Source organism: Equus quagga, chromosome 11, assembly GCF_021613505.1.
Source record: "Equus quagga isolate Etosha38 chromosome 11, UCLA_HA_Equagga_1.0, whole genome shotgun sequence".
Lineage (NCBI taxonomy): Eukaryota > Metazoa > Chordata > Mammalia > Perissodactyla > Equidae > Equus > Equus quagga.
In genome coordinates, this window is record NC_060277.1 from 75,223,143 (window position 1) to 75,511,500 (window position 288,358).

At 49.8% G+C, this 288,358-nt stretch overlaps 3 protein-coding genes and 1 long non-coding RNA gene across 8 annotated transcripts in view; all 4 read right to left on the minus strand.

Annotated features, from left to right (window-relative positions):
• LOC124247960 (galectin-9C-like) overlaps positions 1-4,597 on the minus strand; it is a 12,191-nt gene extending 7,594 nt beyond the window's left edge. For all 4 annotated transcript variants that reach the window (XM_046677860.1, XM_046677859.1, XM_046677858.1 and 1 more), the window contains exons 1-3: positions 4,490-4,597; positions 1,533-1,624; positions 385-586 (exon numbers count right to left, since the gene is read on the minus strand). In XM_046677860.1, the coding sequence (XP_046533816.1) occupies positions 385-586; positions 1,533-1,624; positions 4,490-4,528 (333 nt within the window). In that variant the 5' untranslated portion in view covers positions 4,529-4,597. The remainder of the gene's footprint in view (positions 1-384; positions 587-1,532; positions 1,625-4,489) is intronic.
• A 10,748-nt stretch (positions 4,598-15,345) lies between these two features.
• LOC124247725 (uncharacterized) lies at positions 15,346-18,818 on the minus strand. The gene is made up of 2 exons (XR_006890801.1): positions 18,311-18,818; positions 15,346-15,428 (listed from the first exon to the last, which is right to left on the minus strand). It is a non-coding gene; the product is annotated as an uncharacterized LOC124247725 (long non-coding RNA).
• A 12,553-nt stretch (positions 18,819-31,371) lies between these two features.
• On the minus strand, positions 31,372-177,612 carry KSR1 (kinase suppressor of ras 1). Its single transcript, XM_046677675.1, is given in 22 exon segments — positions 31,372-34,548; positions 36,455-36,532; positions 39,126-39,259; positions 40,709-40,844; positions 41,894-42,025; positions 42,796-42,929; positions 46,281-46,377; positions 48,877-49,256; positions 50,055-50,103; positions 51,396-51,450; positions 53,879-53,920; positions 56,584-56,752; positions 60,259-60,365; positions 60,467-60,528; positions 62,115-62,198; positions 65,360-65,420; positions 68,001-68,005; positions 70,060-70,519; positions 74,545-74,680; positions 98,545-98,685; positions 177,138-177,311; positions 177,313-177,612. Coding segments are annotated over 22 exon segments (2,772 nt in total). The 5' UTR covers positions 177,370-177,612; the 3' UTR covers positions 31,372-34,469.
• Positions 177,613-258,472: 80,860 nt separating this feature from the next.
• On the minus strand, positions 258,473-274,116 carry WSB1 (WD repeat and SOCS box containing 1). Of its 2 annotated transcripts, XM_046675603.1 has the most exons (9): positions 273,795-274,116; positions 268,355-268,523; positions 267,120-267,388; positions 265,826-265,957; positions 264,065-264,165; positions 261,645-261,817; positions 261,014-261,127; positions 259,886-259,993; positions 258,473-259,612 (listed from the first exon to the last, which is right to left on the minus strand). In XM_046675603.1, the coding sequence occupies exons 1-9, from the start codon at positions 273,832-273,834 to the stop codon at positions 259,453-259,455; spliced, it is 1,266 nt and encodes a 421-aa protein (XP_046531559.1). In that variant the 5' UTR covers positions 273,835-274,116; the 3' UTR covers positions 258,473-259,452. The 2 variants fall into 2 exon arrangements, with proteins under 2 accessions (XP_046531559.1, XP_046531560.1); XM_046675604.1 differs by lacking the exon at positions 265,826-265,957.
• Positions 274,117-288,358: the final 14,242 nt, after the last annotated feature.

Consider the following 288,358-nt stretch of genomic DNA (forward strand, 5'->3'; position numbering starts at 1 on the left):
GCCATTAATAGAACCTAGATAAAGGCTGCAACAATGTTACTGAAAAACACATGATCTCAGGACCTGGATGGACCAATGGCTACAGCAGAGGAATGGAATTAACTCTGATTTTGAAGACCCAAGAGGCCAAAAAACACCAAGGTAACTTATCTGGTTCTTAGTTCCTGAGGAAAAGAAGGAACAGGGGCACCTGTAGATGCAGGTGAAGGTGCGTAAGGAGCCTGCAGCCATCAGTAACACCCTTAAAGGAAATGGTCCTGTCATCTGTCTATGGTGTTGTTCAGCCAGATCTCAATGGGTGTGACTATTTCAAGGCTCTTCCCCAGGCCTGTTGGCGCTGAGGGGACAGGCAGAGGGAGGGAGGGGAGGAGAGCTCCTGCTCACCTGGAAATGTGAGCTCTGCACCAGGAAGATGAGCTCAAAAGGACTCCCCCTCTGAAAGGGCAGATGCATCTTCCTCTCCTCCGGCCCCCAGCATCCGTTCTGCTTCGTGTTGCAGACCAAATAACCGCCGTTTTCAAACCGAGGGTTGAAGTGGAAGGCAATGTCATTGTCGCTGCTGCCAATCTGAAAGTTCACAGCAAACCTAGACAAGGGAAATCAGAGAGTCACCAGTAGCCTGGTTTCCACCAATGGCGGGAAAGCGGGGGGGCCTCGCCTTTGACTGGCATCTGTCTGGGAACTTGTATAGGACCTGCCTTCCTCAGTTTGTTGCCATCCTTTAGTTCACCTAATTAGCACTTAGTGTGTTTTTGGGCAATTATTGCATTTTGCCTTTACAGTGTGCTTTTTCTAGAAATAAGTCGATAATGGGTAAGGAATAGTATTGATGCTAGCAGCAAGAAGCACAGGTCTTGGAAACTAACTATAAACTTGAGTCAAAGATAGAAGTTGGGAAATGTGTCTAGAAGAGCCTTCAGCACCAAGTGGACACTCATTGGAGGCCGGCCCACGTCTGCTCAATTGGGAAAGAAGAGAACAAATTTAAAGGATATGTGAAATTGATGGGAATATACCTTCAAAGATGGGGTCTAAAAGGGGAGGGGTAACCAAAAAATAAATAAAATAACATGCAAGGAGAGGCAAGGATGAATATGAGCTCTCCAGGCATGAGAACTTGCATCAAATTACATTTGATGGCAAGTTTAAAAATTTCAACATTAGCCAAATGCGGGTTTGGAAATAGATGAGGTCAGTTATGGGAAGTAGAGGAAGGGAGATCTTGCGCGTCTGGGTCATGGTGTGCAGAGTTCAACCCTGTAACATGATCGCCTGCCTCTGGGCTTGCCCGCTTCTCTCCTTAGGCTGCGAGCTCCCATCATCCCTATGTCTACAGGGACTCTATGTTAATGGTGCCCGCGTGCTATTGGCAGATGGCAGTGGTTCCATTCAGTGTTGGTAGGGGCTGGGCCCTACACCTCCGGCCTGTCCAGGTGCAGGCAGCTCGGACGGTGCTGGGTGAACCATCCTGAGCTGACAGGTGCCATGGTTGCTAAGGGGAGAGGCTGCAGAGAAACCACAGTTCCAGGTACCTGGTTCCATTGAAAGGTAAAATGGTGCCAATGACGGTGATCTGAAGTCCCTCCTGGAGACCCCCTTGGATTTTCCCAGAGAAGGGGACAACCTGCAGAGAGAAGACAGATTCTCCTCTGAAACCTCGAGAAGGAAACAGCCGTGCTGACACTTTCTTCTACTTTTTATTTTTTCTGCTTTTTCTCCCCAAATCCCCCCAGTACATAGTTGTCTATTTTGGTTGTGGGTCCTTCCAGTTTGGGCATGTGGGACACTGCCTCAGCGTGGCCTGATGAGCTGTGCCATGTGCACACCCAGGATCTGAACCAGCAAAACCCTGGGCCGCTGAAGTGGAGCGTGCGAAATTAACCACTCCGCCACGGAGCAGCGCCCCCAGCTGACACTTTGGTTCTAGACTTCTGACCTCCAGAAGTGAGAGAACAAATTTGTGTTGTTTTAAGCCTGGCCAACCAGGCTGCTGGTTGAATTTGGACCAGTGTGTGAGTGTGTGTGTTTGTATGTGTGTGTGCGCGTGCGTGCGTGCATGCGTGTGCATACACGTGTGTGTGTGTGAGGGAGGGATCTCGGCAGGCAATGACACTCTTGCTCTGTATGGCGCAGGAGGGTGGGTTTTGTGCTGGTTGTATGGTCCACAGGCCTGGGCTTGCCTCCAGCTCCTGTGCTGGCAGCTCTGCTGTTGGGCGGTCACTGACCTGTCTGCACCCAGTTCCCTCCGTGGGACGGCGGCACCAGAGCCCCAGCCTGGCCGTGGTCTTAGGAGGATTAGACGAGGAGCCGCCTGGAAAGCCCTTGGCTCGCAGCCTTGACAGCGGCCGCTGTTGGCATCAGGGTGACTTCATCCCTGTGCCGGCTCAGAACTGCTGTCTCCTCTGGCCGTGCCTGGAGCCTGAGAACTTTTCCTTTCCTTCCTGTCCAGAAGTGCAGACAGCAGAGCCAGGCCCTACAGGCAGAGGGTGGGCAGCCTCCTTCTGGAGGCCCAGTGTCACCAGAGGGCCCCCAGCCCCCCTGGCAGAGGGAGCTCACCTGCAGGAGGCTTACCGCCAGAGGGCGCTGCTGCCCAGAGGTCCCGAGGCCCTTCTGGTGGCGACCTTCCCTGTCTGCATTACCTCGTTATCCTCACAACCACCCAGGTCATTATCAGTGCCACCTTCACAGACGAGGAAACTGAAGCACGCAAGGTGTGGTAACTTGCCCAAAGCCACACAGCTGGTGAGTGATAGAGTGGGGTTTGAACGCCAGCACCCATGCTTGTAACCACCACACAGCCTCCTTCTCACCATGAAGCACAGAACATCCTGGCTCCTGGCTCACCGAGCACTTCCCAGGACCAAACAGCGAGTCCTGTCCTGCCTGTGGCCGCAGCCTCGTCCCGGGCCTCTGAGGAGCTGGGACTGAGCAGCGCAGCCGGCCGTGTGCCTTTCCCACCATACTTTGGAGGCAGGAGTGTGGTCCCTGCTGTTGGAGGTCAGCGGGTCCCCAGGGAGCCCCCGGCGCCCGTGGGGACTCCACCCGTCCTCTTTCCTGTCCGGCTTCCAAGGCCCTGTCTGAGCTCTATGCTGCCCACAGGAGGACTGTCCTTCTGATCTGAAAAACCTGGCTTTTTTTTTTTTTAAAGATTTTATTTTTTTCCTTTTTCTCCCCAAAGCCCCCCGGTACATAGTTGTATATTCTTCGTTGTGGGTCCTGCTAGTTGTGGCACGTGGGACGCCGCCTCAGCGTGGCCCGACGAGCAGTGCCATGTTCGCGCCCAGGATCCGAACCAATGAAACACTGGGCCGCCTGCAGCGGAGAGCACGAACTTAACCACTTGGCCACGGGGCCAGCCCCAAAAAACCTGGCTTTTGAATCCAAGGACTGGAAAGTAAAAACCAATCACCAGAAGGGTAGAGTGGCAGGGCCTGGCTGGGGCTCCAGGGCCCCCATCTGATGGAGAATGTGCCCAGGGGGACACATTCTTCCTGGAGGCTCTGCTGCCTGCCTTCCCCATTGTCACTCTCTGTGGGCACCTCCCTCCTCTGGGGTAAATCAAGTCACCTTCCTTCTCTGTCTCTTACAATTGGGGACCTGTGTCCTGTGGCCCCAACCTCTCTGAGCCTCAGTTCTTCCCTGTGTGACTCGGGGATGACAAGCCTCATGGGGTTGAAACGAGGCCGCCTGCAGACAGGGCCTCCACACAGGTGGCACAAAGGTGCAAAAGGCCGCCCTCTGTGCCCCACACTGCAGGGACAGCCCCACTCCTCTCAACCCTGAGACGGCCCCTCTGCAGACACCCTGGACCTGCCCTGGCCTCCTGACCTCATTCAGGTAGCATCAGCTCCTCAGGAGCCTTCCCTGCTGCACCCAGACTCCTGCCAACACTGAGCCCTTCTGAAGCCGTGTGTGCCGGGCGCAGTGCAGGCACCCTAGAGATGCTGCCTCCCTCCATCCTCACCCCAACCCTGGGAGGGGGACAGGGTCACCCCATTCTACAGATGTGGAAACTGAGGTACACAGAGGTCAAAGGAACTTGCCTGAGGTCATCCAACTAGTCAGTGGCTGAACCCAGGAAGGCCAGCTCCAAAGTAAGTGCCCTCGACTGCCATGCTGGGTTGTCACCCTCCCCAGAAGTCCTGTTACCGCCTTCATGCAAACAAAACATCACTCTTCTAGTCATTACAGACACCTGTCTTCTACCCCCTCCACCAGGAATAGGACCAGGCCCCCAGAGGGAGCTCAGGAACCCTTTGTCACACGCACGAGTCCTGGTGCTCATCACCCTCCAGTCCTGAGAGGCACAGGGGAGACCAGCGTGGAGCAGAGGCTGTGTCAGGATTGCCCCATCTGGCGTTGCTGCCCTTCTTGTGTCCTCTAGGATGCCCCCTCCCCTGCCCCCTGCCTCCCAAGAGCTGTTTCCTCAGAGCCCCAGAGCTGCTTCCCCCAGGCCAGCACTGCCCCACGCCCACAGCCCGGCACTCACTGGGTTCAGGTAGGGAGGCTGGGCACAGATGAAAGCCATCCCTCTGCCTCCTCTGTGGCCACCACTGCTTTTCACACCAGGAGGGCAGTTGTCTGCACTGGGAAGGACTTAGCGAGGAAACAGAAACCAAGGCAGTTTGACAAGTCATTCAATGGGGAGGGGCCAGGAGCAAGAGGAAGTTAATCTAGAGAGAGGCAGACTGCTGGGGAAGGAGGGGCGAGGGTGGCACCCGGGGAGAGGGAAGTGGACATTCCTCACCCCAGTGACCCTTCCTTCTCTCTCCCTGTGTGATCCACCCCTGAGACTGAATCATATCTGGTTCACAGAGGTCCAAAGAGCCTGACCACACTGACATGACTGTGAGTTTCTAGACGATTCTGCCCATTAGTATGTAACTATCTCCTGAGGGTGGTCGGTCAGTGTCCAGAAAACACTGGAGCTACTTTACAGGGCCTTTGTGGCTGGACATGCCTGTGTGCATGGTGGTGATGAGGGGAAGGCCTGGTTATACCCATTTTACACACAGAGAAACTGAGGCTCAGAGAGTCTAAGGGCCATACTCAAGGTCACACAGCTCACATGTGGCAGCCTGAGCTATATGAGGATACTTAGGTTCTTGAAAAAGTATGTCTCCCTTTTAAAATTCTGTTCCTCTTATACAAACATAATCATGTAGAGAGAGATGTTTTGCAAAGAGAAAGTGTCATAATGGATGGAGATTGTTGTCCAGGAGTATTGTGGTGCCCTGGGAGCTTCTGAGCCCCTCTCTATGAGTTTATCTCCTTCTTCTCTTCTCTTTCCTCCCTTTTTTCTGGGCTTCAGAATGGAGACAGGAGAAGTCTTGCACATAAGAGAACATCCCAAGTGACATGGGGGTGGGGAGACATATTAAATAAACTGTCCTTCATTGGCTCTAGCACCTGGTTAAGGGACATGATTGATGAGAGAGACTAGCTGGATAGGCTGGGTCAAGGCAGTGAGGGTGGGTTGGGAATGTTGATATCAAGCAGGTCGCTGCAGTGAGGTAGGGAGAGGCCCAGGGGTCAAGCCAGGGATGAGCAGTTCGGGGTCATTCAGGCCCCAGTGGGTAGAAAGCGCCCCAGGGCCGCACATCTGTCTGCACCCCTCTTCCTTCTTACCCCTTGCTCAATGCACCAGAATTTGCAAAGACTGACTTCTCTGAGGTGCTCCCATAGACTGAGGCCACATGTCCCCCCTACTTACCCTCCATCCCCACCATATTCCTGGATCCCCCAGAATTTGACTGGATTTAAGGGGCAGAAGGCACAGCTGGAGCAGAAAGGAGGAAACAGAGGGGAAATTCTTTGCAATTCTCTTTGACAACAGGGACAACAGGGACAATGTCATCATTGATTGGGATAGGAAACAACTGGAACTCCCATTGGTTGCCTGGTTGAAGTGTAAAATAATGTAACTTTGGAAACTTCTTGGTGGATTGTGGTGCAGTCAAATATCTACCTCTCCTGTGTCCTGGCTGTTCTACTCCTAGATATTTACCCAAGAGAGGTAAAGACACATACACATGTTCATACCAGCTTGACTCACCAGAGCCCCAAACTGGAAAAAATACAAATGTTCGCCACCAGGAGAAAGAAGAAGCGAATTGCAGTATTCATACGATGGAATACCCTCAGCAATCAAAAGGAGCCACGGACATAGGAAACAACATCAATGAAGCTCACAGTCGAGCAGAAGAAGCCAGACACACATGAGCAGGTCCCGTGATAACAGGTCAGAATAGCGATTTCCCTTGGAGGGGCCTGAGGAGCCTTCTGGGGCTGGCAGTGTTCTGAGCTGAATCTGGATGGCAGTCACACACCTGTTTAGGTTAGTAAAAACTCATCCAGCAAACTAGATCTGTGTATTTTACTCTATGTACATAGTATGTCAATAAGTTCTTTAAAAAACCCGAAAGACTCCCCGAGCCCAGGGAGACAGGGGGACAGCTAGAGTACCAGAAACAAGCATTTGGGGTCACCATGTACCCCAAAGGTGGGTGAGTCACAGTGACTCCAGCCGTAAAGGAGAGCCCCAGGGCCCTCTGCTCCCGTCCTACAGGGAGGGACAACAGTCAAACCCAAGGCCAGTGAGTTTTCAGACTAATTATGACACTAGGGAGGCATCTTCAACACACAGTGCCAGGACACAGTTGACCTGGGCAGGCTGGCATCACTGTGGGGTCACCACGATCCAGTCCCAGGGCCTCGTTCTGGGCTAAAGGAGGCGGGAAGCAGACCTTGGGAAAGTTCCATCTCAGAGCTCTGTCACTCAAAGTCCCAGAGAGTCTGAGGCTCTCTGTTCTCTGCACTATGGACGGAAGGGTCTGTTCAAAGTGTGAGTCTGCCACTTCACACCTGTTAGGATGGCGACTGTCAAAAAACCAGAAAGTGACAGGTTCCTGAGGATGTGGAGAAGGAGCCCTTGGGCGCTGTTGGTGGGCAGGTCAAATGGTGTGGCCTCTGTGGAAAAGGTGGTGTGAGTGCCTGACAATAAGCTTTGGATCGCTGAGGCGTCCGTTTCAAAGACGCCCAGCTTGAATAAATGTATCATCAGATGTAGGCCACAGCTAATCTCAAAACAACCAGGTGAGGAACGAGGCTGTTCCCACTATGAAGTTCTGTCTTTCAGAGAGCCCTGGGGGACCTAGATAACTGACCAAACGAGCGACCCTGCTCCTCCCTTCTTCCCCCCTAATGCCCACCCAGTGACCCCACCCTTGGGAATGGAGCATCTCTGGATTTTGGTATCTGTGGGAGTCCTGGAACCTATCAATAATCAATACAACAAACAGACAACAAATCACTAAGGAGATGGGTGATTTTAACACTATGAACCCAATTTAATTGTCATTTATGGAACTGTACTCTCAACAACGGTAGGATATACCTTCTTCTCAAGCACACATCAAAATCACATCAAAATCCCAGCAGAGTTTTTTCTGAAGGGTCGGGGGGGAATTAACAAGCTGATTCTAAAATGTATATGAAAAGGTAGAGGATCTAGATGAGTCAAAACAATCTTAAAAAAGAGAAACAAAGAGAAACAAAGATCAACGATCATTTACTCTATCTTCATTCCATGACTTACTCTAATGCTCGTCTAAGCAGGATAGTAAAGTATTGTTGTAAAGACAATTAGGTCACACAGAATAGAAATTCCTTAAATGCACCCAGACTTATTTGGTCAATTGATTTTCAACAAAGACGCCAAAGCAACTCAATGGGGAAAGGAAACCCTTTTTTTTTCCATTGGCACGTGAGCTAACAACTGCTGCCAATCTTTCTTTTTTTTTTTTTTTTCTGCTTTTTCTCCCCAAATCCCTCCGGTACATAGTTGTATATTTTAGTTATGGGTCCTTCTAGTTGTGGCATGTGGTATGCCGCCTCAGCATGGCCTGACGAGCGGTGCCATGTCCGCGTCCAGGATCCGAACCAGCGAAACCCCAGGCTGCCGAAACGGAGCCCGAGAACTTAACCACTCGGCCACGGGGCCAGCCCCAGAAACCCTCTTTAACAACTGGTGCTAGACACACTAGCTACGTATATGGAAAACAGTCAACCTTGATCCACAGCTCACCATACACAAAAAATAATCTAGAAATGGATCATAGATGTAAATGTAAAACCTAAAACTATAAAGCTTTTAGGAAAGAAACATAGGAGGTTGTCTGTATCCTGAGGATGGGCAAAGCCTTCCCAGACAGCACCCGAAAGCTCACAACCATGAAGGAAAAAAGATAAAATAGATTTCATCAAATTAAAAACTCCTGTTCATCAACCTGCTAAAATCGCTACAGTTATAAAGACTGACAACACCAAATGTTAGCAAGAGTGTGGAGCAACTGGAACCTTCACTAACTGCTGGGGAGAGTGGTAAACCACACCACAAAGGTAAGCTGCGTTGGAAATTGTTCTGGTACTTTCTCATAAAGTTAAACGTACCTTCCTTACAATCTAGAAATTCCACCCCTAGGTGTTAACCCAAAGTAAATAAACTCGTATGTCCACACAAAGACCTGTGCAAGAATTTCATCGCAGCTTTGTTCATAAATAACCCAAGTGTCCAATGGAAAGCAGGTGGATGAACAATCCTACTGCGGTCATACAACAGAACACCATGCGGTAATAAAAGAACAAACCGCTGACAAACACAACAGAGAGAAGTCTCAAAAATGTTCTGCTGAGACAAAGAAGGCAGACACAAAATGTGCACACTGAATGCTTCCATTTACAGGAAGTTCTAGAACAGATGCAAGAAATCTGTGATGAAGGAAATCAGACAGTGGTTGCCGCTGGAGGAGTAGGGGTGGCCTGACAAGGGGCTGGAGGGATGTTTCTGGGGCGCTAGAAATGTTCTCTATCTTGATAAGAGAAGGGGCTACTTGCATGTGTGTACCTGTCAAACTCAGCAAACTATACACGTGGATTCCGTGCTTTTCACTTGTACAGAAAGTCCACCTCAATTTCTAAGAAATAGCCTGAGATCGGCCCAAGGAGCTCAATCCCATGTGTATTTCAAAATTTAAAAAAAGCACACAGCCAGCCCTGCTGTATGTCAGCAAGAGAGACGGTGAGGACGGAGAGACACTGTATGTCACCCAGGAGAGACCATGCAAAGTGAGGTCCCCAAATCGTCTTCCAGCCTGGACGGACCACCTCTAGGCCTGGGCTGACTCTCCCCATGGCCTGGGAATTCAAGGAGGAGCATCGACACGCGGACAACACGCTCCATCAGCAGAATCTTCCCACCGCCTTAGCGAAGGCCCTGCTCCAGCTTTCACGCTACTTCTCTTAGCCTCTGCTTGGCAAAGGCTCACATGGGCTCTGGCACCCAGGTTGTGGACAGGGCGAATCAAAGGGCAGCTGGGCTTCCTGGGAGTGACTCCCTGAGAGCCAGTGATGAGCCCCACCTGCACCCAGGCCCGCCCTTTGTCCACAGGGGCTGCTGCCTGAGTCACTCCTTCCCCATCAGGAATGGAAACTGAACACTTCTTTGGAGGAAAGGGGAAGGAGGGAGGAGGCTTGGCTTGGAAGGGGAAGGACACGAGGACCCCTAGTTGGGGCAGAGAAGGGACCCTGGCAGGGCAGGGTGGCAGGCTTCCCCTTGGCTTGGCCCCCAGCCACTTCCCGCCCCTCCCTCCAGCTGAGCTCTCATTAGCAGAGCCGGGCAGGGCAGGTCTCAGCCTGAGGAGAGGGATTTAAACTGTTCGGAGCTTGGGAACCCCTTCCCACTGGAATCAGTTGTTTTCCAGGAAAAAGTAGGGTGCAGATGCCACCACTGCAACGACGCTCCTTTGAGCCCTCAAGCAAATATTCCAAGCACTGGAGGAAGAGAGGAAACAGTTAGCATAGTGACACTCCAACTTTGGTGAGTCAAGACTCTCCCAGGGCCTGCGGTTCGGTAGTTTGCAGGTAGGGCCGGATATCTACATTTTCAACAAGCACCCCAGGAGCCAGCCCTGATGGCCTAGGGGTTAAAGTTTGGTGCACTCCGCTTCGGTGGTTCCTAGGCGTGGAACCACACCACTCGTCTGTCAGTGGACATGCTGTGGCTCACACAGAAGAACCGGAAGAACTTACTACTGTACACAACTATGTACTGGGGCATTTGAGGGGAAAAGGAAGAAAAAAGGAGGAAGACTGCCAACAGACATTAGCTTAGGGTGAATCTTTCCGTGCAAAAAAAAAACAAAAACAAAAAACAAGCATCCTAGGGAAATCTGGGTTTTGTGAGGCATCTTTACAAAAAAAATCTTACTTTACAAAAATAGATGACCATATAAACGTGTTCCTAGAGCCCTACCCAGGGGAAAAGCGGGAGGCCCTGCAGTCCAATTCTCATAGACCTCCCCATGAGTCCACCTCTGAGCCCAGATGATTCTGATGGGAGGGGACAGTGACACTCCCTTGAGGAAGCACAGACTAGCACTTTTCATTCACAAGCATTTACTGAGCACCTGCTGGATGCCCAGACCTAAGCTTGGCTCTGGGGACCACAGACCCAGAGGACATTGTCATTTCCTTCCAAAGCATCAAAAATCATTAGGGTTCCTGGTGATGCAACTTACTAAATTCACCAAGATGCTATGAAGGAAGTATATTCAGCTTCCTGTGGGGCACAGCAGCTGGAGGAAGGGAGGCAAGGTAGTTGAACTCTCTAAGCCTCAGTTTCCTCATCTGTAAAATGGAATTATGTCCACACACAGGCCATATTTCACAAAGTTGTTGTGAGGATGAAACGAGCTAAGGCACTAAAGTCAATGCCTGGCAGAGGGAGCACGCCACAAATCACATCTGTGTCCTCACGTATCTCACCTGTGGGTGGCGTGGCCAGGTTAGAGTTCAGAGAGCAGGTGGCCCTGGGGCTGAGTCTTGGAGGGCCCATGGTGTCCCTACCATGGGTGGCAGGATGAGGAGTGGAAGAGCATGGAGCTCCGTGGAATCGAGCAAACTCACACTCACTGTCCACACTTCCTCACTGGGGACCCATGTGAGCAAACCTTTAGCCCAAGACGTGCAAAAAGTAGTGTCATATCAGTTAATTAGCCAGACACACAGCTGCCTATGCCTTTAGTCATTGTGGGACTAGTCTGAGATTAGCCTTACTTCCTGATTTCCTTTAAATAAACTTCAACGCATTTATTCTAAAAGCAAACTTTATGCCACAACCATAAATGAAAACCATTGCTGCTTTCACAAATAAAAACTAATGGTGGGTGAAATGAGTGATGGCGGTCATATGAATTCTGGGACGACACAAACATTCAGACCATAGCAATTGACAAAAACCCCAAACATAAAAATACCCAGAATAATAATATTTTTATTAATTTCCTGGAATTATAATATTTATCTACTTTTTTGTCTGCATACTCTTTGCTTCTTCATGATCTGAAGATTAGACACATTTTCTATAGAGAAGGTAGAAAGGTCATTCTGTCTCTCCAATGCCCTGCTTCTTCTCCAAGCCTGTGTACTTTGGGTACCATGCAACATGGGACACATTCCTACCTGATGCATTTCTGACCCTGCATCTTTGCATCTGGACCCAGGTGAGTTGGTTCATGGGCAGGATGAGTGTTCCAGAAGCCAGTCCTATGCTGTCTCAATGCAAATAATCAATAACCAATCTAGAAATAAGAAATATTGAGTGTTATTATTGAGCCTAATGTGAGGACTAGCCCAGAAGTGCTCCCTTCCAGAGAGAAGAAAGGACTCCAGGGGAACTTGCTTTATAGCATGGTTACATACCATTTCAGAGCAAAGAACATACATCAAGCATGACAGGAATACAATTTTTTTTCCCCAAAGTCACAAGAAGATGTTTTGTCACAGTTTAGCACACACACAGCAGGTCAACTTGACCTTAGTTCTCTGGGAAGAAAAGCTCGTCTTCAAAGAAGTACTGGTATCAGCATCAGAGAGGGGGAGGCATTACTTCTTCATCCTGAAAGAGTGCCTTCTTTGCTTTGGGAAAGTATTTGAAGCAGATGAAGAATGCATGTCTGCTGAGCCATGAGTCAGACTGCTTTAGGAAAAGCAAGTTTTAGGCTGATTCACATTTAAACCAGAGTGGCTTCCCCACATGCTTCAATATGTGAAAACTTATTATTCTTATTATTTTCATCAGCAGGGATAGCTGGGAATGACTGAATTATGCATGAAAGTGGCTGTGGACCACATGAACATATCTCAGTAAACCTTGAATAAGTGTATGCCCAACTCAACTCCTCCTTAGCCAGATCCAAAATACACATGGCCTCTCCAACACTACCAGACTCAAGACCAGATGTGATGGAGGCAAAGGAGACAGTAGCGATAATCAGTTCATTTACTACATCTTAACTTTTGCAAATGTTACAAACACCTGTGGCCATGCAAACCCATCACTCATGCAGTGAAGGGTCCTGAACTTCAAGCATCTCTCCGAACCCTTCTCTGGGTTCCGTGCCTAAACCAGCCGAGAAGATGGGATGATGGATGGGCTGGCAGCCAGTGTGATACCAAACCTGAAGTGAGTTCGCTCACCCGTTACACAGCAAGCCAATCTCTGACACCGGGTGTGGTGGAAGGAAGTAGGAATTTTATTTTTGCACAGCACTGAGGAAGGAGACAGGACAGCTAACGCTGAAATCCCAAACTCCCCGAAAAGCTAAAAGGAAGGGTTTTTATTTGGGGTTTTTATTTAGGAGCATATGGCCTGGCTGGTCAGAGCTTTCCCACCAGCCTGTCTTTGGCCTTGAGACTACTCACAGAGAGGAGGGAGCCCATGACCCTGCTGGTCAGCAGCTTTCCCACCAGTCTGTATCTCTTTGTGGGGAGGAGATAGTGAATCCAGGTGCTTGTCCTTGGCGGTGTCTGTCTCCATGGAGAATAGTGGATTCTGGAGCCAGGAAGCCAGAGAGTAAGCAGGGAATGAGCATTTTGGTTTTAACCCCATATATGCTGGGTGTAATGTGGGGAAACTGATATCAGGATCAGTATCAACTCCCCCATATTTTATGTCCATCCCTCAATCTTGAGGAATTTGGGGTGGCGACCAATCTAGCTTCTTCCTGCTGAAATGGGGCATAGGTTGTTTCATCTCATTGAACCAGTCTTTTAATAAGGCGGTGATGCTGGTGGGCTCCTGAAGTTAGGCCTGTATCATGTAAGTAAGTAACCAGGTATTTAATAAAGAGTTTTTCTAGAGAAACAAAAAGAGAAAAACAAGGTTAATGGTTGGAGCAAATTATAAACCAGTTTCTGAGCCCAGGGGGCAGCCAATCAAGATTCCTAGAAGTCAGGGTTGAAGCATCTTATGCAGTTTGAAATGTCTCTGATGGTGTCATCAGGAACTCAGGTAGCTTTTTGAGTGGCTTACACAGCAGCAGACATGAATCTCTCTTAAGTTAATATTAGATCCTCCAGCTTCAGTTTGTAAGGCTTTGGGAAAAAGGGCAGATTTAGTTTTCACTGACTCTAAATGAAAATGATGGGGAAAAAAACCCTAAAAATGTTAGTTTGGAGGTTTTCAGCCAGATATTTCAGGAGACTAGAAGAATTCAAGATCCAGTCCAGTTAACAGAAGTAAAACAAAAATTTCAAAGACAATTGAAAAACCTAAAATCCAATATCTATAAAAGTGTATTATAGTTTCTATTGAAACATAATCTTCCTCCCTAAAATCATCTTCAATTTCACTAGACATAGCCAAATTAAGACTAACTGGTTTGCCCAATGTCTAGTTTTAATAAATTTGGCATAATTATTTACATAAGTACAGCAAGAATAGTAATTGATCATATAGGCTCTTTTAAATCTGCTTTGCTGGAACCTTATAAGGCATCTCAGGTTGAACTTTAAAGGCCTCTCAAGGAAAGCCAAGCAAAGGACCTGTTATCAGATTCTGCCTGCAGTACCTACAGATTTGGGTGAATCCCTCTCTTCGTGAGGTTCCCCAAAATATTGAGGTTCCTTGTATCTGCCAGAGGGAGCAACATTCTTTGCTCAACCTTACCAGGTTACAGAACCCATAAGCACGGTACCAAGCCAACATTTCCAAGTGGCTTTATTCCAGAATGTCAACCTTCGTTCCTCAAAAGCTATCTTGTTATATCCAAGCCTGTATGTTTTTTCAAAAATGATGTTCCAGTCAAAGCCTTGGTAATATAACTAGTGTTTCTTACCGTGCCCTGTTATAAGAAGAACAGATTCTTGTTGGACTTATGCAAACAACCATATTGCCATGAGAATAAGAATACTTATCCATCAGGAGTTTTACATTTTAGAGGGTTCAGATAGGGAGAAAAAGACAAATGCTTCAATTTTGTTTACTAATTGCTGTAAGTCATAGTTCTTTAAGAGAATAGAGAAAAAGGGTTTCTTAAATCTGAAAAAAACAAAACACGGACTAAGCTGGGACAGGAAGCACTGTGGTTTTTGGTTTGGTCTTTGTTTTGGCTTCCGTTTGTGGCTGAGGGTTTTTGGGAAATCACGCTTGTTTGGTATTTGTTGTTGTTTGTCTGTTTGTCCTTTTAAAAGTGTTAACCTGGGAGGTACTGCATCTATTCCACCTAAGAGCCCCTTAGGAAAAACTTCGGCTGATGGTCAACCTATAGCTATAAGCCAGTGTCTGAAGAGGGATGATTTTCTTTTGTAACACCATGTGGCTACAATATTCTTTAGATGCCGGAGAGGAAAAAAAGGCCAAACAATGGATCTTTGAGTTGGGAAACTTTTTAGAGAGCTCTTATGATAAACAACTGTTTTATTGGTACCTATGAAAAGACCAATTAAAAGGAAACTATGGGGTCTCAGCTTCTCGTCTTATAAATGCTAATGAAAATATTAAGTTAAAGAGAACTCAGAAAGGGAAGAGTCACAGGTGCAACTAATTATGCATATTGTATCTTTGGAGAAATGAAGGCACAGACAAGTGAGATAACTTGCCCAAGGTCTCACTGCCAGGAAGTGTCAGAGCTGGGGCTCATCCCAGGCAGTGCAGCAGCAGGACCTGTGCTACTAACCACTGCAGCACCCTGCCTCACTTCTCACACGCCTTCTCATGGGGTGGGTCTCCATTCATGGGACCCAACATGTCACAGGAAACGTGTACCCATGTGGCTGTGTGCTTTGTGCTCCTAGGGGCAACGAGGGCTCTGCTGAACTGATCTCCCAGTTTCATTTTTGATCAATATTTTCTGTACCCAGGGAGTGGGAAGTCCAGCATGTCAGGCTCAGCTTTGGGTCCTGTCCTACACTCGGTGGGCGCCCAACAAATGAGGATCCACTACGCAAATCTTCCCAAATGAGCAAGGACAAGGGATATCGGTTGTGCACACCCGGGAGACTTACCAAAATCTGGCTATGGCGTTGCAACAACTTCAGAACAAACGGAGCCCGGAGGGCTGCCGGGTACCCATTATTTCCGGCCAGTCCTGTTGGAAAAGGTTAACACAAAAACAAAAACAAAAACTGCTTACAAGAGACATCTTCCTAAGTCCTAAACCTAGTTTCTTCCACCACCAAAGCAAAAGCGCCGTGGGCCAACGATGTCTGGCTAGCAGCCAGTCACTTGGGGCTGTCCCTGAGACAAGGGGCTCAGGCAGCTACAGGACAGCTTCCAAGAGAGGCCTTTAGCCAGATGCCAGTGTGCCACAGGCGAGACGTCCACCTGGGACATTGTCCCATCTGGGTCGCCAAATTGATACCGAACCTGAAGTGAGTTCGCTCACCCGTTGTGCAGCAAGCCAAACTCTGACACCAGGTGTGGTGGAAGAAAGTAGGAATTTTATTTTTGCACAGTGCTGAGGAAGGAGACATCCCATTGGGATGAGGTCCTGTCAGCAGCCTCTCATCCATGGCCCATTCCAGAGGGGTCACAGGGAATGGGGGGTGGAGGCTGAGCAGCTGAGTGGGAAGGAACGATGAGTTCATTCTCTTTTGTATCCAGGGGCCTCCTGAGAAGAATGTAATGTGGAATGAAATGGCATTTTCCACAGAGTGGAACATCATCCCACAGGGGAGCCCAGGTGGGAGACAAGAACACACAGTTTGGGAATCAGCAGGACTTGGCTTCAAATCCAAGCTTCTTCGCTTGCTGGTTGGATGACCCCGAGCAGTTTCTTTCACCTCAGTGACCCCGGTTTCTCCTTCTGTAAATGAGGGTAATACTTGTCTCACATCATTTGCCTGCTGTGAAGTGAGAGATCACAGGAAAAACACCTCACACGGCTGCAGAAGTTTCCTGAACCCAATTCCAACGTCTGCGTGTGTGTGTGTGTGTAGGCTTCCCCACATTAACAAGCAGTTCTTGGACGCCAGCAGGGTGTCTGAGAAGTCAACTAAATTCTGACACTATCTACCTAGGGATAGAATCGGATTCCACAGGTAAAGGGCTCAGTCCCACAAGAGCACGCTCAACCTCAGACTCCAGTCACAAGCCCAAGTTGTTATCCATGCCTCTGACTGATTGGCTATAAATCAGAGGTTCCCACAATCCCTCCTCAGGTTTGATTAGTTTGCTAGAAGGGCTCACAGAACTCAGGGAAACACTTAGGTTTACCAGTTTATTAATGGCTAGGATACAGGATACAGATGAATATCCGGATGGAAGCGATGCACAGGGAAAGGTATGAGTGAGGGGTGTGGAGCTTCCCTGCCCTCTCTGGGCGCCACTCTCCCAGCACCTCCATGTGTTCACCGACCCGGAAGCTCTTAGAAAAAGACAGACTAGCTGAGCTTTTCGGTTTCTGTGGAGGCTTCATTACGTAGTTGTGATTGATTAGGTCATTGGCTGTTGGCAATTGAGTCAACTTCAAGCCCCCACTCCCATCCCCGGGAAATCAGGGGGTGGGACTGAAAGTTCCAATCCTCTGATCACATGGCTGGTTCTCCTGGTAACCAGGTCCCACCCTTGGCTGGGGTCCAAACATCACCTTCAGTAACATAAACAAGAAATTCCAAGGGTTTTGAGAGCTGTGAGCCAGGAACTGTGGATGAAGACCACATAGCTATGAGAAATATATTTTGATCGTCTGAATGACCAAATGTATATTTCGAATAAATCACAATATTGCAGTGGCCCTGCCACATAGTAGGCACTCAGTGATGTTCTCTCACTTTGCCCTGGCCCCCTGGTGTGTGCCCAGAACTGGACACTGTACCTAATGAATCTGACCAACACATAACAGTATGGGGCTTTCACCTCCCTTGTTTCTAGATATTCTACCTTCAGGAATACAGCATAAGATGATTTCATTCTTTTGGGCAGCCGTATCAGTCAGTGGTTCTCACCAACTAGAATCCTCTAGTTCTTTCTACATGTAGCAGCTGCTTCTCAGCCCCCTCCCAGGAGCCATCATAATGGGTCCAGCGGCAGACAGTGATGGCTGTGGTGTTCCAGGCACATGGCAAATCCCAGGCCTCTTCCTCCATGACTCAGGTCTTTCTTCCACACTGCCATGGAAGGCTAGCCCAATCCATCAACAAAGGAGGGACCAGGTGAGATTCAGAACCTGGCTCCCTACACCTCCTCCCTGATCACCTCTATTCCCAAGGGGTGTCGGACCCACTATGTGCTCAAGGGGGAAGATAGTAGATGCTCAGTTGCTACCTGGTGAGGAGAAGACAAATGAGCTTACATGTCGTCAACACAAAATAACCAATAATCATTCTCTAATGAGAGAGATAGGTGAGTTTTACTTGAGCCTGAGTGAGGATTATAACCCAGGAAGAGCTTTTCCAGAAAAGAAGAAAGAGTTCTGGAGAACCATGGTTTCAGTACAGTCCTACATCTTTTTAGTACAAAGAACATACATTAAACACACTCAGGATACATTTTCATCAAAGTTTCCAAGAGGTATTCAGTTGCAAATGAGCAGGTCAACGTGACCCTGATGTCAGGAAAGGGACTAAGACCAGTGGCCCCAGCAAGGCGTAGGAGGGGAAGCACATGTCCCTCTCTTAAGAGAGCTCATTCTTTAACAGTTAAGCAAATGTACAATGTGTGTTTGATAGGCCATAAGTCAGCCTTCTTTAACAAGCTGATGGGTTTTGAACCCGACTAGTTACCCCATACGCTTCAACATGTGAAAGTCTCTTGTTAACATGTCTGCTTCTCCAATGCTGTTCTGCCTTCCAGGATAGAAACTTACTGAAATGACAGGCAATTTTGTTTAATTTAAAGGTGGGATGGGGGTGGGAGGTGGAAACCTGCATGCACAGTGGGAACTAGAGGGTGTCATGGGCCACCCATGTGATATGAACATTGAAGACAACCCGCTGCTGGAGTCCACTTGGGCTGGAGAGAAGGACTCACCTGGGTTGATGATGCGTGGCTCCTCTTCCAGGGTGTGCTGGGAGGTGAGAGTGCAGATCCTGGCTGGATGAGGGCAGCCGATAGTCTTTGAGTGTTCCCTGTGGGCTAAGTGCTTCACACGCTTCATTTGTCTACTCTTCACAACATCTATACCAGGTAGCAAGATCCCACTTTCTTCATCGATGAGGAGACCAAGGTTCCAGGAGGTGCAGGAACTGGTGCCAGGTCACAGAGCCAGCAAGCGAGAAGGCTGAGATTTGAATCCTGCTCAGCATCCCGTGATGTCTATGCTCCCTTTTCTCAGAGTGCTCAAACCTCTGCCTTATACCGGGCCTATGCTGCCCAAATTAAAGAGTGCACTGCTAGCTGAGCGATTTGAAGAAACAACTTAACTTCCAGCATCTCCCATTTCTTTTCTCATTTATGAGACTGGAGTGATAACAGTACCTGCCAGGCAGAGCGGTAGGAGGGTTAAATGAGTGAACCAAGTACACTGCTTAGAACAGAGCCTGACACACAGCATGTGCTCAAGAATATTTACTTTGAGCTATTGGACTGCACAGAAAATAGGGGCAGCTGTTCAGCAGTGCTGGTGACTTCTGACCACAGGCAGAAAAGAAACCTCAACACTCTGCGTGTTGTCACTGGACCACTCACACCAAGCCCCTCCCATTCCGAGCAGCTTTGGGGAGCAACAGAGAGGCGTGGCTTTCCCTTCCCAGAATTAATCTACAGTAGGAGACCTTGTCCCCTCTGAGAGCTTAAATTCTGAGGGCTAGAACAGGAAAGGTCTTTGCAAATACTCTTCTTGTGATGGCTCCTTACAATAATGGCCACAAAGAGTCGTGCTTCCCTGTGTCCAGCCCTTTGCCTTGTGACTTTGCTCTTCCTCCCATCAAGACATGGAGTCTGTTTCCCACCCCTGAATCTGGGCTGGCCTGTCACTTGCTGTGACCACAGAATGCAGCAGAAGTAACATCGTGCAATTTCTGGGGTGAAGCCTTAGGAGACCTTGCAGCTAAATGGCTACAATGATCACTTTTCTGTTATGTATATTTTAGTATAATAAAAGAAGGTGGGGAGGAGGTATCTTTCCTGATGCCTAGTGTAGGCCATCTAAATATACTTATTGGGAACAAGTAAACTAAATAAACGCACAAAAGATAAAAGTTTTGGGGTGAACTTTTTGACAATAATTATGTATTAAGGTGTATGTACATAACTACAAAACCTTTTCATAACTTAAAGCCTGAGAGATTTGCTAAATTAAGTTAAATGATAAAAATTTATTGAGTATCTACATCATTTCCATACAAGATAAAATATTAGAATTAATTACTAGAGGCCGGCCCAGTGGCGCAGTGGTTGAGTTCGCACATTCCGCTTCGATGGCCATGGGTTTGCCGATTCAGATCCCGGGTGCAGATGTGGCACCGCTTGGCAAACCACGTTGTGGTAGGTGTCCCACATATAAAGTAGAGGAAGATGGGCACGGATGTTAGCTCAGGGCCAGTCTTTCTCAGTAAAAAGAGGAGGATTGGTAGCAGATGTTAGCTCAGGGCTAATCTTCCCCCCCCCGCCCAAAAAAAAAAAGAATTAATTACTAAAGATACATTGACCTACCTTTGGGTTCTTATTTCAAAAAAATTGGAAAAATACTTGAGTTTATTAATAAACATGTTTTGTGTCACGCTAAGAAACTTTCCATGAGAAAGTGCATGTTTCTAGACAGTCTGTATATAAGGAGAGTAAGATGTATGTTTTCAGTAAAGAAGGTATAAGGAATGGAGCTATTTCTGTTTGTTTTGTTAAGAAAGATAAACTTGTCCTAAAGTGCCAGGAAGGAAAGAAAGCATGGGACAAATTCTGAATGCAAAAAGAAAGCGATAGGTTTGTGGAAGAAAAACCATGAGGAAAGAGTTTTGTGCATGGTCGAGTTGGCTAAGATTGAAACGAATTTAATCGAGTGAACAAATTTTAACATAAAAAATAAGCTGGTACAGGGTTAGCCCCGTGGCTGAGTGGTAAAGTTCACACGCTCTGCTTCAGCGGCCCAGGGTTTCACCAGTTTGGATCCTGGGTGAAGACATGGCACCGCTCGTCAGGCCACACTGAGGTGGCATCCCACATGCCACTACTAGAAGGACCCACAACTAAAAATACACAACTATGTACCGGGGGGCTTTGGGAAGAAGAAGAAGGAAAAAAAAAAGATTGGCAACAGTTGTTATCTCAGGTGCCAATCTTTTAAAAAAAAGAATAAGCTGCGGGGCTGGCCCCGTGGCCGAGTGGTTAAGTTCGCGCGCTCCGCTGCAGGCGGCCCAGTGTTTCGTTAGTTCGAATCCTGGGCGCGGACATGGCACTGCTCATCAGACCACGCTGAGGCAGCGTCCCACATGCCACAACTAGAAGAACCCACAACGAAGAATACACAACTATGTACCGGGGGGCTTTGGGGAGAAAAAGGAAAAAATAAAATCTTTAAAAAAAAAAAAAAAAAAAAAAGAATAAGCTGGTACAAAAATTAAAATTTCATTTTCATTCCCTTAAAAGGATAATTTTTTTGGACTTTAGTCTGCTCTTGGTAAAGAGATTGTGCAAGGTTTTTTTCTTAACATTCGATTTTATCTTCAGAGAGATTCATGGCAAGGACTCTAAGATTTACTCCAGAATATGGATTTCTGACGAACTTTTGGATCCTAAAACTGAAGAAGGTAAAAAATTACAGAACTCTAACAGAGAAACTGATGGCTTCATAACACTGCTAAAAAAGAACAATTGAGGGGATTTTTAGGACTGACTAGAGGCGGCAGGAACCGGGTGTCTGACTTTTCACTCATTGCACAACTGTTTGATTTCATTGAATGGATACCAGAAGGAGGAAAAGCCATAAATGCCTTAAAGTCCATCTTGGCTCAGGCCCAGCCTTAGGTCATCCTTAGCTCAGCTTGCCATTTTTTCTCTTTGTTCAAGAAGATAACGGAAATGCTTTAGGTGTTTTAACTCAAGAACATGGTGATCAGCATGGACCCACAGATGTTATAGTCAGCAATTAGACTCAGTATCAAAAGGACTGCCACCGTGCACAAGGGCTCTTTCAGCAATATCTCTCTTACATAAGGCTACTGAGAAATGGTGATGGGGGTCTCCTTTAACTATTTGTGTCCCACACTCAGTTGAATCTCCTCTAAATTCTCATCCCACTCAGCATTACTCTGTAAGCAGTTAGCCTCTTATGATTTCTGTTGTTTTCTGCACCTAATCCTACCTTAGCCCAATGTAATAATCTTCTTTTTTTTTTTTTGAGGAAGATTAGCCCTGAGCTAACATCTGCTGCCAATCCTCCTCTTTTTGCTGAGGAAGCCTGGCCCTGAGCTAACATTTGTGCCCATATTCCTCCACTTTATATGTGGGACGCCTACCACAGCATGGCTTGCCAAGTGGCGCCACGTCCGCACCCGGGATCCGAATCGGCGAACCCCCGGCTGCCGAAGTGGAACGTGCGCACTTAACCGCTGTGCCACCAGGCCGGCCCCTCGGTGTAATAATCTTAATCCTGCAATTTTGCTTTCAGAACTACTGGAGGAAAATGACCACGACTGTATTTTAATAACGGATTGCCTTCTTGCTCCTGGGAATGAGTTGCAAGAAACTCCCATTGACAGTGCTGATCTAATTTTTTGGTTGAAAGTTAGGTCTTACTTAAAGGACGAACAAGGACATTACTGGGCTGGACATACAATAATGTCCTCAGTGGACATAACTGAGAGCTCTTATTTACCAGAAATAAAGTCATCACAACAAGTCAAATTAATTGCTTTTATTTGACCTTGTCAGTTGGCTAAAGACCAGGTGGCAAATATTTATACTGACTGCCGTTATGATTTTGGAGTAGCACATGACGCTGGAATGCTGTGGAAACACCTGGGTTTTTAATCTCTTCAGGGCAACCTGTAAAAAATGGAAAACAATTTGCAGAATATTAAATGCTATATCACTACCAAAACAATTTGCAATTTTTTAAATACTGGGGTGTTCCAAATCTGACACTTTGGAAGGTAGAGGCAATCAACTTGCTGATGCAGCTGCTAAGCAGGCAGCTTTAAAAACGTATCCTGTTCAGCCTCGAGAACACCCACTGCTCTCTGTTAACCCTGCTGACCCAGTGACAGATTTCCTTCTGTGGGCTCAAGAAATCACCACGGAAGAAGAGAAACACAGATGGTAACAAAAAGGGGGAATATTTGACCCCCAGCACACAAACGTAGTTTGGGTCCAGTAAAAAAAAAACCCGTAGTGCCTATTGGAGCACAATTGCCACTGATCCTGCATACACATCAATTAAGCCACTGGGCACCTGAAAAGATGATTTTATGAGAAGAACAATATTTTTGGAACATTTCTCCCACTGTGGCTCATAAAGCCTATGTTCATTGTACTCTACATCCTAAATACAATCCCAGGAAACCACTTCATGGGTCACAAGGCCACTTTCCATTTCCTAAGGAACCCTTTGAGGTGTGGTAATTGGACTTTGTTCAGATGTCACCATCTCAAGGATATAGATATATCTTAATGATTTGTATGTTCTCCCATTAGGTTGAGGCTTTCTTGCAGAAGAGCAAGGAAAGGCTTTAACAGTAGGTAAATTGCTCCTAGGAAGAATAATTCCCGTTTGAGGAATTCCCATCGAGTTACACAGTGACCAGGGAACATATCTCACTGGACAAATACTTAAATCTATTTGTGACGTTTGGCCAGTAATACAGCACTTTCACTGTGCTCATCGTCCCCAGTCCTCGGGATTGGTAGAAAGAACTAACGGCACCAGCAAAACTCAACTGGCAAAACTTTCAGAAGTGTTTAACCTCCCGTGGCCAAAAGCTCTTCCACTGGTGCTCCCCAATCTGAGGTCTACACCCTTTGGTAAGCATTGGCTGTCTCCTTTGAAATAATAACAGCACAACCTATGCAGTTAGAGGAAGAAATGGACGAGCCAACTTTGCTCAAAGGAGATATCTTGCATTATTGTCAAGGTCTTATTAAGACACTAAAAAGAAATTGAAAGTGGTAGCAGATTTTTTTCACATCGAGCTCCAGGAAAACGAAGACCTTAAGGATCATGGACCACAACCTGGAGACTTTGTTTATTGGAAGAGACACCAAATTAAAGACTCTTTTCAGCCTCATGGGAAAGGACCATACCAAGTACTCTTAACCAACCCATGTGCTGCAAAATTAAAAGGTGTAAACTCATGGATTCACATTTCTCCTTTAAAAAAGGCCCTTCCCCCCAGTGGATTTCAACTCCTATCACTGACACCCAGCTTTGACTGACTAAGGCAAGTACTACCAAACCAGGATGAGAAGCCAACATCTCTTATAGACAGCTGTCCTAAGATCCCGGACCAGGCCTGTATTCTCAACCTTATATCGCTTCATTTAAACCCTTGTAATGCTTAAGCTGTATGTCCATTTACAAAACCTTTTAATGAACTACCAGAATGTCATTTAAGGTTTTTCTGATACTATGGTTGTTTATTCAATCCACATCAGAACGGGCCTGAATCGCAATGTCTTCTTGCAATGGGTTCACTCCTTTGCTTCACATAATAATCAGTCCAATTGTTGGATATATGGCCAACTCCCCCTTTCTAGAACACCTGGGTTACCTTGGTGGGTTTCTCCCTTTGAGGTACAGACTGGAAAATTCTAAAACAATTTATTATGCTAGAGAGTTCTAGTTCCAATGTTTACAGTTCATCTGAGATTACCAATTACGATCCTGAAACCTGGCCAATAGCCAACACTGTTCATGGTACAGGACATGGTTATTCCTTTTCTGCTGCTCAAATTATTTTATTATCCCAACAATTTGCCTCTAAAGTAAAGAAATTGGATTCTACAACAAGAACTATAGGAGTTTTCACACAAATCTGGGATGGATTTCTTTGGCTCCCTCCTAGTTATGGCTCTCTAAGTACATCAGCACCTTTATGCTGGGAACAGAGACACCATTCCAAACAAAACTTATCTAACTGTACCTAAAAAATGGGATGGATACCCCCAGAGTCATGTCTAAATACTGTCATTCTTAAAGAAAGTGATTGGTTTGGAACACACTGGTCTTGAAGGCCAAGCATCTATTGGGTGGCATCCAGTGGAACTCAATGGTTGTGTGGAACAAGTCTTCGGCCTTGGCTACAGCCTGGATGGTCAGGACGCTGCACCCTGAGATTCCCTTGGATGCAGGGAAGGATTCACCTAAGTTAACAACTGTTGCCAATCTTCCCTCCTTAAGGCCAGATGGACTCGTCCAGTGTTCCACCTGGCAGCAATATTTGTTCCCTCCACAGGATTAGAAGATGTCGTGTCACATATAGAAGCCTGACTAAATTTACTCAACAGGCTCTTAACGATAACCAAACAGGAATAGCTTTACGGACTACTAAGATGTCCGTAATGACAAAGGCTGTCCCTCAAAATAGAACAGCCTTGGATATTCTAACTGCATCCCAAGGCGGTACATGTGCTATCCTTCAAACTGAATGTTGTGTTTTTGTCCTGATGAATCTTCCAACGTGTCATCTCTGTTAACACACGTGAACAAGCAGGTGAGTGCCCTAAGCGATCCCTCACCAAGTCTCCATGTGTTTACTTGGCTCCCTTCAGACACTGGTTCCCTTCCCTGATCCGGATTATAATTCTTATATTTGTTACTTCTTGGAATTCTTGTATTAATCATGATATTCAAGCTAATTACAGTTTTCCTTACTCAATTTTGTAAGACTGGTGTGCAAGCTAGAGTAACGATCACTCAACAACTGGAGAGGGTCGATGGTTCTTATAGTACCGAACGAGCCTCTTTTTCTGATAAGGATTATGCTTAAGACTTACTCTTCTGAAATAACAACTTTATTATTATTCCTACTATCTCTATAGTTGTTAACTGTTATAAGCAGTGATGACAAAATCTCGTTGAAGCACATGTACAATGTTTGTGCGACAATCCAGGAGTATTGACCTACGTAGTGCTTCCCTTGTCAGCATTGACCTCTGCGTCTGCTCACTAAGCTCAGCCATTATCCCCCCAACGTGGATAATGGGGTAAATCAATGAAATAAAAGTTCAGCTCCGAGGGAGATGATGGATCCAGGGCAGGCAGTAATCGCCCTGGCATGGGGGACAATAACTTGATCATCAATGCTTTCTATCAAAAGATTATCGATCAAAAGGGGAAAAAATGATGAAAATAATAAGAATAATAATAAGTTTTCCCATATCGAGGTCGATGGGTGGGGAAGCCATTCTGGTTTAGGTCTGATTCAGCCTAAAACTGCTTCTTCCCAGAGCAGCCTGACCTAAGGCCCACGGGACATGCACTGTACGTCTGCTTCAAACACTTCCCCAGAGCAAAGACCACACTCTTTCAAGATGGGGATGTGATGCCTCCCTCTCTCTGATGCCGATGCCAGTCCTTCTTTGAAGATGAGCTTTTCTTCCCAGAGAACTAAGGTCAAGCTGACCTGCTCTCTATGTGCTAAACTGCAGCAAAACATCTCCTTGTGAGTTTGGGGGAAAACAATTGCATTCCTGTCATGCTTGGTGTGTGTTCTTTGTTCTGAAATGGTATATGACCAGGCTGTAAACCACACTTCCCCGTGTGCTTTTTTCTCTCAGGAAGGGAGCACTTCTGGGCTAGTCCTCAAATGAGACAATAAATATCACTCTATCTTTCTTATCTATAGATTGCTTATTGATTATTTGTGTTGACACTTCCCCCCCCCCAAACAGACCAGCCTATAACACCCATGAGCACTGCCCCCAGGGCCCAATGCATGCAGGGGACGTTCCTCCCTCCTGTGTCAAAATCAGGAACCATGTACTCCAGCAGAGGTCATGGCCTGCTTGAATGGAACAGAAATGTAAAGCCGGTTGGAGGGCACAGAGCTAAGTACGGAAATTTAGATGTGAAACAATGGGGGAAAGAGGGAGCCCTCATCTGCCAAATGCTCTGTCTGCCTACCGCCCTCTGAGACAATCAGGAAGCTTAGATTGGAGGTAGGACAAAGGGACTGCTACCAGGACCTCAAATTGCTCTAGTTAATCTCTAACTGAACCCACTTTCACTCAGGCCCTGGGAAAGCAGATTTCCACTGTTACTGTTCAGCACTTCCTCAAAAGATAAAAATGGGCTATCAACAAAGAAAAAAATACAGCAGCTAGATGTCACATTAAAAATCATCAGGGAAAGTACGCCACAGGTCACAGTTATAAAGAAGCTCCCTCCTGCAAGTCTTCACACTGGGGACCCTCGGCTCTCTCAGGCGGCACGAAACAGAAAACACAGACTAGACAAAATGGTAAGGGATTTGCCTTTGTCAAAATTGACCTTAGTGGAGCCACTTAAAAATAGGGTCTAGGCTCCACTCATATGAGGAATTTACAATGCAGACCAAGAGAACAGATTAGTGGCTACCGGGGGAAAGGTGGGGTGGGGGATGGGCACAAAGGGTGAAGGGGTGTAACTACAACACGACTGACAGACAATAATGTACAACTGAAATTTCACAAGATTGTAACCTATCATTAACTCAATAAAAATTAAAAAAAAAAATAATAAGGTCTAGGGGCTGGCCCGGTGGTACAGTAGTTAAGTTTGTACATTCTGCTTCAGTGGCTCAGGGTTTGCCAGTTCGGATCCAGGGTGGGGACCTACACACTGCTTGGCAAACTATGCTAAAGTAGAGAAGATGGGCATGGATGTTAGCTCAGGGCCAGTCTTCCTCAGCAAAAAGAGGGGGATGGGCAGCAGACTTTAGCTCAGGGCTAATCTTCCTCAAAAAAAACCCCAAAAATAAAAAAATGAAATCAAATAGGGTCGAGCTGGCTTTCCACAGAAACTGCCTCATCATCTTGAACCTTGGACTGGGCCAAACCTTTGGACTGGGCCAAGACAGCAATTGTTTTACAAATCATTGCTCAACAGGAAAACGGACATCCTGATTATGAAGACTGAGGATTGTGGACTTTCTGAAGAGAGAATCAGCAGTCAACCAATGTTTGGCTATGACTAGCTTCCACCTCCAACTCCAATTAAAATGATTTGGAGCGAAACCTGCCTTCTTTGCCTTTAAAAGCCCCTGACTTTTACTCCCTAGTGGGACACTATTTGGGCTTCTACCCGAATCTGTGCCCCCTGAATCGCAATTCTTTGATCCCAAATAAACACTTTGCCTCTTAAACTGGTTTCTGTTTTTGCAGGTTGACAGCAACCAATTTAAAAATATATTTCTTCAACTCTGCAGGCCAAAGAAAACACACCAGCAGGTCCTCTGAGCTGGGGGAAGTGCGAAGGCTGAGTGTCCCAAGACCAGGGGAGGGCACTTCCCCGCAGGGGTCCTGTTACAGATGGGGAAGTGCGGGACCACAGGAAGCTGACAGTCGCCCAGGGAAGCAACATTACCAAAGCAGGTTTCACTCCAGACCACAGCGGTGTCTGAGAACAGACAGTAGCCGGCTCCTCCGCACAAGCCCGAGACGGTCCTGAAACCAGTACCAGCCGTTGATGATTGGGTAGCTGGTATCTAAAGATTTTTTTCTTTTTTGCAATGACTGATTTTAGCTTTAAGTTGGTCCCCACCCATTGTTAACTGTGCTGCTTAGGCAATATGATATCTGACTCCCACTGGCTCCTGTGGATAACACCTCCCTGGCACCTGGGTCTCCATGGTAATGGGTGTGTGAGCTGTTTTTCAGGAATTAGGACCCCCTTGTCCAGTTCAGGCCAGCTGGGACCAACAACCCATCAACTGGGCCCGCACAGATGTTCGATAGTGACCTTTTGATGTTAAGAGGCCAAAAACTCCACCCTCAGTTCATGCCAACGCCGCCATTTTGTGCATAGCACACATAGGAGCATGCGTCCTATGAAGAGGCATGAAGTCTGATTACACTTGCGCAGATCATCAATTACCTCACCTCTCCTCACCTCCAATCATCTATCTCCACACTTCAGACCACTTTGCCCCTCTACCCTATAAATATCCCTGAGTCCCCATTTTAAGGAAGTGGACTCGAAACTTGTTCTCCTGCTTCCTCACTGGGGCTGCCTTGAGATTAAAACCCTCTTTCTGCTGCAGTCTCACCCTCTTGGTGATTACCTTTCCAGGCAAGGGGCAAAACCGAACCTGATTGGGCCAGCCCCAATGGCCTAGTGGTTAAATTTGGCATGCTCCGCTTCAGTGGCCCAGGTTCGGTTCCTGGGCACAGACATACACCACTCATCTATCTGAACTGTGATGGCGGCTCACATACAAAATAGAGGAAGACCAAGAACAGATGTCAGCTCTGAGTGAATCTTCCTCAGCAAACAGAACAGAACAAAACAAAACCGAACCTGATTTGGTAACAGCACCTCTGACTCTGGGGCTCACTTGTGAGCATAGGCCAATCAACCTCTTTAAACTTCAGTGTCCTCAGCTGGAAACAGAGAGAATTCCTGTGGCATGGGGCTCTTGAAAGGAAAAGATGAGACACTGCATGTCAAGTAAATTTAAGAAGTGCTATGCCAATGTTGGTGGATGCAGTTCCCTTTGTCTTTTTTCTTATGAGACCTTGGGCAGGTCTGGTGTAGGGCACAGAGCGCCCTGGGAGGAGGGAGGGAGGGAGGGAGGAAAGGAGGGAGGGAGGAAGGAAGGGGCTTCAGCTTGGTCAGAAGAGGAGGAAGAGACAGAACAGAGCACAGCTGAAGAAGCAGAGCAGCAGGAGCGCAGAGTCTGACCAGGCGGGGCCGCTGGGATGGAAACACCAACTGCCCGCCCTCGGTCTTCCTGGGCCTGGATACATGCACAGAGGATATGGGGGTGGAGACGGGGCCAGTTAAGGGGCACAGCAGTTAAGCAGATGATCTCAATGAAAAGTGTTTCTCAGAGGTCTGGGGCAGTGTCCATCCACAGGGCACCAGTTACACAAACTATGGACTATGTATACTATGGGCTATCGTGCAGCTATTAGAGTGAATTAGATCTACACGTGTGGATGGGGAGGGCTGGCCCTGATACATTGACAAATAAGCTTCATGAAAAAATATGATATACATGATGTTGCATGCTATGATATACATATATATCATATGTCATATATATCATATATGTGATGTAGTTGTTTGAGGAGACAACCACAAACCCAAAGCCACATTTATATGCAGGAGAGAGAGACGAGAAGTTAAGTTTCTGAGTTTAAAACTGTTTATCTCAGGACAGGAATTAGAAGAAGGTACATGTTGCGGCGGCGGGGAGGCGGGGGGTGGTAAGTGAAGGTTATTAACATTTTTCCTGTCATTTCTGTAATTTTTGACATCTCAATGGACCTGAATGATTTTTCTAACGTAAAAATATCTAATAAAGTAGAAAATTTTGACGACACCAGGTATTAGGGTCAGGTCAGTCTGGGTTTGAATCCTGCCTCTGCTACTTATTAGCTCTAGGACCTTGGGCAAGTGATATAACTTCTCTGGGCCTGTCTCTTCAGCTATAAAACAGGGTAATAATAACACCTGCCACCTAGAATTAATATAAGGATTAAATCAGATGTCTGTCTTATGATTAGCACAAAGTCCAGAATATTTGCTCATTATTACAATTACCAAATAATATAATTTCCATGTAGGCCGACTACAATAGACCCCAAAATGCAGAGTGGCTCACACCCAGTGGTCTTCTTCTTGCTCACATATCAGTCCCGGGCAGGTGTGGCAGGTCGGCAGGGCAGCCTCCTCCACATTCAGAAACCTGGACTAAGATGCTGCCATCCTCCACGTGCGGCTTCCAAAGTCGCCCTTGAGGGTCTCCACTCCAGCCAGCCAAAAGGGAGAGATGTGCTTGTGGGAGGCTTTTACGGGCTGGGTACCCACTTTCCACTGGATAAGTCTCAGTCCCATGCTCTCACCCAACTGCAAGGGACCCTGGGAAACAGGTCTACCTCTTTATAATAGCTGCTTCTAACACTGAAATACACATTGTTTCCCAAGCACACCATGTCTCCCCAGACCTCTGGGCCTTTGCATATGCCATTCCTGTGGGATAGAAGGCCCTCCCCTTGCTTACAAGCACCATATTACTCACCTCCAAGTCACCTTGAAGGCCACCTCTTCCACGAAGCCTGCCCGGCAGACCGAGGGACCCCTTCTTTGGGCCACTCACTGGCTCACGGCTGAAGGCAAGGGTGCTCCCTTTTCATGTGTCCTAGCACTTAGCACCATCTTTTGAACACAGCAGGTGCTCAGTCAATGTCTGATGGGTAAGTTCCTGGACTTCTGATGAGAGGGAGGTTCTGGAGTCAAAGCTGTGGCCTGTGTCCAGGACTAGCCACCCACCAGCTACATGATCTTGGGTGAATACCAGAACCTTTCCGTGCCTCAGTTTCCTCACCACAATCCCTACCTCCTGGGGTTGTTGTGAGGATGAGATTAGGGTGAGATAATGTATAGAGAGCACCTTCCTGGCTCACAGCAGGGACCCACAAATGTTGCTTCCCCTTCTCCTCCATCTGTTCTGCTTATCCCAACCTCCAAAGTACCTCTCTCTACGTAACGGGCAGGGAGAGGCTCCCAGAAATAAGATTTAGTTAAATGACCACTCCAGCTCCCCCTAAGGCTTCCAGAAGGCAAAGGCACTTTTAGGTCTGGGTCTGTTTGCGGGCGCTATTACTGTTGGGGGCTACATGACCCTCCTCTGTGCACCATGGCCCTTTGATGCTGTTCCTCCTCCATTCCTCCATCTGTTTAGAAACATCTGCCTCAGAGGTCCATGCATAACTCCTTTCTTTGGAGGAGCTCCTTAACCCCTAGAGAGAGTCCAAACATCCCTGACCCCTCCATTCCTGTCCTCCCATGCCATCCATCAGTGGGGTCCCCCAAATTCACCTGGAACTGACCCAAGCAGACCTGAGCCCCAGGACACCCCGGTACAACTTTATTCACAAACTCCAGACACCCAGGCTTGGCTCGGCACGGAGCATGTGTTCTTGCCAGTGGCAAAAAAAACCCCGGATACAGCACGTTCGTTAATACTAACCATTTTAATTTAAATTAATAGCATTTCTGGAAGACGAATGCAGTTGATAGAAAATATAAAAACTTTTACTGTACAAATTTTACATCACATTCAAAAAAGCAAGTGTGTGTCTCGTGGCCACAGAAGACGCTGGGTTTGCACACACTGATGAAGTCCTGGCTAACGATGCAGCATCGCACTAGCTCCCTAATCGGCTTCACATTTACGTCTCCACCCGCCCCCCAAATCAATACAGACCACCAGCACAGGCATACGGGGTGCGCCCCTCCCCTCTGTCATCACAAGAAATGCCATGGGAGGGCAGAGGGATTGCAGGGTCCCACACACATCTTTCGTTTGGTGACACGGAGAGGTCAACTTTGCAAAACATTGCTCACAACTAACCGGGAACTCGCTAGGACTGGAGACCTTGAGTTGGATGGAGACCAGGGGGCTGTGGATCAGTGGGCTACAGGCAGCAGCGACACAGACCCTAGAGCTTTGGAGGTGAGGCTGGGAACTGGGGGGCCCTGAAGGGCCAAGGCTTGGGTCCACTCTCAGGCCCCAGTGGGGACCTCCACAGCCCCCAGATCTCTCACCAGGGGCCCTCCCAGCTTCTCCATCCCCTTCACAGTGGGCTGTGAGGGCTGAATTCACAGTATCTGCCGTCCTTCATGTGTTTCCAGGGCAGACGGGGAGAGCACACGGAAGGAAGGGCAAGCAGGTCCTAACCTCAATTCACAGTCACTCAGACAGAGGGAAGGAGAAGAGGACCATGTGGGGGACTTTCCTCAGGCGTTTCCCTTATGTGACAGGCAGTACCGAGGCTCAGGGCAAGAGTCAGGAGGCTACCAGGGCCTGGAGAGAAAGGATGGTGTCCCCCAGTCCTTCAGCTCCACCCTCGGGGTTCCTGGCAGACATCAAGTCTCCTCCGTTAGAACATCAGCTTCTTAAGAGTGGGGACCGTGACTGCTCCCATTGCCAGGCCCCCAGCACTTGCACAAGACATGCCGGTATTCGACGAAAGCTGCTTGAACTGACCAGTGCGTGACATAAGAAAAACAAAACCCAGATGACTTTCCTTTGGCTGTGAGTTGGGGCCAGGGAGGGGTTGAGCCCGACTTGCTCGGCTGCCGTGTAACCCCTGGGCTCATCGGCATGTCCATGGGTTCAGAGGGGAGAGGTGAGGGGCCCCAACATGCACAAGCTGTGACCTCTGGGAAGGCACGGGCATCTGGGCAGGAGCCTGACTTAGCCAGAGGCAGAGGTCACACACCATGTGGCTTTGGGTCGGAGAGATCCCATAGAGGACTCAGAGGGAGACCAAAGGGATGATGGAGCCAATCAGTCCCGCAGAGGAGAAAAGATCCAGCTGGTGTACAGCTCCTGTCTTCCCCCCACAGCCTGACTGCAAAGGGTTAAGGTGCCGACGGGCAGCAGGAGGCCTGGGTACCTTGCGCTGGCTGCTCAAAGCTCTCTCTCTCCAAGCAGGAGTTGGCCAAGGGGTCCCTGGCCTGGAGACGGGAAGGCGGTCCCACAGCTTCTAGGCAGAGGAGCTTTGGCCAGACTCCAGGGAAGGCTCTGAAGACTGGGGGCTTTGCTAGGTGGAGTGAACTGAAAGGGGTGGGAGGGCCACATGCTTTCCCATCTTAGCTCAGAGAATAGACAGAGGTTCTGGGTCTGAACCCAACCCATATCTCCATTCTCATCACCCTTTATCACTTCTGGGTTTGCAGCCTAATAATGACAACATCCACCAAAGGGCTGCTTTGCCATTTGGAACTTTTCTCTTTAGGCAACAGCTTCTACTGAAGACAGGCAGGACATGACATGCTCTCATCATGGACTTTCCTGGTCTAGCCCCTCCTGGTGCAAACGTACACAAGTAGAAGGCCTAACTTGGTGCTTGGGAAGGCTCTGAAGATTGGTGGGCTGGCTAGGTGCATCTAAACAAATGGGGTGGGGGACCCATGCCTCCCATCTTAGCTAAGGGCACGGAACACGGATAGTGGCAGAGTGGGCTAAGGGGTTCCAATAGGACTGGGGGAGTGGAAGAGGTGGGCAGTTCCAAAACCTTGGCATGACTGAGGATGGGGACCTCGAGGGCCAGGTCACCCTGTGGCTGGGAAGGTGGGCGCAGGGACTCGCTGCCTGCTACTTCTCCCTCCTCATGCCTTCCTTGTTCTCACCAATCAAGCATTCACGGTACACACAGTTGCTGTAAAATGTCAGTCAGGGACTGGGATGTGTCTAAAAAGCCAAGGCCCCGAGTCCCACGCCCTTGGTGCCTTCCTGGGGGCTTCATGCAGGAAACATCTCTCCAGGCAGTGGGAACCCTGGCTAGGAACCACTGGATCGGTACAGATGTTATTTGGATTTTATTGGCATCTACTTTTGCAGCAGGTATGGGCTGGACTGCAGGGGTCAGAGGTGAAACCAAGCTCTCTGGGAGCCTGGGTTCCCAAAGAACCCAAGAGGGAACTCCCGATGCTCATAATCCAGCTCTGTTCCTAGCCAGGGTTTCCTTGTCAAGAGGAGGAAAGTACAGTGTCCCTTGATAGGACAAGGGGCGCACCCTACAGAGGGAGATTCCCTACTAACAGGGTTTGGGGCCAAAGCAGAGGCCGGGTCAAACCTTGTAGTCCTCCCATCCTCCCCGAGAGCAGCCACAATCAGGATGCTTTTCTTCCTTCTGGCCCAGCATGAGCTCCTCACTGCCTACAGGGTCTTCCAGAAGGGACAGCCACTTCTGCCACCCTGGCCGACGGTGCCAGCGCACCTCGGCACAGAACGTTCTTATTACCTATTGTAAAACATCGAGCTCACTCCGCAGAAATACACATGTAAACATTCGCTGCCTGTCAGGACAGGTCTGGTTGTTGGTGATGTCACTTTAAGAAACAGCAGGTGCAGCTCCATCTCCGGGACCCGAGTGTTTCCGTGGACAAATAGTCTGAATGAAGGACCCAGTGCTCCTGGTCTGCAGCACTTAGAAGGATGGCTGACGTTTCGAAGAATGTTGTTTTTTTTGTTGTGGTGGTGGTTTCTGGATGTTTTAGAAACGCATTTAAGAAAGACATCGGCAGAAAAACTGCACCATCTGGCTACATCTTTGGATTACTGGCCTCCAGGACGCCCAAGCCAAACCTTTCAAACCGGGGTACAACTTTGCTGCTGTTAATGCTGCAAAGAGGAATAAAAACAAGGGTTACGGCCTTGCTGGTCTTAATCAGAATTAGGGTAACATTAGCTAAGGAGTGGGCTAGTTCCAGAAGCTCAGCAGAGGACCTGGCCCCACTAAGAAGTGAGAATGATTGCACAGCCCACAGCCTCGGCAGAGCCACTCCTGGTCATACTTAGCCAGGAGGGGCCTAAAGCTTAGTGCGGAGGAGGCTTGGCCCCCACCCCGCCCCGCCCTTCCAGGCAGTGGCTTGTTCATCCCAGAATCCCCAGCAGCCAGCATGCCCAGTAACTGCTGTGGGCTCGTCTGAACTGCTTTCTCATTTGCAGCCCAGGAAAGGTCTTGCTCCAGGTGGAAGTGGGAGAGAAGCGAGAGACCTGCCCCCAGGACCAAGAGAGACATCGCATGCTCCTTTTAGAAATGGTTCCCAAACGCTGGGGTGCATCAGGGCCATCTGGAGGCAGGTGGAAATGCAGATTCTCAGAGCTTGCCTCCGGAGACCCAGACTCGGTTCTTGGGGGCCCCAGGAATCTGCATTTAGTAAGCAGTGCAGTGACTGTGTGTGTGGCCTGTCAGCTATGCTCTGGATGAACGCTGACTTGGGGTCTGGAACTTTCTGTCCACACTGAGCAGATGTGAAGGGAGTAATGCTGCTGGGGAAGGGGATGGATGCTTTGTTTTCTTTAGTGAAATTGTCTGGGGACAGGGAGCCCTTTGCTTCAGGATGACTTTCCTGAGTGCGCCGCTGAGGACACAGCCCTTCCAAGCTGGTGTCTTTCACAGCAACGGGACTTTTGGGGTCTACCCAAAAGTCCTCCAGAGGGGACTGGCCCTGGGCAGCTCTGAAATCATTCCACTCCTTGTGGGACAAGATCCCCATAGGTTAACAGCCAAGCAGCCCTGCCCCAGACGGAGGACACAGCCAGCCAGAGGCCACTGTGCTCAGAGGGGTACAGCTCACTGAGGTGTTAGCAGGCAGACAGGACCACCCAAAGGGAAACGATACCACCCCACCAGAGGAGAGCTAGAGAGAATGAAGTCACGTCCAGGGAGACAGTTCTGGGGGAGGTCTGTTAGAGGAATCCTCCGTGGAGAGCAGTGACGGGCACGCGCAGGCCTGGAGAGGGGAGGGGCCAGTTTTAACAACTAAGCAAGAGCAGCAGTCTCAGGAGAGAAGACTGGAGCGGCAGAGAGTGCGTCCCCGGGTTAGTGCTCGCATCTCAGTTTGTGTCTGAGAGGAAGTCACGATGCCACTTGTTGATTAGGAGGAAGAAAGCCCCCGGGGCATGCAAGGCAGCCAGGTCTACAACCTACAGGGGAAAAGAGAAGAGGAGAGCACAGAGTCAGAACCCCCCCTGCCCCTCCCCCTGAGCCCACAGGGGCAGGGGAGCAGCAGAGACCTGGCCAGGGCAGAGAGGGGGACACCCTCTTTTCCTGCAGGGACGGAAAGGGACAGCCTCGCTCCATCCTGAGCAACCCCAGGCCACAGGCACAGAATGTTTCTACAAAGCCCACTGCCGCTCAGCCCTTGACTATCCAAACAGACTTCTGGAAGTTCACTATTTCTGCTTATTGCCTTCCCTTCTTTAAGCTTTGGCCAGAGGACACACTAGGGACTCAGACCAGTGATCTGAGTTCCCTCCCCGCCAGGGACAAGCCATCATCTGCCACGGTGTGTGGACAGAGGCCCTGCCACATGCTGTGGGTCTCCCCTCCACCCAGCGAGAGAAACACAAGCCTGCAGGGCCCTTGCTGGTGGCCATTTCAGCTGTATGAACGTCACTTTGGTTTACAGAGAATAAAATACGCAAAGATGGGGAAGCTGGATGCAGAGACAGACAGGAAGCAGGGTGTGCAAAGGGATGACCGTAAACAGGCAGAGAATGAGGGAAGTAACAGAAGACACACTATTCCTCCAGAACTGGATAGTTCTTAAAGTCAAGGTGACCGTAACGTCCTTTCCCGTAGCAGCGGCTCCGCCAGCGCCTGGGAATGCCCCGCGACCATTTTGCCAGGTGTGGGCAGAGCGCAGTCCAGCAGGTGACGGAGTCAGGCACCCGGTGCAGACAGGTGGAGGAGGAGCCACAGGAATCAAGATGGCGGGGGGGGGGGTGTGATAGGACAAGCCAGCGCAGGCACCACCCCCCGAAAATAAAAAAGCAACACGACCGATGGAAAAGAAAAGAGAAAATGAGAATTAGAGGCTGAATGTGTACAAGTAAAAATCAGGAACGGGAAGCTTTCAACAGACACTCATTCAGGTAGTCTGGCATTCTTTGTTGCAAGGGGCTAAAACTGATCGCTTTGGGCAGGACACAAGCTCCATTTGTGACTCAGTTTCCCATCTGTGAAATGAGAAGGTGGAGCTATCTGGTCTTTAAGGGAATCTGGAAACACCTGTTGAAAGCCAGCGCCCCCTAGAGCAGCCTTCTCTTTCGTGGATGAGAAAATCAGGGTTGCCCAAAGTCTGACAAACCAGACTCTTGAACTTCTTGCAAGTCCAGGAGAACCCACTCCCGGTCTCTGCCAGGACAGCTCCTGCTCAAAGCCCAGCTCCACTGACTGCTGGTCTGGAGGCCCTGCCTCAAGCTCCCTGGGCCAGCAGAGCAGCCCCCATCCTCCCTCCCACAGAGGCTGTGCTTTTTCACAGTGCTCCGCACGTTGTCAACATTCCCTCACTCCTTCCTCTACTCAACTGTAAACCCCGTGCTGGCCAGGCCCAGCCTTGGGCTTCTGTCTCCCCACGTTCTCAGCAATGGTTGGTGAAACCCACACCTCTGCTGGCAGCCTTCTGTCACCGTCTGTTTGTACTGGACTCTGACCCATCTTAAGAGCAAAATATTGAATCCAATATTGCCCTGTAAGTTACAGTATTCCCAGCCCCAGACTGTCATTCCTCCAGACCGTCTGTGAAGCTGGCCTACATCAGGAAAGTCTCCCACGTTTCCTCCCCAAGTTCTCCTATTTGCATCCTCTGGTCGGGCAACCCATGCCGGGCCTCTCTTTCACATGTAGCTTGAAGGCCGGTTTGGTTTGTTTTCAAAACAGGGGCTGGCAAATATGTGTAAGCTAAATTCGGCCACAGAATGGTTTTGACCATTTATAGGGTTAAAAAAAACAAAACAAAAAATGAACATGTGACAGAGACCATACGACCCACAAGCCTAAAATATTTGCTATGTGGTCCTTTCTAGAATAGGAGGCGTGCTGCTGCCACCACACATCTGGGCAGCAGGTGTGGGGCCGGGCACAGCTTCTCCAGGGCTCAGTGATGCAACGGCAGGTGTCCCCACACACGTGCATGGCGACTGGCTGCTTCAGGGGCTAGCTTGGGTGTTGCGGGGGTAGACAGGCCCTTGCCCCCCGCTCCCATCAAGAGCCACCCCACTTTATCTGTTTATGCACTGGGGCCCTGTATGAGATCTCACTTTCAGAAAGTGCCCTTTGCCTTAAAAAAACTTTCAAATCATTCATCTCATCCAGGGGTCCTGCTGCATATGGCCCACCACCTGTTTCTGTATGCAAACTAAGAATGGTTTTTACCTTTCTAAATGGTTGGAAGGGAAAGAAAAAAGAGTATTTCGTGACATGTGAGAATTATGTGAAATGCAAGTTTCAGCATCCATAAATAAAGTCACCGGTGCCCAGCCAGCCCCCGGTTCTTGTGTTGTCTATGGCTGCTCCCGTACCAGACAGAGCTGAGTCTGTGACAGACGGTACGGGGTGGCGTCATCGCCTGGCACTGCTGCTGGGCACATTGTAAATACCAGTGATGGGAGCTGTGACTCGAGTTTCCCTTCTGGCCCACGAAGCCTAAATATTTCCCAAGTGGCCCTTGACAAGTTCGCCCACGTCTGATCTTGCCCAATTCCTGCTTTTTAAAACTGTGGAAACTGAGGCCCAGAATAAGGAAGGAGTCCCCAGATTCTCACAAAGCGTGCACGGCAGGGCAGAGGTCTGTTTTTCGAGGGTTCTGGCAAAGGGGGCCCCATAGACAAAGCAAAAAGGGAGTGAGACAGAACTTAGAAGAGACGACAGTGGTCTCCGTGGAGACCACCCCTGCACCAAGGGGTGCAAAGGATCATGTCATTAAACAGAAGCAGGATGATTCTAGCATCGAAGCACCACATAAACCTAGGGCATGTGGTCCCCCAAACAGGCGGCTGGTTTAGGGGCTAGAGAGCTCTGCGCCTTGAGTCTGTGTCATCCTAGCAATAGCCACCCTGCTGATTCTGGTGATGCTCTGGACCCACACTGCTCTGACTTCCAGCTGGCTCCGTCTGCCCCTTCCTAGGCAGACTCTTCTTGTCTGGGCCTAGCCTGGGCTCAGTGTCAGCACTGGTCTGATAACAGCGATGTGGAGCTTTTCACAGAGGAGAACCAGAGATGCTGGCCTATCAAAGGGAATCTCCAAAATAAACGCGGTGAATGAAATCCTAGCATCACTCAGGTGAGGGGACTAGTCACCCCTGGCTAATCTTCTTTGGGAGTCCCCAGATCACATTCCTGGGCAGACAGAGCACACGGTGCCCTCTAGGATGCTTGGCTGACAGGTTTGGCTGACCGAGGGGGTACTTACTCAGCAGATTTCCAGAAGTGTCCAGGGTGGGAGAGCCGCCGGTTGAGCTTGGGCAGTCTCTCCAGCATGTCCATCAGCTGGGTGAAGCTGGGCCTCTCCTGCAGGTCGAAAGCCCAGCAGGCAGACAGGATCTCCTGCAAACAGAGCCGGCATTAGTGGGCGTGAGAGCTGGCTGGAAGGGAGGAGGGCACAGCTGGGGTGCTCTGCACAGGGTCCCTTCAGGGCTTTCAAGTACCCCCAGCTGGTGGTCCCATGATCATCCTGCCGACATTGAGATAACTGGCCACTGCTGGAGGAGGGCTGAGAAATAACTGACTTGCACAAGGGCTCGCATGCTCCCAGTTCAAAATGAAGTGCATGAGCCTGTCTCCCCTCCTTCCTTCTTAGAACCCCCTGGAATAACAGTAAGAAAGCTGAACAAACAGGCAATAGGAAAGAATCAGAAATGGGGTCGTTGATTTCTGGAACGGAAAGAGGAAGGCGGCGTGTTGACAGCTGCAATGCAAGATGCTCAGAATGTGTGCAGGATGGGGCTGCAACCGAGGTGGAGGGCTCAGCGCTACAAGAATGGAGGCTGGAGTGACAAGGAGGACCAGACACAGGGCAGTAGTTGAGGGTCAGCAGAACAGCTGTCCCGACTGCCCCCAGAGGAAAGCCCCTCTCACTCTGGCATTTTGCTGCCTGCTCTCAGCATCTGCGCCTATACACAGCACACCCCTTCAGCCTCTCGATTCACGAGAACTCCCTGTGAGAAAACAGGCCAGCACACGAGACCAGGCAGAAAGTGCCCTATGACAGGGCAGATGGTGACCCTGCCAACGCTGTTCATGTCGTCAACAAGAGACTCAGAGCCTAGTTAGCGCTTGACCGGGGCACGTGCCGGGCGGTCCCTCCAGATGCTTCCATCGTTACGCAGCCCAGACACCTCCTGGGGCTACTTATTAACATCCAGGCTGGCACCTGTGTGCTCCAGTCCTTTGCGATAACACATGGTTATCACCGATGGCACTGAAAACACGGACGCCCGGTTCCTTTATACGTCACTGTGCCCAGGCAAGGAAACGCACAAATTGCAAAGCAGAGAAACCATGACAGGCATTTGGTAACGTGAGGTCAGCAACTGGATTACAATTTGGCACTTTGAAAACAAATTTGCTGCGGGAACTTCGATTTGTTCTTGAACAGTTGGGAAAAACATTAAGGAGAAAGATCTGATACCGCCATAATCCCACCGTCTGTCCCTTGTGCACTGACTATTTCTTATTATCTTCTTTCATGGTAGTAACATACAGGGTTTTACTATTTACTATCTTTTCATCTCTTAATTCAATTAAAACTATTATCTTTATTTCCTACTTTTTTTTTTTTTAAGATAATGGGTTTTTTTTTAAAGAAAAAGGTTAACAGTGGGGGTGATAAAAGACACAGGGCTTTTAGCCAACAGTAAACAGGTCTGCTTGACACTCATCTGCCTCTGGGTCCCACTTCTCAGGTGAGTGAATGTCATGTGAGGAAGCCACGTCACGTGCCTGGGGCTCCTCCCTTAGTCCCACTTCTCTTTCTGAGAGCAGGTGGCTACTCACGGTGACTTCCTTCCCCAGGCTGACGGAGGCCAGGACACGCTTCATTCCCTCTCCACTGCCAATCTGCCAGATCAAGGCCTCTGCCGCTTGGTTCTTAAAGGGCCAGTCTCTTGCTTGCAGCTCATACCAAACAGTCCTGTGGAGACCACCCACACAGTGTGAGCTCCATGCGGCGTGAGCTCCATGCGGCGTGAGCTCCATGCGGCTCTGCTTGGCTCGGTCCCAGCTCATGCCCGCCCTCCCACCATGGTGGAAAGTCCTGGGCAGCAGAGGCTCTGAACAGAGATCCTGGTACGACTGTTTAACCTCAGTGAGGCTGACACCTCCATCCCAGCCTGTCTGAGGAGTAACGGAAATGCCGAGTCTGGCGCCTGGCACACATGGGTGCTTAGGAGATGACAGCTAAGGGTCAGGGAGGACGAGACCACCCCTGAGGGAAAGAAGCCCTGAGAGGTAACAGGGTGCAGCCCTCACTCAGCCTCGCCAAGCCCCCTGGCCTTTCTTGATTTATCCAGACGGCACCTTCTCCATGAGACTCATACTGTGCAACACGGGGGACACTCTGGGCCATGTGGGGCTACCAAGCAACTGAAACGCGGACCATGGAACTGAGGTGATACACACCAGATTCCGAAACTTTGTAAGGTAAATTATCTCCCTAATTTTTTATTTTGATTACACGTTGAAATGATAATATTTTGGGTATATTGAGTTAAACAAAATATATTATTAAAACTGGTTTCACCTGTTTTTCTTTTTTTAACATGGCTAAGAGAAAACTTTATATATCCAGCTCATATTAGATTTCTATTTTTCCATTGGTCAGCTCCTTAAGGGCACTAGAGGCTGAGTAGCAGGACTCCCCATTCCCCCAGAGGGACAGTCCTTGGTTAGCTCTGGTGAGCGTCCTCACGGGGCGATGGGTGAGACTGACACCCAGAGTTAAGCATTTTATACAATTACCTAATTCAGTCCTCATGAAACAACTCCATTGGGAAGGTACCATTATTCCCATTTACAGATACCGAAACAGAAGGTCAAGGACGTGGTCACTCACCCAAACAAGTGGCAGAGCCAGGACTCAAAGTACACCTCCCCCTGCCCCCAGTGGCCAGCAGGAGCTTCTCTTTTGGCCACACTTGGCCTCAAGAGCCCCAAGAAGAGGGACGCCAGGGGCCTCCTCACCCAAATGCATAGACGTCAGCAGCTTTGGAAAATGGCAGCTGATCCTCGTCTTTCCCGGGCGTCATCTCGCGCACGATCTCAGGGGCCAGGTAGCACAACCAGTCATGTGACAGCTTCAGCTGGTTCTCACGCCTGGAGGCCAAGAAGCCAGGGCAAGGACAGGAGGCCTTCAGCCCCCAGCAAAGAGCCCCGCCTGGCAGACACCTGCCCCAGGGCCGGCACACACCTGGCCCAGGGCTGGCACACCACCCACACATGGCCTAGGAAAGCAGTACACTGAGCCCGCCCTTGCAAAGGCCCTGGTGCTTTTGGGGAATATTACAGCAGAGCGGTAACCAGGTTCTTCCAGGCAAGCAGGCCAAGAACGGGTCTTGGCAGGGAGCTGCACTTGAGGTGCCTGATTCTCTACCCTGGGAGAGTGGAGTATGTCTCTATGCAGGAAACGATCTGCCTGTGGACCTCACGACCTGGCCTGGGGCTGGCTCTCCAGCCTGCCTGCCACTCTCCCTTCTGGGGGTGCCCAAGATGCTTGGGGAGGAGCGTTTCTCCCCATTCCTTCAAGATTTGGGGAAATAAAACGTGATGCTCTTCCTCATAATGGGGATGTGAACCCTGGTCCCCTGCCCGGGTCAGTGAGCACACAAGGAAAATGCCAGTGAGGGGACCCAGCCTCCATGGGGGCCAGTCCGAGAACCAACTGCTATGAAGGACCGAAACGTTACCCAAACCAGATTCTGGACCAGGACCACAAGGGCAGGACAAAGTAAACCTGGCCTTTCCTACAGGGAGAGCTGCTCCTCAGCAACAGACAGCAAGAGCGCCCAGACCTCAGGGGGACCTCAGGCCCAACCAGCACCGCCCAGTTCCTCCCTAGTCCATCCACACACCCATGGCCAACTCACCGTCCTTCTCGGACCACGCCCGAGATCCCGAACAGCCCGAAGTCTGTGATGACCACTTTGCCATTGTCGTAGAAGACGTTCTTTGACTTGAGATCTTTGTGCACGATGCCCTTGGCATGTAGATACCCCATGCCCTGGAAGGCAGCAAGCCTCAGTCAGGGGGGAAGGAAGGGAGGAATGATGACTTAGCTTCCTCCCTGGGACAGGCGCTGAGTTGGATCCCTTACCCAGATCCCCTCATTTCATCTTCACAATCCTATGCAGCATAACTGACTCCATCTTGCAGATGAGGAAACCAAGCCTCAGAGAGGGCAATCACTTGCCCCAGGCCACACGGCAGTTAAGTAGCATCGCTGAGATCCGGTTTCAGTCAAGTCCATGCTCTTTCCATGTCACCATGCTGTCCAACATCCACCTTATACTTGGATAAGGTGCAAGGTGTGGAGAGGGTGATGGATGGGGAGCTAGGGGGTGGGGGTGGGTAATGATACTGTGGGGGATCAGAATTTGCCATCCCAAAATGTGTCCCTTTGGCTTGATTACTTTTAAGAACAAAAGACTTAGAGAGAAACTCTGACCTTCCCTCTAACTGCCTAAAAGAATTCAAGCTAGAAGGCCTTTCCGAGGACAGGCCACCACCATGGGTAACTCTGGGTGTGGTAGACTGGGAGGGTCCTTGGTAGGCCCCTTTTCATCAAAGTTCTCTCTCTCGAGTCATGTTGTCTATCGAGGGCCCAGCAAACATCAGTTTATCAAATATTTGCTTTTCCATCTCCATGTGAATTGCCTTCCTCCCCTTTAAAGTCCCAAACCACCACCCCCAATATCCTCCTTTGTCTTTAACTAAAGATGGTATTTCAGGTGGTGGCTTCGCCATTTTGGCAAGTTACTCAGTTTTCCTGCATTTCTTCTGTGTATACATGTTATTAAACTTTGTTTGATTTTCTCCTGTTATTCTGTCTCATGTCAATTTAATTCTTCGACCAGCCAGAAGGACCTCGAGGGTAGAGGAATAGCTCTTCCTCCCCTCCAATACCATCCGTGTTAAGTCACAAAGGACCCAAGTGATGTGGGGTCTCTGTCATGCTCTGCCCAGCTGGCCTCTGCCCTCAGGCTGGGCAAGGGCTCAGGTGGGGAACAAAGAGGACTTCCCACAGAGTGAGTCCCCGAGGTTAGGTGGTCCCAACATCTGTGCTGTGGTCGAAGGAGTCCTGGACTGAGACTGAAATCTGGGGTCCTAGTTCCATCTCAGCTCAGATTCTAATCCATGGTGTGGCCTTAGACACTCAACTTCTGAGCCTCAGTTTCCTCACCTGTCAAGTGAAAGGCGGGGTTGGTGATTTCTAACTGATGCTCTATTTGGACTGACCACTGACTGGCTGGGTTTATGGGACATGGGTGACCTGATGCAGGCATGACCTCAGCCAAGGTCAGAGCTGTCTTCTAATGCCAGACCCAGGACTCCCGCGTGCCCTGATGCCCCTGGGAATGGGGGTGAGATCCACAACTGAAATGGCCACCCTGCCAACTCAGAAAGAGGCACGTGTAAACCCCGCTCCCGGTCTCCCACGTTGAGCGTGCTTCACGCACCGTGAGAAATGTGGAGTAAGGGAGAGAGAGGAAAACAACAGGCCACATCTAGGAAGTAGAAAGAATGAGCCGTGAGCCAGAACCAGAGGGAACTCAGCCGAGGCCCGAGCTCGGGCCGAGTGGGTTTAGAGAGTGTCAGAGAAGAATTTACACAAGGCAGATGCTCTTCTGCAAGAGATGGGAGGGTGCGGGGTCCGCGGTGGCCACTTCCTCGGGCCTGCTGAGAGCTGGCATCCTCCCACGGAAGCAGGGAGTTCAGGAAAGAGGGACCTGCTCCTTCCCAAAACTCCATCCTAAATGCAAGACGATCCTTCTTAAAATATCTGCCCTTTTCCCAACCCAAACCAAGGCACAAGCCTTCCTCAGTAGCCAAAGACCCCATCTTGGGTTGAGCTGGGACCAGCTGTGTGACTGAGGACAAGTTGCTGTACCTTTCAGAGCCTTGTTTATAAAATAGGTGTCACAGCCTCATACACCAGCTTAAAGAGAGGCAAGATATAAAGCACTCGGGTCCGGAACACAGACTCTCCTCCCTTCCCATACTATCACAGCGTTCCCAGAGTGGCCACGAAATTGCAAACCAAATGCTAGGTCCCTGTTATTTTATTTTGAGCCTCAAAACATCAGAGATGTGCACAAAAGGGAGGGGGGCTCAGAAGTTCTCAGCAGAAGGAAAGGGCGTGGCTTTTCAGCAGGATGAAAACCAAAAAAGCCAGCTTCCGGCTCTGCAGTTCCAAAACCTTCGAGTAACTTCTCTTCCGCTCTGGAAACTTCCAGATGGCTCATTCATCCTAACTCAGCCAGTCAGCAACCAGACAGACTCCCCCAGTGTTCTGATGACGAGGAGAGAAAACAGTCTGGGAGGGGAGGCAGAGTAGGGGGCTGAGGGGGAGCAGGGTCTGGCAAGTTTGGGGATACTGGGAACTGGCTGTGACACTGCAGCTCCCGCCACCTTCTCTGAAATGAGACCGACTGCAAACAAAGGCTCCAGGGTGATATTTTGGTTTTGGGGGCTTCAAAAGTTCAATTCATTAGTTTAGCCCCATGGAAATATCACATGAAAATCTAGGTTTGTCCATAAAAGTCATCATGTTTTTACCTTTTCCTTTCTAAAGACATACACAAAATGGACAGAGAAGGAAGGGAGAAAAAAGGAGCGAAGGCAGAAGAAAAGGAAGGAGAGAAAGACAGGAAAGACGCAAAACCTTGGTGGGAGCTGCTAAGAGAAAGTTTTTCAACAAAAACAGAGGAACCCCTACCCAGCAGGATTCTAGTTTTTATCTGGGCCTGTCTGTTGCTAAATAAAGCAACTAATAAGCTTTTCTTGCATTTTTATTTAATTATGTAAAAAAGATGAAAGAAAGACAAAAGGCCGCCCTGGTTGAGGCTGAGGGCCTGTTCTCTTGAAACTTGGATTCAGAAACTTGAAGGCAGAAAGTGGGGGTGCTCTCACGACCCCCGGAAGTAGAACCGCCTTCCCCATCAAATCTAACAGACTGTCACCAAGTGCTGGCCCTGTGCCTAAGGCTCTCCGTGATTATCCCATCATCCCTTGCACCAATCCAGTGAGGGAGGTTCCATTGATATCCTCACTTTACAAGGGAAGAAGCTGAAGCTCAGAGAGGAGAAACGACCTGCCCAAAGTCACACAGCTGACCAGAATTCACTCAGATATTTAAAGCCTGCTGCATCTTCTCCAACCAATTCAATTCCATCAACGCTGACCACTGTCCAGCTCCCAGCCGCAAGAGGGCAAGACAAGAACAGAAGGAAAGAGAGGGCGTCCCTCACTCGAGGCGCCCTAACTAGAAGGAGATAGACAGCGGCCACCACCCTGACACAGGCAGAGCAAGGGGACGGCCAGGAGCTCTGGGACCAACAAGACACCCCTTTACCTTGATGATCTCCTGAGCGATCTGCCTCGTCTTGTTGATGTCCAGAGACGTCTTGGGGTCCCTCACAAACGAGTACAACGTCCGCCCCTTGCAGAAGCTGTCGAGAGTGGTGGGGTCAGGCAGAGCTCCAGGGCCAGTGTGGCCGGATCCCAGCCCTCCTGGAGCCTGGGAGGAGCTGTGCCCGCTGGCCTCTGGAAGGCTCTCCCCGTCCCCTGGACTATGGGCATCAGAATCTCATTCTTAACCAAGCCTGACGCCCATTCCTTTGGGGCCTGTCCTGAATGTGCAAAAACAGGCCTGTCTACCCCATTCCCTGAGGCCCAGGGCTGCCCTCCCCAGAACAAGAAACTCAGTTCACCAAGGCTCCCGGCAGTCCAGAGCAGCCCACCCTCCATGGGTTCCAGGCAGCAACACACCTCCTAGGACTCAGGGAAGAATCTGGCCTTTCAGGGCTACAAGCGGGCAACGTCGGGGCCCCGGGGCTCGCTGTAATGATTCTCGTGATGGTTTTTATTGTTTTCTGATCACAGGGATTTTACTGCTATTAAGAAGAGCGTAAGGAGGGGGAAGGGACGGGACATCAGAGCAATTATAGGATAAGGGGCTCACGTTTTGGGGTCTCCACCTGCATCAACTCCTAAAGCCAGGGTGAAGAAAGACTGAGAGAGAATGTGTGGCTCCTTCCCCGTTCCAGGGAGAAGGTGACGTAAACCATCTGAGAAAGGGGCTAGTTTTAGGGAAAGTCTCCAAGGAGACAATATTCTGGGCGCCTCAGAGACTTTGAGAACTGGGCGAGGGGTCTGGGACATCAGCTGACGGTTTCTTATCTATGTTCCAGTCCCCTCAGCAGATTCTAGAACATGCTAAGTTTTTTGTTAATGAACGTTTTGCTATTTTATCATATGTATTCCCTTTAAGCAGACTCAAATCTCCTATGGAACTGGGTGGACGAGAGATGGAAGGACAGATGGACAGACAGTGGCTGGGGGCTGGCATCCTGGGGGTCGTGGAGCTGGCTTCCTAAAGCATCATGTTGTCATGCTTGGGGCTGGAAGATTGTCCCTTTGGTGGGGTGACCTCCTGATCTCACATTGCTCAGGAGTTCTGGGGGGCGGTTACTAATCTTTCTGATAAATAAGTAACACGGGAATTAACTCTCACTTAGTAAATACCATTTGAGGAGAATGTTTTTTCAAAGCACAGGGTCGAGCGATAGAGAATATCATCAGAACATTAATGAGGGTTCTCTTGGCTGACAGGACTAAAGTGATTTTTATTTTCTTCTTGAAAGTTCCACCTATATTCCAAAATTTCACTAGCCTCAAATTGCTTTTCCTGATTTTAAAAGTAAACACCCAACAACCACTTTTTCAAGGCCGTGAACCAAAACGTTTCAGTTTCGCAGCCCCTGGTGCTCTGGGCGAATGACACTCTCATACACTGATGGTCGGAGAGGAAACTGGTGAACACTTTCTGGGGTAGAAATGGACATGCAACGTGACATACGCATACCCTGACCCAGCCCAGCTCATACACCCACAGAAGCTCACCAACATATGGAAAAGAGGATGTTCATCATTACAAAGTGTCCAGCAAAAGAGGACCAGTTAAATAAATCAGGATGACCAGTGATCGGCCAGACAAAGAACCCAGAGTCCAGTTGTGTGACTCTCTTCCCAAGTCCACTCCACTCTCAGTGACATCATGTCGGTAGCTTGAAATCAACTGTAGTGAGAGTATTTACACCACAGGAATTGACAGATGCCACAAACAAGGGCTCTCTTCCCCATCACCTGAGAGCTGGTTGTTAAACATTTACCAACACACCACTAGGTTCAACCACGTGATGGGGATGCTGGGCAGGTGTTACAGAGAACACAGTAGACCTCAGACCTGCACTCAAGTGAAGAAAGCAAGGTGTGAACCAGTATGATCTTTGCTGTGTATTTTTACAAAGGAGTAGATGAATAGTTTAAAAACATGAGTATCAGTAAACTTTTTTATTTTAACGGAAGGCACAATCAGACACTGGTTACAGTATCTACTTTTGGGGAGGAGCACCCAGTCGGGGTGGTTTTCACTTTGTACTTTTCTGGAACATTTGAATTTCCTCTCTCACTAGAGAGGCATCATCTAATTAATTAATTAATTAATCTATTTTTATTTTTATTTTTTGGTGAGGAAGATTGGGCCTGAGCTAACACCTGTTGCCAATCTTCCTTTTTTGTTTGAGGAAGAGTGGCCCTGAGCTAACATCTGTGCCCCTCTTCCTCTATTTTGTACGTGGGAAGCCGCCACAGCATGGCCTAACGAGCAATGTGTAGGTCCATGCCTAGGATCTGAATCTGCGAAGCCCGGACCGCTGAAGCAGAACACGTGAACTTAACCACTAAGCCACGGGGCCAGCCCCTATTTATTTTTTAATGTCAATGGGGTTATGTGCATGGGGAAATTATACCTCACTTTTGGTTTTCTTCCTTGTACCTGTCTACACTAAGACATCCACGCCCTCCAGGGAGTCCTCACAAATAACAGGGTCCCCGGGGAAGAGGGAGGCTGAGGTGGCCACCCCAGTGAGGGCCAGGGGCTGGGTTACCTGGTGATGATGGCCAAGTGGGGCGGGTTCATGCAGGCCCCCATGAAGAGCACCACGTTCTCATGCCGCGTCTGCCGGTAGTTCATCACCTCTTTCTTAAACAGCTTCAGGTGGTCCTGGTTGTGGCCATCCATCTCCAGCAGGCGGATGGCCACCTCGCCATGCCAGCGGCCACGGTGTACCCGGCCCCAGCGACCCTGCCCAATGGGCTCGCCCAGCTCCACCTGCTCGAAGGGGATGTCCCACTCCTGCAGGTACACGCTGGTCTGGCTGGCCTTACGAGAGATGGGGCCCCGCCAGGGCCGGCGAGAACTTGGCAAGTCGTCCAGCTCATCCTCGTCATCTTCTGCCTCTGACTTGCCGGCCTCCGGCTCCTCAGCCTGGAAGGAGAAAAGGAAGGAATGGAATGGAGAGCGGCAGCAGATCCGGTCTCAGCTGACTTCCCGTCCCCGGAGCCCCAGCCAGGTAAGGGAGGAGAGAGGCATGGGGTCAAGAGGCCTGGGTTTCGGTCACAGCTCTGCACCACAGGGCCTCAGTGCCCTTGTCCACCAATTATGGGGCTTGGCCCAGCCAGGCCCCGAAGCCCTTCCCACTGATGCTCCAAGATCTCCCTCAGTGACATCCGATCACTAGGGAAGAGCATTAATGTCCCCTAGGATGAAGACTTCAAGTGCATCACCCTTCCTGGGTATCCTTTTGTTTAAACAGAGTTACTGACTCTTCCCCAGGTGGAGTAATCAGTCGGCTAACATTCTCTAAGCTACACCGCACTACCGGGAGCCAGGCTCAGCCAGCACTTTGGTTCAAGGATCGAGACAGCGGTTCTTGGCCCTGGCTACAGTCAGATTCATGTGGGGAGCTTTGACAACCTATAGATGCCTGACCCCACCCAGACCGACTGAAGTTGTCTCCCGGGTCGGGGTCCAGGCCTCTGGGCTGGGAGTGGGAACCATGTGAATTAAGAGCTTACTTTAGCCTCAAAACCAGAAAAGCCAAAGGAAGCTTGCTTCATTGCATTCCTCATGCTTCTTCTCTACCATGCACACTGTCTGTGCACACAGCCTGCATCGGCTGCAGCAGGCACCTGGGAGCAAGGCCACTCCCCAGACCCTGTGTGCACTGAGATGGGGAGAGGAGAGAGAAGGCACGTCCAGGGCCTGCGGGTCACCCTCACTCACCTCCACTTCATGATCCTCCAACACGTCTGCTTTTGGCTGGTCGTCGAGCCTAAGAGTAAAACAGGGTTTGTCATACAGACCCTGAGGGTAGGCTACTCGCACTCAGCTGGGCAGGGGACGCCCCATGGGAGGTCCGAGAACCTGGGTCCTTATTCTGACCCACTTGGCTGTGAGACAGGCAGTCTGGAGGTTGTGCAAAGTCAGGAAGCCGAGGACCACACCCCATTTCCCTTCACCGGCCTCGGCCTTCCCCAGACTAACCTGAGGGTAGCGGGGGGATGAGGAGCGGGCAGTAACACCGAGGCCCTTTCGAATCTGACACCCAGGACGAGAGTTCTGAGCATATGCACAAGACTTGAAATTCTACTTGATAACTGGTTCTGTCACTTCCTAGTGGTGTGACTTTATGCAATTCCTTAACCTCTGAGCTGGCTTCCTCATCTGTGGGGTGAGGATGACCTTCTTCACCAGTGATAAAGAAATGGCAAGCAATAGGATATATTGGAGTATATGAGGAAGCCATTCGGTGGATAACTAATTCGGCCTGACCTTGTTTTTCCAAAAGGGTCTGACATGGCCGTTGAGCATGCGTTGTACATCTGCTTTAAGCATTTGCTATGTCCCAAATACAAGAGCAAATGGCCTTAAGATAAAGATGCAACTTCCCCCACATTGGCCTTTCCTTAAGGATGAGCATCTCTCCCTAGGCTAGGAACTGATTGCTGTGCTCACCTGTGACCACCCAGCTCGAGACAGCAGACCTACCACTTGCTGTGTGAATTGCTATGCGGGAGGCAACCTCGTGACCATTGTAAAAGGGACATTCTAATCGTATGTGATACATGTTCTTTAAGGGGCTGTAACCACTCTGTCCACCTCACTTCTTTGGTGCTCCGTTCCTTCTTTGGGGAAGGCAGGCCCCGGGCTAGCCTTCAGATCTGACTCATAATAAACTCACCCCAGTTTCGCTTACAGATTATTTGCATCGACACCAGGTTCGGGACCGTACGAGGGAACATGAGCCAGCTGCTCAGCGCCGCCTGACACGGAGACCAGGCTCCACAAGCAGGAGCTATTTTTAGTAGCTTTCTCTAACTCGAGTGCCCTTTGCCCACCCCTGGGTCCCGAGACCGCCCTGAAGGGAGGCCAATAAAAGCCTTCCGGCTGAGTTCCCTGGTCAGAGGTGGATTTGCCCATGGAGCCTCTCATCTGGCTGGCCCAGGTAACCGCAACATCCGGCTCGGGGGGGCTGAGCTTTCAAGGCGGGGTGGGAGGTGGTCAGGGATATGAGTCAGCTTCAGCAGGTCCCCACGGAGGAGAAAGGGGACAGGGAGTACCTACCGGGTGCTGTCCACTGCGTCAGGGGACGGGGCTGCCTGTGGAGATGCTGAAATGTCTGGAGGAAACAGAAAGCACACATGCAGCATGAGACCACCTCCGGCTCCTCCCAGAGGACACAGTGCTGGCAAACCCCAGACATGCAGGGGCAGTGGGTCCTCCCCCAGGGGCCCTCACAGGCTGCACGCAAGTTCCCTGGGCCACGTCCACTTTCCCTAAAACCGAACATGGATGCAGCCTCCTCAGCACTTGGTTTTGCCCACACAGCTCTGCCCCAGGAAGAGACTCCAGGTGGGCAAGGCTTCTCAGTTAACGCCATTCTCTTGTGGCCAAACTCCCCATACAAGCAAGGGGTGAAAGTAAACTGGGCCACTGGTGACCAGACACGTGGGCCAGACCCTCCTTTGACTTGGAGGCAGGGGCTGGTGGCAACAACCCTGGAAAGTAGGGAGACTCCTTCACTCAGGTGCATGGAGGCAAAAGGCAGGACTCGCAGGTGGCTCATAAGTGACACCTGGTGCCTGGCACAGCTCCTGGGAATTTCTGTGGGGAGCCAGAGGCTCCATCCCCCTTAACTTCTGGGTTGAGGTCTCAGGGGAGAGGAAGAAACACAGAGTCCACACCTCAGGGGGGCCCCAAGATTGGGCGGCAAGGGGCTTTCCCAGATGTGGCACTGGAAGTCCCACATCCGGGGAACAGCAGACAGATGGTCACCCCAGCATGGAACCAACATGCTACAGGCCAAACCCTCCACGGCTGTCCCTGCGGCCTGGCTCTATGCTCTCTAGTCCCCTCGAATGGCACTCAGGGAGGCCAGCAGCCCCAGGGCTCGGTGGGCCCTCACTCCTCTTTTCAGCAAAAGGAGACTGGAGGCCGCCGTGGCTCCAGGCAATCGGCACATCTCGCTGCCCCCTAGGACGCAGAGTCTCCCCACCAGCCATCAAACCACCCTGCCCCTCCAGGGCTTCCTCCAGGCCACCCTGCAGGTCATCTGAACCAGGGTCCATGACACCTCTGGGACCTCAGAGGCTCAGAGAATCTGATGGCGGCCGTGGGCTTTCTTACCAGGGAAAAGCACACACACACCCAACACCCTGTGCACGATTTCTGGGGGATCCCAGCCCCCGGGCACCTCTGCTAAGGCCTCCTCCAGACATGGCGACAAGTCTGCAGACTGCTAGGGGCGGCCTGACATTTCCACCCCTGCAACGCTGCTCAAATGTTCCCACAGAAGAAAACACATGCGTAGGGGTAAGGAGGTAGGGGTTTGGGGAGAAAGAGCACCCCAGGTGGGAGGGCAAAATGTCTGAAGCCTCATGCTTTTCCTTAAACATTAAGACGGTATTTTGCATTCTGCTCCCCAATGTGTCCATGTTTGTTTTAATAGAGATATATTCTCCCCCGTAACACATCTTCAGAGCAAGACAGACCCTTCTAGAAGAAGGGCCATGTTCTCCCAATGCTCTACTCCCCCGTATGCCATCCTACAGCCAGAAACAGAGGGGCTCCTGCAGTGGCAACCACAGCAAAGCAGGTGTGAAAGCACAGAGGCAGCTCGAGGAGCCTGCCCCTGACCCAGCCAGCCCGCACATGCCTGCAAAACCCTCCAGATGGCCCTGTAAGAACTAACGAATGCTCCACGCCACTCCCCTCGTGGAGCTGAGTTGCAGAATAGGAAAGCCTGGAATAACCAAAATACCATGACTTCAAGTGAGGCCTGTTTAACCCAGGAAGAAAGCAAGCAGCCACCGTGTTTGTCTAGAACACACAGAACCTTCACATGGCTCCATTAAGAATTAAAGTTGTCACCTTCCACTAGAGAAATAAGTACTAATCCTATAAACTCCTTAGGAGCAGGAACATGGTCAAATGCAAAGGCTGAGCACAAAGCTGGCGTGCAAGACCATTTTTGTGGAAGGGAATCAATGAGATATTGAGTTGCAAGGTTTTTGCTCTCAACTTTCTGCACGAAAGCAGCATGTCCAAAAATGGCCAGCAGATGGCGCTGTGCGGTAAGGCACTAGAAGGTGAGGCCCACTGAAAAGGCGAAGCCTGCAGACCCTCCCAAACACGCATCCCCTTCTCTAAGGTAGGGTAGCAGCTTCCTTGTCTTATGTAGGGGAAGACTCCATGACAGATGCTCATAAGCCATCAGCAAAAAAGTCCGTTTCCCCCTCATGCTGCAAACTGGGTTTCTGTCACTTCCTGGCTGTGTGACCCTGGAAAAGTTGCCTGCAGTCTCTGTGCAAGAGGCTGGACAGGATGGATACTGAGGTCCCTCCCAGTGAAGCACTGCACCTATGAAGGGCCAGCCTCAAGGCTACTCACCCTGCCCTCTTGCCCAGCCTCAAGAGACAGTCAGCTCTCAAAACAGGTGGGTGTGAGACTCAAGCACCTCGAAGGTGCCCAGGGAGAGGGCGCCCAGGTGCGCTGGACAGAGTGGCTCGAGGGAAGGGGCAGTTAGTGGAACCATGCAAACGACTCACCTGGGAAGATAAACTGCTGTCTATGATGAATGAAGTAGGCAGCTTTAAACAGAAGAGGAGGTGAGTCATACACACAGAACAGCAAACGCAGCCGAGGGAGGAGGGGACGCAGGCAGGGGCTTGGGAGAGAGGGGCTGGTTATCTGCTGGGGCAGCCCCACCCCACCTGTCCTGCCCCAGCTGGGCCTGGCCAGGACAGGGTGATTCATGCAGGAAGGAGAAAAAGAGCTGGGGGAAAATGGGTGCTGGCAGGAGCCCCCAGGAGGAGAGGGGCTTGCCCTGGAGGACTGGGGTTCACAGACGCAGTCTCCGTGGCCTTGCTGCAGAGCCATGACTGATTCTGTTCCCCTCCTGGGCCGCTTCTCCTCTGTGAAATGCGCATGAGCTCAGGAGGGTGAAATACAATGGGGAGAAAAACCCTGATTCTGAAAACATCTTAACAGTGCTGTGTGCAGAAGAATGGTCTCACCCCTCAGCCCCACATTCACACTTGATCTCACCACTAGGGAAAAGAGAAACATCCTCTGGTGTTTTTGGGGGGTTTTTGTTTTTTTTGGTGAGGAAGATTGGCCCTGAGCCAATATCTGTGCCAATCTTCATCTATTTTATGTGGGATGCCACCAAAGCATGGCTTGACAAGCGGTACTAGGTCTGTGCCCGGGATCTGAACCTGTGAACCTGGACCGCCGAAATGGAGCACACGAATTTAACCACTACGCCACCGGGCCGGCCCCAAAAACATCCTCTCTTAAGGATGACTGAAGGGGACACACCAGCACGTCTGGGGACTCTGACCCAGCATGCTTCTCACCCCAGTCCTGCCATCTATGAGGTGAGGCCTGGGGAGCTGGTGAACGTCTCCGCTGTCGTATTGTAAAATGGAGTAAAAAATTTCCCCAGTTGGGGCTGGCCCCGTGGCCGAGTGGTTAAGTTCGCGCGCTCCGCAGCAGGCGGCCCAGTGTTTCGTTAGTTCGAATCCTGGGCGCGGACATGGCACTGCTCATCAGACCACGCTGAGGCAGCGTCCCACATGCCACAACTAGAAGGACCCACAACGAAGAATATACAACTATGTACCGGGGGGCTTTGGGGAGAAAAAGGAAAAAATAAAATCTTTAAAAAAAAAAAAAAATTTCCCCAGCTATCACCCAGGACAAACTGAAATGCTCCCGCACAGCACAGAGTAGGTGGACAGTAGAAGTTCCTCCCCCAGCTTAACCACGGGGCTAGTCCAGCCCCGGGCGCTGCTGTGATCAGAGAGATAACAGACCCTGGAGAGAGCGGGCTCTGTGCAGGAGACGAGGAGGGCTCACCCCGAGGACACCAAGAAAGCTGAGAAGCTCTGGCTGACATCACAAAAAGGACTTTTTCTGTGGCTGTTGTTTTTCAAACAGGCTCTTCCTTTTAGAAAAACCCAGAAACCAGGAGGTTTAGCAAAAGGCCTGGTTTCAGAACATAATAATGACACAGCAGAATGGCAGACGAGGTTAATCAAAGGGGCCATCGCTCAGCCGCAGGGAAGAGAGGGCGGTGCATTAACGTCAGGAGACATCTAGCCACATGCACGTGTGAAGGCGAAGGGATGGGAGAAAGAGAAAAGAGATTTCTACAAAATCTCGGTCTTTCACCAAAGAAGGTCCCCAAAAGAAGGCCCTGGAACCCTGGTGAGAGGGACCCAGAGAGGCTGCCCAGCCTCCTGCTGGCTGCATGTGGCCCCAGTGGGGGGTCCCCCGGCACAGGAAGAGCTGTGCCTCTGTCCTCCTGGGCCTGGAGCCGCAGGGCCCAGTGACAGGTGGGCCCTGACCCAGACTCCACAGGCTGAAGCTGGCGGCGGGCCTGTGGCTGGGCCTGGAGCAAACTGGAGGGTCCCAGCAACGCCTCCCCGTCCCCCCAGGGTGCCAACTGAAACACACCGAGGGCTAAGACGACTTCCAGGAGCTGTCAGGGAGGCAAGGCTGAGGATCAGTCCTGAAATGGACAAGTAGGCTTCGCTCTGCTCCCTGGGGAGGCGGGACACCCCAGGCCCAGCCAAGAGGCGGGGGGTCCTGGCCATACAGACCTCAGGGCAGCAGGGGCTGCGGTCACTCAGAGGTCAGCGCTGGCTCAGGGCTGCTCCGGCACGCACTCCCCGTGGGACTCAGTGTCCTCATCCACACAATGGGGACAACCTAATCCCAACTTCACGTGGTCCCCTGTTCTATGGAAAAGGGAACGAAAGCTCCCCTTTCAATAGCTGGTCCAGATCACAGAGCAGGTAAGCAACAGAGCCTGGATTCCCCCTTCCAGGCCTCCGGGCCTCCCCCAGCTCCCTGTGCCGCCTGCCATGGTTCCGGGGAGCTCAGAAGCCCTGAGTGAGTGAATAATGCCCAGAAGGAGCCAGCCCATGCACAGGAGGGCAGCATGGGGATTATGGCAAGAACCCGGACTTTATGTCAGATGGATTCGGATGGAACCCCAGCTCGGGGCAAGCCACTTCCTCTCTCTGAACCTCACTGTCCCCATCTGCAAAATGGGTGCAATGACAGCATCTCCCTCAGAGCTGCTATCAAGTTTAAATACGGTAGCGTGCTTGAGCTCAGCACGTGCCTGGCACCCAGCAAGTGCTCTTCCTGGTGGCAGCATTTGACCTTGAGCCTGCTGGGGTGTGCTGAGAAGGGGCATCCGACCCCATCCCTGAGGGCCCAAAAAAGCCCCGCAATACGGTACCTGGGAAGTTGAACCTGCTGTCCCGCTGGCCGGGTGAGGGGTTGGGGGGCGTGGTGGCACTGGATGGGTTGGACGATGTCGGGAAGGGCGCCGGCGAAGAGGGCGTGGAGGACGTGGTGGAGGAAGGGTTGCTGCTGGAGTCCAGGTGGTTCATGGCCGGAGGGTGCTCCTGCAGGACCAGAGACAGGGGAGGTGGGCAGGGACTGTCGCTACCCTGCTCAGCCTGCCTCCCACACCCCGTGCCGAGATCCTCCCTTCCCCGGCTAAAAATGAGGTCAGCCAGGGCATCCTGACATTTGCCCGGTCTAATGTTGGAGGGGAGGAGGGCACAGAGAGAACCTCACCTCAACACCCATCCTGCAGAGGACACCTGCTCATCTTTCTTATTTCAGCTTAAACAGACTTTCCTTCCAGAAGCCTTTCCTGAGCCCCAGCTGGGACCATGCTCCTCCTCTTTATCCTCCCATAGCTCCCAGCACTTTTCCTCAGGGCACCCAAACCACAGTTTGAGGTTTGTCAATGGCAGGCAACTTGGGCGGTTTTCTGAAGACTGTCTCTCCCACCACACTGTGCGTCCTGGGGGACCACGGCTGCTCAAACACACCCAGTGCCTGGCCCAGAGCCAGGCACATAGCAGAGTTTTTTTTTTTTTTAAAGATTTTCTTTTTTTTCCTTTTTCTCCCCAAAGCCCCCCGGTACATAGTTGTATATTCTTTGTTGTGGGTCCTTCTAGTTGTGGCATGTGGGACGCTGCCTCAGCGTGGTTTGATGAGTGGTGCCATGTCCGCGCCCAGGATTCAAACCAACGAAACACTGGGCCGCCTGCAGTGGAGCGCGCGAACTTAACCACTAGGCCACAGGGCCAGCCCCCATAGCAGGGTTTTTTAATGAATTAAATTCAGCCTCTGACAAGCATTTATTTTGTGTGTGGTATACAGCAGGTACCTACGAAGTGCTCCCTCTACTTCTGCAGACGTGCTGGCTAGGACCACCCAGTGGCTGAACCCTAGCAAGGCCAAAGGACCCCCAGAAAGAGGCTACAGGGAACTGATTCCATGGTAGGGGGGACCCCGGACCTGGCCCGTGTTTCCCAGAACCAAACACCAATCCTCAGGGGGCAGGGACAAATTCCTTGGTCAAAAGAGCTGGGGCTAAGTTGGGTTCAATGCTGAGTTCAACCAGTTTCTCTCCCACAGACTCTAAAGGCTCTGGGGCACGTGTGGGCTCTGGAACCACCAAAGCCGATGCAGTGGGCCTCCCCGTCCAGGGACAGCCAACGCCGCCTGGTGCCGGGCTAAAGCAGGGCAGGGACCCCTGAGCTCTCCCTGGCCCCATGCACGTTCCAAGGCCCCAGACCCTCAATCCCGTCACCCAGACAGGGGGAGTGGTTGAGAGGCAGGTTGATTCCCAGCGTCTCCACTCGGCACCTGCGTGACCTTGGATCCATCACCCCACCTTTCTGAGTCACAGTGTGTCATCTATAAAACAGGGTATCAGCTGCTGCCTCACAGGGCTGTTCATTTGCTCAACGTTCAATACAAACGCTTCCTCACTGCCTATTGTGCACCAGGCGCCAAGGGAGGCGTCGGGGACCAGGCAGAGCAAGAGAACCCGGCCCTGCCCTCCTGAGCCCCGACACGGGGCAGCAGACGGCAGACATGGGACTGCACCCTGTGACAGCAGGTCATGAGGAAGTCTGGGAAGGGAGCGGTGCGGCCAGGGGCGCTGCCCCTCAGGCCATGTCCAGCCAGGCCTGCCCGAGGAGGAGAGTGCTGTAAACGCTGGGCAGAGTGTTTCAGACAGAGGGAACGGGGGCGGGGGGGGGGGGCACAAGAGCCCCGAGGCAGGAATGGGCAGAGCCTGGCTGAACGAGGAGTGGGGAGGGTGGCTGGAGAAGAGGTCAGAGGGCCAGGCTCGCCCTGGTGAGGTCAATGGGATAAACACATGGCCTTTAGCACAACGCCAGGCTCCGAGTGAGAACTCAGTACCTGTTAGCTTGAGTTGCAATAATGACTATAAATAGGGGATATCGGAAGGATCACACTAGGTTGCTCCCTCAGGGACATGAGAGGCCATCAGGCACCACCCAGAACCATGTTGGTTAAGGGCCGAGCAGGAGGGGCTCATGGAGGAGGACGGACACTCGGTGGGTTCTGAAGAACTGACAGGAGGGTGAGGGGTGGGTGTCTAGGTGGGTGGAAATGCAGGAGTAAGTGCACCAGGGCACAGATGGACAGGAGGTGAGCGAGGGGTGTGCAAGGATGGGGTGGGGGGTGTGCGCTGGATGGAGCTGGAGAGGAGAGGGCAGGCGCAGAAACAACTCTGGCGAGGTGGGGAGTGGTAGACCAGGGGATCTGGCATCCCACCAATGAATTGCGACTGTCTGTGACAGGCTGGAAACAAACACCGTTGAGCAGATGGTACTGCTCCCGACCAGCAAGTTCACCAACTCTAGATCTAGTTACCCTTACAACATCCCGTGAACAAAGCATTGGTAACCCCACTTTCCAAACAGGAAAGAGGCTCAGAGAGGTCAAGTCGCAGAAGCAAGAAAGGGAAACAGTCAGGACTCGAACCCAGGGCTGTGGATCCTATCATCTTTCCACTCCGCCTCTCCATTCTTGGCGGGAATGCCACCAACAGAGGGAAAATGCGATGACAGGCAGAGAGAGGCAGGAGGGAAGACATGAGTGGGCCCGTAAGATACACTAGGTCTGGAGCAGCCGGCCTCCCAACTGACAATAAGAGGAGGCCCTGGACCCTCCTGGAGCAGCTCCCCAGGCTGTATCTTCAGGGTCCCCAGTGTTAACTGGACACGTCACTTGCCTCTCTTCTCTCTGCCCAAACCTCCACCCAGGCTAGCCATGGCCACGGAGCAGCTCACGCACCCCTCAGTAGGGAGGCAAGTACATGCTAAGCCCTGGTCTGGAGTTGGGGCACAACACGCTTGAAAATACCCACAGTGGCTCCGGGCAGCGGGGGGCAGACAGCTACTGTGTGGTCACCAGGATAGGGACCACCGTCAGAAGTCACGAGCATGGGCGCCTCGCAGACAGCACACACACCTGTGCATGGGGGCCCGTGGCAGGTCTGAAGACCCTCCTGGGGACACAAGCCTTCGAGAATCTGTCTAGCTGCAGACGACACCCGTCTGCATTAGCAGAGAAGCCGGACCCCAGGCTACGTCAAGAAAGGCGCTTTCATGTATTACTTTTCAAGATGTGTTTGCCGCGCTGTGACTAAGGCCCCGGGCTCGGGGCTGGGCCTGCCTCTCACTCCTGTGGGACCCCGTGCCCAGTTTCCTCATCTGTAAAATGGAGGTCATATCAAAATGTATCTCTTAGAACCATTGTGAGGGTCAAATGAAGCACTGATGGAGAAAGTTCCTGACTCACAGTAAGTGAAATGTTAGCTCAAAATAGGGGAGGGGGGTCCTGTGCATGTGCCCACGATTTGGACATAATTGCGAAGTCTGCTAAATGGCTAAAGACAGGCTCCCTGAAGGCCACCGTCTGGCCATGGATTGCAGACCAAGTGTCAGGTCCCACCGCCCCGCTGCCACCCTCAGCCCCAGCTGCACCTCTATATCAGGGGGGCCTTACAGAAAAGAATTCTGGAGTGGAGAGGGGTGCTCCTGGCAGAAACAGCAGACCCCCGGGCTGTCGCCCAGCATACCTTCTTTGTCAGTGCTTTGGGGAGGGTTCCAAAATGGGGTTCGGCGGCTCTGTCCACCGGGTTGTTGATGTCCGAGGGGACAGATTCTGTCCTCCGAAGCCTGGGGACTGTTTAAAAAGAGGGGCGAACCATCAGCAGGGAAGACATCAAGCTCAAGAAAGACTGAGCTCACATCCAGAAGGCGGAGGGGAGAGGGCAGAACACTCACGTGGCAGGAAGGAAATCCGACAGGCGGGGGCTTCTTTCGTACACTTGTTGTGACACTTCAACCTGGAGAGGAGGCAGGATCAGTGCCGGGAGGACCACGCGGGCTCCCGGGGCCCCACAGGGGCTCAGGCATCGCCCGGCAGCCCTGGGCAACACTCGCTCACAACAGCCTCAATTTCCACAAGTTTCTGAACAAACGTTAGCTCAAAAGTGTAGAGCATCCTGATGTTAACAGCACCAGCAGCTGCTGTCTGCGGGCACGACCACGTTCCTGTTGGTCACTCCATGTGCAAAGCAAAGCAGACTTGACTGTACCTATTTTAACTTGTCATGTGTGGTCACACATCTGTTTTTCTTTTCTAAGGAAAAGGAGACCCTCCACCCGTGATCAGAAAGCTCGAGACAAACCTGAACTTGCACAAAAGATGAATCAGAAGGAGACCGTTTGCATTCCCCAAGGATCTCAGGGAGGGGAGGGGCGGCCCCACCCGCTACACCCCAGCAGGGGCCATGTGGTCTACGGATCAGAGTGGCCAGGAGGGGAAGGGCTGGGTTCTCGGGTTGGTCCTGCCGCTGCATCACGCCTCAGGGTTCTCATCCATCAAACAGGCTGACAGTGGGGCCCCAGCACCCTCACACTGCAACCACAGGAGGGCACAGGGCTCGGAGGTCAGCCTGTGCTCTCCGCACAAAAGGCATCGCTTGAAAGGGAGCTGGGGGTCCCCAATTTAAAGCCAAATGGCAGGTGCCACAGCGGATCTAGACTGGGGAGAAAGCTCTGGCCTCTCCTTGGTGATCAGGAAAACACAATTTATCTAGCTGACACGCAAGAGACCCACCACCTGTGGTCTGTGGGAGCCCAAGAGCTTTTACCACACATGCTAGCTCAGGTTCTTGGAGCAATCCTGATGGACAAAGACAGCTGGAATCATCTTCCCAGATGTATAAATGACAAAAATGAGGCCCAGAAAGGGCAAGCACCTTGCCCCAGGTCACACAGCAATGCAGGGGTAAAGTGGGCGGAGAGCAGAGAGTCCAGGTTCACCATCTGTAAGGTGAGGGCCGCCGGAGAGCAGGGGGTGGACACTGCTCACCCCTCACTGTTCCCTCTCCTTGCCATTCTTTCCCACCAGAAACCACAATGGCAGGAAAAAAGAAGACTGGATTGTAGGGACTCTACGTTCTCCTCCACTCTCCTCTTCTGTAAGTACCATGAGCCATCTCTCTGTTCTTACCACTGCTTATCCCCGTTTCCCATCCCTTGTGTGCTAAAATGTAAGGCTCAACTTCAGAACCCCTTACAGATGCCAGAATAGTCCTCCATTCCTCTCTGCCTTTGTACAAGATATTCCCTTGGTCTGGAATTCTCTTTCCTCCTGGGTCCACCTGGCAAACTTCTATTCATCCTTCAAAGCCCACCTCAAATATTCCCTTCTTCTGGGAGTGCCTTGCTTGATGCTTCCTTAATCTCTCTAGAGAGGGCTGCTAATTCTCTGGTGTGCCAAATGGGATTACGAACAGTAGGTTTAGGGCAACTCCTTTGAACTCTGACTTGACCTAAGGCCAAGAATCAAGCAGCAGGACTGTTATTAAACTAAAAGTATTGAGAATGTTCTCCTCTCCCACCACCCCAACCCTCTGCCCATCACCTGCAATGCTTGCACTTCACTCCAAACATCATGCTTTTCTGGCACACGTGGCAGACCTGCGACAGCCAGGACTTGGTGGAGAACCTGCAGGGGTGGACACACAAAAATGCTCACATGGGCCAGGAGACGAGGGCCTGGATGGAGAAGGGTCCCCACACAGCCCCAGGGAAACCAGGAGACTTGTTCCAACCCAGAGCTCCAGGTACCCTCTCCCAGGGAGGGCAGGGGCACACAGGGGCCCTAGGTATTCAGATTTCTCAGCCACAAGGTCATCATTGTCAAAATCCCAAAGCTGGTGTGGTCCCTGATGTCAGCTCTCCAGCAGGGATTGGCAATAGCGATCAAAAGGACAGGTGTGCATACGGAGCAATTCTAGTCTTAGGAATTCACCCAGCAGATACTCCCACGGGTGTCAAATGATGTATGGACAAGGTTACTCCCTGCAGCATTTCTGCAGCAGTAAAGGACATGAAACAACCTACGCTGTCAGGTGCATAGGTGACTGACTCCAGAAAGTATGGTCCAGCCACACAACCAAACACCGTGTAGTCCGTAAATAAAATAACGAAGCTCTTTCTCTGCGGGTATGGAAAAATCTCCAAATTACGCCATCGGTGAAAACAGTGAGGTCCAATACTGTACAATTCTATCTCTATGAAGTTCAAGTACAGGAAGACCTACCCCCGGGTGACAGAAGTGGACAGTGCCATCTGGGTGGCAGCACTGTCGCCTGGGCAGGGCCAAAACCACTATCTGGGGAGCTGGAAAGCTCTGAATCTTCCTCTGGGAGCACGCATGGGGGTGTACATATGTCAAAATCCATCTGTGCACTTAGCTCTGTATAAATTATGTCTCAATTTAAAAAAGGAAACAAAGTATAGAACAATGTGTATAATATATGCAGCATTTGTGTGAAAACAAAAAAGGAGGTGGAAGAATATACATATGTATTTGCTTATATAAAAATATCTCCAGAGGGAGACCCAAGAAACTGCTAAGATCTGCCCACAGGGGGACCTGGGGAGCTGGGGACAGGAGTGGGAGGGGACTTTTCTCTATATATACCCTTTTTACTTCTTGAATTTTGAATGTGTGAATATATTTCAAACCAAACTAAATCAAAATTTTAAAAAAATAAAGAAACACAAAAAATAGGTTGGAAGGAAGGATGGGGGTTGAGTGGGTGGTATCCTCCAGAGAACCAGCCTCAGGCCCGTAGAAAGAAAGCACATTTTTCTTGGAAGAGATTTTTAAAAGCAGAGTATATCACACTAAAAACAGAACAGCATCAGTACTTGCTTGAGGAGCAGTTCGTAACACACCCATAAGAATTAGCTCACTCTACTCTTACAACCGCCCCCAGGATTCTTAGTACACAGGCAAGGGAACCGGCTCAGAGAGGTCGGGTGACTTTCCCGAGGTCACACAGTTGGGATGCTGTGCGCGGGGCAGACCCCAGGTCTCTGCAGTCAGAGCTGCATGGCTTCTCTGTAAGAGAGACACTGAGGCAGAGCACGAGGGAAAAAGCGTGGCTTCAGGTCAGATCACTTGGGGTCTGAGCCCTGCAGACCACTAGCTGTGGGTGTCCAGGAGCCTCTGCAGGTGGGGCCAGTGCTCCCGCCTCACAGCGACTAGGGGAGGATCACACGTGTGAGGTGTGACTGCGTAGTGTCTGCCACCTGGAGGAGGTGCGTGAACGCTATTGTCTCCACCCAGCCAAGATGGGGGCTTGGACAAAGGCGTCCGCCTTGCTGGGTGCCTTTTAAGGAGCTCCGATTCTGCCTCCCTGGGACCCACACTTCTCCCTGCACCCCCAGGCTTTAATCTGCTCTCATGTCCACACTGGGACAAGGGGGACAGCTCAGAGGTATCTGAGATGACCTCCACGAGGAAATCCAGAAATGGGCCGAGATGATGGTCGGGTCTGGGCCTGAGCAGGCGCAGGTGCTGGGAGGTCGGCTGAGGGATGAGGGATGGGGGCACCCTTCCGGACCAGGGAAGTGTCATGGGATAGTTTTGCCCCTATAACTAGACCAAAAAACCTTTAGACCTTCTTGTTGAAAGAGGCCTGGATCGTGGGCTTAAAAACCAAGAGGGTGTGACTGTGACATCGCCTGCCTGAGCCCAGAACCTCAGCGGGTGGGGCAGCCTGGCAATGCCAGGCATGAGGGGTGAGCTGCCCAGCTTGGAGGGCAGCCTCTGGAACTAGCCGTCACCGGTGGAAGGAAGCAGCAGTCTGGCAAACACGTGGGGGCAAACGGGCACGGCCTCGAATCCTCTGTGAAACCCAGCACCGCCGAGACAAGACTGAAACGGAGCAACCCTCGGATCCCGTCGGCCCCTGTCGGGCTGGAGCCAGAGGTTAAACAGCAAGGACCCCCCGCTGGTGGACACGCAAGGCTCAGATGCACATCACCCTGTGTTATCCTCGTGACTGGACTGGAAGTCTCATTGCAGAAGGGGAAACTGAGGCTTGGAGAGGGTCCTGCCCACAGGCATAATCTAATGGGGGCGGAGGGGTGTTCTTGACTTTCTGAAAGGTCCTGCTCTCAGCAGCTCTCTCATGGCCCTGGGAAGGTCACACTTGGCATCTTGGGTATGTCCAGGACCTTCACTCAAAGGGCCTCACCTGGTTGTCCGTGGTACCCTGGACTCTCCCCCCAGGCTCTGGGGTACAGGCATCGCAGCCCTGACAAGGTTCCAAACAGGGGTGCCCGGGCACCAGCTGGTGGGCTCCAGCACTGTCCTACTGGCAGTGTGACCTCAGGCAAATTACTCAACCCCTCTGGTCTGGAGTGCAGCTCACACTCCCCAGAAATGAAGAGCCCTGGCAAGTTGCAAAGTTCCTGGCAAGCATCCCCTGTCATGTTCCCAACAGCCTTTAGCAGGGACGGTTAGAGCACAGGCATCCCAAGGTGTCCTGGTGGTCCTCTGGCTGACGAGACGCCACCCAGACCTGTGGTCAGCATCACACCCCAGCCTCATGAGCACTGAGGCCAGGCCCGCTGGACTGTCCACGTCATAGGCGCCAGTCAGCCCTCCCTAACATGCATGAATGCCAGAGTCACCAGAAGCTGCTCCAGAGGGGCACAGGGCTGTGTCCACAGAGGTGATGGACAGACAGACCAGAAGCAGAGGACAGATCCCCACTGTGATGAAGAGTGACTCCCTCAGTGGGGCTCCGGCACAGGCAGGTCCCAGCCCAGCTCTGTGCCCCCTCCCGGCCCCAGCCCGGCGGGGCCTACCTGTGCGTCACCGGCAGCCCAATGTCCCTTCGTACCATCTGTGGCGATCCATGTGGGAGATCTGCAGGGAAAGAGGCCGGGGGGGGGCAGGCTGAGGAAGCCCCGCTGGGGACACCTCATGCCTGTGACCTGTTTCAGAGAGCACAGCCTAGATGGGCGCACCTTATCGCAAGGCAGAGAAATGCCCCTGAACCTGATCTATCAAAAGAGGGACAGGCCAGGCGAGACCAAGGGGGCAGCGCAGTCACCCTCACACTTGGCCTGCTTCTCTAACGAACAGTACGGCTGGCCTCTGTGGACGGCTCAGTTGCTGCCCCCGTGTGGTTTCCCGCTTCGGCAGAAGGCAGGCTGGAGAGGCAGACGGCAAAGCAGAGGAGAGGGTAGCTGTCTCCACACCCCGACCTCGTGCACTCCCTCACGGATGCACCCACAGGGCCCCAGCCTGCGAGGGCTGAGTTCTGGTCACTTCTTGTTAAGTGGATAGAAGTAGTCTGACCCTTGGTGGAGGGTTTGAGGCTGGTCAGCCAGAAGCACCTTGAGAATTTTGCTCTGAGAGCCACCACTGCCAGATCTGGGTAGGGAGATGAGGACAACGTGACGCTGCACCGTGCTCCCACGCCCACCTGGCCCTCAGTCTGAGCCTTTGCGTCTCCGGCCACGAGCTTTCAGATGCCCCTTCTGCCTGCCCTCTCCTAATCCCGGCTTCCCCATGAGGACAGGCATCAGCAGTGTTGATGGCATTACAGGTTGGGCAGTGGAGGAGCAGCTGGAAGCACTGCCTCCATCCACAGCAGCTCGCAGGTCCAAGTCCCCCACTGCTCCCCTCCTCCCATCCCCCTCTGCCCATCTCCTCCTGGTGCAGGGGCTCTCAGTGGAGCCCATGGATGGGCCTCAGGGGGGTCTAGGAATCCTCTGGACTGGGAAGCAGAATGTGGTGGCCTTTTCCCTAGAAAGACGGTCTAGACTTTTAATCAATTATCAAAGAGACCTGTGACCCGGAGGTTAGAAGCACAATGGCCAATCTAGTGTCCTCTGGGTCAGCAGAGGCCACTGCACCTCCCCCACCCCCCTCACCCCATGCTGGCCTGGCACACAGCTGGTGCTCATTAAGGGCTGGCTCCCTTAAGGCCAAATACCACATTCCCAACCACAAGGAGAAGGTCATGTTGGAGGCACCGACTCCTCCTCCCACATCGAGGGGAGTGTGCTCAGGACCAAAAGGCCCTTTGCTGCCCCTGATGATGGGGGAACCCACAATCACACCACCTGCAGCTCGCTCTCTCTCTGGCACATCGACCATGGAGCTGACTGGTCCCAGTCTCGTGGGGCCAACTCCACTCTAGCCAGTGGCCAAGGCCATCAAAGCACCTGGGTCTAAAAGGGGTTAGGCTGCCAGCCTAAGAGCAACAGACTGTGGGAAAATGAGATTTCAACCATCTGTCTCTGAACGCAACCTATGATTGATTTGTAATGTCTGCCACAGGCATGGGCTAGGAGGGAGGTGAGACGGGACACGTGCCAGGCATCAGCTGTCCCTGATCTAGATGAAATACTGGCTGAAAGGCCTCATCCTGCCTTCCCAGCAAGCTGGGGAAGCAGCCTCACTGCCACGGTCCCTGCTTTACTACAGCAACCAGGAGGACAGGGCCAGGCTGGCCTACGGATGCAGATGCTGGATTCTCCTCTCGGCTCTGGAAGGGCCCTGGGAGTTTCTGCCCGTGCCCTGGGGAGAGGAAGTGCAGCCTCACTCCTTCCTCACCCTACGCCTCCCGGTGGCCCTGTAGCCAGCTTCATTCACTGCCTGCTATCCCCCTCCTCATCTCTGAGACCCTGCTGACAGCCCCATCACTCTGCTTGGCCAGCTCAGGATAGTTAAAAAAAAAAAAGAAAAACTATTTTGCTCAGGCAAAACCCAGACACCTCTGCGTGTCCACTGAGGCAGAGCACAGAGGCACGGCTGTTTCCCTCTGCTTTGACTCAGGAGAGAGAAGCCCCACAGCACAGCCATGTGCAAGAAGCTGCCCCCAACACGGAGGTGGAGAGGTGGACAAGGGGGTCGGTGGCTGCCTGGGCTTTCTCCTCTCCTCCCAAGGGGGCATCCACACCCTCCAGTCTCTCAGGGCCTCGTCCAAGCTGAGCCACATTCCTGCCTCCAGGAATGTCCCTCTCCTGGATAGGCGTCCCGAGACGTCAGCTGGGTCCTGCAGATGGTGAAGGCCCACCTACACCAGACACATGGCGCCTCCCCACCAGGAGCCCAGCAGGTGAACACTCCCTGCCACAGAGGTCACCTGTGCAGACGGCAAAGTGCAGACAAGGCCCATCACAGGGGCTGCCCACGGACTGCAGCAAGGTCAAAGGACTCTGCTTCACAAAAAGCAGCTGCAGCTGGGCTGAGGCACCTTGTCATCCTAAGGCCACTTCGCCATCCTAAAGCCACCTCATCATCCTAAGGCCACCTTGTCATCCTACGGCCACCCGTCCTAGAGCTGTCTCCTGAGGTGCTGCCCAGCGCCTCTGCTTCTGGACTAGGGGGAAGCAGAGTGAACCAAGAGAGGGTTAAAGAAATCCTCCCCCGATGGGGACAGCAACACAAACATGACTCCCGGGTGGCAGAGGGGACGAAACGAATCAGTCTTACCAAACCTGGAGGAGACAAAAAAGAGAGAAGGGGATTATGTCACCACGTGGGCTCGGCGTGTTCCCCAGAACATCACCCCTTGGGAGGGCAAGCAAGATGCTCAGGCTGGCTGAGTGACTGTGGGGACATTTCCTCAATGGGGAGTGGCCTCCCTGGGCCCCCTAGCTACAGCTGTGCTGTGCATTTTACTATATCAGCTTATCTAAGCCTCACCAGCCACCCTGCATGGTAATGAGAGTTCACACCATCTCACAGCTGAGGACACAGAGGCTCAGTCCCCAAGGTCATGTGCCTGTAAAGGGGGGAGCCCTGCCTGGAGCCCCGAGAGGAGGGGTGTGTCTGCCAGAGAGGAAGTGGCTCGGGCTGGGGGGCAGGGAAAACAGTGGTGAGAGCAGGAGGGTAGCCCCCAGGCAGGACCAGGCAGGGAGAACGCCCCCCCAGGGGGGCCACTGCACCAGGGACCAAGAGAGCTGGGGAAGACCCGGCCAACTCAGCCTGCCCCCAGGGCTCACCAAGGGCAGCGAGGGGGCTGACTGCCCACGTCAGTGCTAGTTCCGGTGCCTCTGTGGGGACCTGACTCAGAATCCCAGGGTCCGAGGCCCAGCTCAGCAGCTGTGGGGTCTGGGCAAGTATGTCATTTGCCTGAGGCTCGTTCTCTGCCCAGAGCCAGGAATGGGACCAGAGCCCTCCTAACGCTCTTTGCAGGAGAAAAGGAGAGAGACACTAGATTTTGCCTGCTGAGCTGCCCTCTGACTGACCCATGTCCATGAGTCCATGTGGTAGTTACCACTGTGTTCTCTGGGAGACCAGGATCCCGAGGGGGTGGAAGCCTATAGTTCCTTCTGGGCGATCCAGGCCCCAGCAGGACAGCCTGATCGGGAGTGACAGGGTAGGTCACGGCATGGATTTCTGTCCTTGGGTGACATACTCAAAACCACCAGAGAGGTCCAGGGTTCATCCCATAAGGGAACCACAATAGTCTGCACTGGGACAAGGGGAACAAGCCCACCCAAGACCAGAAAAGGGGGGCCATGTCAGGAGAGAGCCAGGGGCCCCAACCCTCAGATGTACAAGAAGGTAAGAGGTACCCGAAGAAAACTCCCTCCTTCCCCTCGGCCCTGCCCACAGGGGTACACTGACAAGGGCAATCTCTGTAACGCAAAAATGACAATGACCTAAATGTCCATCAGGAGGGGAGGAGTTAGTTAAACTATACAATGCAGTGATATGAGAAAGTTAAAAAAAAAAGATGAGGTAGTCTGAATAATTATAGATATATACAAAAGTGATAACCCAGTTGGCTCCTGAAAAGGGATCTTGGTGATGAGGAAAAATGGCAGGGGTAACTCTGCACCACACCCCCCCACAAAGACGAACCACAAGTGCATCTGGACCATTTGACTGTTATTACCTATTTAAAATATATAGACAAAAAAAATTTTAAAAATTAAGAGGTAGTTCAAGATGCACTGACATGAATTTCTCAGAGATATCAAGGTAAGTGAAAAAAACAGGTTATAGACTAGAGTACATGGTATTTGAGAATCTTGAGAGGTTTCAGCCAGATACTCCAGTTCTCCCCTCTGGGCACGTGGAGAATTACATTTCTTGGTTCCTTTGTTTGGGAAGGGCCATGAACTTTCAGGAAAGAGCATTTAATTGCTAGTGTGTTAACATCTAAAATTCTTTACTTCCTCCGCCATAGTGGAATGTTCCAGACAACGTTCCAGACAGCGGGTGTTGCATCAGCCTAGGAGCTGGAATGAGGCTGACCCAGGATGCACAGGGAGCAGGAGCCAGAAATGAATCTCTGTTGTTTTAAGACCCAGAGATCTGGGGGTTATTTGTTACTGCGGCATAACCCTGACTGATACATGGTATCATTTTGTGTGTGTGTGTGTGTGTGTGTGTGTGTGTGTGTGTACACAGAAAAATCTAGTAGGATTCAGCCCAAACTGTTAAGGTAGTCTGGGGAGCGGACTGAGAGACGGTGGGGGGCACCTCAGTCAAAACTGTCAGTAGACAGCAAACTCAGCCCCTGCCTGGCAGGAACACTCACCTCATCGGGGAGACCTCGTCAATGCGGTTCCCCAGCTGAGACTCATGGGACTTGCTCCGGGTGAGTGTGGGGAAGCTGGGCAGCAGCTGGAAGACCTTCCGGCTGGGTGGGGGCGGCGTCCTCGGCGGCTTCAGCTTGGTGTGCCGGCGAAGCTGGGGCGTGGTCGGGGGGGTGATGAAGCTATGCAGGGCACGGGGAGTCAGCCGGCCGCTGGTGTGCAGGGGGATACAGGTGTCCGAAAGGCCCTCGCTAGGGCCAGGGGTTGGGGAGTCCGAGGTGGGCAGAGCTGAAACGGAGACGGAGCGCGGGCCCTGGGCACTGGTGCCCATTCTGCCCAGCTGGGCACTTCCCGGGGGCCAGGGCAGGCTGGCTGGCGAGAGGGTGTCCGCGGAAGGCCCTGAGCCACTTTCCCGCCGGGCATCTGATGAACTCCAGCCCGAGTCCTCTTTGTGTTCCCCTCCTGTGAGCCAAGAAGTCGGGTCACAGATGGTTGTGGCTAGAAGGATTTACAGGTGAGGTGACCAGGGCCCAGAGAAGTTAAACATCTTGTCCAAAGTTGCACATCTCCTTAGTGGAAGGCTTCAACTATCAGCCTTTACCTGGTTTATAAAGGCCCCTCGTGTATATACATTATCTAGCTGCCCGTGACGGCACCAGGGCAGATACTGCTGCCCCCGACTTACTAAGGGGGGAAAATTGAGGCCCAGAGAGGGAATGGCTTGTGCAGAGCTCCTGCTGGCAGGCCTGTGGCGAGTGAGCCAGAAAACCCACCCCCAAAGCATGTGACCTCAGAGAGGGAAGTGGTGACTGATCTTTAAGGTTAGGAAAGGGAAGCCCGGGTGTGTATAGGGTTCATTCCCAGAAAACTCAAACATCAGGAAAAGGGGCTGCACCGACCTTCCCACAGCAAATTGCCCTGGGAATTTGCTAGAAAAGAGATCCAGCTAGAAAGGGATCAACAGCCACTTCCTTCTGAGAGGAGCCTGTGAGTGACTTTCAGCGGCCCCCATGGTGACTGTCTGCCTGAGGCCCCGAGACTGCTTGAGTTCTGTGGGGTTCCAACTGAATAGCATGGTCTGTCCATGCATTCAAGCATACGCCGGATGCCCGGTGTCAAGACATAAAAAAAAGACACATCCACTGCTCCTGGTGGGTTCAAAGAGGGCAAAAGACACTCAACACACATGCTGCGCGCTGACACGCAGACGCACAGGGACTCAAGGAGGACGAAGGAGAAGGGTTGTGAATAGCCTGGGGGGCAGCGCTTCCCAGAGGAGGGGGCACCTGGGCTGAGCTAGCTAGGGAAGGAGTGGAGGAGATGTATGCGGCAGAGGGAACAGCACATGCAAAGTGAGGGAGCACAGGGCACCTTCCGGTAACTACAAAGAGCTCCGAGTGCCTTGAGAGGTCAGGGCAAGCCAGGGAGAGGCAAGAGATGAAGCCGGAGGCTCAGCCTATCCGGGGCCAGCTCAGAAGGGGCCTTGAATGTCTTACTAAGGACTTCAGGTTTGACCTTATAGGAGATGGGGAGACACTGAGCAGGTAGGGAGAGGGAGAAAGGGCCCCACCTACAGAGACCCTGTCGTGGGGAAGAAGACACCTGCCTCCTAACATGTATCGATGACGGGAAGCACAGGAAGGGAGATCTTGACTCAAGACAAAACGCCCTTCCACCCTGGAACCCTTCTACTTTGTACGTTGTACCCTGTCTCCCTCAACCCTCCCAGCACGGCGAGGTTGCTGAAATTCAGAGGGGCCACGTACACCGCCAAGGTCAGACAGTTAAGTAAGTGGTGGGATGGGAGCTGAGCCCGCGATCTCAACCACAGCACTGGGCCTCCTCCCACAAGGCTGTCAATTCTGAATAACTTACAACAACACAGCCTTGGGAGGAAGGAGCTCTCTGTCATCAGAGGTGGTCAAGCCTAGCCCACACAGCCAGTTTCTTGGTACATTCCATCCCCTCCTCAAATGCCCTTCCTCCTCCTTCACTGCATGGTGACTTTCTACTCATAAATCAACTTGGCAGCATGGGTCAGCCGGTGTGTTCCTCACTCTTGCTCCTTTAGAACTGCAGCCAAGACTCACAGTTTAACTCATATACTGGCCTATAGGAGGCACTAGACACATTCTTGTTGAAAGGATGAAAACATGACTTCCACGGATCTATGAGCAAGTCTGCCACCAATTTGCCACAAGCTCCAAATTTTTCAAATTGCCCATTGAATCACCACTGCTTTGAGCCCAGCTCAGGGACGGCAGATGAGTCTTGCAATGTCAACACCGGTCAAGTGGCAGTGGCTGCTTGAGAATGACTCTGGAGTCACTCAGTAGGAAGAGCTTGGGGGTTGATTAGCAATGCCTGCTATGGATGAAGGACAGGAAGTATCTGCAGGCTTATCTTCCCCTGTTCACCAGCCACTGGCACAGAGAACCATTCTTCATCACCTTTCTCAAGACCAGAGACCACAAGGGAAATGATGTCAACATTTTCCATTACCCCACAGGCCTAATATTGAAAAGAGCCCCTAATATGTGCCAGGCTCTGGTCTAAGCTCTTGACCTTAACTCATTTAATCCTTGCAACGACCCTATGAGTTATTACCTTCATTTTACAAATAAGGAAACTGAGGCACAGCAAGGTTAATAAGTAACTGGCCAAAGTCCCATGGGTTCTAAGTGGCCAAGCAGAGTGCTGGGCCCAGGCAGTCTGGTTCCACAGTCCACCTTTATCACAATTAGATTGCTCTCCTCAAGCCCTGTCAGGTGCAGCGAAGACTGGGACCACATGACTTGAGAGACGGCGATCGCTGGTGCCCACCTGGTCCCCGGCAGGTGCTCTTGAAGTGTGGCCATCCCTGGGCAGACCCATCTGTCTGCCGGCATCCTCAGCTAGGGTGTAGTAAGACCCTCTTGGGGTTGGAGGGGCACTACATGCTGAGAGCAAATGAGAGAGAAAGACTGGAAAAGACCTTCTCCCCAGGGTCCTCCCCCGGGGCATAGTGGAAAAAGCACCCTCTGAGGATGGAACCTGAGTTCAAGCCCAGCTCTGCTGCGTGCCAGGTGTAGCACGTCAGACAACGCACCCGACGCCTCTGATGCTCAGATGCCTTAGCTACAAAAGGAGCTCAGCCCCACCTCTTAGAACGATGTAGCCATGTGTGTATCAGGTGCCTGGCACACAATAGGTGCTTAATAAATTAGTGATCTCATAATCTCTGCGTCCAGGACAGGCAGACAGCAGCCTTCCTAATACAAGCAGGTCCCCACCACTCTACATCTGGCTCCTCCACAATTCTCTATAATCCAGGCATAAAGAGGGAGGGCTGACAAGTTACCCCAGGATCCCAGCTTGGGTGGTAAGTACTTTTAAACTTCTGCAACGTGGGAACAACCTGACCACCATGAACGACAGAGGCTTGAATGCCGGCTCTGCCACTGACCGCTGTGTGTCTTTGGCTAATCCCCTTCCCCTCTCTGGGCTCAGTCTCCTCCTGCATAAGACGTGGGGACAGGAATGCTAGCCACGTCTCTGTCACGTTTACTCCCTCGCACCTGCCAGAGGCCTGGCATGTCGAGGTTTTCTGAACTGAGTGATGCTTTCTATACTGGGCTCTATATGCAGAGGAGAACTTGGTATAATGGGGCCAGGCAAGAAATTAAGCCCAATCATCTCTGGGGGAAAAAATCAAGCAGAATATAAACCTCAGTGCCTGCCCTCAGCCTCAGGCAGCAGAGATAAGACAGGTGGCTCAGACAATTAAAAAATGGAGCTAATTCCCATTCATTAGGCTCATTTTAAAGCCTTATGTGTGGCAGTGGGAGCATTAAGTCAGAGCATTTGAGGCTGTTTCCAAGGTAAGATTTAGAAAGCCTGCAAGTAATTCCTGAGGAACTCACCATAGTGCCAGGGTTCCACACTTTGCCTGGGGCGGCCATGTACATGCTCCTGGCTGAGACTTCCCTACTCTCGCTTGGCTTAGGCTAGGCTCACATCAACGTGTGCCTTCTGAGCACACAGCCCAGCCAGCCGATGGGGGTGGGGGGAAAGCATGAGAGGGCTGGGGCTGAGCTGGAGTGGGAAGGGGGTCTGGAATGCAGAAAGCTGCTGGAGGGTTCCCACAGCCCCATAGAGGGGGAATCATGCAGGGCCCGCCCAGCAGACCAGCCTGGGGTTTCTAACAATGGCTGAAGCTTCCCTGAGATTGATGGATCGGATGGCCAGATCAGTGGGGATCCGAGCCCTCTGTCTCAGGGAGAGCTGCTGTCCTGGGTCAGGCCCATCACATGCTTTCTGAACGGCCACCAGCTGGCCCAGGAACCCCGGCCCACATGTGCCCCACCCTCCCATCCAACTCAGCAAAGGTCCTGGCCCCAGAGGAACCAGGCCCGGCCTGGGAAGAGAAGGCTGGTGGTGGTGGGGAGCTGGGGGAGGCAGAGAGAGCCATGGGGCTTGCAGTGGAGCTGGGGGCAGGCCCGACTTACCCTTGCGCAGGCAGGCGAGGCCGTACTGCAGGCGGCCGCAGTCCTTGGCGCTGGCCCCGCAGCGCCGCAGCGCCTCCTTCACCTTGGCCTCATTCATGTCCAGCAGGGCGTCCAGCGTGAGCTCGCCGAGGATCTCCTAGGGAGGCACAGCACAGGCAGAGCCGGGTGAGCAGGCAGGCCTGGTGCCCTCGTCATCCTCCTCCTGCCCGGCCCGGCCGCCCTCCCTGCTGAGTGGCAGGGGCCAGCTGCTGGCGGCCAGCCTCCGAGCAGAAGCCACCACTTGTCTGAGAACACAGAGCCTGGCCCTCGTCCCCACCCCCAGCACTCCCAGAGACAGCAGCTGAAGTGAAGATGCCAAAGCTTCGAGGTTGGGGGCGGGGAAGGAAGAAAAAAACCACGAAAATTTTGATGAGGGCATGCTGCCCCTCTGGTTTCTTTTTATTCCTCTGCACAGAAAAATGATGAATCATGACAACTTTTTAGAATGACAAGTACTTCAGATAAAGATGGCCCTTTACAATTTTGCTGTATCTGAATCAGATTAGATTTCAAATAAAATAGGCTTAATAAGAGAAGGATTGAAAAGAATGAACCCTGCCCAGTGCTCTCTAGGCACTTACTCCCTTGCCTTACTTAATGCTCAGTCAAAACCTTCCCAGGTTTCAAGAAGTGAGTGACACAAAGCATGAAAATTTGGTTTCCATGTGGCCTCTGAAGACAGAGTGGCCACAAGAGCAGGAACGCGGGTGGCCTCTAGAAGAGAGGGTGGCCCCGGCTGACCAGCAAGGAGAAGGGAACCTCAGACCTACAGCCACCAGGAACTGAATGCATTTGGACGTGGCTTCTCCCCCCAACTTCCACGTACAAGGCCTGCCCGGCTGACCCCTGGACTTCAGCCTGGTGAGGCCCTAGGCAGGGAAGCTGGCCGCACCCGCGTGGCCTCCTCCATCCAGCCGTCCTCCTGCAGCACCGTGAGCTCATAAATGGGGGAGGTTTTAAGCCGCTAAGTTTGCGGGAATTTGTTAGCAGCAACAGAAAACTAAGACAAAGAGCGAATATTTGAACCAAGGCCTGACCAACTTTGAAGCTTGTGTTCTTTCCTCTCATCAAGGAGAGGCTTCACCCTCCAGCTCTGATTATGTATGTACTTTGAGCCACCTGCGATACCAAGCCTGGAGCAGACACAGAACAATGGGACACGGCCCTGGCCTCAGGTGGCTTGTGGGATGACTGACATGAAAACAAGTCATTGCAATGCAGTAAGATACGGCCAAGCAGAGAGAAAGCTCAAAGGGCTACCAGACCAGCAGGGAGATGGGGGTCTTTTGTCTTTTTCCTTGGCCCCTTTCTGTATATCCCAGATTTTCTGTATCAGGGAAGGCCAGACAACCCACATCCAATGATTCATATAAAGCTCGCAGTCCTTGAGAATCTAAGCTGATCTTTATTGATTTCGGGAAGCTGTGTCTATTTTAAAAGCGTAATATTGTCAGTCAATCTGTGCTGCTGTAAATCTTAGCCTCGAGTGTCAAAACTGAACCTGATGAAGACACTGGCTGTGAGTCACGAGGATGATGCTTCTGGGGCTTTGGGGTGCCTGAGTGCGGGAACACAGCAGAGGCCTGTGTGTGGCCCCTGGTGCCAGGCCGTGGACCTCCCTTCCGCATCTTTGTGTCTGGTCTGAATGTTCTTCAATCTCCAAGGTTGTGGACAAGAATCTCATGACTGTTTAGAATGATTCACACCAAAAATTAGAAATAAACAGACACGTAAAAATACAAGAAGCTCATCATCCGTTGGATAAACCCTTGGTTGCCAGAAATCCCTCCAGATGATAAAACTGGGGCGTCACAGGAAACAGCAGATGAGAACAGCACAGAGGGGAGGCTGATTAGATAGTGGTCTTGGGGCAGGATCTGTTGTTCAATCAACGCGTCTTCCTTCGTTGCCCTCAGCAACACTCTTCATCGAAATGCAATTTTGACATCTTTCCCCCTTATTTTACTATGAAAAGCAATGTGGCAATATTGTCAGGGCAAGAACAAATGGAAGTGACATTGACCTTTACACAACTGCACGAAACCATCCTCCACCTTTCCCCGGTATCCTCAGTGCCTGCACTCTCTCCACACACACACACACACACACACACACACGTGCATTTTCCCAACGCTGATGACTCAGCAGTTCTGCGGAAGAGCACACTCCTGTATCTGCTCGAGTTGGGAGGGGGGATGTCAACCACAACCAGGACAAGCCTAGAAACCCAATCCCCAATCTAACCCTCATGCAAATAGGGATTTTGTTTTTCCTTCCTTATATTCCTCTCCTCCCCACCCACACCAAGTTTCAGTTTCTCAAACACCATAACTACAATTATTATTACAAACCATTGGCCAGAACAATATACCCAGCGTCTTGTATACTATCTCCACTCAAAGCAATTCAGCAAGGAGATGCTGGAAGCCCACTTTCCTGAGGCTCAGAGACGTCACACAGGGCAACTTCGTAAGGGGCCAGGTCAGAACTGAAACCCAGGAGTGCCAGACCCCAAAGTTCCTCCAGTCATTCTCCGCAGTCGCCTGTTAACCTGGCAAAGCCTTGGGACGCAGCAGCTACCTTAAAGGAATTAATTTCTTCCTACTTTCTGAAAGAAAGAAAACCACTGTAAAATGAAAATTCTTTGTTCTTCAGCAAGTGAAGTAATCCTTTAAAAAAGAGAGAGTACATTCAAATCTATTCCTTTAAAAAGATGCATGAAAAAAGTATTCCCTTCTACCTTCAAATTAGCAGTGACTCTCACTGCCCTGAGGCTTCAGAGACGAGTCCACTCCATGGGAATACGGCAGCAGGGGCTCCTCTCCTCGTCTCCTTTTCCCCCTCTTTATGCTCCAATTCAAACCAGGGGTTAGCAAGGCAAAATCAGGGGGCAGAAGGGGTATGGGGACAAAAGAGCCAATCCAGGGTCCCACTGAAACTGGAGCTGCCCCAGCCTCTCCCAGGACAAGCATCGCTCCCTGAGGAGGGAACTACGCACACACATGCATGAAATGAGAGTGCTCAGCACACCATTGTCGCCATTATTTCTGACTGTTTCTTCTCTAATCCCTCCTCCCAGCAGGGCTGGAGCACTGAACTGGAGGGAGGGACCACCCCATTCTACCTAAGAGCTGCAGTCAGTGAAGCTCTCCACCAGACAGCAGGTTAGCTGGCAGAGTAATGTTCTCAAACGCACGGCCTCAGGGCCAGGCTCCCTCAGGGAGGAAATGAGCCCAGTGGGGATGTGGCCCCCTTGATCTACATTTTGATGGAGACACAAGGACTAGAAACACTTCTCTTGCCTCTTTACTGGACATCAAGCAATCCAACAGCAGCAAGGGCGATGCTAATCGGAAACCCGCCCTCTGCCTTCACTCAGCACTGGGCTGTGAGGGGAGGCTGTGGGAGAGGCGCCAGATCTTCTTCTTAGAAAGATATCTGAGTTTTTATTTTTAAAATGGCTGATTGTTACATGGCGGCAGCTAACGCAAATCTGTGCAGATCAAACATTCACATCCACGGGTTACACGGCGTCCCCAGGCCCCGGCACAGAGCCCCGGTATGAGGAATCTGATGTCTTCCGAAGGACTGTCTGATCTGTGGCGTCTTCTACAGCTTTATTCCTGTAGGTAAACGGGGAGGGACAGTGGCCCGGCAGCAGGCAACCTAGGAACATGTCACTGGGCGGCCAGGCCTCCTCAGAGAGGCGCCTACCCTGGCTCTGGGACCCCACCACGGTAATGAAGTGCCCAGCCTTCCAACTACTACAAGTGACTTTGGACCCAAAGTTAATTCAATCAAGAGGGGACCGTGCAGGAGGCTGGCATGCTGGAACCAGTATATGAAGAAAACGCATCCCCCAGCCCTCACCTGGGCCTCCAGCTGGACAACAGGTAGGCTGGGTTAGTGGCTGTGCCACCCCTGGAGTGGCCCTGGTACCTCCTCCTATCGTGACTCAAGCAACGCCCCTAAGCAACTCAGCACCCCCAAACCTCACACGGGGATGTGATTCACCCACCCACAGCGAGAGGCACAGCCAAGTCTGAGTTAGGAAATTACTTCAGACCAGAGTAATTTATGTACAACTTTTCTGGTTAATCTCTAAACTGAAAGCAAATTAGGGAATCACCTGCTGAAGGTGACCTCACAGGCCAGCAGATGACCTGGTAGGTGAAGCCGCTCAGAAACTCTCTCGGGTCTGAGAGGCCCCAAGGGCCCAGGAGGGCCTCCCACCTGCCTGGAGGCACATGGAAGATGCCAGGCCATCTCAGAGCCAAAGGCTCACACCCTGGAGTTCTGGAGAAGGGATGAAGGCCAAGAGTCCACACTGCTTTGAGAATTACTGCCCGCCCCACCCCAGCTTCTGTCTAAAGAAGATATGAACTAGAACCAAGAAGGGAAGACAGGACTGCCCAGCCCACAGTGGGAGATGCCAAGTCCTGGCTCCAACAAGTCTCGGGTTGACACGTGAGCATGGAAGTCGGGCAGCGAGAACACGGGACAGAGCAAGAGCTGCAGGGAACACGGGCTCCCTGACACTGCCCCTTCCCTCAGGCCACGATTTATGTTCTCCAGTAGGTGACATTAAGTTATTCTTTCTGCTAAAGATTAGAGAGCAGGGTCCGTTGAGCACGGAGGCCGCTCTTGGTCTGTGATCCTTAAGCTGCTGGTTCTGTTCTCTATAGCAGAAGGCAGGGATGGGCTGGGCCAAACACCTCAGCCCCGGCCCCTCAGCAGCTGACAGCGGCTGGTGTCACAGGCCAGGCTGGGTATCAAATGGTATCCTGGGACTTACCAGCAGCCATGGGGCTGCCTGGGGTCTATACTTAGAAACCTGTGCGGGCTGACACTGAGAGCCGTCCACACTCGCCGTGGTCAGTCACGTGGACTGTGGCAATGCCAGGGGCTTCAACGCTGGGTGTGGGTCACATACAAGAATCCGTGGCAGCTCAAGGCAGAATTCAGACAAAGGCCAGGGATGAAGGAAGACCAAGAAGCAAACCCGTGTTTTGTGTTTCTGCCTAGCTTTCTAGTCCTCGAGCATGGGATGGGCCAGTAAAGTGAGTCATGGCCGCAGTCAGTGCTGCTTGCACTCAAGGTCCATTTGTAGAACCTGGTTTCTGGGGTGTGGGCAGAGGCATCCCCCAGCTTTCCTGGCTGGAGGTTCATTAAAGGGCCAGGAACCTTCACCACAGAGGCTCCCTCGGGAACTGGTCACACCAGAGAGGCCAGAGGTAGATTCCCAGAACCCTGTGGGTGGTGAGGTAGGACCCTGGACACGCCTCAAAGGCCAGGGCTGAGGCGGGGGTCGGGGGAAGGACGGACAGAACTGGGGAGCGAGAGGGACAAGCAAGGGGGTGTCCATGTCAGTCTGGGCTGGGAGCCCGCATGCCTCCAGTGGGCAAGGGGGCACCTGACAATGTCCCTTGCGGCCTTCTCCCCACCTACAGGGGCCGACACCTGGATAATAACAGTTGGATGTTCTGAGAGCACAGGAGGGGCTGAGGCAGTGAGGGTCTGGGTCTCCTGGGTTTCCGTGGAGATCAGCGGACAGCTTGGGGATGCTGGCTTTGTCTGTGGACCAGCTCCAGGCTGAGCCTCTTCATTCTCCCAGCCCTGGGAAACGAGAACAAGCCCCTCCTGGGAGAAGTCAGCTGCTTCTCGGAGGGCTTCTCTCCCCCACCTCCCAGCCGGCCAGCCCAGCGAAGGAAGGGTCAGATTTGGTCCTTGGAACCACCTTGATCTTGGGCCAGTCCCTACCCCTCTATGGGCTTTGGTTTCATCATTTATAAAATGCGTGGGTCTGGCTAGACCAGATCAGTGGCTCTTAACCCTGGCGGCACCCTGGAATTACCCAGGGGGCTTTAAAAAAGGATCCTGCTGCCCGGGCCCCACCTTGGACCAATTGAATCAATTTCTGGGGTAGGGCACGCCATGAGGGCAGATAGGCTGTGGGGCAGAGTAGCCCAGGGCAGAAGGGGCCTGAGAATGCCCAGTTCAGAGGGCAGAGCCACGCCCTGGGGCTTGACCTCCTGCCTGTCCTCTCATGAGACCTGCACTCCTTCAACTCAACCCCAGCCTAGCCCCAGCTTCCAGATGTCCCCTCCTGTACACCGGCGCCTCCCTCCCTCCTACAAAGCAGGGTGGGCCTCACAGAGTGAGGGCCAGGCTGGAATCTTCAGGGAGTGGCTGTCTCTGGCCAATGCATTGGTATGTCTGGGCTTGAAAGCATCAGAAAGATGGGGCGGGGACATTGGAGGTGGAGGGATACAGGTCCAAGGGGAGGAGACGAGGAGGGGGTCAAGAAAAGGCAGTGATGAGCATTTATCACACAACCTCCTGAGTGCTAGCTCTCTGTTAGATGAACAAGAGGTCAGCACATGCAATCCTCATAACATCCTGAGATGGGTGACAAGGCTCAGAGAGGGTAGGTAACTTGCTCAAGGCCACACAGCCCGACTGGTGAGGCTGAGGCATGGCCATCTCAACCTATCCCCAGCCAGCCAGCCGGCCCTGCCTGAGCCGATGCCCACTTCTTCGCTCTCTAAAGTGAGCTCTTTTTCCCAGGACAGAGTCTACCTGGCGTGACAGGTCACATCTGCTCTGCTGGCTCCACCCAGTGCCCTACCCCAGTGCCCAGCTGGGTGAGCTCGGCTGTGGGGTCAAAAGCAGGAGGCCTCCCAGGGCGTCTTCTCTCCACATTCTCTTTCAGTCCCCTCGGCCAGCCTGCCCGGCTCCCCCTCAGTTCCCCTCCTGCCCTCTGGAGGAATGGGCGCTTTCCATCTCCACTGGGACGAGATCTCCAGCTTCTGGCAGCATCTGCTGTCACCACAGCCACCACCATGACCCCAGCGGGCTGGCCCGGCCCTTCTGGAAGCCTGTCCTGTGGCTGCCCCCCATGCCCCACTCTTCATCCTATAACCCTGAGGTGTCTGTGCAGGAATTGGCAAACTTCTTCTGGATAGGCCAAAGAGTGAATATTTCCAGCTCTGCAGGCCATGTGTTCTCTGACACAACCACTCACCTCTGCCATCGTAGCACTGAAACAGCCACAGATGATATGTAAACAAATAGGTGTGGGCTGTGTTCCAAAAAAACTTCAAGTATGGGCACAAACTCGAATTTCATATAATTTTCACGAGTCATGAAATATTTTCTTTCTTTTCCATACCAGTTAAAAATGCGAAATCCGTTCTTAGTTCGCAAGGCTATATAAAAAACAGTGGTGGGCTGAATTTGGCCCATGAACCATAGTTTGGCCTGATCTAGTGGATCATTCAGCCACTCAACAAACACACATCAACTATGTTGGGCTCCATCTCCTGGTGGCCCTGGGCCTCACTACTTCTTCCTTCCTGCCTCTACCTGTGCTGACCTGTCTTTTCCCCATCCCACCCCCAGCACACAATCAGCAGAAGGGGGACACAGAGGAGAGGCTTCCAGGCAGGCCCCCGTCTGCCACCTAGGAAGCCTGCATTTTGTTGCCTGTGTGTCATCAACACACATTTCCACAATGCTTCTCCTGGATGGTGTCTGAAACAACAGCCAGGCAAGTCCAGCAGCAGAGAAACACACACACACACACCCCAGCTTCGGGGGCTGCGTGCTTCCCCCCAACATGTGCTACTCCCAGAAAGGACCCAGGAGCTGGGTGGGCTTCTCCAGGGGAGTGCTCGCTACACCCAGGATGTCTGCTGACTGTGGGAAAAAACCCACTACTGTCCACTAGGCTCCCCTGTAAAACCCCAGACAGAAATGGAATACTCTAAAACAGACAACGTTCAAAAGGAAGACTGGGGGCAGGGTGGGTCGGGGGAGGGTCTGCCAGCAGCCTAAGAGCTATCCTTCGGGGGACATTTAGCTTCTGGGGAACCAGTAAGTGGGCCAGCCCCTCCCTGCACAAGAAGGCCAGTGTGGAGGGGCCAGAGCCTCCCAGACCTGCAGGCGCTCCCTGGCGTCCCTTTTTGACGCAGCAGGTGAGAGGAGGACAGGCAGGGTGGCAGTGGGGACCAAGCCAGGCTGGCAGCTGGGCGAGGAGGCAGGGCTGCAGAGGGAGGGTGAGCATGTGACGTCTCTGAGACGGAGGGGGACTGGGAGTAACTGCCCCAGGCCAACAGCTCGAAACTGGGACTGGCCCTGGCAAACTGGGATGCCTGCTTATCCTACGCAGAGGGTGCAAGGAACAGTGGCTGGTTTGCAGTGTCTCTCCCCCTGGGGAACCCCAGCTCTCCTGAGGGTAAAGGGGCCCCCAGAAATAACCGGGGCTCTCGGGCAGGGCCACATCCACAGCCGTCTGTACTGCTTGCTGGTCCCTACCTTCTCCCCATTTCAATTCTCCCCTGTTCAGACACACCACTAAAGAGAGGGTTCCCAGACAAGTCTGCACCATCTCCTACTTCTGCCTCCTCCACGTCCGCAGGGTGACAGCTGAGTTCAGCCAGGCAGGTCCCCTGCACCCCAGAGCGCCAGACTGCCATCTGGGCCTCAGGGCACAGCAACCTCACTCAGGGCCCTGGCACACGCCCGGCCCCAAGTTTGGAGTCTGGAGGGCCCCCCGGCAGGGCCAGGAGACAAATCACAGACCCCTCCAGCAGAGGGGCAGGTCCTAGAACTCAGCATGCGGTCTGTCCTTTGGGGTTGTCTGTCTCTCCAGGCAGGGGATGAACCGGGCTGCAGCAAGTGAGCTCAGAGCTGGAGACCTGAGAACCAGGCTGCTCTGTCTGAGCATAGGCGCCCCATTGTTTCCGAGCTGCCCCACGGGTGTCCAGCCAGGAGACCGAGATCTCTCGGGAGATCCTGGAGGTACGCAGCCACTCTCTGTAGTTTTCCAGAAACCCTGTAAACAACTCTTGCCCCACAAACAGCAGCAATGGAGCCCAAGTGAGCCCACGACTCAAGCCAAGGAGGCCATGGCCAGAGTCACTAGGGTCTGAGGGCACGAAAGGGGCCAATGGATATTCATGGGGCCAAGATCAAAGGCAGAGTTTGAAGAGACCTTAGAGATGATCTAGTCCAACACTCATTTTACAGAGGAGGAAAACTGAGGCCCAGAGAGGGAAGGGGACCTGCCTGGGTTACCCAGAACAACACCACCAGGACCAGGTCCTGCCAGTGACCAACACGTGGACACACCACCCCCTGGGAGAGCGCACTGTTTCCATGGCGGGCACTCCTCACCCAGATGTAAAGGTCCATTCCCGCCAGGTTTTCTGAGCTGCTCTAAGAGGTGAGCTGAGGACAGGCTCCCCCGAGGTCTGCCCTGAGAATCATCACAGAAGGTACAGGCCTGAGCCCTATCAAGCCGTGTGCTCGCCTCATGCGCCCAGAGCCCTCTGGCACCCAGAAGCAATGGGGTTCTGAGCTCACGGCCTCACCCGAAGCCTGGAGGTCCCTGATGTCTCGGTGGCTCAAAAGATGGCAGGTGGGCTGAAATCCTCAACTCCATGTTCATGCCCACCCCTAGCCATGCCCACATTGGTGACAGTGCACACTTTTCTTCTTTTCGAAAAGAAGAACCAAATCCCACATCACCAGCTACACCCAAACGCCCAGGTTCTGAGATGAGGCCTGAGATCCACCCAGGGCTGTGGCACACTGGTTCTTACTCAGCCCCTTCATATGCTTCCTCTTTTCACAACCAGTCTAATCATAAAAATAACAACTCCTGGGCCTACTGCCACTCATGAAGTGGTCTGGGCCCAACTGCCTGGTAGCTAAGGAAAGTGAGGTTCAGAGATTAAGTTACTCACTTAAGAAAGCAAGCGAGTGACGGAGCCTCCGGTGGACCCTGGTCCGGGGAACTCCCAAGCTAGCGCTCCCGGCCCCTAGACAGTCTGGCCTCCCTGGCCTAGGTGACCAGAAGCCCTGAGAGGCAGCTGGGTCTGCCCATGTAACTCCAGGTTCTTAAGCTCCCTGCAGAAGGAGCAGGCTCAAAACAAGTGTGTGTCCTGTTCAAACCAAAAGCACAAACGGGCCAGAAAAAGTTCCCTAGAAGGATAGGAAAGATCTATTTCTGGAATATTCTGACAGTTCCCCAGCCACTTCACCATGGCAAGAAAGACAGGTAATGAAATAATGAAATGAAAGTCACATGCGACCCCAACATGCAGATTTCTCCAGACCAAAGCAGGGCCTCAGAGCCCAGCCAAGGGTACCTATTCTGGGGGGCTCACGGAAAGGCCACCTGATCTGAGACCCTGGCGCCTACCTCGCAGCCCTCCAGCAGGGGCTGGTTGAGGTCCCGCGCTTCTTTCAGCACCACGGGCGGTGGGGTCCCCGCACCCCGTTTTGCAACCTTGGCCTTCACCCATCTCCACAGGCGATGCATGATGAGGGGCCGGAGCCCGGGGTCCCTGGCAGCCCCGGCCCCTGGTGCGGCGTCCCAGGGAAGGACGAGGCAGGGAGAGGAGTTTCTGTTTTCATGACTATAGTGAACAGTCACTGCAGCCAAAAATAGTTTGTGCCTGGGAGCTGGGCAGTCAGCACATACCTCCCGGAGCAGGTGCTGGGTGTGAGACGCAGGCTTCAGCCGGCCCCGCTGCGGGGGGCTGGGGACCCAGGCGCCCAGGATACGCAGGATAACAGGCCACGGACGGAGAGGGTTTCCCAGCCTCACTGCCCACCTCCAAAAAGTTTGAGCTGAGTCAACAAGGAGCACGTTCATCTCCTGCCTTCCAGTGAATCATCTGGGGAACCCCCACCCCCACGTGAACTCCAACCATCCCCAGTGCCCCTGCAGCCCTCACAGATTTGGGGCTGGGTGACTTAAACACTCACAGGAAGAGCTGTACAAACTACCAGCTATCAAAACTCAGAGAACTGTATACTAAAAACGGTGAACCTTACCATACGCAAATGAAAAAAACTGTAAACAGTTAAGTGGCTGGCCCTCAGGGGCTAGAGGGGTGGTGGGGGCATTTTATTTTCTTTTTTGAGCTTCTCCATAATTTCGAATTTTCCTACAATGACCATTTGCAATTAGATTTAGAAAATGTTACTTTAAAATAAAATTTTAAAAAGGAAAGATGCTCAGGCATCACGGAGGGAATGTACAACATGGTCCTATGTATAAGAATTCAGTGTGTGTGTGTGTGTGTGTGTGTGTGTTTCGTGACCCCAGCTTTGAAGCCAGACTTCCTGGATATGAACCCTGGCTCCATCACTTACCATCTAGGTGACCTCGGGTAAGTGACACTGTCACTTAGTTTCTCTACCTTTATTGTGTACTAGGGATAAAAGCATTGCCTCCTGCTATAAACTAAGCATTTGTGTCTCTCCAAAATTCATATGTTGAACCCCCAATGTGATGGTATCAGGAGGTGGGGCCTTTGGGAGGTGATTAGGTCATGAGGGTGAACCCACATGATGGGATTAGTGCCCTTGTAAAAAAGACCCCAGGGGCCGGCCCAGTGGTGCAGCAGTTAAGTCCACACATTCCGCTTCTCAGCAGCCCAGGGTTGGCCAGTTCGGGTCCTGGGTGCCGACATGGCACCGCTTGGCAAAAGCCATGCTATGGTAGGCGTCCCATGTATAAAGTAGAGGAAGATGGGCACGGATGTTAGCTCAGGGCCAGTCTTCCTCAACAAAAAGAGGAGGATTGGCAGTAGTTAGCTCAGGGCTAACCTTCCTCAAAAAAATAAAAAAAGACCCCAGAGGGCTGCCTGGCCCCTTCCACCTGGTCAGGACAGAGCAAACACATAGCTATCCATGGACCTGGAAGTGGGTCCTCACCAGACACAGAATCTGCTTGCACCTTGATCTTGGACTTCTCAGCCTCCAGAACTGTGAGAAATATATTTCTTCTTTTTTGGGGGAAGATTAGCCCTGAGCTAACATCCACTGCCAATCCTCCTCTTTTTTTTTTGCTGAGGAAGACCAGTCCTGAGCTAACATCTGTGCCCATTTTCCTCCACTTTTTTATGTGTGGGATGCCTGCCACAGCATGGATGGGGCTAGGTCCACACCTGGGATCCAAACCCGTGAACCCTGGGGCACCAATGTGGAGTGTGTGAACTTAACTGCTACATCACAGGGCTGGCCCCTAAATTTCTGTTATTTATAAGCCACGCAGTCTAAGGCATTTTGTTATAGCAGTCTGAATGGACTAAGATAGCTCCTCACAAGGTTATTGGGAAGACTGAATGAGACACTCCTTGTAAAGCTCACAGCTCAGTCCCAGGCACACTGGGAACACTTACTAAAGAATTATAGCATGATTCATGAATAAACTGCATAAAAAAGAAGAAGAAAGAAAGAAATCAAAAAAGAACGCTGACTGGAAGGAAATGCACCAAAATGCTTACAGCATTTCCTGAGTAATAAGACTATGGGGTAAACTATCAGTACACGGTAGTATTATTATTTAATTTCTATACTTTTCACATTTTGAAAATGAACATACATGTAAATTACTGGATATGAAGAAAAAAAAACTAAAAAGCCAAGAATCAATGATTATCTCTGTATAGGATTACAGATGACTTCTTTTCTTTTCTTTTCTATGTTTTCTAAGGTAAATATTTATTTCTTTTGTAGTGAAGACAACAAGAAATGTTATTAAAAACAAAAACTGGGGGATAGGCTCACCTATTATATTCTAGAAACATCATCTCTGCAGACCCCCCAGGGTCTCGACCTTTGACATACCATCTGAGCCTGAGGGAGTTTGCCTTCCAGACACAAGAGTTCTGCTCACTGATGGGAAATGGGGCACAATGGTCACCCCTGAGACGCCTCGGGGGAGCCAGGTGACCCATCCCCAGCGAGAGCCCATGAAGAGGGTGGCGGTGGGGTGCCAGAGTAGCTGCAGAGCAACTGTCCCTGACATCTGAGGGAGTGAGAGGGTTTGCACAGTCCTCCTCTGTCATCAGGACTGTCTCTCCTCCAGGAACCCATTTCCCAAACGACCCTTCAGGTCCCCCACAGTGGCTGCCAAACGGCTGAGTCCATGACCCAGTTTGGACCAATTGGAGTTCTCCATCTTCTTAGCCCTGTGATTGGTTCTGACATGAGCACATGACCAAAGCCAAGCCAATCAGAGCCTTCCCTGGCCTCTTTCAACTACAGTTCTAGGGGAGCAGCTCTCCATGGGCAAGCAATGCTACTCTGCTGGAAGAAGTGAGGCTTAGCTGCTGGAGCCCTTCATGCTTGCCACATGGAGCAGACCTGTCTGGGAAGTGCGCCCTAACAGCATCTTCGGAGGCCCTGCATCCAGACCTCCCTGGACTTTATTACCTAAGCTGATAAAAGCCTCTGTTTTGTTTGAGCCAATTGGTAATGGAACTTGCTACAGAAAAGTCCTAAGTAGTAGTAGGAGAACATAGTAGCTTTTACTTAGTAAGTGCTTATTACGTGTGCTGGTACCATGTCATCCCTCCATCTGTTTATCTGTTTATCCATCCATCCATCCATCCATCCATCCATCCAATCAACAGACAGCTACTGAATACCAGCTGTGTGCCAGGCACCTTACTGAGTACTGGGGAATACAACAGCCAACAAAAAATATAATCTCTTTCCTTAGGGAGCTTATGTCTAATAAGAAATATAGAATAAAAAACAAATTCAAAAGTAACTAAAATATGTAATTGAAATATGTGAATAAGTGTGAAAAAAGGAAAGAGTATGCTGAGATAAAGTGGTGGGTATGGGGGCATCTAATTTTAGACAGGGTGGCCTCTCTGAAGAGCTGACTCCTAAGCTCCTGTCAGAGGATGAGAAGGCGCTAGCCGTGGGGTACAGAAATTTCCAGGCAGAGGAAACAGAACATACAAAGGCCCTGGGCTATGACAGGAAACAATCTGACGTGTTCTAACACAAGAGGAAGAGTGAGGAGGGGCAGGAGACAATGTGGAAAGAGGCAAATGCTGAATACTTTAAGATCTTGAAGGTATTTTATGCTGAGTGCAACAAGACACCAAGGAAGGTCTGTACTCAGAAAAGTGAGATGATCGGATTTACATTTTAAGAAAACACCCTTAGTTCATGAAGAATGAGATGAAAGAGAGGGCAAGAGCAGACACAGAGAGTGATGTATGTGATACTGCACGAGTCCGTGCAGTAGCTATGATGAGGGAGGCAGCAGTGGTGAAAAAGAGACATAGGGGGATTTGGGATATAAATCTGGAAATAGAGCTAGTGGGATTTTTCTATTCAATTGAATGTGGAGGTTGAGGAAGCCGAAGGAATCAGAAATGACTCCTTGGTTTCTAGCTAGAGAACTAACAGATGAGTATTCAGGCTCAGAGAGGTAAGGGACTTGAGCAAGGTCACACCACTGGCAAGTGGCAAAGTCAAGATTTTGTCTGCCTCTCAACACCAGGTTCTGGGCTATCTACTTCCAATCTTGCTGCCTGTCCCAAAAGCATATAGATGGGAGCAGAGGCCACTGAAATTTATATGCTGATTTTTTTTAAAAAGAAGGGTGATGAGATGAGGGGCTCTGGCTTTATAATAATGAAAACAGTATGGTGTTGACACAAGAATTTCCCAATGATATCTGGCTGGTCAGATCTGTTCTAGAGCAATCATGCCTTTGAGGCAGTCCCCAGAGAAGAAGACCGAACACAAACTGACAGCCCAGGAGCTCGGAGGCCCCAGAAGAAGCTCAGGCACACACCACACAACCTTGCTCAAACCCAGTTGGTTGCCAACAGAAACCAGAGGCAGCTGAGCAGCCCCAGGCCTCAGCAGGCCCTCAGCAGCCCCCAGAGACCTTCCCCAGAGATCCCTGCAATACAACCTCCGTGCCCAGATGGGAGAGCTCCTGAGATACCTTGGCCCAAGAGACCAAAGCTCTTTGGATCATCTTACTTGAGTTCAGTCACTCCACAAGAGCACCCACTCTATGCCAGGCACCGGGGATAGAGCTGTGAATTAAACAGCCAGGTTCCTGCCCGCGTGACGCAGCCGGTCTAGTCAGTTCTCACCGGACTCGGCAGACCAGAGACCCAGCTGAGGAGGTGGGCTCACCGCTCAAAAATGCCCACCAGTGCAGGGCTAAGCTGAGCAGCCATGCTCCTGATTTCTCAGATTTCTAGAAACCAGGAGCATTCCAATACTGGAAGCTTAAAAGAGGGCACTTTGGCCCAAGATCAGAAAAATAAATCACTTCATCAATTGGAGACAGTGATTATCTGAGTTCCATAAGGACAGGGACTCATGTTCAGGGCCTAGAGGAGGACCTGGCACACAACAGGAGGTAAAGACACACTTACTGAGTGAGCGCCTGACTGGACGAATAGGATAAAACACTGCAGGCCCTCAGCTCAGGGTCTTGCCACATCTCATCCTTTCCTCCCTTGGGGTCCGTCAGTCTGCTTTGCATTCTGTAAATCCCACTACCCTATAAGCCCCCCAGGGCAGACTGTATTTTGTTCATCAGTTAATCCCCTGTGATAATTAATCTGTGTAGGTGATCAATGGATATAGAAGGAATGGATGCAAAGGAAAGAAGGAAGGACAGGAGTGAGGAAAGGAGGAAGGACAAAGGAAGGGAGGAAGAGAAAGAAGAGAGAGAGAGATTGAGAGAAAGATTAATTCAATTACACATACAATTAATTCAATTGCACAACCACATACTGAAGCCCCAAGCTGGGCTATTCTGGGTAAGATGCCAGATGACAAAACCAGGTCCGGAAAGGAAGCCTGGCTTTAGTTACGCGGACCTGACTTTGGATCCTGGCTCGGCTATCAGCTCCCTGTGTGACACTGACATGGCACTCAACCTCTCTGAGCCTCAGTTTGCTCAGCTACGAAACGGGGATCATAGAGCCTCCCCTCCCCCTACCCCAGGTGCAAGAATTAAACAGGATGATCTATATCAAATGTTGCCTTGCAGTTCCCCCTTCCATCTATATCCCAACTTCAGCTCTTCTCCTGACTGGTTGAGCCACACAGGCACGCCAGTCCACTGCCCAGGCCTCCATCTCCCCATCCTAAGTGGGGAGAGCTTGTGGCCCAGCTGCACTGGGCTGGTACTGAGATCCAGCACCCGAGATCTCAATGCCTCCGGACCAAGGCAGCCCTGGGCCGCTGGTCAGCGGATCCGCCACACGGCCCGCCTGGTGAGGGGGTGTGCTGGAGGCCGAGGAGAATCCCGCAGGCCAACGAGCAAGGCCGTCAGAACGGCAGGGACTCTGGCTCCAAAGGGAGAGAGTGGGGACAAGGGGAAGAGAGACGGGGAGGAGGCCAGGACCGAGGGCAGACGGATTCGAGCTGATTAAAAGCTGTCCCCAGGAGCCAAACAGCAGTTCCCTTTTGTGCATTCATCTCACACAGCCTCCCGCTTGACACAGCCCACATTCCGGGGCCCACACGGAGCTGCGGCCACTCCCAGGAGATGGGAAACCAAGATGGTGGCAAGAGGGCTGGTAGCATTCTCCCCCCCATGCCCAAGAGAAGGGCTGATTTCCAACGCGGGAATGCAAGGACGGAGGAACGGGAAAGAGAAATCGCCCAGCAGGGCTACGACAATGACAACAAAACCCTTACCGGACCTGCCTGCATCTTCAGTTCTAACAACGCCAACAGTGAGCGCTTTTCTCAGGGGACCCTGTGGCTTTGACCCTGGAGTCCCAGCTTCTGCAGCACCCACCTCACCCGGCTAGAACCGATCCCAGCCAGCGCCTGCCACTTCCTTGAACAACTTCCAACAGGGAAATTGCTGAAGAAAAAAAAAAGTGGCCCCACGCCAGCAGGCTCTGAAATCATTTCCCCAGCTGCAGCCACAACATCAAGCTGTGATTTTGAGTTCCTAACCTGTGGAAGGGTGGGAAGGGGGCCGAGAAACAGTCACAGTGTGTGACTCTAGACGTCCGGGGAGGGGGAGGGGCCCTCCTACCTCTACACTCACTCTCCTGCTCAGGCCCGAGTCCCTAAGCCTCCCATCCCTGCAGGCCCCACCTCCACGCAGACCCCCTCATTCCCGCAGCAGCCAGCAGCCTTGTCTCACCTTCAGCCACCCCAGGAGGAATGTCGCCTTCTCATCAGCAGTTTTATTTTCCTTCAAACAATTCTAGTGTTGTCCCTCTGTGTGTCTCTCTCTCTCATACCCACACTCCAATGATCTCCCGGATAAAACCCCAACCCCTACACGCCACACATGGAGATTTCCATGCACCGACCCTGCTTCCTCACCAGTCTCCTCCCAGACCAGGCCCTTTTCAAACACTTCCTGTGAGGATGGCACCAGCTCTCAGACTGCAGGGGTTTTTGCAGATACTGTTCCCTCTGTCTGGCATGCTCTGCCCCTTCCCACCAGGCCAGCTCCCGCCTCTCAGAGAAGCCCTCCCTGGTGTGGGTGCCTCCCTGGCCTCCCAGGGTGAGTTTGCCAGTCTGCTCCCCCAGACCCCAGGCCAGCCTCCACCAGGGTTCTTGGTGCCAGCTCTCAACACATGCGTTTCACCACAGCCTGTGAGCTCCTGGGGCCGGGAGCGTGTCTTGGGCATCCCAGCTTTCAGCATGGGGCACCACCAGGGCAGGCTCCAGGCTGGCACTGCCCGATACAGCAACAGTCATGTGTCTGTTTAAATTAAAATTGACTACCACAAAATAATATTTCAGTTTCCCAGTCGCACTCCGCATATTTCAAGTCTCCACGGCCGCATGTGGCCGGTGGCTACCACGTTGGACAGGACAGAACATTTCTATCACCACAGAAAGTTCTATTAGATGGCGTCACTTGAGACGAAGGTCTGATGGCTGGGTAAGCATGAAGGCATCTCCCAAGCTGCCTCCCACATCCACGGAGGAGGAGTCCAAGGTCCCACGTGTCAGAAGCACCCACAGAGGCTCTGGAGATCTGACTTGGGTGTGAGAGGAGGAAGCGTGCAGAGTCCCTTCATCCAGACCAGAAATGAGCAAGGGTAACCACTGCCCTGGGGCCACTTCCACGTCCATCCCCTTCCTTCATCCACCAGAAAGGCATCATTTCCTGTAAATTTTATAACCACAAACTAGTGGCCAGGGTTTGAAGACAAAAGCTGAAGTAATATTTAGAGGGATAATTAATCCTAAAGGGACAGACCCCAGGCAGGCAATACCGTAAAGGAAGGAGGAGACCGTACACATATATACGGCTCCACACGTGTACGACGCGTGTGCTTCCTGAGGGAAAAACCAGGGCCCCAGTCACGGAGCCACAAAGGGTCAGGACGAGAGAGAATTCAGAGGCCAAAGGGACAAATCTCACCAGACAAAGACCATGCCCAGAGGCCTTGAGGAGCAGCCCTGGGGCAAATTATCTCCGGGGTATTGACTGCAGCAGTCCTGGGGCCCTTCAGCACTGACAGCTCAGCAAAAGGAAACTGCTGGACTTCATACATTCCTTCCCAAAAAAACCAAACAAGAAAAGGACAGATAGCTAGAGACCCTGTTTTAAAGTCTGGCATCCCCAGTGTGCATCCCACGGTGACTTTCGTTCATTCCTCAGTCACTCCATCCCCGGGCAAATATTTGCCAAGGACTTTGCACAGGCCAGGCGCCATGCTGGGGCGCCCAGGCCAACACATTCTGTATGTACCTCTCTGTGCGCAGGTGGGCACCCCTCAAACAGAGCCATTCCTGAGATGCCTGAAGATATCTTACCTTTTCCTAGTCTACTGTTAAAGAAGAATGAGGTGGATTCGTATGGACTAACACAGAGACGAGATTAAGACTAAAAACCTGCAGAGTGATATATATTCTATGAGCCCATAAAAAGGGAAAACACATTTGTATGTAAATAAAAACAATGTGGGACCCTGGATTGGATCCTAGAACTGCAAGAGAACATTAATAGAAAAACTGGTGAAATCTAAGTAGAACCTGCAGTTTGGCTAACAGGAATGTACCAGTGTTGTTTTCTCAGTTGTGACAAATGTACCGTGGTAACATACGACGTTAACGATGGCGGGACTGGGTGAGGGGCACAGACGGGAACTCTGCACTGTCTCTGCCACCGTTCTGTAAATTTAACACTATTCCAACAAAAAAGGCAGCCCCCATCCCACTCCCCGGTCAGCCGGGGCTGGGATTACTGGGAGAAGCAGCCCTTCTTTCCAGGCTTCAGAATACTCTGGCTGGGGCCTAAGAACCAACGCGAGATTTAGGGGGAGCCAAGCAATCTAGAGAAAAAGGGTCTGGAGAGTTTGTTTGGGAAAGATGGAGTGACACCTAGCCAATGGTTCCTTGTGGTTCTTAAAACCCGGGCAGAAAGCTGTCAGCCTGCTCCCCAGGCACCCCGAGGCAGCAGGGCTCATCCTCCTCCAGCGCCCAACCCCCCTCCAGCCTCATTTCATCTGCTCTGCTGGTGAGGATGGTGAGGACGTGTGTGGCCCTTGGGACCAACAGGGGGATGGGAGGCGGACACTGGCCCAGCTCCAGTTGGTCCAATGTGCAACCTTCTGTCTGTCTCAAGCCCTGGCTGACTCCCACTGCCTTTGGATTCAGAAAACCACCTCCGGCCAGCCCCTGTTCACACCCCTTCCTTTCACTCCCGGTGTGCAAGCCTCCAGTGGTATCTGTTGGGTTTGGCTCCCTCTCACTCAAGAATAACAGCAGCTGAGGATGAGAGGTGAGGAAGTTGCCTGAATTTTCCCTCCTCCACTCCAGGGAACACCACAGTGCCTCCAGGTGCTTAACCCTCACAACTGCCTCTGTGAGCAAGCGGCACGTGGGTTATTCCCCATTTTACAGAGCGGGAAACTGAGGCTTAGAGAGGTGAAAAGCTTTGGCCTGGGTCCCAGAGCAAGGCCGAGAACTCAGGTGTTCCCCAGAGGAAGGAGAGAGAAGCGGCTGAGAGCGAGGACTGAGAGTCAGGTCTGAAGGGACGCCTAGCTCTGCTCCTCACGGCTCCGGGATCCTGGGCCCCAGCATCCTCAACTGTGAAATGACGCCTGCTCCATAGGCTGTTGGGACAACTGGATGGAACAACGCATGTAGAGAATGTGGCACTACACACTGGATGTGCTCTCTGTATGTCAGTTTTGAGGCAAAATGAGCAGGACGCTCTGAGGGGCCCCAGGAGCCCACAGCGGTCAAGGTGCAGCCCAGTAACCAGACTACAGAGGCCTCCCCGAGAGGGCTGGTCAGGCCACTGGAAGCATGACACAATGAATGAAGAGGTGTCAATCTGGTCAGAAGGGGGGCTGCCAAAGAGGCCCAAGGACTCCTCATGGCACTGGCCCGTCCCAGCCTTCCTGAAGAAGCCCTCTCCCCTGGGGGCACCACAACTCTCCCCAAGCTCTTTCCAGAGGGTGACTCATGGGCAGCTGGGCATAGCCACCTGGGAAGGAGGATATTTGGGGCTACGGTCCCAACAGTGGCCTCTCTTGTAGGACTTGAAAAGCCAGGCCTTGGAGTAACTTGTGTCACCACCCACTCGGGACCAACCCTTGACTCCTAGGGACATCTACCATGTCGTGACAAGATTCACTCTTCCCCTCCTCAAACAAGTGATGGTCATATCAGGCCCAGTACTCAGCAGGGGTTTTGTGGCAAACGACCCAGAGCAGGTAGGTCCCTATCTCATGGAGCCTGTATTCCAGTGGGAGAGTAGACAGACCACACACAACAAGTAAGTTAGACTAACTCCAGAAAGCGACCAGGGTCATTGAGAAAAATCAGCCAAGGTGCACTGTTAGAGAACAAAGGGTGGGCGTGAGCTTCAGATCAGATCATCAGGGAAGACTGCTCGGAGGAGGTGGCAATGGACGTGACACTAGAATGATGTTCACGGGATGAGCCAAGGAAACGCACTACAGGAAGGGGAAGAGCAAGTGCTAAGGTGGGATCAGAGAGAGCAAAGGGGAGAGTGAGCGAGATGAGGTCAGAGAGAGGCAGGGGAGGCCAAAGCCTGTGAGGCACCTGGCATTTGTTTGGAAAGAAATGGGAAGCACTGGATGTGATCCAATTTATGTTTCTTAGTGGTTTCTCTGACTGCTGTGTGCAAAACAGAATGAAGTGGGTAAACGATAAAGTAGGGGGACAGTTAAGGGGCTGCTGCAGGGTTTTGGGCAAGAGAGGAAGGTGGGCTGCCCTGCAGTGCTGGTGGTGGGCATGGAGAGAGGTGGCCAGGTCTGCAGTAGGTCCTGGGGCAGAGCCCACAGGGCTGGATAAGGGACTGCACATGAGTCAGGACAAGGGAGGAATCAGGGATGGCCTCTGGGGTTGTGGCTTGAGCAACTGGGTGGAGAATGCTACCCTGTCCAGAGATAGGAAGATGGGCGGGGAAGAAAACGTGTCCGTGTATATGGAAGGGGAAAAACAAGAGCTCTGCTTGAAACGTGTTCGCTTCTGAGCCGCCTCACGATCTCCAGGTCACTGGCGAGGCCACTGGGCAGCTGGAGAAGCTCCTGCTGTCTCACCCTGACCCTCCATTCCCACATGGCTCTCTGCTCAGACTCTGCCCCAGTCCTCCAGGCCACATAGCATCCTGGTTCCCAAACCACATCTGGCATTCGGGCTCTCCTGCCTGCCCGACCCCTGCCTACAGGTGAGCCTGCCCCTCATTTAGCACCCAGGTCTGACACATCACTCACAACTTCAGGATACAAATGTCACCTGACTCTATCCGCTGTGCTTCTGGGCCCAGCTGGAAGACCTCTGTCCCGGCTGCCACCACAGGGCTCTCCAGGGGCCAAGCAGCACCTGCAGCCAGCCCCCATGGTACCAGCTTGTGCCCTGGGCACACCCGGCTCCTCTCTCAAAGAGAGATGGATGGAGCTGAGTCTCCTGCACTCTTCAGACCTCTGGAAATCCCAGGGAAATCTCTCAAGGAGCTAAGCCATCTGCCAAAGATGTTTTAGGCCCAAGAAAGGGAGTCCAAAGGCACAGTTTGGAGTTTGGCAGGCATGGGTCTGAACCTCAAGTCTGTCCCCATTACTAGCTCTGGGACCCTCAGAGACCCCTTGGCCTCTCAGAACCTGGTGGTCCTCATCTGTCAAGGAGGCACAACGTTGGGCAAGTCACTGCCCTTGTGGGGCCTCAGTGTCCTCAACTGTAAGAGAAGCTGCTTTGCATCTCTGAGATCTCAGGGCCAGGAGGGGAAAAGACGGGGGTTGGCCTGGGGGGCTCAAGGGACCAACCAATTCTCCACAGTCTCCACGGCCATGATTTGAAATCTGATACCAGGGATTCAGTGGTATGTGTTCCGATCTCCTTCCTGAATGGCAGAAGACTGTCAGGCAGGTAGGTGGGTGGGTGGGTGGGGAGATGGATGGAGAGATGCAGCGTATTATACATAAGACATGCGTATGTGCACATAACTGCTAATAACGCTCAAAGAACTTCCATCTCACAAAGCGGTTTCAACCTTCACATCGGCCACCTCCTTTCTGCCAGCTTCTTAAAAGCTGGTGTACACCACAAATATGAGGGCCACTGGGGCCAGGGCCCGGAGCACGTAAAGGGCTGAGAGGCTCGCTGGGGAGCCCCCACTCACCCCTACCTCCTCTCACCCCCTCCCCCATGACAGGAGCCTTTTATGTTCATGTCACTTCCCTTCCAGGAATCTCTCCTAGGCAACATTCCTAAATATACCAATAGCTTCATAAAAAATATTAACCACTATGTTATGTTTAATAGCCAACGACCTAACCTCTGCCTGGTTAGCTACATCACATCTACTCAAACGTCATGCAGCCGCTTAAAAACAAAACGGGGGGTTACTAAGAATGAAAATACAGGGAAAAAGTGTTAGGCAGCAGATCAAACGATAAGAGTCCAACTAAAAAACTGTTTATTCAGGACGGTTTAAACCAGTGTTGCCTAAGAAAAACCTAATGCAAGCCACATACTTAAGTTTTACTTTTTGAATAGCCACATTTTAAATATATGCAAAATTAATTCAAATAACATTTAGCCTAATATATCCAAAATAGTGTCATTTCAATATATACCAAATATAAAAAGTTACTAATATTTCACTTTGTTTTTTCTGTACCAAGTCCTCTGAATTCAGCTCTTCTTTGAATTTATGTCTTCGAAATTGGAGCACATCTCAATGTGGACTTCCATGCTCCAAATACAAAATAGCCACGTTGGCCAGGGACCACCTTACTAGACAGCACAGTCTAACCTATTAGAAAATTTTAAAACATTTAAGTATTAGGGAAAAAAAGACCACAAGGAAATATCAAAATCTTAATGATCTGAGATTTTTCTCTGAGTGGGAATACATATGTGAATTTTCGCTCCTCTTTCTGTTCTCCAAAGTTCTATATATAATGAATTCATATTGCTTTTAAAACAATAGCAAGAGTCACCCTTTTTAATTGTGGAAGAGAAGCAAGACACTTAAAAGAGCTGACTGGCTGAGCTGCACCTGCCAGGCACTGACTTATTTATGCCTCACAAGCACTGTCCTGTACCCCTGACACCTGGCAGAGGGTACACTCTCCATGCACACTGCTTGGCTAGTTGGTTGGTTAGTTGGTGGGTAGGTTGGATGGATGGGAATAGGAAACAAAGGAGGGAAAACAGTATACTGTAGCAGTTACAAGGGAAAACTCAACTCGGTCTCTTTGCTTCCAAATCCCAAAGCTACCACTTACTAGCTGTACGATTCTAAACAAGTTACTGAACCATTCTGAGCTTTAATTTCCTCAAGTATAAAGCAGCAATCATGGTAGTAATTCCACAGGGTTTTTTGAGAATTAAGTGAGATTATCTAAACAAAGTGTTTTAAATAGTGTCTGCTGCACGCCAATGCTTCCAGAAATCTTGGCTGCTGTCATTATGGTGAACCAATGAATGAATGGGGTGGTCAGGCTGTCTGGCTCATAAAGCAATGGCACCCAGGCACATGCTGAAGCCACATTTACCCTGGGTCCCTCCTGCTGCTGCTGTCCCCTTCCTGAGAGTAGACAGCATCGTCCCTCAGTCCTAGCCACAGTGGAACCAGCCCTCAGGTTTGTGTGTGGTCCCTTTGCTTGACCCCCCCACACACCCACGCCCAACTTGAGCTCCCCACAGCCCACTTACCTGCACCACCTCCGGCCTCACGTTGAAGGTATAAAGCCAGTCACTGAAGCGAGGGTAGCTGTTGAGCTCCGAGGTCCTCTCACCAGGAGCCACGCTCAGCTTGCACTGCCGCTGCTTGCAAATGTACCGGACCAGCTTCGCCTGCAGGGAGCCCAGGAAAGAAAAGGCCAGTTCATTCGTGGCACATGCACATGGCGGAACCGAGCACGCTACAGGGGAGCTCTGGCAAACACGAGAGCAGCGCGATAAGGACAGGAGCTGCCCGATTCCCATTTGCTACCATTCAAACAGCAGTAAAGCAGGACCTGGGGGAGGGAGGAGGAGAGGAGAAGGGTCTGGGAGAGCCAACCCAAGGCTGGCTGACACTACCTCCCCTTGGGACCACGATCCTCAGAGAGTAACAGGCAAGACTGGTCAGAACACCGAACTGGGTTAAACATAAGAAGGGCCTCCCACCTAGGGTTTGGGGGTCAGGGGAGGCTGGGCGAGTCAGTAATTGATGATATGGAAGATGTGGGGGTTTGGAGAGGATGAGTAACCCTCCACCTGGATTCTTCCAGCCTAGAATCAGACTGGCTGGGCTGGGGTCTGGGAGCTCAGGCACATCCTAGCCCTGTGACCCTGGACAAGCTACTCAACCCCCTACCCCCACAAAAGCCTCAGTTTCCTCCTCCACAAAATGGGAATAATAACAGAGCCTCCATCTCAGGGAGGTTGGGAAGAAATGTAGGACTCAGTGCGCGCCTGGCACACAGCAAGCGCTCTGAGTGCCAGTCGTGCCTGCTGGGCGGTGGCATTATTGGCAAGGGTCCCTGACTCGAGCCTGCCAACAGGCATCCAGGGACCCACACCCTGAAGTGTATGCAAACTTCAGACATGTGAGTCTGTGAGTTTTCGGGGGGCAGAGTGTCCCCAGCTTTCAGCAGACTCTCAAAAACCTGAAACTTCAAATAAAATAAGTTTAAACAAGGACAGCCTGGCTCAGGTCACCCTGGCGCTCTGACAAACCCTGGGCTCCGACCAGGTGCCCTGCACTGCACTGAGGAATGCAGAGCAGGGAAGACGGTGGGGAGGGCACAGCAAAGGGCTGAGAAAAAGAAGGGGAGGTGGACTCGAATGTGTGGAAACGAGCACGAGCACGCAACCCGAAGAGGACTAGGGAGCCCCCTGGCTCGGCTGAGATCAAGTGACCCAGAGACCCCGTGAGCGTTGCTGAGATGCTGACAGGACTCTAGTGGCCTCATATTGGGGACTTTCAAGTTTCCTTAAGAGGCAAGCACCACCTTCACAGCCTTATACAGGAGCTGGCCACTTGGAGCCACTTCCTAGTCCTGCTGCCACCCCCCAACCCTGGGGGTTTTATTGTTGTTATTAATTCATTCCTTTTTCTTTCATCTGTAAATGCCTCAGTATATTTCTCTAAAGAGTGTAGACTCTTTTTGTTAGCACTGTCACAATACCAAAAATTAACAGCAATTAATAATTTAAAATTTCAAATATCTAGAAAGGTTCCCAGTTTCCAATTAGAACAGGTGCTCTTAACCATTTCTGGACCATGGACCCCTTCAGCAGACTGGGGAGGCCCAGGATCCTTTTCCTAAAAATAATGCTCTTCAATGCATAAAACAAAACACTTAGGATTACCAAGGAAGTTAATTACATTTAAATCCATTTATCGAAATATTACTTAGAATTGTGAGAGTACTAAAAGCTTCTTGAGTAAAGCATTAAATAATATCTAGCAGTGGGTCACATAACTGTCACAACCATGCAGGTGTGACAAGTATGAACTGCTTTTTCAGATAACTCCACAACTGTAACGTGATAGGAAGACAGCTGTCATTTCTACTGGTGATCGAGTCACACAAATTATTTGCTAAGATGACCATGACTTGTTGCCCACATCCAAATTGAAGAACATGCTAAATTTCAATTAGGGTTAATGAAAATAAAGGTACAATTTTTTCTAGATCCAAATTCATAGCCCCCCCCCCCCCCGAATTCTATCCACAGATCCCAGGTAAAGAACCCCTGTGACTAGAGGGGATATGAGGCGTGAAATGAAACCCATAATAACAACAAAACCATTGCTTCTACATCAGCCTTTCTGAAATTTCCCCCAGAAATTCGTTTGGTCCCAGGCTCACAATCTCCTAATCCCAGGGGTGCTAGCCCTCTCATGTGGCCCCAAACTCTCTTAAATCTTACTATCTTCAAGGGGCTCGGTGGCAAACAGGGACAACTGCTAGAGAGGAAACACTGAGTCAGAATCAAGATACTTCCACTCAGTTGTATAGTTTTTACGTTTGGTGAAACCCAGACAGAGGCAAACCCACGGCATTCCTGCACCACATGTCCTCGGGGACCCAGAACAGACATTGCTAATCAAACTTTGAGCAGACATTGCTAATCACTTTCTGCTGAGGCTAGCAACTCAGGAAGTGTAGTTGCTGTCCTATTCTGGAGCCTTAGCCCTGGGAACATCGGCAGAGGCTGAAGCCAACAAACGTGAAGACATGAGTGCCGCTTTTATCCTATGGGGCTCAGTAGAGGCACTCATGTTCCTCATCCAGGCTTACTCCACTCTGATCCATCCCTCCTAGTGTGACCAGAGGCCAGTTCCAAAATCAGGGCCCCGACCTTCTTCTCCAGGCTCATCTCCACGCCCCCTACCCGTGGCCCAACACCGTGCTCCAGGCAGACACTCACCTAGGAGCTATTTCTCAAATGCTTCCTGTCCTTTCCTACCTGCTGGGCCTCTGCTCAAATGATCTCTTCTCTCCTCCAGCCACAGCATCTTGGCCTGGGCAAGAACTCCCAGGCCTAATTTGAATTCCCCGTACCCCCTCCTCGGTGTGTCGTCTACACCTCTGTGGGAGCCCCTATCACAGTGGGGCTCATATTCGAGCTTCCGACCCGGTCTCTCCCAACAGATGTGAGCTCCCGGAGCAGCAGACATAGCACAGGCTGTGAAGTTGAGCAGAATCTGGGTTCAAATCTAGGTTCTGCCATTTACCAGCTGCGTGACCTCGGGGAAGTTCACTAACTTTTCCGAGTCTTGGTTCTCTCATCTCTAGAACAGGAATGATGATATCTAGCTCACAGGCTGTGGGAGAACTGAACTATCAAATGGAAACCCTTCAAAAGACTAGGTTTGCCTCCCTATTATTATACATCAGGGCAGGGACCGCGTCCGCCTCACTCATGACAGCCCCACATGCCTATTACTGCACCTGGCACGTATCGTGCTTAAAAATGCCCGAGGAAGGAAGAGGGGAAGGAAACACATGGGCCTTATGCTCATGTTAAGATGTTTCTCACAGGCCGTCCTTCTCTCCACTCCAAACTGCTCTCGAACCACAGCTCCAAAGAGCTGGCCAAAGACAGGACAATAAACCAAATAACAGCGAAATCAAAGCCATTCTTTTCTACGTTAACCAAAGAGGCTGGGCTGCTGGCATGAACATCAGTAGCAAAGAAGGCCGTCCGTCACTGGCATGAGAATTTCCAGGGCCAGACCTCTGGGAGCTGATTAATAACACATCCATTCTGCAAAGGACTTTGGCCATCCCAGGTCAACATCGAGATTGGCCAACCCAGCCTCAGCAGCGAGTCAGCGTTGGGGCTTTCTCCGCTTCAGAGCCCTCCAACATCCTCAGGCCTTTTCAGCCTCAATGGCCTCTGGCAGGAAGGCTCTTCTCAGTCACCCCTCAGCCTCCACAGCTCAGCTTAGACATCCATTCCTCCAGGAAGCCCACCCCAACCCCGTTGGCCCTGCTCCTTAGCCGCTGCCCTTCTCCTCCATCAGATCACACATCACAGGTCTAATATTTCACTTGTCTGCTTCCTTCTTTAGACTGTGAACTCCTTGGGGCCAGGTCCCCAGGTTACCACCAGATCCCCAGAAACCAGCACAGCACCTGGCACATGGTTTGCTATTGTAAAACCTTTGTTGAATGAATGGCCAGATGAACGCACAATACATTTGATAGCCCTGATAGGCACACACATTTACCAAAATGACACTGGAAAACAAATGCCACTCGGGCAAGTGCTGACTCGGAGGCTGAGAGTCTCGAAAACTAGGGCAAGTTCCCCAGGAGGGAAGTGAGTGATTTCTGTTTTTAAAGGCTGTCAGAGGTCCCTGCTAGACAGCCCCAAGGAGGCCCGTGGTAGGACTGTGAGAATCTGAAGTGATGTCACACTGCCCCCTTTTAACACCCCATAAGCTGGGACAAAGAAAACAAGACAACACAGTGCCTTGTGGCCCATTTGTCAGCAAGTCCCGTGTCCCAGCAGCTGCGATCTCCCGGAGCTCGTAAAGAAGACACGACCCCTGTAGGTTTGGGTTCTGCTGAGGGAGCAAAGCTGTTCTCAGTCACAAAGGATGGAGGTGCCTGGCGCGCAGCAGCTCCCATCGAGCAGAAGGTTGCTCTCAGTTTTCGGAAAGCCAGTTGCAGTCACAGAAGCACCCAGAGGCTACTTTCCCAGAGAAACCGCAGTGGGGCCTGCCAGCCCAGCCCCAGGGGCCTACAAGGGGACCTTTCATGGGTACTGTCATTTTCTCTTAACCACAAAACCACAAGATATAAATTTTCCGGCACAGAAAAGCACCTGGGGTTTCAGCGATGGGAGCAGCAGTAAGAGTCATTAACACTCTGGCCGCAGGGGAGGACCCTGGGCTGGAACCAGTCTCACCCCTACTCCCAGTGTCCTTTTTTTCTTGAGTGCACGCCCCACCCCTGCCCAGACACTCAGCCTGGTTTACAGAAAGAGCGAAGACATCAAGTCAGCCCGCAAACATGCTACCAGACTCAACGAGTGTCCCAGGCTGAAAGATCTAGGCTCTGGTCCCAGCTCCAACATTTAGATCAAGGATCTTGGGGAAACGCCCCTTAGCTCAGCTGCAATCTCATGGCCTATAGAAAGGATATCATTTTATGGAAGTTGGGGCCAAGGGAGTCACTATCCATGAAAGTGCTTGGAACAACCAAAAACTAACAATAAAAAAACTACAGCTCCTGCTATGTTACTGCTGGTTACTCCAACCATATCCAAGAGGCAGCATAGCTCTGGGAGGAGGAACCCTAGTTCTTGAGACAGACAGACCTGGCCTCTACGCTCACTCAGTAGAAGAACACAGATTTAAACTGTTGGCCTCAGTTTCTTCACCTGTAAAATGGGGTTGATCTACCCCAAGACTGTTGTGAAGATTTACATGAGAAAGCATGGATGTGGAATGTTCAGCAAAATGCCTGGAACAAGGAGAAGGTGCTTGATGGCAGCTGCAGTGGGTGGCATACTTATCAATTAAATCTTCCAGTTCTCCCTGGGCAATAGGGGAGAGGTGGGTGGGATTGTGCCCATTTCAGAGAGGGGGGTTAAAGAAGACCCTGGAAATTGGTGTTGGCCTTCAGGACAAGGCTGGTGGGACTCACAGATCTGATGCATTTATTTTAAAAGCATGAGAGCCAAGACTGAGCTCACCGGTTGACTCCAGGGAGCCTGAGCCCTCCCTCTGATCGGAGTGCTCGCACCTCCACTGTCAGCACCAAGACGTGGCCGGAGTGGAGCTGCACTGACTCCGGGAATGTTGCTCGCCCTGACGAGCACCGGCACACCTAATCCGGCATCCTGATCAACCTCAAATGCAATCTGCCATCCCCGGCTGCTCCGGGCGTGACTCTGACACAGGCCTCCTAAACAGAGGCTGCCGTGAGCATCGCTTCTGTGGAGGTGAGGGCTGTCAGATGGCCCTGCAGAGCAGACAGCTGTCAGAGCTCCCGAAGCACCTGCCACCGAAAGAGAAAAACTTCGCAGGGAAAGGAAGCAGCTCTCAGAACTGTGAGGGTCGCGGGAACACGAGAGGCCTTGCACGTCTGCCTCGCTCAAGGCGCCCAAGCACGGGGAGCACAGCCTCTCCCGGGGAAGGCTCTTTCCTCGTCACTCTTCCTTTATGTTTGGGTCCAAACCTGCCTCCCTGTAGCTGGCACCGTGGCTCCCAGATTCACCCTTGAGGGTGCATCACAGCCGTCACAAGAAACTCACGGGCCTGGCTGATCTGGGACACCGGACGCGCCTGTGGCCACAGAACCAGCATCCCTCGGAGGCAGCCCCCATGGGCTGGAGGGGTAGCCGTCCTGCCCCTAGAGAAAGGGTGACGCTGGCTAAAACAGGCATCCTGGTAGAAGGTTTTCATAGGCTTCCCAGGGAGGCTGGATGGGAGCCAGCCATTGTGCGGGACTGGCAGGGCAGTGCAGTGGTAATGACCAAGCAAACATTCCAGCTGGGTGCACGGGTGTGCCCATACCTCCTGTTTACCACCAGCACCTGTTCTGACTGGTCGGGGACCATGCCACCATCCGTTGACTGCTCCATCCCCCTAGCGGGAAGCACAGGCTTAACAGCCAGGCAGACCTAAGTTCCACTCTGGTGCAATCACGTACCAGCTGCGTGGCAGTGACCCATTTACTTAATCTTCGTTTTGTCATCTATAAAGTGGAGAAAATAATACGGGCTCCAGAGCTGAAAATGCACTGTGGGATTCATGGATGCAAAGTGCTTCATCCAACATCCAGAACACACGAAGTGCTCACTGGATAGGATGCTGTCAATATCAGTCCTGCTCAGCCAGCAAGCACGGCCTTGATAAGGAGGAGCATGGAGACTTTTGGCCAGCGCCTTCTGGATTACATATCACCCAGGCTTTTGCACCTCTGCAAAAAACACGTCCTTCCAAACAACTGACTTTGCAAACAAAGTCAGCTGCACCCTAATCCTGCAGTGCTTGGGATGGGGAGGTCCCTTCTGTGGGCGACCCCCAAATCTGTGATCCAGGCTATGGAAGTGGCCAGATGGCAAGACGTCTGTCACCCTAGCCCTGACTCAGATAGTGGCTGCTGCAGGACTCTGAGCAGATCGTTGCCCCTCTCAGTATCCTGGCTCTTCCCGTCTCGAGCAGGGTGGCAGTGCAGTCTATGGAGACAGACATGACAGATATTGAAATATAAATGGACAAATGAATGCCAGGCACCACTGGAGATGGACATCAGATCCCCTTGTACAGCAGCAGGCTCTCTCAATGACGGAAATCACATCAAAACTCAATTATCAACCCTCATAGTAATGATGACCTCTTCTCTTTCAATAGGACCGCATCACCTCTTCTCCCTGGATGGTCAATGAAAATTCCTGGAGGTAGGGACTGCAAGAGACCCCCGACAGCGGAGAGTGAAGTCCTGACTGTCACACATCCCCAAAGCTGGCAATGTCCCTAAGGATATCTTTCTTCCACAAAACACAGTTGCATGCAACCGAAAATGGCGCAGATCCTTCCAGATTCTTGATGGGAAGATGCATTCGACATCAAGCAAACAGATGCATTTCGACAAACAGAGCCGTGTTGCGATGCGAGTGCTGGGCAGGCTGCTTGGCTCACTCACTGGCTATGGGGGGTCCACCCACCCTGCAAAGAGCCACACGCAATTCTGAGTCCAGCCTCAGCACAGGGACAAGGACAGCTCATCACTTAGGGTCACTCACAGTCAAACCACACGTGCTAAACCCATGAGACGTAAAGGTCTACTTTATATTCCCATCTTCCAAGTGAGGAAACCGAGGCACCGAGAGCTTTGTAACTTTCTCAAATCATGAAAGGACTGAGACCTCAACCCAATGCTCTGTTTCTAGGTACCATATCATCTCCTAAAATAATGGCTCCTGCTACCCGCCCCCTAGCTCATCCAAGCTGTCCTGATCGGCACAAGCAGGATGGCAGTGGCAGGGTCTGCCTCTCCTGTGGCCTGAAGCTCAAAATCCAGCAGTGCCCAGACCATTCTAATAAAAGCTGCAGACTGCCCCTCACTCTCCAAATGTGCCCAGTCACAGCACGGGCCACCGCCTCTGGTCCTGATCTACAATTACCTACTCTCCAGGCTATACTCAATCCCTGGCTCTAAATTCATTAAAATTAGCCACCATCCTGCCCGGCACCTGGGGTTGCCCCTTCCAGGAGATCTGAACATGCTTTGCAGAATGAGGCGAGGCACCCACATGGCCACTCCACACGTCCATCTCTTCCCCTCGCTCACTCAGTCCTCCAGCCAGCAGGTGCAGTTTTCGGACCAGCCTCCAGCTCACCAACACCTATGGGAGCCTGACTCCTTCCCCTCAGGCAGGCAGCACTGTACCCATAAGAGGACCTCCACAGCAGTCTTAGCTAGTGCCAGGTCCCTGTCTACCCCATCTCAAGCTTCAGAAGTCGCCAAAGCTCTTACAATTTACTCCAGCCTTCCCTCAATGGTTCCCTGAAGCAACCACTCCTTCCCCAGCACTGCTGGCTCTGCCCAGGCCTTGGAGCTGTTCCCCTTACTTCTGCCACCTCCTCCTCAAAGCTGGAATACGCTTCTGGGGACTTCCTGCCAGCCAGCCAGCTAAGCAGTCTGGTCTGGCTGCCATGGCCAGTGTGTTGCAAAATGATTTCTGAGAATTTAAGGAGGCCTCTGGGGGGTTGTGATGCAGCTGACAGCTTCACACACAGCACGGGCCGACCACAGCACTGGGCTCCAAGAGCACCAGCCACAGCCCTTGCCCCCCGCCACTGCCGAGCCTCATGGGGCTCTTGCGGGTACCCAGCGGGGCTGCCGTTGGCAGGCAAGGGGCAGAGCGAGTGAAAGCACCAGGGAAAGTGGGGCGAGGAGAGGAGAAAGTGACCTCAATTCCCAAGCTGGACATTTCGCAACCAGCATCTTTCGCCTGTCTCCATCCTGTGCCCGTGCTCTCCTGGGGAAGCTGCCAGACAAGTGCATTTGTGCAGAGACAATCTCTCTGCCAAGCCTCCCACCAGCAACTCTGCCCTGACGTCAAACTCGGAGTCGGGGAACTTCAAACACAAACAAACAAGTCTGCCCCAGACCACAAGTGGAGCCGTTCCCAAGGAGGCCAGGGTGAGAGGACCACAGCTGGGAACTCAGGGCTTCCTGCCCTTCCTTGGCTCCAGTGGGGCTGCGGACGCCAGGGCCTGACAACAGGCTGCAGATGGGAGGTTCAAACCCAGGCTGAGACAAAACAGGATCCATCTTTCTGATGGGTGTGAGTGCCCGTCCAGGGCCAGCAGAGCTGTGAATGCAAAAGACCCTGCCCAGAGGCGCTGATATCTGTGCAATTAGCACCCCCATTAGATAACATCACCCATTCTAATTGCTCTGGTACTAACTACGAGCAGGCAGGGAAGGGAGAGACCGATGTGGCTTAGAAGCACTCACGAAGCTTCCTAGGAAAGATGGAGTTTGAGCAGGGCTAGGGTGGACAGCCACCCTGAGTTTTCTCAGCAACACCTGCCATCCCAACTCACGGTCCACTGAGGTCAAGAGACTTAACAAGAAAGGTTTTCAAGAGGAAGGCATTCTCTGACCTGAATATCCTAAGACAGCTTCCCTCTGAGGAGCCAAGGGCAAGTCAAATACACATGCTCTCCAGAAAGCAATCTTTACCTTGAAAAGCTGGTGAACGAACGAACGGTCTCGGGGCTGCCTTTCCAGTTTTGCTTCCTGCCTCAATTCAATCCTATAAGCCCCAATGCCCCACATGTTTTTTAGAAGCAGTGGTCCTTGGGGGCTGTGGGGACAAACTGGACTAAATCATGAGAAAGCAAGACGCTGGCTTCATCGCCCAACTGCCCTGGGCCTGAAGTGATCGCACAGGGAAGAGGAGGGGACCCTCCATCCGCCATCCATTCCATCAACAAGTGGTCAGTGAACTTCTTCCTGACGCCAGGCACTGTGAGAGGCGCCAGGCACTGTGAGAGACAGGCACAGCAACCTGGTGCTTAAGCTGGAGGCACTCACACAAGTGGGGGTGACAGATGTGTCCACAGACTGACTGGAGGATGGTGGGGAGCAAAGAAGAGAAGCAGGCATGCCCCACTTCTGAGCTCCCTCACAGCCCCAGGGCTGGGTGCTTCTGCTGGGAAACCAAGGGGAGAGCAGGTGTCAGGAACCACAGGTGTGGTGTCACCCACAAACCAGATCCTTAATCGATGCCGCCTTTGCCTCAGCTGAAATACTTACTCCACCTGCCTGTCTGAAGTTCACCAGGCCCACAGAGCACGGCTTAGCCCTCAACCCCTCAATTATAAGAAGTAATCCCTGAGAATTCCTGACACTGCACACTGGAGGGGACCTGGGTGTGAAATATCAAGCAAGGGCCTAGAAAAAAGAGGCAGAGGCCGCACCTCACGGTGAAGGTGGGTTTCTGCCAATGGGCCCACGTCCTTACCTATCCTTAAGACCTGGTCCCCTCGAAGCCACGAGAAAGAAGGGAGGGATGCGGGATGGTGAAGCACTTCACACTCTGATTTGAAAGCACCTGCTATGAGTCGGAGATGGTGCCATACGCTGGGGAGACAGAAGGAACTTCCCTTCCAGGAACATGACTGTTCGCCTAGCAACTCAGGTCATCACAAAAAAAGATAAAGGGCTGTGCAGGGGGCAAAGGGCAGGGGGCAGGTGAGTGCCTCGGATAGCAGGGGTCAACTAACGCGATGGTGACCCTGGAATGGTGGGTGCTGCTCATTATCCACCTGACATTCACTCCTGACTTCTTCCTCACTCCCAGGCTGAATTTGTCTGGGGCAGCACTGGGCCCGGCGATGAACTGGTCTGAGTCAGTACTTCTCCACCCTGATGTCACATCCACATATCTGACCTGGGATGGGGTCCTGGCATGGCCATCGTGATGATCCAGTCCCCACTTTCAGCTTCCCTTAAAGCTAGCTACATGTGACAGTTCTGGTCAATGAGGCACGAGGATGTGTCTGTAGGAACACTGGGAAAGTATCTCCTTTCCTCACAACTGGGGCAGTCTCTCGGGCTGCCCACCGTCCCCCTTCCTGCTTTGATGGTTAGAATTGCCAAGAGGCATCCAGAGCACCACTGAGACACCAGGACTGCCCAGCTGCAGAACCAACACATGAGCCACCCAACTCCAAACTTCTAATGGCAGGAGAATTATAATGACCTATTTGTCACATTTCTGTTACTTGCACCCTGAAGCAGTCCTTCCTGCTAATATTTATTAAGCCTGCACTATTTCAACCTCCTTCCAAAGCTTTTGAGGCTGACGCTTCTAAGGCTAAGGCTTCCCTGTTCACTTCCGAAAAAACCACAAAAGGAAAACGAAGGTATCCTTTCACTCTTCTTGGGACCACGTGCCACCCAACAGCATTCTTCCAAAGGTCCTTCATCCTTTCACAGAGCAGCTACTTTTTTATGAAGTCCAATTTATCTATTTTCTTCTTCTTTTGTTTGTGCTTTTTATTTCTTATCTAAGAAATCTTTGCAAAATCCACATTCACAAAGATGTTCTCCTATGTTCTAGAAGTTTGATAGTTTTTATTGAGGTCTATGATCCACTTTGAAGTAATTTTCATATTCCAGGACTGTTTACCACAACTGTGCACTGTTTTTTTTTATTGGATATTCCTGGGTGCTACGCACTGTATGTATATTGTCTCATCTGGTACCCACATTAATCCTCTGATAGGTACTATTATTAATCTCATTTTACAAATGAGGAAACTGAGGCTTAGAGAGCTACATATACTTGAGAAAGAAACCTAGTGTCCTATAGCCCATATAGCATCTTATAGTACCTTTGCGTCCACTACACGGGACCTGATGTACAACTGGACATTTAGCCCGAGTGGAGAGGCAGAGAGGTGTGGACCCCTTGTAGTTCTAATAACCTGCCTGATGTAGCTGATGCTGAGTGCTTGCAAGTACGATCCCCAGCTGCACCCCCGCTCCTCGGAGGACACGAGATGACCAGCCTCCAGGGGTGGGCACAGTGGGGTGGGGGTGCAGCAGGCTGGTAGCATCTTGCACTTGTAGAGAAAAGAATGGTGGAAGAACCCCTGCTCTTGGCAGTAGATGGTGAGAGCTATTCTTCCCCATTCGACAGTCACAGGATCATTTGAGCCTAGGATACAGGTATAGACTACCACAGCAGCTTAGAGACGGCCACCAAGAATTTCACACTCCTCCAACAGAAGGTCTATTTCCTTCTCACTTGAATTGGGGCTGGTCTGTGGCTGCTTTGACCAACAGGAGAGCAGAAGGGTCTCCTGGAGCCCTGACGACTCTGCCGGGGAGACCACATGGAGAGGCTCTGAGCCTGCTGGAGAGGGAGGGCACGCCAGCAGAGCCCAGCCATCTCCGCCAAGGTGCCAGGCATGCAAGTGGGGCCTCCGTGGGCCCTCCAGACCAGGATGGCTGATGTCACATGCAGCATGCCACCTTGGTGCCACAACAGAGGTGAGTGTACTGCTGTGGGATCCCAAGGAATCTGGGTGTAACTGTGGGGCAGGGCGGCTGAGACCCTAGGAAAGCATCAAAGAGGAGTTAATCCCCAGAATGAGTTCAACAGGTTAGGGTGGGGCATGGTGTGTGGCACACAGACAGTGGGTCAGGGGCAAGGAAGGCACTCCAGGTGGGGGGCATAGCATGAGCAAAGACTAGAGTCATGAAAGAATCTTCTTTTAAAAAAGGCATAGCAAGTAGCTAGAGACTAGAGGAGATGGGGAAGGGTGGGAGAGCAAAGTCAGCCAGGAAGCAGGGTCAGCTCACGCAGGTCCCGGAAGGTTCTGGAAGGTCCCAGAAGGCCACACTAAGACATCTGCTCTCAATCCTGCAGGCGTGGGGAGGGAAGCAAAGAAAGAAACGTGATCTGCATTTTTGAATGATGATCATCCTGGAAACCATGTGGAGGACAGATTGAAGTGGGTGTGGAGAAACCAGAAACAGGAAAATCAATTAAGAAGCCACAGCAACTCGGCAGATGATGAGAACAAAAGGTAATGTAGTTCGTGGCAGAGCGGGTGGAAAGGAAGGGGCAGATTCTGGAGATGTTTTATTAGCATTTTTATTACAAGGACAAGACTTCCCTGCTTGCTCGTCCAGGGAATTGCTGGCATACCAGCACCCTGGAATGCAGGAAGCTGAAGGGCTGATTCCTCCAGCAAATGCCAGCGCAGAGCCCCCTCTGAGTGATTTACTAGAAATGGGAGTTCCCGGGGGAGGGGCCTGCTACTGTCAGAAGCCTTTGGCCGAAGGTCCAACTTGGCAAAGGCATCTCAGCCCACAGGCAGCTCTCAGCCAGGTGTCTCCCCACTTCTGAGCTCTGCCCCTTCCCCACCTCCTGGAGGGGAGGGGAGGGGAGAGGGGGGTCCTGCAACTTCCAAGAACAAAAGTCACTGCTCCAACAGTCCCATCTCCAGCTCTTCCCTGCAGCCCTCAGAGGCGGGTCAGACAGAAAGAGGCTGGAGAGAGGCTGCGTTTGCCAGAGTGGCCAGACGAAGAGGAGCTTCTCTAGCCAGCCTGGGGCTGCTGGTTGAGGTTGAGATTGAGAGAGAGAGAGAGAGACAGAGGGAGACAGAGAGAGTGACAGAGAGAGAGACAGCGAGCTCTCCCTATCTGAACTGGAAAGATCATGGGGATTAGAGTCAGAAGACTCAAGTTCAAATCTCACCCCATCTCTAACCGCGAAGGGACCACGGGCAATTGACAGAATGTCTCTGAGTTTTACTTCCTCTGCTGTAAATGAGGGGGAAAGATCAGCCTCAAAAGATCTCTGTGAAGACAAAACGATATAGTCCAGCAGCTGGTATGTGGTAGGTGCCCAGCAAATATTTGCTCCCATCTCCCTTCTCTGCGGCCTTAATCGTGGGGAAGGCCATGGCTTTGACAGCTGACAGGGAGCCTGGGACAGGAGTTTGGGGGAGACCTCAAAAGGCAAGCGTCCAAATGCAGGTGTCGATGATTGATCTGCTGACATGTCTGCAGGCTCCCCATGAACAAGGAGGATGACCAGCCATGGAAACAAGCAGCTCTGAGCACAAGGGCAGACCAGCACCCATGCCCTTTTGACAATCCATTTTGTACAATAAAGATCTAAGCAACACCTCTGACACCAAACTACCAAGCAGAGTTCCAAATGAGACTAAAATGACCCACCAGTGACATGACCATCCATTCTTGCTGTGAAGCACACCAACAAGATGATTGTGTAAGTTTATGGATTCTTGTGCAGGGCACTTCACACGCAGTCGTGGCGCTTCACAGTTTATGGAGCACTTTGGGAAGACTTCACCTCATCTGCCCCCACCACAAACCCACTAGGACTATCTCCATCTCCATTTTATAGAGTTGAGAAACCAAGGCTGAGAGGTGAAGTGACGTGTCCAAGGCCACACATGTTTACTAGGTTGTGGCACCAGCTCCACACCCAGGGCTCCTGAGTCCAAATGTCAGTGCTCTGCCTACTACCCCAACCCCCAGGCATGCAGAGAATGATTTAAGTTAATATATTAAAACCAGGCATCCCGAAGCACCGAGCTCCACCAGGGGCACTCCCAGCTGGGAGCCCTCAGATGCCTCATAGGGAAGGGAGGCTGGGGGGCAGCTTGACAAGGACATCCACGCCTCTGTCATAAGGGATCTGCAAAGGGCTTCTCCACTATAAAATCGTCAACGCTCTCTTCCTAAGAGACCATTTTATCCAGGCAGACGAAGGTAAGGAAATATGGCGTTCGGGTGACATAAAAAAGAAATCAGACCTGGAACCCAGGAATGGAACTGCAGTGGGGTTGAGGTGACGTCAGCTCTGGGAGAGAGGAGAAGAGGGGACCACTCTCCCCAACACACAAGGGCCACAGGCTACAGATTCCTGCCCCGAAGCCCTGTGCACCTCGGTTGACACAGCTGTACCTGGGCTCCCAACACCAACACTATCATTATGGGGAGTGAGAAAGGGCTCAGATGACAGCATGTCACTGTTGAACTATCCCAGGAATGCCGGCCAGAGGCGGGACGGAGAGGGATGGGCTGGTTCTCGGCCTAGAGTCTGACAGATGGGCTCAAATCCCAGCTCCATGGCTGTCCAATTGCCTCAACTTGGGTTAAGTTACTCAGCCACTCTGTGCCTCAGTTTCCTTATCTGTAAAATGGGGGAATAACAGTATACCTTCCTGGGAGGGAGATGTAAAGTGCTTAGCGCTAGCCCTGATAGATTGTTAATACTCATCGTCAGCCATCCTTATCATGAACATTCCAGTATCTTGTTATCTTTGAAAGTAGTTAAATTCTGACTTGTTCACTGATTTAAGATTCTTAAACATGTTCCATGAATGAGTCCATTTAAATGGCAAACCCCAAGCTACTCTCATGTGTTCCTTGAAAGGGGGCAAATGTAGACAAGGCCAGATGAGGCTGGAACGCACTCACCGCAGAGGATGACCTTCCTGACTCTCGCTTGATTCCTGGGAGGTCAAGAGCAGGTCAACGCACAAGCGGGACTGTGCAACAGGAACCCGTGCGGGTGGACCGAGCAGAAGGGCAAGGCAAACCAGGACAGCTATTAAGATGCACGCAACTTGAGGAAGCAAGCCAAGGAGAGCCTGGGAGGGGCGGGCATGGCAGCTACCAAGCCTGGCACACAGGCTGTAACAGGAGCTGTCCTCCAGGTCTGGGGCACGAATGACGCAGCTCTAACTCAAACACACACACACACACACACACACGAATCTGCACACACACGCATACCCGCCGCCCTGGACAAGTTCTAGCTGAACAAAGAGGGGCCCCATTTCAAAATAAACAGAATAGGAGGGCTGCCCACCTCCCAAGAAATCAACTGACCACGACTCACTGAAGACATTAGATAATAACAGCTAACACTGACAAGGCGTGTCTCCTGTGCCAGGCATTGCTTTGTGCTTTACATATATGAAATCACGGAATCCTCATAACAAACCTGTGAGAGAGGCCCTCACACTCTCCCCGTTTTACAGAGGGGTAAACTGAGGACAAGCAGCAGTCCCAAGTCACACAGCTAGGAGGTGGCAGAGCGAGGATTTGAAGCCTGCTGGTTTAACTGCTGCATCATGCTCTAACCACAGGCCGTCTGACCTGGACTGACTCAGACGTTTGGGGCACAACTGTGAGCCAGGTCAGTGCTGAGCATCTTGGTGTGAGGAGCTTCATTTATTAATGAGGACTCGGAGGCCCGGGGGGCCAGCCCAAGGTCCCCCAGCTGGTCCAGAACCAACTGAAACCCAGGCGGGCCTGATGCCCCATGCCTCATTCCAACGCAGGGCACTGGTTTTGACCTTATAGGAGGCTCATCCCACACCCCAAACCCAGAATTCAGACAAGCACCCTTCCCACTGTGCGGACAGATATCACTGACACACAGCGCACAAACCCAGGAGGGGCTCTGCCACCCGGCCAGAAGGCCTGGGGGACCAGCAGAGCCTGGAGAGAATCCAGCAGCCCCAACTCCCTTCCTCAGCGCACTGTCCTCTCCTCCTCAGGGGCCTGCCAGCCACATCCTACTCCTTGACACCTGTCGGCGGAAAGAACCACAGTGAGAGCCCATTGCCCGTTCCCCGATGGCAAGAGTTGTGTGTAGTTAGCCTTCTGATGTAACAGCTTGAGGCAGAGAGATACACACGGGCGCTTGCATAAGACTGATTCCGCTCACCCACAGACCTCAGGGCAAGTGGCCGGCTCTGCAGGCCGGGGTGCCCTGTGGCCAACAGAGCAGAGGCGCCAGCAGTCCATGCCTGAGGTCCCCTCCGCCAGGCAGGGCAGCACAGCTCTCACGTTCCCAAAGAGGCGGCTCTCCCACAGCCTGTTCCCGCATGACACAGATACAATTTGCCCTCCAGGTGGAGGAGCGCTCACCCTGGCAGAGAATCCCAGCAAACCCCACAGGGCTCTGAAGTTCCTGAGGATCACGCCAATCAGGAGGGACTGCTGGCCAGGACTGGACCCTTCTTGAGATACAATGATATATTGTATCATTATATATATACAATGATATATTGTATATTATATTGTATATTAAACCACAAAATCCTAGAATGTTCTAAGATGAGAAGGGCCTTCAAGCTCCCCTCACACATGCAGATGGATAATCAACAAGGACACTGAGGTCCAGGGCAGGGACCTAGTCAAAGTCACACACACGGTCAAAAGGCAGAACCAGGATAGAGGGGTGCCCGAGCTCAGGGCTCCCATCCGGCGCTCTTGCCCCATGCTGGATGGCAGACGGCCTGGGTTCAACCTGCTGTGCAAGCAAGAAGCTTAGCTGGGCCTCTGGTTCCCTATTTTTATTTAGCAAATCAGGGACTATTTAAAGAAGTTTATGAATGCTAACTCATTTCACCGGAGGAGGTGGGTGTTAACACTACCCCCATGTGGGGATGAAGGTAAGACACAGAGAAAAAGTAACTGTCGGGGTTGGGATGTGAACCCAGGCAGTGTTACTCTGCAGTCTGAGCTCTGGACCTCTGGGCCACGCTGCCTTCATTACTGCAGCCCCTCAGGGGGCTGGTGGCATGTTCTCAGAGCTCAATGGCATGCCCTGAGCAGCTCTGTAGAGGAATGAGGCTGAAGACAACTCCAGGATGCTCCCATCCCAGCAGCCCACACAGGACTTGCCCAGGGAACACAGGCAGCAGATCCTACGTCTGAGACCAGCCAGAAAATGGACCCAGGTGTTCGCTACAAACTCTCCTGGAGAGTGTGACCAGGGCTCACCATGGGGGAGAGCAGCTTTGCCAGGTCCCAGGTCTGAGGCCCCTCCAAGAGCTCAGCCTCCCCTCCACTGCACCCTCTGCAGCCCTGGGCCTGAGGGCAGAGGAGGGGCCAGCCTGCAGGGCCGAGGCCCCCACACCGCGGGGCATGATTCTGCACTCTTGTGTGGCCTCGAGGCTCAAGCATTTGAGTTTTCTTCCTGAAAAAGGAAGCCATTTCTCAATACGTTGCTACACACGGATACTGAGAAACACAAACCAAGAGGCAAACGGGGCCCCAGCCCCACAGGGAGAAGGCGGCAGGCAAGGGCTGGTGGGGGTCCATCTGCCTGGGGACACAGCTGAAGAGACGACAAGGAAACACCATGCACGGGCTTTTCCAGCCCTGGTCACAGGAATGACACAGTGCCAAGAGGCCAATGACCCCACAGCAGAAGAGGGCTGGTTCTGGTAAAACCACTTAACAGTATTACAAAACCATTGATCAAGTTTACAGAAGCATGGGAAGTTTTTTGTGTTATTCTACTGCGTGACAAAGGCAGGACAAAAGAAACTGCAGGAAACAGCTATGTAGGAAAAAAAACCCTCAAACATTTTGCCTAGACAATGCACCTAAAAGAAAACACAGCAGAAATGTCAATCACAAGGGAACTAAGTTGAGAGGGAGGGCTACAGGTAATTTTTTTTTCTACTTTTTGGTTTTCCAAATGTTCTCTAATTACCATGTATTGATTTTATAAGGTAATTAATGATAACAATACATTTTAAATTGTTATAAGAGGAAAATGGAGGGTGGTGGCGATTCTCTTCCAGTAAGAGGAGAAAAGGCTGGGTAAGGGAGCCAGCGTCAACGTCCGCTCGGGGCCGCCATGCCCAGCCTTCCCACAAAGGCTGGAACAAAACCTCACTGATTCAGAAGGAAAAGAGCAAAGGAAGAAAACAATTTGATAAGACGGCCTTAGATTCATTTTGCTGAAATTTTTTTTTTTAATTTTTAAGAACAGGGTGCGTCCATCCATCCATCTGTCCGCTTCAGAATATCGAGTACCTGACTAGTTACCCAGTGATGAGCCAAGCCCTACAGGTAACACAGAAATGAGTAAGACCCATTTCCCACCCTGAAGACTAGATTCTAGTAGGGGCCAAAAATATCAAGTTACAACGCAAAAGGGTATCTGACAAGTCGTTTTAAGACACAAGCTGCTGTGATCATTCAGAGGTGAAAATAAAAATAACTTACGGCTTCAGAGAAATGACGGGTAACAGGCAGGGTTTGTGGGAGAGGTGAACTGTGTCTTGAAGGAGTGGGAGCCCATAGAAGGGTCAGGAAGGCAGGGCCAGGACCTATACATGCCTACCTCCCGGGAGAGTTACAGGTGGGAACAATCATAACCAACCTCTCTCCACCTGAACAACGAGCAGGGAAACGTGAACTGAAAATAAATGGGTTCTGGCGATGCTGATACAAGAACTCCAAGTGGTCCCTGATGCCCACAGCCTTCCTGGAGGACAACCAAGAAACAGGACACTGCGGCAGCAGCTTTACAAAGTGGCACACACCCTCAGAGCCAGCCATTCCACTTCTAGGAATTTATCCTAAAGAAACAAGTGTGAGCATAAGGCTATTCACAGAAAGGAACTTAAAATAGCTGATCATGAGGAAGTGGGTAGCTAAACTCTGGTGTGTTTTTACGGCAGAAAACTATGCAGCAACTTAAAAAAATCCTATTTTCAAAGCATATTTAATGACATGGGCAATGCCCATGATATAAAAGCAAATTAACAACTCAAAGTAAGAAAACTACACTTACAGTATAATTCCAATTTTTTTTTTTTACTTTTTAAAACATTTTTTTTTTTCAGCTTTACTGAAGTCAACTTATATTTTATAGCAAAATAAATATATCAGAATTTGAACACTGGAAATAGAGGATCTTACTTTGATGTTCTTAGTTTTTAGTATTTTGTACAAAGAACATGTGTCATTTGTTTTTTTCCTTTTTCTCCCCAGAGCCCGCTGGTTCATAGTTGTATATTTTTAGTTGTGGGTCCTTCTAGTTGTGGCATGTGGGATGCCACCTCAGCATGGCTTGATGAGCAGCGCCATGTCCACGTCCAGGATCCAAACTGGTGAAACCCTGGGCCACCCAAGCAGAGCGTGTGAACTTAACCACTCGGCCACAGGGCCGGCCCCTAACATGTGTCATTTTTACAATTACAAAATGTTATTCAAAATGGAATAGGGGGGATTTCAATGGGAGGAGGAGGGGGCATTGTAGACTTGGAAAATAGCAGAAGCCAGGATTACAGGTCTGCCACATGGAAGAGAAAGAAGTGAACTTGAGAATCAGACAGACCTGGGCTCAAATCCTGGATCCACTGTTTTGCAGCTGTGTGACCTTTAACAAATTATCGAGCCACTAGAGCTTCAGGGTCCTTCAAAGACCAACTGTGTTAACTTACACAGAGCACCTAGTTAGTACACTGGCCAGGGGCCCCATCCACTCTCTCTCAGAAGTCAATAAAGCTAGAACCCTTTCTACTGACCAAGAAAACAAAATCCATTCTGGATGCACACAGGTGAGGTCGGAACCCTCATTTATAAAACACACCATCGATGTCATCAAGAGCATCCTGGGAAAACCAAGAAGGGTTACATTAAAGCCAGTCTACACTGCATCCCAATTTCAGAAATATTAAACTATGAAAAGGTATCTGTCCTAAAAATCGAGAAAATATGAAAATTTCTCTCTTCTAAAGATGGTGAGGACCAAGCGAAGCATTTGGTCATAGTCCAAGACATTAATGTTGTTTTCATACTCTTATATGGTCTCATTTGAGTCCAAAATGAGGAAATGGACACGAAGTCAGGTTCCAGCTCCTAGGCAGACCTGTACACCATAGGTTCAGGGGAGGCCCCACCTTCCACGACAACAGCTGGGAATTGGAGAGCACTGCTCTCCTTCTCCCTGGAACCAGCTTCTATTTCTCCAGCCTGACATTTAGGGAGATAAAAATGGCAAGTCTTGCCAGCCTACTTGGGGTGTCCTTGGCCCCAGTCACCCCATCCTCTTTCAGATGAAGAAAGCACTAGAAATGCCAAAGTCTGTTGCCTTCAGAATAAGCAGCTACACCCTGGAGAAGCTTAAGGTTTGGAAAGAAATGCAAGCTCAGTGACCAAATGGTAAGCAATGGAGAGCCCCAACCCCTCCCAAATAGCCAGGCCCTGGCAAACCCAAGATACGTCTTCACGGAAGGAGACCCAGGAGGGCTCAGCTCACCCCCTAATTATATATAATCATAGCAGCTAATCCTTGCATGGTGCTTACCACGTGCCAGGCACGGTTCTGAGCACTTCACAGGCAGTAACTCATTTATCCTTGCAACAGAAGAAGAAACATGCACAGGGTCTAGGTTACGGAATCGGACTAAGGTCAGGGCCACAACTAGCCCATACAGTGCCCTTGTGCAAGTTGCAAGAGGGTGCCCCTTCCTCAGGGAGACACAGCACAGTCACACACAGGACACACGCCTGGTAAATGGGGGCAGTCTGGATTTCAGCATCCTCTCATCCCCTTGTACAGTGTACAACCCGCTTGACTGTATGCTGCTCCATCCAAAATCACGCAGCTAGTAAGAGGCAGAGCTGGGATTTGAACCCAGCCCACCTGGCTCCAAGGAACAAGTGGGTATAGTTTAATATTAAATAAGTGGCCTGCAAATTAACGCAAGCCAAGATATACAGAAGCACTGACTTGGGTGATTGAGAGCACCATCTCTGTGTGTCTAGGATGATGAGACTTCCAGCAACGGTGGGAAAACGCTCTGACATGTACAAGTGCCTGGGCCAAGGCTTTTTAGCTTTTTCACCATTTCTAATGGAAACACTCCTAAAATGTGTCCCATCCTTCTCTGCCGTTTAGGACAGAGTGCACCAAATATAATTTAACCTTGCTTGAGCTCCCCACCATCACCCCCGCGCCCGACTTGGGGACCCCCAATCCCTTGCCTTTTCCCAAGACCCAGCCTGTGCCTCCTGATCCTGGGCAATCGGTCTTTCTCCGCTTCTGTAATTGCTGCTGAGAAAACAGTGTGCAGGGGGGCTGAGGCCATTTAAAGTGTGGGGTTTTAACCTCCTTCCTAAGACTTTGCAGTTCTTGTACTTGCTCTTACCTAACCGCTTGCTCTTCCCCAATCCTGGGAGTCCCTGTTTCACACTCCACAAGCCCCTGTGCAGAGACAGTGGAGGCCGCGGCCTGAACTCCCTCAACCTGCTTACCCTCCCCCTTGCAACTCACCACTTCCCATGGTCACCTCCTTTCCTCTGAAGGCAGCTCGGGGGGTGATGGAGGGGAGTCCAGCTCTCCTCCAGCCTCCAAACCTTCATTCAAGTCTTTCCGGCCTTAAGAAAACACTTTCCCTCCAGCTTCCACCTTCTCTTTCTCTTGAGGCCCACAGGTCCTGAAACATCCCCTCAGCTGTTCACATCCTTCCTCACTCCTCCACCTGTCTCACTTCAGTCTTCTTCCTCCTATGCTCATCCCGCTGGACCGCACCAAGGCACTGGGTACCAGGAGTCTCTCCTCCTCCCAGACATCCCGCCCCTGGCTTCGCCGTTGTCCTTCCACCTCCCTTATGGCTCAGCAGCCTCCTTCCCAGGACTCCCGCCACCCGCTACACACTGAGTCCTCCTAAAGCAAAACCTCTGAACCCCACCCCCTCACAGGCTCCAGACCCACCCACGCAACGCCCAAGTGAGTGGCCTGCCTGCACAGCCCAGAGCACCTCACACTCAGAGGGTCTGAAGCAAACTCACTCTCTCTTGCCTTTCATCATCTACTTGCCTCCCACTTTCCGGTCTCCATTCTTCTGCAAAAATTAATGAAACCTCACTAAAGTGCAATCAGAAACCAGAAGTTTCTCGTGCAATACCATTTGATTGTCATTACAGGGAGAATTGTCAATTACAGACCCCAGTACAGGAAGTGTCAACAGGAAAGAATCATCAGTTACAGGCCCCCACAGGAAAAGACGTACTCTGCATCTCCCACAAGAAATGGACTACCCTAGCAACTCAGCCAATGACAAATCAGCTCTGGCTTCCCACCAATGGAATTTCACTCAAAATAACCCCTCCCAACTTCCTCCTTTTTCTCTATAAAGTAACATTCCTCTCCTCTGCCCGCTGGACTTGCCTGTGGCTTTTGCTATAGCTTGTTTGTCCTGAATTGCAATTCTTCTGCTATTCCTGAATAAACTCCTCTTGCTGGTAAAATAATTGGCTGTTTTATTTTCACAGTTGACACGTCCTAACAGAATGATGATGTTCAGTTGGCCCATTTCCATATTCCCTTGCAGCTAGGTATAGCTGGATGACTAATATCTGGCCAATGACATATAAATGGAAGTGTCACGTGGTAATTTCAAAAAGAATATTTAAAGGATATCTCCTTCTCCAGCCATTCATCTATCCTATTGCCTGGAAAGTTGATGTGAAAGCTGGAGCTCCAGCAGCTATCTTGGAACAGGAGAACAAGGAACAGCAGAAGAGTCATCTGGAAGGAATCTTGACTTCCTTGTGACTTTGTGGATCCACTTCACCAACCCTAGGCCACCTACCTCCAGACTTCTTTTATACATAAGAAAAATTAACTTGTTTGAGTCACTGCTATTTTACTTGGCTGATGTTGTGAATGAAGCTGAGCTTAATTTTAACTAATATTCCATCCAAAGCAGTCTTCTGCATTTCTTGTCTTGGTCAACAACATTCACATGCACTAGCTGGGAGGCCTTGGCTGTTTATTTGCCAATTTCCCCCATGAGAGTGTAAGCAACTAGATGACAGGGACATGTCTCTCCTCTTTTTTAGAGAGAAACACATATTCACTGCCAGATTTAACAAATGGTAACATTCCATCACATTTGCTTCAGACTTTTGTGTGTGTGTATATGAGGAAGACTGGCTCTGAGCCAACATCTGTTGCCAATCCTCCTCTTTTTGCTTGAGGAAGATTGTCACTGAGCTAACATCTGTGCCAATCTTCCTCTATTTCATGTGGGATGCCACCCCAGCGTGGCTTGACAAGCGGTGCTGGGTCCACACCCAGGATCTGAACTCGCAGACTGCTGAAGCGGAGCATGGGAACTTAACCACTAGGCAACCAGGCCAGCCCTGCTTCAGACATTTTTTATAAGAAATAAGTAAGGTTAACATTCTCTTTAGACTCCTCCCAGAGCATTTTACTTCCTCTCCTTCCCCGCTGGCAGCCACTATGGTGAAGCTGGTGGGTACCCTTCCTGTCTGGGATTTTTGCTACATTGTTTTGACTTTTCTAAGAAACGGTTAGCATTACCACACATGTTCTGCAACTTGACTTTCTACCAACCTTTTTCTTAAAAGTAGCTGGGCTGATTCATGTAAGTTAGATTTAACCTCTGAATGGTTCTACATTATGTAAATATACCATCACTGACTGGCATCGATAGGCATTTAGGTTGCTTTCAGCTTTTGCAAATCAAAAATGCTACAATGTATCCTGATCTATTTCTCCTTGAGCACCTGCCTGGCAGTTTTCCCAGTACAGACACCAGAAGTGACATTTCTGGCTGTAGGGCATGTGCATCTCTAACTCAACCAGATAATACAGTCTACTTCCTCTTGAGAGTAGCTGGACCAATTGATACACCCCCAGACCCCAAGTGAGGGAGGGACCTTTGCCCCCAGCCATGCCAGATTCACTTCTGAACCACCAGTTCCTAACTAACATGATGGTAGCTTCTCTCTCTCTCTCTCTTTTTTTATTTTTGGTCTTAATACTCTGAATTAGTGACAGAAGAAACACAGGAGTCCCCTCAGCCTGAGCTCGTCTTCCTAAAACGCTGCCTGGCTGCTCCTCGAGGAGGGGCCACCCTGCAGAAAGCAGTCTAGCTGGTGGCCAACACTCAGAGTGGGTGCAGGCACACCAGTCTCCCTGGGTCACATCTCCCTACAAGATGGAGACAGACTCTTTTCCCTCTTGCAGGATTTGGAAAAAGCAATAATTAGTCCTCTGCATGCGCCTCCCCTAAATCATTTCATATCAAGCCCACTCCCTCCAGCCTCCCCAAACACCAGCACGAAGACAGAAGAGGACAGTTTAGAGGTGTCTGACCCTCTTTTCCCCAAGGTTCTCCGGCTGCTGGAAAGAAACATATTTCGGGTGGTGTCTCCTGATAAAGGAAAGTCCCAGGCAGAGAGAGGGGCCAACTTATTTATTTCCAAACACAAGCCAGATCCCAGCTGTGACATGTACACTGGATCTGCCCACTGTGCAAGGGAGCTGGGCGGGAGGGTCGGGGGAGGGGCATGAGCTGCACAGGGGAAGCTGACATTGTTTATTTTTAGGTAAGCCAGCCTTCCCAGCATCGAGGACACAGCCCCTTCCCAGTCTTGTTTTTCCTGACTCTGCTTGCTGAGCATTTTTCATCTGGACTTGCCACAAATGCAGAAGGGTGGCTGCCTTGACCCACTTAACCCAGGGGCTCAGAAGGGCACCAAAACACTCCTGGACGGGTACCCGGCCTCCCACCCCACAAGCATTGACTGAAAGCCTGTGCCCTCCAGGCCCTGCTGTGTAACAATGGCTAGAACCCAGACCTGCTCCAGGAAGCCCAGAGCCGAGAAAACAAATAATTGTGATACTATGTGAAAAGATGGGAAGGTAAATAATATGCGCGATTAGAAAGAGTAACCACTAAGAGCTTCTGGAAAGCCTTCCTGGATGAGGCGAGGCTAAGCTTGGTCTCCCTACTTGCATGGGTGATGAGCAGACATTTTTATCACCAACATCATAATCCCGACTGCCTTCCTTTCCCGTCATCGTGACCGTGAGGAGTAACAAGGCCACAGTCAGTATTTTGGCGAAAGGAGACCCAGTTCTAACCCCATCTGCCTCTCCCAGAGTCGCCTCTGCCCACTCATCGTCCTTCTCAGGGGTAAACCAAAGGGAGGGACAAAGGACACGGAACAGCCTTCAGCTCCAGCATTCCAACCCAAAGTTCTCGACCCTCGCGTGTGCCAGAAGCACTGGGAGGGGGTCCAGGAAGAGAGATGCCCAGGACTGACCCCAAAGACAGCAAGTCAGCTGGCCTGCAGCTGTACCCCCAACACCAGGAGATCTGGAAACCTCAGGTGACTCAAACGTGCAGACAGCGTTAAGAACAACCACTGTGAACGCTGTTCCTGGTGGGGCCGGGCATCCCATTTCACAGAAGGACTCAGAACTTGCCCAAGTCAGGAAGCAGACAGAGGCAAACAGCCCCCAGTGGCCTCACAGGGATTTAAGGCTGAATTCTCTGAGTCCAGTTAGGAAGACAGGCAAATGGGGAGTCACACCGCCTCCCTGCTCCCCCCTCTCCAGCTGCTCTCAGCCAGCCGGATGCCCCCTCCTGGGGGCGGGTCTCGCTCTCTCCTTTTGTCCGTTGGGAGAAAACAGGTCTCTAAAGGGTGAAGGCGGCATCCCCTCCCGTCCACTGAAGAGGGGTCTCGATCCCCTCAGGGGAGCCCCTGGTGGAAACAGCAGGAGTTGGAGGCCGGGGGCAGGGAGAGGCAGCCTCCTGCTGTGAGTCAGCCTCAGAGGCCCCTGGAGGACCAAGGGGCAGAGGAACAAAGCCCCGTTGTGCAGGCTCTGCAGGGAAAAGCCAGCGACACACGAGACTCCAGGGCCAGCGGGCTGTTATTGGCATTTTATCTACCGGACACTTAGGGGGCACAGCGCTTCGTAGGGGTGAGGCCCAAAGTCCTTCCAAATATTAACACATATCATTTCTGGTCACTCTGTGGGCCACAAATTCAGAGGTTTCAGCTTTCTACAGTTAGTATCCAGGGAGGGGAAAAAGTTAATTCTCCCCACTCCACAGGCAGGTGACCATCTAAGGATGACGTTCACCCACTTCATCCTGTGACTGCCCAGCCTGTAACAAGATACCTGGATCTAGGAACGCATCCCTGAGTGTGACCTAAATCTCTTCACTGCTACCGATGGAAGGCTGTCCTCTATAGGAACAGGAATTTTGACACGCGAGGTGGGAAAAATCTGGGAGGCCAACTCCAGTTGCTACGCGAACTTGGGTGCGTTTCGTGACTTCAGAAGCTCTGTAAAACGCGAACAGTGCTGCCTACCTCCGAGGAGGGTGAGGGGCGAAAGGAAATAACGAGATAGAAAGAGCTCAGACAAGGGCCTGACCTCAGCCGTGGGTCCATCCCCTTCTCCCACCTGCACAGCATCATGGCTGCCGTCACAGGCAGCTCGCTCTGCCTCACACCCTTTGTCTCACATTATGAGCCCTGTGAGGTTCAGTGTACCATCCCCATTTCCCCCTGGGGAAACTGAGGCTCCACTGGAGGAAGACCTTCTCCCTAGGTGGTGGAGCCCAGATTCAAAGCCTGTGCCACGGACTTTCCTTGGGTTCTCACTCTGGGTCCCTCCAAGAATCCTAAAGCTCAGGGGAGCTCCTGCTTTTTTGTTTGGTTGCATTTGGCTTTGTTTTTTTGTTTGTTTTGTTTTGTTTTGTTTTTTGAGGAAGATTAGCCCTGAGCTAACTGCTGCCAATCCTCCTCTTTTTGCTGAGGAAGACTGGCCCTGAGCTAACATCCGTGCCCATCCTCCTCTACTTTATATGTGGGACACCTACCACAGCATGGCTTGCCAAGTGGTGCCATGTCCACGCCCGGGATCCGAACCGGCAAACCCCGGGCCGCCAAGAAGCGGAACGTGCCCACTTAACCACTGCACCACTGGGCAAGCCCGCATTTGGTTTTAACCATGTCAAAAGTCCCCCCACTGCCTGGCAGCTCTAGACACTCACACTCCGGGCCCCACAGGGCAGGAACCTCAGTTCTCACCTTGGTCAGGTGTCCAAGGCGAGGCAGAGAAGGGAGGTCTCGCTGCGGGGACAGCTGGGGTCCTGCGACTTCCAGCGTGGCACGGACTTGTTCTTGGCATCAGACCTGCTTCAGCCAGGAAATCAGAGAGGAAATTCTGCTGACAGTGCAGAAGCGCTGAGTGCTGGGGGTTCAACAAGCCTCAGTTTCCTCAGCTGTAAAATGGGCGTGGGGAAGAGCACTGCTGAACCAAACCACCTTGAAGGGATTTCCTGCCCTGCCTCTGGGAGCCCTAAGGGAGCAGTTGATTCAACCGAGCATCACACCGCGCCTGAACCATGGGGCAGGCCTGGGCCTGCATCTGGAGAGCCGGAGCTGCGGTGCCGAGAAGGGCAGTGGCTCCCAGATTCCCACACCTCAGGGGTGTGGGGCCACCTGGGATTGTTAAGGGGTGGGGACTGTCCGGGGAATTTACTTTGATTAAACAAAAACCTCATTTCGCAGTCATCAGGACCGACCCTCTGTGGGGCAACCACAGCCAGGGCCTCCCTATGCTGACCACCACGGCCACTCTTCCTGGAAGCGTCTGTCAGGTATCTCTCTCCCCCCCCCCCCCCCCCCCCCCCCCCCCAGCCCCCGCCCCACTAGCAGCAGCTTGCGAGGCCCAGAAGTGAGTTCTGCCACCCAAGGCTTCAGGGTCAAGTAAGCCCAGGGAAAGTGCCAGCCCAGCCACTCCTAGGCAATGTCACCCTGGACAAATCACCCACAATTTCCTGGCTCTAAAAGGCCACGCAGGGTTAATGATGCACGTGTCCTACCAGAGGCCCCAGGGAATGTCAGTTCCCTGGAAGGCTCCTTCCAGTCTTTTTGCCACTGTAGCCCAACGAGGGATGCAGCACTTTCCCAGCACTATGGCCTTTGTTGGTTGGGGGCGGGGGGGTGCGGCAGGCAGAGGTCCTAATACAATTTTTTTCCTCTTTGAGCATCACAGTCTTAAGTTTTTCCCACTCCTGTCGACAGAATTCTCGCTCCCACCTCCACTTTCCCACAAAGCAGCAATTATTAACGTAGACGTCCACCTCCCTTGACACAATGTGAGGCCCGGCAAGGGCAGACTCGGGTCCCTGGCACAGAGGAGAGTAAGGACTCGGACGATAGATGGACAGGTGGACGGATGGGTGGGGGGTGGACTGCCAACATCAGAATTACTGGAAACCACTTCTACGACCTTCTGGGGGAACATCTGCTTTCCAGAAAAAGTACAGAAAGAAAACCTTCAGGTGCTTTCAAAACAAGTAGCTTCGACCTTTTCTTTTCACTTTAAGAATATTAAAAAGTTCATGCCAAATTTCAGAAGCGCGGCTTCCACACCCAGGATTAAATGGTGTGAGAAATGGGTGGAGCGACTGCTTCACCTTGCGGCTCCCCTGATCCACCCACCCAGGCTGCTGGGCTACTCCAGGCCATGCTCACAAGCTCCCTCCCCTGGAGGGCCCTTCCCCACAAAGTCTTTGTGGTTCTTAACACCCTTCCTGCTCTGACTCCCTAGGAAGACCGACCTCCCCAGTGTGGGGCTCCCTCTGGGGAGAGCATCCCTAACAACCTACTCACCACCTGATTTTCTAAGTCTTCCCCCAGAGACCAATTCTGTTTAAGACTGGATGCTCCTTGAGGCCCAGGCGCTGTCTTATTTCTCTATCAAGAACATCCAGCCCGATGTGGTGGCACACAGCAGGTCCTCAACCACGACTATTGAATGAATAAAGAGCTTGAATTTTTTGACCGCCCAGCTTACAATGGTTCCTCCTCCTTAATTACGCTCCTGCCTGTATCCGAAATCATTCCAGACCCCAACTCTTCTGCTCACCATCTCGGCTTACAACCTCCACAACCACACAACACGGGGACCCAGCTGTGACCCACTCAGTCCCTCCACTGGACAAAAGTAGGTTTTACACCACGGATGTGCGCCAAGGACTTTGCCTAACATCACCCAGGAAAGCCGGTCAGTCTCCAATTCTCAGCGGCCTCTTCCAACTCCAGGGAAAAAAATCCACCCTATGGAAAGCCACGCAGACGAGTCCACTCAGGACTCACTGTGCCAGGAAAACAGAAGCAGGTTACAGAGCAGAAAGCACGGGACGGCCCCACTTTTGTAAAGTTCTCTTTCTCTCTTTCCGTATAGATACACACACATAAATACACACACACATATGGACGACATGTTTTCTAAGAGTGATTAAAAGTTTTTCTTTTAGGTATTTATGTTTCTCAAATTTTCCACAGTGAACATACATTAGTTTTATAATCAGGTATAAAAATTATTATTGGAAGGAAGGAAGAAAACCCTACTCTGCAGTGTCATGACAAGGCAACAAGGGCACAGACACACTGAGACGTCTCTTCTGGGTCCCCTGTGTTGTCCGAATAATAGATTTGTCTCTGTCATCAGGTAAACATGGCTCATACTTCCAAATACTCTCCCAAGTAGTCCGGTCCCACACTGAACACCCTCCGTCGAGGATAACGATGACAACATTAATAATAGTTTTTATTGGGTATCTACTATGTGCTAGGCACTCTTCCATTTTTTAACTTATTCTAATTTACTTCTTACAATGACTCCAAGGCAATTATTAGTCTCCTCCTTCTACAGATGAGGAAACAGACAGAGATTAGGTAACTTGCCCGAAGTCACACGGCAACCTTTTCTTGATTTTCTCCTCTGGTTACTACTTGGGTGTGATAGGTCTCTTAACAAGATAAAATCAGGTTTTATAGCTATTGTGCTTATAAAATGGGGCTTTACATTTCCCAAGGACAGGTGAGGCAAGGAAGAGTGGTGATAGGAAAATTAGCATTAAGTCAGCCACGCAAAACCAACTGTCCAATATCACCTTGATTGGAGGATATGATGGGAAATTCCCCTTGGTTTTTTTTTTTTTTTTTTAAGCATAATAATTAATTCCCTTATCTGGTAGACCAGAAGAGATCAAATGCCTCTGAGCTGATAAAACAGACCCCACAGACTGACTACTCATAAAGGTTCTACCTTTGTGCTTGGCTCCCAGGCTCTCTTGCAACCAGTGGTTGCCACGTGACCTAGTTCTAGCCAATGAAATGTAAGGGGAAGTCTATTGCGTGGTCCTTCGAGGAAGTTAGTTTCCCTCATTAAAATGGATAAGAATCAGTTGGCAAGAGCCAGCTTCCCTCTGCCCTTCCTCCTGCCTGGAATGCAGACATGAAGTCTAGAGATATGGCAGCCATTTTGAGAGCATGAGGAAAAAGGTCACATGCTAAGGATGACAGAGCAAAAAGGCAGAAGGTGTCAACATGGAGCCCTAGGACTGCCTGCCTCTGGACTTCTTGTTTCATGAGAAAAGTAACTCCCTTACTTGTTTAACACAGTGTTATTTGGATTTTCTAAACATGGAACCAAGTGAACCCTAATTGACATATTAATATCAGATTAGAATTCCAGGATGATAAAAATGACTCCCAATATCTTACTGTGTTCCTCTAAGTAGCCTGCAAAGTTCTTTAGAGCTTTGAAGGGCCCCAAGAAAACACAGGCTGGCCAACCGTTACTTACTAGGAGCTCGCCTACTGGCTGCAAGTGGCAAATAGCCATTCATTGGTATTGTGTCTTTCCTAAGCTGACTTGCTTTTGCAACTTGGGATTTTGTTAGGAAACAAAAAGCGCTTTATGGCAAAGGCGTTAGTGTGACAATGGGACCTTTCTGCTTTGATTAGGAAAACACATTAAGAGCTTAGCTGCACCACAAGCAGCAGCCAGGACATTGGGCCGAGGCCTCCGCTTTCTTGACCATTCTCCAGTCAATACGCTGGAAGGGCACCAAAGCCACTCGCAAGGAAATGCTGCAGGCAGACATCAAAGCTTATAGGGGCTGGGCATTAGGGTCCACCTAGAGGACTGGAGCGAACAGGCTGTGCCCCCAACACAGGCTGTACGCCCTCCTGACCAGTCTGCCACATGCCACTCACACATTCCACCTGCAGTTACCCAGGAGCAGCACGTGAGATTGAGAACTCTCATTGCCACAACTCCTGGGAAGGTGATGGGGTCCCAGTGGGACCTCAGACACAACCCAAGGAGTATGGCAGTAGGATGGTAAGCCAAGATTCCCATGCTCACTGAGCTGAGCCAACCCTCCGCCCCCCTACACACATAGGCTGACAAGGCCAAGGCGAAGCTGGAACGAGATGCCACCAATTCCACCCTGGGGGTCACCCAGAAGAAGGCATGGGGACATGCACATGTGCACACACTTCCCAAGGGACGTGTCCCACAACGGCCACAGCAGCATGTTTTGGTAACATTCCCAAACTGTAAACAAACCAAATGTGCATCAACAGGAGAACAGATACAAAATAGGCACTAACCATTCAATGGGGTAATAGACAGCTGTGAAAATCAACAAACGACAGCTAGCTGCAACGACGCACGAATTTCACAAACATAATGTTGAGCAAAAAAAGCCAGATACTAAAGAATACATACAGGATGATTCTCCTCATAGAAAGTTGAAAAAAAACAGGCAAAGCTAAACTACAGTGCTTAGGGATACATATTAGCGACAAAATAATTGTTTTCAGAAGCAAGGAAGTGACCAGTGTAAAAGTCAGGCCAACGTGTTACTTTCGCTAGTAAGGGGAGGGGCTGCGATCAGGAGACTTCTGGGGCACCGCTGAGTTCCATTTCTCGATTTGGACAGTGGTTACAAGGGTGCTCACTTTGTGATAATTCACTGAGGGGCACATTTATGTCCCGTGTACTTTTCTGACTTACATTTTGCAATATAAACAGTTAAAAATAAAAAGGAAAAGGAACCATGTCTAGGTAACAAACCCAGCCTACTGTGGGTACTCAATACACCATAAATGAACCTGAATCTCCTGCCATCACCGACCCCCCCACCCCGAGGGTGCCTGGCACCTGCTCTTCAGAGAGGGAGGGGTGCCCACGTTTGTGTTCAGCCAGGAACTGACAGACATATTGCATCTCATCCTCCTTGGATGCTTTAAGTATATTCATCTCTCTCTCTTCAAACTAGGATTGCAAGCTCCCTGGAGGAAGGAAAGAGTTGGGGACGTGCACATTTACTCCACAGATAAGAGAAGGATACCTAAGACAGGAGCAGCTCAGAAAGCACTAGAAAAGTCACTATGGGAGAAAGAGGCGGACGTTTTGCTGGGTCATCAGAGCCAAGGCCAGAGTCCAGTCCTTGGTCAGGGCCTCAATGAGGAGACAAGGGGTCCTGGGTCTGGCCCACGCTAACAATGCCCACAAGACCGCCATAGTCTGCACAAAGCCACGTCACTGTTCTATGTGAGAACCTGCTCAGGTGCTGCTACCCTAGAAAGTCCGTGTCAACCAGCGCGTCCTCCCCTGGTGAGTAGGCTTACGCTGAAGCAGATGTCTGCTGGCTGAGCTTGTCCTTACCTAACACCTAGTTTGAGAACTGCCATCCTTGGTGACGTCAAGAAAAAGAAACCCGGATGCTTGCAGGTAACCACAGCAATGGAATGCACAGAAAAGTCTAACGGCTGGGGCACCCTCTCCCCTGGGCACTTGCTTGGGCACTGCAAGGCTGACTCAGGACCCCTCCCCCTGTCTAAGCATCCCCGGCTGACCAAGCTGCCTTTAAATCACACAGCCCCTTTACAGAGATACCTCAGCCAGCCACAGCCAAGCCCCGCTGGACCAGGAGCCCCCCAGGGTCCTGCAGGAAGCTGCTCAACCCTCCACAGGCCCCTCCTGAGTGGTCTCTGACAGCTCCAGAGGGCAGGCTGCTGTCCTTCCTGTGTGAGTTCTAGTTCCCAAGTGCCCACTGATGCCCCCACCCACTAATGGGCATCAGGCTTCTCTCAGCCGAGTCCAGGCAGCCTGCAGTCCCAGCACATCCTCCATCACCACCCCCCCCAACCCTGTCCTGGGCAAGCAAAGCTACTCCCAGGTGCTCACCTGGCACCACCCCAGAATCCTCAAAGCCTCAGACTGGGAGGGAAATAAAAAACAGAGACCCTTCCTGGCTCCGAGTCATCGTGATGGTGTCTACACCCAACAGTCAGCTCCCCATAGATGGCAAGGGGCTTATCCATAGCAAGTTTCCAACCCTGGCCAGCTGTCCCCACCCCAAGCTTTTTGTCCACCTCTTCACAGCCAACCATTCATAGTCCTTTTGCAAGGGCAAATGTACTAAAATTTCTATCCAGGAGACTCCTCCCCATCCTTCACTTTCATTCTGAGAAAGAAGCCAACAGCAAAGGATGCTGACAACAATGTTTTTTGGGGCTTCTAAATGGTTTTTCCAAGGGCTGCGGGTGCACAGGTATGCTCACCCCCACCTTCTGAGTCCCCCATCTTCTAAGAGGGAACGAGGGCTGCCCTGCCTGCTGTTGGGGCAGCTGTGAGGATCAGGGACCTGATGGCCACCGTAATTTACCAAGATGCCACGTCGTGACTGGGCAGAGCAGCTGTCTGTACCGAGATAACGCTGGCCCAGAAGTGCGGCTGCAAGGCACTGCAGGATGCTGACGATTAAAACTCATCCACTGCAAAGAGCGAGCCAGGAAATGGTATTTGTATACTTTAAAAAGAAGCTAAACAAGCATTCTCTTAACAGCCTTCAGCTAAGCAGGTCACAGCCCTGCCCAAGCATTCAGAAAGAGAGGCGACTAAGAACCGTGCACATGCCAGGCACACAGAGTCACTCAAACCCTCTTCAACAGCCCTGTCTACAGACCAGGACACAGAGGCCTGGGAGGTGACGGCACCTACGTCACCTCAAGCTGAGCCCACTCAGCTCTTCAGTGCTAGGGCTCAGATTTCTCCAGCTCCCACATTCTTTCCAATTCCATAGTGTCTGAAAAAGATCCACGAAACTATACAAAAGGGCCGCACACTCTGCGATCGCATGCTCCCCCGAGCCCTTCTACGTGCTCTCACCGAATCCTTACAGCCCTTCAGGGTCAGTTTTCTCATCACCAACATTCCCCCTTTACAGATGAGGACACAGGCTCAGGGAGGTGAAGTGACTTGCACGAGGTCACTGAGACGGAGGAGGGCAGAGGTGGAGGGTAACCCTGCCCCCTTCACAGGGTCATCAGGGATGCTTCTCCCAGATTGTCAGTGCTGCCCCGACTCACGGCCCTCAGAAGTCTGCAAAGTCCACGGAAAGAGGGAAAACCACAAAGGTTATCTCAGGTCAGGGTGAGCCAGTGGCGAGGAAGTGGCCCAGGTGGATCTACGTGGAGACAAAGATTGCCAAACCCCCTAGATGCTAAGAGGAAGTGGGGAGGTACTGGGCCCCCCAGCTAGGACTATGAGACGCCCCTACTACGTGTGAGCCAGATGTGCCCCACCCCAGCTGCCAGGTTAAGCAGGCCCCCGGGGCCAGGCAGTTGAGTCCAAGGCTGGGTTTTGCTCCTCCTTCCCCACACTCACCTAGTAGAGGGCTCAGGCCTCTTGACCAATATTTATTCAGTGTTTAACAGGCACTTAGCCTAGGAAGCAGGGCTGTACCCGAACGCCTGGAGCACAGAAACCTGGGCTTCCGCCCCTCGCTCTGCAGAGGATCTGTGGGGCCATCAGGATGGGCTGCCCAGCCTCTGGGCACCTGGGTTCTCTGACAGTCCAAAATGCAGGCCCCAATTCAGTGAACACAGGAAAGAAGGTCCCCGTGGACACAAGCACACGCGTCCTCTCTCCAGGACGGGCACCCTGACCCTAAAGCCCTTCCTCCACCTCCTGTGAGCAAGTATCTGCCCTCTTTGTTTTCATCAAGAAGCTGATGGTCAAGGAAAAGGAGGGACTGAGCCCAGAGACGAGAGATGAGGGGCCAACAGCATGGAATCGAGTCAGATGGGGGCTTCACTACACGCTCTAGCAATTACCAAAGAGCGGGACCCCAAGCCGGTACATTACTACCAAAGCCCTCGGTGATCCTCATCTGCAAAATGGGCATCACGGCACCTCCCAGCCAGGTGGGAGGATTCAGTGGGATGACAAAGTGCCCAGTACAGGCCCTGGCATATCACAGGCACCCAATCAATGATAGCCATCACTCTAACCGGCCAGAGTCAGGATTCCAGCCAGGGCTCATGACATCATGTCCGGTATGACACCCTTGAGCCCACGTCCATGCCCCCCAAAGTCCACCCTAAGCCAGACACTCTGCCCCACGAGAAGTTCCTTCAGTGGCCTGACTTCCTGTGCCCAAGACCCCAAGAAGCATCACCAGGGCAGCCACCACAGTGGACCCTCTGCTCCAGGACCCTGTTCCTTCCTCACTCAGGCGGCAGGCCAGGAGGCAGTGGCACTGGGGCACCAGGGACGGCCAGGTGGGTTTCACTTCTGCCCTTTCCAAGCCTAGCAAGGCCTTCATAGAGCAGGACGGCAGCTGCCAGTCTACACTCTAGAACACTACTGTCCAACAAAAGTATAACACCAGCCCTTACGGAATTTTATATTTCCTAGTAGCCACATTAAAAAAAAGAAAGAGGTATCAATTCCAATGATGTATTTTATTTAACCGAACGTATCCAAAATATCATTTCAACATGGAATAACTATAAAAAATACAACATCAATAGTAAAAACGAAGGAGATTTCACATTCTTTTGTTCGTATTGTCTTCCAAATCTGCCACATGTTTTTTCAGCTGGAACACCTCCCAATTCGGACTAGCCATATTTTTAGGACTCGACAGCCATATGTGGCTAACGGCCGCCATATTGGAAAGAGCAGACTGAAGGTTTCCATCATCACAGGAAGTTCTATTGGACAGTGAGCTCTCTGCCCTCTTTCATTAGGTCCTGGAGATTCTGGCCCTGGGTGGGGTGCAGTGGGGAGGGGAATGGGTGCGGCTCCCCTTTCTGAATTACCAAGGGGGCTGATTTCTCTGACAGCTGGAGGCTGACAGGAAATACCTGTTTGTCCGGCTACGAAAAAGTTTTCCCCTCCTTCTTCCTCAGGCTTGGGCAGGGCTGGGGGGTTTCCATGACACCTGCAGAACCCAAAGCACCGTCCCCCAGGGAGCTGAACACCACCCAGACCACAGAAGAGAAAAATCCAGCCTGGGGGTACCGGGGAGGAGGGGCAGGAGATAAAGGCTGACCTCGGCAGGGCTCCCGGCAGCCTCTTAGCTGGACCAACCCCCACGACCACCAAGTCACCAACTGCAAAGGCTAGGGGGGAGGGGGTTGACTCCTGGGTCCCCAGCTGCTAGCCCCCAAGACCACTCCCTCCAGAGAGGTGATCGAGAGGGAAGGGAGGTGGAAATAACCAAATGTCCCACCCCACACAGAGGGTGGACACATCTGACTATATCCATTCAACTGAGTGTCAGGCAGCCACTAAAAACCCTACAATAAACATGCACAGCTTTTCTAACAAAAAGTACGCTTTGTTAAACAACCACGCTAAGCTAGAATCTTCCCCTGTACTACGTCTTTTCATCATCTCAAAGTCATGAGTTAGGAGGATAGTATCATTTCCATGCTACAAGAGGGAAAGGGCAAAGCTCCCAAAGTCAAAGTAACTTGCCCAAGATGGCCCACCCGGCAAGGTCCAAGGCCACACTGAGCCAAAGCCCACTAGCCCCCAGGCCCCAAATTCATTACCATTCTACTGCCTTGCAGTGTTTTATTTTGGTGGGGGGTGTAACATGGGCAAAAAGTGTCTTTGCTCTTTAATTACGTTATCCATTACTAGATGTGTATCTGCCTACAGGTATGTCAAACAGAGAGGAAGACACGCCGGGGACAGTAAGCCAAATACTTTTTAATATTATTATGCTGTTTATACGATGCATCATTTTTTAAAGGCGGCTGTCTTCTGGGAAGAGGAAAAATGAGAGAAGTACCAAGAAAACCAAGCTGTCCTGGTCACCCCCAAGGTCTAGAGTCCCGTCCCACACCCCCCATGGCAGGTGGAGCTGGGACTGGAACAGTGTTTGCATGGTGCTTCCAGTGAGAATAAAAACACAATAGCTTACATCAAGGAACTGGGTGGAGGCATGGTTGATGGCCACCCCTTGGATGACACCAATACCTGGCCCAAAATGAAAGAAACAGCAACAAAAATATTAACAGTTAACATGTTTATGGTGTACCGGCACTACTGTAAGCATAGTGCATATACTAAATATACTAGCTCATTTAAACCACACAACAACCCTATTGAGGGAGGTACTATTATCATCCCCATTTTACTGATAAGGCAACTGAGTCATGGGCAGATTAATAACTTGCTCAGGATCCCAGCTAGGGAGTGGCGAGGCTGGGATTTTGCAGCCTGGCTCCAGAGTAGGGCTCTGAGCATCTCTGTCATTATTGTCCCTCTTACAACAATAATAATAACCTTCTGCTGCCTGAATCTGAGTGAATCACCCCGCCGAGGTGGAGACTGCTGGCACCTTCTTGGATTAAGAACCAATCCCACCTGGATTAATGAGGGCAGGGGAAGGGGCCGACTTACAGGAAGCACACCCATGCACTGCAGGCCTGCAGGCACTGTGGGCAAGGCAGTCTTGCTGGGCAAGTGGGGTGCACTATGGGGCCCACATGAGTTAGGATCAACCCCTGACGGTAGGAGCACCTAGAACGGAGAGGCCAGGGCTGCAGGAGGCAGAAGGACAGACGCCTCTGGCCAGCAACAGGAGGATTCAAATGGACAGTCCCACCGACGAGCGTTCTTAGCACAGCCCCCGTCCACAGCCAGCATGTGCCCCTTCAGCAGATGCTGTCAGCACTGTCCCAAGGCTCTTGTCCCACCCACTCTAGGCAGGAGTTCCTTGAACACCTGAACGGAGTGGCAGGAGACTGATACATCATTGCCCCCGACCTATAAGGACATTTGTCCCCAGCTCTGCAGAACAGAACCCTCTGACACGACCACCTCCGTAGAGAGGGTGAGCTCTCCCCGTTACGCCCCCTACGTCGACGGGAACACTGAGGCGCCGGGGAGCATGAGTCAAGCCGACTTTGTTCTGCGCTGCTGGGAATGGCTCTGGCTCTGGGCCACGACAAGCCTGCTCCTGGCACTGAATGATCATTCCCTGAGCCTCTGAGGGAGACAAGCGCAATTAATGAGCCTTCAGAGCAATTCCCGCACAGAGACACCCCCTCCCAGGGCACACGGTGCTCAGGTAAAGCAACCCCTGCTCGAGCAAAGCCAGGGAGACCAGAGGCCCTCTCTAGGGCCAGCTAGAGGAGATGGGGGTGCCTCCGGCACATCTGAAACCCAGAGAGGAGTGAGAAACACCCAGCTCCTCCCTCCTCCATGGCCAGGCCCCGTCCCACTTGGCTCCCACCCCTGAAAGCAGGCTCTAGTGTCCCCGCCCGCCCCCCCCCCCCCCCAGGTCATCTCTTCCCTTACAGCCCTCCAGGTGCACCCCATCATGGCACTGCTCACCAGGTGCCCCCATCCCAACCCACTCAACAAACATTACTGTGCCGGATGCTGCAAGAGGCCCCAGACAGGTAGGGTGGACTTTGCCCTTTTTCACAGACCAGCAACTGATTTAAAACCGTTCACCGCCTTGGGTGAGCACGTCCTCACACGCTGCTGTCTAGGTGGGGTTTCTGGATCCCAGAAGACTTAAAGATGGTTGGGGAAGTCACTTAACCTCCTTAGATCTTTTAACCTCCCTTCCATTTCTTCCATGAAGCAGTTCACCAGCATCTCCGGGCGCCCCCGAGCATAGCATCGTCACTAGAGTAAGCAATCCACAAACACTGGATGCTCGAGCTTTCATCCACGGTATCCAGATAGACAGAAAAACACAGACCACCTGCCTAAACCCAATCCTAACTCTTCCTTACTTTTGTTCTGGTTAGAATACATCAGTCAGGACCGGACAGGCCATGCCATGGTAACAAACGACCCAGAAATCTCAGGTTTAAATAACAAAGGTTATTTCTCATTCATACTGCACGTCCACGTAAGCTGGCCAGGAGCTCTACCCTGGGCCTCCTCACACCACGACACAGGCTGATGGAGCCTCCACCAACCGGGAGCATTGACGGTTGCCATAGAAACGGGGAAGGAATGTGGCCCCTGACCTCTTAGAGGTTTCTACTTGAAAGCGTCATGTTACTTCCTGCTCGTGGTTCATTGGCCAATGCAAGTCTCACGTCCACCTAACTCGAGGAAGGTAGGAAAGTGCAATCTACCATGTGTTCAGTGGGAGAAACAGAAATAGATGGTGAACTGCACCGATGACCACAAGCAGAGTGGAAGCAGAAGTTAATAATATCAAACCGGGTGAAAGGTTGCATACTGTTTCTTATTCTCTTCGGATCAGAGCTTCTCAAACTCCCACTACTGACATTTGGGGCTGGATAACGCTCTGTTGTCGGGGGGCTGTCCTGTGCTTTGTAAGATGTTGAGCAGCATCCCTGGACTCTACCCAAAAGGAGACAGCAGCAAACCCCTCCCCAAACTGTGACAACCAAAAATGTCTCCAGACATCACCAAATGTCCCCTGGAAGGAAAACAGCTTCCAGCTGAGAACCTCTGCTTTAGACTCACAAGGAGCATAATCTCTCTTAAAGAGAAACAACATCCTCTGTCTGCAAGACGTCCTACTCGGAACTATCTTAAGAGACAGTTTTCTCATTCGCCATATAGGAATAACCGCTGTACCTACCTCAAAGGTCTTGTGAGGATCAAACCAGCAAATGCTCGTAAAGCAGTCAGCATAGGGCGGGCACACGGGGTGAGAGGCGATGATGTGGCCTACCCGCAATAAGGGCTCATCGTGGTACCATCACTATCAGTGCTACTGTGACTATTGCTGTCCACGAGAAGACGTGGGAACAGCCAGGCAGAGATTTCTTCCCGAGCAGCAGAGCCACTTACTTGGCCCAAGGTCATCCCTGCCTCCCAGCAGGAGTCCAAGGCTGGGAGGCTGCTAGGGAATTCTTGCCATTTGCAATCCAGCCCCCACCACCTAGAGTCAAACAACATCTGTGTCATGATTACGCCGGACGGTCGAGGTGGAATGTGCTGACGCTCAAGTGCGGGCAAACACAGAAAGATGATAAAGGAGCGTCTGCTCAGAGAAGGGCTCCAGACCAGCGACAGGGTCGCTCGCTAGCCTACAATGACCATCTGTAAGGCTGCGCAAGCTAGAGGCCCCACCTGCCCTTTCCAGCCTCCACACTCCAGCCCCCATGGGAGTCAAGCAGCCTTTCCACCCAGGGCTGGGAGGAGGTGGAGGGGGACGGGAAGAGAGGATGGAGTTGATTTCAAATCAGCAAAAGGAAAAGAAAGAGAATGGGAAGGAGAAATATCAGATTTTCAGATGCTGAGTTTATAGTATATGGATGCCTTATTTGGATCACAGGTTCTCAGAGTCGGCAGAGGGGACATTCATAGTCACTGGGCCGACCCTCTTCCACCCTGACGGACGGCCACCTTGTCTCATGGGACTACTTCCAAAGGCCAGCCCTAGGCTAGTCCAGGCCACACTGGAAGGCTCTGATGGGCGCACTGTCCTCTCTCCTCGGCACTGGTTAGGAACACAAGCTCCAGAATCAGCAGAGCTGGCTTGGACTTCCAGCTCAGTATGGCTCTGACAAGCTCCTCAGCCTCACTCATCTTCTCAGCCACCATCTCAGCCCTGCGCTAAGATCCAGGAACCAGGCATGGCGGCAGGAATCCAGCCCATACAACCTCACAAAACCCGGTGCCCTGGCCTGGTCCACCGGAAGGACAACTTTTGGTAATTTGCATGAAATTTGCATGTCTACACCACAGTGGCTGGCCTGATACTCAGTTTCTCCACCTCAAAATGGAGATGATAATCTCCAAATCGCCAAAGAGTTATTATGAGGATTAATGACAACGCACGCAAAGTGTTTAGTGGTGCCTGGCATGTCAAAGGGGCTCAGTGATCACTGCGATGAAAATTACAATAACTCCCAATGATGATGATGACACAATTTACAGCCTTGGTCAACATCTTGCCTCCAAAGCAATCGGAACAAACCTAAATGCTGCCTGTGGGGCTGCAATAAAGATTAAATGAGATAATGTACGAGAGAAGCTTAGCATAATAGGAAGGGCTCGACAAGCATCAGCAATTTTTATTATAGACTTGCACAGCCTCTGGTCTGAATTCTGCATCCCGGAGCTCACACAAGTGTCATCTTAGCTGAATGCCTGGCACATAGGAAGGGCTCAAAATACGTCAGCCATTATTATTACATAACTCGCATACCCTTTGGTCTGAATTCTGCATTCTGGAGGTTCACGTGAGTGTGATCTCCTCTTGGTAATGTTGTGCCAAGGATTCAGGGTTAACACATATTAAGGGGCTGGTGCCACGACGGGCAGGATCAGAGCCAGGACCCAGCAGGCCCCTCGCCCTCCGCCTTGCAAAAGGCCTCTAGATGCCTGGAGGAGGAGATCACCGGCCCCCTCAGCAGGGCATCTCTTCCTGTTTCCCATCCCTCTGCACCCTAATCACCCACACGTCTGTCAACATCCTTCCCAAATGTAAGCCCCCAATTTTTCATAAATTTTCAGTTGTTTTAATGTCACTTTATTTATTTATTTTGTGAGGAAGATCAGCCCTGAGCTAACATCTGCTGCCAGTCCTCCTCTTTTTGCTGAGGAAGACTGGCTCTGAGCTAACATCCATGCCAGTCTTCCTCTATTTTATATGTGGGACGCCTGCCACAGCATGGCCTGCCAAGCGGTGCCATGTCTGCACCCGGGATCCGAACCGGCGAGCCCCGGGCCACCGAGGTGGAACGTGCGCATTTAACCGCTGAGCCACCAGCTGGCCCCTAATGTTACTTTTAGAACTTTAAAAACTTCTAAAACAACAGTTTTAAAACCGAATAAGTTAAAAATAAAGTGTGATATCCAGAACAGCACACAAGCATCACATGAGGCCTGGCTGGTCCAGGTGGATGAAGCCCTGATGATGTCTGAACACCAAACCTCGACCGCGGTGCCCAAGCCTTGCCTCTGCCTTGCTGGCAGCCACGTCTCGCCAGCAAAGGGAGTACCATGCCCACTGAAACTGGAGTCTTTCTCACCCTGTCAAATCTAGACTGTTCCATGTATACTTGCACAACCACCACTTACTGGCTGGGTGGCCCTGGGCATGTCACTTCACGTCTCCAGCCTCAACTTTCGTCATCTCTAAGATCACCAGGGCCACTTCTGACTCTAATGCTAAAGGTCGGGCTTCAAGGAAGTCACTTCCAGGAGCCTTCTGACCAGGTGCAAAGCTTTACCTCCGTGGCATTATAGGAAATCTCCCTTATGTGGGTCAGCCCACCGACCCTTCACTCTTTATAAGCTCGACGGTCACCCATGCTGGCTCAGTGCTCCCAGCCTTGGGCCTTTCAGAAACACGCCTTTTTCCAAGCCCTGCACAGATGCAGAGTGGAAAAGGCCAACCGTGCCTTTCCCCAGACGGACACAGATCCACTGAGAAGATGAGGGCAGAAGTGGCACAGACAGATGGCAAATGACTTCAGCCCCTGTGATCTCCACCAATCGTCCCAGAGTACCCTCAAAAACCCAGTAACTTAAAGGAACGGTATGCCTGCCACACTCTCAAACCTTCTGTGCCCTGCTCCCAGGAGAAAGCCTCGCCAGACCCCTTCTACATCAAATTTCAGGGGCCCCTTCTGCTCTAGGGGTGGCTGATGAAGACACTCTGAAGCCACACAGCTGCATCCCATCTGGTCCCTCTTTGTGGATCTCTCCACAAGGATTTTCACAGACGCATGATGGAGTGCCCACCTGACCCAGACCTGGCTTCACTCTGGGGAGCCCATGAAGACGGCGACGTCACAAGTGCTTGGGCGAATGCTTTCAGGCGCTCCCCAGTCTGGCACTCGGCTACCTACCAGAGCAGGAGAGGTTAGTCCGCCATGCCTTGTTCTGAAAGAAGAGAGTGGCCATCACCTTGACCCAAACTGGGTTCCACACCTGCTTACACAACAGCTGCTTAGTAATGCTTTCTGGAAGTTTCTTGGAAATGGAGCCCAAACTCACCAGACCATGGCCCGGAATTCACTTTTTCCTAACTTCTTAAAAACTGGGACTTTCGTCCCCGTCTAGCCTTCATGAGCTTGGCTCTCCCTTTGTAGCTCCTTAACTTGACCACCAACAATGGAATAAGCAGTCCTCAAGTGCCCGGGGAAGCCACTCCTGAGGATGACGGGCAGCTAACTTAAAGCAGCCGGTGGCTCTCTGGCCATCCCTGCCTCAGTTCTCCAGCTGCCCAGGGTCCTAAGAGAAACGGAGAGGCCTCGCGAGCTGCTGCCCCACTCCCCCCCTGCTCCCGGCTCCCCGCCGCATTGCCCGGGCTGAGCTGCAGTTTACTGTGCCCTGTTCCTCCTCCTCTGAACAAATCCTCAAGAGCCCTTTTGATGCCCTTAGAATTTTTTGAAGCTGTTAACCCTCCTGACCTGGTTCTAACAGGTTGGTGCCCCTCTCCCATCACCCGGGGTTACTTGCCTTCTATTTCCATTTTTTCCTAGAAGTCCTTGCAAACCTGAACTCCGATCTGAGGGTTTCCTCTGCAGCCACACTAATTTCTTCCAATGCCTCATGAGTCCCTTTGCTTCTTCACTGTGAGCATCCCCAGGTGGGGTTAAAGTTCCCACAAGAGAGGCTCCATCAAAGCCAGTGGGTCTCCACCTGCCCACACGACAGAATCACCCGGGAAGCATTTTAAAAATCCCGATGCCAGGCCTCCCTCCCCAGCAGATTCTGGGGGGCGGGGCGGGCTCCTCTGGGGTGGGGTCCAGGGCTCAAAAGCTTCAACAGCTCTCCAGGCGACTCTAATGGGCACCCAGAGCTCAGGCACGGATGTGTATCAGATTTTCTGGGGCACAAAGGCTAGGGCAGGTCCTGAGCCTTTGTCCCCACCACGGTTCCCAGGTGATGCTGGTAATGACTAAAGTTTGCGAACCACTGGACCCTCTGGAATGCAGGACATCAGACACAGTTTTAAAAAGGGTGTTTGCCAGTCGGGCTTTTTCCTTGGAAACTCCTGGGCTGCGTCACCCCCACAGAATCGTCACATCAAGCTGGGTGCAAGTAGAACCAGCCAGTCGGCAGCATCTGTGAGGGCAAAGAACTACGGCTGCCGAGGGGAAAGTGGCACACACGCACACTCCCCAGCTTTGCAGCAAAACCTGTACAAACCTGTCCGCCCATCCCGGAAAGGACCCGCCACCCTGACCGTCTGGTGTGTTTGCATGCATCGACTCCACCAGACTCTCCAGAAAGAAGCATTTCCCTCTCAGTCACTTGCTGAGTCTCCCTGTGGCACACATGTTGCTATAGCCGAGCACAGCTTCTCAAACGTTGGTTCACTTTTGGAGAACGCCACCAGCGCAATTATTTAATATTTTTTCTTAAATCTCCCCGCTTTTAAAAAATTTAACGTAATATCATTGCCATAGAGGCAGCACCGCTATCTGTGCCAGACAGAGAAGAATTCCATAAAAACGAGTACAATTGAAACAAAACAATGATATTAAATCTGGCGGACTCTGCTGCCTGCAGAAGTCTGGGATCCTGAGGCCTGTTTCCTCCTGGTCTAGCTTATTGCTTTTTAAAAAGGGAGACGGCATTCAGACTTTCTCCTAGAGGCCACTGAAGGACTGGAAGGGGCCTATCAGGGGACAGCTTCTTCGTTATGGGAGTTAATTAATGCCGCATCTGGGTGTCATCTAAGCATCTGGGAGGCTTTGTCCTTAGCCGAGTTTTCTAGAAAGATGGCAATACTGATAAGTGAAAGACATTGCGATTGCTGGCCCTGTGATGATGAGAGGACAAATCCACGCGCAGGCCAGCACCACCCACCACCCAACCCTATGCTGGTTCCTTAACCTCCCTCAGCTTCGGCGTCTTTGCAGGGGGCTGACAGTCGTTTGCCCTTGAGGAGATGTTAACGGGTGGAACGGGATTATCAAGAACACGCACAGCAAGGCCCGGATGAATGTATGCTGTCCCCGTATAGAAATGCAGGTGCCACTCAAAGGGCTGCAGACCACTTCTCTGCTATGTGCTGACCTCACGAGCAGCTCTGAACCCCCTTCTCCCAATGGGAGGGAGGAAAAGACCACTTACTGCTGCCCCCCCAGAAAATACCAGATCAGTTAGGACCTGATACTTCCTGTTTACATCAAAATGAAAACAAACATGGGCTTTTAAAATGATCTGAGCAGAAACTGAACTTCAGGGCAGGCCTGGGTGGCCGCGTCCAGTGTTCTCAGCCGGCCCGCCCTCACTCTCACCTCCAGATGACATGGCATGGCTGCAGCTACTAGCAAATTCACTCGCCCCGCTGATGGCCACGTTCTCCACCTCCAAAAAGGACACATTTTCCAAACTATTCCCTTGGAGTTCCCAGAAGCAACACTGGGAAACAAAGGCTTACCAACTATAGTAGGCAAATTTGAACCCACCTAATAAAACGACTCTAGGCTTTGAGGCGGATCAGTGCCAGACAGCGCTAAGAAAACCAGACCGACTGTAGACCTGCCACCAACTCAGGTTCCACAGGGACTGCATGGTCAACGAAGCAATGAATGCTCTGTGAGAACTGACCCTGTTATTTTGAAATCACAGCGATTAAAATACCCACTTGGCAGTCATGTGTTACCTTGTGGAGTCAGTCTTACTGGATAACATTGTTCATAGGATTTCAGAGCTGGAAGGGGCCTTAGAAATGATCGCCAAGCCTCCCTTCTTGTTGCCCATCTCCACCCTTGGAAGTATGCCTAAGTCATCAGTGGGGCAGACACCAGGCCCCAAACAGCCTCGAACTCCCGGCCCAGGCTGTCTGCTGCCCCTTACCCTCTCTGTGTGAGGGGTTCCTTGGTCTCTTCTTGAGCTAGAGAAAACACACACAGATGCAAACACAGGCTCACACAAAGACAAACGCACGTATAAACTGCTTTTCCGCCAACCAGGACCCTGGACAAAGCCAGGGGAGTGAGAGATCTGGGGGGAAGCAGGGGTAAAGAAGAGGAGCTCCTGAATACACCTCCAGATCCCCCCGCCTCTAAGGTGCACATTCTTTTCAAAAGCCTACAAGCTTCCGCCTTGCTGAGACCACGCTTCCAAGAGACACCTTCTCCTAAACCAAGCTCACCTTGCCCAAATTCTTTCCCTGCGCAACAGATAAAGGTGACAGCCAGCAAACAACGCTTGCCCTCCCACCCGCAGCAGAACTCACACCCCCTCCGCACACCTGAGGCCTCTGCCCAGAGGAGGCCCTGCCTCCCTCTCCCACAGCCACCCCACTTACCCGCTTGGCCCACTGGGGACCTGTACCGCCCAGGAGCCCCTTCCCTCTGTCTCCCCAGCGTCGGAGTCAGAGCAGGATCACTTGGGACACACCTGCTCATGGGCTGGGCCCAGGGACACTGCCAGGGCCGCCTCCCAGGCGTGGGAGCCACCCAGCAGGCCACGTTGAGTAGGTGGCCAGTGTCCAAAAATCAGCTTCCTGGAAGACTTGGAAGGGACGCCGCCCAATGGCCCTCTCAGAGAAGGAGCCTGCATTATCAGGACATCAAGATGGAGAGGGAAACAGCTCCACCGAGATTTTTCTTTTTTATCCAGTAGGTTTTAAAATAGGGCAAATACCAGAAATCTCCTTCCTGTTCTTTATTGCTTTTAAATGTAAATGAAAAGACCTGTTCGTTCATGTCTCTGGAATCCAAAATATCGGTCCCTCAACTGATCTCTAAGAAAACATTAACCCTGTAAAGGCAGCCTGGGGGACTGGTGGCAAGTCAGGGGGCCCATATCCTGGGTCCAATTAAGGCACTGACTAGGCATGTGACCCCAGGCACAGGAGATCTGTCCCTTTCACTTGCTTTTTTAACGCTTGGGACAGATCCATTCTGGTTAACCTCACTCAGAGGCAAGCTTCCAAATTACTGCCACCTGCTGTCGTCTTTCCTCCTCCCTTCCGACAGCCCACAGTGCTCACCTGCGTGGACTGCCAGACGAAATGCACTGCCCACATCTCTCATCCGAGCACACGCCCCCCTCCCCAGGCGTAATCTTATATACTCCGCTGCACGAAACGCCACGGCAATTTCACTCTCAAAGTTCAAGTCTTTGTGTAAGGGCCTTAAAAAAAATCCCTAGTTGTTCCTGGAAGCTCTTTGTACTTTTTTCCCTGCTGTGAGACAGAGGAGCGGGGAGAAGGAGCCTGTCTCCAGTTCACTATGACCCACGACCATTTCCAGGCTTCTCTCTGCTCCAAACCCCCGCAGACATCAAAGGCCGACATGGACGGCAGCTGCCCAAGTGGTGGGGACGAAAGCAAGCCACCTCAGGAGCCCCCCAGCTGTTCTCCAGCCGGACAGAGGAAGAGGCCGTGAGAGCCCAGCTGATCACACCGCCGACTGGGAGCCTCAGACGCCCCAAACTGAAGGCAGCACCCTCGACAGCCGAGCCTCTTGGCTAAAGCAGGCGCTGTTTCGCTTTGTAACCGGCCGGCAGCAGGCAAGTCTTCAGCCCAGCTCCCGATTCTAACCAGAGCAACCTAGAACGCTGCCAGGAGCGAGCCCATGACTTCCTATCCAGTACCCCTCCCTCTCCACCCTACCCCGCAATTACGAGGGTTCAGGGTTGGGGTTTCTTAGGATGCTGCTTTTTAAATGAGAGACAACACAGAAGGAAGGGGTATTTAAATCTCAGTTCGAGGGGAGAAATCAGCATTGTTAAAAGGGCAAATTAAGAACACATTTCGCTGAGTTTTAGGTAACTCAAGGTCACTTGCAATAAACAAGACAAAGCTGAATCACGTGGCCCATAGGGCGAGGGGCCTCCAGCACCTCGCAGGGTCTGCCAAGCCACAGCACTGTATGGGGCCGATCGCGAATATCTCTGACTGGGAAAATCTACCATGTTAAGGAATTCAAGTGTGTGATTTCCTGTCTGATTCAAGTGTTTCGCAGCTTTTCTTGGTCCTCTAAGGCACCCCCCTGTTCTGAAAAGCACACATTCATGAGGAAGGACGAAGATTAGAAGACCTGAAAGAGGTGACACAGTCGTGGCTTTACCATTTACTGACTGTGTGACCTTGGGCACCTCACTTCACTTCCCAGAGCCTCGATTTCTTAATTTATAAAGTGGAGACAATAGTCCCTATCACTTCACAGGGTTTCACGAAGATTAAAGGAGATTAGAGTTATCACCTGCGTGGCACGCTGTAAATGATGGATGGATGTTAACCAGAATCAGAATGACATGACGAAGGAACACACGTTGCTTTGAGAAAGGTTTGTTAAGGCCCAGCGCCAATGCTTTCTATGAAGTGGCATCCATAAAGCGAGATAATGCCCATTTGCCTGCCAACGTGGAACACGTTTTCCAGCTAAAGCAAAAAGCAGGGGTGGGAATGCCGACAACTAAGTGTATAATATGGTTTAATGAGCACCCACCATGTGCCAGGAATTTTACCCTATTTTCACAAATCCTCATCATCCTGCAAGGCAAGTTGGGTTAGCCCCATTTTACGGGTGGGAACTCAGGCTCAAAACGGGCCCCACTTCCTCCCGACTCCAGGCTGGTGAGAGGAGAGCAGGACCCACACTCAGGTGCGCCCGGTGGTAGACGGCCAGCCCTAAAGCACAGTGCCTCCACTTCTAGGGCCTTTTGTCCAGCTCACAACTCTCTCCCTGCAAGCAGCATATATGGGCATATTACTCACAGAATGTTCTAGAGCTGTGAGAGACAGGAGGACTCGCCTCATCCGATCCCCTGATTTAGGAGTGTTAGAAGCTCAGCCCAAAGGAGGGGAAGTGGCTTGTCCAAGGTCACATGATGGGTCAGAGACATGGCTGGTACTTGAGCTCAGGTCTACTGGCTCTGGAGAATGACCTTGCTAACGGACCCCCGGCAGTTCCTAGAGGTCTAAGCCAGCACAGGAACAAGCAGGCATAGCTGTGCACAGAGTTCAGAGCAATGCAAAGGGGAGCTAAGCAGACCCCTCCCTCCCCAGACGGACAGGGAAGGAAGCCTTTCTGACGTGTGCCGGGCCAGCTTCTTCAGCTTGGTTCACCCCCAAACCACAGCCTCGAGAGGAGCAGTGTTTAAAATTACCTTCCTGGATGCTTCATGAATTTCTATTCTGAGGCCACCCACTCTTCACTGTTGCACGCTCCCTCCTAGTATCTTCTCGCCTCCCAACGCGCAACTAATCTGCTTGTCAGGACCATCTGTCTCCCACAAAGGGGTTTCATCAGGAGGCTGACCCCTGGAAATAAAGGGGAGGCCTATTGAGAGAAGGGTGGCTCGTTAAATTAGACGTGGGGGGAGGCACCGCGAACAGCCCAACACAGCTTCCTCAACAGATGGCGAGCAGAGAGGACCAGGAACGCAGCCCACAGAGCCAGCCTGTGGAGGGAAAACAAGCCAGGAGCAGGGGCCTCCGTGCAGCAGGCTGGCTTCAATATCATCCGAGCCCACACCCACAACCCGCTCCTCCTGCAGGACCTGTGCGACCCGGGGCCAACCCGCTGCCTGCTGTGGAATTGTTTTCTCATCTCTGGGGTGACCTCTTTCTTTTTAATTGGGAGGAAAACACTAACTAGAAAGCAAAATTGCCCAAAGTATTATTAGTCTTTGGGGGGCAGGGAAGAACTCCACAAAGAAAAGTTTCGGCACCCTTCCCAGCTGGTTCCTATACTAGTGAGCAACAAGCACTCTGTGTATCTGCGTGTGTCTATACATAGAGGTATAGATACATAACATATGCTTTCAAAAAGAGGAAGACACCATATATATCCTTCTGTATCTTTTTTTTTCTTTTGGCTGAGGAAGATTTGCCCTGAGCTAACATCTGTTGCCAATCTTCCTCTTTTTAGCTTGAGGAAGATTCACCCTGAGATAACGTCTGTGCCAGTCTTCCTCTATTTTGTATGTGGGTCGCCGCCACAGCATGGCCGCAGACGAGCGGTGTACGTTCACACCTGGGAACCAAACCCAGGCTGCCCAAGCGGAGCGCACAAACTTAACCACTAGGCCACAGGGCCAGCCCCGGCATCTGATTCTTTTTACACTTAATATATCATGAAAATCTTTGCAAGACGCTCCATCAATCTACCTTGTCCACTTTATAGTCATATAGTATTGCATAACTGACTGTCTTTCCCTTACAGCCAGACACTCAGGCATCTTGAACCTTTCACATCTACACGCAATGCTACCCTGAACAGCCTCGTGCACACACCTCTATGTATACAGGCTATGGTTTCCATAGGTATCAGATTCCCAGGAGCTGGACTGCTGAATCCTAAGAAGCATATATTTTCAGTTTTAATAAATACTGGATCAATTTGCACAACTCTATTACGTCTCAGAGTTGCAAATTGCTCCCTGGACCACAGGAGAGAGGCTCAGGGACCCCCAGAAAGACCCCTGGGCCTCTGCTGCCTACATTCTACCATGCCCATCCCACCCGTGCAACCTGTGCCACTTTTGTTTCATCTGCTTTATAAACTGACTTTCCAGGGAAGATTTCACTAGGGAAAGAAAGGAGGATTACTCTGCCTGAAATGTTTGACAACCACCTAAAAGATATGAATAATTGCTAACGTTTATGCAACATTTACTATGTGCTTAACGCTTTACAAGGATAATCTCATATCAGGCTTCAACAGCCCCATTTTACAGATGCAAAAACTGAGGCTTAGAAAAGTGATTTTGGAAAGGTCCCTCCAGTGTGCTGATGAGAGGTGGAGCTGGACAGACCTAGCTGACCTGATTCTGGAGTCCACACCCTCGCTCAGCACTTTACTGCCTTTCAGTGAGGGGACTGAGCACAGAGACACACACAGACCCACAAAGATAAAAACACTTCCAGATCCAGGCCTAGTGGCCTCTTTGAACCAACTTTATATGACAAGCTTCTGGGTCATCACCTTTCCACCCAGTGTGGTGAACCAAGGGAACACTGTCACTTTGAGAAGGTACCTGCACCTCCTCATCTCCCTGAGGACCATGCCACCTCCCAGCGCCTCGCCCCCCGAAACCCAAAGGCCAAAGAGTTTGCAGACTCTTCACAACCTCCTCCTGGGCAGCTCTACCCTCCCCATTTCATGGCCACACACCCTGAATGAGGAGGAAGTAAAGAGACCAGGGGCAAAAGATCCGCTCAACAGGAGAAGGCAGCAGCAAAAGGGAGCCAGACCCAATGCCCCCGATTAACAGACCTCTGACCTTAGCACCTACCACCCCACACTTTCTATGCTGGGGCCCATTCACATTCAGAACTGCGAGAGAAAAGAAAGAATAGCCAGAACTTTTTGCACCTGTGAATGGAAGAATCAGCCGCTTCCCAGAAATTTTAGTCCAAAGGGGTAGGTGTGGGGATGAAGAAAGAAAAAAGGACAAAGAACAAAGCAAGAGAGAGAAAAGGGCAAGAGGAAATGAGGAAGAAGGCAGATGAAGCAGGAAAGGAACGGTGAGGAGGACCATCTCAAAAACACAAGTGGCCTGGGCTTGAACCCCCAAACCAGTCCCCTGCCTCATTCCCATCTGCAGAAAGATGAAGGAAACCAGAAGAGCAGACCCAGGCCCCTCACAGGAACATTGCATAATCAAAAGAAAAGGAACTTTTCTGTTTGGAGTGAAGGCTGCAGCTGAGTTCCCATCAGCAAACTTCTCCAGCATTTACAGCATAAGCCCAACTGGAGATCCCACATGCCCCGCGGAGACCCGGCCCGAGGGGCTTCCAGGAAATTGTGACATCAGACAGGCAACGCTGGCTCCAGGAAGGCGCAAGGAGCCCCAGGACATCCATGTGTTAGGAGATGAGAGCCATGCAGGGCTGCTGTTTTCAATGTTTCCATGTTGTTCTAGAAATGATGGACAGGTCAGGGAGGCTGATGCAATAGGACCCCTTCAGCATATTTTGATTAATGTCAGTTCCTAGAAGCCAGAAAAATTATTGCAGCATTGTTGGCAACAGCAAAAGACTGGAAACACCCTGACTATCCATCAAGAGGGGATCAATAAAAGCATGGCACATCCATATAGAGGAAATGTTATGCAGCTATTAAAAAGAATAAGACAGCTCTATAAGCCCTGATGTGAGCCAATCTCCCAGATAGAATAAATTTTTTAAAAAGTACAGAAGCGCATAAACAGCAGGCTCATTTGAATAAATGGGATGCTTCCCACCTAAGGCACTGGGAATTTTCTATTTCTCAACCTGAGCGGTGGGTACACAGGTGTTCAGTTTATCATTCTTTAAACTGTACATACGTTTTATATGTGCTTTTGGATGTACATTTAGTAATTTAAAATTTTTAAAGGTGGGAACATGTGCATACGTTTATGGGTGCATATGCATAGAAAATCTCTAAAAACTTCAAAGTGAATGCCTCTGAGAAGGGGAACTGGGGGGCAGTGGGTGGGGTCCGAGGGAGGATTACTTTGACTCTATATCCTTTTATAACTTTTCAATATCTTTTACCACATGCATGAATTGCCCACCTAAAAAAAAAAAACAGTCGCTGGCAATTCTCCAGGGTGTTTCAGCATCACAGATCGGGAAAGTACCCAAGGGGCCAGTTTCCCCATTTTACAGCTGACGAAGCTGCAGCCCAGAGCATCTGAGTGTCCTGTCCATGGTCACACAGTGAGTAAGTGGCAGACTCAGGAGGAGAAGCCAAGCCCCCAGGTGCAGGCCCATACCCCTAGCTCTCTCAACCAGGGGCTCCCAGGCTGCTCGAACCCAAGGACCACCCGGCGGGCCTGGTCAAACCCTCCTGCAGCCCCTTCCTCTCCCTCAGTCACAGACGGGGCAGGGAGAATCAGGGAGGGGCCCTCAAGTACCAAGGTCAGAGTTGGGAGGCACAGTCAAGGTTGGAGCCCCCAGCTCTGGCGCCTCTCAACCCCATGTCCCCTGGGCTCATTGCCTCCAGCTGTGGGCACACAGACAGGCAGGCCAGAGGGCTCCAGGGTTCCCATCTCCCATCCTGACACTCCAGGCACTGTCAGCTGCACAGCCACCCCTGTGTCCTCAGCAGGCATCCTCCTGGCAAACCGCCGCCCAGCAAACCCACTGACGGAGTTCCACATTCTGGCCACTTTGCAGTCATAACCACATCTGCGGGAAACAGCACTTACCCTGATGTCTTTACGCCAGCAACCAGGTCCCAAACCTACCAGCTCAACAGCCTTAGATCCCAGACCCAAGCCAGCGGGTGGGCACCAGAAGTCTAACCAGACTCCGGTTGTAAAATACTGCCCTTGTCAGTGTGTTTACATTGAAGAAAATCCTGAAGCGCTGTGCAGAAGAATCATAAAACCTCAGAGCCAGGGGGAGTTAAGAAAACTGGACGGTTTTCCCTGCAGTAAAAATCCACCATGCCTGCTTCATTTATTGGAGGCCAGTAACAACTCAATCCAAATTTTAATACTTCCTTATTTAACAAATGCTAACAAACCTGAGTTCACATAGGCCTTTCAACAAATAGTACCCCACTGTGAGCCAGGCACGTTGCAAGCCTGGAAGGAAATTTGCACAGCTAACATCTGGAGAACATTTACTATAGAGCTTAATAGACACCAGGCATGCTGCTGAGCTCTTTGCACACAGTACCTCATTTAGTCCTCACAGCAGTCCTATGGGGTGAGCCTGTTGCTATCCCATTTTACAGAGGAGGAGGTCAAGGCTTTGGGGGTAAGTAAGTTGTCTAAGGTTACAGAGCTAGCAAATGGCAAGCTGACACTGTCTGGCTCCAAAGCCCACTCCACACCCACTGAGCCAGACACGGCCTTGTCACGGCGCTCCCACTCGCCGGGGTCTGGGCTTCCTCAAACTCTACGCTGCCTGCAAGGGGCCAACTAGGCCTGTTACTTCCTGCTCCCTCCCAGACTCCAAAGAGGGAGCGCTTCCCCAGGAGTTCCAAATAAATCAAGAGCTCAGGATCCATCCATGATGCCGCCCTCTCTGCTTCAGCTCCAGACCAAGGGCCCTAGTGACCCACTTGTTGACACCAAGTCAGGGTGACAGCCTGGGCGAGGAGGATTTGTGCAAGGGGACCTGGCACCCTCACCCCCACTGACAGAGAGCCAGCTCCACGATGGCCCAAGGGAACACGGACCCTCTACTTACTTCCCTTCCTGCAGGCAGAGGCGGTGCTGAGGGCTAGGGAAGTGGGCTGGGGGGTGGGGGTGTCTAAGCTAGGCTCAACCACTAGCTCTCTTTTGGAAATTCCCTAAACCGCTCTGGGATGTCTCCACATTGCTAAAAATGAGCATCAATCCCTAAATCCCACAGCGAGGGGAGTACTCATAAAGGGATTCAGTCACATAGACTCCTCGACGGATCTTGAGGACTCGAGACCTATTTTACAGATGTGAGGTGCCCCTCCCAGTAAACCATGGCCATGATCAATGACTTGCATCTCTTGGGACGCCCACCCTCTGCCTGGAATATCCTCCATGCTCTTCAGACTGGGAAAGTTCAAGGTTCAGATAACACACCAGCTCCTCAGAGGAGCATCCCTGACCTCCAGCCCCCTCATTCACAGTGCCCCATGCTCTCTGGGTCCCTCCTCATCCCACTGGACAGAAACTGCGCATCTACTGGTCAATTTCTCCTGGGGACAGGGCTCCTTGAGGTGATGTCCTTCTGCACCCCCTGTATGTGCTAGAGTGTCTTGCATATATTAGATACTCAATAAATGTTTACCAAATAAATGAAAGTTATCAGTATTGTTATAATCACCCTCTGCAATTTGTACACAGGACAGAACCCTCCTCGCCGGTGGCTCCACACAGGGGCCTCCTACACTGGGAGTGACCGAGACCATCTGAATGCCAAAACCTCCCTGCACCGTCTGCTTCCCCACGACGCTTCTCGTACCCAAAGACTAGCTTCCCTCCATGAAGCAAAGTCCACCTCATCTGTACCAGACACTGAGGATGCAGGGGAGACACAATCCCTCACATCCTCTCAAGGAGGTCTCGATCTACGAATTCTAGTCCAGAGGCCCTGAGAGGAGGCTGCATGAAGAAAACAGAACTTTCCTTCTCTCACCCTTTCAAACGTCTATTTGTATGGATGTATTATTGTCATGAGCACGATACAGTAGCATAGCAAGATGTGTATATAATAAAGTGAAAATACCCATGTTGTGAGCACATGATCAACTTTTCTTCCCCACCAGGTAGACAAGAGCAAGCCTGGAAGCCAGAGGTCCAGCTAGGAAATGCACCATGCCAATGTAGCGAGGAAAGAGCAGGAGAGAAGTTTCCAGCGTTCCTGGCACAGGGGGCCACAAAGGAACAAAGACACGGGAAGTCTTACAAAAGAGATGCTCAGGGCCCAGGGCCCAGCACATTCCCTGCTGGGGAAAGATAGCACAGGAAAAGAGAAAGGAAACAGACGAGAGAGAGTCATCCAGTGAGATAAGGGGAAATTCCGGGCATTCCAGGGCAAGGCGGCTTGAAGGCATGAAACAGCAAGGCACGCAGGGAGATCAAGGTCCACTGTGGCTGTGCAGGAAGATTCAAGGGGTGGGGACAGGGAGCCGGACAGGAGGCTCAAGAAGCAAGCAAGCTGCCATGCTGCTACTCTGTCCTGCAGGCCACTCCTAAGGAGTGGCCCCAACCAAACGCTGAGGAGCAACCATGCTCCATTTGTCCATCTCCTTATTGACACAAGGCCACCTGGTTTGGTAACGTTTTGAGAGCTGGGAGGGCAGCAGCAAAGCCGGGTGCCTGGACAGCACCATGCAAAGGGCTGCCAAGGATCCTGGCCTCGGCAGCAGCACAGATCTGCCTGGGCACAGGTGGAGACCCTGCAGGGCCAGACCCACATGCACTTGGAGAGCTGGGCTTGCGGCAGGCAGCCAGTCCCCGGTGGTCAGGGCCAGTCTCTGGGAACAGCCACAGGAAGTAGCGCAGGAGGAGGATGTGGAGGTAAGCAGACTCGCCGGTCCCGAGCAACGTCTGCAGCCTTCAGTTTTTACCAAGGACCCCAAGAATCTAAGCCACTTGCTCTGCATGGGGCGAGAGGGCAAGGAGACACCAGACTACAATCCTGAGGGCCATCCTGCAATTCCTCGTGTTGGCCAGGAGTGCTGGAGCTCGGGAAGAATGTCCCACCTTCTCCTCCACAACCTGCTCACCGTAAAATCAGGGGTCTGAGGTAGGGTTTCCGAAGAAGCAGACCAAGATGGAGGTTGCAGGCAGGAGCATCAACCCCTGTGAGGGAAGCAGGCCTGGGCAGAGGGGCAGCTGGATTCCCACTCAGTTGCAACAGAAGCCGCAGCCAGACCTGTGGGGAACTCTGGAGCTGGGATGGCCCCTCGGAGTTCTCCCAAATGGAGGCAAGGGGGCCAGGCTTTGTACCCCGTCTTGGGATGGGGGGGTTACCTTGGGAGAGAAAGTTCCCTTCAGCTGAAGGCAATTCCTGGGGAGGACTCAGCTATAAGCTCTCAGGAGCCATCACTCACAGCAGAATTTCACCCAGAACAGAGGATCAGTCCAATGTTCTCGGGATGAAATGACATGAAAAAGTCACAGAGGAAAAGCACTTATCCGTTATTTTTATGTCACTCGTAACCGAGCTGATAGGCTGTAACACACTCTTTCCTGGTTTTCGATTATTTTTAAGAACACATAATTTCACTTTAAAGAACCCATCAAGGAGTTGCTCTGTGAATTTTCCATTTATCCCTCATCATTCTCAAGCTGCCAGTTCACAGATGTGAAAAAAAAAGTCTATTTTTTGACCTGTAGACTCAAGCCACATCATACGAGCAGATATTTGCATTAAGTTGGGGATAAGTTCTCGGCAATCAGATGGTTAAAACTTTACAGTGGGCATAAAATAAAACTGAGAAATGTTTGTCACATTTCAAAGCACATAAAAATCCATCCAAAATATTTGTATACTTATCATTTTCCCCCGATACATAAGAAATGCATGTTGGGGCCAGCCCCATGGCCAAGTGGTTAAGTTCACACGCTCTGCTTCAGTGGCCCAGGGTTTCACCAGTTCGGATCCTGGGCTCGGACATGGCACCGCTCATCAGGCCATGCTGAGGTGGCAGCCCACATGCCATAACTAGAAGGACCCACAACTAAAAATATATGACTATGTACCAGGGGGCTTTGGGGAGAAAAAGGAAAAATAAAATCTTAAAAAAAAAAAGAAATGCATGTTTACTGAAGAAAAACTGGGAAAGAAAATAAAAGCACCCAGAAGAAAATTTAATTATTATCCCACTATTCATGGATAAGCCATCCATCATTAATAAGCATATGCATAGCCTTCTCTTTTTCCTCCATGTATTTCACTCTTGATAATTAATTGGAGTCATACTGTTTAGTAACCGGCTTTTTCTGTTCATGGTATATTGTGAACGCTTTCTCAAGCACTAATTCCTCAGCAAGTTTTGGTGTTTTTAAAGACCAAGAGATCTAACTGTGCTTTGGTTTTACTTACACGATATTCCAAGGTTGTCTGTTTAGGATATTAGATACAGATTATTTGCAATTCTTCATCAGTATAAACAAAGCTGCAATTAACATCCTCGGGGCCAAATTCTTTTTAAATCCCCATTGGTCCTTAACCCAAATTCCCAGTGCCTACAACTCACATAACTTTCTTGAACTTGCGTCTTAGGAACCTAAATAACGGATTCCTCACGCCTGCCGCATACAGCTGCCAGCCCGGAAGAAGGGTCCAGCTTGCTCTCGGCCTCAGCAACCCTGAGAGACGGGCCTTCCCTTTGCTGGTGTTCTAGAGGAGGACCTGCCCCTGAGATCCCAGGCGGGCTGGGGGCCAAACCAAGTCAGTCTGTGTCTTCCAGACTGTTAGCCACAGAGACCCGAGAAACCTGCCTATACAACTAAACACTGGTTTCCCCGAGTTTCCTTTGAATCCCATCTGACTTTTGATCTGCTTTATAGCTGCAGCATTAACACAGTTAATTCTAGATCGTTTACATTCAAAAATTCATTTTACAGATTACAGATTTTCCAAGCTTCTGCTCTCTCTTTTCAGCTTTCAGAGACCATCTTTACCCCCATATCACAGTAGTTATTAGTTTCTCTTTATCATCATCACCATCAACAATATTTATGCTTTTTACTAAGTAGTTTATGTGCATTGTCACATTTAACCCTCAAAACCATTCTGAGAGAAGTTATTGACCCCATTTGATGGATGAGAAAACTGGGGTTGGACATAAGGAATTCAATCAATGCACAGAGATAGCATGACAGCACTCAGGATGCAAACCAAATCAACTCCAAAGTCTGACATCATTAGACTCAAACAAGCAATAAAATCTGCAGCTCTGATTAAGGCAGGAGACTGAAGCTAAACCATCACACGGACGAGTTAGGGTGGGAGAGTATACGCCAGCTATGCAAATGCTGGTGGCCTTAGTACATCATGCTTACCAGGGAGCCAAGCAGGAAGATGGTGGCTCCACAGGCCCCAACCACCCCGACAGGAAACATGAGGCTGATCCATGATTTGGGGCCACAGCATGGAAGCAGTATCTTACACACAAAGTGCAGCACGCCTGTAACAGCTAAAATAACCTACATACGTGCTATGAACCTAAACTACGATCTCTGTTAGTTTGGCCCATGAGAGAGAGAATTAGCGAGTTAAAAGACATCTCAGAGAAAATCAGCCAGTCCAAGTCCCTCAACTGCACAGATGAAGAAACTGAGGCTCAAGGACACAGGGTCACAAAGCCAGTAATGGCCCACCCAGCTCTCCAGCCTCCCAACTCAGTGGTCCAAGAGATAACTCACAGCAGTATGTTTAACACAAAACTCGTGAGAATTCTGTTAGAGGCCCCAAAAGAAAATCTCTAGTTTAAGAAAAAATCTACTTGGATTTTTAAGCAAAACAGAGTGTCTAAGTTACAGGACTTCGATCAGGCATTCAATTCAGTCCAATGTCTCTGGTATATTTGACCAAGAAAAAAAAAGGTCAAGAGATGGAAATAATGTCAACAGTATAACTAAAGGGTGGTAATCCGTTTCAAAGCTTGTTTTGTTTTGTAAATTGACATCAGAGGATTGTTACAACTTTAATCACAGAAGCCTGGGACACACCCAGCATTATCCTGGCAGACACAAAAGAACACACACACAAACAGAGCTAAGAGAGGGTTCGCCCCCAGGTCCCCTGGAGGCTTGACCGGTGGTGTGATGACTCTAATTTTCCCAAATCAGAAAAGTACTCAACCCATCCTCCTGGGCTCCAACAGTCAAATTGCACTAGGTGTTGGCAGATTTCTTTATAACTTACTTGTTTCTTTCATTCATTTGAATATTACTGAATAGTCTACTCTATGTAGGTATGAAGGATACATCAGTGAATAACAGATAAAAATCCCTACCCTTCGGGAGCTTTCATTCCAGCGAGGGGGGATTGGAAATTAACAAGCAAGTGAATCCACAGCACATGTGTGGATGGTAGAAAGAGTGTGGGGAGGCCAAGGCCAGTCAGAGGACAGACAGCAGGGAGGTGTTCCCGAACCTCTTAATCTCAAATTCGTGTGCCCGATGCGCAGTAAGCCAAACACCGAGACGTTGGTGCTTGGAGATGGAGAAAGGTTTATTCGAATTGGCCAAGACGAGAAGGCGGGAGCATGGGTCCTCTCAAATCTGCCTTAATAAGAGAAGAAAGCAGGGGTTTCATAGAGCTAAGGAGTGTGGCAGGAGGAATTTCAGAGACACAAAGGGGTAATCCACGTTTCTTTCACTGCCGATAAGCCCCTGAGCAATCTGATTTCTGGGTGCCAACAGCAGCTGGGGGCTGGTTATCTGGTGACGCTTGAGCATTTCTTTCTTCTGTAAAACAAACTCGTAAATCTTTATGACCCTTGAGTTCTCTCAGGTTAAACAGGAAAACAGCAAATCCACAAGATTAACTTCTTTTCCTAACAAGGTCAAGAGGCAATCTTATAGAATATTTACAGTAACCCTTAGGTCTCCAAGTTTCAGAGGGTTCCTTTTTACATTCGGTGGTAGAAGACCTCACTCATGCAGGAAGGGGAGCAGGCCCTGTGGGCACCTGGAGGAAGAGCATTCCAAGAGGGACAAAGACTCCCAGGCGACACTGGACTGGCCTGGTGTGTTCAGGGAACAGGAGGGAGGCCAGTGGGGCTGGGGCAGAGTGAGCAATGGCGAGAAGGACAGAAACCACGGCCTTGACTTTGGCTCTGACACCAAGTGGAATGGGAGTCACCAGTGGGTCCTCAGCCAAGGGCTGACATGAGTTGACTTACATTTTTATAGGAACCCTTGATCATTAAATCTTTCCCCGACTTTCATGAAGATCCTACCCGCACACAGGCACATTTACACCAAGGAAGGCTAAGAGGCTCCCAATCTCTGAATTCCTCTCCACAACACCCACCACCTGATCTGCCAGCACAGCCAGCGTCCTGCAGATAATGTCATCTGACCCCGAGGCCCCCAGTAGCACAGGTCACCCCTAACGTCAGCAGTTACCCCCACCCATCGGTCTGCCCTGTGTGGTGCGGCTGCCCCTCTGTCAGTGACTCATGCTCACACCCCTGCACTTGCACAGGCATTGGGAAGAACCCTCCTTTCAAGCCTTTGGATCGTGGTGTGATTCTTTCCCTCACTTGCACCTCACATCCCACTGAAGCCCTTCCTCCTTCCAGCCAGAACCCACCCACTCACCCCCCTGAGGGGCCCAGCAGGAGAAATCCCCCAGCAGAGCTCTGGGGCAACCACCTTTCAGCCCAAGTGTCTGCCATGCGTGTCCTACAACAGCGCTTGAAGGGAAGGAGGGGGTCCGAGCAAGGAAAGCCAGGGGACTTGACGAGGGTCACAGAGTGACAGGGCCCAAGACTTTCCCACCTCCAAATGGAACCAATCTAGCTGGGGAGATAGGCCCCCCCACCCCACGCTACCAACAGAGCTCCTTCACGGGGCAGAGGAAGGGTAGGGAGATGGACTCTGCAGCCACAGACAGAGTAAGAACCCAAATCTGGGAGCTGGGGAGTCTCCCTAGAAGCCCAGCTCTACTTAACCCTGTGCATGACAATAGCAGTAACATCAACAACAACAACTCACATTTATCCAGTGCTCACCGTGGGCAATGCTCTGCTCCACGTGCATCACGTGTTTCCTCATTTAATCCTCACGGCAGCCCTGCCCAGTAGGTACTGACTGTCCCCACTTCACAGATGAGGAAACTGACACCCAGAAAAGGAAAATAACTTGACCGAGGTTAGAAACAGTCAACGAAACAGGCATGGTTCAAACTCAGGCTGTCTGATCCCAGAGGCCACACACCCAACTCCTGCCCTGGACAGTCTTTTGCCCCGACTCACTCCCTTTCTCTAGAAATGCCAGGAGGTCAATTTAGCCTGATTACAACACGCCCTCCTTAATTACTCGGCACTTACTGTGAGCCAAGCACTGTACTAGGCCCTGAAACTTCTGGACAAAGAGGTCACACACAGTCTTTGTCCTTAAAGAGACAGGAAATCCTTCCTTTAGAGCTAAAGGGCTCTTGTCACCCTTGTTGGAGAACAGGAAGCCATCCCCAAAGCGTTTGGTGTGGCAAGCGGGGAGGGGGAGGCAGAGAGGGGTCCACGGGCTGCACTCTGCTCTGCGTAGCCAGGTTTGGCACCGCTCCATGGCTGAGCATCCGTGACACAGAAACTGAAAAGGCGTCGGCTTGGTGATCAGCCAGACGCCAACGTGAATCTCAGCTCTGTCACCATCGGTGTGACCTCGGGAGGCTAACCCGCCTCTGGGGGCCTCAGTGCCCTCTTGTGCCACGGAGGTGAGAACGGCACCAACTGCCCACAGCAGCTGGAAGGACTGACGGGGTATGGCCTTCTCAACACTATCTGGGAGCCCAGAACAGAGGGCAGGCGATAAAATGTTTGCTGCAGTCATCAATGTCCTCTTCACTACCACCAGTGTCCAAGGACCCACAGGACCTTCTCAGAGTGCGGGCAGCAAGAACCATATAAGTGGTTGCCCAGCATTTCCACGTGGGTCTCTCTGAGCCAGCCACCGGCTTCCCAGGGCAGCACCGTGGGCCATGTTGACAGAATTTGGCCCCTAGGGGTCAGCTCACAGCAGTAGCTCTCCTTTCTGGGGTGGCCCCTCATGCAGAGGGCCTCGGGCCAGGACAAGGCGCTCCAGGGTGGCTCAGGTCAGGCAACCAAGACTTAAGGAGCCCTCTGGGGGTCCGGCAAGCTCTGCTCCCACAAGGACTGCTTGCTGGAAACAGCACTACCCTCAGGAGGGGTGGTGGCTCTGGAAAGTTCTCTGCCTCTCAGCAGAAATCCAGCAAGGACTCAACAAAGGTCTGAAGGCCCCAGGGCAGAAGCTGTAGGACCAAGTCTCATTTTTATTCCAGAAGATCTGAGTTTTGCATCACACCGTGTCGTTAGCCTTCGGTCCTTGAACACCAAGAAGGGAAGGAGACTGAGCAGTTACAGTGCGGCCTGGGGGGCAGGGGTCTCTGGTCAGGCCCACCACCACATCTGAGCACCAGCTCAGGGCCTCAAGTGCGGCAGGCACTCAAATATGCATGACGTTCATAAATGAATGAAAATAATAATAAAGGAATTTTTCCAAAAATGGTTCCCTACACATACAACTCATTTCTAGTTTTTTCCATCTGCAGATATATTTCTACATATTTACATAACTACAATTGCTGCATACATGCAATTTTGCACTCTATAAATATAATATCATAAATATGGTCACGTGTTCACCCAACCTTCCTACTTAATGGCTGTGCATAATAACCAATCGTGTGCTACACCACGGTAAGTTCAACCATCCCCTCGCCACGGGACATCTACCTCCTTTTCATTTTTTTTCTGTGTTACAGATAATGCAAATATCCTCATAAGTTTTGCTTGTCTTTTCTACTGAATGATTGCTTTAGGATAAGCTGCCTTAGGAGGATGGACTGAGTCAAAGAGTAGCTACAGTCCTGGTTACCGATGAGGAGGGGAAGACCAGCAGGGTGCAGGCGTGGCCCGCTCTCATGGGTGCTCCGTGAACGCGCGTGGAATGAGTCACAGCGGCTCACCATGTGACGCCCTCAGTGGGTGGCAGAGCCACAGCTGGCCCGTCCAGGGCTCTGCCACCGGCCCAAGTGGTCAGAAACAGGACTCGCTCCCAAGTGCACTTTCGGTAAGTCAGCAACAGGCCTTCGGGTAGCAGGTTAGTGAGGAGACCAACCCCCAAACTCCATTTTTTAGTAAGAAAGGAGGGTTCAGTTTCAAAATCTTTTTTGGAGTCTATGGGAGGGAGGCCGGGCCGTGGAAGAGCCCGCGTGTAGCCCTCGTCCCTCTCACAGGCCTCCGTGCCTGTCACTCCTTCCTCTCCGCTGCCAGGCTCCAGGCTCGGGCGCATGTGCGTGTAGGTGGCACCTGAGGGCTGCGCCTCCTTAAGTGTTTCACCTGGAGCACCTCGTGGCTGCCCCAGTTCCAGGGCTTCAGCCTCCGGGGGCTTTGCCACACCCCAGACCCACTCCCTCGGCCCCCACACTTGCTGGTCATCAGCTTCCACAGCTCGTTCCCAGATCCATCCCAGGGCCTCCCTTCTCCACCCTTCTGAGGTCTTTCCTCAAATATGACCTGCTCTGCAAAGCCGTCCTGACCCTCATTTGAAATTACACCACTCCTCACCCCGGCGCCCTTCCCCGCTTTCATTTTTTCCGTAGCACATTCACCATTTAACAAACAACATTCTTTACTTATTCACTTGTTGTCTCAATGTCTCCTCTCAACCCCAAAACCTACATTCCACAAAGCCAACATCTTCGTCCGTTTTGTTCACGTTATTTCCCCAATGTGCAGAAGAGTGCCCAGACCATGGCAGGTGTTCAACCCAGAGTGCGTGCTAATGAAATACTTGTTGAAAAAGCAAATAGTAATACGATATAAAAAGATCCTTACTCTGTCCCAGGGCAGAGGGCTTTACATGTCCTCATCTCACTTATTATGAACAACAATCCTATCATAATCCCCATTTTACAGATGAGGAAACGGTTGCTCAGATAGGTTAAGCAACTTGCCCAAAGACAGGAAGGGAGCGGAGTTTGAACCCAGGCCACCAAGTACCAGAACCTGCGCTCTTACCTACTACAGGCTGGTGCTCACTCTCCTCGCCTTTCATCCAAATACAGAAGCAACTCATGAACCAGCTGAACTTTCCAGAACAAGGCCAAGCACCCACCCTATGATCAAAATGGGGAAGAGGACGCAGGAGAGGCAAGCCCAGGCAGCAGACCCCAGGAGCCCCCCCTCTGCTCCACTTCCCCAGGGGAACAGCCAGTCTGATTTTCAGAACACACGCACAGCCTAGTTTGGCAGCCACAGGGCGACAGGGCCCAGTTTGCTGTGACAAGTGAAATTGGGGCTTTTGACAAGCTGGGTGCTAAGAAAACAAATCTCTCCAGACCAGGAAACTGCTTAAACCAAACAGGGCCAGAGAGGAAGTTTAGTTTAAGCTGTTAGGTGCCCGAGACAGGGTCTGGTCATTTGAGGCTACCTAAGACTTTTTCTAAGGATAAGACGACCCCTCTGGTTTAGGGGCCCGGGGAGGAGGGTGCAAAATGAGCTTGTGCAAATGAACCTGTTTCCATTAGTCACATGGCAAGTCCCAGCCCACATGGCTGGCTGCGCACAGGTATTGCGAGCAAACAATGTCTTTGCCTTTTGGTTTCTTCTTTTTTTTTTTTTTAACTACTTCCTAAAACTCTCAGAATTGTCAAAGATGCAGTTGCAAGACTGACCCAGTACTTTGTCTCAAATGCTCACCTCTTCTCATAAACCACCAGGCCAACCACACAGAAAAAGTTTCCTGTCCCCTACAAAGACAAGTTTCCATTCGCTGATGGATTCTTCCTGGCTCTGTTCAGTCCCCTTGGCCAGGGTGAGTCAGGACAACCGAGGGGAATCTCCTCAGGGACTCGTCACCTTCCTTCTCCGAAGATTCACCACCAACACTTAAAATACCATCAGGCTCAAGTGCTACCGACAATGTCGCCTTTCTAACCAGAGCACTTCGAAAGTTCTCTGAGATGGAATCAGATAAGGGCCCCTGCTCTGAGCCCGCCTCCCCCTCCCCCTGCCACCACCCACACAAGGATGCTTCTCTCCCCATCTTCCTTCTCAACCAGGAGCCATCCAACTCTGCTTCGACTCCTTTCTTCTGCAATGATCACCTGCTCATCTGGACTCTGGTCATCCCGTCCTGTTTACGACTTTGAGGTAATCCCATTCAGACGGTAGGAAAAGGAGAGATTTTCAGACCCTTTTCTGACAAGCAGCATTATTTCTTCCAAAATGCTGAGCATCAGCAAGCTTTTTCTGACCTCTCTCTGCCCTGGACAACACCCAAGGTGAAAGAGATTTTCGAGGGGTAGAATGAAATGAACACAAATGTGAATTCAGGCAATTCTAGATTTGAACCCCACCTCCACCAATTACCGTGACTTGAGATCTTATCTCCTCATCCACAAAGTGAGCTAAACTGAGCCAACTAGGAGATCTCCCATAAAAAGCTTGATAGGTTAAGAGTGGGCAAGTCTATCTCAGGTGAGTGGTAAGAGAGGGAGGAGGGCATGGGGAGCCAAAGTTACTATATTCCTGAGGTCTGGCCTTCCCTTCCCACCTGGCAATAAGCTCACACGCAAGGAACTCGAGACGTTCAAGGTTAACGCTGGTCAAAGCTGGCCCCCAACTCAATGGCATCAGAGCACTGTGTAGCTTATGAGTCCGTCATCTGGCCTCCTCCAAACAAAATGGCAGCCAACATCTTCCACCAGGCCCATTTCCTGGAACCGCCACGGGGTCAGAGCTCACTAGCTGAACCCACTCTAGGCTGTCTCAAAGCTGAATATCTTGAGGCACCTGCTCAGACCTCGTAGTCCCTCTCTGGGCCCCACCCTAGGAAAAGAAAATGATGGAGGGCACCACGTCCCCAAGTCTTCACTCTCAAGAAGAGTCACAGATCAGAGTCCCCAGTCAGGCGGGATGGGGCCGGGGAGGGCAGCTCGCTAAGAAGGGGGTTTCCCTTATCTATTTCTCAGGCTTATTTCCCATAAGTGGTGCCTAGATACTCATACCTGGCATCAGCAGCCACACTTCTGAGCTGGCAACCTCAGTTCTCAGGGCCCCTTCCCTGGCAGAGGCCCAGGGTCCCCCCGCCTGGCAGGCGGAGACCGCCAGGCCTTACAGCAGAGAACTGAGTTTCAGTTAACACGGTGACGGCTGGCAGCACAGAGCACAGCATGGTTCAGATCAAGAGACATTTCCAAGTCCCTACACACCTCAGGATGTAGATATGAGTCAGCCGTGCAGCACGGTGGGCCCTCATTCACACCTCACCAGCACCTTCTATCGGTTTACTCATCTACAGACTCCCCCGCTAGGCTGACCTTCTCATTCACTCTTACATCCCAGAACAGTGCCTGGCACATGACTGCGGGGCAACAACTATCTGCTGAATGAGTGCATTAATTCTTTACCATGGCCCAACTTCAGGGAAGCAGACCCAAGCTCCCAGCTACCTCCTGATCTCATGGCCAACCACTCATGGCCAATCCAGTCCTCACAGACCACCACTTCCCTCTGTGTTCCAGGCATGTTGGCCTCCCTTCTGGTTCTTAAACACACCAAGCTCCTTTCTGCCTCAGGGCTCTTGCACATGCTGGCCCTTCTGCCTGGAATACTCTTCACCCAGGTTTTCACAAAGCTGCTGCCTCCTCATCTTTTAAGACTTGGTTCAGAGGTCACCTTCTCTGGGAAGGCTTTCCTGACCATCCAATCTAAAGTAGCAATCTCCTCCCCACCCGCAACCCTCCAACCCACTTGCAGGTTTCTATTTCTCAGGCCACTTGTCTCTGTCGATTGGCTTGTTTTTTATTTTTCTCTTTCCATTAAAAGGAATTGCTCTGTCGGTCTTCCTCACTGCTCTTTTCCCAGTGCCTAAAATAGTGCCTGGCACACAGGAGATGCTCAATAAATACTCACTGAATGAATGGACAGAAAAGAGAAAGAAATAGTAAGTTCAACATGGGGAATGATTTGCACACTTTAAATATCTTACAATTTTATTTGGCAATTATACCTCAATAAAGCTGTTTAATAAAAAAGAAAGAAAGATGGGGAATGATTTAACAAGGCTGAAAAAAAAGGGAGGGAGGAGGAAAAGAAAGACACAGAAGCCAAAAAGGATTGCAAAGAAAATAGGAGATATTCACTCAGGAGTAGGATCTTTAAGACTGCTATCGTTCAAAAGTATAAAATGGAGAACGGTTTAGCAGCTCCCAACGCAAAAAATATCCACGCTCTTTGACCCAGTCATTCCATTCCTGGGAATTATCCCAAGGAAATGAATTCAGAAGAGGAACAAAAATAAAGAGGCTCCTGCACAAAGATGATTTCAGTCATGCTGTTTATAATAGCCAAAATCTGGAAACACCCGAAATGTCCACTGAGAGGGGAAATGCTTTGGCAAATTACAGCATATCCACTGGATGGAATATCATGCAGCAATTAAAACGACCAAAAGTAAGACAACAGAGAAACATGGACAAGTGTTTTAGAATAATGCCAAGTGAGTGGGGGTTAAAAAAATACTGAATTCCTTCTAAGTGCCAGCCCCTGTTCAGCACACCTTCTGTAGCTCAACAACTCCCAAGAGTCTAAAATAAACCTCTTCTTATCCCCTTTTAACTAACGAGAAAACTGAGCTCCAGAGAGCTAAGGAACTTGCCCAGGGTCAGAGAGCTGGCAAGGATCAGAGTCAGGATGTGGATGAGACCTCCTCCCCCGAGAGCCACGCACACCCTGAGGTCCGCCCGGCAGCCCTCAGCGGCCCACGAGTGCACAAGACCGTCCTTTCCCGCGACGCCAGCATGACTGTGTTTGGCAGGCCAAACTCAGACTTCTGAAACCGCTGCAAAAAGTGACACAGCACCCGAGAAACACTTGTGAGAAGACAGCAAAAAGCAAAATAAAACAAAACAACCAAAAAACGACAGAGAAAACCACCTCTGTTAGGGGCAGGAGACCATGGAGAAAAGAGAAAGAGAGAGAATAGGCAGCAAGACCAGGCTTCGGGAAGGACTGAGCAGAACCACGAAGGGCCAGGGAGCCCCTGAGCAGGGGCCGGATCCCATTTCAAGGCTGGAACTGCCAGAGAAGGGTTTGCCAGGAGCTCCGAGAACAGGGTCTGCCTGTACTCACCAACTCTTCTCCCAGGACACGCACACAGTGGCGCTCAATAAACGTTGGCCAAAATACACTCATCTCATGACATGTGGATAAAGCAAGAGGAAACGTAGAGGGGAGACACCAGGGACAGGAGAAGACTGGACTGGAGATGGGCGCTGGTGGCCCGCGTCCATTACCGCGGCTGTCAGTCTCAGGCGGGCTGTGGGTAGCAGGAAGGCGATGCACCGTTCCTTCACTCCACCCTCCGAGAAGGAGGTTTCAGATGTAGGAGATTCAGCCTAAAGAACGAGATGGCCTTCCTGCAATGGACACGCTGCTGGAAGCCAGCGCAAGCTCCAGGGGACAACTGAAATGGTCATCTCATGGGAAAATGGAGAGAGATTCCTGCCAGCCTGCTGGGGGAGACACAGCGCTGCCTGGAGGCGGAGAGCTGGACAAGAAGACCTCCCCAGTCACTCTGCCTCCCTGAGACTAACTGCCCGGCACCACCATCCCCAAACCAGGCGTCCGTGGAGCGTAAACGCCACAGATGACCCACGACGGGCCAGAGCTGGTTACTGCTGGAGCTGGAGGATCACTACCTGGGGACTCAGCAACCCACTCTGTCTACTTTTGTACACGTTAGAACATTTCCATAATAAAGTTTAGAAAACAATGTAAACTCAGACCCAGGCATTTCACCTAAGAATCAGCAGGGCCTGGCCCAGGTTTTGGGGCTGCCCTCTGGAGCCAGACAAAGGCCACCAGTCTTTAAAAAATGATTCTGCACTAACAGATTTTCTAGCTGGGAGAGGAGTCTGCAAATGCAATTCAGGTGACTCAGGCTGTTCGAGTTCAAGTCACAGGTTAGTCTCTCCAGAGCTGTGTGACTCTGGGCAAGTCACTTAACCTCTCTGCACCTCAGTTTCTTCATCTATAAAATGGAGATCACAATAGAACCTTCCTCACAAGACTGTGGTAAGGAGTAAATGCCACATAAAACCCCTAACAAAGGGGCCAGGCACGGAGCAAGCTCGTAGTAAAAGTAAAAACTCGCAGCTGTTGTGACACACCCATTTTGTAACACGTATAGATACTCATTTTGGAAACCACACGTCCATTTGATCAGTCGTCTGGGGAAAATAAAAAGGGGTGGAACCAGCACCCTATTTCTGAGCCCTCAGGCCACGGTGTGGGAGCCTCGCGCCCAGAGTGGCCCCAGAGGGCCCAGGCCTCAGCCGGCCCAGGGGCCAGAGAGAGCTCCTCCTGTCAGAAAGCCAGCCCCAGAAACAGGAAGCTGCTTCCTTTCCTTTCCATTCTGAGCCAGCATTTCCTTTTTTGTTTTAAAAAGCATTCCTCGTCTGCAGCCCAGCCCTTCCCCTGCCCGCAGCAGCCCCAGGCTCAAGCGCAGCCACAGCATCTGAATTTCTCTTGGATTGTTGTCTGCCCCGCCTCGGGGTCAGGAGCTTCCTGGCAGACCCCGAGTGAGCATGCCCTTGCACCAGGCTAGCTGGCACGCAGGGCCAGGAGGAGGCAGGACGCGAGGACTCCAGGCACACAGATCTCTCTGGGCACATTTTCCTCATCTCCTTGGAAGGATTAAGAGAAACATGTCCTTTAGTGCTAATGTGGCACCCAGAACACATTCTGCCTCTCTTATGTAAAGCATCTCTCTCCGCGAAAGGATACAGCGTTGCCTGGAGGCAGGGGGCTGGACGAGAAGACCTCCCCGGTCACTCTGCCTCCCTGAGACCAGCCCCCCAGCACCACCACCCCCAAACCAGATCTGGGTAAGTGTACATGGTCACCAGCTTCTCCTCAACCCCCCAATTTTAACTGGAACCTCAAATGGGACCTCAATATCATAAAAAAACAACAGTAGCTGAAAGTAAGCCTACAATTTCTTGTGTCTTTCCCTGTTTATGGCTTAAAGCAATGTTTCCCCAACTATGTTCAGTGGAAAAAGACCCCCTGGACAAATAAGTTTGAGAACCTTTGCTGCAGGACTTCTCAGAGCCTTTAAAACATGAATCTTCACCTTCAGGAATCCCCAGGAGCAAGATGGCTGATGAGGCACATTCTCAACTACTTGAAGCCCCCTTTCAAAAAGCATCTTGTAGAACACAGTATGGGGAAGGCTGCATTACTGGGGAGAGGGGATCCTCAAGATAGTGCCCCACACGTGAGAACACTCACGTCACATTTTAAATATGACCTGTAACTTTTTTCTGGTCAGCAAAACTCTGTGTGCACCATGAGTGAAGCTGGTCCTGCTAATCCATATCAAAACCAGCCCCAAATTAATTGGCTAAATTAGGACTCAAACATCCAGGCTCCACCACTCTATAAGCAGCTTATCTCAACAGCTTTGCAGAAAGCAAAACCCTCATGATCACTATGTTGCAGATTCAAGTCTACAGTTTATGCTGTATGAAAAGTTATTTTCCTAACCATAGCTGATCTATTCCACATACTGCATGATGCTTTCTTTCCTCTACCCCCCCCTTTTTTTTTTTTTTGAATTTTAAACACAAGTCTTAATTCATTCTTGCAATTATTCTGAGGGTGGAAAAATGAAAGGGGGGAGAAAAACAGCAAGCAAACAGGATGACTTCAGCTCCATTACTTTGAAAGGCAATCTGCCCAGTTACAACACACTGCCGCGCACCAAAGCCAAGATGACAGAGAAACACAGATGTACACAGGACACAGGTTTTCTATGTGGTGGCAGTCTGGCCTGAGACTTTTTTCAATGCAGATGAGCAATAGTCACGCCTGGTAATAAATGACAAAGCATTTCTGAGCCCAACATCTATCCCCAAGGTACACCACTGCATCTCCATCTAGGGTCTGGAATAGGGGGGAAAGCCAAGAAGGACACAAAGACACTGGATTAAAAGGTTGTATCTTCTGGAAGCAATTGTAAAAAGTTTATAACATTATCTTGACATCAAAACCAACAACAATGTATCATGGTATAGAATGCAAAATATGCACAAATGTAAGACAAACCCTACGTGTTACACCCAAGTGCCAGGGGATCTTACAGTGGAAGGATGAGAAGGCCCTGAAAGTACCCAGTCAGGTTCAAAGACTCAGATGGTCCATTCAGGCTGAGCCATGCCTTTGGGCAGACTGGTTTTCAAGAAAGGCCTCACCCACAGGACACAAGAGACCTCTCCCCAGGAATCTCTCCAGTCCCCAGGGTCCCTAAGACATTGAGGTGGGGCTGGGAAAGCAAACCCATGTGCTTCCTCTTGCAGTAAATTCCATGAGGCCGAGGACGCGCCGCGCCCCCCCCCCCCCCCCATCATGGGAGGGTGGGATGGCAGGCTGCTGTTTGCCTTCAGCCAACGTGGTATAATGTCTTACTCAAGAGCGTGAGCCCTCAGGTCTGACTCCCAGCTTAGTGCTCCTTTAGTAACCACCATACCTTCTCTAACCTTTGTTAAGGTTAATTCTCTAATAGGTATTCCCGGGGAGTCACTTCCCCTTCTAGGCCTTCCGTTTCCTCACCTGCAAGATGAGAGGGCTGGACCAGATAGAAATTCCAAGATCCTTTGCAGCCCTCTTACTTTAGGAATCTAGAACTCCACTAAATCAAGCCCTGAGCCACGCACACCTAAGAGCTTGCTGATTAAGATTTGAGGCTGGTGATGAAACTGAGGCTACAGTTAAGTGAGGTGCCTTTCCTGGGCCTCAAGCGATCAAGACTGTGTGCTACCCAGAGGCGTCAAGTCCCTGGACGCAGAGAGACCTGACATCCAGGCCTCCCGCTGCTGTCTTGGAGCAAGGAAAGGACCCTCTTCTAGTAGGCGGGCCCAAAGGGGGCCCCCTTTGCTGCAGGCAACCACAAAACTAGAACCCACAATCCTTAGCATGTACCCCAGAACCTCAGCCACAAGCAACCACAAAACTAAAACCCATAATTCCTGACACATAACCTAGAACCTCAGCCAGAGGGGACGTGTCCTGTCTCCTGTTTATACTCCTCCACCTCAGGGTGGACAGAGATACAGTGGCAAAGGGGTAAATGCATAAAGGCTGCCATTTTAGAAATCCTGGCATTCCTGCCGGGGAGGGGGGAAATATACTAAGTCCTAATGATTTTAAAGAATAGGACTGACATTACACATGTTCATACGCTTTGACCCAGCAAATTCCACTTCTGGGAAGAGACTCATTGCAGCATGGTTTATAATAGCAAGACTTGGAAAGGGCCCGAATGGCCAACACTGGGGGACTGGTCCAGCGATTTTATGGCAGGCCACACAATGCGGCCACTAACAGTGATGACGCACAGCTACACACACTGATGGAGACAGAAGACCTTTATAAGGCGGTGCACACGGTACGCTCCACAGATATATACGTGGACATCTGTATGCAAACACAGAGGGGGGAAAAGACGGGAAGAACAGGCAGCCCACTGGTAATAAGAATTAACTCTGAGAGGTGGGTGATTTTTTCTTTTGTTCATCTGTCTTTTCTTTTTTTATAGTGAACATATATCAATACGAACATTTTTAAAATATTTTAATAAAAGTAGAAAGTGAAAGAAGATACTGCTTATCAGAGGGATTGTTCAGAAAGAATAAGGCAGCTATCCATTAAAAAAATTATGAGTCAGCTGATCTCTAGGCAGCTTCTCGTTTCTCAGAACGAGACCAGCACAGAGCCGGGGCATCACAGTTCACCCACAGAGACCTGCCTTGGAGGGTGTGCCAGGCTGCACTTTAAGGAAGCAGCCCCAAGCCCCAGCTCAGAGGCTGCACAGCCTGGGGTGGCCACCAGGCCCAGTGGTCTGGAACTGAGCCACCAAGTGCCCCTGGGCTGGCCCTTTTGTTATTAGCCACTTCCTTAGGCTCAGTGGCCATGACCCTGAACAGAATCCCCCCATCATGGTTGCTGGAGGCAGTTGGGAAGTTCAGAACATGAGTTCTGAAAATCAGTCAACCCAGGTTCGACCACCTACTAACTCAGTCTCTTAATCCCTCTGAGCCACAATGTCCTTATCTGGAAAATGGGGACAAAACCTCACAGAGTCTTTGCAAGTGCTAAATGGGGCAACACACACAGAGGGCCTGAAGTCGACTGCTCAACAGAGAGCAGGTGAGCAAGAATGTTTCCACGCCCGCCCTCCCTACGCCTGAAGGTCATTCCCATGACCCCAAAGGCACCTACGCAGCTTTCCCTTTGAACTGAGTGTAGGAAGAGACTCCAATCGGCCTCTTCCGAAAGTGTCCTTTGTAAAAGCCTAGCTTAGAGAGACTTGGCTGCAGGCTCTGCCACTCCCCCCCCCCCCCCCCCGTCCCCCACTGCAGACACTGCCACCAAGGACCAAGGCCTCTGCAGTCCATCTCCAGACCACAGCCTGCAGGCAGGTCCAGAATACTTACGGTGGGGAAGGCGGCTTTCCTGGATTTTGTGCCAACCCAGAGAGGAAGGAGGCATTCCATCACTGTCCCCAGGCAGCAAACTAGCGGCCTCCTGGCACTCACACTAACCTGGGCTGCAGATGTGTAAGGGCCTCCCTCCAGCACCAGCCTCGGGAGGCTGCAGGGCCCTCTCCAGGCCGCCTGCGAGGAACACTGGTGGCAAGTTTCACCACGGAAAAAGCTGCCAAGGCGAAAGCAGACGGCCAAGGGTACGGTGTCCCATCTCTGCATCCCTTCAGGGATGGTGGGGAGTTAAAACCTCCAGCAGGAAGTTAAAACTATGGTGGTGGAGCAGAAGCAGAGAAATGCCACCCTCCCAGGCAGTGGCTCAGTGGGGAAAGGGAAACCAAGTTTCACTCTCAGTTCTGCCTGGGACGTGTGACTCGGGATAAGTCACCACCAGGACTCCGGGAATATTTCACGAAAAATCAGGAGGTTGGACCAGCTAACTGTTCAGTCATATTCCCAATTTCTAAGTGCTCTCAGCAAGCCATGGTATTGGGGTCACTACTGTTCGCCTGCCTGGTTCCCTGTTAGACTGAAAGCGTCCCCAAAGACCAGAGAGCATCCTACCTTCCTCGGAATCCTTGCCGGGGTGGCTGCAGCTAGGAACTCAGCAGGCAAACCAGTCAGAACCGAAGGTTTGTTGAATGAATACATGTCCATGCACTTCCCAAGGACCTGATCTGTGAGGACGTATTGGCACCCCTCTCCTTTCCCAGCACTGGGAGGGGGTCAGGGAACACAGGGAGAGCTCAGGTCCTGCATACACCAGGGTTCTGACCTCTGCCACAGCCAGGCCGGGGGAAGGGCAAGCCTCTCTGATCTTCCGAGTAGCAGCAGGGCCTCCCCTAGGCGCCTCCAGGCTCCAGGGCAACTCCTCAGGGAGGTGGCTGTACCTACACAGCTTCCCAATGACCCCTCCCCAGCAAGGCCTGGGCACGGTCTTTGGGGACCCCTTTCTCCAGGTCAGCCTGCTGAGCAGGAATTTTCCTCTGTAAGAGCACAAAGTGGGGAGACTCAGTGTGGCCACGCCAGTCTCTGGAAAGCACTAAAAGGCTGGCGGGAAAGGGCAAAGCTACAGTGTTCACAGATCATGGATCCTCATGAGGCACCAACATCTCCCGAGCGCCCAGCACAGACTTGGCCCACCGAGGAGAAGACATGAGGGAATGGACTGGCAGGAGGCTCCAGCCAGGTGTCTCTATGTGAGCGCAGTTTGGAGACGACAACATTCCATCTTGCCTCAGTGGAGTTCTCAGACCCCCTAGGAGGGTCTGATGGAGACAAGACACCCGCCAGTTCTGCTGGGATGAGGTAGCCTCAGAACTGCTGTTCACAGATTCAGACTCCGGGTTCAGATTTCGCGTCCCTCCCTCCCCGCATAGAGAGAAAAAATGTAAGCGTGATGAAGGTTGGTGGATTTCCAGGAAATCTTAGGAGACTGAGAGGGGTCCAGGACCCAGGCTGGCAGGTAGGAGGCAGACATTAAATCTCGGCTCCTTTCATTGTTTTGGATCCAAACTGGACCACTACACAGAGAAAAGTCATCACCAGGCAGCCAGACATGCTGACCCCCGCACACCATCACAACCTGGAATCTCGGGCACCAGCAGCTGGCCCTAGTCAGGGACTTCCCGAGGCATGTTACATGCTGCTTCTCCCACTGACTGCTTATTTAACAAGGACCAGAGTGGGTCCGAGGAGATCCACTCAGATCCTGAGAGAAGTCTGGCACGGTTGCAGCAGCCAAGCCCTCTGGTCGGACCCTTCTTCCAAAGCCAGGAACCCAATGTTGCAAGCACTGTCTCAGGGGCCCTGGCCTGGTATGCGAGAGGAGCCTGCAGAACAGGAAAGAATGCCAGGGTGGACATCACCCCACCCTGCCTGAGCTCGCCACATGCTGCTGGGATGGTTTCCTTGCCTTCGTCACCCACCTCTAGGAAATAAGAGCCAGCTGTGGAAGTACCTTCCCCTGAAGGTGGTCTGAGGCGGGAATGGCATTGGACCCTCACTAGGGAAAGTTTATAGGCAGAATCTCTATGTTGAGATTTTGTAAGTCTGTAGGAGTGCAGACTTACAGACTCACAACGACATTGCAGGTTTAAGTGGTCTCACGCTCATTTTACAGATGGAGAAGCTTGAGAAGCAGAAGTCATGGGACTTGCTCAAGGTCACTGAAACACACCCCAGACCCAAATTCAAAGCCATGGGCTTTCTGTCTGCACACTGCCCCTATCGTCAGAATCCTTTGAATAATCCACTTCCCCTCTACTTTATCAGTTTGGTAAATCTGGATGTTAGAACCATTCTCAAACAGAGGCATGCATAACAAACGTTTGATGCAACCCAGCTGAGGCCCCTTCACGAGGCCACGGATTCGGAGCTGCACAGCCCGCAGAGACCCACGCCAATCTCCTTGTTCAGGTGGAGACTGAGGCCCCCAGGGGGAAGTGATTCTTCCAAACTAGCTGGTGGCGGTGCAGGGAACTTGCTCCAGGGGTCTAAATTCCCGTCCTAAAAAACAATACGCGTCCTAAGTAGATGGACTGGAATCCACATCACAGTGGAGAGGACAGGGAGCTGGGGACTGGTTCCCGTTTACACTGACAATCCCCTTTGGGCCTTTGGAGGGGTTTCCAGCTGTCAGACACGATCATCCAGTAAACACTCAGAAGAGAGGCCACCGAATAAAGCAGTTCAGAGACCCTAACAGCTCAGATGCTCTGGGGGCGTCACGATGCTGTACCTTCATCAAAATGAGCGACTTTGGAAGTCAGCAAATAGTTCTCCTGTATACACTCTGGAAACCAGCACTTCAGAGCGACATAGGGACAATCGGGGAGAGGTCAACACAAACAACGTTCTCTCCCAACAACACAACAGTCCAACCAGATGCACGCGGCTGGACAACGACCCCTCCTCCCAGAACCAGGCCACACAGGCCCCCTATTGTGTCGGTTTAAAAACTGAACTTTGCTGGGCAAACACACTTGGCTGTGTTCAAAAAACCAGTTTCTCTCATCACTTGGAAAACAGCAGCACGCATGCAGGAGGGCCAGTTGTGGAGGGTTTTGTTGACTGGTTTGTTTTTTAAGCAAAGCCTTGGTCACTACTGCTATAGCAACTGTAACAAAAATAATAATAGCCAGCACTGTTTGGATGCTTCCAATGTCCCTGGGGTCATAGCTTTTAAGACAATAAAACTGAACGACAGAAGTCACCCCTGAGCATTTGGGATCAAACAGGGTTTCAGGCTTGTGGTGCACATGGAGGATTGGGTCTTGTAATAATGACCACAAATCACCGGCTGGCCCTGTGACAGCTGGCACAGGCAATTAGCAATGGGGGGGGGGGGCATAGAATGAGAAATTAAGGTTCTAATAAAACAACACATCCTCAGATCTGCAGAAGGCCAGATGTGGCAATGCAAGGTGAAAAGAGGCCCGTTCTTCTGACAGAGCAGCTATGAACTGGTCACGGGAATTCCAGAGCTTTCCCAGTCTCTGGACAAAAGCAAGTGAGGAATGCACTAGTTTCCCTCTATTGTGTATGGGGAGGGGGAGACTGCCCCTTCTGGGAACCCAACAGCTCTTTTGGCTGGTTCTGCCAAATCCTTTAAGACTGCACTTCCCAGCTATAATCTGAGAGAGGAGGGCCCACAGATCTCATTTCTTCTTTGTACTCGAGGCTGTCTCCACCAGAACCCCTTAAATAGTGCCATCTTCCCACCAAAGTCTTCCTTCCCCAGCATAATCCTTCCTAAGCCAAAATGCAATGTTGGGGGGTGAGGGGGGCAATCGGTGGGTAATTGCATTTTGACAGTGAAACGCTGTGGCAGGGCTAAAGGAAAGCACCGAATGCCTGAACGGTACAAATGCAGTTTTAGCAAACACTTTTCGAAAAGCGGCAGGGAGAACCTGGAGGAGAGGAAAGGTGGGGACCAGACGGAGTCCGGGGCGTGAGGAGAAGGCAGAGAACCGCGAGCCTGCGCTCACACTTCAGGGGGACCTCCCCTCGCCCGTGATCCCGGCCCACGACTGCTCGACTCAGTCACACAGGGAAAAGTCCAGCGTGTGACTCAGTGGGAGAATGAGTCCCGAGGCCCCGCAAGCTGGAATGGGGTGGGGGCGGTGGTGGGGTGGCAGGGAACACCCGCGCGCAGCCCGCCCCGCCCACGGGCTCCTCTGAGCCTCCAACCCAATTCCCACTCCCTCCTTCCCCCCAAATCCAGCCCAAGGTGCGGGGCTGGTCCTGGGTCCTCAGGCTGCCGCATCAGCCAGTGGAGGAGGGAGAGGCAGCCTCAGAGGGGGCGACCCGGGCTCAAGGATGCAACTGGGGAAGGAGTGAACTGGGGCAGCGAGGGAGGTGCTGGGGGCAGCTTGCCCGGCCGCCGACCCCTGCCTCCTCCCTCCCAGCGCGGGTCCCCGCCTCTCGGACGCTGCGGCCCCCTTACCTCCAGGGTCCGGATCTCCTGCTGGGTGAGGTCGTTGGACACCGAGCACTTGGTGCGCAGCCCGCGCAGGCTGCCGATGGAGATGTCGATGAGCTTCTGGAGCTGGCCGCACTGCTGCAGCGCCCGGCTGGCCGCGGCCCCGGCGCCCCCATCCGCGGCCGCCGCGTCCCCCCCCGCCGCCGCCCTCCTTCTTCTCCCCCATCGCCGCCGCACGCAGCGCCGCTCTATCCATGCCTCGGCATCGGGGCCGCGGGGTGGCCGAGGCGGGGAGCCCGGGGACGCGGGCGCCTCGGAAGGGAATCCTCGAGCCGGGGGTGCTGGACAAGGAGCGCCCCGCGGCGCTGCCGGAGCCGGGACTCAAGGAGAGCTGGCTGCCGAATCCGTCGCTCCCGCCCTCCCAGCCGCGGCAGCAAAGCGAAAGCCGCGGCGACCCGACGGCTGCGGCTCCCGGAGCCTTTAAGTGGCAGCGGGGGCCGGGTCAGAGCTGCTGGGCATGCTGGGACTTGTAGTCCGCGCCGCGCACCTGCCGCCCGGCCCGCGCCCCGGGCCCCGCGCCGGGTGCCCAGCAGTCCCGACCTTCGGCTACGCGGCGGGTGCGGGCGGGGCAGAAGCGCTCCGCCTCTGCCCCTCCGGAGTGGCTGCTCCGCGCCGGCTCCTCCCCACGGCTCCCAGAGCCTGGGGAACCTCATTCGCCACCCCACCCCCACGGGGGCTTCGCGCGACCCCCGGATGGGGCGGGGCAGGGACCGCGGCTCCCCAGACCGGAGGAGTGTGCTCATCTTGCCGTTCCTCACCCGGAGCCGAACCCTGGGAGATGGGGACAGTGGAGGTTCGAGAATTTCTTTGTGGATTTAGGGGCCGCCATCTAGTGGGAAGGGGCCTAAAGTACTTGTCCTGTAGCTGTTTCACAAAGCACTGTGACTGTCTACGCCAAAAAGAATGCGCAGGCATGGAGAAAGACATCAGGGCTTTCTTCTGGACCCTATCTACCCACCAAAATGAGCATCCCATCCCTCTGCCACCCCAACCCAGCAGGTCGGCCCAGGCGCTTGGGGCGGCACACTGATTTGTCGTGCGCTTGGGAGTGGTCTAAAGCAGACAGCCTGGGTTCAAACTCAGACTCTACCGCTGCCTGGCTGTGTGGCCTCCGCCAGGTTCTCCTCTGCCGCCTTTCGAAAAGTGTTTGCAGAAACTGCATTGCTACTGTTCAGGCATTCGATGCCTTCCTTTCACCCTGCCACAGCGTTTCACTGTCGAAATGTAATTACCCACCGACACCCCCCACCCCCACCCCACCCCCAGCGCTGGATTTTGGCCTAGGGAGGATTATACTGGGGAAGGAAGCCTTTGGTGGGAAGATGGCACTCTTTAAGGGGTTCTGGTGAAGACAGCCTCCAGGACAAAGAAGATCTGCGGGCCCTCCTCTCTCAGATTATAGCTGGGAAGTGCAGTCTTAAAGGATGTGGCAGAACCAGCCAAAAGAGCTGTTGGGGTCTCAGTAGAGTAGATCTGAGTGCCCCCATCAGTAGGAGTGATAATAATACCTATCTCATAGGGTTCATATGAGAATGAGTTAATGTATGGACAGCACCTAGATTGACTATTGGCGCAAGGAGTCACTGGATAAATGTTAGCCATTGTTGGTATCTAACCTCAGATCTCCTAAACATGGCCCCAGACCAAGCAGTGGGCACGGGCACAGCACTGCTACCTGACTGGTAGTCATCTGTTTGTCTGCACCTTTGGGTGACTCCTAACTCAGAATTCAAGCCCCAACACATCCTTCCGCCCTGCCCGCTCACCTGTTCACAAGGGCTCTATTATCTGGCTAAACTGAGAAGCCAAGACTCTCATCAAAGTTCCCACACATCCATAGTTCCAACATCTGCCAACCAGAAGAAATCTCTCTCCTCTGAATTTTCTCTTGTAAGTTTCTTGGCTGCAGAAGTGGCTGGCTAACTTCTCTTCGTATCCTCTTCACCGAGCCGAATACAGTATATGGCACACAGTAGGGGCTCCATCAAGTTGTGCAACCCATTACATGAGTTCTTTCAGGTGGGTCCTATGCCGGGTTTCTCCTGTCTCTCAGGCCAGCTCAGGCCTAGGCACTTAGTAGGTTGTTTCCCCCCACCCCTGTCTGTCTGTCTGTCTGTCTCTCTCTGCTCCGGGTGGCAATTTATATTACATCTTCCATTAACGCCATTTGAAATTTCTAAATAAATTAAATATCAGGTCTAAAAAACAAAACTATGATAACTTTAAAATGTGCTTTTGCAAACTAACCCCTCCTCTGCAGGTTTTCTGAAACGTAGGGCTTTCCTCCCCAACTCCTGAGCCTTCCCACTAACAATCACCGATTCGATCCTCACTTAATGTCTAACAGACTCCCTGCCCAGTATCCACGAAGTCCCCCAACCCTGACTGTTACCTTAGCCAACCCCCAACTCTCCCCCTCGCCCTGCAGCACAGTAATAATTGCCTTGAAAGAGAAACTGTGTAACAGTAGTTCTCAAACTCGAGCTTGTCCTGGAGGGCTTGTTAATACAGACAGAAGGACCCCACCCATTCAGGAGGTTGAGGTGGGGCTGGAGAATTTGCATTTGTAAGACGTTCTCGGGTGATGCTGATGCAGCTAGTCTGGAGGCGGAACTCTGAGAGGCCTTGGTGCAGAGAAAGGTCAGTGGCCAGGAGCACTCTCTCTCCAGACGTCCATAGCACAGCCTGGCTGGTTCAGAACCTCCGTTTGCTCAGCAGTCAGAGCTGCCAGGCTTGAGCCACTGACTCACTCTAATTCAATTCACAAGAGATTTCCTGATAAGTGTCTATTTATGCATTTACAGCAAGCTTGTAATTGCCACTGGGACCTGGTTGACACATTTTCCCCCAGGGCCACTTTACGTGGAAAGCCACATCCTGAGTAGCGCCATTGCCAGCCTGTGGCATCCACACCTATGCATGCCACCACGGCAGTGGTGTCGGGGCTGGAGACTGGACACACCAGCTGCCAGGCTGCTCCCCCGCCAGGCTCCACGCGGCCAGTCCCTCTTCTGTGGACACAGTCTTCCTTCTGATTTGTTGAAAGCATTCAGAGAGCCTCAGCTGTCCTTCCCAGTTCATCTCAGACACACTCCAGCCTTCTCGTCTGGGTTTGGGTGTCCTGTCAATCACATGCTTACAGAACTGCCTCTTAGAGATGCAGAAAGCAAGGATTTTTAAATAATCTTTCATTGATCCTTTTAACATTCACTAAGTATTCATCAAGTGTCTACTTATGTGACAGGCCCTGTTTGGGGCTCTGGGAAACAGGAGTGGAAAAAAAAAGATCCTTACCCTCCGGGAATTTATATTCTGGTGAGAGAAGACAGACAACAAACAAACAGGTGAACTGCCCGCTATGTTAGGTGGTGACAGGTGCTATGGTGCAGCAGAAAGTAGGGAAGGGGGACGAGGAGTGCAGCATTTGCAGCTTTCGTAGAGCTGCTGTAGGGAGCGGGGGTTTCCCATCTGACAATCACTGTCTGACCTTGGGCAAGTCTCCTAATCTGATAGTCCCTCTCCTCATTTGCAAGGTGGGAATTATGTGTCGTGAAGATAAATGGAGATCATCTTGCAAAGTGATGGTCACAAAGTAAGGGGTGAACAAATTTATTTTTATTTATTTGAGAAATACTTACTTTGTGCTGGGCACTGCTCTGATGCCTTATTAACTCATTTAAATGGTAATTTCCTTCCCCACCTTCCAGAGTGAGACTCTTCTAGTTAGATGAATTATCTATTATGTGATGATTCTTAGGTCCAACTGCATCTCCAGGTTCTTGAGACTTTTTCTGTGGCATCCTCAGTACGGAAAGTTTGCTCCTTTCCTCCCCCCGTCCCCTCTGCCACAGACACCTCTGTTAGTGTCACTCTGAGTCTTTCCAGCTTGGATCTCCCCCGCCACACTTGCATCTCCACACCACAACAGCCAGTCAAGCATGTTCATATACAGACCCCCAGACATGAACAGGGTACCTGCCATGTGCCAGGCGCTGGGACAGCCCTGAGTGAAGTGTGGATGAAAATAATCCATAACCAATCTATAAATGAAAATTTGGGAGAGTTTATTCTAAGCTAAAATGTGAGGGCCATGGCCCAGGGCCTTTCTTCCCGAAGGAAAAAAGGGCACCAAAGAAGTGGGGTGCACAGAGTGGTTGTATACCCCCAAACAGGACATTTCACATATGATTGAAATGTCCCTTTTACAATAGTCTCAAGACTGCTCTGTCGGCACAGCAATTGATGAATACAGGAGGTAGGTCTGCTGTCTCGGTGGACACAGCAGAGTGGTAGGTCTGTTGTCTGGAGCTGGGTGGTCACAGGTGAGCTGGGTGGTCAAAGGTGTGCACAGCAATCAGTTCCTAGCCTAAGGAAAGATGCTTATCCTTAAGGAAATGCCAACGTGGGGGAAGTTGCACCTTTATCTTAAGGGCATTTGTTCTTGCCATAGTAAATGTTTAAAGCAGGTATACAATGCATGCTCCATGGCCATGTCAGGCCCTTTTGGAAAAGCAAAGTTGGGCCGAATTAGGTTTACACGAAATGGCTTCCTCATATGCTCCAATATACCTTATTGCTTGCCATTTCTATTTGTCAGAAGGAAACCAAGTCCTTAAGCCTGTGGAACATAGGTGAGTGGAGACAGGAAATTAACAAGTCAACAAATATATTACCAAAATAAATTCAGAGAATGATAAGTGCTATGAAGGGGGGAAAAAAGCAAATAACTGATAGCAAGTCCCCAGGGGGATGAGGTGCCTTATTAGATGAAGTGGTCAGAGAAGTACTCTCTGACTGATCATTGAACTAAGATCTAAGTAAAGAAAAGAGCAAGCCACATGGAGCTCCAGAAAAGGGGCATTCTAGGCGATGGGAACACCACATGCAAAGGCCCTGAGGCAGGAACAACTTGGCACACTCCAGGAACAGAATGAAGGCCAGTGTGGCTGGCTACAGCATGATGAGAGAGAACAGGGGTTGGACATGACGTGGGACTGCTGGGCAGTGGCCAGATAAAGTAGGACATAGGCAGGAAGTTTGCATTTTTCTCTAAGTCTTTGTTACTCCTAATGTGGTCCAAGATTACTGCACCGCCTGGGAACTTGTTAGAAATGCAGTCTCGAGCCCCACCCCAGATCAACTGCATCCCAACCTGGATTTTAGCAAGATTCCCATATGACTTGAATGTATGTTAAAGTTTTAAAAGCATAACTCTCTAAGTACACAGAAGGAAAGCCACATTCCTTGCAAGGGAAGTGTTTTGGAAGGTCCCGCTGGCCACCACATGGAGAGTGGATGGTAGAGAGGCAGGGGCACTGGTTTTGAGACTGCACTGGCCCAGGTGAGGTGCACAAGCAGGAACAGGGCAGGAGAGGAGGAGACGGAGGAAATAGAGGGGATGGAGGACACGTTTTGGAGACAGAATCAACAGGACAAGCCAATGGCTTGAATGCGGAAGGAGGAAAGAAGTGATTTTGGCCATTCTGGCCATACAGACTCTGCTCCTCCAAAGATACTGCAGGGCACTGATGGAGGAGCCCCACCCTGCGGTCAGGTGGGGCCGCATCCTCAGGAGCCACATCCGCTCCCCGCCGGTTCCCATCTCCACCACCAGCGTCACGTCAGGACTGGGCAGCTTAGAACCTAAGGCCGTGCTGGAGGAGCTTTGCTTTCCCGGATTTCATCTTCAGTTAAATCGTCCAGGAAATGCGTGGAGTCACCCTGGAGGGACAAACTCTATTATTATTACATACACCTGTGTTCATTCATTAATTTATCCCTTCATTCATTCAGCAAATATTTACTGAGCCCCCAGCATGTGCTCAGCACTGTGTTAGACTCTGGGGATAGAACAATAAATGATACCTCACTTTCTAGTTGATGAAAGGGCTTTCCTTCCATTTGAGCTCACAGCAAACCATGTTGTCTTCCCAAAGTTCATCCCATGTTGCTCCCCAGCCCCATGGTTCTCTGTTGACCTCAGAGTGAAGTCTGAATTCCTGAACAAAGCCTACAAGGTCCTTTATTCCCGGGCCCTGCTGACCCCTCCAAGCTTATCTACCAGCCAAGGAGTTGGTATCCCAGTTAAAGAATCTGATGAAAGCAGAAAGCCGCTCTCCAGAAAGGAATAACACACACACACTCACTCACAATTGTGATACAACTTCAGGGAGTTTGCGGGCTCCCTTCAGGGCACCCATGAACTCCAGGGCTGTAGTAAGGTTAGGAACCCCACTTAACTGTGGATCCTTGCTGCCTTTGCTCAGCAACCTTGTGTCACACTGGGCAGTGTGGTGTCGTCGTGGTTTTGCTCGGGCTGTCACTTCTGCCCGTGGGCCCTCCTCTGCATCTCCCCCACGTATGTTTCTATTCATCCCATAGATCGAGTTCATATGCCGCCACCCCCTCTCCCACCGCAGAATCGATCTTTCTGGTTTCCGTGTTCCCACAGAACTTTGCACGCATCACATATTTCTGGTTTTCTCCCTGCCTGTTTCCCTGACTGGAGAGTGAGCCTTGTTGGACTCAGATAGACTCTGTGTGACCCTAGGAAAGTTTTTCACCTCTCTGAGTTTTTATTTCCTCATCTGTAAAAATGACTATAATAATCTCTCCATCCAGCGTGGCTGAGAAGGGTGAAGGAAATAAAGTAGATAGGTGGGGCACACAGCAGTGCTTAATATGTGTTTGAATAAACAAATGATGGGTTGCGTTTTATAGGCGAAGAAACTAGGTCCTCTCTCTAGGGATACTGACCCCTGTGTGGCCTTTGGTGCTCGTCCTACAAGACATCATCACCACTGCCTGTGCAGTGTGGTCAGAACTAGTCCTGTGTCAGGAGGCAAGAAGGAGCCAAGTTGAAAAATGGTTTTCTCAGCCCTGAAACTGAAGGCATCCCAGTTGTCACGGGCTTTCTAGGCAACCTGGCAGGAGAGAGCTGCTCTGGGAGATGCGGGGAGAAACTGGTCCAGGGAAGGCCAGGAGGTGTTGTGGGTACCCTCTCTCTGCTCCCAGTTACATCTCCCAAACCATGTATCCTCCTCCACTTTCAAATCCTTGCCCTTCTGAAGCCATCAGGGTACGCCATGTGCTCCCCCATCTTGTGGCTTCTTGTACCAATCTCCCAGTCACTTTAACTCTTCTGTTGTGGGCTCCAGCTTCCTGTCCACCCCGACGCTTCATCAAAGCTCCCATCCATTTTCATTATCACCTTTTCCACTAGCCCCCGCTCATGGCCCTCCTTCCCTCCCCTGATCATGTAGATTCCATCCCCATCATGATAATGGCTCCCTAGCTGACCCCCTAATAAAATCGCCCCTCTCTTTCCGCCATATGGACCTGGCTAAGTTCCAGCCTTCGTAAAACCCAACGCCCCACCTTCTCCAGGCCTGTGCCAGAGCAGCTGAATGATGCTGGAGAAAAGCACACGGCCCTGCTCACGGGTTGCTCTTTAAATTCATGACCACAAACCTCAAATTGGCACTCCTCGTGCCTGGCAAGCCTACCAACCTTTCCTAGAAAGTTCACTTTCCCTTTCTCAGAGATGGCTCTTTCCTACTTTCTTCCGTCTCCGCAGCTCGGCTGCGGTCACTCTCCCCAGCTGCTGTTCTTGGCTCATCCTTCGTTGAGAAACTGGAAGCCATCAAACCAAATCTACCAGCCCTCTCCCCCTGTGCCCGTGCTTCCCGCCTCGCCTCCCGTAACCGTGGAAGAGGCATCCTATTCCGGTTTAAGGCCAACTACCTTCTGCCTGGACTCTGGATCCAGCCCTTCTAATAGGCTTGAGGCCTCCACTCCAGCAAGCATCCTGCTGTTCTCTGCATCATCATTTTCTCCCTTTCTGCCCTGTTATTCTCATTTGCACACAAACTTGTTCCAGTATCCCTCTTCATAAAAGAAAAAGAGAGAGAAAGAGAGAGAAAGAAAGGAAGGGAGGGTGGGAGAGAGGAAGGGAGGGAGAGAGGAAGAAAGAGAAAGCACTCCTCTGTATCAGTTAGGGTCCTGGCAGGAAACAGAATTCACTCAGATGGTTCAGCTGACCTCAAAGAAGGGGCAACTTAAAAGTTAAGAGAACAGGGGCCGGCCCAGTGGCGCAGCAGTTAAGTTTGCATGTTCCACTTTGGCAGCCTGGGGTTCGCTGGTTCAGATCCTGGGTGCGGACATGGCACTGCTTGGCAAAAGCCATGCTCTGGTAGACGTCCCACATATAAAGTAGAGGAAGATGGGCACGGATGTTAGCTCGGAGCCAGTCTTCCTCAGCAAAAAGAGGAGGATTGGCAGCAGATGTTAGCTCAGGGCTAATCTTCCTCAGAGAAAAAAAAGAAAGAAACTTCCCTAACCAGTGAAACTCCCAGGCTAGGATGGATTCCTTTATCATATGCCCTCCAAGAGCTCACGTCTCCTTCGTAAGTTTTACATCCATTTATGGGATCTGGCTAATATCTGTCTCCTCCACTGACTGTAAGAGTCACAGGCATTTCACCACTCATCAAGCCATGCTGTGGCAGGCGTCCCACATATAAAGTAGAGGAAGATGGGCACGGATGTTAGCTCAGGGCCAGTCTTCCTCAGCAAAAAGAGGAGGATTGGCAGGTGTTAGCTCAGGGCTAACTTCCTCAAAAAAAAAAGAAAAAATGTTAAGAGAACAAACAAGGATGGTGAGGCACCCAGAGACAAGCAGTGCTGGGTAGGCATGGTAACTCCTAATGTGGAAAGAGCCAGGGGAAGAAATCATGTTCTGAGTCAGTGGGGGGGTGGAGGGCAGCCTGGAAGGACTTGCCAGCATAGGGGACACAGCTCCTGCTGCAGACAAGGCACTGAAGTAACAAAGGAGAGGGGAGGAAGACCCAACCTGTCTTTCTTCCAGCCTTCTGCTCTCCCGTCTTTGCCTCCCTTTGGCTGAACCCATCTGGGAGCATTCTAGCAGGAGAGTCTAGGTGATGCAGTACAAAATGTTGCCTCCCAGGACCCAGCGCTGAACACAAATGGGCAGAGAATGGATCCTGGATGGGAGATTGGCCAGCACACATTCCCTTTACCCCAATTGCCCTTCCAGCCTCTGCCCCATTTCTCTGCTACCTTCATAGTAAAACTTCTTGGAAGAGTTGTTTACACTCAACTTCTTTACTTCACACACTTTCTCCAACCTACTAGTCTAGCTTTCATCTCCATCACACAGCCTGACAACCTTTCCACTGAAATTCTCATTTTCAAGGTGACCAGTGGCCTCTGTGTTCCCAAATCTGAGAGCCAGCCTCTCAAGCACAGTTGCCACATCCTCCTTCTTGAAACAGTTCTCTTGGCTTCCTTGCCCCGAATACCTCTGCTTTTCCTCCCACCCCTCTGGCTGCTATGTCTCGCTCTTCCTTGCTGGCCCCTCATCCCCTAAATCGGCTTGCTCCAGAGCACAGTGCAGGGCGTCTTCCTCTCCCCTCTGTGGACTGTCGCCTTTGTGCCTGCTCTCCGGTTGACCTGATGCACGGTGCTTTCTCATCTTTCAGCTCTCAGCGCAGATGCCACCTCCCCAGAGAGGCTTCCCCTGGCCAAACTCTCCAGAGCAGCCACTCCCTGCCCCTTGTCACTGTGCCGTGCTGCCTTGTTTGTTTCCTGCATCGACCTGATCGCTATGTGTCAACCTGGTTGGTTTATGGATTTGTTTCCTTGTTTATCCAGAAACCTGTTATCCAGCAGTCTTGTCCATTCCTATGTCCCTCATACTTCGTACAGTGCGTGGTACACAGTAGGTGCTAAATAAATAGTGGTTGAATGAATGGTCGGGAACTTTGCCGACGTCACGCAGCCAGATAAAGTCAATAATTTAAGAACACTGTTTTGCTTTTGCAGGACTGAATTTCCTGATAGGCACTTCAATATTCTGGGTCTTTTGAAAGAAACTTCCTTTCCTGTTAAATTTATACTCACATATATTACACATACATGTGAAAATAACCTGAGCAGAGGATCTGTCGATAGGGACTTGGAAGTAGATGAGGTCCCATGTTATTGTCATATAATTCCGAAGGGGAAGACTCAGAGTGAGATCCTCTTTAGTCCCTCTGGTTCTATTCTCCTGAGGCAGCAGGAGGTGTGGTCAAGGGCCAGCGCTGCAGAGCGAGGCAGACCTGGGTTTAATTCCATTTCTAACTGTCATTCACAACATGACCTTAACCAAGTCGCTTTATCTCTCTGAGCCTTGGGCCTCTCCTGCATAAATTGCCTGAGTAGGGCTGTCACGGGGATTAAGTGAAATGCATATAAAGCCCTCAGTCTCTGAGCTGGCACATGTAAGCACACTGTAATACAGCAGTCCCCCCTTACCCAGGGGGATATGGTCCAAGCCCCCCGTGGATGCCTGAAACCATGGATAGTACCAAATTCTATGTGTACTATGTATTTCCCTATATATACATACCTATGATAAAGTTTAATTTATAAAGTAGGCACAGTAAGAGATTAACAACAATAGCTAATAATAAAATAGGGCAATTACAGCAATATACTGTAATAACAGTTATGTGAGTGTGTCCTCTCTCCCTTATTGTACGGTACTCACCCTTCTTCTTGTGATGATGTGAGATGATGCAAGGCCTGAGTGATGAGATGAAGTGAGGTGAATGACGTAGGCATTGTGATGTAGAGTTGTTTTCAGATCTCAGTTGACCATCAGCAACTGAAAGCCCAGAAAGCGAAACCACAGATAAGGGGGGACTATGGTGGGACCAATCACTTCCACAGCTATGATATGATTTTCTTCTTCCAGAAGCTTCCCAGTGATCACAGGCTATAGAAATGAGTGATGAACGTGGATTGGGGAGTTGAGTTGACGGTTGGCAGCTGTTCCGGCAGATTGTTTCCAAGGGAGTGGGAAGTGACTAGAAATTAAAGATAACGGGATATCTTTTCCAGGGTCAAAGCATTGACAAGATTATGGTGCTCACTCCCACAAATATGAGTCAAAATGAAAATTAAAACTACAAAACACAAAATCTGCATGCACGCTAAAATGAAAACAGCTTCTTTTTAGATTTCGGATTGCATGAGTATAGATCAAGTCATTGAAGCCAAACTCTTCATTTCCCAATCCCTTGCCGTAGCATTTCCCGGTAATCCACCGCGCATCCCATCCCAGGTTCTAAAATCCTAGGATCCAAGTGCCGAGAGACACTTCCCACACTTGTAATACAATTAATGGTAATGACCAAGCATTGCATTTCTACTGTCCCAGTGTTCCTGAAACTCTTCAGGGTCCTTTCACCTAGGTGAGCTTGCTTGAACTTGACATCCTCCAGATGCAGTTGGCAGCTCCAGGGGTTTAACCCCAAAGACATTAAGTGGTTGTCAAGGTCACCCCCACATTCACAGAATAACCAGAAATGTAGCCTAGGATGCTGGACCTATCAAATCACAAGCCAAGTGACCTTCAAATCACCCTTTGCCTGGAAACTGCTCACTCACCTTTTACTCATACACCCCAGCTCACCTGACTCAGGTCTCGGGGGCTGCCTCTTCCTGGAAGCCCTCCATCACCTCCAGGTTGGTCCAGCTCATTTCTTCCAGGCTGCCAAGGCGCTCAGTGCTTGCCCCCAGTGTTGTGGGACATCCCTGCCTCAAAACACTTTGCTTCCTGGACTGTCGCTCATAGCACAGTGCTCCAAAAGGTTTGTGCTTCATTGTTGCATTAAATGAGCCAATGCAGTTAATATAAAGATCTTTCACAAGCTGGATTTAATATCCCGGGAGGGCTTGTTCTACCAGAAATAGAGACAGCACTACCTAGTCCCAGGCAGAAGACAGAGACATGGAGAGGGTCCCTTCTGCCACCTCCACCCACCCAGAAACACCACACCCACCTGATTACTGTGGTCCCTGAAATGCCACCATTTGGGGCTAGTTTATTGTCTTCTTCTACTGACATTCTTCTTCCTGCCAGTGAGGATGAAGAAAACCCGCGGCCGCAGAGCGAACGTTGAGCTCCTCAACACGGAGTGGGCTACCCTGAGCCATCCGCTGCCGCCTTCCTCTGCAGCCTCATCTCATCCTACTGTGGGTCAATTTCAGTATGTCCCCAAATGCATCTTATAGCTTCAGACCTTTCCACATGCTGTTCGCGCTCTGGAATTTCAAAAGTGATGTAAACTCATTATCAATCATTCAAACACAATGGAAATGTGTGATATGGAAAGTCAAAGCTGCTTACAATCCCTCATTAACAGACATTTGGCTACATCCTTCCAGATGTGTTTTCTGTGCATATACTAGCTCCCTCTCATATACACTACGTGCTACACACCATGTTCCGCCCCCCGACGGAATGGAAAACGCCTACTTTAAAACTTGCTTTTTCTTCTTGATGCATCATGGACAGCACAGAGAGATGCCTCCTGCTTTCAAATAGATGTTCAGAATTCCGTTGCATGAATTGATCACAATGTACTTAACCAGCCCCCATTGATGAAGCCTTTCCCCTCCTTTCTTTTTTGCAGTTAAAATATAGCAACACCCGACTTCCTACATTCCATACAAACTCGTGCCCTTGGACAAACACATTCCTAGAAGCAGGATTGTGAGGTCAGAAGAGGAGCATGCTTTTAGTTTAGTAGATATCGCCAAACTGCTCTCCAAAGGGCTCGAGACAATTTTTTATCACTAAATGTGGATGAAATTCCTTATTTATCCACATTCTTTTTTTTTTTTTTAACAACTATTGCCAATCTTCTTGGGGTTTTTTTTCCCCGCTTCTTCTTCCCAAATCCCCCCAGTACATAGTTATATATTATAGTTCTGGGTCCTTCTAGTTGTGGTATGTGGGATGCCGCCTCAACATGGCCTGATGAGCAATACGATGTCCGTGCCCAGGATCCGAACCAGCAAAACCCTGGGCCGCCAAAACAGAGCGCGTGAACTTAACCACTTAGCCATGGGGGCCGGCCCCTTATCCACATTCTTGCCAAGATTGGGTATTGTCAATTATTTTAACTTGGTCAATTCTGATAGAAAGATTATATTGTATTATTATTTTAATTTGAATTTCTTAGAACATAAATAAGGTTTCTCATAGTTTTTCGTGCTCTTTGCCAATTTTTCTGTGGGCTTTTTTCCCTTTTGACTTATGTGTTCTTGGCATATTAGAAGAATTAGCCTCCTGTCTTATACAGGTGTTGCAAATATTCTTTATTGAGTTTTTCTTTATTTACCTTTATTTTTGCCTTATAAAGGTATAGAATCTTACGTGATCATAGGTAGTAGCTTTTTTTAATATTTTGTGCATCATGCTTATAAAGCCCCTCAATATTCCAAAATTTCTTTCTAAAACTCACTCGTCGTTTTTCTAGAACTTTATTAATTTTATTTTCTTACATGTCAACATCTTTGAACTGTCTGGAATTATTTTGGCCTTGAGAGCTAGGGATCTAGTATCTCTTAGTAAATACTTACTTACTGAATGAATGAGACATTCTGCATCCTAAGGAAAGTTGATGGCTTCTCAAGGATTAGGTGAGATGCTTAATAAAATTGTTCATGCAACAAATATTCCTAAACCCAGTGCCAGTGTGGTGAAATGCCTGTGACTCTTATAGTCAGTGGAGGAGACAGATATTAGCCAGATCCCATAAATGGATGTAAAACTTATGAAGGAGACGTGAGCTCTTGGAGGGCATATGATAAAGGAATCCATCCTAGCCTGGGAGTTTCACTGGTTAGGGAAGTTTCTTTCTTTTTTTTCTCTGAGGAAGATTAGCCCTGAGCTAACATCTGCTGCCAATCCTCCTCTCTTTGCTGAGGAAGACTGGCTCTGAGCTAACATCCGTGCCCATCTTCCTCTACTTTATATGTGGGACGTCTACCACAGCATGGCTTTTGCCAAGCAGTGCCATGTCCGCACCCAGGATGTGAACCAGCAAACCCCAGGCCACCGAGAAGCAGAACGTGCAGACTTAACCGCTGTGCCACCAGTCGGCCCCTTTTTTCTTTTCCACCGGTCGGCCCTTTTTTCTTTTCTTTCTTTTTTTTTAATGTTGTTCCTTTTTTTGTTGTTTTTTAAGATTCGCACCTGAGCTAACAACTGTTGCCAATCTTTTTTTTCCTGCTCTTTCTCCCCAAATCCCTCCAGTACATAGTTGTGTATTTTTTCAGTTGTGGGTCCTTCTAGTTGTGACATGTGGGACACTGCCTCAGCATGGCTTGACGAGTGGTGCGATGTCGATGCCTAGGACCCGAACCGGTGAAACCCTGGGCCACTGAAGCGGAGTGAGTGGACTTAGCCACTGGCCACAGGGCCGTCCCCAAGGGAAGTTTCTTGAGATGTGCTCTCAGGATCAGCACCTGTAGGAGAGTGAAAACGCCTGGGCTGGGCAGAGAGAGCAAACTCCACTGCAATTACAGCAAAGGTCTCAGCCCGTCCCACAGGGAGCTCCAGAGACAACACTTCAGAACGGCTCTGAATTGAGGCAAAGCATTTGGGCCTTCGTTTCCTGTCCCCTCTCTTCTCCAGCACCCAGGGCAATGGATGCAGGCTGCCCCCAGGCAGCTCCTTTCAGCCAGGGCATTTCCCAGAGAGAGACTCCTTCTGAATGTCAGCCTCCAACCCTCCTGGCAGCTGGGGGAATGAGGGCCCTGGGCCTGAAGGGGGCTTCTGGTGACACACCACAGCATCTGCGACAGAAGTCTTCTCTAAAGAAGTCGTAGTGGACCTTGAACGCAGATGGGTGAGAGGGGCTAACTAGGCACAGAGAATGGGGGCTTTGTCCAAGGGCAACGTGATCCCTCCAGCACAGCTGTGGGGAGCCAATCGGGAGGCTATTAGGTGAATAGGTCCATCTAATACATTAAAATCCGGATGTGAACGTACAAAATGTTAGAAAGACAGAAAAGGCAAGTTTCCTAATAACCCCAGCCCTCAGAGACAATTACTATTCACGTTTTAGCGTATTTCTCTTCTGTCTTCCTTCTCCACGTGTTCTCTGAAAAAGCTAAGATTTTACAGTAGCTGTGATTTGGTTTTCTGCTTTTTTCTACAAAGTTTTTCCAATGCCTTTACTGTTTCTAATCACAGAAGCTGCAGCCTCCAATGACACAGAACTCAGAAAGTACAGACAAATTTAAGAAAGAAAATTAAGAATACTCACAATTTCTCCTCCCCAGCTCCGTCCGCTGTTGACATCATCCAGATTTCTTGTTACGCGTATCGTAGCCTGTTTTTTAAAGAATGGGTCTTTAAACATCACTTGTCTGTTTCCTTTACGAGCCCTGGGCTAGGAGTCAGGCACCCTGGGCTCCAGTCCCAGGTCACACATTAGTAGTTGTAAGACTCGTCTCCTCTCCTCTCGGCCTGGGTGCTGAATCGTGCATAATGGCTAAATCCTTCCAACCTGGGCTTGCTGTAATCAGGAAGGGTGGGAGGCCAGCAGGCCCCAGGGCTGAAGGGAGGAGTCAGGGGGAAAAGTGAAGGCCCAGAAAAGAGGCCTGGGCCTCTATAGGAAGGCTTTGCTGACCCTGGCCTGCTGAGCAGCCTCTAGCCTGGGAAGGGGCAAAGCCCCAGAGCTGCTTTTGTTACCTGGAGATTCCCATAACTCCTTGCAGTTCCCCAAGTGTGCCAGGCTGTTTCTGGCCCAAATGATTCTCAGCCTGTATCTTTTTCCTCCTCCTGATTCAGCCTGGTTAACTCTTACTGATCCTCCAGAGCTGAGCTCCAGGGCCACCTCTTCCCGGGAGCCTTTCCTCCTTCCCGGGGCGGAGTTGGCTCCTCCTCTGGCGTCTCAGAACCTGCCATACCTCACAGCACTTATGACAGGACACTGTGGGCATCTGTTCAGTTGTCTCCCACCTGGGCTCCCCACTAAACGGTGGGCACGTTGAGGGCAGGGACCTAGCTTCTGTCTTCTTGTATCCCAGGTGCTTGGCCCAGGCCTGGCATGCAATGAGCTCTCTGCCAAGAAACAGGAACTGGACCTTCCCGACAGGCCGTTTTCCTCAGCAGCAGCCGCCTTCACAGAAATCAGTTCTCAAGGCCTCGGAGAGAGCGAATGTTCCCTGGGTGTCCCCGAATTACTCCTCCTTGGCAGAGCAGCCTCCCCTGGAAGGTGCACTCCATCCTGGAGGCCAAAACAGACTTGGGGATGAGAGGAGCTGAGAGCTGGCTCTGCGGCCGAGCCTGGGCACCTCTGTCACTCAGGGCAAGCAGGCAAGACATGAGCCAGGTCCCCAGACCTCTGGGTGCCCCAACTGTGGGCCCCACAGGCAGACTCCCCACTTTGTCCTCAGGGCAGCACCCCAACAACTTCTGGGTCACCCCTCACCCCACATCCCCTGCCTCAGTTTCCCATTTCCTGGGGTGCAGGGCTTCGTGGAAGAAGAGAAGCCATCAGGCCTCTCCGGGCGGGGGAATGGCTCACATTTGCACAGTGGAAGTCCAGGTCTTGTCCAAAGGGCGAAGACTTGACTCTGGGAAGCTAAGCAGCTGCTTCTCCCCTTGCTGTATCTTGGTTTTGTTTGTTTGTTTGTTTTTTTTTTTTTGGAGGAAGATTAGCCCTCAGCTAACTACTGCCAGTCCTCCTCTTTTTGCTGAGGAAGCCTGGCTCTGAGCTAACATCCGTGCCCATCTTCCTCTACTTTATACGTGGGACGCCTACCACAGCATGGCTGCCAAGCAGTGCCATGTCCGCACCCGGGATCCGAACCAGCGAACCCCGGGCCGCCGAGAAGCAGAACGTGTGGACTTAACCGCTGCGCCACCGGGCCGGCCCCTCCTTGCTGTATCTTGGAAGGACTTCAAAAGGTGAGCTTAGGTGCCGGCCTGGTTGCGTAGCGGTTAGGTGTACACGTTCTGTTTCGGCGGCCCGGGGTTCGCCAGTTCAGATCCCTGGTGCGGACATGGCACTGCTTGGCAAGCCATGCTCTGGCAGGCATTCTGCATATAAAGTGGAGGAAGATGGGCACAGATCTTAGCTCAGGGCCAGTCTTCCTCAGCAAAAAGAGAAGGATTGGCAGCAGATGTTAGCTCAGAGCTAATCTTCCTCAAAAAAAAAAAAAAGAGGTGAGCTTAGATGGCAATGAAGGTGAGCTAGCTAAAATGACTTACAGACACACAGAGAGACAGAGGGACACTGTCCCCTCTCTTCTTACTAAAAGCTTTGCATCCAAGCCCAAGCTACAAGTATGGCAGGGGATAAGCTCCCTGGAAGTGGCAGCATTCAAACAGATGTTGGGTGGCCCCTTGTCAGGAATGCCTTCACATTCCTCACAGGGTTCCCAGAAAGAGCTGGACTCGATATCCTTTGAAGATCCTCTAACTCAGAGATTTGATGATTCCACCAGCAGGAGAGTCTGGAACACAAGGAGGCTTGAAGAACACCAATTCCTTAAGGTCCTAGGGGGTAAAGGCAGGGGCCACCGAGTGGATGGAAGAGGGACTGACTCACACCTCCATAGAGCAGTGCAGAACGGGGCAGAGGGGTCCCCCACCACAACATCTTGGTGAGGCCGCAGGAGCTTGGAGGCGGGGTGGGCACAGACACCAGCAGATCAGAGGTGGGCAAGCGGGCTGGCAGGGAGCTTGAGTGGGTTGGAGGAGGGACCACAGGGACTGTCCGTCAGTTGTCCCGAGGTGGAGTCCAGGGAAAGTAGACGAAAGCAGAGTGCACGCCGCACCCATGCCGTGAGCTGCTTGCCATGATGCTCTCTGCTCTGTGACTGCAGGCAATGCACGGGTCTTCATCAGGTTGGAAATCACAAGCAAAACCTCAAAGTGCCGCCTCCTGGTAAGAGCTCCCACTTCCACAGCAAAGCGCAGCCCTCCAGCTATTGCAGTCCTGTTGTTCCAGAATGAAGACCGACAGCCCCAGTGTGGCCCTTAGGTCCTGTCTGCTAACTGGTCTTGAGCTGCTCTCCCAAGTGCCCTGTTTCCTCCAGGCCCTCGGGCCCTCTGTCTTGTCCTAGAAGGTATGATGTCCCTTCCCTTCTGGCCTCTCCATTACATTGTTTTTGCTGCAAGAACTCCCACCTCATTCAACTCCACAACAACTCCCTTCACCAGACCACTCTACCTATTCTAAGTGGCTCTGTCAAATGTCGCCTCCTCCAAGAAGCCCTTCTGGATACCCCAGACAAGGCGAAACGCCTTTCTCATAGCCCTGTGTGTTCCTCCTTCATAGCACCTGCTACAGTTGTACTTAAATGAATGTCATTTAACATCTGAGTCCCCTGCTAGACTGTCAGCTCTGTGGAGGAGGGCCGTGCCCATCTGCTTCTCCAGCAGACTCCCAGCACCCAGCCCAGAGCCTGGCACAGAGCAGTAAGGGAGTCTTTGTTGAAAGATGGAAGGCAGGAAGGAAGGAAAGAAGAAAAGGATGGAGGGAGGGAGGGAGAAAGGGAGGAAAATTGGTTCCTGAGAAACATAGTATTTTTAGTAATAGAAAGATGGCAGAACATGAAACATGGTTAATTAAATCAGGCACATAAATAGAGGCCCATATGTCAAGGTTCTATTTGTTCTGTGACAGTGCAAAACTGGCACTTTTTCATCAAGATGAAAACAACAAACAAACACAAAACCATGTGCCTCTTCTCCTGGTGAGACCTTCTGCCACTTCATCAGAGTGAGCCCTCAGTGACTTCAGCCCAGGCAGGAGGGGCAGGCGGGCCCCCACGGACAGACGGGCTTGGTGTGGGTCCCCGAGTTCAAATGCCGAAGCCAAGCTGGAGATCAGGGACCAAAGGCAGGAGATACGCTGTGGATTAACCGTCTCCTCCGCACCACGTCCTGGGCTCCGTGGTTGCTTTGTTTCATCTTCACAGTGAGTCTCTGAGGGCAGAACTGTCACCCTCATTTTACAGATGAGGAAACTGAGGACTTCAATGAGTGTCACACAGTTCCATACCCACAGTTCTGGGAACAGAACTGTAATTTGTACCCAGATCCACCGTCCCCGCAACCGTGCTCTCTTCTCCCTCTAGGCTCTCTGACCGAGACAGAGGCACTGACAGCAGCGGTGGGTACAGTACTGAGGCTCTGCAAGTCTGGGCATCGACGGGCAACATCTCCTGGCTTTGTCTGTGCGCAGCCCTCCTCTCTACTGGCAACACACCCCTCTTTCCAGGAGGAAACTCACTCCCTGAGGTTCTGGTGAGCCGACCCTGCCCTTTTCTCCCCCCAGCTCCCAAAGGTAGACACACGCCCCATTAGAACACCCATCCGCACATCCACAGCTACTGGTTCAGGAATAAGCATGTGATCTGGGAGGGCCAATCAGAGGCCTTCCCTGGAGTTTTGTGCAGAATCTACTGAGAAAGATGGTCTTTCCCACGGAGGTGCTAAGGGAGTAGGAAGCAGAATTGGGGCTGCCCTGGGATGTCTTTCTTGCCACATGGAGAAGGTCAGGTGGGGACTCAACAGAGAGAGGGAAGCAGAAAAGAGACATAAGGCAGAGAGGGCCCTGAAGACCTGGTTTGAGCTTGGATCCAGCCATGCCTGAACCACCCTTGGACTTCCCAGATACACAAGTTCATCAATTCTCTTTTCACTTGAGCAAGTGTAAGCAGGAGAAAAGCAGGCACACCTGGTTGGAGAAGATGAGAGGGTGGACCGGGAGCTCAGCGAGACAGAAGGGGACAGGGAGGCGAGGGGAAACAGAGTCTTCCAATTGGAACTGGCGCCATCTTTTCACCCACCCACCAGCCTGCCATGTGACTTTGTCCCCATGGTGTACTTCTCTGATCTCAGGCCTGCCATCTGCAGAGGGATGTACTAATTTGCAAAACCACACCAGAGACTGCTTGTTCCCAGGAAGCTGCAGAGAAATGGGAAATTTCCCAGTGAAATAAATATACAGAGTTCTTTCCTGGTCTGGAGAGGGAGGAGGGACCACTGACTGAGTACCTAGCATGTGTCAGGCACACCCACTAGATCCCTGATCTGCTTAATTGTAAGCCGCTAAACTGTAGGTAGTGATGCAATGCTTGAGACTCAGTGCATGTCACTTACTCAGAAAGGAAATATTTTCCGAATGAATGAAACTTTTATTCCAATTAATCTTCACAAGAGTCCAAAGAGAAGAGAGAGACGAGGAAACTGATGCTCAGAGAGGGTCAGAAAGTCCCTCAAAGGCACAGAGTTGGTAAGTGACCAGGGCGGAATTCAAGGCACATCTTTCAGGCCTGAGAACTTGCATTCTTTCCATCCCCCTTGACCGACAGAAGCCATCACGTCTGAGGACGTGCCCATGGTGGGGACCTCTGGGAATCCGGAACAGAGCAAATGGAAAGAATGGGTTGAATTATACGACTTATGTAAATAAGATGGAAAAAATTACATGATGAAGGACGTGTAATTACTAACATGAAGAAGAAAGCCACATCGAGGGTGGGGACATGGCAGCAACCAGATCAGGGCCAGGAGGACTCTGGAGGAGGTGGAGAGAAGCCAGTGTTGAAACACAAAGTGACCACAGGGGAGGGCTTGGAATGAAGGTTTCATCTGAAACTTCTGGCCTTGAGGATGGAGTTCTTGCTTGGGTAAGGAGGCAGAAGCCAAGAGATGGTTGTGGGCAGGAGGGCCTGAGACTGCCAGGGGAGTGCGTGTTTCTGCACGGAGGAAAGGAAGCAAAGCAAGAGGGACAGCAGGAGAGACTTAAGACTTAAGCAAGAGTAAGGAAGCTGTGGGCTGTGTGCATGAAAAGACTTGCAGACTCTCTGTGGAGAGCGGTTATGTGGAAGGCTGCAGAGTCAATGTAAGCGCTCTAGGCTCTGGGGTCAGCCAGCCCTGGGTTGGAATCCCAGTCAGCCTGTCACTGCCTGTGTGACCCTGGGTTACTTGGTTTTGAGCCTGCATTGGCATTGAGAATCAGCCTGGCACAGAAGGGGCTGTAATGGGAAAACAACAAGCAGAGGCGCTGAAACCTTAGGCTCTGGGGTTCACCCTGGAGAGGGGGCAGTCTCTCTCACTCCTCTGCCTTCCCCCTGAGCAGGTCTGGGCTTGGGGACAGCTTTCCACTTGCAGACATTCCTAGAGGGGAAGGAGTAAAGGGGGCCCAAGCCCAGACGCTCTACCCTGGAGTCTTGTCTAAAACACTTATCTGAGACTTTTGAAACCTTTTCTTAGGAGAAAATAAATACTAACGTCAGAGCTCCCTTGTTCTTTGTGTTGGGGGAGGAAAAGTCTTAAATTAGCCTTCAGGGCACAAGCCCCTTCTGTTTTGGGAGAAACAGTTTATGGGTCTTGGCTGACCAGTGGTTAGACCACATTTTATTCTGGAGTGGACCAGCATGTCCAGAAAGGGCCGCCTTGAATGTGCATGGCTGGGAATTTTGCTCAGTGATGTTATCGGTAGAAACAAGATCCCTCCAGCTTTGCTTGATGTAGAGATACAGACTGCGCTGCTTTGAAAACTGTTTGTTCTTGGGAGAAGAGTGTATATGCATTGGTGAGCATGTGAATGTGTGGGGGGTGTGTGAGCGTGTGTGTGTGTGCGTGTGCATGCACCCATGCAGGAGAGCATTTCTGTCCAGGAGAGTCCCCCGAGGAATCAGGCCCATATTTGCAGGCAGGATGCTGAGGCCTATCTTCATTTCCTGTTGGTGATGGAAGCCTTCAGGACTGGGTGGGGAGGGCTGAGCCCCCTGATGTCGTTCCAGAAGGAGAAGGAAGCCCTCGGGCTTTGGTCCTGTGTGGTAGCAGACACCTGGATTCTCCCAGATTGTCTTGGGGGGAGCAGAGTTTTGTTTCTCGAAGCAACCAGCCAGTGCCTCAACCAGTCATCCTAGAAAAGGGCACATCTACGGGCAGAGAATGTGGGTCCAAAGCAGAGGGTTAGAGGTTCTACCTCTCTGTCTGGGGAGGAGGAAACAGGGCAGACACCCAGGAGATGGAAGAGGCTAGCAGTGGGGCCGAGGGTGGACTTTGGCAGGTTCCCCTGGAGCAGTCAATGTCAGCTGCCAGGGTTAGCTTTCTTCCCCCAACCATGCAGTTCCTCCTGCCATCACCGAGCCTTCAGTAATGCTGGGTTGACCCCGGCAGCCTAGCCTTTGCTGTGGACATTAAAGGGCAACCAGTGTCCATGCTTGGGAGAGATCCCCAGAGGAGCTGATGGCCTTCCCCACACCGCCTCCTTCTCGGGGTCTGAGAGACGGAGCAGCATCATTTCAGGGGAGACTAGCAGCCAAGTGAGAGAGGTCCGAGTGGAGCAGAAAATGACTCTAGGGAACAAGGTGATGGTGTGGTCACAGCCTCAAGCATGATGGACTGGGGACCAGACAGAGATAACTCCCCTCTCTCCCCGAAACTGGAGGGGAACAAACCTCGAAAGCTGGAGCCTAGGTCCCATAACATAAAGTCACAGATTTGTCGCTCATATGCTATTTAGTGTATCGATGAGGACTCCTTCAGTTGCAAGGGATCTGATCCATATTAGCTTTAGACAAAAAATAAACATATTGGCTCATGTAACCAAGAAATTCAAGGGACTCAGGCATGGCTAGATCTAATGGTGTCATGGGATGCTATTTCTCTCTGCTTCTCAAATCCACTTGCCTCTGCTTGACTTCCTTCCCAACAGGATCTTACTCAGGAGGGGTGAGATGTCTCCCCGCAGCTGGGGGTTACACGGTCTTAGAATTTTTAACTCCAGAGATAGACTCAGTTCCGGAGTCCATGATAAAACTTCCAAAAAGATGTGAACTCATGGTGTTTGACGGAGAGAGATTGAGAGAGTACATCCCTCAGTCACAACAAGCACACCTAGGGCAGAGATCTTGTCTTCTAAACGCAACTCTACGCTAAATGGAATTAGAATGCCACAGAGAAAATGGCTCATTCCAAGGCTGAGCCTGGGAGAGTACAAGATGAACCTAAAACATCTTACTAAACCAGAAAGCAAGGAGACACTTAAAGGATGATGGGGACACGTCAAAAGGATGCAGGTGCTGGCTGGAAGGAGCTCCTACTAGCCAAATCTGGAACAATCTGAGCCTCAAAATAAATAAGGAGAGAAGAGATTATAACCCATTGGATCAAATAGGAAGCAATAAGTCCATCCTGATATAGATAAATAAGTAAACAAGTAAATTGAATGCTTAATGAGAAACGGGATATTTACATGGTCTCAAAGTAAATTTCCACAAAATACTTACTAATTATAAAGTGGAAAAGAGTAACTTCATGGTGGAGAAGCCTGGCAGACACCACCATAATCAAGTAACAACGTGAACATCACCAGGAATGGGACAAATCAAGTTTGCCCCACTGATAGGATTCCATGAAAAGAACACAGCGACTCTTTCGTAATATTCCTGCTGCAAATGCATAATCTGAATCTAACCATAAGGAGACATCAGACAAACCCAAATTGAGGAACATTCTATAGAACAACTGGCTGCTGATCTTCTAGGGGTCGAGGTCGTGATCGTCAGGAAAGATCAAGGAACTGTTGCAGACTGAAGGAGACTAAAGAGTCATGACAAGAGAATGCCATGTGTGATGCTGAACTGATCCTTTTGCCGTAAAGGGTATTATTGGGACAGCTGCCAAAAGTCAAATGGGATCTGAGGATTTAAAGGTAGTAATACATCAGCACTAATTTCCTGACGTTGATAGTTGATGGAGTAGAATGTCCTTATTTGTAGGAAACACATACTGAAGTATATTTAGAGGTGAAAGGGCATCACATCATCAACTTATTCTCAAGTGGTTCAGGGGAAAAAAAAGTTCTCTGCATTGTACTTGCAACTTTTCTATAAATCTAAAGTTGTTCCCCCAAAAAATTTTTATATACCCCAAAAAGGATTCTCATTGGCCCTGCTTACATCACCTGTTTACTCTGGACCAATGGCTGTGTCCAAGTGCTTGAGGTTTTCAGGCTGGCCAGTTAGTGCGGTGTGCCCACGCCTGAGACAGGGAGCGGGGCGGGCAGCTGGAGTGACAGCCCACCAGGATCGGACGGACAGAAAAACACGTTTCCTTCAGGAGGGAATTCAGGACAGAAAAAAAGTAACAGCAGCGTACTGCATTCGTATTACACTATTATTACTAATTTTGTGAAAATGATTTAATCATTTAAAAGTATATAACTTTTGACTCAGTAATTCTACTTCTTAAATCTTTTTTTTAAGAAAATAATCCCAGTACAGAGCAATGGAAGCCTGATATTCAAAGATGTTGGTTATGGTCTTATCTAGGATACTGAAAAATTAGAAGTTGCCTATGGTCCCAGCATGGGAGAAAGGCTGATGGAGGCTCGTCCATAGCTGGAAGTCTGACCAGCTCTGAAGCCATTTGCACAGTCAGTGGGCCTCTGAGTGTCTACATTTCCTCCTTCTGGTGAGACCATCTCAGGCCACCCGTTTGTCCCAGCATCACTCAGCACCTCTCAGCAGTAGCTGCCATCCCCTGGTGCTACTCCCACCTTCCCCACTGCCTCGTCCAGGTCTGGGGGCCTACCTAGGTTAGGGAGAGGACAAGGTGCCAGGGATATGGGCCCTGTGATCAGCCACTCAAGCTAGAGCCTCTTGCCTGTGCCATGAAAGCAAGACACTATCCTTATAGTCATGATAATGACGATGGTTATAAAATTCATTGAGTGTGAAACATACCAGGCACAGCTCTAAGGGCTTTTCATGTGCTAATTAGTTCAATCCTCACACTAGCTCTACAAAGCTGTGATTATCCTCTTTCTCCAGTTGAGGAAACCAAGGCACCACATTGCTGGAAAGAAGCCTGGCATCTTCCAAACACACGCAGACCATTCCTCAAGCTCCTCCTCTAGGAAGTTCTCCTGGACTGACTCCGCTATTCCCTCTAATCTTCTGGCACCTCCTTTGACCCATCTTTTCAATACCAGACATTTATTGAGGCGAGTTGGCCAGGCAGGGTGAGGGGGACTTGGATACAGAAATCAAAGATAACGGGTTCTGGCCTCCAGGGCTCACAGGCTAACAGGGAATACGGACATGAGGACAAACAACATCATCCTGGAACTGTTGGAAACTGAGGTTCAGACAGAGGGCTGTAGAAGGATAGGTGAGGGCCCTCAGCCTGCCCGGGGAGCCGGAGGGGTATAAATGAGGAGGGGCTGACTCTGCCAGGTACCGGGAACAGAAGGACTTTGCTAGTGGAGGGACCACAGGGACAAAGGTATAGTGTTATGGACTGAATGTTTGTATCCCCCTAAAATTCATATGTTGAAACCTTACCCCCACAATGTGAAGGTATTAGGAGGTGGGGACTTTGGGAGGTGACTACGATTAGATGAGGCCATGAGGCACAGCCCTCATGAATGGGATTAGTGCCATCATAAGAGCCCTGAGAGAGCTTCCTTCTCTCTGCTCTCCACCGTGTGAGGATACAATGAGAAGACAGCCATCTAAGAACCAGGAAGTGGGCCCTTCCCACTCACCATATCTGCTGGCGCTTAGTCTTGGTCTTCCCAGCCTCCAGACCCATGAGAAATAAATATTTATAACGCTCATTCTATGGTATTTTTGTTACAGCAGCCCGAATGAACTAAGACGTATGGCCCTGTGCGGAAAGCTTGGTCATTCTTTGGTACCATCTCGAGAGGGTTGGTTGAATCAATGAAGTTCAAAGGAATGTCCAAATGTTTTTATATCACTGAAATGGTTTTGTATGGGATTTTATTTGTTGCAAACAAATCTTCGCCTTTGGCCTGAAAGACTCTTTGTTTCATACGAATTTGGGAGGAAATGTCAAGGGGGAATGCCCCATGTGCATTTCCTTTTTGCTTGCTTGTAAGTTCCTCAGGAGGAAAGACTGTGGCTCTGTGGTTTGATTTCTTCAGCGGCACGTGGTTGAGAAGGGCTGGATCACAGTGGTGACGAGCTGCAGTGGAGAGGAAAGTGGAAAGAGAATTCTAACTCTCCCACTATGAGTCATGAAGTCCTGAGAAGTGCACTTAGCCTCTTGGATCCTCAGCTTCCTCATCTGTAAAATTAGAAGGAGTAAGTATCTTTCTCTCAAGGTGATAGGGCAAATTGAATGAAAAAGATAACATAAGCACGCACCCAGTATGAAGGTGGCTGCCACACAGTAGATGCTCAACCAGCATGGGGTCCTCCCATGCCCTCTGCTTCCAGGTTTCAGGTTGCAGAGGATATTGTAGCCTTGTAGGTGGAGAGCTTGTCCCACAAGCTCACTCATCTGCCTTGCATCTCTGAGATTTAATATTCCAAGCCTCTGAAAATTACAGGAGAGAGACACAGAGAAGGTAGACAGTTAATATTCCTGCTAAGGGCCCCAAAGAACAAGCCAGCTTCCAACCCAGCCTGGCTCAGCACTGTGGGAACTTTCTCGACCATCACTCCTACATTTTTCCTCGTCCTGCTCTGTGCTGTGCTCCCCCTAACCTCTGCCCTCCTTGGCTCTGACCATGGCTAGGCAAACACAGCTCGGACCATGAGGGAGGCTAACAGCTAGATAAAATTACAAGTGAGAAATGGGTATTCTTTCTGATGTTTCTGCCCTCAATCTAGGGATTGGTTTCTTTCACCATCATCATTTCATCTCCTAAACCCATTCAGAGGCTTTAGAGGAGGCTGGATAATTGCTTGAGGAGACAGAGTGTCAGACAAGCAGAGCTTACCCAGGACAATTTGTGTGTGAGACTCAGTCAAAAAGATTCCCATGTTATACAAATGAATATCCATATGGGGAAAAAAGAACGCCTTACCCCTACCTCACACCATACACAAAAATTAATTCAAGATGGATCACAGACCTACATGGAAAAGATAAAACTAGGAAGCTTCCAGTAGAAAACAGGAGAATATCTTCTTGACCTTGGGACAAGCAAAGATTTCCTTAGGCAGAACACTAAAGCATTAACCAAAAGAATGATAAATTGGTCATCAAAAGTGAAAACATCAGGGACCAGCACTGTGGCCGAGTGGTTAAGTTTGCGCACTCCTCTTCGGCAGCCCAGGGTTTTGCCAGTTTGGATCCTGGGCACGGACATGGCACCACTCGTTGGGCCATGGTAAGGCGGCATCCCACATGCCACAACTGGAAGGACCCACAACTAAAAATATACAACTATGTACCAGGGGGCTTTGGAGAGAGAAAGGAAAAATTTTTTTTAAAAAAGTGAAAACATCGAAAGACACACTTAGGGAAGTAAAAAGGCACACCCCAGACTGGGAGAAAATATTCATAAGAGATATATCTGATGAAGGACTCATATGCAGAGCATATAAAGAACCCCCGCAAATTGATAATAAAAAGATAATTAATCTATATTAAAAATGAGCAGGAGTGTTAAACAGATATCTCTCAAAAGAAGACATACGAATGGCCAGTAAGCAGATGAAAAGGTGCTCAACATCTTTAGTCATCAGGAAAATGCAAATTAAAACCACTTTAAATCCTTCAGAAGGACTCAGAGTAAAAAGACTGACAATTGCAAGTGTTGGGCAGATGGAATACTACTCAGCAATAAAAAGGAACAAATTACAGATACATGTGACAACACAGACAAATCTCCCAAACTTTTTACACTGAGTGAAAGAAACCTTACACAAGGACACACACCGTATGATTCCACTCCATTTCTCTGAAGTTCACGAGGGGCGGAAATTAATCTCGAGCCATAGAAATCAGAACAATGGTTGCCTCTGGGCAGTGGGGTATTAAAAGGGCACTTTCTGGGGTGATGGAAATGTTCTATGTCTTGATCTGCCTGGTGGTTACATTGGAGGGTACTTTCAAACTCTGCAGTGTTTTACTGGATGTAAAATATACCTCTATAAAAATATATGTACATTTTTAAAAAGTTTAAAAGACTCCCAAGTTCTGAATGACAGATGAATGGAGAGATGCATCTATTATGCATTGTGCTTAATTATTTGCAGGACGTTTTCATATCCATGGTCCCGGTATCCAGTGTCCAGAGTCCTTTCTCACCAATTTTCCCCTGTGGCTCTCCCCCTGGGTCTCTCGGCTCTAGCCCCACTGACCGCTTGCTGTTCCTCAGACAATCCAGACACGTTCCCTATCTTAGGGCCTCTGCACCTGCTATTCTGTCTGTCTGGAATTCTCTTCTCCCAGAGTCTGTCTTGCTCCTTCGCTTCCTCGGTTCTCTGCTCGAAGGTCACCCTATCAGAGAACAGCTCACACAGGCTCCTTTCTCTCTCTTTCCTCTCTGCCTTATTTTTCTTCATTTCCTTTATCACCACCTGACATTGTACACATTGATTTGCTTATTGCCTGTCTCTTCTACCAGAACATCAGCTCCATAAGGCAGGACTGTGTCTGTTCTGTTCATGCTGCAGCCTCAGAACCTGGAATAAAGTTCTCACCAGACATTTGTTGAGCATTTCGTCTTGGCAGGCTCTCACAGCAACCCAGGGGGATTTTTGGATACTGTAAAGTTTAAAAAGGATAATGATTATAAACAAAAGACTTGACATGCAACAGATAGACAATAAATGTTAGTTCTTTTATCTCCCAAACTCTTCTCTGGGTGTGTAGGCACAGGTTTATCATTCCCCATTTTTTAAGTTAGGAAAATGCAGTGCTGAATGGCATCATGGCTTTCTCAAGTCAACCCTACAAGTGGCAGATCTCAATTTTGGGTCTGGGCCTTTTGATCCCAAGTGGCCCTTAATGCGGACAGCAGCCGTGAGTTAAATGGCCAAACTATGAAATGAAAGGCAGAGGTGTTAGCACAGGGACTGATTTGCTGACCACCAGTGGATACCAGCCAGGTCCAGTTTCACAGCCTGGAGACCATGGCAGGATACGTATGACTCTCTATTAACTTTGGAGGACGGAGGCCCGGTGGTCAAGTAGCTACGTTAAAGGTCACAGGCATCTGACACATGAACATAGCACTGTACTTGGGGCAGCAGACTCCCCTGCCCAGGTACGCAGGATCTCAGCTCATTCACAGGAATTTTCACATCAAGACCCCGTAATCCATGTTTGTAGGACGTATGAATTTAGGACGGTGGCATTAGGGGCAGGGAGGAGCTCTGTTGATTGAAGGCAGCCAACAGGAGAATAAACGTGTATCCTAGAGTCTAGAGTGCAAGTTCTTCAGGATGGAAAATGGCAAAACACCGTGAGTGGCATGGATGAAGGTGAGTGGACCGGCCAGCACGGCTTGCTCCTTTAAGCACTAATATTGGACGCATCTCATTGTCTGATTTAGCTGGTAGCACATCCCAGCTGGCCTCTCCCTTCCTCTTACTACTCCCTTAATCCTGAATCCCTTGCCCTGACCCCTGTGACCCGCTCCCCAGGTTCCACCGCCGACCTCACTACCCTCCAGATGGAAAGCTCCAGACCTCTCTCCCCACCTCCATCGGGCCTGGCACTCTCCTCCCCGCAGGGCTATTTCAGCATGCCCAGCCTGACCCAGGTTCTGGGGGTTTTGCTCCCAGTGAAAATTCTGATATCTAATAATGGAAACCTCAAAGCTGGGGAGGACTCTGCAATGCCATACAAGGAGGTCGTCCTTTTCTAAATCTGAGATTATAATTTTTAATGGAAGTCACAAACCCCTTTGGGAATCTGAGAAAAAGCTATGGACCCTTTTCCCAGGGAAAAGCACTTTCACACAAGAATTCAGGGGGTTTCTGCTTCCCATGAAGCCCATCCACAGAAACTGGCTCAAGGACATCTGCTTTAAGTATACAAACAGCCTACTTCTCAGAGTCTTTGTTATATTCCTTGAAATGTTCCAACCATCTGATGTTTTTCAGCCTTAGGATGACTGGGGGTGTTTCTCCCTTAATCACAGAGGAGTTTGTGTTGGGAGAAGGCAGATCTAGTGGTAAATGAAGCTTAGGACTCATCGGGAGAATGAAGATGAAAAGAATAGCTCTAGTCTTGTGTTTTGTCAGAAGGAGAAGGAACACGGCGTCCTCACGCTCAAGGCTTGTTCTAAACTTAGCCAGCTCCCGTGGTTCCAAAGTTGGCAAAATGAGCTCCCGCCGTCCTAATAAACACGTTGTGGTGCAGTGACTCACAGAGACAGCAGCCGGGTGCGGGACATGGCTGCTTCTAGCCCGCCAGACCAGGGACCGTGGAGGGCTGAGACCCCCCAACCCAGCAGAGACGTCCAATGTAGGGGTGAGGATGCCCTGGGCAGCGGGCTGCCCTAAAGAGCCAGAGAGGCTTGCCGGGAGCAGAGTCCAGCTTCTCACCACACGGAGAACAAGGCAAAGGCCTGGGGGACTGGGAGGGAAGGGGAGGACCTGGTGAGGTCACACAGCAACGGAGGGAGCCAACTTTCAGACTTCATCTGATGGGACTTCACACCTGTCGGGGCATGGAACAGGGGAGACAATGGTGCCACATGGTTACATCAACTCATCTAAGGGGAACAGCATTCCTAGATGCCAAGGGTTTTCCCTTTCCTTGACCTTACACATCTGGGCATTAATTAATAGAAGGTGGCTTCTAGAAAGAGAGATAGGTAATGCTCCTCTGCCCTGCCTGGGCCCGCTGTGGTCAGGCTGCCCTGGTCAGGTTGTGCCGGAGGCCTATGGTCAGTTCAGGGCACTGCACTCCTGGAGAGGGAGGCAGTGTGGAGCGGTGGATGGCCTTGGGGTTCACCATGGATGGGAACACTGAGACAACGGGCATGGTCACTGTCTCCAAAGGGTTGATGGGCTGTCTAATGTGTCAGACTCCCTCTGCAGAGGCTGGGACAACCCCGCAGGAATGCCAGCCACAGGCTCCTGGGGCCAGGTGCATGGTGAGGGCTCCTTGCAGAGGTCAGGAAGAGCGTTCACCAGAGAAGCAAGTAGAAGTTGCAGCTGAGAAGGGAAACAACCCAGGGCATCAGGTCTGAGAGGTGACGGGAGGCTGGGACAGATGGCCCGGGCCTGGGAGGAGACGGACAGGCCAGGAAACTGGGGGGCTGGATTGGTGCAGGCCACTGGCCCGGAACGAGGCAGGAAGGCGCAAGCTTGCTGTGGGTGGTGAGTGGCCTCCTGGCACCTGGGGAGGTCGGAGGGCCCAGGGAGGTGGGCTTTGCCAGGCATCACAGCAGAGGTGTGATGTCACATCACATGAGGCCCTCAAGAGAGAACCGAAGCTCAGGGAGGAGCTCGCAGAGGCCAGTGCAATATGAGGAAGGACTTCTGACAGCCACAGCCTCAGCTGTTGAGTCATGAAATGGGTAGTAGGGAGCTCCCTGGCCCTGGAAGGCTTCAAGCAGGTCCGTGTGGTGGGGAAAGCAGAGCACAGAGTCAAGCACCAAAGTCCCCTCCCACCTTCATAGTCTTCAGCTTGGATTCCTCCAGAAGCCTTGTTGAAGGAGAAGAGCAGAAATTCATTTCTTCTTTTCCAAAGCGGGAGACCCAGCCTGAATACTGCACCCAAGGTCACGCAGAAAGGCAGTGGGACTGGGAACAAAACCCACATCTGCTCCCTCCCAAGGCCCAGACTTTCCCATCTGGTTCCCAGCCGGTGTCCCAGCCTGTGCTATTTGGGGCTGGCTCCCCCCGCGGGACACAGGGCCCTGTGGGACGGGGGCGACACTGCCTGTCGGCTCCCGGGTGAGACTGGAGAAAGAGCACCTGCCCTCTGCCCTCTGCCCAGGTCAGGCAGGGGGATGGAAGCATGCTACCCGCCGACCCAGGCCTGGCTCCAGCTCTGCACCCTCGGGACGGAACGTCACTGGGCAGGGCGCCTACTCGGACTCTGGCTCTCTTGTCAAAAAAAATCACGCTGACTTCACTCAGAGGAAGCTCAAAATCCAAAGGGCACCTTGTCCTCCAGGCCACCAGGAGGACCTGGGTGGCCCGGCCTAGATCTGTTTCCCAGGTAAGTTCCTTAGAGCACCTGTCGCTCAAAATGCAAATTGAGGAAAGGCTTTTGTTTTTTGGAACAGCTTAATTGAGATATAATTCTTTGAATATCTTAATTGAGATATAATTCACATACCACATATAGCATATGACCCACATGTATATTTAACATACACAGTTCCACGGTTTTTAGTATATTCACAGAGTTGTGCAGCTATCACTACAATTGATTTCAGAACATTGTCACCATTTCTAAAAGAAACTCTGTGCTCTTTAGCCGTCAGTCTCTAATTCCTCATCTCTCCAGCGCTAGGCCACCAGTATTCTACTTTCTGTCCCTACAGATTTGCCTATTCTGGGCATTTCACATAAATGGAATCATATAAAATGTGGTACTTTGAGTCTGGCTTCTTTCATTTAGCAGAATGTTTGCAAAGTTCAGCCATGTTGTCACACGTGTCAGAACTTCATTCCTTTTTGTGGCTGAATAATATTCCATTGTATGGATATACCGCATTTTGATTATGTGTTCATCAGTTGGTAGACATTCAAGTTATTTCCACCTTTTGACTATGATGATTGAGGAAAGGTTTTGTGTTCAAATAAATTTGGGATATGATGCCAGCTCCAGCTCCCTCTTGGAGATTCGCAATGTCCCTTAGCATACTAAAGGTTCTGAGAAGTCCTGCAACAAAGTCAAAGGCCAAGGTGCACACTTGGAAAAACAGTGACTTGGCTGAAGAGAAGCTGCCAGCGTGGAATGTCAACGGAAAGGAAGTGGGCTGTAAAAAGGGTTCCAGCCCCTCTCCTCCTGCTGCCACTGGAGGGATCGTCTTATGAACTGAAACGGCCATGAATCCTGAGAAATCCAGCAGATTGGGAGCTCTTGCCAGGCCAGAAGGCCAGTCCATTCATTTGCTTCTTTGGTCATTAAACACACATAGTTTGAGCACCCATGGGGCTAGAGCAGAGGCTCAAACATTTATGACCATGGGAAGGAATGCATCTCACTGCCTGACTGAGTGTTACACACACACACACCTGAATGGGTGTGAAGCAACGCTTTGCCTTACTACGTGCAATGCCCCCCATAAGCGAATATTCTATTCTATTCTGATTTGCTCAAAAAATAGTTATTGATCCTGACCCACTAAATTGATTTCATAACTCATTAATGGGTCACAAGCTGCAGTTTAAAAACCACTAAGCTGACACACTGGGGAAAATATTTTCAGAACGTATATCTGACAATGAGCTGTAGCCAGCATAGATAAGGAACTGCTACAATTCAAAAATGAAACAAACAGAAGGAGGAGAAGGAGAAAGAAGAACGGCAAGAAGAATCCGATAAAAAATGGGCAAAGGATTTTAAGAGGCACTCACAAAAGAAGATATATGAACAGCCAATAAGCACATGAAAAGGCCCTTAACATCCGTCGTCATCAGGAAATGAAACACTACTGCACACCCATTAGCACGGCAACGTGTAAAGGAACTGACAATATCAAATGTCGAAGAGAAGGCAGAGCGGCTGAAACATTCACATGTCGTCGGTGGAAATGCAAAATACCGTAGCCACTTGGGAAAACAGTTTGACAACATCCTATAAAATTAAACACACCCTCACCCTACGACCCAACAATTCCACTCCTAGGTATCCACCCAAGAGAAATGAAAACATACGTCCACACAGAGACCAGTACAGGAATGTTCATAGCATCATTTTTCATATTAGCCAAAAATTATAAATAACTCAAATGTCCATCTCCAAATGAATGAAGAAGCCAACTATAGTATATTCATACAAAGGAATACTGTTCAGTAATAAAAATAATGAAATATTGTTATATATATGAATCTCAAAAACATGCTGAATGAAATAAGTCAAACACAAAAGACTACAAACTTATAATTCCGTTTCTATGAAGTTCTGGAAAAGACAAAACAATAGTGACTTAATGCAAATCAATGTTTGCCTGGGGCTGGGGGTCAGGGAAGGACATTGACCCCAAACGGACACAGGAAACTTAGGAGGATGGCAATGTACACATAACTGTTTGCAATTGCCAAAATTCACCCAGCTCTACACCTAAAATGAGTGAATTTTATCATACATCAATTATACTTCATTAAAACTAGTTTTTAAAACCTTGAAGATAGACTCTCTAGGGGGAGAGTGAGCAAGGGGAGGGAGAGGGAAACGCAGAGAAGAGCTCAGCCACAGTTGACCTGGTATACCAGGCAGAGGAGTCTGCACGGTGCCCCAGAGCCACGGGGAGCCATGCGTGGTTCAAGCGGGGGAGAGACATGATCCAGTCTGTGTTTAGAGCAGTCACTCAGGCCACTACACGGAGAAAGGGACTGGTGAGAGGAAATCAGGGCCTGAACTGAGGAGGTGGAGGGAGCTGGAGCAGAGCCCTGTTTAGGTAGTAGGAGAGGCTCTGAAGACAGATTAGAATGGAGCGCCGAGGGGGCTGTGAAGTGGCAGGAGACAAAGAAAGGCCTAATACATCAAATAATTCTGCTTTAGCAACCAAGCGGGTGACAGTGCTTTCGGGAGGCCATCAGATTTGGGGAAGAAGATGGGGCATTCCGACTGCACTGTCTTGAGTCTGAGGGGCTGTGGAGAAGATGTAGGGAGATGGGAGTTCTCATTGGTCCAGGGCTCGGAGGAGAGAGCTGGGCAGAATGCGGTCTTGGGAGTCACGGTTAAGCCTTGGGAGAGAATGAGAGGCTTGGGGAGGGTGGGAAGTTTGGGGAGAGAGAGTTGAGAATTTGATCTTGGAGAGCACCAGTATTTAAGAGTGAGCGGGAAGGGATGGAGGGAACGTGGCCGGTGAGCTCAGAGGAAGACGGGAGGGTGGGTGTTACAACAGGGATGGTGCCGTCAGAAAGGTCATCTGCCACAGAGGGGTCACAGGGGATGAAACCTGAGAAAGGAGACAGGAGAGCAGGGGTGGGAGCTCTGTTGGAAGAGATGAGAGGGTGACTGAGGAGGAGGTGAAGGCAGGGCGGATGGACGCTCTCTGGAAAAGCCTGAAGAGAGAAAGAAGAGGGGTCCCTGCAGAAGTGGAGTGGTGTGGAGCTGGGCAGCAGAGTCGGGACGGAGCCCGCCTCTGGTCTCAGTGCGGGCTTCCCCTACAAACCTTCCTGCTGCTTGGAGCAGAAATAGCCGCTTCTGAGAAACCGTTTTGCCCTTACTCATGCTTGCCTTAAGAGCAAATTCTGACTTCCTCAGCCGACTCATTTCCCACCCTTCAGGGAGCCTGGCAGGAGGCCCCACGTTCCCTGCCCTGTCCTGTCCTGTCCCGCTGGAGCAAGAGCCAGGCTAGGGGAGCTGCAGATGGTTCTGGCAGGCTCCCCAAGGAAGAGCCCAGGAAGCCCAGGGAGACCGGAGGGCCAGCTCACCCCATCCCCCCATTTGGGGGGGGTGAGTGAAAACTGGCACTCTGAGAAAAGCCTTCAGGTTGCCCAAGGCCGCAAAGCTGTCCCCACACCTCCACACAGACCCTCAGCGACAGACATCCTCCAAAGGCTTGGGCAGGGAGATGGTGCCAGCCAGCCTTGGGGCCCCAGGGGACACCCCCATCCCTCCCCAGCAGGAACTCTGAGAGCGCCTCAGCAGGAAGGACCTCGAAAACGGGGAGAGATAATAAAATGACGCTCCCGTGACTGGCCGGCCAGTTGCCCTTGATTGCTCGTGTGGGGAGGGGCGGGGCCCACCCCTGGCCTCCTGCCAGGCTCCCCAAGGATGGGAAATGAGTTGGCTGGAAATCGGAATCCTCCATTATCCTAGGTGTGAGTAAGGGCGTAACCGTTGCCAAAAAGAGGCTGCTTCTGCTCCAAGTAGCAAGAAGGTTTGTGAGGGAAGCTGACACTGAGACCAGAGCCGGGACCCTTTGCCCACTCTCCTGCTGTCTGGTGCTGTGACCTCTCAGGGCTTGGAAATCCCACCCATCACCTCAGACAGCTGCAAATTCCTTTGCTCACTCACTCATTCATTCATTCGTCCAACAAGCATTTCTCAGCATCCTCTCCCTTGGAAAGGGATGTGTGGTAGGAAGAGCTAAGATTTTGGAGTCAGAGACCCGAATTCAAATCTCCATCTGCCACTTACTAGCCATATGACTTTGGGTGAGTCATTTAATCTCTGTGTGCCTCAGTTTCCTCATCTGCAAAATGGGGGTAAGAATGCTTACCTCCCAGGGTGGATGTCAGGATTAAGTTAAACTAGACAAATGAGGGTCTCTAATGGATGCTGAACACAGCAACCATAAGTAGACAGCAAATGGCAGCCCGGTGATGGTGATGATGATGATGATGACGATGATGATGATGAAGATGATCTGTAAAGCCCAAGCCAGGGCCTGAAGCATAAAAGGTGCTCAAGAAATTGTAATTACTGCTATTGTGTCACTGTGAACGTTAAAAATCATAACACAACAATATCATTGTATCGTTATATGGAAAGTGCTTAACGTGCTTCCTGAAGTGGTAGCTACTGGAGAAGTGGTTGGTATTCACACGTTTATTTCAGTGATGGGATCACGATACGCCCAGTGCCCAGCACCTAGGAGGTGTTCAATGTGTATGAGTTTCCTCCCCATCAGCAGAGACCTCAGAGCATCCTGACTCTGGTAAAGGGTTCATGGTCACCTAGGATGGAGTTAGGCACCTCTGGGTACCCAGAGCAGGGTACGTGTGAATCCTGCAGAAGCCTGCACCCCCGGGCAGCTCAGGACCCAGCTCCGTCTCACAGGTGCTGCTGGAGGAGACAGATCTTTCCAGCAAACCTCAAGTCTGGTTCCAGACCAGCCACTGTCCCTCCAACCCCACTCCACGCTTCTCAGCCCAGGAGTGAGCCGGATGCTGCACTGCCTGCCCAACATTTATCTTCACAGCTATTTATAACCCAGACTCAGAGCAGTGGGGCTGTGGCTGAAGGGTGGTGAGACTCTGGCCTCGCCCCCAGTGGGAGCTGCAGAGGCCCCTGGCGCCCATCAGAGCATTTCACTTTCCAAATTGTCTCTGCAGCTTGCTTTCTCCTCCCCTGGCTCTCTCTGGTCACCGTTCAGCATCTCTGTAGCTTTGGTGACATGGTTCAATGAGAAGTCATTTCATCTGTCCCAATGACCCTGTTTCGGAGTCACCTGGGCCATGAGGTCCTGGCCCGTTTGTGGCTTTGCAGCGCTGTGCTTCTCTTTCAAAGCCTCCCCGGCACCACACGGGAAGGCGGCCCTGGCTGCCTGCTGGGACGGGGAGGAGAAGATGAGGAGCAATGTCTAATAGCTTGGGGAGTTGAACAGCGGAAGGGGCGAGGAAGGGGAGGAGGGCACTGTGTTGTCTGCAGTGCCAGGGAGGGAGGTGGGGGACCAGGATCCCCTGCAATGTGGTGAAGGGGCAGGAGCACAGGTGCTGGCATCCCAGATCTGCTACTTCCTGGCTGTGCGTCCTTGGACAAGTCATTTAACCTCTCTGAGTCTCTGTTTCTTACCGTGTAAAATACAGAAGATTGTCCCATCACAGGGTCACTATCAGGACTGAGGACACGTTTGAGGAGCTCCCGCAGCTCAGAGCCCGGCGCACAACTGCTGTGTCTGCCTTTCTGTTACCTCCTGGCAAACACTGACCCCTGGACCACAGAAGGCAGAAAGACCAGAATCCACAGCTCCTTGAGCTTTTCGCACACAGCATTTGCCACTAAAAAGGGGATCAACCTGAGGAAGAAAGCCTCGGCTTCAGGTTCAGCTGACCAGGGACTCCCCACCTAAATGGCCTGATTGGAGGCTGGGCTGGTGATCAAGGGCAGCAGCAGCCCAGCTTGAGCCCGACTGGCCAAAGACACCCGGGCCTGTCGGAGGAGGGGAGAGTGTGTCTGTGTGAGGAACTCTAGAGGCTCCCAGGAAAAAAACGTGTCCTCGGGGGCGGGGGGAGTTGAGGCTCAGAACTGATCCAAGGACCGCCTGCCGGCTGTGGTGAGACTGGGCCGCCAAGCGGCTTTGTGGCAGCATCAAGACCCGGCATCGTGAAGGCGGACGGGTCCTCCCCCCAGCGCTGGGGCAGGAGGGGAGAAAAGTGGTGGCATGAGAGCCCCGCATGAGTTGGGGAGCCCAGAAATCCCTGAGGGGCTTGGTGGACGGAGCTGGAAGGCCTGCCCTGGCCATGGGGCCAGAGCCGGCTCGCCGCCCTCACAGCGCCCCCGTGTGGCCGGGTCGCCTGGGAGCGAGGCTTGGCTGAGGGCTAGTTTACATTTCTCATCACAAAGAACAGACAGATTGTGTGTGTGTGTGTGTGTGTGTGTGCACGTATGAAGTGTATGTATGTGTGTAAGTTGGGGTTGGGGGGACTGGATTTAAAATTTATCCAAACCTCTCTGAGTCTCCTTAGGGACCCCACTAGCCTGTGAGCTCTGGGAGGCAAGGACCGTATCCAGCAGGTTCACTGTGGTCTCCCCAGGGTCCAGCACACAGCATAGAATGTTCAGGAACAAGTGAATGGATGAATAAATGATGAGAAAGGATGGCTTTCAGGGAGAGCCTGCCAGGTGTGGGCAGACAAACGAGACTGAGAAGGGCTTGGGCTGTCGTCCCCATCCCTCCCCCAACCTGGCCAAGCCACAGCTTGGGATGCTAGAGGCAGCTAATGTAAGACAAGGAGCTTCCCAGCTCTGCTACCTACAAGCTGGCTTGTCTCCGGCTCCTCATTTAACCTCTCTGAGCCTCATGATCCCCAGTCTGTAAAAAAAGTGTCCCTAAGGCTAGCTAGGCAGAGTTTTGGGTTTTTTAAATTAAATAAGTTAGTTGGGTCAAAGGGCATGACGTGGTCAGTGCTCAACGAGTGGGCACTTCCTTGACAAGGCAGGGGTGGGGGGCAGAGACTCTCCTTCCCTCCTGGCACCCTTCCCTGCTCTCTCTTCCTGCCGCAGTGCAGTGCCAGCTCCCCAAGAAGGGCTGGCAGCTGCTTCCCTGGCTGCTGCCTGCTGGCCTGCATCCAGGCCCAAACGAGAACCGAGGACCACCCCAGACTCAGCAGCAGCCACTCCCTTTCTTCCTGCCGCCCCATCGCCACTCCCCAGCCCCCACACCCACCCTCCATTCCTTCCTTCTTCCTTCAGGGACTTCCCCGCCCCTCTTTGTTTTCCTTCTAGACACCGTTCCAGCCCGCTGGAGAAGAATAAAACGGAAGCCTCCTCCTCATCCCTCTTGCATTGTGGCAGCGCTCACAGCCCCCTCCCCGACCCCCTCCTCTCAGGCCCTGGACTCGGAGAATCCCGCCCACACGCCCCTCAGCTGAGAGCCACGCACCCGCCTCCCGTCCCCCGACTCCCTTTCGAGGCTCGGCCTGTTTCACGGGAGCAAAGATGCCGTTGATTTAGGAGGCAGAGCTCGGGGAGCTGGCTTGACCTCCCGGCTCTGCTGTCAGTCTCAGGTGGGAGCTAAATCCTTCTGGCTTGAATGTCTTTTCCCATGAACATGGACCTGCTCACCCGACTCTAGGCTGACACAATGGGAGCCCTGCCCGACCAGGGATGTCGGCAGTGTCCTCTCAGCAGTGTCTCGGTCCCCTGTTCTTCCTTCTCTCTTGGGAAAATACCTCGTGTAGCATTCCACTGTGTCCGCCCCTACCTCAGGGTGGGAAAAACCCCAAAAGGTCTCATTTAATGAGTGCTTACTCTACGTCTGGCTCTGTGTTTTGTCCTTTATGAGAAGTATCTCATTTAATCTTTACCACAACTTTTTGAGGTCAATACCATCCTTTCCTTCATTTTACAGAAGAGGAAACCGAAATGACTTGGCCACGGTCACATATGTGTCGGAGGCAGGATTGGGACACAGATATCTCCAACTTCAAAGCTGGTGCACTTTGATCACCATGCTTTCTCAGAACAGAACACGACAAACCAAAAACAAGGAGAAAAGGCAGTAAATAAAATCCCACTCTTAATCTGGGTGGCTTTTGTGCAAAGAGAAATTCAAAGACTCTGGAAGTCCCCACCATTGTCACCTGAACCATGAGAAGTTCTGGGACTCTCGGTTGGCAAATAAGGGGTGGAAGACAGGTCAGGATAATAAAGTACACACAGGGGCTGCAGCTGGTGGGGCCCGAGGTTGAATGCCAGTGCTTCAGTTTGCTAGCTGGGCGGCGGTGAACTGGGGGTGTTAGAGATCTCTCTATGCCTTGGTGTGGGAGTTTTCTCTTCCAGAATATACAAGTAAGATCCTATTGAGCTGACCCTCCCACAGATAACAGCTCTTGACAAAACACAAGCCCACAGACCCATGCACGCCACCTCAAGGCACTGGATGGGGGGCGACACTTGGAAGAAGGAATGGCGTGGGAGAAGTTATCCATTGTTTATGGCTTTGATCTTGAGGGCCGGCCACAGTCAGACGGCACAGATAGGAAACCTACAGGCTTTCTGGCCTGAAGAAACAGCTGACAAAATTCAGATCAACCACAACCACTGGGCAGTGAAGGGGGCAGCCTCAGAAAGGAGAGCCCCAAGGAGGGAGAGCCCCAGATCCCATATGTAAACTCAGTGCAAATCTCTGCCTCCTGAACCGCGCATGCATGGAAATAATTTCAACTGAGGGAAAACAAAAAAAACTAAGATTTTGGCTGCCATCCAAGAGCAGAGTTTGAAGTTAATTGCTTAATAAAACAAAAATCAACACATTTTGAGAATCTAACAGAATCCAGAGCCCCCACAACATAACATGCACAATGTTCAAGGTATAATCCTATTCTCAGACCACAGTGGAATTAAACTAGAAATCAATGACAGAAATACAGCTGGAAAATTCCAAAGCATTTGGAGATCAAATAACACACTTCTAAATAACACAGAAGTCAAAGAATTCTCAGGGGGGATTTTAAAATATTTTGAACTATATGAAAATGAAAACAGAAATTATGAAAATTTGTTGGATGTAGAAATAACAGGGCTCGAGGGAAATTTCTAGCATTGATGCATGTATTGCCAAGAAAAGAAAGATCTAAAATCAGTAATCAAGTTTCCACCTTAAGAAACCAGAGGAAGAAGGGCAATGTAAGCCTAAAGCAAGGTGAAGAAAAGAAATAATAAAAATTAGAGCAGAAACCAATGAAACTGAAAACGGGAAACAAAAAGAAAAAAGAAACAAAACTCAATTTGTTCTTTGAAAAGATCAATAAAAATGATAAACCTTCAGCTAGGCTAACAGAAAAAAAGGGTACTGATAAGAGTGTTAATATCAGAAATGAAAGAGGAGTCATCAGTACTGACCCCAGGGACAATAAAAGGATATTATGAACAAATATGATAACCTAGATGAAATGGATCAATTCCCTGAAAGATACAAACTACCAAAACTCACACAAGAAAAAAGCAGAAAGTCTGAATAGGCCTATGTCTGCTAAAGAAATTGAACCAATAATTAATAACCTTCCAAAAAAGAAAGAACCAGAACAATAACAAAGTTGGAGGACTGACACTACCTGACATCAAGACTTACTATGACAGCACGGTACTGGTTAAAGAACAGACACCTAGATCGATGAGCGGAGTGGAGAGAAACAGACGCCCACCAGAAGAGCAGAGGGAGGTCAGTGGAGAAAGGATAGTCTGTTCAGCCAATGATGCTGGAACAATTGGATGTCCGTGTGCAAAAAAAAAAACATGACTCGACTCAAATCTTAATTCTTTTACAAAAATTAACTCAAAATGGATCATAGACCTAAAGATACAAAGCGAAATTGTAAAATTTCTAGAAGAGACCATAGGAGAACATTTAAGGAATCTCGATTTTGGTGATGAGTTTTTAGACACAACACCCAAAGCATGACCTATGAAAGAAGAAGGTCCACACATTGGCCTTTATTAAAATTAAACACATCTGCTCTGTGAATGAATGAAAATATAGGAAATTTCAGCAAAGAAATAGAAAGAAAGAGAGAGAGAACCACATTGAAGAGGGGAGGGAGGAGTCAATGGAAATTCAAGAACAGAAATATACCGTATCTGAGAGAGCTCAAGTGTAAAAAATTGTGGCTGGACTGAACAACAGAATGGAGAAGAAAGAGAGAGTAGTCAGTGAACTTGAAGATAGATGAATAGAAATTTTCCAATCTGAAGAATAGAGAGAAAAAAGATTTGAAAAACACAACGGTGTCTCAGGGATCTGTGGGGCAATATCATGAGGCCTCGTGTGCATGCAGAGTCCTAGGAGAAGAGAGAATAGGGCAGAATAAAGAATGTGAAGGAAAAAATGGCCAAAAATGGGAATCAAATTCCCAAATATGATGAAAGATAAATTTAAAAATTCAAGAAGTCCACCAGACCCCATCTACAATAAATTTAAAGAAACTATGCCTAGGCAAATCACGTCAAACTGAGAGCTGGAAACCAAACATAAAGAGAAAATCTTGAAAGTAGCCAGAAGGGGAAAGAAAACTGCTATATACACAGCACCAAGAATTTGATTGACAGCTGACTCAAAAACTGTGGAGGCCAGAAGACAGTGGAACAACATCTTTAAAGTGATGGAAGAAATTCTATATAGAACTCTATATCCAGTGAAAATGTCCTTCCAGAATAGGGATGAAATAAAGATATTATCAGAAAAAGAACACTATGATAATTCATCACCTCTAGACCTGCATTATAAGAGATGCTGAAGGAAATTCCTCAGGCTGAAGGGAAACGAAACCAGGTGAAAACTTGAATCTTCAGGAAGGAATAAGGAGCATCAAAAATGGTAAATGTTTGGGGCTGGCCCAGTGGCATAGTGGTTACATTCGCGGGCTCCACTTTGGGAGCCCCAGGATCACAGGCCTGGATCCCAGGCACAGAGCTACACACAAGCCTTGCTGTGGTGGCAACCCACATACAAAATAGAGGAAGATTGACACAGATCTTAGCTCAGCAACAATCCAATGTTAGCTCAGAGATAGTCTTCCTCAAGCAAAAAGAGGAAGATTGGTGACAGATGTTAGCTCAGGGCCAATCTTCTTCACAGAAATAAAATAAAATAAATGTCTGGGAAAGTATATAAGATGGTTTTTCCTCTTTAGTTTCTCTAAATAGATATGACTATTTAAAGAAAAAACTATAACATTATCTTGTAGAGTTTATAAAGTGTGTGGATATAACACATACGACAATTATAGCATAAAGGACAGAAGAGTGATAAATGATGGTAGATAGTTGGAAAAGTGAAGTGGTGTGATATTAACTCTAAGTTGACTATAAAAAAGCGAAGATGTTGTCGGAGTCGATTTGGGCTGCTACAACAAAATACCGGAGACTAGCTGGCTTATAAACAACATAAGTGCATTTCCCACAGTTTTGGAGACTGGGAAGTCCATGATCAAGGTGTTGATGGATTCGGTGTCTGGTGAGAACTCGGTTTCTGGCTCAGAGATGGTGCCTTCACCATGTAACCTCACATGGTGGAAAGGGCTAAAGGGTCTCTCTGAAGCCTCTCTTTTTTTTTTCTCCCCAAAGCCCCCCAGTACATAGTTGTATATTGTTAGTTGTGGGTCCTTCTAGCTGTGGCATGTGGGACGCTGCCCCAGCATGGCCTGATGAGCAGTGCCATGTCCGCACTCAGGATCCGAACTGGTGAAACCCTGGGCCACCAAAGCAGAGACCGCGAACTTAACCACTTGGCCATGGGGCCGGCCCCTGGAGCCTCTTTCATACGGACACTAATCCCATCATGAGGCTCTGCCCTCATGACCCCACCTCCTGATACCATCACCTCGGGGGTTAGGATTTCAACCTGTGAATTTGGGGGGGACACAAATATTCAGTCCATAGCAGATACATGTTGTAATCTCTAGAGAAATCACTAACAATATACAGAACCCATAGATAAGTTAAAATGGAATTCTGAAAACTACTCGAAGAAGTCAAAAGAAGGTGGAGAAGGAGGCTTCCTTCTCTGTCAGTGGGGATCACACAGCCCTACCTCCCAGAACTGTGGAGAGGTTGAGAGAGACCGCAGTGGCTGCCAGGCCTCTGAATAAGGCCTGTGGAGCAAGGGGAGCCCCAGAGAAGTGGGCTGGTGTTGGCCAGTCATGATATCCATTCTATCTGTGGACAGAGATAGGCACTCTATCCATTCAGATGACCTCTGGGACCCAGGCCTGACCCTGCCTGTCTGGCTCCCAGAATGTGGAAGGTCCCCTTCCACGCCTCTGATCCTCCTCTCTCCCCTTTGTCCCAGCCCTCCCCCCTCCTCCTAACCTAACTGGGTTCCCAGAAAGGGCAGACCTGCTGCAAAGCTTTATGTGGGGTTTCTTGTGGTATGCAGCATCCTCGGGTCCTCAGTTTCCCTCCACCCTTCTGGGCTGGCGGGTTGTCGGGCCTCCTTCCCGTACATCAGCCCTGTGCACAAACCCCTGTTTGAGCTGACCAGGTTCAGGGTCTTAAAGGACAAGAATTGCCACGGTAAGGGAGGAAGGCACCGAGCTGGAGAGTCCTGAGGGCTCCTCTGCTCTCTGCACTACGCTTTGCTCCTGGGGTCCCAACCCCAGCTCAGCCCTGGGCGGCGGCCTCCTCAGCCGTGAGGATTAAAGCAGACGATGTGCTCGTTCCTTCCCTCCTTTGCTCCCTCTTATGGACCTGCTGTTCACCACGTGCTGGGGATACAGAAATGGGAAGCCTGTTCCTGGCCTGTGCTGGCCTGGCAGCGGGCAGGGTGAACCAGGAAACATTCCAGAGACATCTTGGCAAAAGACTCCGCAGGACTCCAGACTGCCTGGAAGTGGGAGTTAGAGAGAAGTCAAGGATGAGACCTGTGTCTGCCTTCAGAGACCTGGCAGAGGTGGGTGTTGTGAGCAGAGACCCCCAGGCCGCCCGAGACTGACGCTGCCGGACCTCACGGTGCTGCTGGCCCTGCGAGTCTCACTGGGCTGTGGCCAAGCCATGTTTGGTCCAAAGGAGAGAGTGGGGCCGGCCCGGTGGTGCAGCAGTTAGGTTCGCACGTTCTGCTTTGGCGGCCTGGGGTTCGCTGGTTCGGATCCTGGGTGCAAACATCACACCGCTTGGCATGCCATGGTGTGGTAGGCGTCCCACATATAAAGTAGAGGAAGATGGGCATGGATGTTAGCTCAGGGCCAGTCTTCCTCAGAAAAAAGAGGAGAATTGGCAGATGGTAGCTCAGGGCTAAGCTTCCTCCCAAAAATACACCAAAAAATGGACTTTGAAGTCAGGCAGCTCAGGGTGAAATCCTGGCTGTCATAGAAGAGGGTCACTCTGGGTAGGGGGCGACTTTCTCACTGACAGCAGTCCTTCAGCCTCTTCGTTGTCTCCTCTAGTCACAGGGAGCTCACTACCTCTCTCAGCAACCCCTGACACTACTGGGCAGTCTCCATGATAGAAGTGCTTCCCTAATTCAGACCTGTTCTTCCTCAGCCTCACTTCCCCTCGAGGTTCTTGTCACACAGAATAGATTGAGTGCCTTGTCCTCGAGACAGCCTTCAAGTGTTTAAAGACCATGTTCATCCTCCCCTCTGACTCCCGCCTCTAGCCCCATCTTCTCTTCTCCTGGCTGAGGACCCTAGTCAACTCCTAAAAGTTACTGACAAGCACTATGTAGGAATCCAGGCTCAGAGAGGTGAGGTAACCTGCCCACGTTCACACAGCTGCGAAAAGAGCAATCATTTCTCTGAACCCATGATTGTTTAAGTCTTTCTGTGCTTCCGTGCTGCCGACACCCCTTTGTTAACTCTCTCTACCCCGTCTTCATTTCCCAGGGCTGCCATAATAAATTAACACAAACTCGGTGGCTTAAAGCAACAGAAATTTATTCTCTCACAGTTCGTGAGGATACAAGTCCAAAATCCAGGCGTGAGAGCCCCGAGGGAGGACCCTTCCCTGCCTCTTCCTAGCTTCTGGTGGTCGGCAGCAACCCTTGGCCTTTGACAGCCCGTGGATGCCCCCCTCCAGTCTCTGCATCCTTCTTCATTTGGTCTTCCCCCATGTGTCTGTGTCTTCGCACTGTCTTCCCTCGGTGCATGTCTCCAAGCCCAAATTTCCCTTTTCTTATAAGGATGCCAGTCACTGGATGTAGGGTCCAGCCTAATGCGGTATAACCTAATGCAGCATAACATGGGGACAGGGCCCCATGGACAAGACCTGGCGGCCCCAGGCACCAGGACAGAGCCCAGAGGGGGAGCCTGGTTTGTGCCTGGTCACCAGACCGTCTTGTGCTTTTCCTGGTTCCTCCGTCCACCCTCCAGCAGGCAGGAGGGATGGCCGTGCAGGCGGAGGAGGGAGCCCAGGGGGAGAGGCCGGCAGCTCCCGGGCCTATCCTGACTGTATGCAGTGAATCCTGGGCGGGTCACAGCATTCCTCTGCAAGACACTGTGACCTCAGCTGCCGCCGACTTGACCTCATCTGGAAAGCAGCAACTCCGTCTGGAGCCGAAGGATCCTTGGCAAGGGCTGGAATGACCGGGAGGGAGAGGAATTTTTCTTAAAAGAAAAGAGATAGAAGAAGATTCCTAGAGCAAAGAGGGTCGCAATTTTCTTTTTCAGAGCCGCCAACCAAAGCCAGGTTCCTGGAAAGGACGGCCCCAATGCCTTATGATTTAGAAGAAAGGCCCCTGAGAGAGACTCCAGGCTCCTTGCTGTGTCTAAGGCTACCCCCGGGGCAGGGTGGCTTTGCCAGGAGAGCTCCTTGAAGTCAGGCACCCCGGGATTCAAGTCTTAGCTTGGCCACATAGCAACAGTGTGGCCTTGGTGTCGCTTAACCTCCCGGCCTCATGTCGCCACCCTAAGGCAGAGAGGCTGGAAGACATCTGTCTGCCTCCCTGGTTCCACTCTGACTGCTCACAGCAAGCCCGTGACTTTTCAGTGGGGGCCCGCCCCTCGCTGGCTCGCAGTCTGTGAGGGCTGGGAAGGCCCCACACTCGTTTAGGTGGGTCATGGAGTGTTGGTGGGAGCCTTGGCCATTGGGACATTGCCTTCCTCTGGTAGAGCCAGAGGCTCAGGGACAGACCAGTGACCTGAGGCAGTCATCAGGCTACATGGCTGGACTTTTGCAGGAGCTCCTGGAAAGAGGGTTTTGCTCTCCCACGGGCCTTAGGGCTCTGGGGATGTGACCCTGCCACCATCTGGAGATTGTGAGAGGAGCACCCAGGGCTGCAGGGTGCCACCCTCAAGGAGGGAAGAACCGAGAGATGGGGCAGTAAGGTCCGGGGACACTTGCATCTAGGATCCAGCCATGCCTGAAGCCAACTCTACCCACTTGACGTTTCAGTCACGTGACTGAGTATATTCCAACTTTTGCTCAAGCCAATTTGAGTTGTGTCCTGTGTCACTTGGAACAAAAATGTCCCAATCATCCCAGATTAATAATACTCATTTTAGTGGACCACTGAAACGGACTCAACAGAATTAGATCCTTAGATTATGAGCTTTTTGAGAAGAAGCACTGTCTTATCCATATGTGTGTTCTTAGTAACTGACCCATAGCAGATGCTCAAATGTTTGTGGAATGAATAAATGTGTTTAAATGCCCCTAAAGCTTACAAGATTCTCAATAATTGTTAGTCAATATTATTATCTCAGCAAGTTAATCTTATCATCTTTTCTTGTTCCGTGTTATGCTTCTGCTAAATTTGAATAGTGAGTCATTAATCCCTTCCCTGGATCCCCCAGTTAATTAAATAACTAAGTTAGCAATGTCTGATGGCTGCCTAGCATGTTCCAGGGTCGGGCAGTAGAAGTCCAGTGATGAGCAAGAATGACACATAGAGACCACTCTCCTGAAGCTCCCACCATTAGGAATTGAATATGATACAGTGACCACAGAGGCGCTGGGGGCTGAACGCTGAGCAGGAGGCAGTGTGGTGACTGGGGTGGGTGGGAGAGTGCTCAAGGAAGAGGAAACAGCCGGTGCTGTGCAAGGAGATATTTGGGGAGCACGAGTCAGCCTAGTTTGAGAGGAGTGGGCCTGGGCTGTATGGCATTGACGAGGCTGGAAGGATGGAGGAGGAGATGCACACAAGCCACACTGAAGACTTTGTTTATAGGCTTAGAACAAAGGGAAGACACTGACCGGGTACACACATGGGCGTGGCATGCATGTTGAAACACTGCCTTTGGCTGAAGTGTGAAGGGTGATGCTATAGACTAAATGTTGTGTTCTCCTTCAATGCTTGTGTTAAAATCCCAACCCCTAATCTGATGGCATTAGGAAGTGGGGCCTCTGGGAGGTGATTAGGTCATGAGGGCAGAACTCTCATGAATGGGATTAGTGCTCTTACAAAAGAGACCCCAGAGAGCTCCCTTTCTCCTTCCACCATGTGAGGACACAGTGAGAAGGCCATCTGTGAACCAGGAAACAGGCCCTCACCAGACCCTGAATCTGCCGCCACCTTGATCTTGGCCTTCTCAGCCTCCAGAACTGTGAGAAATAAACGTCTGTTATTTATAATCCACCCGATGTATGGTATTTTGTTACAGCAGCCCAAATGGGCTGAGACAGAAGAGTTGATGGGGGCAGTAACCAGAGGTGAGGCAGTGGTCCAGGGGGAGATGCAGGGGGCCTGAACCCAAGGAGAGGCAAAGAGATGGAGAGAAGTGGGCTTATTCCACGGTTGTTTGGAAGGCAGAATAGTGACGGAGAGGCTGTGGGGACAAAGGGAAAGGCAAGAGTCCAGGGCAGCTGGGAGAACGGCGTGGCTGCTGCCTGAGAACCAATTAGACAGAGAAAGTGAGAATGGACACTCACGTTTCCTCTTCCTTCCACTGCTCAGGAAAGCGCTGGCTCAGTCCTTATACCTCCCGGGCTTCAGCAGGAGAACTGCCGTGGCCCCAGCTGGATTTCCATGGAAAGTGCTGACCTGGGCAGGGAGGGAGGGAGGAGGGGGGCTAGCAGCAGCTGCCACACACGCGCAAGAGCAGAAAGAGAGAGACAGAGAGAGACACGCAGCAAGACAGAGAAGGAGAGAAGTGCTTGGGGAAACAGGCTTTTAAACGTTTTGCTACATTATCAGAGTAATTTCCTGTGTTACTTTGCTCAGGCTGCCATAACAAATGACTACAAACTTGGTGGCTATAAACAACAGAAATTTATTCTCTCACAGTTCTGGCGGCCAGAAGTCTGAAATCAAGATGTTGGCAGAGCCACGTTCCCTCCAAAGGCTGTAGGGGAGAATTCTTGCTTGCCTCTTGTAGCTTCCGGCTGGTTCCAGATGCTCCTTGGCTTGTGGCTGCGTCATTCCAATCTCTGCCTCCGTCTTCACACGGCCTTCTCTTCTCCCTACGTCTCTCTCCTCTGTGTGTCTCTTCTAAGGACACTTCTCATTGGATTTAGGGCCCACCTGGATAATCCAGGATGACCTCATCTTTAGATGCTCAATTACATCTGCACAGACCCTTTTTCCAAATCAGGTCACATTCCTGGGTTCCAGAGTTTAGGATGTGGACATATCTTTGGGGGGGGGGAGCCATAATCTCATCCACTACATTCTCTTTTAGCATTTTCTCAAGAGACAACAGTGAAGACTCCTGCCACTTTTTAATTATTTTTATCATAGCTTTATTGAGAATTAATTCACATACCGTACCATTCAACACGTTTAAAGTGTACGATTCAATGGTTTTTAGTACATTCACAGAGTGGTGTGTGCAACTGTCACCAGAATTTTAGAACACTTCTTCATCCTCAAAGTGGTGTTTGCTCCCCTTTCACTGTCACCCTCAATCCCCCATCTCCCACAGCCCTAGGCAGCCACTGTTCTATTTTCTGTTTCTATAGATTGGCCTATTCTGGACATTTCGTATAAATGGAGTCATATGTGGTCTTTTGTGACTGGTTTCTTTCACATAGCATAATGTTTGCAAGGTCCATCCATGTTGGAGCATGTTTCAGTATCTCATATGGACAAATAATATTCCATTGTACAGAGGATAAGGATAGGCATATTTTGCCTATCCATCCATTAGGTGATGAACGTTTGAGTTGTTTCCACCATTTGGCTGTTATGAATAACGCTGCTACGAACATTCAGGTACAAGTTTCTGTGTGGACATATGTTTTCCTTTCTCTTGGGTATATACCTAGGAGTGGAACTGCTGGATCAAATGGTAACTCTGTGTTTAACTTTTTGAGGAACTGTTTCCCCAAGTGGCTGCACCATTTTACATTCCCACTAGCAGTATATGAGGGTTCCGCTTTCTCCACGTTGTTGCCAACACTTGTTGTTATCTGTCTTTTCCATTACAGCCATCCCAGTGGGTGTGAAGTGGTATCTCCTTATGGTTTTGATCTGTATTTCTCTAATGACTAATGGCATCGAGTATCTTTTTATGTACTTCTCTGCCATTTGCACAGCTTCCTTAGAGAAATGTCTATTCAGATCCATTTCCCATTTTTCAGTTGGGTTGTCTCTTTATTATTGAGTTCTAAGTTTTCCTTATATATTCCAAAATTAAACCCCTTATCAGATAAATGATTTGCAAATATTTTCTCCCATTCTGATTCTCTTCTCACTCTTTTGATAGTATCCTTTGAAGCACAAAAGTGTGTAATTTTGATGAAGTCTAGTTTATCTAGTTTTTTCTTTGGTTGCTTGTGCTGCGGGTGTCATAGCTAACTATTGCCAAATCCAAGGTCATAAAGATTTACCCCATGTTTTCCTCAAAGAGTTTTATAGTTTTAGCTCATATATTTAATTATTGTTATGCCTGCTCAATGTTTTGAGTATGATTACTCCTGAGAAGTGTCCACAGGTGGCCAACTAAGTAAGCTGTGGCCGTGGGAGCAGCCTGTGCGGGTTCTGAAGGAAAGCTTCCATCTGCCTTTCCTCCCCATGCCCATCTTCCTCCCTGGTGGTCGCCACTATGGAGTGCTGTCATCTGGAGGTGGAGTGCTCCTCACGGAAGGGAGTCCTCAGACACAGCTGAGAGACCTGTTATAGATCTGCAGGGGTGGACACAAGCTTTGGACCAAACCTGCAGGGTGAGAGGCAAGGACCAGAGAAGCTGCTTCTCCAGAATCCACCCCAGACTGAGACAGCTGGAGCAGACTGCCAGCGAGACGGAGCAGGCCGTCAAAACGAAATAACCCACCCACCAGAATATCTGGAGGAAGAAAGACAGATGACACCAAGCATCGGTGAGAATGGAACCCTTGTGCCCACGCTGGGGGGAGCAAGAACTGTCACAACCACTGTGGAAACTGGCAAGTCTCCACCAAAATAGAGCAAACCCCTTGCCTACAACCCAGCTATTCCACAGCCTGGTAGATGCCCAACATGCAGGTGTGCACACGCTCCCCAAGGCGTGTACGAGAATGCTCACAAAAGCACCAGTCTGAATACCTCCAAACTGGAAACAACTCAAATATCCATCAACGGCAGAATGAAAAAACATATTGGGGCATATTTACACCACGGAATATTATACAGCAATGAGGATGAATAAATCACAGCATGAATAAGTCTCACAAACATAGCATTAAGTCAAAGAAGCCAGACTCAAAAGAGTATGTATTACATTGTCATATTTATATAAAGTACAAGGCAGGAAAATTAATGGTGACAAGAGCCAGAATACCAGTCACCCTTGCGGGGAGCAGTGATGGAAGAGGGCACAAGGCGGGCTGCTTACACTCTCTTTCTTGGTCTGGGTGCTGCTTACATGGGTGTGTTCACTTTGAAAGTTCACCCAACTGTACGTTGATCATTTGTATTTTTTGGCATGTATGTTATATCATAAAATCTACAGCAAAAAAACAGAACAAGTGGAAACTGGCTGTGATGCTGAGGTCAGGGGTGTAGTGAGTGTTGTGTACAGCTGGCCCAGGCCCGGGCTTCTCTTGCATGTGGGTTGACAAACTCCCAGCAGACAGGGTGGGCGCTTACAGTGGCAGGACCCTGCCAGGCAAAGTGTGGAAGGCGAAAGGCAAATTAATTAATGAATCTTTTCCTTCCTTCCCTCTCGCCTTCCTTCCTTCCTGCATGTATTCATTCCTTCTTTTACTACACTTTTAGGCCACATTTATTGAGTACCCACACCAACCAATCCCAAGTACACAGAGCTAAGTAATTTACAGGCCCTTCCGTCAAGACGCTGACAGTCCAGCGGGGGAAGCATGTCCATAAAGAAATCAGTGCAATCCAGAGGGAAAGGGGCCCTGGTAGGTGTCTGTCAGGGCAACAACGTGGCCAGATCCAGCTGGCTGGGGCCCAGGGCAGGGCAGGGGGGCAGTCAGGGAAGGCTTCTTGAAGGAGGTGATGCAGGACCAAGGCCTCAACTAGATGCTAATGCGATGGGCTACGGAGGGAGGACGCTCCTAGCAGAAGGAACAGCCAGGCTGGCTCCCCTCCTCTTACAGCTAAGTGGACAGGATTAGGAGGTGAGTGTGAAAAACAGGGGGTTAGGTCAAGAACCAAAGAGAAGGGGCCTGGGGATGACTTCATGGCTTCACGTGATATGCGCTACTGCGTTCTTAACTGCTGGCTGGTTGGGAATCCAAATGATCCTGGTAGCAAGAGGCTGAGATGATTTCCCAAGGAGTCAGCTTCTTGCAGAGTCTCACCTGTGAAGTGTGCAGATGGCCTGCTCAGGGGTCCAGGCAAACAAAACAGAGATGTGAATCTGGCTGGGTACGAGGCAGTAGGGAGTGGTGGGGTCTGCAGACCTTGGCTCTCCAGGACTGTCCACAGGCATTTGGATTCTGCTGTTTTCAAAATGTAGCACAGGCCAGACAGAAGAGTCTGGTCCCTGAGTTCCATCCAGCACCTGGCTGCCAGTGTGCAGCCTCTGGAGAAATTTATCTCCAAGGTGGCTCCAGACAGAAAGAGTGATTTCTGTAATTTAGTGTGTGGGTAACAGGGTCACTGCTCAAGAGTTGTGGTCACCCGAGGCGAAGTGTCCTCTGAGTTCCTTTTCTCCTGACATCTCTCAGTGGACAAGGCCACCCCTGGGAGCCTTTCCAGAGCTTTCCCTGACTCTCAGAGGCAGAACGCAGAACTCAGAGGGACTGGCTTTTCACTGTGGAAAAATACTGACAATAGTAACAGATCGTGATCCAAGTTCTGGAAAATCCCAGAGGCCGAGAGCCTTGGATCCACAGTTGTCCCATGACCAGGGCAGGAAGACTTCTGGAATATGCAGGACAAGGCACCTTCCTCTCTGGGACGACCTACTATGCGCCAAGTACTAGGCTGGTCCGTAAGCTCATGTCATCCTCATAACAATATCTTAGGATGTTTATGATGATGATCCCCATTTTACCGAGGGGAAAACCAAGGGTCAGAGAGGGTAAGTGACCTGACAAGGTCTCACCAGGGCCAGGGGCCGAGCCTCTCCAGCTAGAATTCCCAACAGCCTCAAGCCTGGTCTAAGGCAACCATGTCTTTGAGGATGAGCCTGTGTCTGGTCCTGGGCTCAGAGAGGGAATGTGACTCGTTTAATGCCACACAGCTGGTAAATAGTGCACTATCCGTTATCACCCCTCATTTATTCTTTCAAAAATTGTTCTTCAGGATCTATTATTCACTCAACAAGTACTTTCTGAGCACCTGCCAGCCACTGCTTTAGGCTCTGGGGACACAAGAGAGAATACCACGGACAACAATGCCAGCCCTCAGCGAGCTTACATTCCAGAGGGGGCAACAGGCAGTGAAACAATAAACAAGGAAGTTAGGCAATAGATAGGGAAATGTGGATGACAGTGGAAGAAAATAAATGAGGGAAGACAGACACGGGGTGGAGGAGATGTGAGGGTCACTGTGTTAAATAGGGCGTAGGGGAAGGCCCCACTGAGAAGGTGACGTTTGAGATAAAATCTGAGGAGTGAGGGAGTGGCCCTGGCTGTCTCTGAGGGAAGTGTTCCAGATGGAGGGAAGGGCAGAGGCGATAAAGTGGAGCAGGCCTGTGTGTGGAGGAGGCCAGCGTGGCTGGAGCAGGCGGGTGAGGGGCAGAGGGGAAAGATGAGGCTGGGGAGTACGTGGAGGTGGGGGCGCCGGGGGGTAGACGTTACAGCGCCTTGCTGGCCACTGTGAAGACTGGCTTTATTTTGAGCCATTGCAGGGGTCTGAGCCGAGGAGTGACGTGACCTTACATGATCGTGAGCTTTAACGCAATCACCCTGGCTACTGTGTGGAGACAGACTCTACAGGGCACAGATTCTGCGGGGCAGAAACAGGAGCAAGGGCACCAGTCAGGAGGCAATCACAGCAACCAGGCAGGAAAGAAAGGGGCTCAGACAGGCTGAGGCAGCAGAGGTGGTGAGGAGCTGGCAGATCCCAGCCCTATTTTGAAAGTAGAGCCACCAGGATATGCCCAAGGATTGGACATGGCAAACGAGACAAAGAGAAGAGCAATAATGACATCTAAGTTTTGGATTGTGTAACTGGAAGGATGGAGTTGCCATTTCTGTGACGGGAAAAGGTCGGAGAGGGGAAGGTTTGGGGAATTTCAGAAGTTCAGGGTTGGGTGTGATAGCTTGAGAGGGCTCTTGGATTTCCAAGTGGAGACGCTGAGGCAGCACGGCGCTGGCAACCAAGGGGAGAAGTCAGGACACGGGAGACCGTCCATGAACTGCAAGAGTTTGCCAGTGATTTGGGAAGGCAGGACACCCTGGTAAAGCTCCCTGGGCCTCACCCTGATGTCCCTGGTGATGGCCAGACTCTAAGACGGCCCCAATGACCCCCACTTCCTGGTATTCATGCTCTTAACAGGTCGTCTCCCACGCAGAATGGGGCTGAATTATGTAACAAATAAGAGATTGTAGAAATGATGGTTTGTGACAACCAAAGCTAGGTCATAAGAGAAATCGTGGCTTCTGCCTTGCTTTCTCTTGATCACTTGGCTTTGGGGGAGGCAAGCTGACATGTCATAGAACACTCAAGCAGCCCAATGGAGAGGTCCAGGTGGTGCAGGAACTGAGGCCTCCTGCCAACAGCCATGAGAGTGAGCCAGCTCGGAAGTGGGTCCTCCAGCCCCAGTCAAGCTATCAGTTGACTGCGGGCCTGGCTGAAAGCTTGACTGTAACCCCATGAGAAAGCCTGAGCCAGAACCACTGGCTAAGACACTGCCCGACTCAGGACCTTCTGAAACTGTGTGAGATCATAAACTTACGTTGTTTTAACCTGCTAGGTTTTGGGGTAGTTTGTTACACAGCAGTAGATAACTAATACAAACACGTTTTCCATGCCCAGAAGAGCAGGGCAGGTACTTTTGTAGCTTACACAAGTTATCCCCTATCTGCTGGCTGACCCTGATGAGCGGGGCGGCTGCCCAGCCTGCCACGGCTCCACCTTCCTGGGACCCTCCTGGGCTTCTCAGACTCCCGGGCCAAGTGTGAGTTTAGCATCTCAACAAAGAATGTCCCTTCTCCTGCAGGATACCTCCGCCACCCAGGGAAGAGGCAAGAAGAACTAGCACGGCTCTCTGTCCATCCTCGTGGGTTCCAGCTTGTCCTCACTCGTCCCCATTTTACGTCCTCTTCCCTCCCCAATTGCTTGCCCTGTGGACATAAAGCTCCAGCATCAGACGTGAAGATGACAGCTTTACAGAGACCATTTACACAATTAGTTATGCGATATCAAAGGTGGTAACAAACCCGTTCATAGACCTGGAAGTGGTTGTGCTTCTCCGATGCAGCCCTTCCAGCCTCGGAGGGCACAGAGGCAGAGCACAGGCAGAACTCAGGTTTGGGGAAGGCGGGTGCCTGGGCCCAAGTGGCCCTTGTTCCCAGTCTTGTCGTGGCGTCTGGCCCAAGCCCAGCTAGGGGAAGCACCAGTCCTCGTTCCCCCAGCAGAGAGTGTCAGGACACCAGAGCCTGGGGGCAGTGGCTTCGGAGTCTCAGACCCGGGTCTGGAATCCCCACTCGGCAGTTACTGGCTGCATGACCTTGAGTCACTTCACCCATCGGACCTCAGTTTCCTCAGCTGTGGAGTGGGGATTTAACACTGACCTAATGGGATTACTGACACTAGAGAAGGGACGTGAGCCCTTGGCACACAGGGGCCATCCAATAAATAGTGGTGATTATTATGATGTGACCTCACGGCTCAAGGTTAGGTGACTGGGGCTTGAAGAGGAAACCCCAGCACCTTCCACGTCTCTCCGGTTCCCTTTTGTGAGATTGAGTGACTAATCTTTATCCCAACTACCCCTTCCGGGGATGTGGGGAGGACAAAAGTAGGAGCTTGTGTGAGTAAATGTCTTAAAAGATGCTGTCACAAAGGAAGGGTCTCCGATGGTGGCCGTTGGATGTGTGGTTTGAGCTGGAACACACCTTTGAGGTGATCTCTTTCAATATCTTCAACTTCTTTGTGAATAAGGACCATCTTTTATGGTCCCCCAGATCTTGCATTCTTTGGCATGGCCAGAGGAAGCTGAGGCCAGAACCGGGTGGGGAGGAGGTTGGCAGAGAAGTTTTCAGAAGACTGGGAGGTGTAGAGGAAGAGCTCGCTCTGGCCGCTCTCTCTGTCTCTCCATGCATCTATCTATTCACAGATGTCTGTTTTCGTCTAACTATATTTCTAGTTATTTAGTAAACATTTAAATAGCACTTACTATGTGCCAGGTCCCATAAGCACTTTACAAATACTAATGACCACTTCTTCAACACCTACCATCCAAGTGTGAGCACCTTGCCTGCATGCTCCCATTCAACTCTCCCAGAAACCCGGCAAAGTAGCAGTCATTGTCCTCGTTCTGAGATGAGCAATCTGTGACTCAGAGACTTGCCCAGTGTCACAACGCAAGCAAGTGGGGAAGCTGGGATTCTAACTGAGTTTTGTGAGATGTCAAAGCCCACATCCTCCCACCACTGCTGGCATCTAGAAATCTGGGCGGGGTGGAGGCTGCAAGCGTTGGAAAGACTCAACTAGTCTGGAGAGCTAAAGCTAACATGTGACCCACAGCGCTCATGTTTACAAAGTTCTTCCACGTCTAGGAGCTTCTACAGGACCTGCCAGCAGGTGTGCCAGAATCCTGTTCCCACTTTCTTCATACAAAGGTGAATAAACTGGGACTCGAGAAGTTAAGGTGCCCAAGATCCCACCTGGCCCTTTCAGTAGCCAACATTCTCGCCAGTGCTCCCATGTCCCCTAAGAGGGCTCAGCCTGGCCCCTGAGCTAAAGCAAGTCAGAGAGAATGGATGTTCCTTAAGCTCCTACTATGCGCCAGACATTGGAGGCACATCCTCCGGCAACCTCTGAGTTGATATTTTCATTCTCATTTTATGGCTGAGGAAAGTGAGGTTCAGAGAAGTCAGAGGATTTGCTGAAGAAGAGGTGGAGGTGGGATTTTAACCAGATCTGGTTGACTCCAGAACCTGCGAGGCTCCTTGCACCACAATGCACTGTCTCAGGGGCAGCCAGGCCACCAGGTGGGATGGCAGGGTTCGATCAAAGCTATCCTGTCCCTCAGGAGGAAGTGCAGCCAAGCCAGGAGCAATTCCCCTGAGTGCGCAGGGGCAAATTCCATTTCCCATGAGCCTCTGCTCCCAGGGCATCGTGAAGGCACGGCCAGGAAGGGGGGGTCTCAGAGATGCCCTCTGCTTTGCTGTTTCCACTTCAGAGCAGCAACCTTGAGGCCCACCTAGCCCGAGCTCCCCTCTGTGGTGGATGCCCCTTATGCCAGCCCCTCAGCTTGGTCGTCCAGCCCCTGCAAGCCCACCCCCCACTGAGGCAGCCCTGACAGGGCCACCCTCCCAAGCTGTGTGAGCCCCGGGCCTGGGAGCCGCATCAGCCCATTGATGGAAATAGGGCCACACATAACAGTAATCCGCTTTCTCTGACTCCATCCCCTGCAGCTCCTGCCGACCTTCCCGGGATGGCCCTGCGGGTGTCTCGCAGGAGACCCACCTTGGAGGTTAGCCTTCCGGGGCTCAACCACCCACATCAAAACCTCGGACTTTTAAAAAACCCAAATCCCCGTTGTCCATCGGAGGTGTGAAGCCACCAGATTGTCATAAATTCACCACTGACCGACTGTGCTGTGCTCCTGGCACATTCAGGATGCTGTCCGCCCTTTACGCGGTGCTCCTGGCACTCAGGCCTGAGCAGCAGGGTCTCCCCTTCGCCCTGTCCTGGAACCTCTCTTAGGTTCTCCAACTCTCTTTCCTTAGGATGACTTTTTCCGGCGAAGCCCTCTATCCCTCGTACCAATGGATCCTCCAGAATTGGCCCCTCCTGTCCTCCAAGCCTGCTGTGACCGGCATAAACCCTAGAGTGAAATCAGCCTGGGCAATAATGATAGCTAACCTTCATTCATTCCACGAGGATCTTTTGAGTTCCTGCCTTGCGTCAGACGGTGTTCTAGGTGCCAGAAGTATAGCAGTGCGCGAAGACAGACAGAATCCCCTCCTAAGGGAGCCCAAGTTCTGGAAGGCTGTCCGGTGCTTAGCGGACACCAGCCACGCTACATGCGCCTTCCGCGGATGAGCTCTTTGACTCCTCCCTGTGACTGGCTGAGGTATACTCTTACTACACCCAGTTTACCATGAGGAAACTGAGGCATCAAGAAGTTAGGTAACTTGCCATCACTTACTGAGTCCTGTCACCGTGTCGGACACTGCGCCCCCCGCGTTTTACATTCCTTATCTGGGCAGCACGGAAGGAGGCGAGGAGCTCTGAGGAGGACGGCTGTGGTCTGAGCCCCAGCTCACTGTGTGGCCTTCACATCACTCTTCTTATGTTTCCTGAAGGAAAGGACCCTCAGATGGCTCCGGGTCTTGTGAGAGATCTGAAATGCCTGGACTGGAGTGAGTGTCCGTGCCTCCTTGAAATCCTGGAGGGAAAGCAGAGGGAGGAGGAGCTGGCCCCGTGGTGCCAGCACCGTGCGCCCGGGAGCCGGGATGCAGGCCGGGGTGAGGGGCGGCTGTGACAAAGCCAGTCAGCTCTGGGCTCAGTCGGCGCTGCGAACGGGAGCGCCCCCAGCGACTGCGGGCTCCGCTTGCTTCCCACGCGGGGCCCAAGCGGCCCTCAGCTCCTCCTGGTCCCGGGGGTGACCATGTTTCAGGGCCCACGAACGATCAGCATCTGGGGGATATTGTCTGCAAACTTTGCACTGGAAATACCATAGGGGCGGGGAGCAGCGAAGAGGATAAAAGCAAGCCCTGAAGGTCTGAGGGGAAAACCCCTGGCCCGGGGCCGGGCGGGGGGGGTGGGGGGTGGGGGCCGGTGGGGCGCCGAGAGTGCAGGATTCCGGTCCCCCACCTCCCAGGTCAAGGCACACCTCTCCCCCAGGTCTGTTTCCCCATCGGTGACCGTCAGGGGTCTGACTCTGGGCGAGCCGAGCAGAGGGCGGGGAAGAGCAGGCTCAGGGGCCTTTGTCGGCCTCCGTCCCTCCTCACGGCCCCGGCCCAGGGGATGGGGGTCCCGCGGCCCGGGCGTCCCGCTCGGCTCCCGGGCTCTGGCGCCCCCTGCGGGCCGAGAAGCGCCGCGCAGCGCCGAGTCCCGACCGAGCCCGGGAGGGGCCCGGCCGCCGCCCGGACCCGGCCGTGCGGGGCGCAGGATTCTGTCGCTGGGGAGAAAGGAAATGAGTCACCCCTATCTGGGGCCGTGGGGCGGCCCGGGGCGAGCGAGGAGACGCGGCCGCAGGAACCCGGGACAATGGCGGGAAGTGAGAGGAATGTGGGCCTGGCTGCCGCAGCGCGGCCCCTGGCCTCGGACCCTACAGAGGCGAGCGGGCCGGGGCGCCGGCTGCGGGGGCGCGAAGCGGGGGATCGGACCGACGGCCGGGCCGGGCCGGGCGGACAAGGGGTGGCTGGAGAAGCCTGGGGGCAGAGCCGACCTGAAGGACAGCTCAGGTGATCTTTCCAGTAACCTAGCCCAACCCCTGGGTGGCTCCTCATTGCCCTTCGCATAGTGCTCAGACTTGACTGGACAGCAGAATGATCCCAGTGGCTTGTTAATAACCCAGATCCCCAAATCCCACCCCAGAGTAGATCAGAGCTGGGGCAACATGAATGTGATTCTTTTTTTTTTTTTTTTTTGAGGAAGATTAGCCCTGAGCTAACCACTGCCAATCCTCCTCTTTTTTTGCTGAGGAAGACTGGCCCTGAGCTAACATCCATGCCTATCTTCCTCTCATTTATACGTGGGACGCCTGCCACAGCATGGCTTTTGCCAAGCGGTGCCATGTCCGCACCCAGGGTCCCAACCAGCGAACCCTGGGCCACCAAAAAGCAGAGCGTGTGAACTTAACCCCTGCGCCACTGGTTGGCCCCTGAATGCGCATTTTTAACAAGTTCCCAGCAGGTGATGCTGAGGCAGGGTCCTGGGACCACTCCTTGAGTAACACCACCTTAGAATAGGGTCCAAGCTACTTAGCTGGCCTGTTGTGATGTGGCTTCTCCAGCCTCCCTCTCCTGACTTCCTACCCCCGGAACACACGTGCAGTCTGGTGACACTCAACTACTGACGTTGGCTGTTTCTTTCCTCTGGGTGTTTGCACAGGCTGTTTCCTTTGTCTGGAACACCTGCTCCTCACACCACTGCCACGCTAACTGGCTGACTTCTACCAACCCTTTAAAATCTTCTCCACAGTGTGCATCAAAGGGCACACACTCAACAGAGTGAAAAGGCAGCCCACAGAATGGGAGAAAATATTTGAAAACTCTAAATCTGATAGGGGGTTAATATCCAGAATATATAAAGAACTCCTTTGACTCAACAACAAAAAACACACACAACACAATTTAAAAATGGGCAAAGGACTTGAATAGACATTTCTCCAAAGATATACCAATGGCCAATGAGAACATGAAAAGATGCTCCACGTCATTAATCATTAAAGAGATGCAAATCAAAACCACAATGAGATACCACCTCACCCATTAGGATGGCTACCATCATGAAAACAAAAAACAGTAAGTTTGATAAAGATGCCGAGAAATTGGAACCCTTGTGCACTGTTGGTAGGAACATAAAATGGTGTGGCTGCTGTCAAAAACAGTATGTTGGTTCCTCAAAAAAATTAAAAATAGAATTACCATACGACCCAGCAATTCCACTTCTGGGTATATACCCAAAAGAACTGAAAGCTGAAACTCGAAGAGATATCTGTACACCCATGGTCATAGCAGCATTATCCGCAATAGCCAAAAGGTGGAAGCATCCAATGACAGATGAATGGATAATGAAATGTGGTGTCTACACACAGTGGAATATTCTTCAGCTTTTAAAAGGAGAGAAATTCTGCTACATGCTACCACGTGGATGAACCTCGAAGATGTTATGCTAAGTGAAATAAGCCAGTCACCAAAGGACAAATACTACACGAGTCCACTGATAGGAGGTACACAGAGCAGTCAAATTCCTGGAGGCAGAAGAATTACCAGGGCTGGAGTAGGGAAGCGGGCAATGAGGGGTCATTGCTTAATGGGTATAGAGTTTCAGTTTTACAAGATGAAGAGTTCTGTGGGTGGATGGGGGCGACAGTTGCACAAAAATGTGAATGCACTTTACGCCACTGAACTGTACACTTAAAAATGGTTAAGATAGTAAATTCTAGGTTAGGTGTATTTTACTACAATTAAAATTAAAAAAAAAAAAAAATATCCGTGGCAGCCTCTGCCCGCCCGCTTTCCCTCCCGCTCCAGACAGCTCAGGCCTCCCTGTCTGCTCCCGCTGCACCTAACACCTCTGGGAGAGCATCTGCCTCTCTGTAGAGGACGGGGCATCTGTTTGTTTTAATTCACACATTTATTTTGCTAATAGACAGTGCGCTCCTTGAGGCACATAAACGAAGTGCATTTGTATTTTGCGTCTGTTAGCCAGTTGTTCTGTCATGAGCAATTGGTCTCTTTTTTCCCACTGATTTGTAGTAATACCATTGCTGTCATGGAACAAGTCCCCATCAATACGGGACCCATCTCTGGGTCCTGTCTTCAGCTCCCTGGTCTACCTTTGCTGACAGTAAATCTTTATTCATGGCAGGACAACCCCCTCCCTCCTTATTCTTCTCCAATAGCGTCTCAACTATTCTTCACCTCTAGTCCTTTACTTTTTAATATAAGTTAAAGGAAAACTTGTCATTTTCATAGAAAAAAACATTGGATTTTGATTAGTATTGTCCGTGGGTCACAATTTCCCTGTTAGTAAGGAGAGAGGAGAATACGTTTTTTTTTTTTTCCTCAAAAGAGAGAAACACCTCACTCATTCTGAGGTGACTTTTCAGCAACTCCCAATGTCTAGAAAACTAGAGAAAATAAGAAGAGGGTAAAGAAGGTCTCTGGGAAACTACAGCCACCCCGGAGCCCAAGTGCTAAATCACACACACTTTAGGAGACCTTCTCAGGCCCCCCTGAGAACCTATTGACTTTTACTCTGGTCACTCTTCCAAGAAACCTGATTATCTGGTTTCTTAGCCTACAGCAAACTAGAAGGCTCGACTCAGAGGAGGAGATACAGAGAGGAAAGCATGCTAATAGCGAAGTCTGACAAAGATAGGAAAGTCTCAATTCTAAAGATGTATACAGGAATATAAGAGGGCAGCAGAGTGGGGCCACTCACTTCTGGAACCTTGGAGGCACTGCTGTGCGCTTTGTAAACAGAAGGCCGCTCTGCTCCACGTGGCCATTCAGGAGCCACCTTCACCTTGTGGCTTCCAGGCTGCCTGGCTGTGGCCATTCTGGTCACAGGTGAGAAGGGAAAGTGAAGAAATTCAAGTCCAGCCTCTCCTCTTAGGCGAGTGAGGTGGGAATCTGTACCCACCACCTGCAGGCCCCTCCCGCTGGTGAGAGCTTGGCCCTGTGGCCCCACCCAGCTGCACAGGGGCCTGGGAGACAGAGTCCTTTGCTGGGGAATCAGGTCATACAGGGCCGGTGGACCATCGTGGGATGTGGCTTTTACTCCGAGTGAGACAGGCAGCCCTTGGGGGGTTTTGAGCCCAGCAGTGACTTGATCTGATTTGTAAGAAATCTCTCCAGCTGCCATGTTGAGAAGGCTGAGGGAGTGACCTCTTTCTCCCTTGTTCCCTGTGCTTCCATTTCTCACACTTTAAACACTTATCCTTTGCTTCTCTGTCTCCCTCGAGGTCAATGCATCCACAACACCTGGCCCAGAGCAGGTGCTCAGCAACGTCTGTTTCAAGCATGTCAGATGCAATTGAAATAACAACTGGAACCTGCTGTGTTGGTCTGGGTTCTTTGATTGCAAGCAACAGAAACAACTCTGGCTGTCTTAAAGAAAACTGGGAGATGCCCAGAATGCACAGGAAGGCTGGAGAACGAGGCTGGAAGAAGTGCAGGAAGCAGGAGTTTCTCAGCAGCCAGGTTATGCTGATGGGGTGGAGATGCATACGCCTCTCCTGACTTTGTTTCAAAGTCCTGGGAAACGGGCTGACTGGAAGCACTCAGGTCGCACGTCCAGGCTTTGGTCTCACCGGGGCAGAGAGAGGAAGAACCGTGGCCAAGAAAACCTCCAGACCCCGCTTTGGCCTCCATGAGGGAGGGCACGGTTCCTTGTTCATTGTCTCACAAGGCTGCGCTCGTGGGGGGCAGGTCATGGGAAAGGAAACCAGAGAGCTGTGAGGGGAAATGAACGCTGAGTGGCCGAGAGCCAGCGAACGTCCCCTACAATTTCCCAGGGTTGGAAAGGCCCAGGGGCATGAATGAGACCTGTGACCCGTGGGCTGTGGATGGTGAAGGAGAGGCATCTTCCTCATCTTCGCATTCCTGGTGCTTAGCACAGTACCTGGTACTCAGTCGGTGCTCACCTAATGTTTTTCCAGTGAATGCATGGGTGAATGACCTGCTATGGAAGCCCAAGGGCTACTCGTGTCTCCTGAAGCACCAATTTTATGAGTAAAAGGGAGTGAGATGGCAGCAGCCTCAGTGAAGAGATTTGCCAAAAAGAAAAAAAATTTTGTCTCAGGGGACAAATTGTAGCTCTGTTCCTTCTGCCTCTTCCCAAAGGGGCTGTCGATCTGGCGCTGAGCAGGATTAACATCTATTTAAAGCCATTGGCCCCTCGCAGCCCTGGCTGATGGCGGTGGATGCAGTGGAGACATCGGGCAGGAGCGGGTGGGCCAGCCTCCAAACCCTCTCAGAAGGAAGCCATGGGTCTGGCCTGATGTGGCGTCCAGGAGTGGGGCCCGGCAGCCTCACGGGAAGAGCCCAGTGGGAAGTGTGGACTGGGTGTGCCACGAAGCCAGTGTCTTCCCAGGAGGTCCACTGGACTGGGCACCAAGACGTGTCACCATCCAGGTCTGGGGGTTGGCTGTAGAGCTGGCCGGGAGGCCATACAGACCAGAGCCTCTAAATGTGCTCCTGGGGCCTGGGACATGACAGAAGTGCCGGGTGCATCCCAGCGGGGTCGGGGAGGAGGTTGCACTCTGAGCCCTCAGCCAAGTTGCCTTCAACAGAGCAGAAACACACGTTTTTCAGGGTTTCCACAGAAGACTCCGAATACAGAGTTCTTCTGCATAGCAACAACAACAAAGTGTGGGCTCTAGGCCACTGACCTCGCGCACACCCATTGGACAAAGTGGTTTGGGTATGCGTGTGGGAAGGACACTTAAGTCGTGTTATTAAGGACAGTTATTAAGCCTTAGTGTCCTCATCTGTAGAATGAGGAAAACATCGGAAGATCGTGGTGAGATTAAGTGGATAATGTATGTGGCTGGATATTATTGTGAGATACTTAGCAACATTCATTTTTCTCCCTGTATTTTTCCTTTTCTTCTCCCACATGCAAGCAGTTTTGTGGGTTGCAGCCGAGTGAGGAGGAAGGGAGGCAGAAGTAACCCACAACTCTTTTTTAAGCGCCTAAGCCCTTAGGAGAACTGAGTTGGTTTCTAGTAATGATAAAAGGGGAAAAGAGGATTCATGCAAATGATCAAGGCACCTGGGCCAGACGCAGTGGGGAGAGGGGCCCCCTCCAGAACCAGGAGGAGAGTCCCCTGGCCTGAAGGAGAGTGACAAGGGCAAGAGCTCTGTGGACCCCAGAGCAGCTCTTGGGAGCAGCGGGAGCCTGGGGCAAATGGTTTGGGGACGCATCTAAGCTGGGACTGGGACAGGAAAGTTACAGGAAGACACCGGACCTGAAGGGGCCCTGCGGAGGGGCAAGGACAGCCTCAGAAGTGATTTGGGGGTTGTTTTACGACCAAAACACCATCCCCCTACCATGCAGCATTGCATTAAGACCTCCAAATGATGACACAACTCCTGGAAGAAGTTATGTATTTTTCCCCATCAGCCCAAAGGAAAAGGGACTCAGAGTCGGAAAGGAGGCACAGTTATAGAAAACAAAGAAAATTCTCTTTGCCACCCTCCTGAAGTGTCTGGGCACTGAGAGAAGACCCAGCCCGTGGATCTAAGGCCTGGAGCCCAGAGGAGGGGCTGCAGGTGCCTCCTCTGTGCCTCCTCTGTGCCTCCTCCGCCTGCCTCCGAGCCTCAGCACTCACTGCTGCCTGCTCCCCGCCCCGTCTGCTCTGCGTTACATCCCAACTTTGGCGACAAAGGAGGGGGCAGGCTCCCCCATGCCCCCCAACCCAGCCCTCCACAGGGAGAGGTGGCCTGCTCCCAAGTCTCGGCAAGGCAGCCACGGACATTTGCAAAGTGACGAAAGGAGAGGAGGGGCCTAGGAAGAAAACAGCTTTCACACATGGAAATGCCTGGAAATGTTTTCCAGACACATTCTTCTTCTCTGAGGTGATTTTCGAGGCCCACAGAGCCTGGGGCCTAAGGCTCCTGGTGGTTTCTCAAGTGGCCCAGCAGAGATGCAGAAGCGGCCTCTGCAGCATGTGTGTGTGTGTGTGTGTGTGAGCATGTGTACACATGTGGATGTGTGTGTATGTATGCATGTTTGTGAGTGTATATGTGTTTGTATGTTGTGTGTGTGTGTGTGTGTGTGTGTCCATCCCGGGACAGGAACTCTCCCTAGATCCCTGGAGCTGGTAGCGCATTTAGCAATGCCCAAAATCCAACCCCTTTTTTCCAGGGATGTGGCTACCAAGGCCTAAGGGACGTGACCTGCCTAAGGTCACATCGCTCTCCAGAGATAGAGGAAGAAGTGGCCTGGGGCTCTGAAGTGCTCTCGTCTGCTCCCCAGCACTGGCCCCTCTCGGTGGAGGTCACGTTCCCCCGACGACGCAGCATTGGCGGGCCAGGCCATTTCCTCCTCACCTTCATCTTCCAAGAGAGGCATTGGAATCTACATTTCTCAGACTGAGCCCGGTGCTTTTTCTTTCCCACAGCTGTGCTCGTCCTGTTCCTGTAATCGCGATGGACACTTTTGAGCACGTACCATATGGCAGGCACGGTTCTAAGCACTTCACACATAGTAGCTCATTTTCTCCTCATCGCGGCAGGTACTATGACGGTCCCATGTTATCAAGGAGGAGCTCCTAAAGCAAAGGGTTTAAGTTATTTGCTCAAGGTAAAAAGAAAAGCACGGGGAGGAGTCAGAGGTCCAACGTGCCGTGAGGGAGAAGAGAGTGAGACAGAGAAGGGAGGAGAGGCATTGAAGTCTGCATTAATAAGTAAGTCACTAGGGTGGGCAACGGGGGCTCACCCTCCCCCCCAGCCCAGGCTCCCTGAGAGGCTGCACAGAACACACAGCAGGATGGGGCGGCGGGGGGCGGGGGGGGGGGGGGACACGCTCCTCTGTTCCTGGAGTATTGGCAGCTCCTTGGCACTTCTGAGCTGCCCCATGTGGACTCCTCACCCAGGGAATGTCCTGAGGCAGAGAGGCCAGAAGCCCCCTTCCTAAGGTACTGTCTGTGGGTGACTCCAGGTGGTGGGGAGAGCAGGCAGGGCAGCATCTGCCTCCATGAATTAGGCCCCACACGTTGGGGCTCAACTAGTGCTCATTTTCTTCTCTTTTCTCTACAAGTGCTTTTTTTTGGTACCCAGACTTTCCTGGAAATCAATAAAATTAATTTCAGTAAGTGTACATCAAAATGTGATTTGCTTTTATGGCACCATGAAATTTGCATATTAAAAATCTCACCAACTGGAAAACTCACTTTGTCAGATAGCTACCCAATTATTCATAAAAATCATAGTCTCTACAAATGTTCATAGAAGCACTATTCACAACAGCCAAAAGGTGGGAGCAACCCAAAAATCCATCAGTGAGTGACTGGATAAACAAATTGTAGTATATCCATACAATGGAATATTATTCAGCCATTAAAAGGAAGGAAGTACTGGGGGCCAGCCCTGTGGACTAGTAGTTAAGTTTGGTGTGCTCTGCTTCAGTGGCCTGTTAGCTCAGGGCATATCTTCCTTAAGCAAAAAGAGGAAGATTGGCAACCAATGGTAGCTCAGGGCCAATCTTCCTTAGCAAAAAAAAAAGAAAGAAAGAAAAGAAAAAGAAAAAAGAAAAAAAAGAAGGAAGTATTAATACACGCTATAACATGGATGAACTTCAAAGACATTCTAAGTGAAAAAAGCCAGACACAAAAGGCCATATAATATATGATTCCATTTATAAGAAATGTCCAGAACAGTTAAATCCATAGAGACAGAAGGCAGATTCGTGGTTGCCAGGCTGTGAAGGGAGAGCAGTGGAGAGTGATTGCTTACTGGGTACAAGGTCTCCCTTGGGGGTGACGAAATGCTTTGGAACTAGATAGAGGTGATGGTTGCACAACATTGTAAAGATACTAAATGCCAATGAATTGTTCACTTTAAATGGTTAATTGTATGTTATGTGAATTTCTCTTCAATTAAAAAATATACACCATGGTCACATTAGCCATAAGGAGTAGACAGAGGAGGCTGAGCCACACAGGACACGGGAGAGCCACCTCCCCTGCTCGACAGTCCCGCCAAGGGGCTCCCCAGCGTCAAAGAGCTGCAAATTAAGAGAGAACGATGAAGCGGTATTTTTTGTCTTTCAGATGGGCCATGTTTTATAAATCATACTCAACTTTGGCAGGAGTAGTGGGAAGGGCATGCTCACCCCTCTGTGGTGGGATATAAAATAGTCCAGCCATTCTGGAATTTAAAATGTTCGTGCCCTTTCAAATGAACTGTTCTCCACCCAGTTTTCATGTGCAGATGTTCCCTCAAGATGGCATTTTTAGCTGGACCTTAAAGAACCATGTGACGATATCCTATATCCATGATCAGTGGTCTGATACGTTTTTTTGAAAAGGGAAGTCCATACCCTTGGACTCGGTGTCTAAGGTCAGGGTCCTGGCCAGAGACAGGCCCAAGCATTTGGTCTATTATTGAGGTGGTATTTCCAATGAGTGGGGAAATACTCTACGAAGACAGAAAGGCTGAATGATGGGATTTGGGAAGTTGGCTAACTACCTGGAAAAAATATATATTTAGATCTTTATCTCACACCTTATATCAAAATAAATTCCAGATGCTTCGAAAGCTACATGAAGGAGGAGGAGAAGGAGGGGGAGGAGGAAGAGCAGCAGGACGAGAAAAAAGACAAAATAGTGATCTAGAAGAAGATTAGGGAAACCTTTGTCTGGTATTCAGATGGGAAGAGTCCTGTAAGCAAAAAGCAAAGAGAGAAAGAATAAAAGAAAACATCAAAAGCTCAGACCACATAAAAATGTGAAGTGTATGTGTCAAAAACACCAAAAATAAAATCAAGAGGTAAATTCTAAGCTTAGAAAAATATTTGCAACACATGACAGACATTTTTAAGAGCTTCTAAAAATCAATAACAGAAAAAATAGAAAATAGAGAAATCGAAGATATGAAAGGCAACTCACAAAAGGAGAAGGGCAGAAGTTCCATCTATTTTTAAAATGCAGCAGACACTTGGTCTTGGGAATGAGGAAAGCAGGAACATAACCCCCCCTTTCAACGGAAATGACATTCCCCTTTTTTCCAGTGGTGGCTGGGGGGCCGGCAGGGGCTGCTGGCCCTGTCTGTGCGAGGCCTCCCCAGGAGCAGGGGTCTGGGACGCCGGCCGAGCTGCCCTTTGCCAGGGCGCTGGAGAAACAATTTCATCTTTTGTTGAGGCTTTACCCAGGGCGAAGCCCACGGCCCCTCAGGGAGGTGATTCCTCCCCCTGTCTACAGTGCGGACCACGGGCTTCGCGGAGCCGGCCTTCGGATGGATCGCACAGCCAGCCGCTGGGAGCTGGGCCGCCGCCTCCGGGGCCGCCTCCCGACCAGGGCGCTGCGGCCACCGGGGGGCGGTGCTGCCCAGGGGACGCACCAGCCTCGGGCCGGGGCGGCGGTGCCAGCTCGGGGAGACCACAAAGGCCCCTTTCTTCTCCTCCGGGGATGAGTCAGAGCCGAGGCAAATGTCAGAAATGGCCGCCGAGCCAATGGCCTGCAGAGATGCGCGGGAGTGGGGGCCGCAGGGCCGGCGCCCGGGAGTCACCCCGGATTCCAGCTCTGGATGCATCTGCTGCTCGTCGGGCTTGTCCGGCCTGCCGGCAGGAAAGCGGGATCAGACTGGTGGCCTAGTTCGCTGTTTAGCAGCAGTGGCCATTGGCAGGAGGGGAGTGGCAAGGGCATCTCAATTTACTCCCTGGCTCCTTCATGTGACAAATAGCTGAGGAGTCCCTACTAAGTGCCAGGCAGGTCAGGAGACACTCCGACAGCCAGTTTCCAGTGAACTCCTAAAGTGCCAGCCACATGAGTTCAGAGGTGTAATTTCAGCGCTTGCCTGGGCAGGTCCCCAAATCACTGGTGTCCCTGTCGCATCTGAAGTTCAGCTGCCCAAATTGGAACACCTCATCCTAGCATCGGATTCCCCTGGCATCTACCCCTGCCCACCTCTTGGACTGGCTCCACCACGTGGTCCTCACTCTGACACCCCCTCCTCCATCCCCTCCTCCCCCACCCCCCACATGCTGCTCATTGGGCCTGGGGCCCGCATGTGTAGCACAGCCCGCCGTGGCCACACGCTTCCCACGCCTCCCCAAGCCCATCCAGTCCCCTCTCCCCTTCTGACTCTGCCCTGGGATGTCTGAGGACTGCATTTCTTTTTCTCTCCCAAATTCTCACTTTTTGCTGATAAAGAGGACATTCTTGGCCCAGGTCCAAAGTTGTGAGCTGCTGGACCTCAGCAAAGCCGGGAACAGCCTGTACAGGCCGTGTTTGTGCAGCTGGAGCTGTCTGGGGAGACCCAGGAAGGAGGGGCCTCTCTCTCTCTCTCGAGGAGGCGGAAGCCGCAGGGAAGGAAGCCGGCTGGGGGGAGCGGGGGGGTGCCGAGGGGCACGGAAACCTTCTGTGCTAGGAGGTCAGCGAGGGAGTCAGATGGAGGAGGGGCTGAGCGCAGAAGAAACTAGCTATTCCTCTCCTCTTTCCTTCCTCTTTCCTCTCCCACCCCGCTCGAGGTTGAGTCTGATGCTGAAGCCACATGGCGGTGGCCGTGGAGCTGGGCTGCTGCAGGCCCTCTCTTACTTTGCTAACAGTTTACCCACCCCTTGCACCCCGCACCGGCTTCCCAGCGGCCCTGGAGCACCAGAGACGGCTCCACCTGCGGTATGGATGGACACGGTGATGCTCAGAAGGGCTAAATGACTTGCGGGGAGGGGCCAGCCCGGGTGGCGTAGCAGTTAAGTTCTCGCGCTCCGCTTCCTCAGCGCAGACCTGCACACCGCTCATCCGGCCATGCTGCCGCATCCCACGTAAAATAGAGGAAGATGGCCACAGATGTTAGCTCAGCGACAGTCTTCCTCAAGCAAAAAGAGGAAGAATGGCAACACGTGTTAACTTAGGGTCAATCTTCCTCACCGAAAAAAATCAATTGATTGATCAATCAATGACTTGCCAGGAAATGCAGCAGAGGGGATTAACTCTGGCCTCCCAATGGCCCCGCTTTACAGGATGTGGCCAGAGTCCCTGGGACAGCAGGGGCACCGTGCCTTTGCTCGGACGACTCCTTCAGAGCTTTGTAGGGGTCAATCTGTCTTTAAAATTTTTTTTATTATTATTTTGTAAATGTTTGCTGTAGAATGTCCAAACAGTACAGATGTGTATCAAATAAATCCAAATGGAAGTCCAGTTCTCTGCCAGCTCCCATCTCCCCGCTAACAGCTTGGTAGAAATTCTTCCAGGCTTTCTTAACAAGAAATAGATGGATAAATAAATACATACAGACGTAAGTAAATAAATAAAATTGAGCATAACATTCAAGAACTTGCCCTGTTCTCTTCCTACAGTTTTATCTCCTTCTTGTAAAGGCTCCTAACATCCCACCACACAGTGACCCCGGCCCTCTCAGATGGACATTTAGGTAGTTCCCTGGATTTAGCGTAGCTGTGCACATCCTTGGTGCACTGTGGGAACGTCCCTGGGGAATAACTTTCTAAAAGTGGAATTGTGAGAGCAAAGGAAATGCCTGCTCCTGTCAGTCTCTTTAAAGGCCTGTGATTGCAAGGAGCCAAGGGGCCCAGGGCAGGCTGCATGGAGCCACCACAGAGAGACGTTCCAGATGTTGGCCTCCAATTATCCTGCCCTCACCACCTGCTCCCTGGCCTGCCCCTCACCCCGCAGCCAGGAAGCAGCCCCAGTCTGAAGCTTCTGCCTTTGCACACAGCCTCTGGGGTCCTTCTGGCACCCCGACTCTCCCCATCCCTCACCTTCTTATCTGCCATCAGACACCTCCACCACTCTCTGGCTGTCGGAACTGACAACTGTCCCGCCATCGGGGACCACCCATTCAGCCATAGGCTTGCCAAGTCTCTCTTTGCCAGCCTAGCAGCACTGCCCACTGGTTTAGGTAACAAACCCCTTTTCCTCCTTTTGAGGCAGTGACAGAGAGAAACAGTTTGTCTCCAAATGCTGTTCAGGCCACTTCCACTGCCACAGGGCCAGCACGCTCTGCTTGGAGTGCGTCTGCTTATTGTCATCATGCAGGGTCTGTGGTCCACTCGGGTAGCGTCGCATGAGTGTTGTGGGCCAGTCAAGCAGTTGGGTTTCATGGAGCATCTCTGCACGCTCAGCTCTGAGCCAGACGCTGGGGTGAAAAGAAAGAAATAGAGGACATAACCCCGGTCCATTTTCTCCCCAGTACTATGTGCGCAAGGGTGCTCGCTGTGCAACTCTGCCACATCCCAGCACGGCTTTAAAGAGCTCTGCCACCCTCCTGCCGGTCCCCTCCCCCCCAAAGTTAGTGCATGTGCTTCTTCCACAGAATTATTCTGCAACACGAGTGTTAGTAACCAGCATCATAGATGGGTGGGGGAGGTTCACACCAGCTCAAAGAGCATCCTCAGAGAACCTTCTGTCATCCATCATGCCATGCACTGTGTGTCACCATCTACTGTGAGAAACAAGATGGAAAAATGTCCCCTCCCTCAGGCCTAGCCTCACAGTCTGGTCACGGAGACAGAAGTGTACACAGTTACAATGCAACGAGACAGGTGCGAGAAGGGAGGTAGGTAGAAAGAGGGAGACTGGTCATCAAATGATGATGTGGAATGTTTATTATCTGTGACATGTTTTGCGGGGAACGTGACATCCACCCAGTCCTCCTTCTTTCCCTCACCACTTGCACATTTTTGCTCAAGATTATATATTCTCTGCTTGTACGTCTTGTTCTTGAAATCCCATAGCCTCAGGAAGCAGTTTTAGTTTAGATAAAGGGAAGATAGTAAGCTTCCCAGTGTAAACACTAAACCCCCTGACTCCGGCCCACCCACAGGCCTGCGTGATCCTCTGTGCTCTCCATAACCTAATATTTCATCCACCTTTCATGAGCTTTTTCCTCCATCCAGGGACTCGGTTAGGGATGTGAACCCCAAGGAGGAAGAAGCTGCCTGTTGAGTAAGCTGGGTACCAAACCTTTGTTTGGCAAGACAATACCCAGTGCAGGCGAGATTGTGGAGAGATTGTCACACCACGCTCGTGCTTCTGCTTCCGGTCTCAATGCACGCTACACTTTTGTAAAGCAATCCGGCAGCACACATGAGAGCTAAGGTATAACTTTCGACCTGCATGAGTCCATCTTTGGGGTTACAAAAGCTTGGTTCCTCAGGGAGCTATTTTTAACAGCAACCTTAAATGTCTAGCCGTGGGAAGTTGTTCATCAGATGGAAAGCTCCTTATGTACAGGAAAGGGAGTTCTCTTCCCAGGCATGGAGCCTGGCAGAAGCTGTGGCTCGTAGTGGGCCCTCAGCGAATGTTCCGGAGCCAGCAGGGCCGAGAGACACAGTGTCGTGGTTAGAGGTACAGCTCCAAGAGCCAGCCGGCCCAGTGCAAGTCCCAGCTCTGCCACCAATTAGCCATGCGACCTGGAGAAAGGACACCACCTCTCTGTGCCTAGATTTCCTCTTCTGTAAAATGAGGGTGATGATTAGAGAAGGACCCATCTCACATGATTGTTATAGGAATTGAAGAAGGCAAAATATGTGAAGTTGGGGTATAAATATTAGCTATTACTATCATCACTGAACAAACCAAAATATTCTGAACTATCATATGGTGATTATAAATGATAATAACTAACTCTAGGTAGCAAAATGGAGAAAACATTAATGAAGTGATAGTCTCCACTCCCTTCTCCCGGCCTCTTGCCTTGCCCTCTTTGGAACATTCTTTCTCAGCTGTCACACAGCCGACAGGCAGAACTGGCCCTGTCACTGTAGTGCTGGGCCTCTCCTGCTCCAGTTCCCCTCAAATGCCTAGAAGCTGCTTCAAACCTTCACGCCTTTACTGTCTCCCTCACCAACCTGGCAAAGGCCCACTCGCCCTCCCACCTTAGCATTGCATCTAGAACCTTCCTTCCTTGACAAGGCTGAGTGCTGCTGCTGTCTCTTTCTGAATCGTAACAATTGGATCAGAGACAAACAGGCTACTGGCCCTGCCTGCCCTCTGGGTCTGGGGCTCCAGCCACACACACAAATATTGTCAATGCCCTTCTGGCCCCTTGATGGCTCCCATCCATCCTTGAGTCATTGAAAGGCCGGTGCAGCTGCTCCTTCTCCTCTGAGGCCTTGCTCTCCCTGAGGGCAGGCAGCACTGCTATCTAAGGAACGAGCCTGGAGAGGTGTGACCTGCAGAAGGGGTCATAGAGTGTGCTTCGAACTGGAAGAGGCAGCCAGGTAGGGGGGCTAGGGGGAAGGACAGTGGCACCGCCCTGCGTGGAGTTTCCCAGCATCCTCTCTGGTTTCTGGTGCCCCACCCCCAGACCCCCTTCTTTTGAGGGTCCCATTTGCTGTGGGGACTGCTGGGGCAATGGGTCCAACAATAGGAGTGAAAGGAAACAGCACCTGCTTCCGAGCCCAGGGCCGCTAGTAACTTCACCTTGTCTCGATCGAGTTGATGGACTTCAGTACAATTAAGGCATTCGAACCAGATCAGCGGTTTTCAGCTGGGGACCTACGTTTGTGCAGCGCGGGTTGTGGTTCAGACTCAGAATCTCCAGGGAAAGAGCCTGGCAGGTACGTTTGCAGAAATTCCACAAGCGACTCTTATGGTCAACACTGGCCTTAGTTCATCTCTGGGGTCCCGAGTCACTCCTCCATTCTCCAGTGAGGACCGTGGGGCACCTCACTGTGAGCTTGGGGTGGGGTGGGTATGGAGCTCCAGTGCTATACCAAGAACTCACAGCACAGTAAAGAAAAAAGACTTAACAACGCTTACACCATGCCGTATGCCAGGCCCTGTTCCAGCCGTATAATTATTAAATCCTCGAATCCTCACAGCAACCCTATGCGAATGTAACTCTTATTATCCCCATTTTACAGCCGAGGAAACAGAGGCACAGAGAGGCTCAGTTCCTGCCCAAGGTCTCACAGCTAGTGAGTAGAGGGCTCGGGTGGCCCCCTGGCAGTCTGGCTGCAGACGCTGCTGGCAACCAGCTCTCTGTCGCTTGCTGGGAGAAGCCCAGCAAATAAAGCAGTGATTAGTGATCCTGCGTGTGCCCCATTACAGCAATCGTGAGCTTGTCTTCTCCTTAGCGGTCTGGTGGTTTGCAGGTCTGTTTTGTCTGCTTCCTAGACTGGGGTTCTTTGAGGGCGGGAACTGTGCCTTGATATCCCCAGCACCCAGCATGCAGGAAGTGCCCAAGTGCTGCTGAGTCGATGAATGAATGCACAAATGAATGAATGCATGCAAGAATGAAAAAGGAAGGCATGACACATGGATGAATGAAGGCGCTCATGAGCGAATGAATGAGTGCATGAATGACAAGTGCTGGAAGAGAGGGAGGCACAGGATGCTGAGGAAGCCAGGGTAGGACAGTCACTGCCTGGTGGGAGGTGGGAATCAGGCTCGAGAGGGTGATTTTGTGCCCAGTTGGGGCAGTAAACAGTGTCCTCTGACAGTCCGCACACAGCCCGCCTTGAGGAGTTAGCCAAGTACTGGTTCCAGCAAAGCCCTCCCTCCAGCTGCCCTGGGCTGCAGCCTCCCAGCGCCCGCAGGCTCCCCGCCTTCGCCTCCAGCGCAAGGCAGCTCCTCCTGGCTCCAGGCTCTCATCTAGGGGGCTGGAGGCCCAGCTCGCTCTTGTCCACTCCTCCGCCTCCCTGCCATCAGTCCCTGATCATCTGACTGCTCACATGAGGCCCAGAGTGGGGTGTGGCTGTTTTTAAGGCCCTTGGCATTTATTTCATGGAGAAAAAAAAACTTAGAACAACTGCCTAACACACTAAAAAATATTCTCTGAGTTCCCCTTTGGGGGACGGGGGAAATCGTAAAGGCCCCAGGCCCCTGTTGCTGCGGGATGAGATCTTTTAGGCATAATAATAACAGCTTCCTCCCTTAGGCTAGGCCCTGTGCTACGTGCTTTTGGGGCTTGATCTTTTAATCCTGATGACCCTGGGCCTTAGGTACTCTCGTGACCTCTGTTTCACAGGTGAGGAAGAGGAGGGTCAGAGAGGTTAAGGACTTGCCCAAGATCACACAGCTATGAAGTAGTTAGAGCTAAGATTTTAAACCAAGTATTTCTTGACTCTGAAGCTGATGGTCTTATAGGTGTGTAATCAATGGCCTCTCAGTGTTTATTTAGTACCCAGAAAACAGGCAAAGTGACCCACTTTCCACAGGAAAGCTCCACATGGCCATTCCACCTCTCTCTCTCTCATTTGCAAAGTGAGATACCAGGAAGGGAATCTCATATGTTGTTGCTGGGAGAAGAAACAGTATGCAGTTTTTTGTGGTCTTTGTGCTTTTCCACATAGCTTGACTTTAAAAAATCCTGAGCATTTATCTTTAAAAACAATAAAGTCGTGAAGACATTGCTTTAAAAATATGCGTGGAGCTTTATATTTATTGAGCTTGTATTTACTTTTTAGATCCTATTTTGCTCTACCTGCCAGGAAGCTCAAAGTTGAACTTTGCACTCAATTGCACCTTGAGCATTTTGCTATGTTTATCCCAGGGCCTGGAGTCAGAAAGCCTGGGTGTGAATCCTGACTCCACCATTTACCATCAGGTGGCTTTTTGGCAAGTTAGTGAACACCTCTCTGCCTCAGTTTCCTCATTTACGAAATGGAGATAACGGTATCTGCTTCATGGGGTTGTTGTGGGGATGAAGTTATACAGGTTAAGCACTCAGAACAGTGCCTGGATCATAGCAAATGTTTGTAAATCTTAGCTATGTTTCAAATTAGTAGACTTTCGTTGGCTGGATTTCATGGTCAAGCCATTTTTCCAGAAGGGCTCTCAGATCTATATGCATTCACTTGCGTCATCTTATCTCACACTTCATTTATCACCTGTTTCTGGTGTCTTCTACCGACATCACTGATAACATCTCACTGACCTTTTAATTACGTATAAATTCCACTGACTTTGTATTTCATGAAATCCCAGAGGCCACTGGTTATAATCTGTCCCGTTACAGTGTGTACCTCTTAAGACAAAAACTTAAAGACACCGTCAATTCTACAATCCATCCCCACGGCAGAGATGTTCAAATGCAGAAGGGTAGAGGTGTGACTTCTAATCCATGCATACGGTGAGAGTGAGCTGAAACTTTATTGCTGACTTGGACCCTTCCTGGCTATGGACTGTCCCTGCTCCTTCGGTGGCATCTGTATCAGTTGACCTGGGTAACTCCTTGACCCAATCGAGTCTAGTCTCCAGGACGCCGGCCCAGGGCCACCCTGGGTGGCTGGTACTCCCACTGGGTCAGCTCCAGGCAAGTGAGCCTCACCTTGTCCGCACAGCTGGTACAAGGGGTTCAGGGTCCCCCTGGACTTGGCAGCGTGTAACCTGACGTGGTGTTGATCTTTTTAAAGCCAGCGGCTGTGAGGTCAGCTGACTTTCTCACCTCCAGGACCCGCTCTGCTGCTTCCTGCTTTGGCCTGAGTGGGATGGTTCACATGGGCAATAAAAGTGATTTGTTTGAGATAAGTTCCTAAGGAGAGCAGCGTGGAGGAAAAAACCAAACAACGTCCGTCCGGTGTAATTTCCCCAGGCAGAGGGCAAAGGACACAGCCCAACAGTCATTTTCTTGTCTGTGTGGGCTTCAGTCGCCAAGTTATATTTGGAGTCATTCCTTCTATGTTCGTTTTTTCCACTATTCAGTGAAAGGCGGGGTGTGTTGGGAAAGGTTAAGCCTGACATCAAGGCTGACCCCACGGGATTGGCAGACACAGGCAGGGACTAACAGGAGTCTGGTGTTGACTGAGCGCCTCTCCTAAGCACAGTGCCCATCCACGGCCATTACGGAAACAGGGCTCTGGAGGCGTAACCAGAATTTAAATCCTGGATGTCATTTCTTAGCTGTATGACCTTGAGGAGTGAGTTGGTCTCTCTGAACCTCCACAGCTATAAAATGGGGATAATAATACTTCAGAGTTGTTGGGAACCCCTGGGAACAGCAATGAGCTCACGGCCAGTGCTCAACCACGGGTATACTGGATGTCGAATGTCTGCCATGTACCTGACACTGTGCAGATGTGAAATAAAAACTGAACACTGCTCACTGGGGGGAGGCATCATTACAGCATTTTTTAGATCAAACCCCCAAACTTACGTGCTGTTAAGTGGCCAAGCCAGCAACCACCCAGGTCTTTCTTGGGACTGCGGCCTCAGCTAGCACTTCTGCAAAGTCCTCTGGGCAGCAGGCCCTGGGGGAGAAACTGGGCGGACCTGCTATGTGAGCATCCTCCTGATCTGAGGCCAAATGCGGCCAAGCCTCGAAGGCTGGGTCTCTGCCAGGTGTTGGGCAGCGTGACCCAGACTGTCTGAGGGAGCTGCTTTCTCCACCCGGCACAAGCTGGATGGGCTGGCACTGGGCCTGTCTTCCAAACTCCCCAACCCAGGGGTGCTTCCATGCCTGCTGACCAGGGGCCGGTCTCTCCTTTCCATGGCTCCACCCATCAGTCACTGTGACCCAAATGCCAGCCAAGGGCAGAGCCTAGTGAGAGAAAGCCGAGAGCCCCCACCAGTGGGAGGCATTCGCCTTCTAAATGAGGCTCCAACCCCTACGGAGGAGTAACTAGCAACAGGGCATATTTGAAAGTCCAAGGAAGGGGTTTGGAAATTAATACTGATGGAATTCAAGAAATAAAGGGGCAAGACCACTTTGGGCTGGGGCGGCTTGTCTGTGACCACCAAAAAGAGGCCATCTAGGTCATAAACTCAAATATCTACAGGGTTTGGACATGTGAAATTGAGTAAGACAATTGAAAACAGGCTCGTGTCACAAAATAGGGGATGGCGGGAACAACCTTTGACTTGGGGCCTGCAGACCCTTGCAACACAGTTGGCCCACAGTTGCTGTTTCTCTTCAAAGCTCAACTGGTATCATTCGGGAGAGAACTCGAGACTTATGTAATTCTTGCCAAGCCATCCCAGGGGTCTTAGGGCAGATGTTTGAGGACCACAAAGAAATGGATGTGTGCGCGAGAACAGAGCTTCTGTCTGTTTAAGGTTTACGGAGGCTTGCCTGCTGAGCCTGCAGGAAGCTTGACCTGTGCCGAGACCACATCGAGTCAGATCACTTCACCGGGTGGGCTTCCCATTTCACGTTAGTTTAGAGCCAAATATTTGGCTCACTTGGTGCAAATGTCACATCTTTGTGGTTTCCGTCTTATATTTGCTTCATTCCTGGTTCTGTTTTATATCATTATCTTTCTCAGGTGTATTTTAATATCCATCATCCTTATTCTTTTTTTTTCTGTAAGAACATTATTAATCAAAAATTGGGAAACATGCACAAAACTTACTGGAGTCTTTACTTCATCTGTCTTCTTTGCAAGTCATTTCATCGTCCTCATTTCCTGACCAACACTAGATTTCTCTAGTTCACTCTACTTTTGGAGAACGATTTTTAAAAAGAGCCGTCAGTGCTTCAGCTCATTTAAAACAAAACAAAGAAACATCACCGTACTACAGGTCCTCCTAAACGAAGTCTAGTGTTTTCAGACCAGAAGAGCAACTTCTCTGTGGTATTACAGGTGGAGAAAGTTCCTGAATTTCTATCATTCTCTCTAAAAGAGAAACCATAACAGGGGAAATAATGCTGGAGTTAACCAAAATTGAATTAAACTGCTTTTCTTTCCCCAATCCCAGCCTCAATCTTTTCCTCTGATTCCTCAGCTGTTAAAATAAACCTATATAAATACCAAACTGTAACCAAACAAAGCTACCCAATCACCTGTAATGTAAGTAGGCCCCCTTACACCTGATTCAGACCAGATGTTTAGCTTTGGGCTAAAGGCAAGCCTTAGAGAGCAAAGGGCAGGCTGAGACTGCCTGCTAATCTTCATTCCTCCCAACACCTCACCGTAAACACGAGTCACGGTCACGATGGCCATTTCTCCAGGTTGCACTTTATCCCTCACTTCCGAGGGGAATGGATTTAAAAACAAAACCCAGTACACTCCAACTGATGCTTTATCTATGATTTTGAAATGGGCATACAACAGTAAACTCATATATAATTCTACTATAGTTATTATTTTTTTTGTAACCTGTATGTTCGATAGTTAAAATGCATTGGGGCCTGCCCCATGGCTGAGAGGTTAAGTTCACACGCTCTGCTTTGGGGGCCCAGGGTTTTGCGGGTTCGGATCCTGGGCGCAGACATGGCACCACTCGTCAGGCCATGTTGAGGCGGCATCCCACATGCCACAGCTAGAAGGACCCACAACTAAAAAATATACAACTACATACTGGGGGGATTTGGGGATAAAAAAAGCAGGAAAAAAAAAAGATTGGCAACAGTTGTTAGCTCAGGTGCCAATCTTGAAGAAAAAATAAAAGGCATTGTCTTAGGCCAGAACCTGGTCAGAATTACTTGGACAAAATGTTTGTCATCCATAAGCTTCATTCTGATTCATCTGGAGGTTGAATTCACTGTCTGGTTTCCAGCTTGTGAGACGTTTCACTTCTTCTTCTCTGTATTTTCTGGTCCCTGTGCTGGCTGGCCAACAGCCAAGTCCTCCGCACCTGTTAGCCACTGCGTCAGCCCATAGGCGTGTGACACCGCAGTCCAGCCATTTTTGGTCTCATGGCCCTGAGGGCAGTGCAAGCCAGTTGAATCCAACTTTTTACCTCAATCACGAGCAGGCAGGGAATTTCAAGGATCATAAATTTAAGATGTGCCAACCTAAGATCAAGTACAGGTCTGGAAGTCATTTGAAATCGCTTTAAATCATTGGAAATTGTCAAGATAGCTTGGCTGTGGAGGGTGAGGCATTTTCGTATGTTCACATGTACTCTATGGGGCACTAAAACAGGAAATCAAATCTCAACATAAACAATCTCTCGCCAGTTCTCCAAATGACGTGCTTGTGGCAAAGAGTAGAAGACAGAAAGCGGCAGCAGCACTTTAAAGTCATGTAGTTAGAATCTGCGCCATGTCAATAACCCAACCACGCCTCCCCTACCTTCCTTGCTCAGTCAGTCTAAAGTAGCAGCATCCTGCTATTTACTTCTTCCCGATAGACAAATGGAAAGTTTCAGTGTTTCTACTTACATTCTGCACTCTTTTATCTTGGCACTATGGTTCTCACGGGAAGAGGCAGCAAGCAATTCTGGTCGCCTTAGAGAATATATCTTCCAGAAATGCCATTTTTACTTGGTTGGATATGTTGGTTGGAGAACAAATAATTTAATAGTGTGAACAGTATGAAACGGTATCTTACCATTTTAAAATTATAAAGCAGATATATTACAAAGTCAAACCCAAAAAAAAATCACGACAGGTTTCCAGATAAGATGCTGCTGTGCTTGTGTAAAACACAGGTGACTCTCAAGAAATAACTGGGGCAGGTTCTCCACTGGCTTTTCAATGTATAACCTCTACCTATATACACCCTGAAAAGGGCCAAGGGTAAGAACTTACAGTTTCTCAGTGGAAACAGCTCTTCAAAAGCACATGGCTAATCGAAGTTTTCCCTTTTTGCCTCCCCAGAGGGCCCACAGGACTAGCTTCTTCTCACGGCTACTTGAACCAGTTAGGTTTACTCTGAGTCTGTTACTATGTTAGATGAGATTTTTCTTTTGCTCAGTATTCTCCTTTGTTCTAGAGGTCTTCTGTGATTTGAAAGTAAGCAGTACTGCGACAGTGCTCTGAGGACAAACCGACGTAGAAGTCGTTGCACGCATTACTATCAGCTCTGGGGCAGCTCCCCCACGCTGTGCTCTTTCTTCACCACCCTTCCCGCTTACTTTGCTGGCGGTGCTCCATCAATCTTATGGCGAGACAAAAACATTAAGCCCTCCAACATAGTTAAGAAACACTTGCGATGATGGCCTTTTTTTTACAAGTCTTTAATTAAAAAACTCAACAAAAATATATAATCAAGCATTTTACATAATGCATACATTCTTAGTATCTGCAGGTGAGATAAACAACAGAAGGCAAAAGCAGACATGCTGTATGGCTTCTCTTTGGCAAGTCACCAATATTATCCCCTACAGAAACACAGGATACATGTAAAAAGAAACGCGCAAAAAAACATGGTCTTGAAATAATCGTCCCTTAGTACAAACAACAAAATATTTAGCAATAATACAGTAGGTGGATTTTTCAAATTGACTAAAAGTTTATAATACTTTATACCACAGGGGTTAAAGTAACAAGCTGCTTTCCAAAATTAAGGCCCGCAGCAGTAGTGAGGGGGTGGGGGGGAGACACCCTTTTTCTAGTTATATCCTGGCTCTGTTTTTTATTTAATGATGTCACATTCAAACTCTACCTCTCAGATGCCATTCCTAAAGAAAACAAAATCCCTTCCCTATACAAAAACCGTGTCTTACTAGCAGGTCAGATGTCTGAGCCTCCCAACATACACATCTTGGATGAGGCAATTCAGTTCTCTTCAGTCAACATCTACCATCCAACTCAGTGTCCCAGAGTAAAGAACGATTCCTTCCTCCCTACAGCAAAGACACACACTGTGGCTCTACTGAAGCAATATACACACGGCAGCACTAAAAATTAGAAAAGCAAAACGAGGGGCCATTCAACACACAGCAGCTTACATCTAAATATATATACAGGTATGTATATGTTTTCACAGTTATAAATGTACATTTCATATGTTCAGAAATATTTCTCCTATAGTCTATAAATAATATTTTAAAAGCTCAACTGATCAAAATGCAATACAAGAATGTATCAAATTAAATAAATCTTTTAAACCTTGAAGAACAGATACTTGAAGTCAGTAAAGCTTGAGGTTTGTGTAAAGGGTGCTGTCAGCCCCTCCCAGCAGGGAAGGCAGACCCTCTAAATACGATAGGAGAGAAACTCCACAACTTTGGAAGGAATTGGCAGCTCCTGGACTTCTTGGGTGGGCATCACTCTCCGGATTGACATGCGACATAAATGTTGAAGGCTAGGGACTTGCCTCGGAGTTGCCCAAAAATACACACTTCCATCATGTGTCCTAAACAGAAAGAAAAAAAACTGCAAGTTCAGTCACCCAAGTACACGTATTTCAACATCCTGCAGCTCAAATAACTATCATCTAAGGCGGAGTATTAGAGTCACGAGCCGCAAATTAAAACCTAATTAAGGAGACCTAACCAATGATCTCCTCTATGATAAAGTTATACTAGTATACAGAGCCCTTATGGAAGATTTATTGACAATAAAATACTGCCTGCTTTGACTAAAAGCTACCTTAAATTGCTTAAAGAAAAGAGAAAAATTGATTTACCCAGCAGCTAAAACACTGCCATCAGTAGAAAAGGCACAGCAAAGACCATTGCTCAAAGGTGCGACTTGCACAGGATAATCCTCGTCAATTCTCCAGAACCTCACCATTCTGGAAAGGAAATAAATTGTCCAGTGAGTATCCAGTAAGAAATTTAAGATAAAAGCAAATTATAAAATTCAGAAAGAAATGCCACTCTGTTCTGAGTCACCACGAAATACACATACAAACAAATCGCTGCAGCGAGTGATTACTGTAAACTTATTTTATAAAATATTTTATAGTCTATACCAACCGCTAATTTGGATCAACTCAAGAGACTATGTAATGCATGGCAGCCTTCCCTTCCCAGTGTCCAGATCTACAATGCTCACAACCGGAAGCTTTCTCCTTACTTTCTTACACTTAAAACCCAATCAGCATCTGATCTGTTTTACTCTTTCCAGGACATTTATAAAGCCTTTTCACCTAGGCAGAGTGTCTACAAACAGCAGAGAACTGATGTTCAGAATCTATCTGAGCAAACAGGAAAACAGTGATTGCTAGCAAATAAAAAAGAACTCTCTTTGTACATTTGCTCACATTCTGGAAAGATGATAATGAGTCCCTTTCTAAACTGAGGTGACCAAATTGCTTACTGCTATATCCATGCACATTGTATGACAAAAGCGTGAGAAAATGGAGTGGCTGCACCTAGTTTCTGCTTCTTAACAGTAAGCAGCATATCTCACTTCTCTGGCATTCCATCTTCTAGTCTCTATTGTGGTGGATACAAATTATTGTTTTTACCATTTATTTCACCGTGAAAATGTCCTGCTTCAACCTTTGTAAGATATTACTGGAAAAAATATCTGCACTGAGCTAAAAGCTAATTAAAACTCTACCCAGCTTGCCTGAACAAGGAACACAGGAAATGGCACGGATTATCTCTAGTTTACAGGGACATCACCCAGGCAATGTTCTTTAAGACACAACATCTCCCAAGGTCCTGTCTAGAGAGACAGTCAAACCCCAATGGAAGAAAGGCTTTTTTTTTTTTAAGCCTTGAGAATGTTTTCATTAAGTAGAAGGATGAAAGGAAATCTTTAAAAGACAATAATAAACAGGTCAAGCTGTAATTTACACACTTACTTATCATCAGCAAGGCTTGCAACATGCAGTCCATCATGACTAAAAGATACAGATCGTACCCATCGGTCATTTGCTCCTCCGGCAAATATTGGAGTAGGTGGGGGAAACAGGTGCCTGAGGTCAAATACGTGTTATCAGTGGAAATGAGACACTTCAAGAAACTAAAGTATCCAACTATAAAGTACGTCTGTCTTTGAATAATGTTTAGAGTGGCCTTATCAAACATAACTGAGAAGACTGAGTAGACCTGATAGATTCAAATCACATGGAAGGGACCTTAAAAAAATCACTAATCTCCTTTTTACAACGTGGTTTAAGACACTAAGATTGAGTCATTTTAGTTTTAACCATCTTTCCCCAAACATGAAACTCTAAATATAATTACCATTTCTACAGAATCATGTACTGTTTAAATAACAAGATCTGTCTCAAGGGAGTCAAATTTATTTTTAGAATTTATCACTAGAGCTTTGCATTATCCGAGGGCTTAAATAATCTTGCAATTCTAATTCATGACAGACTGAGATTTCAGGTCTCACATGTTGATGATTCTCATCATTCACGGAACTTCTTAAAGCTATACTGACAGCCAGAGAGGAAGGCAGACTAAAATAATTCATGCTGCACCCACCCAAATTCCATCAGAATGCCTCCAGTATGCGGATCCCAGATATACACTCGAGTATCATAAGATGCAGTAGCCAGTAATGCTCCATCAGGAGAAAAGTCACAAGCTACAACATCATGGTGATGTCCTTCTAGTTTCCGGATCATGGTATATTTATCCATATTCCAAAGGAAAACCTGCAATAAAAAGGCAAATGTTATAGCTTCATTCGGACACACAGAGGACAAAATGGCACATCTTAAACTAAAACTGCTAAATTTAATTAAGATTATATTAAATTAAACATTATAAATTATGAATAATTAAAAGGATATGCTCAGTGTCATAGTCAGATTAAAAATCAATCTTTAAGTTAATTAAAGTAGACATGCAAATTCTATTTCAAATATTTCTGTTAAATGTTAATTAAAAAATAAGCCTAAACATAAAAAGGCAATGCAATTTAACCACAAAGTTATACTGAATCCATTTATTCCAAAAACTAATTAAAATATACAGAAATAAATAGGGTTAAGTACTACAAACCCCCTTCTTTTTTTTTCCAGAAACTACCAAAATTTTTAAAAAATATACAGACAGAAAATGTAAGGTTAACAAATTGTTACTCCATTGGCATCTCCCTTTGAGATAATCACTTGTTTACAATAGGCTTGGGTCACCAACGTGAGCCTAGGAAGAGAAACAGATACTGCAAGCAAAGAGAATTTTCACAGCCAAATGAAATATCTTTGGCAAACAACAAGGATCTTAAACCACATTACAAAATGAAAATGCTAATTTACGAAAATCATACAATTAACATTTCTGTGAATCAAGATTTGCCAATCTTACTTTTCCCAAACTGACCACAATCATTAGTCATTTTAAGTATAAAACATTTAAATTACTTTAGTACAAGTTCACATACAGTTATCGAGTCTAAAGATCAGTAGTGAGACTGTGCAGAAGGGCTCTAAATAGGATTCCAATGTTTACACTTCAGTCTGTTATATTAAATGTGCGCTTGGAGGTTTATAACAATCCTAATAAGACAATTCTCCTCCTCTTGGAGTAAAGCAATCCTTTTTGCTACTTATTTTCTGCACAGACACAATATATTATTTCCAAAGAAAAATAAGTACAAATTTTAAATTGGAACAAAGACTTAAGGTATCTCTAGCATCTCAAAGAATTCCAAAAAACAGCACAGAGAAACCATCTGAAAGCCAATTACATTACATTAAATTGGTTTCATGTGTCAGACTCCCAATTCCGTCAGACTGGAAGATCAATTTACTCGGAGGAGTCAGTAGGTTTCACTGTGGGGGAAGTTATTTTAAAAAAGAAAAAAAGAAAGAAAGAAAAGCAGAAAGTGGACATCGACCAGCACCTGTGTACGTACAGTACACCTTGCAGCCGAATGCAAGGTTACTTCATCCTATGGTAAAGGTCGCCCCCAGCCCGGTAGCCAGAGATGCCACTCTTTCTGCCCAGCTAACACCATTGTGCGCCTGTGTGCGAGTGGTGCCAGCATAACCTCAATCACACCAATATTGCTGCCACCACCTGTGACAGGGAAAGCAAGAAGCATATGGAAAACACACAGCCTAAAATAGCAATGTCAACATCTAGCTTTGTTCTTCTTATGATTTTTAAAGAACTAAACTGAATATTTTCTTCTAAATTTCCAACATTTGCAACTATCATTTTAACATATTTCTTGGCTAAATAAAATGCATTTTAACCAGCCCCCCACCCCCTATTAATTCAAAGTGTATTGTGATCATCACATGTATTTGGATTTCAACCATTTTCATAAATATCTGAAACTAGCAGAAGCTCTATACTGTACCATACTAACTCGGAGCTGGCAGACAGCCTAAAGAGAGTTCATCAATAAGCACAGCCCTCTTGAGAGTCACTCTATCCCTCATTTACCTACAGTTACACTATGCAAGACAGACCATATCAAATTTCATCTATCATTCACTCTAGGACATACATGAGTGCTATTTTTATTCTTATTAGATTTTTGTTACTTTTTTCAGTTAAATGTCCAGGACCAGCTGGGACTCAAAACTTTTTAAACAGCAAACTGGACAAAAAAATAGAACAACAGAGAAGAAAATAATTAGCAAGGGAATGTCTTAACATTTGGACTACATCTCTTTTATGGCACATAAACTTTCCTAGATCTTAGAACAAATAAATTTGACATACCCCTTAATTTATGAATATTATCTCTAACTGAAAGCAACCCAATTTCTCACCTCACAATCAGTGACTATATTTAAGTTTCCTCATGCAAATTCTCCCCCATCATGAAATAAAACATTTAAGATATTCAAGACACCGAGCACAGACTTAATAGGTTACTCAGATTTAAAATGATTATGCACATTGTATCCAATTCACAATGAATGCACAAGAACTTTGACACATACTGCTTTACTGGCTCCCACTGAACACAGCATAGAAGAGTCAGGAGAGAATGCACAGCTGTATACCCAGTTCTGATGGCCCCTCAATACTTTCATCATGTTTCCTGAACAAAAAGAAATACCAGCGTTAATCCTAGAATCCATTTCAAATGAGCAGCTTTTCAAAAATGGCAGAATCACAGAAGCACACACTTCTACAGCAGCAGGGAGTGACCTATACCAAGGGCTGGCAATCTATCCCAGCTGCCTATTTTTTTAACTAAAGTTTTAGTGGAACACAATCGTGCCCATTTGGTTATGCTGTACAACGGCACAGTAACTCTGGCAGAAGTGGCAAGGTCCACAAGCCTACAATATTCACCATCTGGCCCTTTAAGAAAAGGTCTGCTGACCCTTCATCTAGAGAAGATAAGAACTCTTGTAGTCTAATCCTCTTCAACTGCAATGAAGGAGCTGAAACACCACAATGTTGAGACTGATGAACATCTTCAAAACGCCTTTTCATCCTCCTTCCTTTTTCGGTAACCTAGATTCCACTCCAAAAGCTCTGTGCATTATACCCAAAGCACACAATTATGCTTAAGTATACTGCACTCAGTTTTACAAATACTTACTGAAAGCCCACTACATGCCAGGCACTGAGGAGACAACTGTGACTAAGACAAAGTCCCTCCTCTCTCGGAGCTTACATTTTACTGAGTCTACATTCTTAAAACATGCACACAACCGAAAATATGTTGAGATAAGCAAGCACCATTTGATATGCAAAAGGAAATAATCAGACTGTTTTAACTGTTGGGATCCTCTCACCCCTCAACAGCTGAGCACTCAGAAGAGAACTGAGAAAATGCAGCAGACACCTCATGCTCTGGTAATATCAGCACTGTTTTATCAGGCAATGGGTACTGACCGTCAGCTGGAACAAGGCTCCAAATCTGAGGGTTCCGTTTCCTACTACCTTCAATTTCAGCCACATTACCTCTAAGCAAGCCTGTCCATCTGCAAGCTTGAGGCTGTGAGAGCACCAGCAGATCTTATTTAAATAGAAGGTTTTAGTTAAAACTGTAAATTCTGTCATTAGAGGCTAAGAAGGGGGAAGAGATGCTCATCTCTGATCCTCCAAAACAAGGGAGACTCGCCAAAACTTTTTAAGCACCACAATTATCAAGGTTTCAGAAAAAGCTGAGTACTTGACACTGACACACCTTACTATTAAATTGGAGGGCAGATCTCTTACTTTTTACAAAATAATTTCTTACTTAATCTACCCAACTTATTATTATGCTTATTACCATTTACATGTTATGAATTCTGGAGTATAAATCATGTTTGAACCTAAATTTCATTAGATCACAAAGTTGTATCTGTTTGTTACTTCAAAATCTACTTAAATTTTCATGAAGCAAATGAAAGAGGTTAATAATCCTCCCTAAGATAAAGGAAATAAACGAACACAGATCAGTTCATATAAACCCTAAAATTGATCCAGATTTTGTCCTCACATAACTGATACAGATCTGTGTGGCTGGTTTCCGAATAACATCATCAGATTGTTTACTTAGAGTAACAGCTGGCTCCTGTTCTGGGTCACATTTACGGTTTTGTCTGATCTATACAGAGAAAGGGACCAAAGGATTAAGCAGAGAAAAGGAAACTTTGATCATATGCCCTCTTTAAAGCCAAAAGCCCCAGATGATCCCAATGCCTCACAGTAGCAATATCAAAAAACCGATTCTCATTTCACGGCCTGGAAAAAGGACATACCATCATCCTTCAGGTCCCACACTCTCAGACTTTTGTCTCTTGAAGCAGACACTAGGATTAAGCTCCCATCTGGAGCAAAAGTTAAATCTCTGACCACTTCAGTATGATCTACCAAGTTAAGGAGGAGTTTTCCTAAATGCAATGGCAGGGGGAAAAAAAGACAATGTTAATACTTTTTATCAGCTTCAATTTTTAAAAATAGGGTCCCTCACCATAAAAGAAAAAGAAAAAAAAAAAAAAAGACTAGAAATACTTGGGCACCTCCTTAGTCTACCAAGTGTTTATTAGTGCTTTTACTATTACCCTCAAAGGTTCACCATTTACATTGATTTAAAATGAATTATTTCCAAGATAGCAAAGCCGAAATTTATTTAAAAAATTAAAAAGAAATTTGTGAAATGTAAGCAAACCCCTGGATGAAGTTTATTTACCATCAAGAAAAATTATCATTTTTTAATCTTTGTATAGTCTGATTTGAAAATACAAAATCAAATTTTTCCTTTCTTTTCCTTGGTCTAAGATTACTAATCAACTATCAAACTCCCCTAAAGATACGTTATCCCACAACAACCTAAATTTTCAGACAATCTCAGTGAAAAAGTGTACTTTATTCATCTAAGACTGTAAGAGATTTGTTTTCTATGAAAATCTATGTGCTTACCTTAAATTTTTTTCAAGAATCCAATCAAATTTACTGACTCATTATCCCTACTCAATGTTAGTATCACTTGCTGTGTTCTAATGTACATGTTTTAATGGTTATTTTTAAAAATCCTTCAAAGTTTTGAGGACATACTATCAGTCAGAAACTGTGTTAGCTAGTGAACAACACATTTAATTGCCCAAAGAATTTAACTTCTCAACCTATCTAGTTAAACTTTAGATAAAATGTCATTAAAACCTTCCAAAGATTAGATAATGATTGTTGAGAAACAGATTTGCCTTGAAAGCCTCTAAGCTATCAATCATTGGAAAAGTATATGAGAAAACACCTTGCTCGCTGAGTCATAGCCTAAATTACGAGTTTGTAAGCGATAATTAACTAAACATTTCTCAGACATGCCCTTCCTGCTGTACTATTCTCTGAAGAGTGATCAAGCAGTGTGAACTCTATTTTCCTAAATTAAAACCATGAGCTGAAGATGCTATGCAGGCCAATTATAAAGATACATTCATAGCACCAATTCTTTCTTTTCAGAAATTAAAATCCTCATATCACATATTCTAGTACCCATGAGCAATGCCCTGCAGCACAAAATCAGTAGGTTTGCTTTTAAAACTACTAACTCCGTACCTGTATATACATCCCATATTTTGATACGCCCATTGTTTAACCCTGTGGCAAGGAGGAGCTGATCTTGTCCAAATCGGAATCGATGCCATTCTATATTTACACAGCGACTCTGTTTTTCTGGAACCGAAGATCCAAAAGCAAGACTCCAGACTATATCGCCACAGTCTATAATATGTTCACGAGGCTTGTTTTTCTGACCACCATCGCTATTTTGTCTTGACAATCTCAAACTGCTTGAATTCGTAATATTCTTGGTGCCATGCAAGAGACTGGGGGGAAAAAAAGGTCAGATTGAAATCTAGTTGTTATTTATTCTGGACTCCTGTGGATAATAGTGATAAATGTTTGTTAAAGTAACCTCAGTATTATTATAGCGATGCTGAGTAACAACAGAATCCTATAGATGGAAAGGGGAAAAGTAGCTATTAGCTATGAGGGCATGACTGAATAAATTCAGATCAAAAGAAATTCTCAGTGGCTGAGAAAGAGAATAAGCCCAACAATAAAGCAACTTATAATTTATTTGTTTCAAAATTTTCCTCAAAACCACTATATCAATTAGGATTCCTTTAATCAACCTAAAAGAAGAATAAACAAGCATCAAAAAACACCCCAATAACTTAAGATATTGTGAAGCTGACAGCAGAAAATTACCTTTAAAAAAACCCATAGTAATCAGTAGCTTCCCGTACTTTCTAGGCTTAAAGTAATATGCAATAAAGACAACAGCGAACATAACCACGAAGGTCAACCAGACACACAAAGCAGGGAAAGATTAAATTCAGTATATGTTACATTTTGGAAAAACTTTCAATAAACATTCAAACTCAATCAACCCCAGCCAGAGGGGACTGTAAGTGCATAAAAAGTAATTATGTGATCAACGCACCACTGTTAGCTAATAAATTATTGTGAAATCCAAAAAGCGTCACATAACAAAGGTCACCTATCCTGGCACAACTCAATACATACACCAACAAGGCACAATTAATCTCCCTTTTAATACACAGAAAAACTTAAAGACACAAAAGTATCTGAGAAAGTGTTCTATAATGCATAAGGCTAGATAATTCTTCCCACAAATTTTCCAATAAATCTATTCATCTTATGATTAAAATACATTTACGACAGTCTACAAAGGAAAAGCTTAAATATCAAAATCTTATTAGTCCACGGAGAGAAAACAATAAATGCCACAAATAGATACAAAATAGAAAAAAGAAAAAGAGTCTTACAAGTTCTTAAGGCACTGGGACCACGGAACAAGCTTTACCGTACGATGTCCTTGTGACCAAGCAAAGTAAGAACCATCTGGAGCAAAAGCAACAGTCCAATTTTCACGACCACATTTCTTGTCAAAAGGAGCTACTGGAGCTAAAAGTTCACCTATAGTACGTGATCTCACTAAAAGAAAAAATAAAAATACAGGATGTCATATGTAACCAACAATGAATTTGAGACTGTCTCCCTATTACTTTGGGACTCACTCAACTCCACCGAGTTTTTTCCCTTTTCTATGTAGACAAGGTATGATGAGTTCTATTTTCTACCCTTTGAGGGAAGATATGTGGTGTAAAGACCCCTTAATGATAATAGCTACAGTTGGCTTTCCATGTCTGCAGATGTGAAAACCACAGACAGAGGACCGACTGTATTCATCCTATTCACCACCGTACATAAGGGACCAATCCCCCTCAGATACCGAGGGATGGCTGTATCTTCAAGTTTTGGTGAAGTGATTTTCCTAAAATTTCCCCAAGCAAGTGCTTTTTCACAAAGTTTCAGTAAAAAGATATGGCCAAATAATAATATAACGATCAATTAGAGTCAGCAATTACTAAAGTCCTGACTTTTGCATTGCCTTATGTTTTCACCAAACATTTAAATACAAGAGACTGAAGTTATCTTCCAAATTAAGTTTTGTAGTTTTCAAAAACCATAAACCACTATAAAATACATTACTCAAAGGAAAGCACTATAAAATGGTCTATATCAGCTAGACTTCATTAAAAAAAAAAAAAACAGAACATTCTTATTTTTTTCAGGCCCAGGTCACAAGTGTCACAAAACCCTCAGAACTTGAAAGGACTTAATGGTTATCTAGTTGAACCTCCCAACTAGTGCTTTAAAACGCGTGACATTCGTGATTCTGGAGTAGTCGTTCTCAAGCATCTTCCTAATGGGCCACAAATTGACCCAACATGGAAGTAACTCTCTTGTTTTTTAAGGCCAAAAAATGGACTGTCATGTATTTTTAATTTAGTTAAGAGTATGTAACAAAAACTGGCATATTAACAGTATATACAGAGCATTTTTCTTCCTTATTTAACAAGAAGCATGGTCAACAAGCCACTACTGAACATGCATGCATGCAAACTCAGCTGTAATTTCCTCAGTTTTGGCAAAGGATCTTCTTTACCAGTGTATTACCAATGCTGTCTTGGGTTGGTCTTGATGGCAAATTTTGCTATTCTTCCTTTTTAGTTATAAGTTATTGTGGGTTTAGTTTCCCTATTATCTATTCTGTGGTTGGTTGGTTGTCTGGTTAACTCTACAGTGTATTTTTATGATTTCAGCTTAAACTTTCCAACAACCAAACTTCAATATAATCTATGTGTTGCAGTTCAAATAAGGACTCATACTCCTATTGCTAGAGCAGAGATATATACATAAACCCCCAGAACGTTCTAGTTCATTGTCACTTCCAGTTTCAACGTGTGCTCCGCCCCATCAATAGCTGGTGTACCACCTGGCATGACAGGTAAGATTTTATTTTTCCTTCTCCCCAAACGCCCACAGTACATAGTTGTGTATTTTTAGTTGTGAGTCCTTCTAGTTGTGGCATGTGGGACGCCGCCTCACCGTGGCCTGATGAGCAGTGCTAGGTTCGCGCCCAGGATCCCAACCGGCGAAATCCTGGGCCAACGAAGCAGTGTGTGAGAACTTAACCACTCGGCCAAGGTGAAGCCCCCATAAGCTCCCGTTCTTAAGTGATTTAAATACTCCCTTGCCCAATTCTTTGATACATTAACAAACGAACTACAGTTTAAAAAGTAAAAAACAAAAGCAGAGACCTATTTTTTATGATATTCATAAATACGAACACTGTTACAAGGCTTATCCTATTTTAGTGCAGCTCAGATTGTCAGAAATTTTCCTTTTGATGACTTAAAATCTCCCTCCTTGCCACTCCACCCACTCAGTCCTGATTCTGGCCTAAGAGAATAAGCCTAATTCTGCTCTCATACGACATTCCTATATTGAAGATGGCCGTGACATCAGCAACTAAATCTTTTCAACTGGCTAAAATGTCTAGACCTTTCAATCATTCCTTAGATTACCTGGTTTCAAGTCCACTCTCCGTCTTTACCCTCATCACACTTTTCTGGATAAACTCCAGTTAGTAATGGCCCTCATAAAAGTGGCACCCGGAACTAAACGCAATACTCTAGGTGTGGTTTAACCAAAGCAGCAGAACCACTCACCTACCCCTGCCCCACTTGTACCAATACAGAAAAAGGTGACAGTAACTTCACTGGCAGGAACATGACTTTCTTAATACAAAATTCACAAACCAGTGACCCTCATATGCCCGCAGAACGATTTTTTAAATACACAGAGGACTTCTGAAAGGGCTTGCTGCTCCAGGTTCTTACACCCCTCCAAGCCCAGTCTTGTACGGTCATTTCACTAGGATACTTTATGTGCCTGGCCCCTGAATTTGCAACCCCTGACTAAATCTTTTTAACTAGGGTTTCTATTTAACCACATCTATCTTTCAAAATCTATAAATTTTAGGAGACAAAAATCAAAGTTCAAAAGTAAGGAAAGGAGGTTTTTAAAATTCAACTGTAAAATGCAAACATTATCTTAGAAAGCCCTTGGTTAAACTAGATGAGTATACTTATGTAACTTCTACCTCAAAAAATAGAGGACCAGGGGGCCAGCCCTGCTGCATAGTGGTTAAGTCCGGTGCACTTCGTTTTGGCGGCCTGGGTTCGCAGGTTGGGATCCCAGGTGTGGACCTACACCACTTGTCAGCCATGCTGTGGCTGCCACCCTCATATACAGAGGAGGAAGACAGGAACTGATGTTAGCTCAGGGCATCTTCCTCAGCCAAAAAAAAAAAAAACAGGACTGGCCTTGCATTCAACTTCAAAACACCTGGTAAATTAGACTAGAACTCACCTCTCCTTTAGCAAGCATAACCAAGACAAGTCAACTCGCCCCAAGAAGACTCGTTTCTTGTCTATATTTTAGGATCACTCTGTATTTTTCTTTGTTTACCTGGGCCACAATCACAAAACTCCTCTTGTGTAAAGGGTGGCAATAAATTAACAACTAAAAAACTGGTTCAACTAACGAAGACCACAAAATAATTAGCTAATTTATTCTAGAGAAATTCAAGAAACAGAGCTACTATTTAAAGAACCGCCTAAGACGTTATACTGTGACAACTATTGTACTAATAAGTACCTTGTGAAACGCCTAGCAGGCATTTCAAATGATCTCTGCATTTCAGTCAAATGATTTCAGCACTCATTTAAATACTTACTGGTTACAACATTATAAACTAACGCGAGGTTTAAAATGAAGTGCTTTGGAAAAAAATTTTTTAAGTTAAATCTTTATTACATAACCTGCAACTATTTAATGTTAGTATCCTATGAAATCTATGATTTAATGAGCTCCATATAAGGGAAAAACTGCCTGCCATTGGGAAATCGGCCATAAGAAACAATGCTACATCATTAATCTCTGTGGGGTAACAACACATCATCTGAGTCACTGCCGAAGCAAGTAAACCAGATTTAGCTCCTTCACATTCTTCCCTGCATTTCATCACTACAAAGGGAGGATCTGTGGCAGGAGCCCACAGCAGTAACTCCGTCACAGACTTCTGTAGTCATGCATAGCATCTTGCCTCTCCTTTCAGTATGTACTTCAGAAACCAAACACCAGTAATTAACACTCAAGAAAAAAGGGGAAATGTCAGGCCTTACTGATAGACACAAAGCTACACCGAGATATTAGCGTTTAACTTTGTATCCAAATGATACTACAAAAAAAAAGAGAAACAAAAAACTGAGGTTCAAAAAAAGGTTAGAAAATGCCAAAGTCCTTTTGGATAGATATTTGGCACTTAGCTGGTAACTTTATACTATATTCAGGAAATAACAGAGACCTAAATATGCAAAAAAAAAAAATTTAATTAAAAATAAAAAGGTTACTTAGTGGATGGTTCTACCTTATGCAGGTATGCTAAGAAGCTCTATCCGTCCCTTAGATGGGAGGACTGGAAAGTTTTCAATGGTTCATCAAGATGAGGTAAAACACAGATAAATGAAAGGCAGATCAGCCATCTGTAATATTACTGCGTAGTAGGGAAAAAACCCCACTGGACTGAGAATAAGAACTTTTGACTTCCACATTCCACTTCAGGAGGTACTTACTAGTCTTAAAGGACAGTTACAATAAAAATTGGACACGAATTCTGTGTTCTCTGTATGTTTAAAAAAGTTATTAAAAGCAGAATTAAAGTCCCTTCCTGACCAGCCATTCAACATCATCCCTAAGAGAACAAAAGTGCAGAAATCTCAGACAGCTGTCTCTAGATATAAAAATTCACCTCCTACAGGGGAGAAGGCATTTTGCCTGCTTTAGTTCTCCCTTTCTCTAGAAATATCTCCTCCACGTATTTAGTAAAGGCACACATTTACTTGAAGAACAGGAAAATGCAGACTCTGCTCAGTAGTCACCTCCAATTTTCATTTAATAAACACAGTAAGTTCAGTGTTAGGCCGTTTTGGGGGTCTTTTTGGATGCTGAATGTATTTCATTTTTAAAATAAAAATTGTATATATTTAAGATGTCTAACACGGTGACTTGATAAGTTCAATGTTTACTAAGCATATCAATCAATGCACAGCACCCCCAACTCCCCCAAAAGTTGTTCCAGTTACTTTACCTTAAGAGAAAGGATTCTACAGCCCTGACTTCGGCGTGGCAGGGCTGGCACGAAACCAGCTTCCAGACAGCCTTTTCACAGACTGCTCTTCCCTACAACAGCTTTTCTTCTGTCACTCCACCCAACCACTCTGCTCCCCCCTGCTCCTATGTGTGTGAAAGATAATGCTGCGTTTCCTCCCCTGAACTGCTGCCTTTCTTACCGCCGTACCCTTTTTAAAAATACTGCTTTTTCCAGGCTGACTGCACTTTTTCGGTCGCATTTCTCTTTAAAGCGTGGTTGGTATATGAGGACCCCTCCTTTCACTACAGCTCAGAACACAGAAGTTTAGTCTTCCCATCGTTAACTTAGGGTCCCCGAAACTTGCCCAGCACCCGCCTGTCCACTCGATGCCCCCAGGGCTGCGTGTCCGCCCTGGCCACACGGTCACTGGGGCCCCCAGGTACCCCTCGACCCTGAGATGCGCGCACCGCGCCCCTCGGTGCCAGGCGCACAGTAGGCGCCGCAGCGATGTCGATCCTATCCACCTCCGGCGACAGCCGCTCGCAGGGCCGCTTCCTTCCTCTCGGCTCCAGGGCTTGGCTCCGGCTGCCCCTCCTTCCCTCGAACTCAGAGACGCTTCCTCCTGAGCCTCCCCCGGGAGTCCCTGCCTCTCCGCAGCCCCCGCGCGCCCCCCAGCACCCCGCACCCCCCGTCCCGTTCCTCACCGATCTCTTTCTCGTTGACCCTCAGGGGAAAGCTGGCCATCTATGGGGCACCGTCTGATTCCGGGGACGCGATGCGGACGCAACGACACAGAAGGGAACGGCAGGCGCGGAGGGGCGTGACACGGACTCGGTCCCTCCCGGTCCCGGGGACGGAGGGGAGGGGCGGGGGCGGTCGCGGTGGCCTCGGCCGACTGCCCCAGGAAAGCTTTGGAAGGCCTGGGACCAAACTATGGAGTCAAATACAGACAATAGACCCTGGTCCCTGCTTCACGCCTACGGACTAAGACACTTGCTCCTGCACTGCCGACGGCCAACGAGACACTAGAGACAAAATGGCGGGCGGCGCCGGTGATATCAGGGAGGCGGGGCGGGGTCTGATGACGTCACCGACAGAGGCCCCGCCTCCCGACGCTCGGGACGTGACGGCCTGGGCCGGGCGCCCCGCCCTCCCTCCGGGCGCGCGGGGGCGTGGGCTGGGGGCCCGACCCCGGGAGCAGGAAGAGCGAGGAGGCCGAGGGGGAGGGCCTGATGTTGGGTAGGAACCTGCCGACTAGGTTCAGCGCCATCTGGTTTTCCCGGGCGGCCCGTGAGTGTGGCATTTAGAAGTTGAGTGCCTTTGAAAAGGCCGAGACTTGCATAATACGTGTTAGCCCACAGCTTGAAGATTGCATGGAATTTAAACTGGCTGAACCGAAAAGAACAAAAAGGACATTTCAGATTTTAAGTCGACTTGGCCACCTCCCCAGCCCGCACGTGCTGAGGAACTGGAGGTTGCACCGATGAGAAAGACAGGATGAGAATGAACATCGCTATTCACCGCACGTCTGGCCGCGATCGTTCTGACGCGAGCCAGCCGGTTTTAGGAAGGGCGGAGGGGACCAGGCAGGATAGCGTCCCACCCCACCGCGGGACCTCCCTGGGCTGCCTTTGTCCTGACTGGCTGCTGCTGCTGGGCCTGCCCCGGAGCTGCAGCGAGGCTGGTGAGCAGCAGTGTCCTGGCCGCTGGCCGAGGCAGACCCCCACCGTGCCAGCTCAGAAGCGGCCCTTCCTGCACCCAAGGTCTAGGCCTCAGGGAGGCAGCTAGCTATTCACACAGCGGGGCTGATAAATGTGTCGGTGTCTGCCGGAAGCCAAGTTGGTCCCCCTTTACAGATGACATATTTGCATTTTCACGGGCCCTTCTATGGACTCTAAATCTTATTCCAAAGGAGGACATTTAAGGCTGGGAATTTCAAATATGCAGCAGATACTGATGGGAGAGGAGTTGCAAAGCCAGACTGCGAGATCTCAAGTGACGACATGTAGGGCATGTCTACTTCATCTTTTTCTTTGCCTGAGTGATAATAGTGAAATGTTTAAAGGCAGATAAGAAAGCATCCTCCCTCCTTATTAAAAAAAGTCACGTTGTTACACTTTGTTAAATACACGTTGTTAACGTGTTTATTGACGGATTACTCTGCCAGACACGGAGGCTAGTTGCTGAATATTTAGCGTAGAACAAAAGAAAATGTTTAATGCAGTCCTGTAGCTCATATGCCAATATTTCTATCAGTCCCTGTTAATCCTTTTACCCAACTGCTATTACTTCTGTTTACTTGTATTACACCATACAAATTCATGGAAAATACCAGTAGTAGTAGTTTATTCTTGCTAGCCAACAGCTTCCTGACCATTTTCTCAACTGGCAAAGCATGCCAGTGGAATGTTGTCTCAACAGTCTGGCCTTTTCATTTAGTTATACCTCTTAAGAGTATGTTTTTTCTACACCATTTTCTTATACTGACAAGGAGGTACTTAAGCGTAAGAGAGAGGGAGCAATAATTACTACATTCTTTTGTTCAAAGAGAGCAAATATAATGATGCAGATGTGAATAATTAGCATTTGAGTAGACTACAAAATAAAATGTTGTATCTTGCCTTTTTTCTTTCATATTATAAAATAATATGTTCCCATAATGATAAACACTTTTCATTGCATCGTTGGAGGTAAACTTAACTTAGTTTGGAGGTGAACTTTTTCCTTTCCTCCCCCAGAATACATAATACTTAATAGCGCGGAAAAGTGGGCTTCTCCTGTAATTAACTTTTCACTACTCATGTGGACGTTGAGGTGTACTTCCCTTGATGTCATGAGTCTAACCAGTTCACAATTGTGGCCTTTTTTAGGAGAATCCATATTCACCATAAGTTAGAGCAGTTCAAGTAGATTGCTTTTAAGATTGTACATCTATGTGGGTCTCTGAAGTTACAGATAAATCTCTAAGTAAGGAGTCCTGGGAAGGATTCCTGCAGGATCTTATTTCTAAACCTATTGTCTTGGTGAGAGTATAAAGTAAGCGTCCTCTTCCTATAACTAAAAGGAAGCAATATTTATTTAAAACAACCACCAAACATGACTAAAATAAAAATAAGTAAATACATTTTACAACAGGAGTTTGAAGCCCACCAAATATTTTGTTCTTCCCTAATGAGGTTAAATTTCAAAGATGAAAAAGATTGCCATCGTTTTTTGACTCTGTATTGACCACGACCAAACAAACAAAAAAAAGTTAATAACAGCTTGGAAAGCCTGCCTTGTTTAAGCAATAGGAGAGTTCCTTCTTTGCTTGTTTTTGCTGTTTGGACCTCTTAGGGTTACTATAGCTACTCTAGCCTAAGCCTTAGGCAAAGCCTGAGAATTCATCCCAAATTATCCTGTGCTTGGGTGCTGGGCAGGAGTTTCAAATCGTGGGATTTGTGGAGTTGGGTATGGGATTCTAGGTTGAAGAGTGTGGAATTTGCTCAGGATTTAGAAGGATGAGCATAATTTATACACATAAACGCATGCATTAATAAATAGTAAGAGAGGGCCCCACCCCCCTACCCCCGGCCGAGTGGTTAAGTTCGAGCGCTCCGCTTCGGTGGCCCAGGGTGTCACTTGTTCAGATCCTGGGCACGGACCTGGCACTGCTCATTAGGCCATGCTGAGGCGGCATCCCACATGCCACAACTAGAAGGACCCACAACTAGAATATACATCTATGTACTGTGGGGCTTTGGGGAGAAGAAGAAAAAAAAGAAGATTGGTGACAGATGTTAGCTCAGGTGCCAATCTTAAATAAATAAATAGTAAGAGATAATTGTGGAACATGCTGGAAAAATAATAGGGCCCAGAGGAAAATTCTGGAGGCAACTCCTTTTGCCTATGGTAGTCTTGCTGGGTGTGCAATGTCTAATACTGCCCCCACTTTTACCCTGCTCTCTTATTCTTCACTTTTCTTCCTGATTTCACATTTTTCGTGGGGTGTTTGACAGTGTGGTATGAGAATATTAGCATGGGTTTTCAAAGATGTATAATTTGATCTTAGTTTACAACTATACCAAAAGGGCTCTAAAGTGTGAAAAATGGGTCAGCCAGTCTAGATGTTTCTACATCTTTGTCTGAGCCAGAATGCTTCTGGCAGCTTATAGGAAATTATTGCATTGTTATATCTAAAGAGTAAGCGGGAGCCTGTCTGGCCCCCCAGCCTCCCGCCCCATGTTCTGTAGGATTCTCTGTGCTTGAGGCTGAGCTAACCCAGCTCCATCTCCCTCCTTTCCTTACCCCCAGACTCAGGGCACTTATGTGTCGGATGTGTCCTTTAGCTCGACCTTCAGGAGAAATCTGTATAAAATGGAATGTTCCACCATATGATAAAGGTTTCCCTCATATCATTTTTTTCTTCCTCTGATAGAGCTTTGCGTTTTTGTTTTTCTGAATATTTCTGTCTGTGACCATTCTATAGTGATTATGAGGGGGAAGAAAATTATCCTTCACCGACTGCACAAAACTCAAAGATTTCTCTTACTGGTCCTCCCCCCGCTCCCCCCCCCCCCCCCCCCCCCCCCCCCCCCCCCCCCCCCCCTTTCGGCCCCTCCCCCCCCCCCCCCCCCCCCCCCCCGCCCCGTCTTTTGTTTCTTGTTTGGGAAATGCTTCCTGAGTCTTCCCATGTCCAGTTGCCTGGCTTTTCTGGCAGACTTATAAGTCAGCTGTTTCTCCCTTCTGGTGGAGGGCCGTGGTGTTGGCTGGAATTGGAGTCTTTTTCCAGGAGACCCAGAGAGTCCTGCGGACGGCTCACAGGCTGTCTCTGTTTGAGCTTCTGGCCCCTGCCAGCCAGTCTTGCCCTGTGTACTGGATTTAAATGCAGGATCTTCCTATTGATGCCTTTACTTGCTAATTTTAGGTCATAGTATTTTTAGGCTGAGGGATTTCTGACTCCAACACTCCTCCACGTCATTTCTTTCTAAGGTTTTTAAAGTCATCCATATTGTTTCACTTTCTGAATTTGCTTTTTCTTTCTATGTAATGAATCCTCTTGATATATGGAAATGTTTTATTTTCTCTGCTTGGTTGTAGGTTCCTTAAGAGCTGTGACCTTTCTTTATCTTGGAATTGTTTTTTAGGACTTTGCACATAATTGATTTTCAATAAGTGTTTGTTGAATGGAATTGAACTGAATCTTTCATCTAACTTCCCAAAAGAGTGTCTGAGGTTAATTTAGAAAGCAAGTGTTCGTATTACTGTCTTAACAAAAATAAAAAGAAGTCAAAATAGAAAGTTTGCTGGTAGCAGAGTTCAAAAATTGAGGCAATCGTGGATTGAAGCCAATAAAAAAACATTTTGTGGGGCCGGCCCCATGGCCGAGTGGTTGGGTTTGCACTCTCCACTGCAGTGGCCCGGGGTTTCACCGGTTCAGATCCTGGGCGCGGACATGGCAGACTTGGCACCGCTCATTGAGCCACGCCGAGGCGGCATCCCACATGCCACAACTAGAAGGACCCACAACTGAAAATATACAACTATGTGCTGGGGGGCTTTGGGGAGAAAAAGGAAAAGTAAAATCTTAAAAAAAAAAACATTTTGTATGACTTTGCTAATTACTTTTATATGGAAAAATAAGTGTGTTGAAGAGATCATTTCCAGTATTTAGTTAAGAGTCTTCAGGGCTAAGCATTTAAAACTAATTCTCAGAGGCATACAATCCTTTTCAGACTCATAGCTGCAGACTTTAGGCATCATACAGTGTAACCTTATTTTATGGGTGATGAAACTGATGTTCGATTGTACAAATGACTCTCATATTCGTACAACTAGTTAGTGGAAGGGTGAGGATGAGGCACAGTTCTGCTCGCAAGAAGCCTAGCACTTTTCCCACTGCATTGTTGTTCTTTTAGCATAGTGTAGTTATCGGTATATGTGCCATCTCCCTGAAAAGGGTCCTAAGTTAATGGAAGACAGAGGTTGTGTCTTTTTCATTTTGCTCTTTATGGAAGATCAAAAGGTATATTTCCTGGCAAATATGGCTGCCAAATAGTAGGTGTTCAGTGAACTCCCTTCGAATTAATTAAGTTCTTACCTGATGAGATGTGATTCTTCTTGGCCTCACGTTCATGAGAAGCCACTCTTTATTTATTCGTAAATATTTACTGATTACCAACTATGTACCGAGGTCCGTGCTAATATCAAAATGAGAGTTAAAATGAAGATCTCCTTTCAGCTTTGAGCCTCTAATAAAATATTACTGTGGGGTGTTTAATATCTCAGAAAGGAAAGGAAGTGAATTCTCAGGTGATGTATTTCCTTTTTTAGACTCATTTGGATCTCATAGAATGCAAGTGCTAAAGGGAATTTATGGTTACCTAAGATCACTCGGTCAGTAAATGGCAAAGTGAGGACCAGAAAGAATGTTACCTCCCTCAAAATCCACTGTTCTTTCCATTACAAAGAATTCCTTCCTTTCTGTTGCATTTTTGGAATAATATGTGCCTTAGTTATGTTTGTCTGATCCATATTTCTTCTGGTTTAGATATCAAAACGCCTGAAGTGGGGTATAGAAGGAAAATAGGGTAGAAGGTCAGAGCAATTGATCTTAGCCAAAAGAACAGAAAATGCCCTATTCATCTCCTTCAAATTATAGAATATTACAACTGGAAGGATGCCGAGAGACCACCTAAGCAAGCCCTGTTGGCATCCAGATGAAGATGCTGAGGCTCCGAGAGGTTAAAGTGACTCCACCAGAGTCACACGGTAAGTTACTACCTGAGGAAGGCCCAGAATCCAGGTGTCCTGACTCCCTGTCCACGAGGCCAGTGTTTCTAAAACTTCAGTCATTTGCGAAAAACCTTTTCAATTTGTCTGAATCCACATATTATCTGTATTAGTACTTACTTAATACTTTTATTTGAACCAAGTCATTTCTTAAAATTAAAACTTGTCTAATATGTAATATATTTTAAAACGAAGTTTTTTGGCCATTATCATAAATGGGAAACCAGCATTTTTTGCTATAATTAAAGATAAAAGTAAAAATAAAAACTTTGGAAATATTTCTAAGTTTTGCCTAACTACTCCTCTTGCTGAGAGCATGAAGCCTGAGGTTTACTCTCTTTTTAAAGAAAGGTATAAGCAAGTGTTAGAGACCCAAAATAAGACTTACTTCTTGATGTAATCAAAGACAATTGAAAAAGGACTAACTTTTCTCTTTATGTATTCTATGTCATTTATGCACAACCAATTCCCACCTGAAATCGTTTTGTGTACCACCAGCAATTCACATCCCACATTTTTGGAAACACTGCCCTGTCCAATAATAGCCTTTACTGAAAATGTGTTTTGACTCTGCACTTTCATCTTTGGGTAACATCGTATTTTATAAATGTTAATTGGTGTTTTACCTAACTGTGTTTTAAGGGCATAGATTGTTATTTCTTCATCCCATGGAGGAATGAGCTGAGTTCCAGAGAGGTTTTGAGAATTATCTCAGCACAAAGATAAGTATCACTGAGCCAAGGGCAAATAAGCTGGGAGCTTAAATTCCTGATAAGGATTTGCCACCTTCCTCCCCTTGATGTGATCTGGGAATCTAGGAGTTCTGCAGTCCTTAGGGTTTGCTCCAGCTATCAAGCTAAGGGCTAAGGAGGGAGAGGAGAAGGCTAACCTTCGTGAACCTGTTTGGCCCTTGCCTGGTTAGCTCGTTTAATCCTCCCAGCAAATGTATCCCCATTTCGCAGAGAGGGAAACAGTTTCAAAGAAGCTATGTAACTTTTGTAAATTCACACGCTTATGGTAAGAGACAGAGCCGAGATTCCAGCTCCTCTTCCTGACTTGTTAAGCTCAGGCACTTCATGGGTACCATGATATCAAAAATTTGGAGACCTGGATTCTAGGCTGATTTTGCCACCAAACTCCAATGTAATACTGAGCAGAAGATCAAAGGATCCTGAGCCATTATCATCTCTACTCCCTTTTGTCCAGACTGGGTTTCCTTAGTTTTCTTATCCTCTCACACAGGGCAAATGAGTGAATTCATGACGCGGGTCTCTCCCTCCATCTTTTGCCTGCATAGGTACCTGCATAAGAACCATTTGACCCTTAATTTATATTGCATCATGCAGTTCCATTATTAGAGCAATGGCAAAATTGGAGAAATTGGTTTAAAAAATAGACATTCCAAAGTTCTATTAAGTTAATTCTATTAAGAATCAACATAATCTAGACTAATTTTTTTCATACGTAGAAATAATCCATGTTGAGAGAGAATTTAGAAATCATGCGGGGCCGGCCCAGTGGCGCAGCGGTTGAGTGGGCTCGTTCCGCTTCTTGGCGGCCCGGGGTTCACCGGTTCGGATCCTGGGTGTGGACATGGCACCGCTTGGCAAAAGCCATGCTGTGGTAGGCGTCCCACTTATAAAGTAGAGGAAGATGGGCATGGATGTTAGCTCAGGGCCAGTCTTCCTCAGCAAAAAGAGGAGGATTGGCAGTAGTTAACTCAGGGCTAATCTTCCTAATAAAAAAAAAAAAAGAAATCATGTGACTTGCCTATCTCCTAAATCTCATCCAGAAGGATCGAGGTGGGGGGGAGGAGTGAGGGGATGCTGAGGGGGAACTTCTGGGAGTGAGGTCATTAAAAGAGAGACTGAAAGGGCCTAAACATGCAGAGGGAAGGTGTCTTAATAACCAGAAATTCAGAGGGACCTGGCGATGAGGAACAAAGTGTGGGGGGCTAGAGATAGGGATGGTGGGGAGTGGGGCGGCAGGAAGTGACAAAGCAAGAAGGACAGAGACAGTTTTCTCCTTTCTTCAACTCCTTAGCCTGGCTGCTCAGCCTGCAGCAGCCCCTGCATGTGTCTTAGGGCCTCCTCCCCTTCCTTGAGTGGTGGTGCCCTCAGCCAGGCAGAAGATACAGCCTCATTGCTCCTTTTTGCTTCCTTTGGGCAGCAGCTCCTCCAGCAGCCTGATGCCTTGGAGAACACCATCATCATCTTTTTACAGATCAGCAGGTCACCCATAGACACTGCCTCATTCAGCCTCCCTGGATGCCCCCGCCCTACAATTCTCGCACTGCCCAAGCCATGGTTCTGGCGTCTCCATGGCCCACTGTATCATATATTTTAATACATAAGCTTTGTCGAGCATCTGGGGAATACCTTTGAATGGGGAAATAAGGGTTCTATCTTTCCATTTTATTTTTTGAAATGTAGCCAAAACTAATGGACCTCTCTCACAGGAGCCAGTAGGTGACATAGCCCTCTCGCTTCTCAATGGCTTGTCTGATGCAATCATTGATTTTGGATAATTCACCTGCCAGTCATTTCACCCCCATCACAGCCTATTCCACACAGACACACAAATCCTACTCATTTTCTTTTTTGGTCCATAAACGTAAGGATTGTGGGTAGCCAATGGCATTTAAGAAGCTGGGACTTCTTAATATCTCATATCAATGTCATAATATTTTACAACGAGTAATTATTCTGCCATTGGAGAGATTCCAGTTTTATTAATATCTAGTTTGAAAGCACAAAGAAATTATTTTCAGAGTCACAGAGCAAGGAATACTGAAAGTCCTTGAGTCAACAGCTAAGACAACAGTCAAAACCTCTCCCTTCTTTGCTAAGCTCTTGACTTGCTCTTGGAAAAAGTGATTTCAAACAAGCATCTATAAAAGGAAATTAAAACTCAGAGTAGGTAAGAAGGAATTAAGAGTATGCAGTCTGATAAATGAGCTTGTCTTAAGGCCCAATTTCCATCCCAGGTTTCTAAAGGAACCTCCAGGTGAGAGCATGAGCCAGAGTAGAATCTCTTTGATGAGAAGTCAGGAGGAACAGGCGTTGACTGAATTTGTAACTGATTGAGGAATTGTACCCAAACAGATTAATGAATGGAACGGAACGAACCTAGAGAAAGCTCGCTATGAGAGATTCCTTGGGAATTAGGAATCAGGAAGATGAATAATCCTCAATGAGAAGGAACCACAGTGTGGAAAGTATGTCACTGGGTGTAAAGAGGTGGCAGAGTTCAGTGGAAAAACTCCAGAACTTAAAGTCTGGAATTTGGGTCTCTTCCTGACAATTCACATGACTTAAGATCCACAGCCTTCTGTTGCGGTCTTCAAAATGCTTGGTGAATAAAAGAGAAAGTATCTGTGAAATGCTTTATGTCTTTAGAAGGAAAAAGTGTATAGGAAGGCAGGATAGTATTATGATCCTTTTCATTTAGTGCTCGGGCTTCACTGGATTCATTAGAAATTTCTGTAGCTGGAATTACCAAATGGGTTAAGGAATAAGCTACAAATTATGGAGGAACAGGCAGTTCTAAAATGAATATAATTGAATTAGGAAGATAATACCTAACTATTTTATTACTTTGAAATAAGACTAGCAAAGCTGCCAAATTTACAGTTTGTTTTTCTTCTGCCAAAGTAGAACTGTTTCCCCAGAACTTTTCCTTAGATCTTTCTTGTTGTTTTCCTCCCAACCTTATCTTTTTTCTCTTTTTTAAAACCTCTCATCCAACTTTTTTGGTGGGGGAGGGGGACATTGTTAAAGGATTAACTACCTAACTTTTTTCACTCTTGCCTTGACTTAAATCACTCCTGATATTCTCCAGTCATGTTTCTGCATATAAACTTGGGTAGAAAACAATAGATGCTGAGGGAAAGGTCAAATTGGGGAGGGGTTGAAATCCAAATGCTTGAGTCACGAAAAGGAAATGAATGAGACTAAAACATAATCAAGCCGTGTGAGGAATCAGAGCGTTTTCTTAAGTGATAATTACTGTTTATGGCCATTGCTATGCTAGTCCCAGAACTCAAGGCTCCTCAAGTCTGTGAAATAGCTCTGAAGGGAGCTGCTTCAGTGTGTTTCAATAACTTCTTAGGTTTGGATCCATTCGGTACACTAGATATATATGAGAGAAGGCAGAGGTGGGGTGGAAAGAGAAGCCTGAGAAGATGCTGCCAAGATTTTCTTTTTGTAGCCAATGACTCTTCCAGAAGGAAGAGCTCATTCTCTTCTCCCTTTAAATCTTACTGTTTCGTATTCTTCCCCAAACTTGACCTTCCTTTCAACTTTTATTGGAATCTCTCCAGAACTAAATTCTATTGTCCAACTCAAATGATAACCTTTCCCATTTCCTTTCTTCTTGCCTGCCCTGTTACAGATAGGTGGCAAGGATTTTGCTTTTCATTAAAACTTTCTTGTAACCAATGTTTGTTTTTATCAAAATATTCCATGTAACTAGTTTAGGGAGTCAAATAATGCTAGGAAAGTCTTATACCAATAGCAACATCTCCTTGATGCCTTGGCTTCCACTCTGTCACTTCCTGCTACTCAGAGACAACCACCCGACTGGTTAAATTGACCTCTTCTGAAATTTACCTCCACATTTCTGAGGAGAATGTGTGTGTTATCTCTTTTTATTTTGTCACAAAGCAATTTTTATAAGTTAGGCAGTTGTGAAAAGCTTAAAGATGTGAACAAGCTGTTCATCTGATCAAGTTTATTGTTCTCCAAAATTCAGGTATTGAGTTTAATTTACTTAATCTTCCAAGTACAAAATTTACATAACCAACTTACAGTACTCCATTCTGAATGATAAAGTTTTTGGAAGTGCAAAGCCAAAGAAGATAATGCATTTACGCAACTGTAAAATCAATATAATACAGTCAGGAGTCAATCACAGAAGCAGAACCTGCTAGGAGCTCTGTGTGTGTGTGTGTGTGTGTGTGTGTGTGTGTGTGACATATACCATATCTAGTCTTACACAATTGTGGGAACTGATAAGCAATCTCTGTAAAGCTGTTGTCTTCACACCTAATCCTGGAGCTTGAAGACTTCAGGGAAGGCCGCCTGGAAGGGAAGATAGATTTAAAGTAGGGAAAAGCAAGTACAAGCTGGAACCTTCAAGCATGAGCTAGAACCCCTGAGGACAGACTGAAACCATGTTAGTTCTCGCTGCCTCTGACCTTGATGGTATAGATATCCTGCAAGGGAAGCTGTCCTCCTTCATCATATACGTAGCCCAGGAGTTGGAAAAGCTGGAGAAGGATTCAGGGGAAGGTGGAACCGTTGTAGGTCTGGCTGCTGTCCCGTGCCAGGGAAGTAAGCCAGCCCATAAGCAATAACATGAGCTACAAAATGGCTGCTGCTTCACTTCCAAGGCCCAAACCCGCATAAGAATGTCTCTTGTGGTCCACTCTAGCCACAAACATACAGGGAGAGAATTCTGGGAAATGTAGTTCAGCCTAGCCAAGTTGACACATTACATTACAAAGCCACCACAGTCCAACTCTTCTCAATTTGGCACCCATATATATATACAGATTCAAATGCTCATCGTGCCCCCTTACCAAGAGAACAATGGAAAGTCATCTTACATTTCTGGGACCATGGGCACTTTGGGAAAAATTATCTGTAAGAGAGAAAAAGAAGAATAGTGGTGTTTAACCCCTGGAAACTACCTAGAAGCCCATCATCAGGGATATTGGCCCAGTTCCTTTTTCTACTGCCCAGATTAAGATAACTGCTGCATAAACTGCCTCTTCTGAAACTGTGTTCCCTAGACTGTAAAGCAATAAAATGTAGCAGAACGAGGCTTTTAACTCAGAGCCCTTTTACTTCCAATCAGCATCTTATTTAAAAGAAAACAAACAAAAGGCTTCCAAATGGATCCTCTCTGTGGTAATCTGCATTTATTTCCTTACTTCTTGGCATTTCAGTGAATTTTGTTTTGTTTTGTTTTAAGTAGGTAATCAAGTTTCTCATCATCACAGTGCAATCTTAAGAAATGCTGTTTATACTGTTTTTAACAAGCAAGAACAATGCATGCTATTCAGTAGAGAGTAGGGGAAGTTGGACACATGTTAAGTTTTGAGTAGTAAGAAATGTGCTTTGATGGAGCCAAATAATTTAATGTTTTTAGATGAACAAATTGTTTTCACTTAATATTATTCTTTTTTTTCACGGAAAGTTATATACAAGGAAGGACTAGTCCTAAATTTTAATTATCAATTAAGTGTAGGTCTCCCTTTTTTCTCCTAAGCTATTCATAGATGAAATTTATCATTCTTTCCACTGTATGACAAAGCACATAAACAATAGACTTGAAGAAAAAAGAAAAAAAGCACTGTATCTGTTTCTTCCCAGGCTTCCCTATGTCAGGAGGAGTTAGGAAGCAGAAGATAGTCATAAAAATCTCCACTAAAGGAAAACTCTTCAGAAGTAAATTATGTCTTTATAAAAATGAACTTAGCAGGGGCCACCCCAGTTGTAGTGGTTGGGTTTGTGCAGTCCACTTCAGTGGCCTGGGGTTCAAGGTTCAGATCCCAGGTGCGGACTTACACTCTGCTCATCAAGCCATGCTGTGGTGGCATCCCACATATAAAAAACAAAGGAAGATTGGCACAGATACTAGCTCAGGGCCAATCTTCCTCACCAAAATAATAATAATAATAATAGAATAAAAATGAACTTAGCATGGGGCTGGCCCCGTGGCCGAGTGGTTGAGTTCACACGGTCTGCTTCAGAGGCCCAGGGTTTCGCCGGTTCACATCCTGGGCGCAGACATGGCACTGCTTGTCAGGTCATGCTGAGGCGGCAGCCCACATACCACAACCAGAAGGACCCACAACTAAAATATACAACTATGTACTTGGGGGACTTGGGGAGAAAAAGCAGGAAAAAAAAGATTGGCAACAGTTGTTAGCTCAGGTGCCAATCTTTAAAAAAAAATGAACTTAGCAGAAGTTGATCATATTGAACACAAAAAGCAAGCAAAGCCATAAACAGTATATAGGAAATCAATCTAACTTATAAAATGGTATTCTCCCAGGCTACTACTTTATGTAAAAATTGGATAACTTAAAGAACTACATAATTGTGTCCCAAAGGCAGAGGTAAGATGTTTAAATTACAGGCAGTTTTAAAAATAGTTTCTAAATGTTTCTGCTTCTGACAACAGGAGCTATCAAAACCCTTTCACAGACTTCTTTTCTCTGGATCCTAAGATATGCCCTATTTTTCTTGCCTTCTGGAGTTTTTTTGGGTGCTGGCAGGACATAGCCACTTGGCTCAGTGTCTCAGTGAGTTCATCCTTCCACGTTGTGGGTATTGCCTCACTCCTTCTATGCCTGTGGGATCTCCTGCTTCTACAGACCCCATATCTCTGAGAGCGTTTCTACTTTTTACTGTGAATACCATTGGGGATTCAGCTGTGTTGAGCAGGGAGAGTCCTTCCACCGTTTCTTTACAGTATAGGTTTATCCAGATTCAGCAAGATCTTCCATAAGAAGCAATATCTTCATTTATCCATGTGCTGTGTGCACCTTGTGAAGTATGAAGAGCATTAACTACAAAGACTTCTACTAGACTCATAGATTTAATGAGCTCACCTGCCAAAGGCACTGAATTTGCCCCTATTTGTTATGTTAAAAGTGGTTGACTGGGCTGGCGCGGTGGCGCAGTGGTTAAGTTCACAGGTTCCACTTCGCCGGTCCCGGTCGCCAGTGCAGACATGGCACCGCTTGGCAAGCCATGCTGTGGCAGGCGTCCCACATATAAAGTAGAGGAAGATGGGCATGGATGTTAGCTCAGGGCCAGTCTTCCTCAGCAAAAAGAGGAGGATTGATGGCAGATGTTAGCTCAGGGCTCATCTTCCTCAAAAAAAAAAAAAGTGGTTGAAAATCAGAAATGTTTTTGTGATCTTTTTTCAATTTGCAATGCCTAAAGAGTGCATATGAATAAAAAAGCCAAATTTAATAGGCAAATTATATTATTAAATAGCAAAGGTAGCTATAATTTCACTGTGAACTAGAAAACATACTACCAGTAAAATTTCCGAATATCCCACAAATATTGAATTATAATCTTAAAAATATTCTACAGAAGCTTAGCATGTCTTTTCATGACATTCAGGCTCTCAAAGTTCAGAGCCGTTTGCAGCTGGGGTCTCAAGAGGAAGATGCCGAGGTCACCTTTGGGACAAACACCCAGAGCTGGTCTCCAAGGTTTCTTCAGGCAGCAGGAGCCAAAATGACAGTCTCGTTTAGTTGGGGGTGGGGAGAGGGAGGAAGAGGAGAGAAGTACTCAGGGAAAACCTACAAATTCTGCCACAGCCAGAATTGCCATTTATTCTTACTTGGGGAAAAAAAAAATAGACAAAAGAGTAGCAAATACTTTCTCCATGTATTTCTCTGGTTGTTTCATTGTGCTCAGTAAAACCAACTCTGTTTAAAATTCTTATCCAGGAGACGATGAATCAGCAAATT

What these genes read in the sequence shown, in the direction of transcription:
- WSB1 (XM_046675603.1), bottom strand. Translation starts at nt 273,834, where the DNA reads ATGGCCAGCTTTCCCCTGAGGGTCAACGAGAAAGAGATCG. An exon ending in GGTCAACGAGAAAGAGATCG is followed by an intron (nt 268,524 to 273,794) that starts GTGAGGAACGGG and finishes TTTTTCTTTTAG; the next exon opens with TGAGATCACGTACTATAGGT. An exon ending in GCAAGCCTTGCTGATGATAA is followed by an intron (nt 259,994 to 261,013) that starts GTAAGTGTGTAA and finishes TTTCCTTTCCAG; the next exon opens with AATGGTGAGGTTCTGGAGAA.